We start from the raw sequence: 246,679 nt of genomic DNA on the forward strand, positions 1-246,679 counted from the left end.
AATCTATCTATCTATCTATCTATATATATAAAAATGAAACCCGTTTTCCGTTGTCACGACATAACATGAAAACGGCTTGACCGATTTGGCTAATTTTGGTCTTGAATTATTTGTGGAAGTCCAGAGAAGGTTTAAAAGGTATAAAAATATGAAAATTCTCGGAATTAAATAAAAATAACAATTTTGTTTTCCCTTTGACGTGTCCCCCGTCGGACGGATTCCTTTTGTTTGTTTTAAGTTTATTCTATATAAAAGTTTAGGTCTTTTATTTATCGATTGAGGCACTACGAAGTCTGCCGGGTCAGCTAGTATATATATAAAAATGAATTGCTGTTCGTTGGTCTCGCTAAAACTCGAGAATGGCTGGACCGATTTGGTTAATCTTGGTCTTGAATTATTCGTGGAAGTCCAGAGAAGGTTTAAAAAGTGAAAAAATATGAAAATGCTCGGATTTATATAAAAACAAACAATTTTGTTTTTCCTTTGATGTGTCCCCCGTCGGACGGGTTCCTTTTGTTTTTTTAAAGTTTATTTTATACAATAGTTTAGGTCTTTTATTTATCGATTGAGGCACTACGAAGTCTGCCGGGTCAGCTAGTGCAAAATAAATACGAGATTAAGCCGTAACAGTATTGTAAAACTTCTAAGACACTCTCAGATTCTATAACTGATTCTAATTTTGATAAACCACATAATATGATTTCATTAACTGATAGTCAGAGTTCCATAACGTGGGAGCAGGTTGTCTGAAACTCCCCAACCGTATGAATCTCTTTTTAACGACATCACCAATTGTTGTTAAGCTTATTACCACCTCGTTAACATAAACGTGAGTTTAGTGACGTATTAATGCGGCAATGTATCAAGTGCTCCATATTTTAGTGTAGTCGGCTAATGTTGTTCTCCCTAATATGGCTTTACAGGCCTTGGTCATAAGCGGAACCCACCCACGTGTCCGCATTCACGGTCAGTTACTGCTGTATTTTAAACACGTTTTCACAGAACATAATATTATTGAGTTTTTTTTTGTTGTTTTTAATAAGCGCTCCGGTCACCGTCCTAGTTGAACCTGTCGCTTGCGACGAAGGGCTCGACGAGTGAATTAACCCATAGACACAGCCTACTGAGTTTCTCGCCGTATCTTCTCAGTTGGTCGCGTTTCCAATCCGCTGGTAGATTTTGTGAAGCACGGCTCTTGCTAGGGCCAGTTTTAGCAACACTCCGGGTTTGAGGCCCGTGAGCTCACCTACACGTCAAAGAGAAGCTGAAATAGCCTCTCAAGGTTATCAGCATAAGTATGAAAAAAAAAGCGATTTTATTTAATTTCCTAGGCAGATGATCGTATGACCTGCTTCATAGGAAGTGGCTAACTTATATATAGTTACATTATGTCAGAGGCATAACCACGCATCTTACCAATGAGTGCTTGTTCGATACGTTGTTTGAAAAAGAACTTATTTATTTATTTATTTAAATAAGCACTGCCACATCACAAACATCTAACATTGAAAATAAATTTAAACAATTTAATTTATGGCCTGATGCATGTGACAACAATGGCGTACATAGCATTGGCAATTCATCGGCTCGGAAATGGAATACAATAATAATAATAACAATAAAAAAAAAACAGTACTATTTGTTGAAGTATTAATAACTTGATATTATCATAGTTTCTATGATTTACGCACTTAAGTCGTTGTGTACGAAATACGTTAACAATGAAGGAATAACATCGTGTAACTAAATGAAACCTGCGAAACAATTTAGTTTACGTAATTATTATATAACTAGAGGTCCCACAGTAGCCGAAATTCGACTATAATTAATTGGAATCGTATATAAGTTTGTACACTATTATGATTGTATTTTATACTTCTATAATCACAAATTTCGCCAAGGCTGCACTATAAAAAAAATTTAATAAAGACAAACAATATTTAATCTATTCTCAATTTGACCACAGACGTCAAGAACAAAAGTTTGACAATAAATAGTATGCATTCGTGTGTGCGTCAAATACATGGTATGTAGTGTGTGTAATGTTTTCTTTGTTGATTTAATGTATCTTTTATGCATTATTTTGAAAAAATATTAGCATTGTGCACTTCTTCTCTATATTCTCTATAAGTGTGGGAAATTTCATACTCCTCCGTCCGCGTAATTTTCGTAAAAAGGGATACAAAGTTTTTGCTTCACGTATTAATATATAGATTACAACATAGACCTCAAGTCTTAATGTGATTGGCGGTATTTACGTGCGCTGTCTATGGACTATGGTAACCTTTTAACACCTGGTTGGCCGTGCGATCGTTCAGGGGATTTTGTTTATGTTTTCGCAAATTTATCCCCTCTAGTCTCTCTCAAAACAGAACTATAGTTTTAAAATAAATGGCAACTCATTTCGTTGAATGAGATTGGATTGAAACAAATGACTGTAGTTCTCATAGTGATAGAATCATTGCATTATTTGGAGCCATTGTTTTAGATGAACAATGTGGGTGTCTACATTTTTTCGAAAGCCTATCCGTGTCGATTTAGAAACTGTTTAGTGAGTGTGGTAAATTAAGAATGGTTTGACGGTGAATACATTTTTTTTCAAACTCGTATGCGATTGCAGTAGCGTAGACATCATGATCAACTTAGCATCTGTTTTTTCTGAGAAAAGGATTGTAGGAAAAGTCTAAATGGCTGCGTTTCTGAGAACAGGCGGAATTCGCTTAATACGTAAATGAAACTCTTGTGTGCACGATAATTAGGCTAATTAAATAAACCAGAGTAGACGCATAGCATGGCTCTGTCAGGGTTCATTAAACCTGGCCAGATACCTATTTCTCTAAGAAAAAACGCATCTATGTAACGTTCGCAAGTATATTAGATGTTTTCTACTATGATGAAATAACTTTGCCTAAATCAGCCCACCTGGTGTTAAGTGGTTACTGGAGCCCATAGAAACCTAAAACGTAAATGCGCCAACCACCTGGAGATATAAGTTCTAAGGTCTCACTATAGTTACAACGGCTGTCCCACCCTTCAAACCGAAACGCAAGGCTAAAATAGGCGGGGTGGTAGTACCTACGCGCGGACTCACAAGATGTCCTACAACCAGTTATTTGTCCTTATATGACAAATTAAAGACTTAATATAAAAGAAATATGAAATCGATGCGTTACTCTTAGCGGCTTGAAATTGAATTTGAAAGAGGGTTGGTGTCATGACGGACGTCGCTCGCAGACACTTTTACGTTTAGAAATTGAACAAAATTCTTTTGATTATCCTACCACATTGTCGACAATTTGCATCGAAAGTCCACTAATGTCCATTTACAGTCACTGTATAATAATAACCTCTACCCCAATAATAATACAGACATTCCCTATATATAAAATAACTCCGAGCTGTGCAATCCGTGGCCCCCGATTATATTATCTCTTGTAATTGGGTGTTTATTACCTCATCAGTCTATCCACGGTAATAAAAGAATAATAGATCTAAAACGTACATAAAAAAGACTGTTTCCGAAACAAAAAGTAAACTTGTAGATATTACCGTTCCTCGTTCTATTTCTGTACTACTAACAAAACAAGTATCTATTTATTTATTTATTTTATTTAATATATTTTGTGCACACAACTGTTAGAAGAAACACGACACTAAGGATACAGAGTACAAGGGCACTACTTATTTCATGTTGGAATCTCTTCCAGTAGGCCCGCAAAAGGAAAGAAGAATTAGGAACACAAACCTAGGTCAATAATATATACATATTACAAAATGCAAAACAATACACACAATTACATATATAAACATACATATACTTACTTTATATTATAATACATTATCTACAATTCTATCTATAATAATCTCCAATATCTATAATTACAGTATCTATTTATAATTCAAAACATTCTATAAATAAACGTGATATCTTTCAATATTATTTTGGAATCGATTGTACGAAATCATAATAATATGTATTCGTGCAACAGTTCCTCGCCCACAGTCGTTCAGTTCATTTGACATAATTTAAGCGAAACTCTTGGAAACTTGTGAAGGTGGGCGTAATTAGTTTCATGATAATTTTTTACCGTTATAACTCATAAAAATTTCTTTCCATATTTAAACAAAAGAGATACTGAGGTATACCGAATAAATTATTTATTTCAATTAAATTAGGTATTTCGATGATACGAACCTTTAAGGTTGTTTTGATACACTAAGTGGGTTGCTTTCATTGTTTAACTTATATTGTTTATATAATTATTAAGTTATATCGTTTGGAACCTCTGGGTTTGCGGAGGGACTTCGGTTCCCTCTGTATTTTGTACCGTATGTTCTATGGGGAGTGTTCTGAGGAATTGTTTGAGATGATACCACCATCTCGTTTTTACCATCGCACCGCCCGCCACCGGAGTAGAGTTCATCCATACTACCTTGAGCCATTGCGTTCATCTACAGTGCGCTTCCAGAGACATTTTTTGCCATGTACCATCCGGCTTTGGAATGAGCTCCCCTCCACGGTGTTTCCCGAGCGCTATGACATATCCTTCTACAAACGAGGCTTGTGGAGCGTACTTAATGGTAGGCAGCGGCTTGGCTCTGCCCCAGGCTTTGCGGAAATCCATGGGTGACGTTAACCACTCACCATCAGGTGGACCGTATGCTCGTCTGCCTACACGGCCAATAAAAAAGGAAAAAAAATTTAAAGTTATGGAATATCGTTGATAATAAAATGTGTTGTTTCTTCATATTTTTCGACAATTTAATAGGACTTCGAATTTCATTATTAATATTCCAAATATTGTTTCGTGGAATATACCGTGCCTTTCTAAAATGTATAACTTCTGTTTGTAAAATATGTAAAATACACCAATTAAATAAAAAAATAAAAAAAACTGCCAAAATAATAGCTGCGATGTTTGTAGTCGGTCACAACTTTGTTCTAACATGGTCCAAGCACAGCAAGTAATATTAATGTGTTAGTAAAACTCGTTGAAAACCAGTTCCAAACTAACAATTTTGCACGTTCACAAGCCACGGTATAGGTACAGAGAATCTAGTGCGCACCCAAAGGCCAGCTAGTAATTGTTTGCGGTGTGCCACCAGCGAAGCCTTCGCCTGATTGCGTTGTGCCACCAAATATTTTCGTTTAGCTCTCATAATTACCTTTCAGCAATCAAATTCTCATGACGTCATTTTGATTAAAAAATCTCAATACATTCTTTAGCTTTCATCATCAAATCAACGACAAGCTTGACTATCGCGCATAAGGCACGTCGACAGACGCAGTTAAATATTTTAATAGGCAATTAACTGGTAAGAACCATCGGAGTTGGTGATGTTTAAACATTTTCACACTCATTAGGTTATCGTAATTTATGCTTTAACGACACAAAGTAATTAGATATAAATTTGTAATAGGAAACCGAAGTTAGGGCGCCCCGTCACTTCAATAGGATCGGGCTGTGTTTATTGTCATAGAGCCGGAATAAATTTTAAGCTAACTCGTTTCTTCCATACTGATTTGTCTCAAAAGACATTTTAAAAGGTATAAAGAAGGAACAATCTTAACAAATAGTAATTGGTCGGTGTAATTTTCTTTTAATGATCCTCGAATAGACATCTTATATAGGTTCTTCTTATTGTGTTAAGTATGTGAATGGCCTTTCTTTCGTTTTAGTAAATTTTATTATTGAATAGATTAATGATTGAGGTCACGGCCTAGCTGGTCTTAAATGGTCACCGGAACCCGTAGACGCCATAATGAATAAGAGACGAGGTCTATATCTCAATTCTTTATACTACGGAACTACTAAACCACGTGAAACATAGATTTGGTAATACGTAATAGGTTTTCAGACAACTGCTTTTCTGTCAATTATTTTTCCGATTCCCATCTTTAAATAAAAGGATAGACGCAAACACACAAAATATTTCACGGTGCGCACATTTCACTTTTTATTAATTTTGTTTCTTTTGTTCTTTGGGTATTTTTTTTTGTTCACAATCAAGAAATTCTAGCATATAGCGTATAGCATATCCATAACCTTAAAAAATACATTATTTCAATTCAATGCATAAAATAGATTTCTATGTAAAGTTGAGTGCCGATCATACCACATTATATGTTCTTAAATAAGAATCTATTTAAAGAGAAAATGTAACTGTAATGTGATAATTCATAAACAATAAAAAAGAAACAAAATTAAATCCAAGTAATCCTATTATGGGATTAATTTGTATTCATAAAGCTCTTCCTGTCATCACTCATTGTTAACCGATTTCTTCAAAGTTAATGATCAAAATGATAATATGTAATGATAGAACACGGGATTCATTCGTTATCATTACAATATCTCAGCGTGATACACGCTGATTAATTGTTTCATTTTGAAATAGCATTAATTATTTAGGGGCCTCTATGGTTCCTTTGTTGCATGATCAGAAACGAAAGTTTTGATCGTATTTAATTGAATGTTATTGAAAATTAATTGTAGTTAGTCTCTTTAGTAATTAATTAATTAAAGGTTATTCATAATAGACTTTAATATACAGCTTTTTGTTCGGAAAGGTAATGAAATGAACCTACTTAATTAGTATTATGCTTGAATGATGTTTCATAAAATGTACATATGTGAATTTAATAGTTTTTTTAAGCTTTTATGCTCGTCTGGTGTTATTTATTTACCCGAGCCGATAGACATCGCTATGTATACATATGCTGCTACCCATCCTGAGACATAAGCTCGAAGTCTATTAGAAGTTCTTTAACTTTTAAACTTGGTTTGTGATAAAAGCTAAAAGCTTCGAGTTCTACGACGTATAAGAAGACAATAATAATAAAACTTGTTTGTTCTGCAGACTAGATATGCAAAAATATCTGGTTTTACACTGACGTCTGAGAGCTTGTATTTGTGTATAGAACATTCGATTGTAAATTATTGGTTTTATTTAAGTAGATAACTAGAATATAATTATGTATGTAGACAGTTTGTACAGTGCGTTTACAAAGTTTTTTTTAATAAAGTATTTAAACAAATAATATAATATAATATTTAACTATATAGGTATAATTATTATTTAATATTAGAGTTTAATTTAAGTATGTACTCACATACGTCACGTATGCTTCTGAGCGCATTAGTAACTTTAATGAATTTGTTATACATTTTTTAAAATAATATGTGTGAAATTTTACGGTGGTTGAGCATTGATAAAATCGTAAAAGAACGTTTTTAATTACCTGCCCTTAAGATTAAAGTTATTCAAAAAAATGAAAACATAAGATTCATACTTTGGCATTATCTTACAAAAAAAATCTTTAAATTTTTTTGCGTTAAAGCTACATAAAAAGTATTCTAAAAAATCCCAGAGTCGACTGTACAAAGTTCTGGAACCGCATAGCCTATTAGTGGTTTCATGGCTGCTACCGAAGACTTTCAAGATAAAAAACTTTTAAATGAAAGAGATTGTCGCGCTGCGGTTGCCTAACCTCCCGTGTCGATCGATTTGATGCTTGAAAGATTCGCTTTTTGTTCATTGAAATACTTTATGATTGGTTCGAAATTTGTCGTGTGTCGCGAAGATAACAAAAAAAAAGACGTGTGGCACCCGGGGACTGCCGCGGTAAAGCTATTGCAAAGCATTTTTTATCAACTTATGCAATTACAATTAGACAATAATAATTTAATATTAAAACAATAATAAAAATAAGACCACGCTATATTTATAAACATTAACAAAAGCAAAACATTAACTGTCCCCTTCACACTCATAAGCTAGACTGCGCGAGAGAGAGATGGGCAGACTTTTCATGATACTCATGCAGTGCGACGTCACGCCGCGCGCTTATTCACAAACACTACACCAGCGCAACGTGTGAATGTGTTGAACGGGAGTTACATAGTAAGCGTAGTGGGGGTGTCAGGTTATTTTCGTTACGGAATTTATTGATTCAGTCGCCGCGCTCAAGGCCCGCGATAGAAGCTATGCAATAGCTTAAAAATAAGTGTTCATTTACTACAATCAAAAGCGAACAAACAAACACAGCAAGTATTATTGCCACAAACACTGCCAAAGCCTTGTCTAATACCGAAGATACTTTTTGTGTATTGTGTTTTGCATATATTGTATTTCGACTTTGTGTTTTTGTGTTTATTGTACGTAAAATACGTATATTGGGTTTGTGGCAGGCATAAAAAATTTGATGCTCAAAATCATCGGAAAATCGATCGATTCCATCGGTAACAGTGGTTGTTTTGTATTATTTTTCGAAGCACATTATTTGAAATTCAAAGTTAAGAAATTTAAGGACACTCTTAATTGAGGGTTTTATAACGTGAGAATAATTTTTCATAGAGTTTTTTACTTCTGACTGCTCATTACTTCTACATACGATTAATATATTCAGATGACTACTTATTACTTCGATTATACGATTAATATATTCAGAGCTCTTCTGTCTTCTTCTAATCTTTGAATTATTTTATTCAATCCGAATGAAATGTTACGCTGCTTAAATTAATACTAGAGGTCCCGCAGTAATCGAAATTCGACTATAATTAATTGGAATTGTAATTGTAGTTTACAAACACTATTATGATTGTGTTTTATACTTCTATAATCACAAATTTTGCCAAGACTACACTATAAAAAATATTAACAAAGACAAACAATATTTAATCTATTCTCAATTTGACCACAGACGTCAAGAACAAAAGTTTGACAATAAATAGTATGCATGCGTGTGTGCGCCAAATACATGGCATGTAGTGTGTGTAATGTTTTCTTTATTGATTTAATGTATCTTTTATGCATTATTTAAAAAAAATATTAGCATTGTGCACTTCTTCTCTATATTCTCTCTAAGTGTGGAAAATTTCATACTCCTCCGTCCGCGCAATTTTCGTAAAAAGGGATACAAAGTTTTTGCTTCACATATTAATATATAGATTACTATTATTAAATCTGAGTTTTGTTTCGATTAACGAAAATAATTTGTTTCTTCTTCAGTAATATTACAAAAATACATACATATTTATTGTTCCTAAATGAAAAGGTTTAAAATTGTTGCTGTAGACGTTAATATAATTAATAGATCATACCAACTTCGCGTACATGTTTAATTCAACGGTACCTAGGCAGCGGCTTGGCTCTGTCCCTGGCATTGCTCAAGTCCATGGGCGACGGTAACCACTTACCATCAGGTGGGCCTTATGCTCGTCTGTCTACAAGGGCAATAAAAAAAATATTTCGATATATTTTTCCATCACTAACTATTTTAATGATTAACATATCTTGTCGTGAATTCACATCTCGTGAACTCATAAAATACACGAAACATAATTTATTATAACCACTCGTAATGTAACCGTAAGCGTATCCCAGCAAAGTCAATTAATATCAGCTTATGCGCGGCGTTTAATGGTTTTCATTACAACCACACCTATTTTATTCGAATATTATTAATTTTAATTGATCCAGTTTGTATGCGAGTTAGAAAACTGCCTTTCACGAGAACACATTTTAATAAGAGTTTAATTGAACCGGAGTGCGACTGCCTTGTGCCAGCCACGCCTCGAGCGCCGATTTCTCTTGCATTAAATTCGTTCTATGTACTGAACAAGCTGAGGGGAGATTGGATTAAGAAATAAGCGAATAATTATGAAAACCAAAAATATCTAATATCTATGAAACGCACGTAATGAAGACTCTAAATGACTAGTGACAAAGTACGGTGATATTCATGTCTTCAAAAAAAAAATGCACTGCCTGTCGTAAATAAATAATTAATCAACAGAAATTTAAAACAGTAAAACGGCATCACATACGTACGTATTCTGGAAAAAAGCGTATTCCCGCTCGTCTCTGATGATTTGGGTCACCCGGGAACATCACTTACCGTGATTTAGCTACGTATATTAGCACTTACCAGCGCTAATATAACGGCAACACTTAAGTCCCAGCAGACCGGCAAAGATGTAGTTTAATGAAGGAAGTTAGCGTCAGGTTTATAGCGTTAAATTATTTCCGTTTAGCTCTCTTTTGCTTAGTTAAAACGTGTTGCGAATTTTAAAGAATAAAATCGTAATCCTGACACAGGTTTTTCTAGGCACCTAAAGTCGATTTAATTGGTTTTAAACTTGAAAGCGAGACATTTAATCAGATATTTTAAAATCTATAAATGTATTATTAAATAGTTTTACTCTACAAAAGCATGCCATAAATGTTTCAATGTTAAAAATTTACACTCTGTATAATCCTTATTTATTACTAGGCAAAATTTTCGTGAAATTAAAGAGATATTTTAAAATCTATTAATGTATTATTAAATAGTTTTACTCTACAAAAGCATGCCATAAATGTTTCAATGTTAAAAATTTACAATCTGTATAATCTGTATTTATTACTAGGCAATATTTTCGTGAAATTAAGGAGATATTTTAAAATCTATAAATGTATTATTAAATAGTTTTACTCGACAAAAACATGCCATAAATGTTTCAATGTTAAAAATGTACAATCTGTATAATCTGTATTTATTACTAGGCAATATTTTCGTGAAATTAAGGAGATATTTTAAAATCTATAAATGTATTATTAAATAGTTTTACTCGACAAAAACATGCCATAAATGTTTCAATGTTAAAAATGTACGATCTGTATTTATTACAAGGTAAAATTTTCGTGAAAAAATCATAATATTATATTCCAGACGGTGTTTTTATTCATTTTATCTTTCTACTTCATTTATTTCAAATACAGTGAGAGCAAATGAGCTGCGAGCATTTTGTGTTTCAAGTTTATATTTTGCACACCTTGTGACCTGGCCACTTGCGACACTCAATTATCGTTGGGTTTGTTCAGATCATGTCGTGACTAAGGTGCACCATTTCTGAATGCGCAATTTCATGTACTATTTACGATTTAGTACGAAATAATTCATAAAAAAATCAACTTAATACTTTTTTTTTATTGCTTGGATGGATGGACGTACTCACAGCCCACCTGGTGTTAAGTGGTTACTGGAGCCCATAGACATCTACTACGTAAATGCGCCACCCACCTAGAGATATAAGTTCTAAGATCTCAGTATAGTTACAACGGCTACCCCACCCTTCGAACCGAAACGCATTACTGCTTCACGGCGGAAATAGGCGGGGTGGTGGTACCTACCCGTGCGGACTCCCAAGAGGTCCTACCACCAGTGATTACGCAAATTATAATTTTGCGGGTTCGATTTTTATTACACGATGTTATTCCTTCACCGTGGAAGTCAATCGTGAACATTTGTTGAGTACGTATTTCATTAGAAAAATTGGTACCCGCCTGCGGGATTCGAACACCGGTGCATCGCTACATATGAATGCACCGGACGTCTTATCCTTTAGGCCACAACGACTTACATACATAAATTACAATTTTAATTCAATAGATCTACTGAAAATATCATATATCAATATAAGTTCTTGTATGAAAAGATTGGCTAGTGATAAATACAGGTTGTTACATTTTTAACAATATTTCATACATGTGTGTGTGTGTGTATATTTCATAGTGCAAAAGTAAATTATAAATAGTGGAATTATCAAACTTATTTTTAGCTATAGAAGAACGGATGGAATATAAAAAAATACCAAATTCGTAACACGTTAATTTTTAAGTTATTCCGGTATTAAATCGATATATTTGTCGTTGTTGCGAAGTTGTCGAGAAATAACATGTCCTTCGTCAAACGAGGCTTGTGGAGAGTATTAAGCGGTACACAGCGGCTTGACTCTGCCCCTGGCATTGCTGAAGTCCATGGGCGACGGTAACCGCTCACCATCAGGTGGGCCGTATGCTCGTCTGCGTACAAGGGCAATAAAAAAAATTGCGGATCTTAAAGCTTGTATTAAGTAGATGGAATTAATTTAGGATTCAGGAATGTGTTGTTCATCCTATTCTCCGATGGAAAACATTAAAAAAGAGCTGTTTAAACTAATTTATTGTTTAAATATATTACCGTTTAAATTACTCTTGAATAAATTAGATTCATTTTATAATAAATTCGCCATTTTTTATATCTTCGGTTTTTATTATGTTACAGTACCGTAGCCTTGCGTGAGGATTATAATACATAATTAAAATATGTCTACTGGTTCGTTCGTTTCGTTCAAAAAAAAAACAGTAAACAAACCCGTTCATCTGACAATGTTTTCTCGATGTGGGAATCGAACCCACAACCCTCGGCGCATCAGTTAGGTCCGCTGACTACTGCACCACCGGGTCAGTCGAAGTCGAATAATAGAAGCTATCTTTAATGTGATTGAATTGCGAAGATCGCTTTCAAATTAAGTTCCACTGCAATTGACTTCACGACACGTAATTTAGACGTTACAGGGACATTTAAATGACCGAACCACGCGAAGCGTTTCATAGGTCGTTAGTATTCACCGGACAGGTTGGGCGCCATTACAGATACAATGTATTATATAGATATATAGATATTATACGGCATGCATTCTGACCGAGATCAATGAGCCGTAAGACGTAATGTCATGCTGTTATTTACTCTACCTAGATAGATATTGGAGCGATAGTTGTACGGAACAATCAAACTTTAATGTTTCAATATTAGTGACATTTCATTTTAGCCGCGTCGGCAATCTTTTGATTTATAATCTTTAATTTTTTAAGTCTAAGTTTACGCTAGTTTAATCATAAACAGTTTTTTTCATGTTATTACAAATTTTTTTAAAGAGATTTTATGACCTGGTAACTACGACCTTTATTAGGTCATGTCTTATTTTAATTTACATTCTTATTTTTATGAAAAATGATATGGAGTGACATGAAATGAAGATGATTAATTTGGAACATTAATCAACTGGGATGAAATATAATCTCAGTAAAATGGTGGTCATTTACGGAGATTTTTTCTGTGGACTTTTTGGACGGTCCCGGGAAGTTACGTCCAGCGGCTTTGTTTCATTTTCTCACATTTATGCACTTTCACAGATATTAAACAGTTTATAAACCACCGTTATTACACATTTAAGTCTGAAGAAACACTAAATAGACAAAATAAAACAAATCACATAACTTCACTCCTCGCGTTCCCGCCAAAAAGTCTCATGTTATTTATTACTTATTCAATCACTGATGTTTTCAACCGTATAAGTTTAATATAAAATTATTGTGTTTAATTATTTTTAGTCTACATAAATAAATTGGGATATTAATTTTAAAATAAGTCGTCGTGACATAAAGGATAAGTCGTCCGGTGCATTCGTGTCTACCGATGCACCGGTGTTCGAATCCCGCAGGTAAGTACCAATTTTTCTAATGAAATACGTACGTACTTAACAAACGTTCACAATTGACTTGCACGGTGAAGGAATAAAACATCGTGTTATAAAAATGAAACCCGATTTTTTTTTATTGCTTAGGTGGATGGACGAGCTCACAACCCACCTGATGTTAAGTCGTTACTGGAGCCCATAGACATCAACAACGTAAATGCGTCACCCACCTAGAGATATAAGTTCTAAGGTCTCAAGTATAGTTACAACGGCTGCCCCACCCCTCAAACCGAAATGCATTACTACTTTACGGCAGAAATAGGCGAGGTGGTGGTACCTACCCGCGCGGACTCACAAGAGGTCCTACCACCAATTGTACAAATTAAAGTATAAATGTGATGTTATAAGAATATTTTGAAGAATAAAAAAAACAGGAATCTCTACTTAATTTTTAAATAGATTTGCCTAAATATTATCATCATTCGTAAGCGTATTGTTTCCCAAAACAAACCATGGTTTCTGGTTTCAAAAACTAGTCAGATCTTGATCGAGTTTAAACGAGACCCCAAGAAAAATACAAACTATCAAATGAAAGAGGAATTGTTAAAATCAGATCACATACATAGAAAAACTTTCTGAATAAACATAAAGTGCTGTGGAAATGCAAATCTCCTTCTTTTTTGGATACTAAAAATGTGTAACAAAGCCTATTGGAATTTAGTTTAGAATTACATATTAACATTCACAACAACGCGATTTATACAAAATTATCGATACTTCGACTTCATATTTCAAGGTGGACGGCGGCATTCATATCGTGATGTCCATGGACTCCAGTAATTATTTCCCAGTGGTCGTGAGTCTGGCTAGTCGTCTAAGGTTGAAAAAAAAATTATCGTCATTTTGGTCTTTTGATACAACATTAAAAATAGGTATCAACGAGACCGTTCTGGTTAAATTAATTCCGTGCGTAGTATATATAGATCTAATCGATATGCCGCCGCTTTTGTCATGATCTGACGTTGAATAGGCAGTTTGGAAATAATTTGTGTCATGTGAATTGACACTGGCGGATGTTGCATTGATTATTTCGTGTATTTTGTATATTTGTATGTGTGTGTATTGGTATGTATGAGTATTTGTATGAATGTGTAGTTGTATATATTTCGATTAAATTCAATCTCTGATCAAACTTGCTTAATGACCACACTCTCATTGTACGAGTCACGTGTCTACGGTCTATTTCACCATTGAAAAGTTGAGATTGAAACGGATACGTTAGCAGTAACTATAATCCAACCTTTTTTAGCCCAGTGAGTTTCTCGCTGCCCACTGAGTTTCTCGCTGGATCTTCTCAGTGGGTCGCGTTTCCGATCCAGTGGTAGAGTCTGCGAAGCAATGCTCTTGCTAGGGCCAGTGTTAACAACACTCCGATTTGAGCCTCGTGAGCTCACCTACATGTTAAGGCGAAGCTAAAATAGCCACTCAAGGCTATCAGCATAGGTAGGAAAAAAAAACTTAGTCGGTGGTGTTTGGTTGTTATCGCCAAGCTATTTGCCACGAAGTAATTATGCCTTCCGGTTATACGTCCGGTGGAACAGTTGTTACATAATCCAATCCAGATTTCAACCTCATGCCTTGACATGGGTCGCTGTATCTACACTGCGATGTCTATGGACCCTGGATAAAAATATTTTATGTAACATTTTTATTCATCCTGCCCTTATTCCACATTATGAAGGGCCGGTGCAGCATGTGCCAAAAGATTTTACATACAGAAACTTTACATAAACATTTAGAGTAAAATTTTGATTTACAAATTCCAGAGAGATAAAGATATCTTATTGGTTAATCTGTATTTTCATGTGTAGTTCTATATGTTTGATACATGCCTGAAACAGTTAACGACATTTTCGAGATATGTTTGCATACAACATACAACATACAACATACATACAGCATACAACATACATACAAGTTTCTAATAGCATCTGGATCGTGAATCTACCGAGTAATTTCACCCGCTCGGTGGAAGATCTTCCTTTCGTCGTTACCTTTTTTTTATGCCCATATTAGTAGACGAGCTCACAGCCCACCGGGTTTTAAGTGGTTACTGGAGCCCATAGACATCTACAATGTAAATGTCACCATCCACCTTGAGATATGAGTTCTCAGGTCTCAGTATATTAACAACGGCTGCCCCACCCTTCAAACCTTCTTATCTATATTATATATCAGTACTAGCGGCCCGCTCCGGCTCCGCTCGGGTCTTTTACAAAAATTTCAACGATATTTGACGTCGTTTTATTTTTTAAAATAAAAGAACACATATTGCGGCATAACTATGATAGTTAGACGTATGCTGCCGCGACACTTTTTGTAAATAATAATGTGTTCTACAAAGTCGTAGTACATTATTTTAATTTATCATCAATAGTTTTCGCAGGGCACGCGATTTAAAGAATAGGTATTTTAGGTATTTTTTTTACACCTTAGGTTACATTATTGGAGTTTTAGTAAAGATCCCTAATTTTTTCAAAAAAGATTATAGCCTATGTCACTCGGGAATAATGTAGCTTCCAAACAGTGATAGAATTTATCAAATCGGTTCAAGTAGTAGTCAAGTAGTTTCGGAGCCTATTCAATACAAACAAAAAAACAAATCTTTCCTCTTTATAATATTAGTATAGATTATTAATCTTCAATTATATGAGGAAACTTAAGATCCCTAAAAGCACATTTTGGTGAATGAAAACAGTCAAAGTAACCTTGTTGCCAAAGTTACAATAAAAAACGTAGGCACTTTTAATAGTAGATTTACGAGTTCTCCATATAATTTAATTTTGTAATAGTTTAAAATAATATTTGAAAAATTAAAAATATTAATTAAATAAAATAAAATAAAAAATTAAAAATAACATGTAGGTACGTAATTGTGACGCTCTGTGAATCGATTTGTGTAATCGATAGTGTATTTGTAATTTTTCGATTTCATTACAACTGATGATTCAGCTATTACACAATTCGTGTCAGAATGTTTGGATTTCTGTGTACTATTGCTTACTGGAATTAAAAATCTCATCGGTTCGCTTCAAAAATGTTCTAATTTGAGCACAATTTTCTAATTTTTAACTAATTAAAAAATAAAAAACATTAAAAACGGTGACAAAAGTTTAAATGTTTCAATTGAAAAAAAAAAATGTTTTTGTGCATCTAGGCTAAATGAAAAATGTAACTGTACTTGAGGCCTTAGAACTTGTATCTCGAGGTGGGTGGCGCATTTACGTTGTAGATGTCTATGAGCTCCAGTAACCACTTAACACCAGGTGGGCTGTGAGCTCGTCCATCCATCTAAGCAATAAAAAAAAAATGAGATTACAATAATAATGGTAATAATCGGTGGTAAGTGATACACGGTCATCTCGCCCCAAACCAGGAATAATCATACTATGGTCACAGACATGATACGCATACTTATATACTTTTAAATATTTCTTCTGTGCGTGTGTTTGTCACTGATCTCCTCCTAAACGGCTGGACCGATTTGAATGATTTTTTTGTATGCGTTTGGGTAGCACCCTGGATGGTTTAGATTCACAAATCAGCCCGGCAGATGACGCTGCAGTCGGTGTCTAGGTTGTTTATCTATACTACAACTAAACTGCTGGATCGACTTGAATGAATTTTTACATTACAACGTCTGTCGGGTCGGCTAGTCTATATATAGATATTAAACACCCAGACAAAAAAACAAATAAACTTTTTCATCATACGAATCTATGTCTGAAGCGGGAATCGAATCCATGATCCTCGGTCCGGCAGTTTGGGGCGTAACTGCGGCATGATCGAGTCAGTATGCTATGAGTGATGTGCCGGATTTGTCATTGTAATTTATTTAGTGAAACTACGATAAGATATAAACATGTTGCGTGTCTGTAATTATTTTGACCTGCGTTTTCGATCGAGTGTCGTGTAGGGTCGGTGAACAAAAAATTCAACGGACTTGGTGTGACATTATTTAATGTCAATGAACATTGATCTAAAAAGTTTTCGCTTCATCAGTAAATCTGCGTACTGCATACAAAACAAGCGTCAGAGCAAGTGAAGCGAGAGTTAATATTTTTAAAGTGATCTCATATCCTTTCATTACGAAAATATAGATGTAAAACAGTGTATATGGGTGGTAGTAGTAAGATCTCAAGGTGCGCGGAGGTACTCACACCGTGGTCATCACGGCAAGCTCTTATCATCTAATGGGGGGGACACTCGTAAGCAAATCTAGATATATCTAGAGATAAATGACCACAATTTTACTGAGATTATATTTCATCCCATATCATCTCATCTCATTTCATTCCATATTATCATTTTTCATAAAATAATAATATAAATTAAAATAAGACATGATTTAAAGGTCTTAGTTATCGGGTCATAAAATCCCTTCAAAAATTATCATCTAGTCTAATCTGTGGGCTATGCGAGAGAGCCCTACAATGCAGCAGTAGTAAATGCTTCAGCGCCAATGACTATTCTAGAACATTTGAATGGTATTAACCTTTTACCATTTGAAAAACATAGAACAAAACCACCCAGACATGAATTTAAAACTTTAGAAAGTTTTGGAATGATATTTGTCCTTTAAAATAAATTATACGAACGAAACTAATTGAAAAGTAATACGGCTTATCAATTTACAAGAAACAACTCTTCGTAAGTCAATATTTGATTAAATTTATGCTTTTCTAAATAAGTTTAAAACGTATTCTCCACGAAAACTAGCACAGAAGCCCTGGATACAAATGGATACCCTTCTAATTGAATGTCATTTTCGAACTAATGACTCCGGGATCAATCGGCTCCCTTTGAGATCTTAATTATGTTTATACGGAACCATTAACTCTGAACCAGTTCAGTTAATCGATCCGATCCGAACAGTTAAGTCCGTTTGAAAGTTTAAAACACTAAAGAGACTTTGGAAATTCGAAATCGTTGACGAACCTGGCTACCGGCTTTACAGAAAATGATGACATTCGTTTTATTATTGCTCGTAAAAATATATTAACGTAAGTAGTTTTTATCTCGTGGCCGGATAATAAAATCGTACATTAGCGTTATTGTGAAATTAGTGACTAGTGAAAGCCTTGAATTAAATGGGCGCTTGTAAATGCTTCTTGGTTATATCGAATTTTGCTCCATTCATACCAAGATGCCCGATGCGGCCAGAACAAATTCGGAATATACCCAATTAAGCGAAGTGACTATGCAGGAATAATTCGTTCGAGAGGGGATAGAGCCAGGTGCTACCGAGAAACCGTAAAGACCCGCCATCGTGGAACGAATGAGCATGTCAATCAATTTAATTAATCATTGAAGTTTCCACAATGAACGTTATCCGTTCCAATGAAATTGGCTACGTCGCGCTTTCTCACGGAAGTCGAAAATAGTTACGGAATAGGCATTGTTACATGCCTTTACATATTAAGTTGATCACCTACAGGATTTTAGATGTAACTATTCTGTTATCAATTATATGAGAAACAAATTAAACATGAATATGCTGCATATCGTTGGTTCCTAGTTCTACCGCTAGCCATCTTGTACATATTTTTTTCAAAATGACAGCAATCTCTAGGTGAAATGTTTGTAATATTCTCTTCTAGTCGAGTCCTAGAATTCGCGGCAAGGACTCTGGACCATCCAAAAAAGTTTTTAATAGTATATAATGCTTGGAATTTAGTATAATCGGGTTTGCGTTCACTTGGTTTTGCTAATACCAAACGGCTTACTTCCAAAACGAAACAGTCACGACCTTCGACCTAATGTCTTTGAATAGGTAGTTGTATGCATGCCAATCGGTCTATATCGGTGCCGGCTTAGCCCCAGATTGGAGTCTCGTGGGGAGAGATAGCGAAATTTGCTTTATGTAGTAATACTAGGAGTTGCTCCTTGCCCAGTCCGAGTTCTATCTTTGCGTGAATCTGAAGCTTGGGTAGAAAAGCGACGGCGGGTTTGATTCTTTTGAACATACCTTACAGACCAAACCAGTAGCTTAGTCAGGTGATTCAGTTTTTCGTTGCAAAAAAGACGGGTTGTGATTTTGTTTGCCCACTGTTTCTAAGTGTGTATTTGTGTCACCTTCTATGTGTGTACTGTTGAAATTCGTTTTGAAACACGTTCAACACTGAATTGTTTTTTTTTTTTTAATTTTAAATTCTATGGAGTCATTTACACGGTCCAATAGACGCGTTACACCTTTTAAGGTCTAAACGGAGAAGTCGTGACCAATAAATATAATCCGTTTAAAGGTGTCAACATAAGACTGTGATGTTAAGCCTTTTACGAGTCCCGTGTCCATTTATATGTCACTGTAAGCTAGAATGGCGGCGGGGCTCACTGCACTATAAAACATTAAGCTTATGCCGACGTGTAGTATATAGGGCCGATTTGAAATGCTTTTGAAGTATTTTAATCGCGGTTCATCAAGCAAAGTGTTATTCAAATTGTACATATATTGGACACATTAAGGTTTTTTAGAAAACATAAAGTTTTATATTTTCTTTATCGTTTTGTTTTTGCTATTTATTCTCTTTAAGTTTGAGCTGACATAGTGATTTGTTTTGCAATGAAATATACTCGCTGACAGGGAAAATAAATATTTTTTAATAAATTTTATAACTCAACGCCGCTTCAAAATTATACGTATCAACCGATCAAGAACGCATTTTTTCAGTGGTCGGAAAGTAAGTTTGAAAACCAAACGTCAAACATTTGTCTAATCTTCAACATTCGTTAGCTAATCTATATTTGCCTGCGTTATCAGTAACGGAGCTAAATAGATCTACTCAGATCCTTAATTACCATTCACAAAGATCGCTGGTTTCGACAAACGATTCCCGTGTTACAGTATAAAAGCCACTGGTGGTAGGACCTCTTGTGAGTCCGCACGGGTGGGTACCACCACCCTGCCTATTTCTGCCCTGAAGCAATAATGCGTTTCGGTTTGAAGGATGGGGCAGCCGTTGTAACTATACTTGAGACATTAGAACTTATATCTCAAGGTGGGTGGCGCATTTACGTTGTAAATATCTTTGGGTTCCAGTAACCACTTAATACCACGTGGGCTATGAGCTCGTCCACCCATCTAAGCTATAAATAAATAAATAATGTCATTAAGCGCTTGACCAACGGAACGGTTCCATATATGCTACTAAATAATGTTGTTATGGTCAGCTCGAATGTCTGCTCTGTTCTACAATTGATATTTGAAATCATTCGTCTGGAATCACCGCAGACCACATGTCGTATTGCATGCATATTGTCAGGACAATAACCTTGCATTCCTGAGACGTTCGATTCGCAATGTAAAATGACTTCTACGGTAAACGTATTTTTGAAGAGCAATATGAACGAACGTATTGTTGGTACATTCGACTACTTCATGAACATTAATTTGCTATTTATTGAATTGTTTCAAATTAGTGTTGCCAATTTAACAATTATAATTCAAGGTTCGCTTTTTTAGGATTACTTAGTAGAATTCTAATAAAATTGGAAAATCCATTGAGCTTTTTGGGCAGTTTTTTTTGGGAACGCTTTGTCTTTTTAGCAGCTGATGTTTATTATTATTGACAACATTTATTTCTGTGTGTTAAACATTTGCTAGTAGTTTATATTCAACAAACTAGTCGTATGTATGTTTTAGTGTTATCTATATATTAATACGTGAAGGAAAAGCTTTGTATACCTTTTTACGAAAATTGCGCGGACGGAGGAGTACGAAATTTCCCACACTTATAGAGAATACAGAGAAGGAGTGCCAAATGGTAATATTTTTTTTAAATTATGCCTAAAAAATACATTAAATCAATAAAAAAAAACATTACACATTGTATTTGACGCACACACGCATGCAAACTATTTATTTATTGTTAAACTTTTGTTCTCAACGTCAAATTGAGAATAGATTATATATTGTTTGTCTTTATTAATATTTGTCTATAGTTTGGCCTTGGCGAGGTCTGTGAATAAAGAAGTATTTGGCAATATAACTTTAATAATGTTCAAACTTATAATTTCAATTAATTATAGTCGAATTTCGACTACGGCGGGACCACTAGTTCATTATAAAAATTCATAACTTAAAAAATACCTTTACTTCAATGAAAATAAATTTTCAAAGCATCCAGTCTAGACATGTTTATGACGCACAATAATCAAAGCCGAGATCTCTACTAATTATATCTCAGAAAAACGTTGCCTTCACAAATTTAATTACTCAGCACTGATCGGTCACGGTGTAATAAAAGTGTAAAAAAAAATAACAATTAAAATTTCTAATTGTTTATTAAATAAACAACTCTATACACAAACAATATTGTCATAACGTTTTGACTTGAAATTTTTAAATATACACAACATCTATTTTTACAATACATAATTATTTGTAACTACATTTTTGATATTCTAATATCACAGATTTAAATTAAAGTTATTATCAAATTACGATTAGTTAAATGTTTAAATACATATTTTAAACAAAATTAAATATACTAATTAGTACTATGTTCTTTACATTATAGAATCAATAAAGCCACAGTGAATATTTATCACAACCTAAAATTAAAATTGTCTTCATCAGATAGGCACGTATTAAAAAGTAACGCATGTAGTAAAAACTTAAAGAACATACTAAGATAAAAAATTACTGAGCATACATGTATGTAGACATTATTCAGGAATAAAAATTGCAGGTTTGTATTTTAAAACTATATGTTATTTGTGTTTTGAATTCGAACATCAGAAATTTGGAACACCTGCATTTGTTTATAAGCTGCGACAAGGTCTAATTTTGATATCCCAGACAACAATAAAATATATACGCAAATTTAATCTATTGCACTCACAACTAAGAAAGGATCACAATGAAGCAAAAAGTAACAACTTAAAGAATATCATTAAAAAGTTGCGTCCAGTTGTGTTATCTCGGGCAAAACTTAAAGTGGGGGAAGAGGAAACAGTGCAGCGATAGGAACCTGCAACAAAGAAAATATAAAAAACTCTTTTATATCTTAGTTGCTCATTAAGTTCGACTTTGCTTGTTGATGGGAAGTTTTTGAAGAACAACGATAGATGCATGGAGCTACTTTGGGTTAGTGTTGGAGGTAAAGGATAGTATGTATATTTTTATTACAATAACATATCCTTAATATCGTCCACATATTATGTACACAACTGCTTAATTTACTGTACCTCGTATTGATAAAAAGTGAGCCGATAGATTCCATCTAGTAATAATAGAGTTTAATATGAAATCACTATGTCACTGACCGAAGCAAAGACTGGTTCAAGATTGTAATTTTTGCAAGTACGCTTAGTTAAGATCGAAAGAGTTGTAGTAATTGGTAATTAGTTTGGTAGTAGTTATTTTTTCCTCTAATCGCTGGTAATCTGGAAGGCGTAACTATGCACAGTTTGGTAGACGAGGTCAAGGGGCTCCTATCCTATCAGCCCACAGACGTCTACTGCTGGACGTAGGCCTCCCCAAGCCTCGCCACAAAGATCGGTCCTGCGCTGCCTGCATCCAGCAGATCCCCGCAAACGTCAATAGGTCATCGGTCCTTCTTGTGGGAGGCTTCCCCACTTCCGGTACGCGGTCGCCACTCAAGTGGCTCAGTCTTAGAGACATTGTCAACACAGCCCCAGCAAGAGCAGCGGTTCGCTCATTCGATCACCGAAACCACAGATAACCCCCAATATGTGACCGACACGGAATAGCCACCCACTGAGAAAACCACCGAGAAACTCCATGGGTTGTGTGTGTCGATTAGGTTGCATGTCGAACACTGTTTGGAGTGCCTAAAAGCACCTAGAGTGGATTGGAAAAATCTGCATGACATGTTTAGGGTGACGGTGACTGGGCCGGAAATATAATTCGAGGCGGCCACGATAAGAGGGTTATAGTGCCACCCAGTATTCTCGAAGAAGCGTTCTGTCTTCAGATGACACTTACATAGGTAGCGGTTGTAGTTGGATATTTTAGATAATCAAGGAAAAAATGAACAGACTTCATGTTTGTTTCTTATTTTGCTTATTTCCAATATTTGCTTAGTACCAAAAACTAGTTTTTGCTTACCTCGTAGGATCGTATCTAGTGTCAAATCCAGGAACGTTCACGACATTCCATTCGTCCTTCGCTTTGGCATAGCTAAAGGAGATCTGATCCCTAAATGTCTCCGGAGGAAGAAGCTTCATCTGCTCCAAGTGAGAATGAAACTCCGGGACCAGAGTCAAATTCTTCTTCATCAGATGCTCTAAAAATGAATTGATTCTCATTATAACTAAATAAGATAATGTACCAGTTAGACTTGATATAAGACCTACCTATAATAAATCCTATAGACACGTCATCCGGTAACCGTATGCCTTCACAAATACTTATAAATCTTCCACCGCTGAAAGAAAAACAACACTTTAACTTGAGGAATGAAATTGCCAAGCGTTTATTATTCAGATTTCATTAATAATTCCGTTGAAAAGGTCAGGAGTTGCGCCACTATGAACTCCATTGTGCAGGCATTTTAATTTCAGACAAAAGTTTTAAGCACTTACCTTGCAACAGGTAGCATTTTAAGAGCTAAACTTCTGCTTATGCAGAATCCAGCGCCGCCGGTGGCGAACCAAAACGAAAACATTAACTGTAACAAATAAAAACAAATAAAGTTTTGTTCACTATAGCTTTAAAACATAATAAACATCATAATTTAAAACATAACTCACTGGTGGTAGGACCTCTTGTGAGTCCGCGCGGGTAGGTACCACCACCCTGCCTATTTCTGCCGTGAAGCAGTAATGCGTTTCGGTTTGAAGGGTAGGGCAGCCGTTGTAACTATACTGAGACCTTAGAACTTATATCTCAAGGTGGGTGGCATATTTACGTTGTAGATGTCTATGGGCTCCAGTAACCTTTTAACACCAGGTGGGCTGTGAGCTCGTCCACCAATCTAAGCAATAAAAAAATGAAAAAAGTGTCTTCAGAGATTTTACCTTATTCGTTGGTTTCTTGTATATTTTGACCGGCTCGTAAACAGACGTTCTACCTAGATACCAATCTTCTTGGTGCTTGTAGGTTTGTAGCACGCTCACCAAACGAGGAACATTTACGTAGTTGTCGTCGTCAAAGTGACAGAACCATCTGTTAGAACAAATATATTGCGATCAGATATAATTAAAGGATACATGTATTGGGAAAGCTACTCAACAGAAGCTGAATAGCGATTTAAAGTTTATTTTTTTTTGCGTAATAAAGTGCCCAATTACTTTAATAACAACGCGGAGGACATAAGAAGTAGTTATCAACTTGATCAAGACAGGACACTTGGTATTAAAAGATAATTACAAAATTGTGCTTTAGATGCGGGCTGCGTCGAACTGTGGAAGTGCTGGTGCCAATATAATTAGCTTTGCGGTATAATTTACCGACATTACGTTCAGTTGCAAATAACAGCGTTGCGTCTGCGCAATCCATGACCACATACTGCAGAATGGCGTACGACAAATGACTCCGATTTATAATCTAGATCGGGTTACTGAATATCGAGTTTACATTTGCGAAATTGGATACGTTAATGTTCAGTTCTTGCAAGACAAGCGTTTAATTGCAGGTCAGAGGACGTAATTTGCGTTCCGGCGCGGATTATTGCGATATTAGGTTTCACGTACGTAGAAATATTTGGTAATTCAATTATTATACGAGTATAATATTATTAAAGTTATTGACTAAAATTGACTTCCACGGTGAAGGAATAACATCGTGTATAATAATCAGACCCGCAAAATTATAATTTGCGTAATTACTGGTGGTAGGACCTCTTGTGAGTCCGCGCGGGTAGGTACCACCACCCTGCCTATTTCTGCCGTGAAGCAGTAATGCGTTTCGGTTTGAAGGGTGGGGCAGCCGTTGTAACTATACTTGAGACCTTAGAACTTATATCTCAAGGTGGGTGGCGCTTTTACGTTGTAGATGTCTATGGGCTCCAGTAACCACTTAACACCAGGTGGGCTGTGAGCTCGTCCATCCATCTAAGCAATAATAATAAAAGTTATCACTAGGCGCAATGAATTCAAAGTTTCATTTTACCAAAAACAAATTTCAAATTACTCGTAAATAATTAGTTCTTGTTTTAAATGGACTCTTCAAGTTTGTGTCCTGTAAGTATTATTAAAAGAAGCGAATCGATTAAGTTTTAATTCGCGAAACAAACCAGTTCCAATCCTAAGTTGTTTACAATAAAGGGACGATTAAAATGTTTGGCCATGTTGTTAATGTCCAGAAGAGGATTAAGTCGGGGCAAGTAATTCCTGCGCAAGGCCAAGCCAGTTTAATTCACAGGCTTTGAAAATATAAATGGTGTCGGAACGTTGAAGACATTTTTAAAATTATTCATCTCTAATTAAATACAATAACCTTTTTTTTTCTTTTAAAAGGAGAATATTGAAATCAACCGCTAAATTTCCTTTCAATTATGGTTTTTCGTAAGTCAAAGCCAACAACATGTTTAACTTTACTGTATTATATAATACTAGGATTCGTTTTTTTCAATACCTTTTTATTTACAAAGACGTCCCGGACAAAAAATCACCTCAGTGGTCGCATGTTTTTAAGTCTCAATTTTATGGTAAATTTGCTGCGTGGACAATGTGTAGCGAAAGGAAATTAATGGCCGCGAGTAACGAGCCTTGTGCTTGTGCGACACGTTTGAATAAAAATTCCCGAGCGATACAATAGTATATTTGGTTTAAACACTAGTTCCATAGCGAATTCTTAATGCCACGCCGCGTTTAATTAATAGCTTCACTTAGTTTCGATTGGATAGGATGCCGTTTTAATTGCGTTCGGAGCTACAGTGAGTTTTTTTCTTATTGTTTAGTTTGTTACATGATCTGTATTTAATCGGGCCTAAAAATTCAACTGTGGGAAGAACATAAGTAGGTTTTAACAAAAACATCAACGGTGTTCTGTGTAAACGCGTGAAAATTGTTGTGAGCCCCAAAATAATATTAGATATGCTCTCCAAAAACCATTAGCGTTTGTTGTGTATATTTAAACATCGAACTTGGTCGTTGTCCATAGATTAAAGGGGCCTTCGACATGCTCACTGTTTGGCGGAAAACCCTTGAGATTGGATGACTGAGCAAATTCTACAGGTAGCTTTTTCAATGGCTCTACACTTTTTCATCTTTCTCAAGTATATTTTATAAGGCATCTACAAAAGAGGGTCGCGAGGGAGAAACAAAATTCGCTTGTTGGCAGAAAATGGCATCTTAATCTGCTTTGAAACTGCTTCACGCAATCTCGAAATTTCTCGCCAGCATTCTCAGTAATTTCAGTCGTGCTGTCATGTGTAGAGTCTAAAATATTTGCCAGCTAAATTCCATTTTGTATACTTATTTCATAACTGCAACTATATTTTGTACTACTCTATTTCAAGATTTTTTTAATTAATTTTATTTTTGTATCATTGTTTTGACAAAACATTCGTTTAATAAAATGGTGGTTATATATAATATTTATTATATATAATAATTTATATAGGATACATTTTTTTAAAGTATAGTCAAGTCGCATCACCGCGCACGGCGATGCTCTTTCAATATTTGTAAAGATGGCTTCCTAAAAAAGCAGAAGTTAAGAGCGTCTTGTTTTTGTAAAATAAAATAAACTTTAGCTAACAGCAGAGTAGCGTAGTTTGTACGGTCATAGTCACTTTACAAGAAAAACAATCGGATTTTTTTTTTTATTTTTTTTCAAACGTCCGACCAAACTGTGTTCAAACAAATTTGAATAGACTGAGAATTTCGTAACTAGATTTTATACGTAGAAGGAAAACTACAATAATTCGATACACTATTTATGAGAATTAGCTTGAGAAAATATGAATATTTGTCATAATTTATATTAATCGATAAAATGTTAACACAACTATTCTATTTAATGAGGCTGTCTAGTAGTACGTGGGTTGGCCCAGTGCTATGTGTACTAATTCTTAAAGGTTTCCCTCATATTAAAAGCTGAACATTCCATATTAATGATAGGTATATCATACTAACTTCGTCAGTGTATAATAATTATTAATTTGATTAATTACTATCATCATTTAGCCGAGCTAAACACATCTTGATTGCGTTATAATTGCTTGTACATGTACATAATATGTCGTTTGACGTACAGGTAATTTAGCATCATCTCTGTATCTCGTTTCGTTTTGATCATCATTAATAAATCGAATGAACAATTCGGTATCATCAATTAACCATTTATCATTCTGTGATTCGATAGCTTTAATGAAATCAGTGAGAATTGTTCGAACATCATGTTAGTGGCCGTTTGCAGGTGTTTTTGGACTTACTAGTGATAGTACTATAGCTAATTTATTATTCGTTTATTTTTATATATTCAATACTTCTTTTATTAAAATACTAGCGAACTACTAGCTACCCGCCCTTGCTTCGCTTCGGAAACTGTAATTTATTATTAATTTCTCCACTATTTAATGGGTGTTATTATACATATAAACCTTCCTCTTCAATCACTCTATCTATTAAAAAAGCCGCATCAAAATCCGTTGCGTAGTTTTAAAGATTTAAGCGTACATAGGGACAGAGAAAGCGACTTTGTTTTATACTATGTAGTGATTTTCATGGCGAAATTGTTCAAAAATTATTCTAATTCGTTTTTGTTATATTCTCAAAACCATTTTATTGTAGTGTTTGCACTAAATAAATAAAAATGAATAAGATCTATAAATTGTTATTTAAATGACCCAACATTGAGTAAACGAAGCTGTGTGAAATAAGTATTAAAATCGGCATGAAAGTATAGTTAACTACATCTTGTAATGATAAAGAACGTGCATTTTTTGTTTGAGGCAATATTGAGTGAGTATAATTGTCATCTATATCAAAAATATGATATTTATCATTATCATTTATTTATACATATGTATGTACCTATTAAGTTGCTATAACTTATTTCATAGTTGAAATTAATATATCCTCAATTCTCTTAAAACTTCCGACATATTTTAAAACAAAAACGCAACGTCGGAGGCGTCCATGGAAACTTGTTATACGTACCACAGTTCTACTATCTTCGGTAAACTTCTCAAGTGTTATCGAAAACAATCGAGCTTGATCAAACAAACAAATAGATTAGCTCTTTCAAGATTTAAAAACTTAGAAACCTTATTTATTAGAGAACTAGCTGACCCGGCAGACTTTGTAGTGCCTCAATCGATAAAGAAAATACCTAAGCTTTTGTATAAAATAAACTTAAAACAAACAAAAGGAATCCGTCCGACGGAGGACACATCAAAAGAAAAACAAAATTGTTATTTTTAATTAAATTCCGAGCATTTTCATATTCATCTACCTTTTAAACCTTCTCTGGACTTCGACAAATAATCCAAGACCAAAATTAGCCAAATCGGTCCAGCCGTTCTCGAGTTTTAGCGAGACTAACGAACTACAATTTTTATATCTAATATATAAAATTCTCGTGTCACAATGTTCGTTCCCATACTCCTCCGAAACCGCTTGATCGATTCTCATGAATTTTTTTATGCATATTCAGTAAGTCTGGGAATCGGCTACTATCTATTTTTCATACCCCTAAGTGATTAGGGTTGTCCACCCCTTTTTTTTTTTTTTTTTTTCGGGTAGAGGGCCGAACCTCCTACGAGGTCCCCGCGCAAAAGGGGCGCGCGGGGTATGTGAGACTCAACGATCTGCATGGTGTTGTGAGCAGACCGCGGGCCCAAGGATTTTAGGACCCACCCACTAAACGACTCCCCTGCACTCTTACACCCGACGTCCGATCCCCTCCGAGGTCAGAACCCGGATGAGGTAGGGGGGCTACCGCGGTCAACACTACAACCAGACGGCGCGGCTCACCCCAAGGACGCCCAGCCGACGCAGCCTTCGAGGCGAATCGAAGGCTCTGAAACGTCGGCCGTCTCGGTACGGCAGCCCGTCGGGCCGCCCAGACGGTGCCGCTGGTGTCCCGGAATACCCCGCTGGACCAGAACCAGCCTGCCGGGTCGGGACGCGATACACCGTCAACCGGTCGCTCTATTCACTCCACGGCAGCGCGCTAGAGTGCTGGTAGCGCGCCGCGCGGCCTCACCCCCTCAGGTCGCCCCTTGACCTTCACCGGGGGGAGGCCGCCACCTACAGGGGCCGGGACGTACGGGCGTATTCCCGCCTCCGGCCCCCGAGGGTTGTCCACCCCTAACATATTTTTTTTTTATTTGGACTTTTTTTTTTTTTATGAGGTATTATGTGGTTGAATGGGGTTTTGTTATTTTTATTATATATTCTCTCATCGTTCACAGCACTACATACCTCTTTCACTCATTTACCACACCCTTACACAGTACAATAAGTTAGTTTTTTTCTTCTACAAAACAATGTTTGCCGGGTCAGCTAGTAGTATATAAGATAAAGTAGAAATTTAAAAAAATACTGTCATATATTACTCACTTTTTACCACTCTCGAGAAACCGGTCATATTCAACGGACATTTTGCAGCATAAATGTTTACGTTGGTGCGACGCAGAGCAATTTGTATTCACCATGTGGCCATCTGAGGACAATGCACGACAATGATTCTTGAGCCACGTTATAATTTCATGAATTTAATGTTCGTGTTAAATGTAGTGCGTAGTTTATATTCCAGAATTATCAACAGGCATATTGTAGGCCTTTTTGGTTGTAGCGAATGTAAATCTTATTTGCGGTCTAAAGATTTCGTAGGTTCGTCAAATAATGTGCTGATATTCACAGTATGAAGGCCTGTGCGAGTTTTTTTATAAAATACTTACCTAACGAAAAACTTACTAACCTAAGTCACGAATGACTTCTACGATGAAGGTATGACAGTCTAATAATACCAGAGCAGTAAATTTTTGAAGATAAGTTGTGCGGTAGCCTTGTTAGGTACTAAGTACAGCTATTATCTTTTCGAACTAATCATCCAATGGCAATCATAATTCCAATAAAATAAGGTTTTTGACTTAATGGCTCATGTTGCTAATTAACGGAACTAATAGACATCACAACATGAGTCGCATAAAGTCTCACTGGTATTGTTTTTCTATAAATCTGTCTTTTAAGAATAATAGCCAAACAAACCATTAACATTTAAGATGTTCTTGTCGAGCTTACTTAATGAAGTTTACTCCTTTGAAGCTTACTAAATCTTACTTACTTGTCTGATTCTGATGTTGTTTCGTTTCTGTGTCCGTGAAGAACCATGTCTAGAACAAAGAAAATTAATAATGTTAATAATAATAATCGAACAATTACCTAGCCGGTGTCGGCGGTTACAGGAGTCTTAAGACTACCAGAAAGCATTACGCGAAACCTCGAGACATAAGCAAGAAGTCTCAACTGCATTGAATTGGCTGATCTATATACCCTTCAAATCCAAGCGGATTATGGTTTCGCCATAAACAAAATCTTCTCGTGGTGTCATATCAGTAAATTGATATGTTTTCCCGATTTTCTTTCATTATGGAACCATTTATGAAAACTTCTCTTTTAACTATTTAGTTGGTGTCTGCGTTCCGGTTTTTAACACTGGAGTAGTCGCACCACTTGATACAAACACACATAGCTAACTGGTTTCTTAATAAATATAGCTAATGTATCGAACAGAGAACCAAATATCCGTTATTGGGGTGGAAAATCAACTATCTTGTTGCCTGTTAACAGAACACATTCGGTAAGCTATATCTTGTGCTCTTTAAATACTTTTACGATGTAGAGTTAGTTGGCACACACAATCTAATGTTTTCTAACAAAATGTCCTACAGTTTTATGAAAATATCCTGAGGCCTAATACATTAATTCTCCAAAATATTTAAAAATTAAAAAAGTAAGAATTACAGGGATTTTTTTTGACAAAAATGTATCATTAGGAATCTCTTAGTTCAATCAGTCCAATCCAACGGTTAAAAAATTAATTAAATTCTAATTACATATATGGACGTTTTTAGTACAAAATTATTTGTCATTGAATTAAACTTTACATTCTAAAGTAGCATATATATTATGTGTACAAAGGCGGACTTAATTCATTAGTGAGCTATGACTGTGTAAGATAAAAAAAATGAGTGTGATTTGTAATATTCAAACAAAGCCTCATTAGAATCCATAAATTTCCCCGCAAGGTATGTATACAATACGTTACATACGTTGATTTTTTCCCAATTTTTTTTTAAAATTAGTTTGTTCTTTATCACCAACAAATACTGTAAATTTAGTTTTACGAACGTACTATTGAATTAACCATTGAATTATCTTTTGATAAAGATAAATTCGGACTTAGATATATTTTTTTACAGAAAAAACTATGAAGTTATTACATTTCTTATGCACAAATAACAAAAAGTCATATTAATTGGTTTAAAATAAAAGCAGTTACTTTTAGACCATTCTAGATTTGTATGTAATCCAATGTCGGGTCCGTAAATAGCTCGGGACATAACGGCCTTTGTTCGCGACACCTTTGGTAAAGGTGGAATGCTTTAAATATTACCGGCGTACATTTCCACTCGGATTTCAGGAATGCCACTCCTGCCTTCTTACCGCGGTGTAGCTTTATGTATTACGTAATAAGGATTCGGAAAATAGCCGTTTCAGGCCTTAGTTTACATTTAAAGACCCTTATTCGACTCGTGTAGTTGCTGGTTCAATTTTAATAGTAAGTTTCGAAATAATATTTTAGAAAATTATATAATTATGTAAGTGAACAAAATTATTGATACATAATAATACAATGCAAATGTTAGAATAACATGAACGCGAAGACAAGAAACACGTTAGAAATGAATGAATGAGGCACTAGAACCAAATGCGTAAACAAGTGACTTAATGTTGGGAAAGGGCTTAGAAGACCAAACAGACAGAGGAGTGGTTTTGCGAAGATATGAGTCCCATAATAGTTGAAATACTGAGTGAAATAAGTATATAGTGACAATGATTAAACTCAGTTTAATGTCCCTAATGAAATTTTCAAATATCCAAAATTACAAAGTTTAGTCTCTTAAAGCAAATAGCATAACAAGAACTGTAAATGAATGAACGAGATTATTTGTAACAAGAAACGTCGCGTGGGTTTCTTAGAACCCGCTCTTTGTAATAACATTAAAATGGCTTTGATAAGGTCGGTTAGAAATTCTATATCCGGAAACTAAACCGACGGTCAGCAAACAAGATGTGTAAATACGATACACCACACGCAACAGATAAGGCGGTTTATGAAACATGAGAAATCGTGCATTTGGTATTTTTGTGCGGATATCACTCAAGTTGTCTAATAAAGATTGTCGAGTAAAATTATGTAGTTGAAAATATCGAATATTTTGAAAAACAATTAGAGCATATTATAGTAAAGAATATAATTAGGAAAAGTATTCATAAAAGGGATTTTTAGTTAAGTTTTGTCTTTGAATTTTACTGATGGTAGGACCTCTTGTGAGTCCGCGCGGGTGGGTACCACCGCCCTGCCTGTTTCTGCCGTGAAGCAGTAATGCGTTTCGGTTTGAAGGGTGGGGCAGCCGTTGTAACTATACTGAGATCTTAGAACTTATATCTCATGGTGGGTGGCGGATTTACGCTGTAGATGTCTATGGGCTCCAGTAACCACTTAACACCAGGTGGGCTGTGAGCTCGTCCACCCATCTAAGCAATAAAATAATAATAATTTGTTGATCACAATAAGTTACCATTTAAATAAACCATTCACCAATACACAGGCCGTGGGTGCTTTGGAAAAATAAATCACGTTATAATGGAGGTATTGCAAATCTTTTTGAATTCGTTTATTCATTCGAAAAATACAAAAAAGGCAAAGATTATAAATCAAGAGCGGCTACATGTTTTCGACTCAAAAGGGCAAAATCGAGTCCACAATCTGGTCACGTGGACGGCGCGCGCCAAACTTGCCACGCGCTGCCCCGGCGCAGGCTATGCCCCTTGCACAATAGTTATGGTGCTCCTAGCTGGATTAACGGTCTATTATGCACGCTCCGAATTCAGGAAACTAAACGGACGTTGCACGATTCTTGCCGCTTCCTATTGTTTGCTTTTTGTTATGTTAATAAGGAAGTTTTGTTCATGCCCTTAGCTTTGGTAGCCACATGAGTTATTACAATATGCATTACTCTATTTGCGGATATCGTAAATGTTTTATCTATACATATATATAAAATTGGAGTGTCTGTTTGTAATATTGAAATAACCGCTTTTTACTACATGCATATGAATATATATACGGTACATACACCAAAATTGCATTTTTTTTTATTTTCATCTGTCTGTCTGTCTGTTTGTTTGTTCCGGCTAATCTCTGGAACGGCTGGACCGATTTTGACGGGACTTTCACTGATAGGTAACTGATGATATAAGGAGTAACTTAGGCTTTACTTTTTTTAGATTAGTTTCGCCCCGCGGCTTCACCCGCGGTACGACGGGACATAACATCGCGGGACTCAGCTATCAATAATAAAATTTAATGTTTCCGAAGCGAAGCGAAGGCGGGTCGCTAGTAAACAATAATTATACTACGAGTATATAACTCGGTGGTCTGAACTAAGTCACATAAAATATATGGTTTTCTAATGTAAAAAGTTAAAAAGAATCTTAATGTGCTGATAACCATTTATTGTTAATAAAAAAAAATTCTATCTTCTGTGTTTTTTTTATTGCCTTGCCACTTGATAAAATCGTGTATACAGCAAAGCGACGAGCGAATTAACCCATAGACACAGTCCAGAGTTTCTCGCCGGATCTTCTCAGTGGGTCGCGTTTCCGATCCGGTGGTAGATTCTGCGAAGCACTGCTCTTCCTAGAGTCAGTGTTAGCAACACTCCGGTTTGAGCCCCGTGAGCTCACCTACTCACGAAGGAAAAAAAAAACAAGTGTACAGTTCATCTACAATTTTCTATAATATTATTGTTAACACATACATGATGTTCAATTTTGTTTTTATTAAATTGTTATGTTAATATTTAGCTGGATTAAGCCCCTTGAAAAAAGTTCAGCCCCTAAAAAATGCTAAAAAATTTATTAACATTATGTCTAAACACTAGAGATGTCTTAAATATAAAAAAAAATGCTATTACTTAAAGGTATTTTTTTTTTAATAATAATTTTCGTAATGGGATACAATTTTTAAAATCTGGTCGCGCAACGGTCGGTGACTTGGAAAAACCAATTTCGTGTTTTAAACAAAATTATTGCCAGAGTATAATCAGAATTGTTAAACAAACACGTTTTTCTTCTTTTTGTATAAATTTTAAATAAAATATCCAATATAATTTATGCATGGAACTGTATTCGAATGGCGATCATTATGGGAAACATTTTTGGTCTATTAGCTTTTTATTTATAAAGACTATTATTCTGTCTCGTTCGGGCGTTGTTTGATGCTGACTATCAAAATACTGCAAAAGACAACGCTGCGTGACTTATGTTCTTATGAGGCTCTGGTGGTGTGGTATTAAAGGAATTAGGCGGGAATTTTGTGGGAATTTTTTAATCTCAACTATCCCCAGAGTTATAGTTTTTAACAATATTACACGCAAATGCTATAAATATTACTTTGAACGATTTTGTATTCAGAAAATCAGTAAGGTTATGGATATAGCTTTAAAAATATAATGAAGTTAAACTTTCAACTTATTTGGACTGAAAAAAAACCGTTGAATCTTGGTGCTGTTGTTATTCTTCAAAATGAACATTCGAGTTTGCGCCGGCATAAATCTATTTATTTATTTATTTATTTATTTTATTTATTTTGTGTCAATTACAATTCAAGATCTCAGATAATGAAGTATTTACAAAAAAAAAACTAATGCAACATTTTCACTAATTGTCTAGTTCTCAATTTGTGGTGTTAATAAATATTTTCAGCAGTTTCAGCTACTAAATAGAAGTAAATAAATATCTATCTTTATTATGGTCGTTTCTAGAGATTTAGATATTGACTATATTAGTACAAACTGTCAGTTGGTTCGTAGTAGTCTTTTCTGTTCTATGGCTTTTTTATTCTATTACTGGTGCTAGGACCTCTTGTGAGTCCACGCGGGTGGGTACCACCACCCTGCCTATTTCTGCCGTGAAGCAGTAATGCGTTTCGGTTTGAAGGGTGGGGCAGCCGTTGTAACTATACTTGAGACCTTAGAACTTATATCTCAAGGTGGGTGGCGCATTTACGTTGTGGATGTCTATGGGCTCCAGTAACCACTTGACACCAGATGGGCTGTGAGCTCGTCCACCCATCCAAGCAATAAAAAAAAATCATATTCTCAATCCTGATTAGTCGACGCAAGTCCATTTTCCAGGAAAGTGTGAGACAGCAGCATGCCTTACAACTAACCGTAAAAAAGCAATCTCCGCCTGGTGTAGTCTGGAAGGCTTTTATATTCTCTATAGTTAATTAGAGAGGAAATCAGTCTTCTTCCACTAGATATTCACTTAAAAATTTTGATCTTGATTTGAAGATAGTCCGGTTCCGCTTATAAAAGGATATAGTGAAACATCAATGAAAATGGATACAAAGAGTTGACGATCATCGAGTTTTATTTTCTCAATCTCTGGTGGTTGGTAGCCTTCAGGAGCTATTCCAGCTTTGTACTGCATTGAAATCGCGACCCACTGTGAATATACGGCGATAAATTCAGTGCGTTGTGTCAACTCACTAACACCTGTCTGCGCTACTTTGGCCACGTTACCCGCAAAGGTGTAGACAACTTGGAACGTCTGATGGTCACTGGAAAAGTAGAAGAAAAACGTCCTAGAGGCCGGAGCCCCAAACGTTGGTCCGACCAGATCTCCGAGCACACCACCGGACCACTTAGCGCTGCACTACATCAGGCAAGTGACCGGTACCGATGGAGACTGGCAGTCGACAAGCTGAAACGGAGTCACGATCCTCAGCAATGAGGGAGCGATGGAGAAGAAGAAGAAGTAGTGTCTATTCTAAATTTACATTAACGAATTCAATCGAATCATCGTTAAGTTCAGATCGTACCGATAAAAATATCTAAATATATATTATGTATTGGGAATGGCATGTTTTCCTGTAATTCCGAAGCTATAACAGCATTGACCTAAGACACGAACGTCCCGCTGAGAACATTTCTAGTGCATTTTATTGAAGATTTATCAAAAGGAACCCGGAGCCCAGCCCTGCGGGGAATCTCGTGATTGCCTTGTTAGTCCAAATGTTAATTTATTACTGGATAATATGATGTCACCAAAACTTAACACGAATATATTATTTTATCGATGACGCTTTTTGTCATTTATTTTGAGTTATTTTTAAAAACGATATACTATAAAGTATTATAATTCCTTTTGGATGTTTTTAATGGTCACACTGTTTTGTAAATTAGTTTCGTTTTGAGTAAAAGCTATTTAGTAAATATATGTTGTATATCTTCGGTATATGCTCTAATTATTTTATTACAGATTGAAAGTTCTAATACTTACACATATGGGAAAATTTTCAAGCAAAAAATTTATATGTTCTTTCGTATGTCGTAGCCGAAGTGATGTCATAAGTGCGGCTGTACCCAGAGCTTGTGATTTATTTTGAAACTATTGTCAGTTTTATCAAAATTTTTAGGTACCTACCTACTACTGTTAATCGTACGAATGACGGTTGCATTTAAGGGGCGAAAATGAAATCGAAAATAATACCTGTTCTTTTGCTAACTGGAACCAAGTCTTCAAGATGATCGGTAATCTTGTGTACTGATAATGTTTAGTTGTTTTAACACTAATAAAAATATCATTTAAGGTAATGTTTTTGTTTAGTTCAATATCGTCAACACTTGTTTTAGTAATGGGTTCAATTGATAGATCGGCCACTTGCACAACACCTGCCCGACTTTCTTGGAAGTTGAAGTTGACTCCTCCTTGGTATACTAATAAGCTGCAGTATCCTAAGGCTAACAGCACCGCTGCGGCCTTAAGCATTCTTCGTCCGCCCATTCCAAAGCAGACTGGCGCCAAAACGCCGATACGCTCGCGAAAGCCTCGGCGCTTTTTCAATCATCTGTTGTATTATAATCAAAACACTACTGATAAACGGGATTCAAGGACAGATTGCGCGGCGAGACATACTGCCAACTATGGAGAACGGTTACAAACTAAATAAAAATGTAGCACAGTCGGCAAAGACGCCCGCGCCTCCGCCGCCCCACCAGGCCACGTGGTGCGACAGAAAACATAGATAGGTCTGTCTTTGTTACTCCAAGAGAAGGGTCTACCTGCGCGTGCGCCTGTCTGTCGGCTGCACGGCCGCCGGCAGCGACACCTTGTCAATGGTTCAGGTTATTGTTGGGTTACAAAATTACGTTTTCGATTTTTATGTTAAGAACTTACGAATTACATACGTAATGCTTGAAATACGATCCTTCCTTTGTGAAAGTTGTGTTAAGTTTATATTTAAAACAAAGTTATTTTTATATTATTATGTACTTAATATATTACTTTTATTTATGGATGAGTAGTTTTTTTTAATACTTAGATGGGTGGACGAGCTCACAGCCCACCTGGAGTTAAGTGGTTACTGGAGCCCATAGACATCTACAACGTAAAATGCGCCACCCACCTTGAGATATAAGTTCTAAAGTCTCAGTATAGTTACAACGGCTGCCCCACCCTTAAAACCGAAACGCATTACTGCTTCACGGCAGAAATAGGCAGGGTGGTGGTACCTACCCGCGCGGACTCACAAGAGGTCCTATCACCAGTAACAACAGTAACCTTTTATTACCTCATTCACATACCATGGTGCTAAGACGGGTAATCAGCAATATTGAAAGATTGAAAGATGAAAGATTGAGAAGCAAGATTGAAAGCAAGAAGCAAGATTGAAAAGTTTGAACTGAGACTGGGCGCAGGGTACGTAAACGAATATTTCACTCAGATTGGAAGGTCATATAGATATTCAGGGTGACCTGACGTTCCTTGACCAGGGTATCAAGTGACCGAAGAGTGTGAAACTATCTTGAAAATGTCGTTAGTTCGATTCAGTTTTTTATCCAATACCTTCGATTCTATGACTAATACAATATCACGCTTGTTGTAAAATTTTAAGCTCCAATTTTTCTCCAACCCGATTTTAATCTAACAAACTAATTAGTTATCAAAACAAACAATGATTTATTTTCAATCAAAATGAAATAATTAGTTGATTGTAAACATTTTATCCATGAGTAAATATTATTTGTAGATACGCTTCTCTTACATTAATGAAATCTAATGAGAGTTTAGTTGTATAAATAACAGAAGACATATTCCACGCGACAAGTTTACCAAACGCCTATTCAATTATAAACCAAGCCATTTATTTACGCAACTGTCTTTGCATTAATTAGTCGAAATAGCGTAATTTCCGCTTCCCGCCTGATGACGGTAAAAATGGAATGCCGAATGATTTCACTTTGTCATTCTCTTAATTTGTTTCCATTGGTGTACAATGCTCTATTGTTGTGTTGGAACGGCGACCCGGCTGCCCACTGGCTCTCATCGAATCCGTGGGTGGTAATGAAATTAAAAGCCCGCCATTGTTAAGTTCGATTCCACTTAAATTATATAATGAAAGATTAAATTGGTCATCGGCCAAGTTGAAATGCGTGAGCGAAGTTTTTAGGCGGAAATTTATATGCATGAAAATCATTTTAGCCGATTATATATAGCCGATAGTTATGTATCATACTCTGTTCGTGCGTATTATAATTCTGTTTTCGAAAGAACGTATATAAGAGGCTTCAGAGTAAAAGAAAGACTAAACCATCTACCTCAAAAGATCTTGGAGTTTTTTTGTCGCATCGCACGAAAGGTCGAACATAACTTTGAACAACTGATGGTTACTAAATAGGAAGATCAATGGATGAAGACCAAGCTATCGCAGCATAAGCATGTGGTCCGACGAAATCCGTTTCTCAATTCTCGGCACCAAGCTGCATCATGATCATCATGACGTGAAGGACACGACCGATGGCAGTCCAGCCCTAACAATTGCATGTACTACATAAGAACTGGGACCAATGGAAATTGAACAAAACCCTCTCTCTTAGGTCACAAACTTGTGCTACATTCAAATCTGTCGAAATTTTCTAGAAATTTGATTTGTCGAAATTTTTATAAAATTATTATGTCAGCCTCATTGTAAATAAAAGTCGTTGGTTTTATTTATTACTAGCTTTTACGTGCTTCTTCACTCGGCTTAGTGCAGAAAAAAATTTTTACTCCTTGGGCATAGTGCTGTTTTCTAGATGATATTTACTCTGTTTTTTTATATATTTTTTCATGCATGGGTAGACAACCAACCCCACAGCCCACCTGGTGTGTTAAGTGGTTACCGGAGTCCATATACATCTACAACGTTCTAAGGTCGGTCTCAGTATATTTATTGTATTTATATTTCTCTGTATTTCTTACGTGTATGCTAATTTTCATGAGGGTCTATCTAACAAACGAACATTCCAATACAGTAAAGATGGGAAATTAATTACTTGTTTCAATAAATTTTTCAATTGCTTGTTTGATTTCAATTGAAAACTAAGAATTATAACCGGAATCTTAAATAAAGTCATTTTATGTATTCGGAAAAAAAATATCAATATTTGAATAAGATTAAATTTCGAATATTTTTAATTAGTACGATACGTGATTCATTCACACCGATGTTAGTTATTACAAAATCACCGTTCACGCTCGGCCGCCTCTTCAACGCCACATCACTGTTCATTCGGAAGTAAATTGGTCATAATTAATTAAGAATCGAACTGGATCGGCTCGGATCGTTTTACAGTGTCAGTTTTAATTGGAATTTCTATAAGCCGACCAGCGGGATAACCGCCGACCGAACGTGCCACAGTAAAGACTACAATTTTATAATACACTTAATTTTTATTATATCCACATCTGCCCCGTCTTATTAAGCGCGTAGTAACAATTAATATACCTACGAATTAAGGACTGTAAAAGATCGTTATTTTGGTATTAATTAGAAATTGTGTCGATGTTTCTTTTTCTTTTTTTTTTATTTCTTCGGGATTTATTGAAGCACAATTGATTTAAATTTTAACGAAAATTGATTTTAAATTTGGAACGAAGTTCCTTATGGGACGATGCGGAGGGGTACCCTAACCGGGAAAAAACGTCCGTAACGTAAGATTTTTATTAGTTATGCACACAGTGTACGACTTAACTTTGTAATAACGTACAAAATATAACATATTTTTATTATATATTTTTTATAAATCATTGTGAATAAAATAAAGTTGATAACTTTGTAAAGTAGTTTTTTTTATCAATAAAAAAATCATAACAAAAAAATGTATACCCAAATAATCACTTTCTTTATACCTCGAACAGAACTTAAAATTAATATTTTTATAATAAGGAACTTCGTTCCTATCCGGTGTCCCACGACACCACACATCATTTTTTGTTGAATGTTAATGGTTTGGATTATCTTGCTAAAGCGGACTTTTAGGATTATTCACTTTACTATTACCTACAATGCTCACGCACACTACACGCTTAGAGGTTGTCACGTACAGTCAGAAGGAACGGTGCTCTTGGCGGGTTCAAATTCACATAGGCCGCTAGGCGTTTTGAATGTTGTCCTGAATAATAATAGAAAACAGGTGTTGGTGATGTTTTATTTTGTCGATGACGTTAGCGGATAAAATCTCGGATGTTCCAAAGCTATGCAATATTCGATTTAATTTTGAACAGTAATTAGGTTGCATTTTTTTTTTTTTTTTTTTTATTGCTTAGATGTGTGGACGAGCTCACAGCCCACCTGGTGTTAAGTGGCTACTGGAGCCCATAGACATCTACAACGTAAATGCGCCACACACCTTGAGATATAGTTCTAAAGTCTCAATATTGTCACAACGACTGCCCCACCCTTCAAACCGAAACGCATTACTGTTTCACGGCAGAAATAGGCGGGGCGGTGGTACCTACCCGTGCGGACTCAGAAGAGGTCCTACCACCAGTAATTACACAAATTATAATTTTGCGGGTTTGATTTTTATTACACGATGTTATTCCTTCCCCGTGGAAGTCAATCGTGAACATTAGTTAAATACGTATTTCATTACAAAATTGGTGCCCGCCTGCGGGATTCGAACACCGGTGCATCGCTCGATACGAATGCACCGGACGTCTTATCCTTTAGGCCACGACGACTTCAGTTCAGACTTCGACGAATGAAGGCATTCGAATTACGACTGTGCAACACTGAAGATATTTATAGAATTGGCACCACGAAAGGTACTTTTACGATATTCTCGAAGGTTTCCTAATAGAACGGTAGCGAGAAAGCCAAATTGTATAGTATTGTTAATTGCGGAAGCGTGTTGTAATGAGGATCGCACACGCCAATGCGTCGGGAACTGCAAACCGTGGGAACAATAAGCCAACACGATTACTTAATTATTTCTTAAAAGCCTCGTTGCTCTTAAGTAGTTTTTCTAATGTTGAGTCCTGATGTTCAAGTTCAACAACAGGTGTCCATGGACGACTTAAGAGATAACGTCGTATAGTAAAAGTAACAGAGGCAAGTATTATAACATTATAAATACATTAATATACATCAATAGTATAGAGTACATTGGAAATCCCTACGGGTCCCTACGAAGTTCATGCCCGAACATAGTATGAAGAGTAAGACCTCCAGTGCACAATAAAACTGAGTTTTTGAGCTCGATTTGATATCTGAACCCTAAAGTTTTTTAAGTAAATAAATTACAAGCTCGCATTCATATTTTTGGACCTTTTGCTTCTGATTTTGTGATCTGTATAAAAAAAACGAGCTTCTTGTAATTTTTTTTTTATCTTTTTTTTCTACCTAATCTTTGGTAGCCTAAAGGACTATTCTAACTACGCACGGTTTGGTAGGTGAGCTCACGAGGCTCAACCTGAACGAACTTGCTAACATTTGACCCGGCAATGCCAGCCCTTTTTTTAGTAATTATTTGGGTGGACGAGCTCACGGCCCCCATGGTGTGAAGTAGTTACCGGAGCCCATAGACATATACAACGTAAATGCCGCCACCCACCTTGAGATATGAGTTCTAAGGTTTCAGTATAGTTACAACGGCTGCCCAATTCTTCAAACCGAAACGCATTACTGCTTCACGACAGAAATAGGCGGGGCGGTGATACCTACCCGTGTGGACTCACAGGAGGTTCTACCACCAGAATGACTCCATAGTTAAAAAATAGCATCATGTAATGAAAATCAACATCAAAAATTATACTCATATAATTGTATTTGTGCGTACCTATTATCTATTATAGCAAGTGAGTTGTACATACCTGCCTCATGATTTTGCTCAGTGCAAGTGACTGTTTCAAATTATACTCGTAATCATAACAATAATTCCACATGTTTGATTCCATTCGTAACTTCCTGCTTAATGAATGTTATTGATTTGACATCTGTCAAAACCATGACATTGTGTTTCGTTCGACCATGTTGTGTTCACTGATGTATACTAGCATTTAATAATCATTATCACTAGATTTGTTAACGGAATGTATGAAAAACTTTTGTTATATTATTGTAGTTTAGTTATTAGAATCACGCGAGGACGAATCAACCCGAATCGTCCAAAAAAATGTTTTATCTATCTGCCATTAGCCAAGAGGTTTTTTTTATTGCTTAGATGGGTGAACGACCTCACAGCCCACCTGGTGTTAAGTGGTTACTGGAGCCCGTAGACATCTACAACGTAAATGCGCCACCCACCTTGAAATATAAGTTCTAAGATCTCAGTATAGTTACAACAGCTGCCCTACCCTTAAGACCGAAACGCATTACTGCTTCACGGTAGAGATAGGCAGGGATCGGGCAGAGATAGGGAGGTTACTCGGACTTCACCACAACTCGCGAGCGAGCTAACGGGGCTGAGTCTGAAATGACTTGCAAAAACCTAAACAAGAGGAGTGCTTCACTGAATCTACTCTGATTGGAATCCCGATCCGGCGAGAAACGCACTGGGTTGTGTCTGTTATTTAATTCACTGGGTTAAGTTGCTCGTCGCAGAGTTCGACGTGCAACTTCGTTAGGGTTCGACGAGAATTTCAACAAATAATGTTAATTGTCATGAACATATAAAAACCTTAACTATACTGAGATCTTAGAACTCATATGTCAAGGTGGGTGGCGGCATTTACGCTGTAGATGTCTATGGGCTCCTGTAAACAATTAACACCAGGTAGGTTGTGAGCTTGTCCAATCATCTATGCAAAAAAAATATGCTTCCCTTCTAATAAACTCCACTGTTGTCTTGACATTAGATTAAAGTCGCGTATGTAATACTTTTTCGTTAAGCATTACTCAAACAAAAAACTGGAATAAGTGTGAAAGCTGTCAATCGATTCAAATTCGAAATACTCGTAATGTTTCGTAATTAGACCAGAGAACGGGTAATTTGTGAAAGTTATTAGCTGTCGATTTAATGAATGGGCTTTGTAACTGATAACAGGAAATTTGAAGTAGTTTAACTGGAAAAAATATTGTAAATTCTATCTTCTCTTTATCGGCATTTTATGATTTATTGACATGAAAACATTTTCGAAAATATGATACACGCTTCGATATGACTATGTCTAGATCTATCACTAGATTCTGGAGTGCCTATAATGGGTATACCAAAGATATCAGAAACCGTACCTGAAGTCAAATAACAACAAAAGTAATAGTCAATATATAGGTATATCTCTATTATATTTAGATTCGTAATAAAAATTAAATAAAAAATCTTTATGCGAATATATGAAGTTTCTGGGACATCTTATTGTTTACAAATCAAATATAAACAATGTTAGGCTTAATATGGTGTAATGTCGTGCGAAACAGTTTTTGCCGGTGCTTTTAGGTACCTAAGGCACCGGTCACCGTTCTCGTCGAACCTGTCGCTTGCGACGAAGAGTTCGGCGAGTAAACTAACCCTATAGGCAGAGCCCACTGAGTTTCTCGCCGGATCTTCTCAGTGGGTCGCGTTTCCGATCCGATTGTAGATTCTGCGAAGTACTGCTCTTGCTAGGTCTAGTGTTAGTAACGTCCTCAGCCTAGATCCCCGTGAGCTCACCTACTCGCTCTGTTACGCTGACATAGCCTCTAAAGGCTACCAGATAAGGTAGGAAAAAAACAGTTTTTGCCATCGGACGCTGTGCATTACGGACGCGAGTTGTGCACATTATACGGGGCGTTTATCAGCACTTACGGTGACACAGAAATTGGTGACGTCCGGAGTCGCACCACGAACTCCGACCATTATCCAATTCATACCATTTTGTCCTCGCTGCCTGCGAGTTCAATATAACGGGACGTGGAGAGTTTATTTTATTGTTGATCTTTAAGATAATTGAAATTGTGAAAGGGATCGTTTATTTTAACAAACATTTGTTGGTGTCAGTCAATCGGAACGTCAATTTATCGTAAAAGAACATGCTTAAATGTTTTAAAGACGGAATGAAAATTGCTCAAAGCTTTTTTTTTTATTGCTTAGATGGGTGGACGAGCTCACAGCTCACTTGGTGTTAAGTGGTTACTGGAGCCCATAGACATCTACAACGTAAATGCGCCACCCACCCTGAGATATAAGTTCTAGACCTCAGTATAGTTACAACGGCTGCCCTACCCTTCAGACCGAAATACATTACTGCTTCGCGGCAGAAATAGGCAAGGCGGTGGCACCCACCCGCGCGGGCTCACAAGAGGTCCTACCACCAGTAAAAATACAAAGCACCCAAAGGAACATAAATCTAGTAGTAGTAAAATCTATAAACATGTTCATCCAAAAGATTAGTAGGTATTGTTATGATAAGAACTAAGGTTATAATTCCGTCTCAATATCATTTTCTTTTTTTACATATAAAACAAAGAGAAGGACCATATATGTTTTTTAAAAATTTCACTTTCATTTCTATAATCGTCTATACTAATACTAATACTAATAATATTATAATTATAATAATATTATAAAGAGGAAAGATTTGTTTGTTTGTTTGTTTCGAATAGGCTCCGAAACTACTGGACCGATTTGAAAAATTCTTTTTCAATTAGAAGCCGACATTGTCCCTGATGAACATAGGCTACTTTTTTTTTATTTTTTTTTTGGTTTCATGTGTGTTTTAATGTTTCCGAAGCGAAGCGAGGGCGGGTCGCTAGTATTAAATATTTCCGGCGTGATTTGAATTAAATTAATTTTGTAAACCGTTAAGCTGGTTCGGTTCGAAACTCTGACGGTATTAACTGGTTCAGTCGGCATTAATCCGACTGTTCGTGATGCCTTATTGTCACGATTAAATTACTTGTGCTTAATTCGCTTATATCGATAGCATTGTTATTACAAGGTTATTAAAACACGATTTTTGAATCTGACGTTGAATTGACGTTCAAGCTGTGGCAGCGTGTATACAATCGTGGTATACAAACCAGAGCTTGTTGTATCTACTCAGATGAAAGTGCGTGAATATTTTAAGCATTCGTATATGTATTGTTCGAAAAATTCACTTGACATTTTTGAATCACTGTTGTTTGCACTTGTGTGGATGTTTCTGCTATTACTAACTAAGAATAAAAAAGTTAGCCAGCGAATTGAACAACAGATGAATTTCGTATACATACAAAAGAATTTAGCGCAGTAGCAGTGATTACTGTTTATATCAAGGGGTTCCTAGTTAGTATTAAAATGGCATAAAAATTATAAGTAAATATATACTACAGCGTTTATAGGTAATACTAGCCGTCACCAGCAAGTATACTCGCGTGGTGAAGGATAAATGTAGCTTTTTTTTTAAATAATAAAACCATTTCTCCTTGGAATGAGATTTTTTTTTTGGAGAAAAAAGGTAGCCCATGTATGTTACCTAAAACTATCATTTTAGACAATATTGTCGACTCCTTGATTCGTTTCGAGGTAGGCTTTTTGTTTTGATGTGCTGGCCTTTACTGCGACTGTAGACAACAGAAGTATTAGTATTATCTTTCAATTTACAAAATTAAGTTAATCATGAACAGTCTGGTCATCATTTCGCAAATCTTTGTATCGATAATATATTGATGTTAAATTAGGTAATAAACTATATTTTTGCTTTAGTTTATTTCCAGTAATCGTGGAAACCAAAAAAATATGTATTTTAAAACGTAAAGCTGCTAAATTAGTGAAAGACAAAAACAGGCCAGCGATTACATTTGAAGATTCAGCTATAATACATTAAAAGCTACGAAGCTACGAAGCCGTGTGAGGTAATAAACGCGACGCCAAAGCGAATGAATGGGAAATTAAATAACACATAAGAAACGAAAACAAAGCGGTACGTGGATACATATTAATTGCGAGTGCGGTAAAAGAAGACGTTAACGATCGGCCGGCTGCCCAGCGGGATTGGAGCTGTCTCCATTGTAAGATTCTTGAGGTTATACGATATTTGTGTTTTAAACAACGAAAATGTTGAAAAACACTAGCCTACGACCATATTTTCGTATACTTCCGTTAAATGGTAGGTCGATCTGGAATAAATAACAAATTTTAAAAATAATTCTGTACCCGACATTATTATTTACGAAAAACATGACGTAGATGACATGTCATTCGCTTCTAAATTACTGAAGAACATGATCATACGAAATAAGACATAAAAAGTACATCATGGATTGAATTTACAACCTAGGGGGTTATGCCAGCGTAACCGGGCGATTAGGTGAGTTCACGGGGCTCAAACCGGAAGTGTCGCTAACACTGGCCCTAGCAAGAGCAGTGCTTCGCACAATCTACCACCGGATCAGAAACGCGACCCACTGAGAAGATCCGGCGAGAAACTCAGCGGGCTATGTCTATAGGTTAATTCGCTCGACGACCGGTGCTTGTGGTACCTAAAAGTACCGTTAATGGATCGGGAGGATCCGTAATGACGTGTTTTGGGCGACATCGATTATTTATCATTTGGTCTATAGGATCGGGTATGACTACAGTCTGTCTGTGGTAAGACGTATTGTGCATAAGTACGTTCCGGTTTGAAGGTTAAGATGGCCATATTGCCATACCAATAAGATTCAATTTTCTACCGTTAGCTATGTGAACGGCTATATTAAATTAAATTGATCATAAAATCGTGTGTTCTTACTAATGCAATTTCTATGTAATCAAAATTTTTTTTTTTATTATCCTAATTTCTCACTTATGTTTTAGACTTGCAGTATCTGTAGCCAAAAGTATTTGTTGGGTAAGTTAATCAAAATACATACTCGTCGAACAGTATTAATGCATTGTCGGGATAATATTGTTAATGGAAACGTTGCCTAGAAGTGGAATTACCAGTAGAGTTAAAGTTTTCCAGTGAAGATCAATTAGACGTGTACCCAGCGGGATGTTATTTTGATCCGATTTCAATGTTTTAAATTGTCCTATAAATCTTCTTGTTGATACATTTATTTTACATTTCGAAAGAAATTCTCTCATTATTACTAACGCTCATACTACTTATACTAATTTTATATTTATTTGACTCCTCTTAGTTCCAAAAGAGGTCCGGTCCTATCTTATGATTAATTTGGCATGTCTACGGGGATAAGACTACTAGATTAATTTGGACTTTTAATTTATAGTATGAAAGTCATCAGAAAATCGTAACATTTCCTCCGTACACTTTGTTTAACGCTTTTGAAACCTCCAATAGTCGAAAATCGAGAATCCACCTCCCACATTTAAATTTGTAAATTTTTGTTTAAGGACAAATTAAGATATATAATATATCTCCGAGTGAAACAAGTATATTTATGGGCTAAGATCTCTTGGCTAGTCCTTTTTTAACATGAGATAATTGGTATACACTTTGTCTGCTTTATCTCTTATAAGTTATCTTAAGTTGTATGAATATTGTACGCAAACATGGTCGTAAGACACTAAAGGTAGTCTAAATGAAAGGTACAGTGTATAATACGTTCAGTTGGAAATGTGAGTAATATGTCCTTTCAGTATTTTCACAATTCCATAGTCCATTTACAAAACAAAATCGTGTTACACAAACAAGCGTTCGCTCATTCAAGTTCGTTCAGTCGAGAGCCACGTTTTGTTTGTGCTCACAATGAACAACGACACCAGGCAAGATTGATTCAGCTTTTGTCAACGAAGTGTTGTTTTGAAAACGGTGTCGCATTTACCAATATGCAACATCGGCTGTAATTTCAAGCGAAAGTACTCGATACCGTGGTTAGCTTTGGGAATATTGCATTGTTCTAAGTGGAGTCTGATATTGATATTTTTCAAAGTATAAAAGGATACATCTTTAAAGGGATTTCGTCAAAAGCTGGAGATTGAATAATCGTCAACAACCTACCACTGGGTAGTTTTGATACGATTTTTTCTTAAATTAGTCAACGAGCTCACACCTCACACTGTTCGCTGTTTCGCTTCGAGTGGTTTCGATTACTAACTGATTGCATGCCATTTCTGCACCGCTTTTATAGTTGATACGACATCCCTAGAATCGTCGACAACATTCCTCACAAGTCGAGTAACTTCGATGTGTGTTTCTGCTATCTAACAATAGATGGCGTTGTACTCCGCGAGCGTTCTAGATGTTACTAGATCCTACGATAGTCGTTCGGCTATTCGACGATAGATGGCGTTACTCTTACCGGCGTAACGGTAGTTATCGAAACCTATAGATCTCGACGTAAATGCGACCACCTTTAGTCTCAATAATATTGACTGATTGATTGATATGAAACGACTATCTCATCAAGCCACATGTGACTACTTTATGGTAAAAATAGGAAAATTGCTAGTAGTAAGTGCGTATGTAATTTTACAGGAGGAAGCAGTTTGGCTGCGCCTGTGTCATTACTGAGAACTATGAGCGACAGTATTTAGTTATCATCGAGAGAGCCGTCAATATAAAACTGATCAAATCCATTATTACAAATACATTAATGTACTGCCTTGTTGTGTCTAAATGCACAAGGAGCACTTAATTATTATATTGTAGTGTGTTAATGAGGGTATTTGATCTTCTTTTAATAAAAACAATTGCTAAATGCAGGTTGCATAACAACAGACCACACTTAATTATATTTCATCCCATGTCATCTCATCTCATTTCATTTAATTTCACTCCATACTATCATTTTTCATAAAAATAAGAATATACATTGAAATAAGACATGACCTAAAGGTTTTAGTTACCAGGTCATAAAATCCCTTAAAAAAAGTGAACTGACTTGTTACCAAACACATGCGCTTAAGTTCATAGTTCACTTAAAATAATAAAACATAATATAATATATTATATCGATAAATATCTAATCATAATAATACATATCAAACAAGTTCTATATAAAGACACACCATAAACTGAGATATTTATTGTACTTCCACAGCAAGGGTGTCACAGGCGACATATAAATCTACGACTAATGCATTATTAATATCGACGTAAAATAGAATTATTTTTATCGCAAGACGGTAATCTGCTAATGCAACGAGATTTATTCTTGTTATAAAAGTGTATAGGTAAAAAAAATATGATTTTTTTATAAAGAAACTGGGTTGATATACCAAAACAAATATAATGAGAATGCTTAAAAACCAACTTGAAATGGAATTATTTTTCATTAGGTAATATAATATAGCTCGTGTCTCTTTCGATTTTAAGCTATTACCGTAGCCCGATAACACTATCTTAACGAAAGAGCTGCTGAAATTGTATTTATATTTTGCTTTACTTGTTCCGGTGTCCTAATAGTATTAATACTCAAGTTGTATTTCTATCATAATAATTTTTGCAAGGGTCTTGCGTTCGAACTTTTAGCGTAGGGGCAACCGTTATGCTATCTAACTGAAACTCGATCTAATGTTTCGAGGTGGGTGGCGGTATTCAAGTAGTAATATCGAGGGGCCCACTTATCACATGAGCCGGAAGATCGGCCACAAATATAAGTAATAATAAATGATATATCTATATATATTAATAAAATGTATTAATAAATAAATAATGTTAAAATCAAATTTAGTAAATAAACTCGCACGTATATACTACTGCCTATATACAATAGGCCCTACCATCAGTACGTTATATTTCGTGAACCGCACTCTAAAGCTATGGCAGTAGTATCTCCTTTCGTCATAAGAAACCATTAACCCGTTTTTTTTGTGTGTCTATCGACACATATTATGTCAATTGATTTTTGATTCTGCTACAAAAAAAAAATACTAGTAAAATTTTGGATTGAGATGTTTTTTGCGTTATCATAAATCGGCTGCTTTTGTTTTCGTATCCAATACGCCACGTATATCATATTGTTTTTAACTCTTGCCTATATACCCTCTAACTATACTCTCTTAACTATTACATGAGAGTATTATGAAAATGATACTTAGGTTTTTTTCGGACGATTGAAGCCGCATTCTTTGACTAGTCCGACAAAATGTCCCGGTCCTTTGTGAGGAGAGATGTATGAAGTCATTGATTTTACTTAAGCCCAATAAAATTTAATTACCGCACCGGGAAGGGTACGTCGGCTAATCCGTTATTTATTGGTTACAGTCCGGAATCGTGTACTAAAGCCATCGGTATTAAAATATGGACTTGTTTTGCGGAACGCAGGAATCGCTGGCTCGCTTCGAGGTGGCTTGAGATATGACGTAACTTAACAACGGGCGTCAAAGATAATGGGTTTATGTGCTATCAATATTGGATTTTAATATTACAAGAAATGAATGGAGCACACGAAAGTATCACAGTGCCTTCAAGAATTACAATTCGTAGCGTAAAAGGCTTTTTGGTTTAAGCGGCATTTTGATAAATTGACAGGAGAGCCATTTAAAGTTTAAAATTTGAAATAAATATCCTAACAAAAAAAACTTCTTCAACTATTTCAATGTAAGTAAGAGAGAGAGTAAGCTTTTTTTTCCACAGGATAAAATCGCCGGATCCCCACTCGCGCGGCAGGTGGGGTATGTGGGAGTGGAACCTCACTAAAAACTCCTGCCGCTCACAACCGGTGCCCTACCTCGGACCGGGCCGGAGCCCAGTCGGGGCTATTGAGACGGCGGGAGAGAGTAACTTAATTCAAGTTCAATTAAAAACATCGAACAGTTGATGCTAATTACAAAGATTAAATGTCGCATATTAAGCGAAATATCACTTAAACCAAATTGCATTTCAGCCCTCGAATTAAAGACTCATAAGCAGACCTAAGCAATAAATTACAACTCAAACTAATCGCGAGCACAAAGATTAAATCAATAAAAGGTGAGTGAACTAGTATTAATAGAACTCTCATAAAAATTAAACAAAAATGACTAGAGTAATAATAGTACCAATGCTTTTTTTTTATGATTGATAGATTACTGGTGGCCTGGAGGCCTTTCCAGTTTCACCAGGACATGTGGGCGAGCAAAGGCTCAGCCAGCAGGGGTGGGATTTGCTAACAACTGTCCGAGCACCTCCGAAGGAGACCTAACAACTCAAGAACAATTGCTTCGCGAATGAATCTACTACCGGATCGGAATCGCGACCCACTGAGAAGATCCGGCGAGAAACTCAGCGGGCTGATGCATGGGTTAGGTTGTACGTCGACCTCTTTGTCGATTTCGACGAGTACGGTTACCGGGGTTCCTAAGCCTACTCCTAGTGTTAGCGCTGAAGACGTCTAATGCAAAGGTTATTGGATCTGATGGATCCGTAAGGACGTGTCTAGGGCGTCGACGGTGACTGGCTCCTGCATGATCAGGATTCGGAGAGTAGTCAGCGGCGGCAACGATAAGGCGATTATCATGACGCAAAGCCTTATCGAAGTACCGTTCCGACGCTGATTTCATGTATTTCTGGACTGATTCGAGGCCCAGGTCGTCGTGTAGGTCAACGTTCCTCACGAACCACGGAGCTCCAACGGCTAACCTGCAAAAGCGGGATTGTAGGGATTGGAGGGTGTCTATGTGTGTGCGGGCCGCGTGAGCGAACACCACACTCGCATAAGTCATGACGGGTCTTATGCAAGTTTTGTAAAGTGTCACCTTGTTCCGAAGGGACATTTTACTCCGCTTACAGATCATGGGATAGAGCCTGCCGAGAATAAATGCAGCACGATCGCGGACTGTTTTTATATGCGGGCGGAATGTCATGGATGCATCCAGGGTGCACCCAGGTACTTGACCTTCCTGGCTCAGGGTATAGGTTGGCCGAAGAGGGTGATCGGGGAGGTGATATTTCTCCTCCTAATGTGGAAGGAAATAAGCGGTGAGTTTCCCCTTTGAAATAACACTGCTGTGCTTTTCGCTGGGTTGATGTCTATGCGCCATTTTCTGAACCACTGTCCGAGGGTTAACGCTGCGCTCTGGAGCTTACTCGCGATTAGGGACTTTTTTCTACTTGAGTAGTAAACGGTTGTGTCGTCAGCAAATAAGGCTAGCTGGGTCGGCGGCGACCGGGGAATATCGTTAATAAATAAACTAAATAGAATCGGAGAGAGAACGGAGCCTTGCGGGACTCCAGCCGTGAGTGGTCGCGGGGAGGAGCGGGTTCCCTCTACTCGATATCGAAAAGAGCGGTTAGACAGGAAGTCCCGTATGATGAGCACGAGACTGTCCGGTACGACCATGTTGAAAAGTTTGAAAATCAAACCGTTGTGCCAGACTTTGTCGAACGCTTTTGCGACATCGAAGAAGAGGGCTCCCGTGTAGATCGGCTTTGGTCGGTTAAGTCCTACGAGAATGTGCTCCGTGAGGCGGTGCACCTGTTGTACGCATGAGTGATTTGCACGGAACCCGAATTGTTCATCGATGAGAATGCCCTTGGATGAGACGAAGTCTCTGAGGCGTTTGTAGAGCAGACGCTCATACAGTTTGCCTAGAGACATGAGGAGGCTAATCGGGCGATAGCTCGTCGGATGATTTTTGGTTTACCGGGTTTATGTATGCCGATAACGTCCACTTCTTTCCACACCGCGGGAAAGATACAGTTCGCCATAGCGGCATTGAAAATAGATGCCAACATCACGATGAGTTGGACGGGTAGAAGTTTAATAACGCGGTTGGATATACCGTCGGAACCGGGAGCCTTGCGAGGACGTAGGTCTTTGATCAAGTCTTTAACTTCCATCGGGGTAACGGGTGGTAACGCATCCCCGAGGGTGGCAAGGAGGCTCTGCATTCTACCTCACTGTCTACTAATTCTACATGAACAGGGTCCACGGATTGAGTGCTGGGCGTGCACTGGGTTTGCAATGTATCGGCCAGTAGCTCTGCTTTTTCGTCATCATCGAACGCCGCGAGTCGGCCTGAGGGGCCTACGAGGGGGGGGCATAGTTACTACCGTATCCGATTTGAGAGTACGAGCTAAGCGGTAGTAAGACCTTTGGGAGGGCGCGAGTCCTAAGAAATCAGACCATCTGGCATCTCGGACTTCGGCGATGCGAGACTTTACGTCGCGTTGTAGGGCACGCATTCGAATACGATTTTCCGCGGTAGGATACCTGTCGTATGCGCGGATCGACGCGTTCTTAGCTCTAAGGAGTTCCCTAATATCGTCGGGCAAATTGAAGCGGTGAAGAAAGTCCTCCGCTACAACTTGCTTCGATGACCTATTGAATGTCGAGGTGATGTGTGAGGTTACGATGTCTTCAGCGGTATCCTGAGGAGACGGGGTAGAGTCCGGGCTAAGCGGGAGCGATGGTAGATCAGATTCAGCCAGGCTGATGCCCAGCGTGTGCCAATCCACCACAGTCCTCATGACGGGAACGGAATCGGGAGCGCGACCGAGCTTCATGACGACGGGACGGTGGTCTGAATCTAACTCTGAAACTACTTCGATCGAGTGTAAGCGCAGAGTTACGTTTTTTAATAACGCTATGTCGAGTATATCCGGGCGATGCGCGATATTTAGCAGGTTGTGAGTCGGGGTTAGCGGAGCCACGATATCAAACGCGAGATCATCGACTAACGTGTCGAGCCGCCAGCCATTCGGGGTTGTGGTATGAGAGTTCCACCTGATGTGTTTACAATTTAGGTCGCCCGCTAGGATGACAGAGCTGCCCATGCCGAGCAGCGCCTCGATATCATTGCTTAGAACGATCTTATCCGGTGGAAGCTAAACGGACGCGATAACGATCGGCGCGTGTCCCGTCAGTGAGATTCGGCACACTGATGCTTCGATATTAGCGAGCGCGGGAGGATCGAGCGGGACGCAATGCAGGGCTCTTCTATAGTAAATGACGGTACCACCACCACGAGCAGAGAGCCTGTCGTTCCTGACCATATTATAGTTCGCGACTTTAGGGTCACGGCGCGCGGGCTTAAGTAGGGTCTCCTGCACTAAAAAGATATCAATTTGATGGTCACGCAAAAAGTCAGAAACCTGATCACGTTGATTTGCGAGACCGTAAGCGTTAAAAAATCCTATCGTTACGGATAGGGGCTTTATTCTACTTATATACGCCATTGATTACCGGCGGAGCGAGGGGAGGACGTACGTATTTAATGACGCGTATACGTCGGCGTATTCCTGCACAACGGCGATAAAGTGTTGGGCAGTGGAGGCAGCGCGAATGGCGTCACCCAAAGCGTTAACGCGCTCAAAGTTGATCGACTGAAAGAAGTCGATCGCTAAAGCGAGATTGTCGGACGCGGTCGGAGGGCAAGTCGCGTGAGAGGGACGAGTCGCGGGGGCGTGACGAATCGCGGAGGAGGGAGTTGTAGCCGTGTTCGTCTACGGCAGCGGTTTCGCCCAGGCCGAGACACTGGGCGCTGGCGCCGGAACGAACACTGGCTTAGCACAGAGGGTGCCGAGGCTTTGATGTCTGGGCGGGAAGCTCGGAGGCGATTTTGGCGGGCGACGCGGCGATTTATTTTAGGGGCTCGGGGGCAACCACGGTAATTCGCGGGGTGACCCTGTGTTCGACACAGGACGCAGCTAGGCGGTTCCGTCGCGGTTTTTTGGTCGCGAGCGCAGAGTGCCGTGGCGTGATCGCCCGAACACTTAACACATCGGGGGCGCGCGTGACAGTCACAGTACCAATGCTCTAAATGTTTCAATGCTTACGAATGCCGAATCCACAATACGATTGAGTTAATAGATGATGTGTACAATTTTAAACAATGCGAGCAAATTAAGAAATGTTTAATGAGAAATGAAGTATCAAAATTACGATATTAAATTTGTTTTTGTTGATAAAAAATTATAAATTAAAATAAAATGTACACCATTTCAAGAAATACTTTTCACAAATAATCATTCTGTTAAAATAGTAATTGATATTGTAAAATGTCGACAATCGTTTTATCACTGTTTTGAAACTCAATTTATGATTCGGCCTCATAGTTTACTCTTAGTTGGGGAGTTCGATTGACGAAGCCCAGTCAATTGTTCAATAAGATTTGGTAAAGGCTCAAAAGCTTAAGGAAGATGCTAGTGCTACTTAATGAGTAGATTTAGGTGCAATATGCTCAACCTGTATAAAATTGAGAGCGGTGAACTAATTTGTTAAATCTCGGAGGACTTTTATACGCATATATTGTTCATGATCATTCAGGGGGAAGAGGAGGGAAGGGGATCAATTGTGTTACCAATATATGGATAGAAATGTCAAAATAACTCGCATGTCGGTCTGCGGCTGTGTGAGTTACCATTCCTGTGTTACTAAAGTTAACCATGTATTTATAACACCCCAATTAAACTAAGAAGTTTTTTTTTTGTTGCTTAGATGGGTGGATGAGCTCACAGCCCACCTGGTGTAAGTGGTTACTGGAGCCCATAGACATCTACAACGTAAATGCGTCACCCATCTTGAGATATAAGTTCTAAGATCTCAGTATAGTCACAACGGCTGCCCCACCCTTCAAACCGAAACGCATTACTGCTTCACGGCAGGGTGGGCCCCGCGCGGACTCACAAGAGGTTCTACCACCAGTACAAAAGGTCCTACCACGAGTAAGAGAGGTCCTACCACCAGTAAAAGTCAAATTCAATTTAAACATAAATATGAATATTATAACTATGAATACCCAGCATCCAGTAGTTTCCTCGAGGTGAACACAGCTACAAATCATCGAAAATTTTAGACGTGTTGTCGGCGTGATGTATGACGGTCTCGCTTTGAGTTCTCGTATAAATGTAGCTCGTATTTTCTTCGTATTTTATAGCATTATAAAGGGGCGATTTCGTAGGCAACGGTAGCGACAGACGCATTGGTAGGCGCTAAGAAGGCAGATGGAATTACTTTACAGTATTAATCAATATATTAATACTGTAAAGTTTAACGATAACCATTGTATTATTAGTAATAATACAATGACGATAATACATTGTATTACCATTAAAATACCTAAGTTATCGTCTTAATAATAATAGAAACCGTTCAAGCCATAAACATCGTAACGTAACACATCTCCTCGATGGTATGAAGGTAATCGAAGCATGTTGTAGCGGAGGAATTCCTTCACCGCTTCAAATTTCCGCCGATGATAGAGAGCTCTTTAGAGCTAAAAATAATTCAATCCGGGCTTAGGATAGATATAGCCCACCGAGGCAAATTGGATGCATAGCCTGCAACGCTATGTATAATGTAGGATACCGATGTCCGAGATCCTAGATGATCTTTTTAGAAGGGCTTGAACCCTCCCAACAGTCTTACTACCAATGAACTCCGATTCTCAAATTGGATATTGTAGTAACCATGTTTCTTATCATGCCTTCATGCTCCTCAGGCTAATCTGCGACGTATGACAACGACGAAAAAGCAGAGCTACTGGCCGATACAACGCACTCCCAATGTACACCCAGCACTGAATCCGAGGACACTGTATGCATAGAATTACTTGACCGAGAGGTAGAGCACAGAGCCTTATAGCCACTTTTGGACGCGCTACCTGACCAACCTCGCAAGGCTCTCTGCTCCGACGATGTATCCAACTGCGTTATCAAACTTCTACCTGCCCAACTCATCGTGATGTTGGGATTTATTTTTAATGCTGCTATGACGGAATGAATCTTTCCCGCGCTGTGGAGAGAAGCGGACTTTTTCGGCAATCATAAAACCGGAAAACACAAAAACAATAATAATAACAGTTTTTGATAAATTAAAATTGAAATTCGTGCGTCTTAACGTTTGCACTAAATGGATCCCGGAGAAAATCTCATTGCCTGGCCGAAGTAAATTATCGTTTTGTTGTTAGTCGTAATCAGTCAGTCAGACTCAACTGCAAGTTAGGAATGCTGACGTAACAACAGTGCCTGCTACTGTTTAAGGAGCTTATCTGAGGGTAATCTAACCCCGATTGGTTTTTTTACTGGTGGTAGGACCTCTTGTGAGTCCGCACGGGTAGGTACCACCACCCTGCCTATTTCTGCCGTGAAGCAGTGATGCGTTTCGGTTTGAAGGGTGGGGTAGCCGTTGTAACTATATTGAGGCCTTAGAACTTATATCACAATGTGGGTGGCGCATTTACGCTGTAGATGGGCTCCAGTAACCACTTAACACCAGGTAGGCTATAATAAATAAAGGCAATAAAAAAAAAAGACAGCATTGGCTGCCTGTCGTTGCCGTCGCCTGTGGTACTGCACCTTAAGCATTTTGAATGCTAGATATATTATACGTGCATAGAAATTACTAGTTATTTTACAGACAAGACATAAATTCTTTGGTGTAATTGTACATTTTTTTTTTCAAATCCGAAGAGATTTTTTAATATGTTAATGATTGTTCAATTTTCTATAATCTATCAAGACAATTAGAAACGATGGTTGATTTGGCAGTAACATTCGCTAAAATACAATAAGTAATCGGATCTTCTATACAAAAACGTAACCTAAACAAATAAATGAAAACTTATGCATATGTGTGTAATGTACTTACCTAGACGATTAACGCAGTGACGCTACCCACCTCTAAGTAGTCAGGCTTTTTGATTTGAAGTATAACGACTATTATTGAGACTTAGATATTAAAATGGGTCGTCCAGTCTTGATATAGTTATATTATAGACCTTCTTCAATATCTTCAGGGGCGTTTACATTAGCGGAGGTTGGCCTTAAGCATTCTCTATTAGTCAACCAAGGCTGGTCTAGAGAGTGCTGAGGCATTGCTTTATTGAAAATATATACATTTAAGTACACATGCAAAACTGTGCGTGCATACAAATAACACACAATGCCGTTCACATTGTTACTATAAAATAAAATGCAATGCACTGTGCTTGTAGAACAGATGGTTGTTAGGGCCGAAAATTTCTCGAGTGGCGACTGCGCACGGTAAGATCCAGCGTAGGTAGGCCTCCCACTAGGTGGACTGTCGACCTGCTAAAATTCTTGAGGATCCCCTGAATGCAAGCTGCGAAGGACCGGTTATGTGGCGAAACTAGTCGGTTAGGCTTGTCTAGGAAAGGACGTTCGTGGGCTGAAAAACAACATAAATATACAATTTAGTAATTGTATTTATAGAATTTAGCAATTCACGTTATCTCTCTAAGCTGGCGATCTTCGTCCACTCTCTTATGTTCCTATATGGAATTCCCATAAATTTTAATTTTATCATAGTGTAAAACTTTATGTATTTGTCTAATAATATCGCTACAACTCTTAAAGTTTCTTTCAACAATAAGTCTTCATAATGAAATTAACGCGAACAAACAGTGAACAACTTCAGTTTCCGTGTAACATGACCTCGTTACACTAGTTTACACTAAAACGTTGCTACAGCACATTGATTAATGACCCCAACTAAAGACTATTTGTCAATAAGCGAAGCAAACATACCGTGCTCGATACGAGTCGAGATTCAGAGATTGGAAAAGACTAATCGTTGCCTGCCTTTACAGAGATTGACGTAAGCGATAACATTCAATTTTTTTTGACGGTGTAGCTAATTGTGTGGATGTTAACGGGTTTTTGTTGGTGTTCAAATACCAGATGAGGATCAGGTATTATGATAGGTTGACTGACTATCGCATAATTAAGGATACGTGTATAAGCTGCTCTCTGAATGACCATTAATCTCAGTTGCGGCAACGTATTCACTTTGATTTAGAAGCTTATCGTTTTCTGTAATCCTATTTCACACTAACTTAAATAGGAGCTAGTCAGTTCGGTTAGTTTGATTTTTTTAAGCATGTCTATCGATTTCTTCACCGTAACTAAACCGATTATGTCGATTTTTGTTTTGATCAGTCACATTTAACTCCAAGTTGATCCAATTTTAATTTGGGTCTGCTGAGTATCTCAGACTTGAATTCCCAAAATATATTAATGAACACGATTAATGAAACAATGTCCCCGAAGTGTAACTTAGAATTTGGAATGCTACGTAATTCAGAGATACTATAAGAAAGGCTATCTAAAATCTATCTAGTAGAGAAAATTTAATACCTAATATACCAACTCAAAGTATGATCATTCAATTAATGCCCCAAACGTGTCCACGGCAATGACTTGACAATTACTTATAGGAAAAACCAAATCACCAAAAAACGGTATTGTAGACAATGCAATCACCATATACGCTGGAACATTATAAAGATGACAATATGAAGATAGCCATTTCAAATTAAAAGGTCTTAAGTTAGAAATTGTGCCATCCGATACTAGGCCTGGTATATGCGGTTTTAATTGTCAAGTGTCTTTCATAAAGAACGTAACGTTTTTACTGGTGGTAGGGCCTCTTGTGAGTCCGCACGGATAGATACCGCCACCCTGCCTATTTCTGCCGTGAAACAGTAATGCGTTTCGGTTTGAAGGGTGGGGCAGTCGTTGTGACAATATTGAGACTTTAGAACTATATCTCTAGGTGGGTGGCGCATTTACGTTGTAGATGTCTATGGGCTCCGGTAGCTACTTAACACCAGGTTGGCTGTGAGCTCGTCCACCCATCTAAGAAATAAAAAATGTATTCCTTTAGCATCTTATCATTCTGGTGTTGAGAGCTTTGGTTGACGTAATTACAAAATGTAATGAAACTAATACCTACGGCATCCATGCGGAGCTCATGCCAAATACTTCGAACAATTGGAACGATTGTGCTCGTTCTGTGCACATTTCTAATGCTCATTTGCCAGCGTTCCTTCAAGCTTTGGGATGCAGTCATTTCCACTGTATTTCTCCAGCACTATAATTCGATGTCGCTCTACCAACGAGGTTTGTGACTACTGCGAGAAAGGTCCTTGTTTTATCCCTTATATTGCTGACGTCCACAAGGAGCTGCTTTTAAATGCCACGACTTCTAGACCAAATAGCATATAGTCAAAAGAAAAGTTCATTTAATTATTTTTTGTACATTTGTGTAGGGGCTATGTGCTTAGTGGGCGTTTTTTAACTTCACGATCGCGTAAAAGTTAACTCATATTTGTATGGAGTTGGATACACAGGATATCGCAAGGTGAATACGTCAACCACCTTGAGACAAGACGTCTCAATTGTATCGTACAACGGCTGTTCGACTTTTGATACTTAAGGCTGCTCCTCACCAGTAATGGGCAAGTTGGAAAACCAGTGTGGGCACACGATAAGCCCTACCGTCAATGATTTCATAGCGAAGTATACTGTTATATGTTAATAATTTGTAAAGACTCATTAATAAATATAACTTTGTTTCGAGCTGTATATATTACAATAATAGAGAAGCTAACATCTGAAAAGCATTTTAAAGGGATGTTAAATTAAAACAAAACGATCAATAGTATGTTGTAAGTTTTTTTCGTCTTTAAATCAGCATTAATGTAATAATATTCAATGTGTTCTATTGCAATTTATTATGGACGCTTCAAAGATATGGAGTGTGTAACCATATCTACTTTTTCCACTACTTAATCGTGGGTACTTAAGCCTAAGGGGCTATTCCAACTTCGTGCGGATCGGTAAGTGAGCTCACGGGCTCAAACTGAGAGAATTGCTAACATTGGCCCTAGCAAGAGCACTGAGAAGATCCGGCGAGAAACTCATTGGGATGTGTCTATGGGCTAGTTCGCACGTCGAATTCTTCAAAGTCGACGACATATCTACTGTCGTTGTATCCTTCGGTTGTTTTTTAAACCCCGAATGACGTCACACACGTCATTCATGTCAGGAAGTTGCCTTCAGTCGTATCTAGTATAGTCTGTGTAGTAAGTTTGAAAAACATCAACTGTTCGGTTCCCTATTTAAATTTTAAAAACCGTAATGTTCTATTTTGGAATCAAATTTCAAAAATGATTAAAAGTCCGCGCCCGCAAAACCTCGGAGCAATATTGTTTAAAAACCGTTGCCTACATATTTCGAGAAGGCACCTAATTATCCAACTTCCATTTTCATTACCATTTTTGTCGGTATATCGCTTTGTGCTGATGAAACAAAAGAAAATTACGTGATGCGATGCTTTTTTTCTCTCCATCATAGAGTAATAAAAAGGTTGAATTAATTTTGTTCTGAAACTTTATTGTGGAGTTTAAACGGTTTTTATTTATCATATCAAAAATAATTTCAAAAAAAACAAATTCTAATGAAAAATTAGCGGGACTCAGAGGAATTGTAGTATGAAAAATGATATCTAATATTATAAATAATAGTTTAAAAAAACTAAAAAAATACGTTTTTATAGAAAATCCAACAAAAAAATTGAAAATAAATTTTAATAAATTAGAATTAGAACTAGTGCAAGAAAAAATGATTTTATTGTAAAAAAAAAGCGTGGGGTGCATGGTATCAGTAGTTATAAATATTTTATGAACAGAGTTATTTTGAGCAAGGATTATTTTGATAATGTCCTGAAAAGCACATATTTTATATAAAATCGTATTCTTTATTTATTAAATTTAACTATTATTTATTTTTCATTTTTAGTTAAATTTAAATTTTTTCGATATATTTTTTAAAAGTAAATTTTGAATTGTCATCGGTCCTTAATAAGTATGCCAAATTTCGAGCTAATCCGACGTTTTGAAGAGGGTCAAAATCATGTTCAAAGATTCCGTTACACACTAACATACCTTTTTTATTATTTTTTTATTGCCTTTTTTATTGCCTTTGTAGGCAGACGGGCATACGGCCCACCTGATGGTGAGTGGTTACCGTCGCCCATGGACTTCAGCAATGCCAGGGGCAGAGCCAAGCCGCTGCCTACCGCTTAATACTCTCCACAAACCTCGTTTGAAGAAGGACATGTCAGCGCTCGGGAAGCACCGTGGAGGGGAGCTCATTCCATAGCCGGATGGTATGTGGCAAAAAAGATCTCTGGAAACGCACTGTGGATGACCGCAGTGGCTCCAGGTAGTATGGATGAACTCTACTCCGGTGGCGGGCGGTGCGATGGTAAAAACGAGATGCCGGTATCATCTCGAACAATTCCTCAGAGCACTCCCCATGGAACATACGGTACAAAATACAGAGAAAACCGAAGTCCCTCCGCAGACCCAGAGGTTCCAAACCTACATCTGAAGCTAATACAAGCGTATTAATAAAGAAGCGTTTTACAAAATAATGAAAATTTACATAATATAATCAACCGACATACAGCAAATAGTATCAGCCCGCTGAGTTTCTCGCCGCATATTCACAGTGGGACATGATTTTGATCCACTGGCAGATGCATTTGGGCTATTAGGCCTCCTTCGGATACGCTCGGATATTTGGTAACAAAACTGAGCGCTAGAGATTGATCCGCCTGAGGACGCTGGATAGACCTCCGAGCAGAAAAAGTTCACTTCGTCCAGAAAAAAAAGCAAACTATAACTACTACACATATTTTAAATTTACGTGGCCTAAAGGATACGACGGGCGTGTCGAACGATACGATTTATCGGTGCGCAAATCCTCCGCTAATATATTCTTAACTAATGTTCACAACTGAAATCGAAGATGAAGGAGTATCTAACTAATTTGCATTCTGTGATAAAAATTAAACGGCCACAAAATAAATTTAGGTAATTCATTTGGGTAATTCAATTCAGGCATAAACTTGAAGTCTCCAGATAGGCTTGGGCATTCCCGTTGTGATGTTTATGGTCTCCGGTAACCAAGAATCGTCAGGCGGGCCGCGTACTTCCTCCTGTCACCCGTCAAAGCAATAAAAAAATCTTTTAAAGTGTACGATATGGCTTTGGAATTGACTAAAATCACCATTGTTTTATTGAAATTTTTAGTATAGAAACTCGGCCACCTCTAGCTCCTATAGCCAAATGTTATAATAATATGGAAAACAGCTACTTGTGATACTTAAGCATTTTGAGATTTCAGCATTGCGCCATTCCATAATTTAACAAGAGTCACGAAACATTATTCAAATTATACATTCATAAAATGCTTTTAAAGTTTCATTCTTACACGAAAGTCAAGTTTTAAGGATTTCCTATTTTTAGTATCTGAGGCATCTAAGATACCACCGAACGCTTTTTATACCAAACAAAAACGGTCAATGAAATTTGGCAATTCAGGTGTAGGCACTACAATGTAGATAAATTTTTCAAACTCATCTGTTGTTCTCTGCAGCCGGATTAAGAAAGCGAATTTGTGTTTCCCCCTACAAGAAAATGGCTAAAGGAACAAGGGCAATGTTGCAGGTTAAATGTAGGAGTTTACCTTTATTTGTGCACTAATAATTTTAGTTGGTTTATTCATTTATTTTTATTATCTAATCATATGACTGTTTGTACAAGCTGCGTTGCGTCGGATTAACCCATATTGTAAAGACACGGCTTGACGTCACATTACGTCCTCGATTTTTCTATTAAACTAGGGGCTTCGGGTCGCATCGGATCCCGCCGGCCCGCAAATGCACTGCGCATGCGTCAAAATTGCGCCAATTTCGCATTCAGCGGCCTCTGTCGACAGTTCCAGTCCACTCGGGATCGGCAGAGGGATGTTGTGTCGTGGTACGCGTTCAACCGTCGGGAACGTCAAGAATTTGAAAATGAAATAGTTTCGGAAGTGGCGCGGCGCGTTCAGCAAACCGGTTGCCGATTTCGAAGCGTTTCGTTTAAGATTTTATTACGATATAACACTAGAACTTGCGTTGTGTTGTGTGTTTAGAATAAGTTTTGTGTGTTTTATGTAGTTTTAATGTAATTAAACAGTATTATACGAAATAAAGATAGGAATAGTTCGAATGTAGTGACCGCCGCGATTTCACAAAGTGGCAGTAGGTATAACCTTGACACGTTTTCCCGCGCTCGCGCCCCAGCCTTGTTTTCAGTTGCACTCTCTCTTGACATTTACCGCATGAAGTGAGTATTCTATCGTTAATTAGCGTCACCCGGCAAATCGAAAGAGAAGAATGCGCGCAAAGCTATACCGGTTACAAATAAAGTCATGCTAAGTTATACTTGTACGCTTCCCTAAATTTAGTTGAGAAATTGAAAGACGAACTCCCGAAGTTTGTAATTATGGAGCCCTTGTGACCAATTTTGTTCCGAGACAGCCGTTGCTGCCAAGATGAGAATTTCAAAAGGTGAGTTGGTTTTTAATATATGTTTTGTTAACGCAATCATAATATGTCGACTATAAGGTTATAACTATATATTCGGACAGATTGTTTTCCGATTAGTAATCATTAACGACACTACCCATTCGGTGTAGTGTCGTTACCTTATTCTCCTACCCTAGCTTTTCTCCAACTTCATACCACGATAATGGAGATGCTCGTGGTATGAAGTTGGAGAGACAATATTTTGGTGTATTAAGTGTTCTTAAGTCTTGGCTGTAGTTCCATAAAAAGAAGTCTTCTGTAGTGTCCGCGCGTCATTATAGCTGATATTTCGACCGAGCATGGAGCAGAGCAAACACCAAGCTATGGTCACTGTGAGACTTGGATAAATATGATTACCGTCAACCTGTTTGTTGTTAGTAACCATAGTTAATCACCTACCTAAACGTAATCGGAAAACATTGTTAGTTCGCTTATCCAAGTATTGGTTTCTGAAGAGTGGCAATATTGTGTGGACGAAGATGAGCCGGGAATGGAGTGGAACGGAGAGAATGCTATAAAAGCGGTGGTTTACCGAGAGCCCGCTTTAGGTTTCGTTCATATTTTTAGTGTTTTTTTTTTAAAATCGTTTATTCAAATTAGGTTTTGCTAGTAACTACATTCTCGTATTTATATATTTTCGATATTTGACGAGAGCGTCCTGTGAAGGGAGCGAAATTTAATTATCATACTCCCGACCCTCATTTGTTATTTCACTTGACCACTGATTCAAGTCAAAACTTAAGTCGGTTCAAATTTCACTAAACACCACAACCTACTCCTAGCGTACTAAAAGGGCGCAAGATGCAGTCCTTTTAATATGCTTGCTCAAGAGATCATGTGGTCTACCAGATCATATGTCTCACCAGAAAAAATTAAGCTTTCATTTACTGCTTATATGGTTGAACGATTTCACGACCCATCAGTTGTTAAGACCGGAATCTGCAGACATTTAGCTAACTATCATTGCCCACTTTCATAATGGGGTAAAAATTTGAATTGTTTTGTTTAAAAAATGTCGCACCCTTCATACCGAAACACAGTACTGCCTGGAAGACAGGCAGAACTACGTTACCTACAAGAGCGGGCTTACAATGCATCAGCTGATCAACCTGAAAATAAATTGAGGATGCCTAAAAAAGTTGTTAGTGCGATATTTGCGCTATCTATCTAGTGAATACTAGTCATATCGTTATGCCGTATTTTTATTTCAGTTACTAGTTCTGATAACGCTCTCCGTACCAAGGGATTGCGGTATTCCTTTGCAGTATTCAAAGTATTGAACTACGTGCAACGCCCAAGCGTCTCTTAAAAACTGAAGTCAAAACAGTTAAAAATTCGCGGATCAAACTGATAGTTAATTTGCTATCAAATTTTATAAGCGATTCGAATTTTGCCGATTATTTGAATTCTTTTTAACATTTTAATTGAGATCACAAGACGACCTTCATGAAGTTTAAAATGAATAAGTTAAGCGTGGGGTTATGAACCTAGCTCGTCTGGGTTTTCGACCTTCGGAGACCGTCTGTTTGATGATCTCGAATATACGGTCTCAAGTATAGAACAATACACAGCTTAAACAGAAAGCTAAAGTAGACTTTAATGGATGTGTCATTAATGCTGTTGTTAATTGAAGTTGTTAATGAAAATCTTTATTAAGTGTATTTGTTTTTTTTTTCACCTTTTTCTTTTTTCATTAATGACAAGAATACAAACTTCTTCGGTTTTCGAAAGTGGTAGACATTTTTAAAACTCTGTAAATATTTAAAACATTTTTATAATATTTTTTTATTAATATAGGCTACTCTGTATTAGGGTTCCAATAATATCCATACTGAATTTTACTGGAAGTTAATTCATTGGTTCGGCTGCTAAAATCTGACAGACTGACAGAGTTAGTTTCGTATTGATCGATAATGTTATTTGCTATGTAACTTCTAACAACTAATCGCATAAAAGCAAATACGAAAAACCTTTTTTTTTATTGCTTATATGGGTGGACGAGCTCACAGCCCACCTGGTATTAAGTGGTTACTGGAGCCCATAGACATCTACAACGTAAATGCGCCATCCACCTTGAGATATAAGTTCTAAGCTCTTAGTATAGTTACAACGGCTGCCCCACCCTTCAAACCGAAACGCATTACTGCTTTACGGCAGAAATAGGCAGGGTGGTGGTACCTACCCGTGCGGACTTACAAGAGATCCTACGACCAGTAATAGCTTTTTTCTGTAATATCCGATTTTAATGAAAAAGGATGACTATATTCTGCTTAAAATATACATATGTTTATGTAAAACCTTTCGGTAGTTCCAGAGATGTGTATTAACAAACACACAGAGAGACAGAAAATAATTTAAAAAATCTCAGATTTTTATTCTTATTTATTATTCTTAAGCTACCCCTTTCTATTTTCACTGCCTTTCCTCAATGCACGGATAAACGGGTTTCTACTGTTTTTTTTATATCTATTGATAATGGATTGTTTGTATATAGTATAAGTTATAAGCGTATTTGTGTGCGCGCCCTAATTTCCACTTAGAATTTAATATGATGTTATTATTTCAAGCACATATTTGATTACATTATTGGAAGCCACCGTAACGGTTGTCAGGATTAGATCGTTCTAAACAAGAAAGCCACCTATTGTCGCTGACCTTGTTATGATAATATTTATTTATTTTATTATTAAATATACGTTTTTAATACTTTGCTTACACGATTACGTTTCTGGATTAATTTTTCTATTTCATCATTTAAGACGTGCCTGTGTTTCTTTTTATTGCCCTAGATCAAGATACGCTCGAGGCTGTGTCAAAATTGTTAATTACTCATAGTCCTTAAGCTCGTAGCTTTAAAGACTATGACTGTAAAAACTAACAAGCTTTTACAATTCCACGTAGCCCTCACGTGGCCAATGATCGGAGACACTGGAAGGACATGTGAGAAAATAAAGTCCTATCTAAACATGATGGTCACGACCCTCAGCAGTGGTGAAACGACACGAGAAGGAGGAGAGTCCTTAAAACTAGAACCCACCATTTTTTCTTTAGTAAACAACGGAGTGGTTCGTGAATGCGACTATTTACGTCATAAAATAGAATCACAACTACGTCGCATTCCTCGATGCCACTACATTAGTAGTCATGAAAACTTCAGCCGTCTCCACCAACTTTAAAAATAAAATTTGATTACAAAGATTATCCCAATTGATCGCCTCGTTAGTGACTTTGACTACAGTCCTCGGAGTCCTGGTTTAATTTCTACCCGACTCTATATCTTGCTTAAAGATATTTAATATTTGACGACTTAGGAATTTCCTAGCATATTCTATTAAATGTAACAGGCTAGTTAAATAGACTATGTTAATAGTGTGACGTCTATAACTGAAGTCTTGGATTATGTTTTTTCCGTACCTATTCGCTGGCAGCGTAAGGGGATATTCCAGATACGCTGTGACTGCCAAGTGAGCTTGTCTCTGAAGATTGTTTTTAAACACGGTACACGAAAATTAAAACTAAATAATAAAGGGATCATGGAAAAAGAAAACGTTTTCAGGTATGTTCTTTTGGTTCATTTGTTAGTGATTCGCCGTGAATTTTCTTCGACGAAATAAATTACAACGCGAAATTGCATTTGATTCATTCCATATTCCGCAATAACATGATAGAGCTTTATATTTTTAAATGTACTAACTGTTGAGAATGTGTGTGACTTATTCCTGTATTATGTTATTCTATTTTAATAATCTCAAATTCAGTGGTCATCAAAACGAAAATAATACATTCTGACTGTCTATGCGCACAAAACTGACAAAAAAAAAGGAAATCGGTCAACGAGCACTACTGCAACCGCACCGACACTTCTCTCGCAGCAACCTTACGCACAACACCTGTGTACCTGTACATTGTCACGGCTGTTATTGCAAATATAATTTGGAAGGAAAAATAAAACAATCATTTCTTTGTACACCACTGCTCGCCTCCTCTTCCTCGCCACCACTGACAAATTCTTTCCACGAACTATCATGTCCATCTTCAAAACATGTTGTAAGCGTTTGTTTTGGCGTTTCAATACATATCTACATGTACATTCATAAGTGACGGTTGTATCAAGATAATGAAATCTATCAAGTACGCTGTTTGCCATGTCCGATAAAAAAAATCAATAAAGAAATGAAATTAGATGTAGCATATTATAAAAAACGGATAATGCAATTTTTTCACTGACTGACTTTTAAGCTATATTTCATTCTTTAGTTTCAGATATTTATAAAAGGTCAGCTTGAAAAAAAATATCTGATCAACAAATAAAGGTGTAGCCTAGATAGAGGATAAGTTACAGAGACGTTTCAGTATATATTTAGAAACTAGCTGACTCGGCAGACTTCGTAGTGCCTAAATCGATAAATAAAAGACCTAAATTTTGTATAAAATAAATTTAAAACAAACAGAAGGAATCCGTCCGACGGGGGACACATCAAAGGAAAAACATTTTTTTTATTTTTTTACCTTTTAAACCTTCTCTGGACTTCCACAAATAATTTAAGACCAAAATTAGCCAAATCGGTCCAGCCGTTCTCGAGTTTTAGCGAGACTTACGAACAGCAATTCATTTTTATATATCTAATATATAAAATTCTCGTGTCACAATGTTCGTTCCCAAACTCCTCCGAAACCGCTTGACCGATTCTCATGAAATTTTTTATGCATATTCAGTAAGCCTGAGAATCGGCTACTATCTATTTTTCATACCCCTAAATGATTAGGGTTGTCCACCCCTAACATTTTTTTTTTTATTTGGACATTTTTTTTTTGTTACAGTGAGGTATTATGTGGTTGAATGAGGTTTTGTTATTTTTATTATATATTCCCTCATCGTTCACAGCACTACATACCTCTTTCACTCATTTACCACATCCTTACACACTTACAATAAGTTAGTTTTTTTTTCTACACTAGAAATTCACTAGAAATCTTATATATGGCAAAACAATGTTTGCCGGGTAAGCTAGTATTATATAGATTTTATCTCACCACTTCGATCGAACATTCTTTTCTACGCGATACGCTATTTACTTGCACTAGACAACGAAATTGAACTTCGATCACTGTTTCTACTTTATGTAATCGAGTCGGTATCTATGCAGTTTGAGATTCAAAGAGTGGGTATAGCTTTTATATAGTTTCACTGAGACTTTGATCTCACATCTCAAGATGATGAGGATGTGTTCGGGACCAAACTTTCTATTTATTTATTGCTTAATTGGTTGGACGAGCTCACAGCACACCTGGTGTTAAGCGGTTACTGGAGCCCATAGACATCTACAACGTAAGTGCGCCATCCACCTTGAGATATAAGTTCAAGTTTTCAGTATAGTTAATTACAACGGTTGCCCTACCCTTCAAAGCGAAACGCATTACTGCTTCACGGCAGAAATAGGCATGGTGGTGATACCAACCCGTGCGGACTAACAAGAGGTCCTACCACCAGTAAATATTCTTCCTAAATAGTAAATAGTCTATTATTTCGGATGGATTGGTATGTCTACATCTTTGAGCTGTAGTTCTCATATGTTTCCTAAATTGCCCTCTGTGCGTAGTCCATTTGCAGCGCTGAGACGTTGAACTTCCTTGACAATGTTAGAGCTTCGATCGAGAAATAAAAATACGAATTAACGAAAGAAGAATTAACGAAAAAGGGTGCACACAAACAGGTAATAGACAGTAGAATGGTCAAGGAATATATCCGAATCTTAAATAAAACTGGGACTCATGATCTTATATCTTTAAACGAGCAATTCTTGTATATATGTATATGTTACCGGAAATGTATGAAATCAAGGAATTGTATACAAATCCTAGGAAATGTGTACAATTCCGATACTATTTAGGAAATGTATAAAATATTGTTTGAAAAACTATTTAATGTATAGATATCCTAGGAAATGTATAAATTTCCTCGGAATTGTATATAATTCCAATATCGTATTAGGAAATGTATAAAGTAAATGCTTTCTGTAATAAATCACGTTGTTAATAATATTTTTTTATTATAACACTATTGAGACAATCGGGTAACAGTTATACCGTAAAATAATAATAATATGTTCATATTATCTTACTAATTAAACCTTCTAAAATCAACTATCTATTAACTTTTAACGTATCATAAAATCAACTTATATTTATTCTTATAAAATCAAATTTTCATTTGGCAAGTAATCAGTCTGATAATTAAGTAATTATAAATGTCAAAGTATAAAAATAAATCTTTATATTATAATACTTTGTCACTCCATATAGCTATTTATTTTTGCAGGGTAAGCTCGAATGGCATTTGGAAGTACATAATACTTTATTTTTAAAACCCAGACATCTTGATGTAGCACAGTTTTTCTTGCAAAGGCACTTCTTACATCCCTGGCCGGTTCCAGTGGATTGCAAGTTGGCAACTGACCGTAGTGCAAGACTCGTCCCGCTGTCCCCGCGTACCCACCAATATCTTAAATGTTTTACATTTCCGATTGCTATTTAGGAAATGTATAGATTTCCTAGGAAATGTGTAATGTGTAAGTATAATATAATTTATTTCACACATTTCCGTGCGATTTTAGGAATTACATACATTTCCTAGGAATTGTATACAATGACGGATTACATACATTTCCGGTAACATATATACTGAATCTCAGAAACGGCTCCAACGATTTTCATAAAATGTACCTAGTATACAGGGGATTTCGGGGGCAATAAATCGATCTAGCTACGATTAATAATCAACTTTATCGATAATCAACTTTATGACTGTTCTCGACATCTATTGGCGTATAATAATAATACTATTTTTCATAATTGAGTAAAACTGCTTTAAAGACACAATAACACTAAAGCTATTTCAGCAGATGGCGTTGCTAAGCCACCCGAAGCCAATGAGTGTTTGGTTTAAGGCATAGATTATACACTTTTAAGGTTAGACCAAGAAAATGAATTGTTTACTTATATTATTTAACAAACAAAAAAAAAGTCATAGTCTAGTTATCTTAATGTGACCACTGGAACACGAAGACGGACAATACTAATTGCAACGTAAATAACAATTTTACATTTCCATTACGATTTTGAAACGCAATATCACCTCATTGAGCACTTACAACGAAGATAAAATTAATTTGCATACAATTCGAGCGAAGCTAAGTTTACAAAACTTGATCCGATCATAGCCAGCCGTCAGTTAGACTGACAAAAGGCTGTCTCGTGCAAAATGGTCATTGAAAGTTGATTTTCGGTGCCAACGTTGAAGTTTCGAGATTACTGCCTCGATTTCACGGCGATAGAGATTATGGTAACAATTCAATGAGGTCGTATGATAGACTTCATGTTTTGATTAAAATTTGATTTGTTGGTTCAATCGAGTGCTGTGTTTGCATTTAAGGTGATTGTGAGTGTATTTCCAGGTATCAAATGTAGTAATTATTGTCTTGATACTTATTTATAACGTGATGTATTCTTTTGAAAGTTTAGACAACCGATATTGTTGGCTGCCCGAAAAAGAGTAATTTTTTTTCTAACGAAATATGTTCTTAAAACTAGACCACGAATAATTTCCACTTTGCCTAATTACTGGTAGGAACACTTGTTGGAACGCACCACCCGCCTTCTTCAGCAACGCAGCGGTTTTGCTTACCAGTTTGATGGACGGTGTAGCTTTTATAAACCCTAACTCTATTATTTTAATCCTTAATAAAAAGTCACCGAAAAGCTGTGAAATAAAATGTAACTTAACTAACCGTTATGATCGCGCTGCTGCCTTTCAAACGAATGTGGTACATTTAAATAACAATCCTTTTTAAATTAAAAATCAAGTAATCATTCAGTACGTAATTATTTATTTATTCCAGAAGACCCAGACCGCAGACTCTTTAAGCCGATACGAATTAATCTACTACTGAATTCGAAATTCCAAACGCGCCAACAAAACAACTGGAGAGGCTTAACCGACCGAAACTCGTTAACGCAAATCAAAACGTTTGAAATGAAACACAACCAGCTACATCACCGGTGGTAGGACCTCTTGGGAGTCCGCACGGGTAGGTACCACCAACCCGCCTATTTCCGCCGTGAAGCAGTAATGCGTTTCGGTTCGAAGGGTGGGGTAGCCGTTGTAACTATACTGAGACCTTAGAACTTATATCTCGAGGTGGGTGGCGCATTTACGTTGTAGATGTCTATGGGCTCCAGTAACCACTTAACATCAGGTGGGCTGTGAGCTCGTCCATCCATATAAGCAATAAAAAAAAAATACATAGGAATACAATTGTCTTTTGCAAAATAAATGACGTATAATAAATTCCTTGAAACAAAACACACAAAACCGTGTCCCGTATAAAAATCCCATTACGTAAATTAAAATTCTATATCTATATCTAATACTTTCGTGCTTACGTAATGTAGCAAACAGGTGTACGCATAAATTTAATGAATTTAAAGGTACGAGTTGAATGTTTTTTCTCTTAGTTGTTTTTGTGTTTGCAGAAATTATTTTTAAATTCATAAAAATTTTTTGTTTACTCTTTTTTCTTTTGGTGTGAATTTAACAATGAATGGGTTCGTTACATTAGGGGGATATTACACGTAGTTGATGATTAAATTTCAACAGAAAAACAGTTTGGGAATCGAGTATAATAGATCAGTTTCCAAAATACATATTATCTATGAGTAAGGAGTCTTATAGTAGCAGTAATGTTAGTATGGCGTTCTTCGAGTATACTTTGTGTATTTCTAATTAAATTTTGCTTAAAATTGATGAAAAGGTTGTGGTACATTTATGAATATTTGAAGTGTTGCCGTGTTAATGGTTTTGCCACTGCAACAATTCTTGATGTCGCTGTTAGGAATGTTTAATAAAATTACGACGACAAATGGCATTGGGCTTCCATACATGCATGTGGCTTCTGGAGAAAAAAACAATAAATTAAATGTGGCAGCTAAAGAAGGGTGTTTATCTCGGTCTGACGAGCTAGTCCGAAATATAACCAAAGGTGTATTTTTGGATAACCCAGTGCGATCAATATAACTTGAGTTCGTTATCTTGTATTAGCATTTACTAGCCTAAACCATGCATCGCCCCGCTGAGTTTTTCGCCGGATCTTCTCAGCGGGTCGCGATTCCGATCTGGTAGTAGATTCATTCGCGAAGCAGCTGATTTTGAGTTGTTAGGTCTCCTTTGGAGGCGCTCGGGCAGCTTCGGGCAGCTGTTAGCAAATCCCACCCCTTCGGGCTGAGCCTTTGCTCGCCCACCTGCCCTGGTGAAACCGGAAAAGCCTCCGGGCCACTAGTAATCCTTTAATCATAAAAAAAGAATGTTAAAACATATGAAATTCAAATAATCTTCTAATAATATTTCGAGTTTCCTTCAACTTAGCCATGGTTAATGCTTTTTTATATTGTACAGTATCATAAAAGTAGGTCATTTAGCGTGTAACTCGCGTAGTCCACTTCAAAGCTTAACCACAAACTGTTTGTGGTGACTGCGGTTATAACTTGAACAGCTAAAACTTGAGAGGTTCGGAAACAAGTGAGTTTTAAAATTGATTGAGAACTCTTCATCAGTAACATACAAAATGAATTTAAGTCTTTTCTTTTTGTGTTAAAGTTTAGAGTTTGCTAGTTTGTTGTTAGGTAAGTTTTTTGATAAATATTGTCAAAGAAAGCGAACGTATTTCAATTAACGTACAAAATTATTAGATTAGTTATATAATTTGGGATACAACAAACATGCGATGAAATCATTGCGGCGTATTAGATAAGACGCCCGGTATACTTGTATCCAGCCAAGCAGATACGATTTTTTTCTAATGATATACGTGCTTAATATATAATCAATAGTTTTTTCCACGGCTAATCTGGACCTGGAACTTAGGCCATAGCATTAGTGGATCCTGAGCAGTCAGAGCTTTTTTGGAGGCACTCAAGCAATTGTAAGCAAATCCTACTTCTACTGGCTGAGTCCGTGCTCGCCCATTCATCCCGTCGAAACTGGAAAGGATTTCGGGACAGGGGCTATTCTTCCATTCTAAAATGGAATTACTGGTGGTAGGACCTCTTGTGAGTCCGCGCTGGTAGGTACCACCACCCTGCCTATTTCTGTCGTGAAGCAGTAATGCGTTTCGGTTTGAAGGGCGGGGCAGCTGTTGTAACTAAACTGAGATCTTAGAACTTATATCTCAAGGTGTGTGTCGCATTTGCGTTGTAGATGTCTATGGGCTCCAGTAACCACTTAACACCAGGTGGGCTGTGAGCTCGTCCACGCATCTAAGTAATAAAAAAAAAAACATAAATATGTGTAGCCGATGTGTGAGTCGAATTCTCTGTTACTCTCCAGCCGAATCAAGAGTTGATAAGAATAGTTCGTGTTTGTAGTCTTAATATTCCCAACCATTTCAAATTTAGTTGATAATAGTGGTAAAGTACATTAACAAGTCCAAACTCAACTTTACATAAGTTGAAAATTAGAGTGCTCTTTTGTCATAGCATATCATGTTCATGGGAATTAAAAATATCAGAAACTTAAGACATTCAAATTAATTTACAGCCTATTTTAGTCCATTTTTAGCCACTTCTAAAGCAAGCCACGCGATCAGATCCTGGGTGTTTCGTCTACATCCACTCGATCCATTTACTCCGTCCGAGGCGAAGTTATAATATGTACTAATTGCTTTTTTAACCACTTTGATAGAATTCACTTCTAAAAGGTGATTTTTGAAAATTTTTTCTATGTCATACACATAATCGCTCACTACGCCAAGGCCATCCAATCCATTTTCCAATTTAATCGTAAACAGGAAATCGAACAAAGCGAGAATTCAAAGTGGATGTGTCATGATATGATTGATTAAGTAGACTTTTGTATTTCTCGAAACTTCGGAAAAGCAGGAAGATATTAGAGCTGGTGGCTTGTATTCAATTAATATCCACGGCCCCGAAACTGGTAGCCTTGAGAGCGACCCGGAGGGGTTGAGTCCCGCGTCGCCCTGCGAAGATTAAAATAAAACATTACTCGAATTTACTCCGCTGTGACGCCAATCCCACTTATATAGTATTTAAGAGCCTTTAAATTTGTTACGAATATAATAATGTAGATTATAAATTTTCAACAGTAAAATAATGTGTTGATTTGAAGCTTAGTTTGCTATGGTTCAGACTTGCCAATACATCATTGATAGAGTTTACAAGAGCATTCATTTTGTTCATCGTAATCGCCGATATTTTTTAAGTCGCTGCGGCCAGAGAAATAAGCGAAGTAGTCGTGTTAAGCTATGCCAATTTTTCTAAACTTTCTGATGTTCGCATTGGACTTCCACAAAAAAATCTTAATTATTTTACCATTGAAACATAAACCTCATGTCTGAAAATGAGTGGCGGCCTTCAGGTTGCGATGCGTTTTCAACTTACTATTCACGATACACGAATAATCTCCGAAAACCCAAACTTTTTAGGACATCAATAAGAATAAAGATTTAGCAAAATGAGTCCCTCGTTCTTGGCCATTTGGAAAAACCTCAGAAAGAATGTTAACTTTTTAACAAGCACTGATCCTCCTATTTTTCAATTCAACAAGCCACGTCAGACTCGAGATTTCAATCAGAAAATTGCTTTAACCTAAGCGAGAACTTGCGTCACACAAAAGAAATTGGCGTAAAAAAAACATCTAAGTAATCCAAACAAACGAGTTTTACCGAGTGTTATTAATGGTGCAAGTTGACGTACCCCAAAATTAATATGAGGTTCAAGGTTTATATGTTTTCCCGGTCAAACATAAAGTTTTGGCTGCGGAATATTATGTTCTTTCCAAATTTATTGTAATGATATTTGCCAAAACTGACTGTTGATAGCTACAATCCAATGAAAAGTTATATAGGCTTAGGCATAGTTTGTTGAGAGATAACAATATACAATATGTTTCAAAATATGTAATTTGTCGAAATCAATCAAGTCACAAATGTAAGTAAAAACCAAAAATATGGCCAATACTTTTGTCTTTCAATTGGACATCTAAGTATCTTTTTAATAAATATTAAACAAATGTATTTTTAAGAAGTTTTATTTAATGTTACACTATTTTTTATTAACTATCCCCCGTCTGAAAAATCCGAAAAGACCTGATTCGGAATATTTCCGTTTCGGCATTCGGATTTGGTTTCAAAACACCTGGGCATCGTTTATGGGCTACGACTGATCACCTCATTCATAGCGCAGTACGATTTATCACACAACAATATTGCGTTATTTTTTTCTTACGTGATCGTAAAAGTTGATGGATAGCCCCGAAATGTTTGGTTCGTATTTTCTCGCCGACACAATTTTTTCTGTAGCGCCACCTAAGCCGAACATATTTTTCAGGGCACGACGTGAAGGAAAATGAGTTTTCTTTTCTTTATTTTATTTCGGTACATTATATATAACTATTGTTTTCAGTTTTACGATTTGTACTCCCCTGAATCTTTTTTTATCAATTTTATTTTCTTGTCACCTCCTTTTCTTAGTTAAATATGGCCAACGATTTTTACATTTTCCGCAGTTTAGCATATTAACTGACGCGTGGGATCGAGGGTCGCGCCTGAACGTGGGGCGGCGTATCTCAAGCCTACGCTCCAAATTGCGGGTCTATGAAATATGAATTTACCAAAACAACAAGTATTTACGCTTTAGTAAATTAATATTGTTTCTGTTTAGATTAGGCTAGAGGTTTATCGATGTAATTAAAACTACGTTTACAATTAGATACTAATAATTAAAACTAATTTTAATCTCGAGTTTTTTTATTTGCATTATATTATTTCCCAAGTTTTCAATACTTTACAGTTTTCGTGGTCACGGACGAGTAAGGTGTTAATCGTCGACATTTGATTATTTTGATTACTACCATCTATTTTTCTCTAAACTATTTCTAGACTTATAAGTTTCATATCACGTAGAATGAACTAACAGTATTTTGATGTCCAGCAGTTTGTTTGACTAGGGTTTTCATCTTCACGACATTAAAGGATCCTAGGTGTTATTTATTGCTAAATTTTTTTGCTGCATGATATCTTGAGTATTGGTATTATGCATAAAACAGTTACGTGGTCCATGTATATTTAAATAGAACTAGAAAAAAGTATCTTAAATGTATTTTTTTTCTCCTACCTAAGCTGATAGCCTTGAGAGGCTATATCAGCGTCGCCTTAACTAGTAGGTGAGCTCACGGGGCTCAAACCTGATGACGTTGCTAACACGAACCCTAGTAAGAGCCGTGCTTCGCAGAATCTACCACGGATCGGGAACGCGACCCACTCAGAAGATCCAAAATGACATGTTTGGGGCGACGTCGACTGCTTTCCATTCTCTAAAATGTAAGTGTTTACAGTTCACTATCCAAGACAGGAAACGAAAATCGAAACTGAGTCTCTAAGGTTTGAATTGCGCTGTGGAACGCCGATCCTCATTTGAAAAAGAAGCAGCATCGATTTGATCTGGCACAAACTGCATTATAACGCCAACACGTTTTTGCTTCGAGAAACACTACCAGTCCAGAGATTCGCGAACAACAGTAGAACCCTTTTCTGAGTCGAATCGGAATTATACACATTTCCGAGGCGGAGTCCTTTTGGGTCGCTACGAGTGAAGTGTCGCAAGCGCAACGTCATGAATATAGAGAGGCAGTTGACGAGGCTCTAATCTAAATAAACGCCTGAAGATTGCTACGTAGAAAATATTCGGGGTCATTCGCGGGCCGTATCTGGGTTATTTGTTGACTTTTTGCGCTCAACTCAAACGTATGCATTTCATTCTATTAACGTTTCCATGAATCAATACGATGGCTGTCGTTATTTTTGAAGTTTTCTTTGTAATACTCTAATGAATGTGTACTGTGTAATTAACGGTAAAATTTATTGTTAGTCTGCCGGAGTAAGTACTACTATTATAACTGTTGATGCATTTAAGACGTCCCGTGCATTCGTGTTGAGCGATGCATCTGTGTTAGAATCCCAGACGGGTACCAATTTTTCTAATGAAATACGTACTCAACAAATGTTCACGATTGAGTTCCACGGTGAAGGAATAAACATCGTGTAATAAAAATCAAACACGCAAAATAATAATTTGCGTACTTACTGGTGGTAGGACCTCTTGTGAGTCCGCGCTGGTAGGTATCACCACCCTGCCTATTTCTGCGGTGAAGCAGTAATGCGTTTCGGTTTGAAGGGTGGGGCTGCCGTTGTAACTATACTTGAGACCTTAGAACTCATATCTTAAAGTGGGTGGTGCATTTACGTTGTGGATATCTATGGGCTCCAGTAACCACTTAACACCAGGTGGGCTGTGAGCTCGTCCACCCATCTAAGCAATAAAAAAAGGATGGAACAGCCATGATCGAAGTAGATGGTGGCATTCATTCGTACGGCATTCAACCGTATGTTCCATGGGGAGTGCTCTGAAGAATTCTTCGAGATGATACCGGCATCTCGTTTTTACCATCGCACCGCCCGCCACCGGAGTAGAGTTCATCCATACTACCTGGAGCCACTGCGATCATCCACAGTGCGTTTCCAGAGGTCTTTTTTGCCACGTACCATCCGGCTATGGAATGAGCTCCCCTCCACGGTGTTTCCCGAGCGCTATGACATGTCCTTCTTCAAACGAGGCTTGTGGAGAGTATTAAGCGGTAGGCAGCGGCTTGGCTCTGCCCCTGGTATTGCTGAAGTCCATGGGCGACGGTAACCACTCACCATCAGGTGGGCCGTATGCTCGTCTGCCTACAAAGGGCAATAAAAAAAAAAACATATTACTATATCTACGGACTCCGGTAGCCATTTAACACTAGGGGGCCGTTAGCTTATCCATAAATCTAGTTAAGATAAGGACGAACTCTCATTCTATCTGATGTAATAGACTGATCACATTATTTCTTTCGTTATCGCCCGCCCGGATTGGTCGTACCTGCCTGTTTTTGCTGCGAAGTGATTATTTAAGGAGTAAATAATGCATTACAAATTTTAATTTGTTTTTATGTAACATTCAGACTGTATCGTTAAAATTGAAAGCTCTCTTCAACCAAAAGCAACAATCAGGCTTTTGTTTCAGTTCGGTTATAAACTTAAATCATCTCGTTCACATTGTATAAATTTGTACATTTCGTATTAAATTTGAGCTTATTCCGTCATCACGTCTCGTTTCACAAAGCTTTGATGTTTCTTTTGATTTGTGACATTTTTGTTTTTTGTCTCTACGCTTCATTCAATTTTGGAATGCCTTGTGATGTGAAACAGATTGGGATGAAATCAGAAGGTTGTGTGTTCAAATCATGTCTGGGTCATAGATTTATAAGAAACGAGAAAAAATAGATCTTCCACTAAACAAATGACTAGATGGTCCAAATGTGGTTGTCCGGTATCTTTATATAGGTAATATCAGGTCGGTGTTTCCCGAGCGCTATGACATGTCCTTCTTCAAACGAGGCTTGTGGCGAGTATTAAGCGGTAGGCGGCGGCTTGGCTCTGCCCCTGGAACTGCTGAAGTCCATGGGCGACGGTAACCACTCACCGTCAGGTGGGCCGTATGCTCGTCTGCCTACAAGGGCAATAAAAAAGAAAAGATTATCTTGAAAATGTCTTTAACGCGATTCAGGTTATTGTCGCAATTCTTCTATGCTACGGTAGCAATTGCTACGTAGTTCTCTACGATCTTTTTTTGAATTTAGCATTTTTGGGCAAGACGAAAACCGATAGTGACTTTACAAAAACTACTGCACGCATAGCTATTGAAGTTCGACGATCATTCTTCATTCAAAATATAAGAAACGTTAACAATAAATGATATAAATGACACTATTAATAGATATATATATATATATATATATATATATATTTATTGCTTAGGTGGGTGGACGATCTCACAGCCCACCTGGTGTTAAGTGGTTACTGGAGCCCATAGACATCCACAACGTAAATGTGCCACCCACCTTGAGATATAAGTTCTAAGGTCTCAGTATAGTTACAACGGCTGCCCCACCCTTCAAACCGAAACGCATTACTGCTTCACGGCAGAAATAGGCAGGGCGGTGGTACCCACCCGCGCAGACTCACAAGGGGTCCTACCACCAGTAATTACGCAAATTATAATTTTGCGGGTTTGATTTTTATTACACGATGTTATTCCTTCACCGTGGAGGTCAATCGTGAACATTTGTTGAGTACGTATTTCATTAGAAAAATTGGTACCCGCCTGAGATTCGAACACCGGTGCATCGCTCAACACGAGTGCGCCGGACGTCTTATCCGTTAGGCCACGACGACTTTGAAGCCTCGAGAGACGACGCTGATATAGCCTCAGTTCAAATTCGTGTTTTTATTGCACTATATAATATTTCTGACGTTTCGAATGCTTTAAAGCTTTCTGGATCACGGACAACGAAATGTGTTAAATATTTTGTTGTTGTTTGTTGTTTTCATTATTAAAGATATGTTTTTTTTTAAATAGTCTTAATTACGTCAACAACTTGTGTAACACAAGTAATGTAATGTAATGTAATGATTCATTTGATTTAATAACATAATAAAAATATAAACATAAACTAACTAATATTATATTTCTGCACTCCTTTCCCACATTAGCTTTTACTATGACGAATATCACGTAACTTTTGTTTTGTGCAATCTGCTTATAGAGGCGTACAAAATATAAACTTATTCTTATTATCTATACTAATATTATAAAGATAAAAGATTTGTTTGTTTGTTTATATCGAATAGGCTCCGAAACTACTGAACCGATTTGAGAAATTCTTTCACTGTTTGGAAGCTACACTATTCCCGAGTGACATAGGCTACATATAATATTTTTTGAAAAAAATTAAGGATCCTTACTAAACCTCCCATAATGTAATCCAAGGTGTAAAAAAAATACCTAAAATATCCTTTACATCGCGTGCGCTGCGAAAACTATTGATGGTAGAATAAAGTAATGTACTACGACTTTGTAGAGCAAATTATTATTTTCAAATAGTGTCGCGAGAGCATATGTCTAATATGTACCACAATAAGTGTCCATTTATTTTAAAAAATAAAATAACGTCAACTATCGTTGAAATTTGTGTTAAAGGCCCGAGCGGAGCCGGTGCGGGCCGCTAGTTATACAGATTTACGATACGCAAGGAGTGTTTCAACATAGCCAATGAAACCCGATACATTGACAAAGAGCTCCTTATAGTTTCTGATCTATTCGCACAATATAATTCTCAACATTCGAGTCATAAAGTCTGATGTCTAAGCGTTTGAATTCAACACACAAAAACAAAGTCCGTTATTTCCATCCCCTGCTAACTATTATGTCGTAAAGTGCTCACGAAAGTTTATAGTTTATACGATGGACTTGTACGACTAGAATTCAAAAGGTCGTAATTCACAGGAACCTTCTTATGTATTATACATAATTATATACATACATTTTATTCGAATACAGTATTTTCTTTGATTTTTGACAGTCGTAAATATAATTAAAAATACTTTTACGGTTTAATCTTGCGCTTTTTGCTGACATTATATTGTTGGATATTTAACTTTTTTTTTTAGAATTTCATCTGCGAGTAATTTGCCGCTGCCAATAAAAGGCAATAGGGAAACGATCTATGGCTCTCTTACATTACGTGACGCGGTCGCTTTCGGTAGGTCAGTCTGTTTCTCGCTTTGATTTGTAAGTAGGTACGTTCTATTTTCTTATTTGATTGGTTCCTTGAGTTAAATCCAACTATCAGTAAATTTCTTGGAAAAATTGGGCTTGTTCCTATACTTTTTCTTTCTTTCTGAAAGTAAATTTTGTTATTTCAGGAGCATCCGGTAAGACAATGATAAACTTGTTAGTCTATACTATCTATACTAATATTATAAAGAGGATAGATTTGTTTGTTTGTTTGTTTCGAATAGGCTCCGAAACTACTGGACCGATTTGAAAAATTCTTTTTCCATTTTTTTTTTTTTTAAAGCTCGGAATTATATTTAATATTTTAATATTTACTAACAATCACGCCACGTTAACTGGTCCAGTGATAAGTTCGTAAAGAACTTGTGTTACAGGTACCAGATAACGGATATAAATGTAAGATTTTTATTATACACATACATATATTTAATATACATCCATAACCCTGGAAAAGACATTTATATTTATCATACAAATATCTTCCCTTGGCGGGATTCGAACCCGCGACCCCCTTGTGTAGTGACCATGTCACTTACCACTACACCAGACGGCCGTTAATTTAGAAGCATTAGAAGCCGACATTGTCCCTGATGAACATAGGCTACTTTTTTTTAATTTTATTTTTTTGGTTTCATGTGCGTTTTAATGTTTCCGAAGCGAAGCGAGGGCGGGTCGCTAGTTCTTTATATTTTTCTGTTAACTGCCACAAAATTGTACTTAGAACAAGGAATCTAAATGTAAATAAATCACCATGATAGACTGTTACTTAATATGTTAGTTTTTAACTTATGTGCTAGAGGATGACCGGTTTTTTTTTTTATAAATTGTGTTTTTTACAAAATTGTATTTAAATACGAATTACGTATTGATATTATATTATATTATTTGTTATTTTCTTTCAATAAAACAAAAAGTTTATATTTAAGTTGATTATCGATAATGAAAACACGAAAAAAACAACATTTTTTGAAAATAAATCGTAGTTACATCGATTTATCGCCCCCGAAATCCCCTGTATACTAAATTTTATGCAAATCGTTGGAGCCGTTTCCAAGATTCAGATTATATGTATACACCTATTTATATACAAGAATTGCTCATTTAAAGATATAAGATTCATATTACACTATTAAAATTTATTCACTGAATATATCTTCACTATCTATACTATCACTTCTGATTCCTAAAAGTATTATTTTTCATGTTTCGAATACTAAATTTACAGTTGTCGTGTCGGACGACTATGGTGCTATTCGTCAAAATTTGAATGTTTTACTAACTACCGTCAAATTTTGTTTTTCGGACACATTATTACTTAATGAATAAAAATGACTTCAGAAGAATGTTAACGGTAATTTTAATATTTAATCATAAATATTAAAACGAAAAGTGTAATAATATAATGGAGGCCTCAACATCACCCGTGGTGGGCTGCGGTAATCACTTAATGCACTCTTAATGAAATTAGTTCAGAAAGATTAACGAGGCGACACTATTATTTTTTTATAAATTCATTATAATGGTCAATGTTCTGAATCATATTCTGCGGAACTGATCGCCCAATGTTCAGAGGCATTTAAGTTGTATCTACAACTACTTTAGTGATGCACCGCTGCGATTATCGATAATTGTACGAAAAATATAGATTTCTTGAAAGTATTCGCGCGTCATCTATTGAAATTTGGCGGCATAATGATAGGAACCTTCCGCTAACGATAGGAGCGGAACGAAAAGAGTCCCAATAACAACTGAACTAAGTCATATTTTTTTGGCCTGCCATTTGCTTGTAATCTCGAGGGTCTATGCTAGAGCTTCAGCAAAGGTTTAGGCGAGCTCACGGGGCTCAACCTGGAAAGTTTCCTAACACAAGTCTCATGACAATTTGGATAAGTTCTTAGAAATACGTAGCGGACAAATATATACTATTAGAAACAATTTTTTTTATTTATATAGACATACAATGTGATCTTTATGTTGTAGGTTTGTAAAAACAAGGAAAAAAAATCTCATATAAAAATAATTTATCGAACGTTATTTTTGTCCCTTACGTGCTGTTTTGTCGTTGGGACTTAAACGTTTATACCTTGATCCTTAACTCGAGGAACCAAACGCCTAAAGCCTCGTAAATAATGCCCCTGGGATACGCTGACCTGACATTGGATTACTCCAACCCCTTAACTGAACTAAGTTTAGGATCTGGGCACCAAATTTAAGTTATTTAAACAGAGCTGCAGACCCAGTTAAGCGTCTGTTTTATTGTTAATTTAATTTGTAGAATGAAGGTTTTTTTATGGTAATTTAATTTCAATTAATTGTGTTTTTTTTTATTGCTTAGATGAGTGGATGAGCTCACAGCCCACCCGGTGTTAAGTGGTGACTGGAGCCCATAGACATCTACAACGTAAATGCGCCACACACCTTGAGATATAAGTTCTAAGGTCTCAGTATAGTTACAACGGCTAGCCCACTCTTCAAACTGAAACGCATTACTGCTTCACGGCAGAAATAGGCAGGGTGGTGGTACCTACCCGCGCGGACTCACAAGAGGTCCTACCACCAGTAATTACGCAAATTATAATTTTTGCGGGTTTGATTTTTATTACACGATGTTATTCCTTCACCGTGGAAGTCAGTCGTGAACATTTGTTGAGTACGTATTTCATTACAAAAATTGGTACCCGCCTGTGGGATTCGAACACCGGTGCATCGCTTCAATACGAATGCACCGGACGTCTTATCTTTTAAGCCACGACGACTTCATAATACACGTATATTTTCGTGAGCTAATTTCAATTTGGAAATGTAGAAATGTTTAATTTCATTTTTGATGCTGTATTGGGATAGGTTGCGGCACGGCATGGTTTCCGTCACGGTCGCTCAGCTGGCGATCTTCTTGTATACCTTACACACAGATGGGATGAAGCTCTGGTTGTAAGCCGTGATATCGCAAAGGCCTTCAACTGCAGGGTCTGACATAGGATACTCCTGTCGAAGCTACCATCTTACGGAATCCTCAAGGGACTCTGCAAGGGGATCGCTAGCTTTTTTGATGGGTGGAGCATCACGGTCGTTCTAGACGGTTGCTGCTCCGATACCATGACTATTAACGCTGACGTTCCACAAGGCTCGGTGCTCTCCCTCGCGCTTTTCATCCATATATCAATGACATGCTATCTATTGATGGCATGCATTGCTATGCGGATGACAGTACGGAGCATGTGCGATATATTGGCCATCAGAGTCTCTCTCGGAGCATAGTGCAAGAGAGACGATCAAAACTTGTGTCTGAAGTGGAGAGCTTTCTGGGGCGGGTCTCCGAGCTAGGTGAATTGAACTTGGTACAATTTAACCCGTTGAAGACATAAGTTTGCGGGTTCAATGCGAAGAAGGACTCCTAAAAAAACGCACTTTCGGTCGGTATTCCATCTGTTAGCAACTTTGTTTAGAGGAGCCAATACAAAATCAGGACAATCCATTTTTAATTGACGTCATAATCACTAACGTACATATGTTCAACTTAATTTAGTAATTATATTTTATAAGATCTACTTAAATTATATACGATCTAATTCTCTCTATTAAGTACTCAAATTCAATTTGAATGTTTGTATTTTGCTATGGTGTTCATAATTTAATATTTTTAGGCTTGTACTTTGATTAACTCTTTGAATTATTAAAATTTTCTGAGATTTAATTACTTGGTTACTTTTATTTGTAAGTTCGCAGTTTTAAGTCTCAGTTTTATAGTACAACGGTCACGCTACCATTTAAAGTGAAACATATTACAGATTCACGGCAGAAATAGGCAGGGTGGTGGAACCTACCCGACCGGGCACGCAAGATGTCTCGCCACCAGTAATTACGCATATCTCATTCTTCACCGTGGAAGTTATTCGCGAATATTTGCTAGTACGTATTTTATAAGAAACATTTTTGACTTGCCTGCAGGATTCGAAACACTGGTACAGTTACGTCACTTCATAAGAATGCACAGGGTGTCTTTATTATTTTTTTATTGCCCTTGTAGGCAGACGGCCCACCTGATGGTGAGTAGTTACCGTTGCCCATGGACTTCAGCAATGCCAGGGGCAGAGCCAAGCCGCTGTCTACCGATTGTCTTGTCCTTTAAGCCACGATGAATTCAAATCATTAACAAAATACCGATTAAGATTAAACAAAAATTCAAAAATTATTTTTTTTATATTATTTAACTGTATTGTCATCTCCTGCCAGTACCACATCATTGTTCCGAACATACAAAATTGAACAACATTTTAATTATCATTCTTGTTACATTCACGATACTCTGAAACCTCGATATAAACGAATTTATCTGGCCATCGGTAATTGGTAGATTAACTTAAATCCAATGAATGTGTCCAGTGTGATGAACGTTTTCATTTTTGACAATTCAGATGAGAATACTTGGAAATGAACGCTTAATTACTTTTTATTGCCGAAAGCCAAAATATGTCCTAATGTTTTGAGTTGTTAATATCCGGAACTGGTACTATCCACTATCATCATTTTCAAATCTTTTTTGAAGAAAGATAAATCATAGCACTCGGAAAACGTAGCTTACAAGTAATAAATTCATTATTAGTCTATTGTTATATGTATTAACGTCCGAAAATGTTTCCAATTATCAGAATACATTTCTTCCGCCCAAGAAAAAATTCAAAAAAGAAATAAATAAAATTCTAATGGTCGCATAGCTGAGAATTCCCGGGACAACAGTGTTTCTGTAACATTCGTGAGAATGCAATAAACGCGTTGTCACTCTGTTTTAGTTCGAGGGTGGGTTTTTCAAATACTGTTATTGTTGTTCACGAAATTGGTATTCCACTAATGTTAAAAACACATTATTCGTGTTCCGAAAGGCTTGAAGTAGGTATCTTATCTAATTTATTAATACTGAAGCTTACAATAAAATCGTATGGCGTATGATTTCATCTTATATGGCGTAAGGAATGACTAAATGAACTAAGACTTGTCTTCGTTATCCCCAAAATTTGTGGTGCTAGAAATATACAAACAATTGAAAAAAAAAAGAGAGACGTTATAGAAATATGGTGCTGGAGAAGAATGTTATGGATATCGTGATCAGAGATCTGAATCAATGTCTGAAATTCTGAAAAGACTCGGCATCAAACATTGGATGTCAACCCAGGTACGCGTATTCTTTTGATTTTAACCACTTCTCAAAGTAAAAGAGTACCTCATTAAGTTGCTTTAAGTCCAAAGTAGTGTGGAAGGAATGAAATAGCATGGGAGGTCAGTCACAAGGTAAATTGACCAGATCAAGTTAGGTGTGGGTGGATCCATGTACTGGTGCATCACATTGAAATCTAATCCTAAGAAATGGCTTGTTAGCATTCAATGGGTAAGATCTGCGCCCAACAGCACTAGAAGTTAAGCATAACGCTTTAGGAAGAAGTTAATGATTGACAATAATAAGCTTACTGTCCATAAATTGTCGGGGCTCAAGAGTCAGGCTTAAAGATGTGGATATCAGCTGAAAAAAAGAAGAAGAGACGATAATGCAGCTGACGACGACGCGAAAACGATTGGATAGCATTTGTACTCCAGAAGTATGCTTAAATGGTAGCCTGAGAGCTCCTGAATCATCTACGTCATAGCTTATTAAATATACCAAAATACAGTGGTTTTTTTTCAACTCCGGTGGATAATATTTTGAATTGAACTTTGAATTTTGAATTTTGAATTGATTAATATTTTGAACTGAACAGTAAAGAACACCAGATTATTATTGCGCTAGCTGTTCCTCGTTCCAAGAATTACTTCACAATATCACTATAAAAATTATAAACACATCTGAATACACATTAACGCCTTCATTATAGGCCTATAATTGTCCTTGGTAAGGAGCAGGCTTCTCGTGATTAATTTTATCGGAATTTGATTTTAGTCGTTACAAAGAACGCCAAAGGAACAATGCTTTAAAAACAATGTCCCCCTCTTTTCTTTTCTTCAAAGGCATACACGAAAAAGGAAAGCGTTCTGTTATAGTTACAGGAGGTGTTTTTGCGATAAGGGAACAGCGTACCTTTGTTATCTTAATAAAATATTACCGGCCGTTCGTTCGGCTTTATCGCTTCTATTGTAACTCTAAGCGTTGTTTACAACAAATTTGACGAAGAAAACGTTATTGTGTTTAACGAAAACTAAATGCGGACTGTGTTCAATTAAAATACTTTTGTAAATGAGCAAACAATAATGTTTGCGTGTGTAATATTAAAAATAAAAGATTAGGCTTAAATTTTATTGAATAGAATTATAGGTTTTAAACATTTAATGAAACTAGCACATGTCCATCAGATTTAAGCAAATGAATACACACGCACATGTACACACGTACACACGCACACACACACACACACACACACACACACACACACATTATATGCATATTCCGGCATATAAAGGGCGAATAAAGGGCAATGCAATTATGCGATGCCATATAAACTTAACTAGATGATGATCGAGATTTTCTCGGTTTTTTTTTTGATAACGCCATCTTGTTGTGTCTTTAAAGCGGTTAGGTGCCCTCAATTAAGAAAAACAGTATTATTATTCGCCAATAGATGTCGGGAAGAGTTGATTATTGAAAACATGAATAAAACAACATTTTCTGAAAATAAACCGTAGCTAGATCGATTTATCGCCCCCGAAATCCCCTGTATACTAGATTTTATGAAAATCTTTGGAGCCGTTTCCGAGATTCAGATTATATATCTATATATATATATATATATATATATACAAGAAACGCTCGTTTAAAGGTAAAAGACTAGCGAACTACGTCACGATTAAAATGCGTTTTCAATTTGTATTTATTTCTTGTTTCCGCTAAAAGTGGTACCTTACACCAACATCTCACCACAGATGTTTTGCTTTGTTGACATTTCCGTGCTTGTCACGCCAACTTGACAACCTTCCAATAACGAACTCGGTCGAAATAGACGATACCAATAAGATTATGACGTCTGAAAGTAGATTTTATCAACGTATTTCAGTCCGCTCTCGAGTTGGTCTCGATTTCAAGTTTGTTGGATTGAAGGTTGATTGCTTTATATACTTACATATTTATTTAAAGAAAAGCTTTTTTCTTAATTTGTGTTCGTTTTTTTTATTAATAAAAAGTACAAAGTTATTTAATAATAAAAGTAATAAAGTTAATAATAATATAAAGCTCCGAACATAGATGTTACAACTTGTTTATTTGGTATCCGTAGTTATTTTACAGGAAAAATATGAGTACGGCTAATATTTACACGTATTAGTACGGGTAGGTACTGCCCCAATTTTTCTGCCGCGAAGCAGTAATACTTTTCGATATGAATGGTGGGGCAGCTGTTGTCATGTAAAATTGACACTTGGAAACACTCAATTAGGTGGACTGTAAGCTTTGTCCAACCATGAAAGCACAAAAAAGTTTGTTAGTGCATATAAAATGACCTAATATGTTAAAGGAAATATTGTAGGTATTATAGAGTAGTAGTCTTGAATTCAACTATCATCATTTTTGTACATGATTTGTGTGAGTCATAATTTTTGTACAATGTTGATGTAAAATTTATAACTTTTTCTGTTTTCATTTATCATGTTGGATAAAGCATAGTACTGAAAAAAATATATGACAAGTTTTTAGATATTCTCCTTGAAGTCAAATAGTTATCTTTCTATGAAATCTTCTATGAAGGCTTTCCTCTTTGTACGAGAGTAATAAAATTTATCACGCAGACACGTGTCGATTTGAAGTGAGGCGGAGAAACTCGCGGAGTTAACATCGAATTTCCTTAACGAGTACACTATGCGAATCCTAATCTAAAATGTAATTGGAAGGATTCTCGTCTACTTGATTGCTTACACAGTTTTAGACACAAATCTGGACATAATGTCAAATGCGAATGTGCTTATACATACCGACATACATGGAGGAAAAATATAATTTGAAATTTCGTAGATTTGTAAAAGCCGGTTCATGTTGTGAGCCTTATTAGGTTTTTAGAATAATCTATACTAATATTATAAAGAGGAAAGATTTGTTTGTTTGCTTGTTTTGAATAGGCTCCGAAACTACTGAACCGATTTGAAAAATTCTTCCACTGTTTAGGAGCTACAGTATCCCCGAGTGACATAGGCTATAATCTCTTTTGAAAAAAAATTTGGTATCTTTACTAAAACTCCAATAATGTAAGCCAAGGTGTAAAAAAATTACCTAAAATATTCTTTACATCGCGTGTCCTGCGAACTATTGATGATAGAATAAAATCATGTACTACGACTTTGTAGAACTCATTATTAATTACAAAAAGTGTCGCGACAGCATATGTCTAACTATTGTAGTTATGCTGCAATAAGTGTTCTTTTATTTCAAGAATAAAACAACGTCAAATATCGTTGAAATGTTTGTTAAAGACCTGAGCGGAGTCGGAGCGGGCCGCTAGTACATAATAAAATTATATAATTCTATAATAATATATGAATACTAGCTGACCCGGCAGAATTCGTAGTGCCTCAATCGATAAATAAAATACACATCAAGGGGACACATCAAAGGAAAAACAAAATTGTTTGTTTTTATATAATTCTGAGCTTTTTTATATTTTCTCACCTTTTAAACCTTCCCTGGACTTCCACGAATAATTCAAGACCAAAATTAGCCAAATCGGTCCAGCCGTTCTCGAGTTTTAGCGAGACAAACGAACAGCAATTCATTTATACTTATATAGATAATATAGAATGAATAAAAAAATTATATACTCGTAATTATGAGTTTGTAGCTAGTACGCAAGTATTCGCATACGACTAAACGCAGCTCCGCATTATATGAGGCCCACGTCATATCACCTGACGTTTGTACCGGCAAAATAATTTGTGTAATTACTGTTGGTGAAGCAGTACAGTAATACGTTTCGGTTTGAAGGGTTGGGCAGCCGTTGTAACTATATTGAAGAACTCATATCTCAAGGTGGATGCCGGCATTTACGTTGCAGATGTCTATGGGCTTCAGTAACTATTTAACACCAGGTGGACTGTGGTGAGCTCGTCCACCCATCTCAGCAATAAAAAAAAAACAGTATTATTGTCAATTCGTTTTTGTATTTATGTGCGTGCTGCGATAATTTTCATCCAGTGTGCTTTGTAAAATTGATCTGAACGATACAATTAATTAATACTTCGCCATTGTTTCACATCAGAATTGTTTTCAATAGTATACAAAACAGTAAGCGTAGTACAACCAGTCACTTTATTAGTGACCCCGATGTGATTTGAAAAGCACTTCAAGTTTGTGTCTGTCTTTAAAATTTCTCAGGAATTACTCGTCATTCGTACTACATACTGTACCATTGTAGTTTAAAAACTGAGGCCTTAGAACTATTATCTCAAGGTAGGTGGCGGCATTTACTTTTTATGGGCCCCGGTAACCACTTAACATCAGGTGGGCCATCGTCCTACCTTAGAAATAAAAAAATTATACATAGGTATATATTTTTCTGTAAAAAGTATTACCTATATTCGATTTGTGTATCGAATAATTTACAAAATTGAACATAACAAATACCCATATAGTTCGCGATCGTAGTTGTCTTTGAAAAAAATACTAGCTAGTAAACTATACTAGCTAGTACCAAAGAAATAGCATTATATTATCATGTATTCGTGGTACCACTGCACTGGATCGCCGCGCACAAAGCAAACATTCGTGGCACGAATACGCGGGGCAACTTGTGTTATGCGACCACATGCCTCATGCTTGTTTACAAGTTTCAAATATTCTCTAATTTGTTGACAAACGAACTTTAGTGCGGAAGTTTTGAACAAAACATGGAACTTGTTGAATATATTTAGATACCGCCGTCTCATATATCCTTCAGGGTTTATCTGCATTGCTAAAGTAATCGAGGGAGTAAGCTTCGGTTTAGTTTCAGCAAATTGTGTTTGTTATGCTCTTCTATCTATACATATTATAAATAAAATTGGAGTATCTGTTTGTAATATTGAAATAACCGCTTTTTATTACATGCATATGAATATATTATATACGGTACATACACCAAAATAACATTTTTTACAATTTTTGTCTGTCTGTCTGTTTGTTCCGGCTAATCTCTGGAACGGCTGGACCGATTTTGACGGGACTTTCACTGACAGGTAGCTGATGATATAAGGAGTAACTTAAAGTAACTTTTTAGACTAGCTTCGCCGACCGAGCCGAGCCGAGCCGAGCCGAGCCGAGCCGAGCCGAGCTCGGTAACTATACTTGAGACCTTAGAACTTATATCTCAAGGTGGGTGGCGCATTTACGTTGTAGATGTCTATGGGCTCCGGTAACCACTTAACACCAGGTGGGCTGTGAGCTCGTCCACCCATCTAAGCAATAAAAAAAAGTTAACTCAAAAGTAATTTAAAAAAATAATATCTACTATATATTTCTGTTTTGAACCCAATAAGAAAACATGGCGATTAAATAACCGCATTCATGTGTTTTAGAGGGTGCTTCGCGTGCACTACTCGACGTTTGCTTTACTGCTAATATCCGACTTGTAAGTTTTATGCGAAAAACCACTTTGCTTTCATTAATTCTAAGTATTTTAAACTAAAATCTTGAAACGGTAATTGCCTTTCTTGGAGCGTTGCGCTGTAAATGATCGTACTTTACTGAAAATACGATGTTATCGGCTTGTCGTGTTTCATTTGAATTCGGGTCATATGTGTTTTGTGCAATTACGAGAAATTTTCACGTTTCCATCACAATAAGCTTATTTTCGATTTCTGGCATTTCTAAATAAACCGTTTTTGATTGTTTTAAGCTATTGCATAGATTTTATCACGAGCTTTGAGCGCGACGACCGAATCAAGAAATTCCGTAACGAAAATAAAACCTAACACCCCCACTCCCCCTACCATGTAGCTCGCGTTCAACACATTCACTCGTTGCGCTTAATGTGTAGTGTTTGTGAATAAGCGCGCGGCGTGACGTCGCACTGCATGCGCATCATGAAAAGTCTGCCCATCTCTCTCTCGCGTGGTCTAGCTTATGAGTGTGAAGGGAACAGTTAATGTTTTGCTTTTGTTAATGTTTATGAATATAGCGTGGTCTTATTCTATTATTATTTTAATGTCAAATTATTATTGTCTAATTATAATTGTATAAGTTAATAAAAAATGCTATGCAATAGCTTTACCGCGGCAGTGCCACAAGTGTTTTTTTTAAATGGGAATCAATACAGCAATTTTATATACACCAAACAGCTCAACTATTATTTTATCAACAAATACATTCGCATTGAAAACTAAGTTGTATTCAAGATAACGGTGAACAATATAGAACCAGCCCAGCCAACCCATATTAAAAGCAGCTTGTATTGAACTGAAAAGGTTTTCCGTTTAGAGCGACAGAGATCGGTCCGTATGACTTATCGGGATCTAACATCACAATTGTGCTTGACACGGGACGCTAAATATGAGGCTCCAAATGTCATCCCCGACACATTGGTTGAATGTGTAAATTTTATCTTGTTTCTATTGATATTATTGTGCCTATGAAGATTCTAGATAATGTATTTTGATTTTATATTTTACTCGTCAACTTTGTAACAATTTTTTCGTTGCTTAGACCGGTCAACGTGATCACAGCCCACCTGGTGTTAAGTAGTTATCGGAGCCTGTATCACAACACACAGCGTAAATCCACCTTGAGGTCCATGTCTTATATGTATAATAATTACGTGATACAATTTTGGCGGGTTTTATTGCACTTGAGTATTGGAATGGTCGTGGTAAAAAAAACAATGAATCTACTCGCGTCGTCTAAGTTTGAAGCTATTTAGGTATCTAAAGATTTGCACAGAGTCTACCGTGATATGTATAGAATTTTAGTTTACAGAACAACAAAACATTTTATCTTCCTGCAGTGCCTTGTTACTTTCATCGTATGGGGCAAATATATATTGCTATATTTTAACCACCTTATTAATTTAATGTCTTTACTGGTCGCCTGACTCAAGTTGAGCAGTGGTATTCGCATTGATGTCTTGCATAACCACCGAATACCAGGTGGGCTGTGAGTTCGTTTACTAATCTGTCTATGCGATGAAGAAAATAATGAAATATCCACGGGCAGAAAATTTTATCTGTTGCTGCACGAAACGTTTTGGAAGTTGTCGTGGCCTAAACGATAAGACTGTCCGGTGCATTCGTGTTGAGCGATGCACCGATGTTCGAATCTCAGGCGGGTACCAATTTTTCTAATGAAATACGTACTCAACAAATGTTCACGATTGACTTCCACGGTGAAGGAATAAAAAGTATGATAAAAATCAAAGGTGGTAGGACGTCTTGCGAGCCCAAACGGGTAGGTACCACCACCCTGCTTATTTCTGCCGTGAATCAGTAATGCGTTTCGGCTTGAAGGGTGGGCAGCCGTTGTAAAATAACTATACTGAGACCTTAGAACTCATATCTCAATGGGTGGCGGCATTGACGTTGAAAATGTCTATAGGCTCCTGTAACCATTTAACACCGGATGGGCTGTGAACTCGTCCACCAATCTAAGCAGTAAAAATAAAAAAAACAAATATATAAAAAACACATAATGTATTACAATATTGTTTTAGTGTTTGATCTACGGCTTATCTTGTAGTTTTGGTGTTTAATTTCAAATAAGTGTTGTGGAAAAGTTTGGTTCACAATTAAGTCTTCAAATTGTACTTCTTTAATTGAACATGAATGATTCCGGTGACGGTCTAACAAAGATTTAGCATTAAAAAAAAGTTGAAATATTTTGTTAAAATTAACTAATATGGTCCAAATCAAACGAAGCGAATGCCAACCCCGCACCTTAATGTTTCATACTAAAAATAAATTCAAAGCCTCCTTCGCTTCCTTGCATAAAAGTTTCTTATCAGCCGAACTCTGAACACGACAACAATTTTACGCCTAATGACTGTCACGGGGACAACGATAGTGACAAATCGTTATTTTTTTTCCGTTTTCACAAACCTTGTAAATAATTGTCTAGTCATTTTAGTACGTCTGCTGCTTTAGGTTGTACAAACTACATGGTGTAGTCAGGAAATCGATTTTAGATTCACAAATAGACGTTGGGTTTTGTATTTTTTAAATCGCGACCGGCGAAGTTTCATTTTTAGATACAATACGGTTTCTCTGTTTTAGCATTTATTACGCTACGTCTTATAATATAAATAGGCGAAAGCGAAGATATGTCATATGAAGAATCATTACTACAAACTTTCTTTATTCTTTAATTAAGATGTTTATAGGTAAAAAAGTATTGTTGTTAAAGATTAATGCAGTTCTTTTCTTTCAAGACGTAGCGGGCTTTTTCCCGATGAGGATTTCTTTTGAATGGAGTGTATTTTAGAATGGGATTGTCATCGTTCCTGCTTTGCTGCTCGGATGACGGCTTTTCACGCCCTGCTTCGTTTTGAATTGAACCGATGTGAATGGACTTAATACAAAAGCAACGTCTGTAAAGCTATAAATGGAGATTAAAAAAAAATCCTTTAGACATCTGAGCCATGATCGTCCAGTCTATTTCTGTGGAACTCTTTATTACCACAAAATAAAGTAGAAATTCAAAATTATGTTTGATTCTTTCACACCCGGTTTATAATCTATGGATTCTAAGAAATTGAGTCGATTGGCAAACTTCTTGTACCGAAAATATTGTTTTAACTAAAATTACCTCTGATAGTTTTAACATCGATTCTGCATAGGTGTTATTTGTCGTAAACTAACAGTTGACATCCTAGTAGGGTTGTCGCACATTGTAAAATGTATCAAACAGAAATGAAAGTAAATCGTAAGCATTTTGTTTAAGACTTTCGAGAATATAACAATACTGCACTTAGATATTATGAATTTCAACTAATCTTAATCTTTCTAATTAGAATTCAAATTGAGTTCTAGATCAACTTAGTACTAAAGAAATCAGTGAAAGAAACGATAACAACAAACATGATTGATATCCGTTTAAACAAAACGAAATTAAAAGTAAACAGGATCGGGCTGGCTGCGTGTTTACCGACGTTCCTAATCAACTAGTGCAGTGATTCTCAACCTTTTTTTGTTGCGGCACATATTTAACGATTTCAAAATTTGGCGGCACACAAAAAAAAAGATAAAATTTATTTACTTACTTACAAATTGCATATATAGTTTATCAAAAAAATTTAATATACGAAATAAACTAAAATATACTATAATTTTTTTTTTGTGGATTTAAATATAACTAGTCAGGTCATAAGTATTGTCACACAGTAAAAACTTTTCTTTTAGAATGCTGGCCACAAAAAAGTTTATTGAATTCGAATTTCGAATTGTTCATGAAAATAAAAATGTATACTTTTAGAATTTTACTCATTTTTAAATATGGAGTGGACGCTTAAAGAAGACCGTGTTGCAGTTATTGCGTTGCATCGTTGCGGTTACGCGCCAATTCAAATTTTTAACATACTGAAAAATTTGAATATAACCAAAAGATTCGTTTATCGTACCATCAAACGATACAATGAAGACTCTAGTGTAGATGACAGGTCAAGAAGTGGTCGCCCTCGGTCTGTTAAGACTCCAGCAGTGATAAAAGCTGTGAAGGCGCGAATTCAAAGAAATCCCAAACGTAAGCAGAAACTGTTGGCCCTTCAGATGGGGTTAAGCAGAACCACGGTGAAAAGGGTGTTAAATGAAGACTTAGGGCTTCGGGCATATCGTAGAAAACCGGACATCGTTTGAATGCTCGTCTAATGGACCTGAGACTGAAGAGATGCCGCGCTTTGTTGAAGCGGTACGCGGGAAAAAAAATCGGGAAATTCTTTTTTCGGATGAAAAAATTTTTACCGTAGAAGAGAGCTACAACAAACAAAATGATAAGATGTACGCACACAGTAGTGAAGAAGCGAGCAACCGTATTCCGCGTGTCCAACGAGATCATTTTCCATCCTCGCTCATGGTATGGTTGGGAGTTTCTTATTGGGGCTTAACAGAGGTACATTTTTGTGAGAAAGGTGTAAAAACGAATGCAGTGGTGTATCAAAATACAGTCCTGACGAACCTTGTGGAACCTGTTTCTCATACCATGTTCAATAACAGGCACTGGGTATTCCAACAAGATTCGGCGCCAGCTCATAGAGCGAAGAGCACACAAGACTGGCTGGCGGCGCGTGAAATCGACTTCATCCGGCACGAAGACTGGCCCTCCTCCAGTCCAGATTTGAATCCGTTAGATTACAAGATATGGCAACACTTGAAGGAAAAGGCGTGCTCAAAGCCTCATCCCAATTTGGAGTCACTCAAGACATCCTTGATTAAGGCAGCCGCCGATATTGACATGGTCCTCGTTCGTGCTGCGATAGACGACAGGCCGCGCAGATTGAAGGCCTGTATTCAAAATCACGGAGGTCATTTTGAATAAACTTTAGTGTCATAAGAATCTATGTTTTGTTAAGTTCATTTTGGTATATGAATGGTTACATAATGAATAAACTTGTTTCAATTATTTTACATTAAACATGTGACAGAATTTATGACCTGACTAGGTATATTCATGTTTAAAATATTTTTCTTTTAAAATGGTATAATTTAATAATATTAACATTATTATATATTCGCAAAATTTGGCGGCACACTTTTGAAATTTGGCGACACACAAAAGTGCCGCGGAACAGTGGTTGAGAATCACTGAACTAGTGTAACCACACGTGCCTGCTCGGATGTTTGCTAAAGCTTTTATTACACCTAATATAAACACATTGAGGGCAATAAAACAAAAATACATATTTCCGAGAAAACCAACGGCTTACGCAGAACGGCCTGCCGTGTATACTGTGTATACATTGAACGATTTACTTTTATTAACTGACTTCAAAAAAGGAGAAGGTTCTCAATTCGACTGTGTGTTTTTTTTTTGTTTGGTACCTCATAACTTTTGACTGGGTGGATCGATTTTGATGATTCTTTTTTTTTATTAGAAAGCTGACGCTTCCCGTGTGTTCCAATTTAGCCCAGTTTTGATAATGGTATCCATAAGAAAACCAAATAAGTCTTAAATTTGCATTAAGTACCTACGTGCGCGACAAGTAGATGAATAACTCAATAACTCAATATCACGCCAACAAATGTTCACGATTGACTTCCACGGTGAAAGAATAACATCGTGTAATAAAAATCAAACCCGTAAAATTATAATTTGCATAATTACTGGTGGTAGGATCTCTTGTGAGTCCGCGCGGATATGTACTACCACCCTGCCTAATTCTGCCATCAAGCAGTAAGTAATGCGTTTCGGTTTGAAGGGTGGGGCAGCCGTTGTAACTTACTGAGACCTTAGAACTTATATTTCAAGGTGGGTGGCGTATTTACGTTGTAGATGTCTATGGGCTCCAGTAAACAGTGAACACCAGGTGGGCTGTGAGCTCGTCCACTCATCTAAGCAATAAAAAAACCGATTTTGATTATTGTTTTTAGTGTATATTAATTTGTTTTGGAATATCTTTTTTTTTCTATTTGAAGTCGGATTTTGTTAAAGTATGTCTATTCACAATTATTTGCTGTAAACTCGTTTCGAGGTTTTTCTTTAGTTACTCTAAGCATTGTTTCTGTTATGTCAATGCGCAGATGAAACTCACAGTTCTTGCGATATTATTGAAGTCCCCAGATAAGCATCCTAAATTATACGGCCCTAAGCTAGATTTTCGGCTGTGTTAGACATTTGAAACAAAACTACCAGACAAAAACAATGCAGAGTCTAACCTTTCAAATAGTGGTTGGTAGCTGTACCAACCATTAAATACGATTTTCAAGAGACAGTTGTGATCGAAGTTCTAATTTGTTATACTATTTCGTTCTTATTTTATAAACTAACAATTTTATGGTTTCGTGTTAACTCAATTTAATACAATTATTACTTAAAAGTAACAAATTTTCTTGTCTCTTCCTTTTTTTCCAAAAAGATAGTAATTCATTATCCTATCAATTTATCTGTGCATTGATTAAAATATGATAAATACTCAGGCAATTATATTAAAATTGATGAATATAATGTTTGTAGTTTTATGTAATTATGTTTCATCATTGGGACCGATTTTTATGCTGGAGTTCTGGATGTTTGGATATTGAAACCAATTGAAACCTTCGAATTCAATCTACGATCGACCATCACCTATTTGTGTAACTAATTAATTCATTTTCTTCATATTATTCAGAGTTTAATACTTATAATCTGCTATTAAGGAGCCCAATACAAAAAAAATAAGCCTAAGCTATACATGGGTGGTAGGTATCAATCAAAAATCCTTTGATAGTCTTAAACCTTTACTTATAATGTGCTTGGTATGACAAGCATAACGATGAGCGAGTTAAAAATGTTCAAATAATATAAAAATCGCAATTACTACAATCAATGGTATATAATAATGGAGATAGTATTCGATTTGACTCCCGACTATACATGGGCAACACAAACTCAAGATTCAATCATGCCTGTTCTTCAGATTTTTTTAGAATGAACTAGGGTTAAATCATAGAGAATCATCGAGAGAACGTCCGAAATAATTTAAATAAACTTGTCAGAAGAACCCAGCACCATTGTATTCATAGCTACTGTATGATTCTAACAGTAAACTCTTTTGTTCTAGGTGTCAACACGAAAATTGCGATCATTATCAACTTTCTAATTCAACTGACGGATGGTGACATCGCACCAGATAAATCAGTGAAAGATGCGAAGTCATTTTTGAAAGATAGACCGATATCAAACGATATACCCGCACCAGAATCACTGCCGGTCCTACACGGAAACGATACAAGATGTAAGATATCGGAGTATCTGTGCGTTAACAAGAAATGCATACCGATAAACCGTTTCTGTGACGGCAGCAACGACTGCGGGGACTCTTCAGATGAACCGAGACATTGCACACGTGAGTATATTTTGATAATTTTACTAAGATTTGAAGAAATTAAAAAAAAACTAGTTTATATATTTCTGCATGTCGACTATCTAATGCGTAATTTCGGGAGATTTTTAATTATATTTTATTATTGCTTAGATGGGTGGACGATCTCACGGCCCACCTTATGTTAAGTGGTTACCGGAGCCCAAAGACATCTACAACGTAAATGCCGCCACCCACCTTGAGATATGAGTTGTAAGGTCTCACTTATAACAATACAACGGCTGCCCCACCCTTCAGACCGAAAAGCATTACTGCTTCATGGTAGAGTTAGGCAGGGTGGTGGTACCTACCCGTGCGGACTCACAGGACGTTCTACCACCAGTGTTTCCTACGTATAAGAATACAGTCAACTCTATGCATGTGAGTCTGCAATCACTGATACTGCGGTTACATATTTTTCTTTTTACCTTTTGATACAAAAGCATTTGAATTTAGAATGTCTATGTATATCGGTAAAAGTCATTAAAGACATTTTGTTCTTTGATGTGAAGGATTAAGATTATAGATAATTTATTCTTAACTATATAGTTTAATCTTTGGAATCGTTATCTATATATTAATACGTGAAGCAAAAACTTTGTATCCCTTTTTACGAAAATTGCGCGGACGGAGGAGTATGAAATTTTCCACATTTATAGAGAATATAGAGAAGAAGTGCACAAAGCTAAATTTTTTTTTAAATAATGCATAAAAGATACATTAAATCAATAAAGAAAACATTACACACACTACATACCATGTGTTTGACGCACACACGCATGCATACTATTTATTGTCAAACTTTTGTTCTTGACGTCTGTTGTCAACTTGAGATTAATGTTTGTCTTTGTTAATATTTTTTATAGTGTAGTCTTGACGAAATTTGTGATTATAGAAGTATAAAATACAATCATAATAGTGTACAAACTTACAATTACAACGAATTATAGTCGAATTTCGACTACTGGGGGACCACTAGTATTTTATTATTATGGGTATATTAATAAAATTTCAGCCACGCAAGCTTTGTTTTGATAGATCTATGATCGTAGAAATATGTGTGAGAAAGTTCTAAAATTGTTTAGAAAATTTTCATGTCACATGACACGAAAGTTACAGGAACCTGATTTTGAAATAAATTTAAAATTACTCAACCTTCCCGTTTCATAGCTCACATTAATTAATTAATTAGCTACAATGAACATAAATAACGGCCTCGTTGAGAATAAAGACAAAATTCTTAATTCATTCTAAATTTAATTAGACAGTATTAAAACAATATTCTTAGGTTAGCGAATGTAACCTTATTTAATATAGCCTTAGGCGTCCGTGACCACGAAAACTGCTATGAACTGAAAATTATCCGAAAGGTTGAAAATTATATAATAACAATAATTTCCCGAGATTAAAACCGTAATCGCGGCTGGAATTGCTATCTTCAGACTCAGATTTTTTTTTAAATACGCTACACTTCTACTCAGTTAATCAGAGGATGTCTCTCAAATATAGTTTTGGACGTTAATAATAAAGTACATATCTATTTTAACCAAGATTACATTTTTTTTGCTCAAAATAAGTAGCCTCAACCAATGCCTATTAAAGGATGAAGGGTTGTTAAAAATAACATGTCGCAGTACACATAAAAATACGAGATTGAAGTTTCAATTTATAATACAACTGTTACCTCATCCAACAAAATGGTTTATGGATATAAAGCAATAAACTATAGTCATTTGTGACTCAAATCTGATTATAAATTTTAGTTTGTACAACAACAAAATTGTCATTTATTTCAAAGCTTAAAAATGAAAATCATGACAATAAGTAAAATAATAAAATTGGAATATAGTTGAATAGTCTCCCGCGAGATTAACAACCTTGCTTTGAATTCTGAAATTAATCCCGTGCAAATAAGATAGGGAATAGACGTCCCAAGCAATCTATCTTCAAGACGAGTACAAGGAAATCTTCAATTCGAGTTGAAATATTGTGTTTATTTATTTGAACTTTTCAATAAATTATTTCGATAAGAAACTTGTCAATAAATCTAAAGATTGGATGTGTTTATTTTAAAAAAAACATTAAACAAACCCGAATTCGTTTTCGTCAGTAGGTAATAATATTTAGAATTATTAAAATCATCAAGTTTGAACCTAGTGAAATTAAACTATTTTGTTAGGAATTCTTCTTTGTCCGTTTTGATGCTCCAAGCTTGTACTTTCACTGCGAAGAAGGTATTTTAAGGAAATAATTTTATCATAGCATTTTTATTTTTATTTTATTGCTTAGGTGGGTGGGTGAGGTCACGTCCTACCGCGTGTTATGTGGTTTCCGGAGACATACGTCGTAAATGCCGCCACCTACCTCGAGACATAAGTTCTCAGTCTCGGTTTTAACACTACAACGGCTGCCCTACCCTTCAAGCCGAAACGCATTACTGCTTCATGGTAGAAATAGGCATGGTGTTCGTACCTACTCGTGCGGATTCAGCAACCAGTAACTACGCCGCACCGGGCGTCTTATCCTTTAAGCCACGACGATTTCGGACGGCTTCGCAATACCACGTAATATCTCTGTCACCTTCCGAGGAGAGTTTTTGGAGTCCACATTTTGAGACTTACCCTACATGTTTGTATTTGTATTTCCAATACGAAGTGTGTAAGATTTTTGACATCAGTATTTGTAGCGATCAAAAATTTTTTTATTTTTTTTACTTTGCTTTCGACGCTACATTGATTAATTAACATTAAAATAAAAGCATGCGTCCAATTTTTTCGATGCAAAGACATCCTCGAGAGTAAATAATATGTTATCAGGCTGCCTAAAAGGCAATAAACAGAGTTATAACAAGCAATAACTTATATTGATTTTCTATAATAATATAAAGTATAACTAATATACAGAGGTACATTACAAACGGTCGAATACCAAGTGCATGTTCCAACTAAATACATTTTTCTCTTTTCGGCTTCAATATCTGGTTTTCTTTGCATTCTGTACTTCAAATGTAAACACTTTCCTAACTTATAATATATAGGTATATAGCTTTTATTAACGGTGGTCGGGCTTCTTTGAGCCCGCACGGGTACTACCATCCTGTCTATTTCTGCCGTGAAGAAATAATGCATTTCGGTTTGAAAGGTGGGGCAGCTGTATATTATATAACTGAGACTTAGAAATCATGTTTCAAACTGAGTGGCAGCATTTACGTTTTTGAAATTTATGGGTCCCAGCAATCACTTAACGCGGGTGGGCGCATCAGGATGCTCAGCAATGAGCAATGACCTCGTCCACCCATCTAACCAATAAAAGAAAAAGCCCTCCTCCTCGCGTCGTTTTCCTCATTACTGAGGGTCGTGACTCTCCCGCTGCATCAGTTTCTCCCGTACGATTTCCCTCCATCTGTTGCGATCCTTAGCTTCATGAAGGGCATTGTGGAGCTAATGTTTAGAGAAGATCTTATTTGGTCCAACCATGTCGTGGGGACTGCGTCCTCTTCGACGTTTGCCATCTACATTTCCTGTCAAAAAGAAAAAGCACTAAATTCCAACTAAACGTTCCAAAACACCGCTGAACCTTTTGTCAGTTGACTGAAAGCTCTCGGGACCCCATAACATAAATTTATTCCCACACTTTGATTTTAACTTCGCCATTTCCTTGTGATTTATGACTTTTGGGTTCAACTCCTGCGGTTTTATTATCGAAAACAATGAATCAACCGAAAATTGAAATTTTCATTAAATGTGAAACCAAGCTAACAAAAGTAGGAATACTTTCCAAAATTTTATATTAAGATTTATCAAAGCAAGTAATAAAATAAAATAAGCAAGTAATAAATAAAATAAATATGTTTGAAGTCGTTTTTTTAGTGGTTATTTCTATTTCCAAAATTGTCTGTCTTTATGTTTCATTTTCCAAGATGGAGCCGGAAGCGACTGAACAGATTCCAACAAATTTCATTATCAGGTACAAAAATGGACAATAATTAGGCTTTTTTTTTTATCTCTGAAGTATCAAGGTGATTTCGGATGCAGCTAGCGGCGAACGGTGGCTATAGCAAGTTAAAAATAATTTTGACCTACGTGTTTTGCGGAAAAAATCTAAATTCAACTAAGTGTAAGCGGAAATTAAATATCGTTCATGCTCGAATAATATTTACAGAAGATACATTTCAAGTCGAAAATTTTCCTTAAAGAATTCACTTAACGGGACAATTTGGGCGCGTCCCTTGCTTTCACTGGATCCCTTTAGGGACCGAATGCAAGAAAACGAAGCTAATCTCATTGGTGTACCTTCGTCCGTACCTTTGCGTCTCTTCGAACGTCTCAAAGTAATGGTCCATTTCGTTTGGAATTTTATTGAAAAATCTTTCCCTATCATAAAGTGATTTCGACGATCTGAACGTCTTTAGTCTTCAATCTGAAATGAAACCATGCAATTAAGATTTCGTTTAAATCATCCCAAGTCAGATATCTGAAGTCGGTATCTGGATTTACCGGTTCAAGAATCAGCTGGTTCAATCTGTCCCTTATTATATAACAGACGTAGTTACTTTAGTTCAAATTTTTTTTTTTACATTTATTCTGTGAATAGACAGTTTATTTAAACCCCTAAATATCAAAATGTTGGATTGATTAATAAAGTAAAAACAGCGACAAGAGCAAATCGGTAGGTTTTAACGATAAGGAAAAACCTGCGCGTTCACATAAACATTGACTAGGGAATTTCCTTGAAAGGCAGACATCGTAATGTCCACATCAAAACTCCTTTCAGCATCAGAATTATGAAGGATATAAGATATAAGGTAATTATATAAGCCCTTTGTGTTCTTTGGTTCGTTCCACCGGGAACCACAGATAAAGATAGAGAGCGCTTTGTAACTCCTCCCAACATACGAAATTTTACGTGTTTTATAAGAAAGGGTTTTTAGGTGGCCTCCGCAAAATACGTGAACACGATTTGAATAAATATTCTCATCTTAGTACTGATGCACACAGTAAACTTAATAGTACCTACCGAAGAGATTTATATGTATATCCAATACTTAGTCAATAATATCAATCTAGTGAAATTTTGTTAATTTTTTCATAGGTAACAATATCCTATTGAAAAAAGATATTTCGTCGACCAATATATGATTACAAAGATATGCATGCTATAGCAGATTTGGGTGAATTACCAATTAAATTGAATTCAATCCACTTATTTAAAGAAGGCTCTACACTTTAGATAAGAATCATGAAAAGATCCGCATCTTGCCCATTTCTGTTGTGAAGCATGCGTTCCTGCTTGAGGGGTGTGACAGTTTTAGTCGTGATATTTTGAGAGTTCAACCTTACCTAAAAATCTTATGGGGGCATGGCATTCATATTCTGATGTCTATAAGTTCTGCTAATGACACCAGGCCACGAGCTCATCTGATTACCTAGTGCAATTAAATTATACCACTAACTTGGATACATGAGTTCATAGTCTCGTATGTATTGTTATCAAACTAAATCTATGAGCATGCTTTCGTCTATATATAGTTGCTTAGAGTGATAATCTGATCGTCACGAATTTTTTTAAGCCTTGGGTCTAGTATATTTCTTGGAGAAGGCCTTAAAGAGTGTTTTGAGATGATACTGACGTCTACTTTTTACTTTCACCACGTTTTCTAACGCACCATTCGACTTTGGAATGAACTCTTTTCCAATGTGTTTTCTTGGTACTATGACATGTATTTCTGGAAACAAGATTTGAGGAGTCTTATGCGGTAAGCAGCGATTTGTCTGTGTTCCTATCAATGCTGACGCCTCTGAGCGTCAGTAACCATCAGGTGGATCGTGTGGTCGTCTGCATACAATTAAAAAAAAATTAAATGAGCTTAAAAATAGCAGTTTGAAATCTTTAATTATAAATATTTTTATAGAAAAAATTCCAATATCAATTATTCAAGTAAATTGCTGAGGATATCCGCTCGTTTTACTAAAAATATTCTGAATGTTTTTTCATTATTTGCCCAAAACATTTGCTCATAATTAAAATAAAACGCATTTGTGATATAACAAGGTAAAGGTCACATATTTTACTTGTAAGAAATAAATATTATGCAATAATGGATTACGCAATCAGTTCACAAAATACCTTTCTTTTATTATTATTTACTTAACAGTAGACATGCAGATAAACTGGTCCACCTGTAATCATGTGGCTACCGAAGTTCTTACACGGTCATCCAATTATTAATTTTGTTGGAACATTGGATCCAGTATTAAAATACAATGTAACGGTATTGATGATGTCACATCATACCGACCATATGGTGAAACTAAGGAAATGACAACTGAAACGAAAGAACAGATACGAGCAATATTGATGGAAGAAATTAATATATAGACGAACAAGACGATTCAGAGATGATGGATGAATACACTCGAACAGAACAACTCTACGGCACATAACGATAACGACATAACATACAACCAATAACACATACAAACAATAATTTAGCTATAAATTATTTACTAGTTTAACTATTAGTGTATATTATCTATACTAATATTATAAAGAGGAAAGATATGTTTGTTTGTTTGTATTGAATAGGCTCCGAAACTACTGAACCGATTTGAAAAATTTTTTCACTGTTTGGAAGCTACACTATTCCGGAGTGACATAGGCTATAATATTTTTTGAAAAAAATTAGGGATCCTTACTAAAACTCCAATAATGTAACCCAAGGTGTAAAAAAATACCTAAAATATTCTTTACGTCACGTGCCCTGCGAAAACTATTGATGATACACATTATTATTTACAAAAAGTGTCGGGACAGCATATGTCTAAGTATTATAGTTATACCGCAATAAGTGTTCTTTTATTTAAAAAAAATAAAACAACGTCAAATATCGTTAAAACTTTGGTCATAGAACCGAGCGGAGCCGGAGCGGGCCGCTAGTTATTTATAAACAGGTATTATCCATAATATCAGAAAAATAAAATATCTAATTACAAGAGTTTTGATCTGAAAATGGTTTGATAAATTTTGATACTTTTTTTAATGAGTGAAAGGCTTCGGTTGAATGCTCGGTAACTAAATATATTAACTATATAGTTTATGTTTTTTAAGTAGAGTTGGCAATCGTACAAGGTCAATTAACTGTCCATGGCTAGCCAGCCTACCCCATTTAAACGAATAAAATAATCTCATCAAAAACGCGCAATTCAATTTTAAGGGGAGCACAATGTCTCCACAGGTTTGTATACCTAATGGCCTGAGTGAGGTAGCTAATAAGATCACTCGCTTCGTTAATTCACTCCGGCCTCAGTTCGCCAATTTGCCAAAAGGTGGTCTCAACTTTTAATGAAATAATAAACTAGGGGCCGTTTATGATTTTCGCGTTATTTCGGAAGATGTAATTATGTAGTTTCCAAATGGAATTAGATGAGACGAGTAATTTAATTGAACAGCGACGAAAACTTATTTTTAAATGCAAATGTGTAAGGTCTTAGACTTGGATACAATTTATTAAATTTGTTTCGAAGGTGATCATGTCATGCAAATGCGTAAGGTCTTGGCCTTGTATTGAATTTATTAAATTTGTAGTGAAGGTGATCATATTAAAAGGTAATTGACAGCAAATTAAAGCAGATTAAAATTATATTAGCTTTAATAGACAGGATACAATAAAAACATAGACAATGTACAATGAAATGCACATGGCTAATCGAAACTGTCATTATCAAGAGAGGAGCTACTCTTGAGAAATATAATTATAACAGTACGAAAACGCTTACCAAGATAAGCTGCTGAATTTAATGTTACTTTAAGGAGTGGAGTTGTAAAAGAAAAACTCACAATTAATGGTGGTAATTATTGGTGGTAGGACCTCTTGTAAGTCCGCGCGGGTGGGTACCACCACCCTGCCTATTTCTGCCGTGAAGCAGTAATTAATGCCTTTCGGTTTGAAGGGTGGGGCAGCCGTTGTAACTATACTTGAGACCTTAGAACTTATATCTCAAGGTGGGTGGCCCATTTACGTCGTAAATGTCTATGGGCTCCAGTAACCACTTAACACCAGGTGGGCTGTGAGCTCGTCCACCCATCTAGCAATAAAATTAATAATAATAATAATAATATTACACTCTATAGGTACCATGTTAAGTAGAAAATCGCATATTACATCGATGTTATCATATGTAAAGAGTCCCGGGGAAGATTGAAAAAAGGTCGGCCTTAATTACTGGGTTTCCAGCATGTCAATCTCGTTATTATGAAAAAGTTGAGCAAACGGGAATCATAAAAGGGTCACCCTCCAGATTTCACAGTAAACACATGGTCGACGGGCGGTAAAACGAGCCCTACGGCGAATTGAAACCACCATTATTAAGTTTTAATGACGTCTACCACAATGCCAGACCATAAACAAAGAATAACGGTCTCTGTGTCGCTCGTAATAAGATAAATAACCGCAGCGGCAATCTGCTCGAACCAACGTTGAATGCTATCTCGAGACGGCGAAATTAAATATGAGAGTAGAGCTGCAAATGAACTCTTGGCTGCGACAGTAAAAGAAAATGTTATTTTCTCTGCACTATTGCTTTTTTTTTCGCACAAGTGGTATTGGTAAAGTACATATAATAGTTTAAGGTCGTATTAATGGCGTTTAGTTTAATACGCAATTTGTTTTAGGAAACTTACACTAAAAACATTCATATAGTACATACATTAAAGATAGGCAAACAAAAACCAAAAAAGTTTCTCCGATTAACAAAACACATAGTGAACTATGTAATCATGCACTATAAGCGATGAACCTATGAAACTATGAACCGCCTATTGTACAAATCTATCTGCTTTTTGTCTGCCATAAAGTGTACTTTCTCTTTCTTTCTTTGAACAAAAAGATCTGAACTTAATTATTCAAATATTATTACAAAAAAGCAAAACCACTTCAACAATTGCTACTACGAATCGGATCTAAATCACATTACAAAAAAATCCAAAATTGTATTTCTGTATATTGCAGCTCAATCAAACAAAATATTAATTTAAATTTCTAAGAGTAAATTACCTATGTACATATAAGAGTCTCTGTAATGAGAACTGCAAAACTTTAAAAGAAATATAGACGATGATTTGGTTTTGTGAGTCGTAGACATAATAAAGTGATGTACATAATAATATGTATGTTTGAATCCGACTGATACATCGGTGACCAGCGCTTGGGATGCGTAAAAGTATCGAAAATGGATATGGGAAGATCCGAAATGAGATGCCTAGGGCGACGGCGGTTGATCTTTGCTCTTCGTTGGAGTTGGGAAAGTAACTTGTGGCGGCTACAATAAAAGAATCGTCGTGCCCTGCCGTTTTCTCCATATATTTACTTATCTGTTCTAGTTCTAAGTGGTAGTAAAGATCTACATTCCTCACATGCCATTTTTTGGGCCTCTAATTACATCGATAGCAGTCACGTCCTAGCACACACACCGTTTTTTTTCCTACCTATGCTTAGCCTTGAGAGGCTATATTAGCGTTACCCTAGCGTGTAGGTGAGCTTTCGGGTCTCAAGCCGGAGGTGTTGCTAACACTGACTCTAGCAAGAACAGTGCTTCGCAGAATCTACCACCGGATCGGAAACGCGACCCACTAAGAAGATCCGGCGAGAAACTCAGTGGGCTGTGTCTGTGGGTTATTTTACTCGCCGAGCCCTTCGTCGCAAGCAACGGGTCCGGCGAGAACGGTGACCGGTGCTTGAGGTACCTAAAAGCACCGTTAATATATCTGGAGGATCCGTAATGACGTGCACACACAGTAAATGGCATGCACAACGTCTACTCACACAAAAAAATCCAATTTCTTATAAAGAGAGGTGCAGTCTGAATTCTTCGCTACGACAGCGTGAGTTAAATTGAATCACACACTAGGCCAGTTACTGTTGGCTATTTGAACTTTGAAGCTCATATTCAACTGTGAAGTACTGATATAAATACCGGGAAAGCTCTGCATAGCCAGTTAATTACGAACATCAGGATGTAGCTGTGAAGTTGTGAAGAATGAAAATTCTCCTATGCATTTCGCAATGATTCGACTTGTTTTTGAATTGTGGAGTGGCCGTTTTGTGTATCGGGATAATTTTAGTACGAGTAGAATTTAATATTACTGCAAAAATGTCATCAGAAACAATAGCTTAGAAGGCAGCATAATTTTTATTTGATTAATACGCAATAATACATTTTCGTAATACGAGAGCTCACTATTAGATTATTTTAAATGAAAAATATATAATATTACACTAGTTGCCGTCACTGTGTCAGAAAAAATAAAAAGCAAAATTTAAGTCATATAATTATATAAGTCTATAAGACTATGTATTATTTGGTAGGTTTTTATTATTTGGCTCGTTTACATACATAGGTATATAAGAATAAGAAGAAGAAGAAGAAGGAAAATAAGAAATATTATACAATTTCATTGATTCTCAAATAACGGGCGACAGTGTAATAAGTAACGACGAACTAAATAAAAATGTGAATTCAAATTTAACCATGCCAAATAACAAATGCCCACTTAAATTGTATGGATATACTTTTTAGCTATCTCAGCTCGTTCGTGTTCAGTATTCATTCTCACATTGTTGGGAAAGCGATGAAAGACATTCCGTATAATTCTGCTCGGAAAATGCTTCCCTTTGATGTTAGCAACGCGTTTAATTGTTGGAATAGTTGAGAGCTATTCAAAATTATTCTTTGTTTTGTATTTAATATGGTAAATGTTGAGACTATGTATTCATTTTCAATTATTTTTTATTGAATCTTAAATCATTATCATTGATAGGAATACGACATGTGCCGCGGTTTCAGTCACGTCAAATTTGCCGTTCGGAAATAATGGAAAACGTTGCATTAATTGAGGCACAAGAGTTTTTTATGTCTATTCCATAAGCTACAGGTTCTATAGCGTTTCTATTGTGTGTGATGATAGATAAAAAACCCATTCTGGATAGGATTTACGTAAAATCCGTTTATTGTTAACGTCTACATCGGTATATACATATGTATGCACGTACATTCAATAGACGTCTTCTTCTCAGTCGTGTCACTTCTCAAATATATTATGTGTATAATCTATGGTGTCACTCTTGACAGAGTGGTCGTGATCGTCATGTAGTGTTGTATTATTATGTATATGTGCCAAATTTAAACTTTACTGGACAGGTAGTTTCGGAGGATTCCGAGAATAAGTGCGTGATAGTTTTTAAATGTAAATTAATTTAATTTGAAAGTCTGGGTCTAAGTGCTAAGTCTAAGTACTAAGTCCTTATCTTAAAAACATTTGCTAGTTTTATTGTCCAGTAATATTTCTATTAAAATTGATATGTATTAAGCGCTTTCCACTTCCTAGGGCCACGTTATGTATGTTTGAAAGAATTACACGAAACATCGTCATTACGATCTCAACTCTAATCAAACGAATTAAGTTGATTAAATCCCGACAAAACTTTCCGAACAACCAGTAACCACCGACACGACACGACAAGAGTTGGGATTGGTTCATTTCTGTTCTGGTTCATTGGTTCATCCATTTTAATACTAATATGTTTGTTTGTATATTTGGTGAAAGAGAAATGGAGAAGGCTATGCTCGGAGTTTCTTTGCGAAGCCGAATCTGGAATGAGGAGATTCGCTGAAGAATGAAGGTAACTGATATAGCTCGAAAGATTGCGAAATTGAAGTGGCAGTGGGCAGGACACATTGCTCGTGGAACAGATGCCAACTAGAACCGAAAAGTTCTCGAGTGGCAATCGAGTGCCGGTAAGCGTAGCTAGGCCTCCCATGAGGTGGACCGATGTTCTGCTAAAACTAATGGATCCCGCGAAAATCCGATGGATACAGGCTGCGCAAGACGGATTATTATGGCGAACCTTAGGAGAGGCTTATGTCCAGAAATGGACGCCTGCGGGCTGATTTTTTTTTAGTTTTTTGTTCGTAATGCTTTCGCATGTTAATTACTCAAACAATTATCATGAATTTTTGATACATATGAGTAATACAGGAAAGTATATAGGGTACTGATAGGCATTACTACTCTGCAAATTTCTCCTGCGAAGCAGTAATGTGTTATTTCTAAAGCCGGAACAGCCAGGACGGGGCAGGCCATACAACTGAGAGCTAGAACTCATGTCTCAACGTGGGTAGCAGTTTTGACGTTGTGGGTGTATATGGAAGTTACTTATTACCAAGTGGGCCGTGAGCTCATTCAAGCGATTCAATAAAAACACTGGTGACAGGGCTTCATTTGGCAAACTTATGCTGTTCACTTCGCCAGCCATTGTAGTGTATTCTCGTGTTTCTAATTCCCGGAATTTCTGTATATATATCAGTCAGTAATCTGTATTAGCATTGAATGACAAGACCTGTAACATAGAAGGTATATGACAAAATAATGTATGTTTTGCATGAGTAGATCAATGAAACCTAGATCAACGCGAGCGAAATCGTGTTTAAGAGCTAGTGGTGATTATATAAAACACATATACCAAATATAGAAAAATAAATCCACTAAAATGTGAATCGAATTTCGAGAAGTTTCACATTCTCGCGTTCATTATGCGAAACTCGCATTCATACCACCTACTCGAGACTATAATTAGAAATATACGTGATGTCGTAGGCGAGGAAGTCTTAAAATGAAACAACGGTGACACGATCGAATCAGCGACTCGTTCTGGTTGCCGATAAACTTAATTTGCGTGTGAAACAGGAATGTAACGAAGGAAGGATTGACATGATTGAAGGCGTGAAATTGTATGTGGTTATGTTACTGTTGTTGTTGTTGTTGTAGTCTCCGCTGGTACATAGGGCCCTCACAAGTTGTCTCCACTTTACCCTGTCTTGCGCTTGCTCCTTGACATCACTCCAGGTCACGTTGGCAGTCCTCATCTCACTCTCTACGGTGCGTCGCCAAGTGTGTACAGGGCGGCCAGGTCTTCTCCTGCCAAGCGGTTGCCACTCAAACGCGATTGATGCTGCGTTGACTCCGCTGCGCCGTAGAGTGTGAGACTGTAAGACATTAAAACAGTTTTCCTGAACGAATTACATATACCCACTAATTCATTGACGTAATTGAAGAGTGGCGATTGCTCGTGAGGCGCATAACATCTGCCCACAGCAATGATGCTGGATGACGAGACCACGACCGCTCTGACAAGAGTGATACGACATACGAATTCTAAGAACTGGTGGTCCCCGAGTAGTCAAAATTAACATTGACAATAAACAAAGAGTATATTATTTAAATGCATGTGTTGTGTCAAATACATGTTAGTGTGTGTAATGTTTTTTTTTGACTAGATATTTTGATGTATTTTTTATAAAAAAAAAAAAATTAAGACTCCTATATTCTGTATAAGTGTGGGAAATTTCATACTCCTCCGTCCGTACAATTTTCCTAAAAAGGAGTACAAAGTATTTTGCTTCACGTATTAATATATAGATTAAGGTCGTGTAATAAAAAATAAAACTGCAGTAATTACATATTAACTGGTATGGTAGTATGTGATGTCCTATCGGAGTTCTAAGGACTTGTTTCGAACCCTCGAATTTCTGCTGCGAATCAATCGTGGTTCATGTCTCATGAACATGGCTAATAGTAAGTTTTTTTTTAATGTACTTTACAAATTTAAACACGCATACCAGAAAATAACAAAAATATAATTAATCCTTTTAAATATTTAATTTCGATAAATTAACTAAAAGTCCGTCCCTGTAATTACGTAAGCTCTCGTTTTCCCAAACTCAGTCTCGGAGTTCCCTTCAATTTACCTTGCGTAGGCCCCGTTTCCGATGTTGTAAACATTGATTGGCTCTGTAGTATCGCTAACAGATAACAAACAAACTTGTAACGTTCAATCGATATCTTAGCGTGAATATAGCCATGCTCTAGTTACTACGAAGATACAATGCGTTCGGACTTAGGGACTTTAAATAAGTAATAAGTCTGGGTAGAATAGCACTACCTCATTCGTCTCTTGTCGTAAAAGGAGATTAAAGGGTTGTCAGAGAATGGGCAGCGTTTTTTGAATATTATAACAGTATTGCAATCGCCAATGGGCGTATACTGTTGGCAAGGCGTATTGTAACTCACTCCCAACACCCTACTTATTTCTGCAATTAAGTAGCAATATCTTTCGGTTTGAAGGGTTGGGCAGCCGTTGTACTATAAAACTGAGAAAGATGGGTGGCGTCATTTAAGTTGTTGCTTTCTATGGGCTCCGGTAACCACTTAGCACCAGATGAGCCGTGAGCTCGTTCACCATTCTAAGCAAAAAAAAAAACAGATTATAATACATTTGTTGCAATAGCCGTGAATTGTTATGTAATAACTTCGACAAGGCGGCGTTACACGATAACCCTCTTATCCTAGTCCCTCCTAATTGCTTATAGGACCCAGGCGACGGGTAAACGCAAATCCACCGTCACCCGAAACATATCTTGTCGAATCCCAAGGATCCACTCTCGGTGCTTTTAGGATCTTTAAGCTCCGGTCAAGGTCCTCGTCGAACTTGTCGATTAGGACGTAGAGTTCGATGAGCGATGTAACCCATAAACCCAGCCCACTGTTTCTCGCCGGATTTTCTCTGTAGGTCGCGATTCTGATTCTGTGGTAGATTCTGTTAAGCACTGCTTTTGTATGGCTAGTGTGAGCAAATTCTCTCAGGTTGAGCCCGTGAGCTTACCGACCCGCGCGTAACTGTAATATCCCCTTAGGTTACCAGTGAATAGGTAGGTAAAAAAAATGTTACGTAATAAAATCTGTTCAAAACCTATGCTCCGCTGCATTGTTTAATTTGTTATGAAAAATACATTTAACAAAACGACTCATATACCTCCCGGTTTCGACTCCAACTTAACCACCTAGGTTTATCGTAGCGACCAAAGACGTATAGAACAGTACAGACACAAAGAAAACACTGATGATATTATATTTTATATTATTATTATGTCCATATTAAATAATGGAGAGAAATCTCTAAATAAAGAAAAAACTTCAAACATTATTGTATGTTTGCTAATACTCATGACAGCATTATCACTACATAGTATAAAACAATGTCGCTTTCTCTGTCCCTATGTATGCTTAAATCTTTAAAACTACGCAACGGATTTTGATGCGGTTTTTTTTAATAGATAGAATATTTGAAGAGGAAGGTTTATATGTATAATAACATGCATTAAATAGTGGAGAAATTAATAATAAATAAGTAATAATTAATAATAATTAATTAATAATAAACAGTTTCCGAAGCGAAGCGAGGGCGAGTCGCTAGTTATTTATAAAAACTAAATTCTATAAGATCCCTGTCCCTAGTATTTATAATTCATTTAGAAAGTCGTTATGTCTGATTAAACGTAGTCACTGATCTATAAATGAGTTTGTTGATTCACTGGACTTAGTAATCGAATTGGAAGAAGTTTAAATTTGAATTGAACAACTCTGGATGGAAAAGTTTTTTTTTTTTTGTTCAAGTGACTTACCCGACTTTTTTTCTTTGAGACATTAGTGAATTTACTCAATTAAAACTCTACGGTCTGCTCGGTGAACGGGGTTTTCTTCTAAATTTTCCATTCCAATAATTTATATTTGGTGTTTGAAATGATTCCGTTTTTAATTTTCTGTGATTATGTAACAATACGGTTCAATCGACAGCGGTTCGTAGGCCATAGTCGAATGACATCCAGAAATCGGGATATCGAAAGAATAAAATTAAAAAATATCGTAAAGTGTAAAATTAAATTGTAGTTTACTGGTGGTAGGACCTCTTGTGAATCCGCGCGGGTGGGTACCACCACCCTGCCTATTGCTGCCGCGAAGCAGTAATGCGTTTCGGTTGGAAGGGTGGGGCAGCCGTTGTAACTATACGTGAGACCCTAGAACTTATATCTCGAGGTGGGTGGCGAATTTGCGTTGTGGAGGTCTATGGGCTCCAGTAATCATTTAACACCAGGTGGGCTGTGAGCTCGTCCACCCATCTAAGCAATAAAAAAAAAATCTAATAACCGTGAGATCGAAAGTAAAATTAAATAATATCGTAAAGTGTAAAATTAAATTGTAGTTAATGAACGACTCGCGAGTGAGGTATTCGCTCTCTTCTTCGAGAACCAGATATCGTAACGCTGATGAGATATCGAGGGGGGAATTCAATTATAGCTACACTTTTCAGACCTATCCAGTTGGCTTAAGAGTGACTCTCCATTTATGTTGAGTATCGTTTCTGACTTTAGATACATTGGAACTGGTTGATCATAGACACCACCAACGCTAGGTATTTTTTGTTGTTTTTATTTAGTGTTTTAAACATCTTATGACTGATAAGGTTTGCTGTAGCAAATTACAAATATACCACATTGAAGGAACTCAGTTAGAATTTATTCTATCTTGTATAGGTATAGGAAAACCATATGCAACAAAAATCAGATTCAAAAGACATATCTTTGTGATAAAAACTGGTACAAACTCCGATCAAAATTCGACTACAAGCCCCATGGTTCAACAGTTGGCCGTACTCGTCGGACTCGACAAAGAGGTCGACGTGCAACCTAACCCATACATCAGCCCGTTGAGTTTCTCGCCGGATCTTCCCAGCGGGTCGCGATTCCGATCCGGTAGTAGATTCATTCGCGAAGCAATTGCTCTTGAGTTGTTAGGTCTTCTTCGGAGGCACTCGGGCAGTTGTTAGCAAATCCCACCCCTCCTGGCTGAGCCTTTGCTCGCCCACCTGTTCTGGTGAAACTGGAAAGGCCTCCGGGCCACCAGTAATCTTTCAATCATAAAAAAAAGGTTCAACAGTCAGCCTCACTCACAACTCGACAATTATTTGAAAGTTTCATTTATATACCTTCTCCTGTATTTTATATTTTCTGTATTTTATCGTCGACTAAATCTAGCATTTCAAATCTCGATATTAAATTCCAGCGCAAGGATAATAAGTCAAAATGGATTTCGTACTAAGAGTTGGCCGCGTGCCAGTGCTGCAAGTAAAAGCTTCGTTCTTTAATACTTTCATCAGCGGACTAATGCGGGCTTTGCTATATCATCGTTTGAGTTTCAATTTTGTGATGAGACCTCTTACTGTTTGTTCTTGCATTGTGTTATAGTTGAAATCATTCATGCAGGCGTGGTTTGAAGCGAATCGAAAATATTTTCCAACTTCATCTTTTTTTTATTGCTTAAATGGGTGGACGAGCTTACAGCCCACCTGGTGTTAAGTGGTTACTGAAGCCCATAGACATCTACAACGTAAATGCGCCACCCATCTTGAGATATAAGTTCTAAGGTCTCAGTATAGTTACAACGGTTGCCCCACCCTTCAAACCGAAACGCATCACTGCTTCACGGCAGAAATAGGCAGGGTGGTGGTACCTACCCGTGCGAACTCACAAGAGGTCCTACCACCAGTAATTACGCAAATTATAATTTTGTGGGTTTGGTTTTTATTACACGACGTTATTCCTTCACCGTTGAAGTCAATCGTGAACATTTGTTAAGTACTTATTTCATTAGAAAAATTGGTACCCGCTGGCGAGTTTCGAACACCGGTACATCGCTCAACACGAATGCACCGGACGTCTTATCTTTTAGGCCACGACGATTTACACTTACGAGCTTAATAAATCTACACTTATATTTCAAATGTGAATGTATGTATGTCTGTTTTGATGTATGCTATCATCGGATGCTCACGAAACTTTGCGTAAACAGCTTAAATGACACAAGGCCAGGAGCATGGCTGTACCTCTGGCATTATTGACGTCCGTGAGCACCTAACACTCGTTATTACGAGGATCCGTACAAAAACAAAAAAGCAGGTTAACACATACCTTTTATCATGATATGACTATGCTATGTCCAATAGTGGACATGTGAGAGCTGTTAAAAAAACTCGAAGTCGTATATCTGCTGGGATAAATATAATGTCATAGGTATTGTTTATGCATGTTTATGTACATAATTTTTTTTGAGTTACAAACTTAACACGAGTGTAGTCGCGGGGCAAGTAAATCTTTTTTAAATTAACATCGCAAATAACTGTAAATTTAAACACCGTTCATGGAAAACTTCTCGCGCGCTTCCTATCATATTATGAAGATGATACAGCGCTACAAAAATTCGTTTGTTCCAATGATAAATACAAAGTTCTAAGTTTAGCGAATGAACATGCAAAAGCGTAAATGCCCAAACGAACTCGTACTTCATTTAATTTTGACAACATGTCGTTGAGGTGTCAGCTGTTTTTAACAAGCGTATTACAACTAAGAAGGCTTCCGAAACTGTAGCATGATAAAAAGGAGATAAGGGATCATCTCAAATTCCTCAGAGCACTCCCCATGGAACGTTCGGTACAAAATACAGAGGGAACCGAAGTCCCTCCGCAGACCCAGAGGTTCCAAACGATCCGTGAGAATGGGATTATCGACAATCCAAACGGCCCTCTTCTGTATGGGGTCAAATGGAAGAAACTGGTATTTGGGAGCAGTACTCTACGCGAGGCCGGACTTGTGCCTTAAAAAGCCATATTGTAGCCATATTGTACCAAATTAATACACATTTTAACTACATTTTTCCCTAAAAACTTTTAATAACAAAAATCAATATGCCAACTGGCAAAATTTAAAAATGTATTTAAAAAAAATTACTTTCACAGACAACTCAATAAAATACTGATTTTTCCCGGTGCAACATATTGCAATGCTATCACGGCGCGTTGAGCGTGAAATCGAGGCTTCAACGCCTCAGCTCGGCGCGATTGGGGTGTTTTTTCGACGCAAAAAATACACCCACGTTTTAACGATGTGACGCCGCAGCTGAAATATTACGCTTTTTTGTTATAATCGCTGAAGTTCACGGCGAACAGAGTGGTACTAAGCGACGCTACGCATCTGCTTGATTACGCTTTTAAAAGTTCAGTGCAGTGCGTCGAGAAAAGTAATATTTTTCGTAGTTTTTTTTTTATATTTTTCATATACCTAAATGGCTACGGGTGCCATGGCAAATTTTTTCCTTCCTACTAAATTAACCCCTAATTCCTATCTTGAGCACTGTATGTTACTGTGGTAAGACCAGTGGCATCGGTAAATTCATTGCTCTCGAGGATCAACCATTTTTTAGGTTGAAGCTAACCTTTCCAGTGTTGAAGGGTCAAAATGACTGTTTCACAGCGGTAATGCCGTCACTCATCTTGGAAAGTCAGGTCTATCTCTTTATTGAATGGTATAAGCGACTGTTCCAGGCTCCAAACCAGAACACATTGCATGCTTCTCGACAGAAAAGGCAATCTTTTTCTACCTCACGGTGAAGATTAAGGATCAAAGTTCTCAATTTGCGTTTTAATAGAGACATAATGATATATATTATAATATATGTATAGAAGGAAATTTATTAAGTTTTAGTGACATTGAAAACCGTGATAGGAAAACCAAATCGTTGAATTTCGTATAGGTATTTAGTTTAGAATGTAGAAACTATTAAGTAGATAATATTTTAAGAAAGTTTTTTTTTTGTTGAGACGTGTGACAGGGGTCTAGCGATGAATCCGAAGGGCCTCTTTTATGACCTACTTGGTGTTATAGATATTATAAGATTTTCGACAGGGCTGGCCGAGAACTAACGCTTTCATTATTCTAATGCGTGAAAATATAATATAAAATAATTTTAAGTCGTCGTGGCCTAACGGATAAGACGTCCGGTGCATTCGTGTTGAAGCGATGCACCGGTGTTCGAATCCCGCAGGCGGGTACCAATTTTTCTAATGAAATACGTACTCAACAAATGGTCACGATTGATTTCCACGGTGAAGGAATAACATCGTGTAATAAAAATGAAACCCGCAAAATTATAATTTGCGTAATTACTGGTGGTAGGACCTCTTGTGAGTCCGCGCGGGTGGGTACCAGCACCCTGCCTATTTCTGCCGTGAAGCAGTAATGCGTTTCGGTTTGAAGGGTGGGGCAGCCGTTGTAATTATATTTGTGACCTTAGAACTTATATCTCAAGGTGGGTGGCACATTTACGTTGTGGATGTCTATGGGCTCCAGTAACCATTTACCACCAGGTGGGCTGTGAGCCCGTCCAACCATCTAAGTAATAAAAAATAAAAATTATAATTGACGGTGTGAGTATGAAACTTGATGCAGTTGTCGATACTTCCAGCGAACAACAAATGTGTGTATTGTCCTATATAGCTTAGTATATTAAAATATTTTAATATAAGGGATTATTAAATGGATATTGTTTACTGTTCTAGAGTAATTACAGTTCAGTTCTTAGCTCTTTACTTATAAAAAAAGAGATAATGGCACGTGGTATATGTATGTCTAAAGGTTTTAAGACTACATAGGGTAGCATCGCTCGACACGATTACACCCCATTATCAACAGATATTTACGACGATTGCGTTGTAATTTTATAACCCATAAATGTTGTTTATATTACAGAGATTATATTACAGAGTAATGATTAACATTCATCCCGCAACAAATCGAATAGTTAACAAAAAATAGGAAATGCGTGTAAATTTAATTTATATTAATTTTAGAGCCTGTTTTTTCTTACAGTACTATATTCACAAGTCATAGACACGATTGAAAACGAAACTCTAAGAATTTATTGGCTGAATTGTGACAACCCTGATACACAGCTTAAATACAGAAACATTTCCTCGAGTAAAAGGAATTTTAGAGTTTACGAGGCTCGGTCTATTATCGGCGTCAGAGATAGGCTTTATATGTCACGTTTTTTTATCATTATTTTTACTGACACAAAGCTAAGTCATTATATAATAGAATGTTATTATTTTTACTGCATTGTAATAAAGCTAGGGTTTACGCTATTTCCTTTTACAAAATATAAAGGGACATTAAAAAAAAAAGGTAAAATATCGGATAATTTATTTCGAAATTATATACATTTAGTGGAATGTTTTTTTCCAAACCTGTTATTTAGCACGCGGCTTCCGCCGAGTATTATAGATTTATCATTTATTCGTATAACAAATAAATAATTAAGCAATTACTTTCAAAATGTAAATAATATTTAGAAAACAACCTGTTCTTATAATGCCATTGCTATTTAATATGCAAATTTTTTTTTTTTTTTTTTTTATTGCTTAGATGGGTGGACGAGCTCACAGCCCACCTGATGTTAAGTGGTTACTGGAGCCCATAGACATCCACAACGTAAATGCGCCACCCACCTTGAGATACAAGTTCTAAGGTCTCAAGTATAGTAACGACGGCTGCCCCACCCTTCAAACCGAAACGCATTACTGCTTCACGGCAGAAATAGGCAGGGTGGTGGTACCCACCCGCGCGGACTCACAAGAGGTCCTACCACCAGTAATTACGCAAATTATAATTTTGCGGGTTTCATTTTTATTACACGATGTTATTCCTTCACCGTGGAAGTCAATCGTGAACATTTGTTGAGTACGTATTTCATTTGAAAAATTGGTACCCGCCTGCGGGATTCGAACACCGGTGCATCGCTCAACACGAATGCACCGGACGTCTTATCCGTTAGGCCACGACGACTACCGGATAAGGTAAACTAAATAGACTAAATAGATAAGATACTAATTACTTAAATTAATTCATTACTGAAAGTGTGTTATCATCGGTAAAAACAGGCAAGGAGTCATCCGCAGAAATCCTTAGAAGCCTTTCCATAAACCCGAAGCTTTATACCTCGATTTCAGTAAAGGCTCGCTAAGAAGCTCCGTGCTATTAATGAGTGGAACTTTTTCTTTTCTCTTGAATTAGACTGATTTTTTCGAGATTTTGTTATTATGTTATTAAAAAATAAATTAAAATGTTTTTTCTTTAGTGATGGTATAAGTAGTAATGAAAGGTTCTTTAATAAACACTTTTTATTAAAAAAAAATCATTAATATTTCTTTTGTGAGTTTTAATATGTATGTATATGTCATATATGAAAATAGTAATTACACTTTTGAAATCATCCTAGCCTAAAGGAAAAGTCGCGTAGTGTACTCGGGCGAAGTAATGCGACTATGCAAGTGATCAAATCTCCAGACAGTTACCAAGTTATTTAATGAAATACCTACTTAATTTTTAAACGCGAATAGTCCTCTATCTGATCTATATCAAACCCACAAAAATTATAATTTGCCAATTTAAGAAATAAACCTCAAGTCTCAAAATGAGTCGTGGTGTCTCTTACAGACCAGATCAGGTACCCTCTTAACACCGAGTGGATCGTCAGCTTTACCACGTTTAATCTATATATATAAAAATGAATTGCTGTTCGCTAGTCTCACTAAAACTCGAGAACGGCTGGACAGATTTGGCTAATTTTGATTTTGAATTATTTGTGGAAGTCCAGAGAAGATTTAAAAGGTAGATAAATATGAAAATGCTCGGAATTAAATAAAAATAACAATTTTCCGGACGGATTCCTTTTGTTTGTTTTAAGTTTATTTTATACAAAAGCTTCGGTCTTTTATTTATCGATTGAGGCACTACGAAGTCTTCCGGGTCACCTAGTATATACTAAAAAATTGACACACAAGCTAAGTTCTGTTATTTCGTGGAAGTAGGACTAGATACCACCATCTTACCTGAATATGATACTTCCGCGAAATAGTAATTTCAGATATTTGTGGGGCAGAAGAGGTGATATAAAATCAAATTAAAACTTCGGCCACAAATCAGATAGCGTCATTTGCACTTTTTTTATTGTCCTTGTAGGTAGACGACCCACCTGATGGTGAGTGGTTACCGTCGCCCAGGGATTTAACAATCCAAGGGGTAGAGCTAAGCCGCTGTCTACCGTTTAAGTACTACCCACAAGCCTCGTTTGAAGAAGGAGGGGAGCTCATCAAAGCCGGATGGTACGTGGCAAAAAATATCTCTGGAAACGCACTGTGGATGAACGCAGTGGCTCTAGGTAGTATGAACTCTACTCCGGTATATACTCCGATGAAAACTATTCTTCCGCTAAACAGTTAGGCCAGATATTTGAAGGATAGCACAGCTGACAAAATCTATAAATTAATACGTGAAGCAAAAACTTTGTACCCCGTTTTTACGAAAATTGCGCGGACGGAGGAGTATGAAATTTCCACAGTTATAGAGAATATAGAGAAGTAGTGCAGAATGCTAATTTTTTTTTTTAATTATGCATTAGTAATACATTAAATCAACAAAAAAAAACATTACACACACTAACATCTATTTGACATACACACACATTTTAATACTCTTTGTTTATTTTCACATAACTGTGGTTATTGCTTGAAGTCTGTGGTCAAATTGAGAATAGGATAATACTGTTTATCTTTTATATTATTTGTCTTGGTGAAATCTGTGAATAAAGAAGTATAATGGTCTTTGACAATAGAACCTTAATAATGCTCAAACTTATAATTTCAATTAATTATAGTCGAATTTCGATTACTGCGGGACCACTAGTAAAAATAAAACTTCGAACACAAGTCAGGTAGCGTTGTTTGTTCTTTGTCTATCGTACACACAATAATACCATATCCAATGAAAATCATTTGTAGTCAAAGGAACAATGTCGTGCAATATTATACCTATTAATACGTTTAGTGCTGCATAGACAGCGTTGGATACAGGTCACCGGTTCAAATCCGCGAGAGTAATCCGATTGCGCGGCGTCCACACGGAAGGATCGAAAGAACACTTTGTAGCTCGGTCCACCGCGTGTCCTGAACTAATTGAATTACGATCACTAGCACTGACCCGGCAATGTACGCCGCGCTAAACTGTTTTATGAACGCCTCCGATATACCAGGATTACGTGACGTGAGGTCATTCGAAATCGATCTTGGCCATTTTATGTCTTCGGCTTTTATTTTTGAAAGATGGATGTTGTAATGAAAAATTAAATGAATAGTGTGCTATTTGAAAATTTTGGTCTTTTAATATTTAGTTAAGTTTATCAGGAGGTATAAAATTGTGACAATTTATTAGTTAAATATTCACAATTGAAGATCGTATCGTAATGACAAAAACCAAGGAAATTGTCAAAAATGTATTAAAAATGTTTAGTGTTAGAATCAAATTTACAGGTGAAGATTTACAAAATTTCAATTTTTTTAAACTTAACAAGTACTTTCTTGGAGAATTTATATTATTATTAGTATTATGCTACTTTAATTACAGACTGAACTAAATACTTCTAATATACATACATACATATAATAAAAACCCAGCAAAGAGTAAACAAACTTCATCACACGAACATGGGTATCGGACCCACGACCCTCGGTCCAGCGATCAGGGGCGCTAACTACAGCACCATCAAGTCAGTCAATTATTATAATAATAGTAAGTACATCAATCCCCACTGACTGCAGCACCGGACAACACAGTTTGTCGTGCACGGGATGCATTTAAAATCTATTGAAATAATTCACGTTCTAGACGGAAATTGTTCACATCAAATTGAATCGCATTCAAACACTACTGTTTGTGGGTACAGTATCTACTCATACCATTCGTTATTTCATTTTATTTGATTAAGGTCTACATGATAATAACAAAAAAATAAATCAAAAGAAACTTAATCACAATTTCCTATTGCTTAAAGGCTTCGTCAAACAGAACGCCGAATTAGCGCGCGTCAGAGCGCTAAACTGACGCCGCGCTATGACGCCGAGACGTGTTATAATACTTTAACCTAAACCTAGCGTGGTACCTAAACCTACTGTGGTTAACATACCGTCACTCAGAGCGCCAGCGCTATAAGCGCTATAGCGCTGGGGCTCTGTGTGACGGTATGTTACCACAGTAGTACATCACATCTCGGCGTCATAGCGTAGCGCTCTGACGCGCGCTAAGTACGCGTTCTGTTTGACGAAGGCTTAAGACAGTTTAGGTAAACCGCTAATGTATGTAATGCGAATACAGACGTTAGTATAGTAAGTAGATAACCTATGCTAAAATATTATCTAATTAAATATAGTACCTACATTAATCTTTTTACTTCAAAAATGACAAAAAACAAAAAGTCAGACTAAAGACTCGAGCAGTTCGTTCAATGAGGAAACGCTTTAAAAATATATTTTGCATATAAAATATTGTCTTCCCGTAAATCGAGATTTAAGTGTTATTACAAAAACACGTGTGGCGTAGCATTTTGTATCAACTTATTCAATTATAATTAGACAATAAAAATGTAATATTAAAACAATAATCATTTTTTTTTTTTTGCCTACCTAAGCTGATAGCCCTAGGGCTATGTCAGCGTAACCCTAACTTTAGTAGGTGAGCTCACGGGGCTCAAACCTGGTGACGTTGCTAACACGAACCCTAGCAAGAGCCGTGCTTCGCAGAATCTACCACCGGATCGGAAACGCGACCCACTGAGAAGATCCGGCGAGAAACTCAGTGGGCTGTGTCTGAGAGTTAATTTACTCGTCGAGCCCTTCGTCGCAAGCGACGGGTTCGACGACAACGGTAACCGGTGCTTGAAGTACCTAAAAGCACCGTTAGTGGATCGCGAGGATAATAATAAAATAAGACCACGCTATATTTATATACATTAACAAGCACTCAAGCGCAACGTGTGAATGTGTTGAGTTACATGGTAGGGGGGGGGGGGCTACCTTTTGTTTTCATTACGGGATTTCTCGATTCGGTCACCGCGCTCAAAGCCCGCGATAACAGCTATGCAATAGCTTAATAATATACTTTTGTAAAATACATTTATTGGTTCGCGAGTACCTGTTCGTTTACAGGTAACTTTATATATCCATTGATTTGGAATTAGAAGATGAGACACGTCATCATGAATCATTCGTTGTAATGTCAAATCAGTATACCGCGTTTTGACCCAATCGCTGGTTATGTTAAGCATTTTAATTATAATAAAACTACTCGTAAATATTAAAAATAAATTGTTTTCTACAAATATTACATGGCGTACAACTAACGAAACAAATTATCACAGGATCATTAAACTAAAGACAAAATCGTAGTATTTATTATACGTTCCATCGACAAACTTTATTGCCAGCTTCCCCTGAAGTTATTTCAAAGTATTACGGTTAGCTACGTAAAGTTATCCGATGGGATTAACTATTAAAGTTTCTCTTACGAGACGATGTTGAGTGGTGTTTTAGAAAGCGGTGTTTTTTAATTTAAGTTTAACGTATTTAAGTAAAAGAAACATTAACGTTGTCCTATTTAAATTCTTCAAGAACACGAGCAGCCTGTTGGAACAGGGCCACTGTTGTCCATGGACACTGGCAATGCTAGGGACACCACCACTGCCTAGTGTATAGAACTCTTAATACTTTTTGAAAAGAATAACGAAAAAAAGGTTTTTTTTGTTTTGTTTACTTTCAATATCAGGAATGTGAATAAATGATTATACCTACTGCCACTGCAGACAGCTGGTAGACTACTAGCTTGCATATTGGGCAAGATACTGTCATTAAGATGTCTGAATATTTGTAATTTTTAATTTGCTTTTGCATGCGAATCGGTTAAGCATTAAAACGCGTTGACGGATTAATGTCGTGTTGTTTTATATGTAATATTTTACTCCACTCATACATCTGCCCGCTGATTTTCTGGTCGGATCTTCTTAGCGGGTCGCGATTCCAATACAGCAGTAAGCAGCTACCCTTAGCTATTAGGTCTATTAGGTCTCCTTCGGGGCGCCCGGGCAGCTGTTAGCAAATCCTACCTCTCCGGGAGGTTTTTTTTTTTTTTTGCTTAGTTGGATGGACGAGCTCACAGCCCATTTGATGTTAAGTGGTTACTGGAGCCCATGAGCCCATAGACATCTACAACGTAAATGCGCCACCCACCTCGAGATATAAGTTCTAAGGTCTCAGTATAGTTACAACGGCTACCCCACCCTTCGAACCGAAACGCATTACTGATTCACGGCGGAAATAGGCGGGGTGGTGGTACCTACCCGTGCGGACTACCAGCATCAGCAGCAAGGAGCATCAGAGTTTATTCTCTATAATGCTGTCATAACGTTTTTTCGTTACGTCATTATATCTTTTAGCCAACTCCACTAGCCGCATTAAGGAACTTCATTCCGAAAAAATGCGCACTCCTCCACCGCAGTTTGCGACTTGCCACTTAAGCTGTTAAAGTTGTGTATAGAAAAGATTTTATTGTGGAAATTTCTAGAAAGGCTTCCAAGGCTTAGTTTCTTGTCCGAAAGTTTTAGGTTAACCGAAGTTCTGTCTGTTGTTACATAAAACCTTTCTTTGTTTTTTATGACGAGGAAATTTAAAGAAAGCATTTTTTTTAAGATAGAGTGCCTTTGTTCTAGGAAAGTATCCATATTCTTGCTGTGTCTTTCCACGAATAAGTTGCTTATTTGATTGAAATATTTTTGCAATATAACTATATATCTTAGTGGTGTGTATTCAAGGCATTTTATTTTTATGAACATGGGGCGCTAGACTACAATAGCTCTTAAGGTTCAGGAGATTTTAAAGACTGTAACGCATCATCTTATCTTAATTACGCTCTTCATCGTGTCGATGTTACATCAACACCGGCTATTGTCAACGATAACATCGGAATATCCATATCGTATATCTAGTTAAATATAAAGTGTATAATATTAAAATGAAATGTCATCTTATGCTTATAGGCACAACCCAGTGAGTTTCTCACCGGATCTTATTAGGGCATCGCGATTCCGATCAGGTGGTAGATTCAGCGAAACACTGCTCTTGCTAGGCCTAATAGTGTTGGCAATTCTCTCAGGTTGAGCCTGTTAGCTCACCTACCGCTTCGCCCGAAGTTGCAATAGCCCCTTAGGCCACCAACCACTAGGTAGGGAAAAAGGTTATCTCATGATAACAAACTAACAAATAATAATTGAACATGACAACATGAAATAAATATTGCCCTTGTACTCTGTATCCTTATTGTCGTGTTTCTCCTAACAGCTGTGTGTACAAAATATATTAAATAAAATAAAATAAGAACAATAAAAAAAAAAAACGAACATTCAAGATACCTTCAATTTCCACTACCTCAAAAGAAACTTCTCTCCGTCACGCTGCATTAAACTCTTCAAAAATACCCCAAAAATAAAACACGACTCTATACAGTAGTCGCTCTACAAAACCGAGATGCACTATTTTCAAATACCAAATAAAGCTTCAATGTTTTTAGAAACTGTTTCAAGAGTTGCTCGTCGTCAGCGAAATCAATCTAATAAGGTTTAAAATCTCAATTCGAAAACTTAGCTACCTAATATATGATAGCCCTTCTTCGCTACAAAATAATAAATAAAGTGTATCAAAAACTGATCGGGACCGGGATTATTAACATTCATGAGTGACGGTAATAACTCACCATCAGTTGGACCGTAAGTTAATTTACCCAGGGAGACCATAAAAGAAAACCAGAAATTCATTTTCGTAAAATTGTAATTTGTCTCTCTCAAGTGGACATGCCGCTACGTAATGATAAGAAGGATCCAGCTACAATTAATTAATTTACCACAAAGATTATTTACTCTGAAAATAAAATCAGGCGGAGAACTACCTATAGGAAATTATGAAGCGTTCCAAAGAACCGCGAAATTGTAATACCATTTAATGATTTCTTTTAATAAATATTAGTTTAATAAAAGAAACAAAATACGCTTTTAATAATATAATGCACGAACATCGTTGTATATTAGCTTATCTTAATTTATACCGGAAATTAAAATTAAATAAGCTGTGTAGACACTAATTCATACTAAACGCGATATATATAACACTATACTGGTGGTAGGACCTCTTGTGAGTCCGCGCGGGTAGGTACCACCACCCTTTTTTTTTTTTGGTCAGGTGGAAATCGCCGGACTTCCGCCCTCCACTGTGGATGGAGGGCGGGGCATGTCGAAGTTGAACCGACTAAAACCTCCTGTCGCTCAACAACCAGCATCCAAACCTCGCATGAGACGGAACTCATGAAAAGGCAAAGGGGGGAAAGTGAAGCGTTTAGTGCGGAGCACATCTCTCCCATCACCCTCCCCCTCAGGTACCACCACCCTGCCTGTTTCTGCCGTGAAGCAATAATGCGTTTCGGTTTGAAGGGTGGGGCAGCCGTTGTAACTATACTGAGATCTTAGAACTTATATCTCAAGGTGGGTGGCGCATTTACGTTGTAGATGTCTATGGGCTCCAGTAACCACTTAACACCAGGTAGGCTTTGAGCTCATCCACCCAAATAAGGAAAAAAAAAAAAAAAACTAATACTAAAAGCCTTGCATAAAATTAGCCTTAACAACACATATAAAAGCAATGAGTTCTTATACTACTATTATATTCACCTACAACAACAATAAAAGAAGCTTTTTCAATAACAATTCCCTTATCGCTCTCGCAAATTAATTCATGAAGCAGCTGCAACGTTTTATTTAAAATAAATCACCCCTTCTCGGTTCCCGGGTCAATTTCTTCATCGGAAATTCGGCAAATTCGGCCCGAGAGCTAATTTCGACAAGTTGTCTCAACTGATTACAAGTTAAATTGAAACTCAGAAAGACCTGCTCCTGTTCAACGTAGCCGGCGATTCGAGGTTTTTTTTTTTTTTTTTTTTTTCCTTTTTTTTTTTCCTACCTATGCTGATAGCCTTGAGAGGCTATTTCAGCTTCGCCCTAACGTTAGTAGGTGAGCTCGCGGGGCTCAACCGGAGAGTTGCTAACACTGACCCTAGCAAGAGCAGTGCTTCGCAGAATCTACCACCGGATCGGAAACGCGACCCACTGAGAAGATCCGGCGAGAAACTCAGTGGGCTGTGTCTATGGGTTAGTTCACTCGTCGAACCCTTCGTCGCAAGCGACGGGTTCGACGAGGACGGTGACCGGTGCTTGTGGTGCCTAAAAGCACCGTTAATGGATCAGGAGGATCCGTAATGACGTGCTTTGGGCGACGTCGACGGTTTACCATTCGGTCTACTGGGTCGGGTATGTAATTTCCAGCGGCTACGATGAGAGGGTTCTCATGTCGTGCCGCCTTCTCAAAATGGCGCAGCGATGCCGACTGTAGATACTTACTAAGGGAGTCGAGCTCTAGGTCGTCGTGGAGATCCACATTCCTAAGGAACCAAGGCGCTCCGACGGCTATCCTGCAGAATCGTGATTGAATAACCTGAAGGGATTTCAAGTTGGTGCGGGCTGCGTGAGCGAACACTACGCTTGCATACGTCATGACGGGGCGTATACAAGTTTTGTAGAGAGTTACCTTATTACGGAGGGACAGTTTGCTTCGACTACAAAGCATTGGATAGAGTCGTCCTAGAATAAACGCGGCGCGGTCGCGTACCGTTTTTATATGGGGACGGAATGTCATCCCTCTGTCGAGGGTGACGCCTAGATATTTGACCTTCGAGACCCACGGAATGGGCTGGCCAAAGAGAGTGATGGGACTAACGGCGGAGGTGTTTGCGCGCCTACTACGGAGTGGGATGCTCGAAGTGATGTTCGGAGGGCGACCCCTTTTGAAGAGCACCGCTGCGCTTTTCGTGGGGTTGATGTCTATTCGCCACTTCCGGAACCACTGTCCCAGGGTGGCTACTGCGATCTGGAGTCGCCGATGAAGCAGCGACATCTTCCTACACGAGTAGTAGATAGCCGTGTCATCGGCGAAGAGCGCTAGATGGGTCTCCGGAGACCGGGGTATATCATTGATATACAAACTAAATAATAACGGGGAGAGCGCGGAGCCTTGCGGGACTCCGGCGGTCAGTTGACGGGGACGAGAACGAGTTCCCTCTACTCGACATCGAAACGAACGGTTCGACAAGAAGTCTCGTATGATGAGCACGAGTCTGTCTGGCACTCCCATGTTGTACAGTTTATAAATTAAACCGTTGTGCCAGACTTTGTCGAACGCCTTCGCGATGTCGAAGAAGAGGGCGCCGGTCGGGATTTGTTTACGCCTATTTAGTCCTATCAGAATGTGCTCCGTGAGGCGGTGCACTTGTTGTACGCACGAGTGTTTTGAGCGGAATCCGAACTGTTCGTCAATGAGAATTTTGTTCGCGGTAACAAAATCCCAAAGGCGTTTCCTAAGGAGCCGTTCGTAAATTTTTCCTATCGTCGAGAGGAGACTAATCGGACGGTAACTAGAAGTTTCGTTTGTCGGTTTGCCCGGCTTATGTATACCGATAACGTCCGCTTCTTTCCACACCGCGGGAAAGATGCAGTGCGTCATAGCGGCATTTAAAATTGTAGCCAACATTGCTATCAGTTGGACTGGCAAAAATTTTAGCGCGCGGTTGTGGATGCCGTCGGAGCCGGGTGCCTTCCTAGGTTGTAGGTTGTGGATCGCGTCTCTAACTTCGTCAGTGGTAATGGGGGTAACGCGTCCGAGGGCGGCAGGGAAGCTCTGCGCTCGACCTCCCTGTCGACTAACTCGGTGTGTTCGGGGTCCGCGTGTTGAGTGCTGGTGGTGCACTGCTCTTGCAGTGCATCGGCCAGCAGCTCAGCCTTGTCATCGTCATCGAATGCCGGTGGTTGGCCTGAAGGGCGTACGAGGGGAGGCATAGTAGCGGTAGTTTCGGATTTGAGAGTCCTAGCTAGTCGCCAGTATGCTTGGTGGGAGGGCGCGAGTTGTTCTAAATAACTATGCCAATTATCGTTACGCGCGTCGCTTAAGCGGGAGTGGACTTCGCGTTGTAGACGACGCATCCGAATCCGGTTTGAATGCGTGGGAAGACGATCGTAGGCCCGGATTGCCGCGTTCCTAACTCTTAAGAGATTCCTAAGATCGGGGGACAGTCTGATGCGGTGGAAGCTGTCCTCCACATCGACTTCTTTAGAAGATCTAATAATCGCGGAAGATATGTGATCGGTAATGATGTTTATGGATTCGACGGTGTCCTCGGGGATAGATTCGAATCCGGGCCGTAAGGGAGGATTGGCGGAGCGGTGTCGGCTAGGCACGTGCCCAGCTTATTCCAATCCACCATGGTCCTCGTAACAGTGACTGGGTTGTGGGGGCGACCGAGCTGCATAACGACAGGTCGGTGGTCTGAGTCGAGCTCTGACATTGCTTCGATGGAACGCAAGCGCAGAGTTACGTTCCTAAGCAATGCCAGGTCTATAGTGCTCGGACGGAGCGCGATGTTATACGGATAACATGTTGGAGTTGGGGGACCGACTATTTCAAAGGTGAGGTCGTCTATAAACGCGTCGAGACGCCTACCGTTAACGTTAGTACGATGGCAGTTCCACCTAGTGTGGTGGCAATTTAAATCGCCTGCCAGGATGACGGAGTCTCCCATGCCGAACAGTGACTCGATGTCACTGCTCAGAAGGGGCTTGTCCGGGGGGAGATAAACGGATGCGATGACGATCGGCTGGTGTCCCGTCAGCGAGATACGGCACACTGACGCCTCGATATGTGAGAGCGAGGGAGTATCGAGAGGGACAACGTGCAGGGCCCGCCTATAGTAAATGGCAGTCCCGCCTTTGGAGGCGGTGAGTCTGTCATTCCTAACCATGACGTAATTCGCGACTTTCGGGTCGCGACGCGAGGGCTTCAGACAGGTTTCCTGCACTAGTAGAATATCTACAAGATTATCGCGGAGGAATTCGAAAATTTGATCGCGTTGCCGCGCGAGTCCGTTAGCATTGTAGAATGCTAACGTAAGGGAATACGGTTTTTCTCTACCTTTTTGCGCCATTGATTACCGGTAAAGATTTTTATAAAGTGCGGGACACGGACTCGTATACGTCCATGTGATCGAACGCGGCCGCGAGTCTCTGTTCGGGGTTACCGACCTACGTATCGCGTCTGCGAACGATCGCAGACGGTCGAAGTTAACAGCGGTGACGAAGTCGCGCACGAGCGCGAAGTCGTTGACGGCAGAGGGTTGCGGGGGCGGAACGCGGGCGCGGGGCGAGGTGCGAGCAGGGGCTGGGGCGCGGGGCGTGTCGCGAGCGGGAGCGGGGGTGCGGTTTCCGTTCCCGCCTTCGTATACGGCAGCGGCTTTTTCCACGCCGAGACCGTGGGAACTGCAGCCGGCACGAAGGCGGGTTTCGGCACTGAAGGTGCCGAAGTCTTTGGGCCGACGGTTCGCGGAGCTGGGTGGGTTGGGCGTTTTCGCGGAGCCCTGGGACATCCACGGTAGTTCGCGGGGTGCCCTTGCTTAAGGCATAGGACACAGCTGGGAGGTTCGGTCGCGGTTTCCCTATCTCTAACGCAGTCTAACGTAGCGTGATCGCCGAGGCATTTCACGCAGCGGGGGCGCGCGTGGCAATTACGCGCCGAGTGGCCATAGAGTTGGCACCTGTAGCACTGCCCGGGAGTGCCACGCTTGTGGGGGGCTTCGATCGAGATCCCGGATAGGCCGCAAATTGTCGTGAGACATGCGATCTTCTTTTTGGCCTCCGGGGTGGGTTCTAACGCCACGAGTATCATATTATAGGGCTGTTTGCCCCGCCCGCTGTGCATCCGGTGCACACTAACTATCGGGAGGGCCTGAGCGGTCAGATCCTCCTTAATGTAGTCTATTTCTAGCTCCTTAGGGACTCCGCGTATTACTACGCGGAGCTCGCGGTCCTCCTGAAGAGCATAGGTGTGGAAACCTATGTTCTCCTTTCGGAGGTATGCTGAGAGGGCCCTATGGTCGCCCGGCGTTGCGACCTTGATCTGAATCCCATGCGCGACGTTACGCGCATGGGTGTAGTTAATTTATTTGCCTGAAGGGCCTGGGACACGCGATTCCACGCTGTCTTCTCTTGAAGTATCAGCGGGGCGGGGCAGCTACTTTGGGAGCGGGCGCGGGCTTGGGACGCGGCGGTGGGGTTACGCGGCGCGCGGAGTCCGACTCCGGTGTAACTACTACTTTCGGTCGAGAGGCGGACGCGGATTTCGTCTGTTTTGTCGTGGAGTTCCGGGACTCCACGGCGCGAGTACGCTTTTTACCGCGCGTTACGGTTTGGAACCCATCCGAAGTTCCAGGCTGAGGGCTTGACGCGGATTCGAAATCCATCTCCGATTCGGTATCGGAGCCTGAACTTGAAACGATCGAGGTCGCGGCGGACGTAGCGCGTGATGACGTAACCGACGCGGGCGCGGGGGTGGGGGTAGCGCTAGGCGCTTCGTGAGTCGCATCGTCGGAACGTGCGCTCGAACTTAACGTGGCGGCGGGGGGCGCGCGGCGTGCCTCCGAGGCACGGTTGAAATACGCGGCGACGGACGCGGGGGGGAGGGATTGCCACGGGAGGCCCTATACGCTAAGTACTCGGCCCTAATTGACGGGTACCTATCCCGGAGGAACCCGACAATGTCACTAGCACTTTCACTGACACTTTCTTCTTGCTGCATTTTCGGTCTTCTTGCCCGGGGGGGCGGCCCGGGACTTTTGTTGAACTCGCCGAAAGGCGAGGCCCCGGATAGGATTTGTAACCCCCCTGTGCTGCAGGACAGCAAGGAGCAGGGGGGGAATGCCTATGCCGTGAAACGGCAATCGGCGGGGAAAAGGAAAGGAACCCGCTCGGGCTGTATAGTGCTACAGCAGGCAGAATCGCGAGCGGGGGTCTAGTCTTGAAAAAGACTGTTGTTTTGGGAAAGGTTAGGAAATCGCTAGCCTGTGAGTGCCACAGGAAGCCTGATCGTAGCGATTGGTTTTGCCTTGAAAAAGGCAGTTGGTAAAGGGTGGGTTCGCGGTTACAAAACTTTAGCGCACAAAAATGGACTCCGAGACGCAAATCGCAAGCGACCAACGGATCGGCACGTCCGCACTACCGAATTGTAAGCACGATGTATTCACGGTCACTACACTGTCGAGCACAACTGTGAGTTCAGAGACGCAGCTCGCAAGCGGGCCACGGATCGGAAAGCACGTCCGCGCACGACCGAGTCGTGAGCGAGAATGGGCGATTCGAGGGAGAAAAAAAAACTTTTAAATACAAACCAGTATACAATGTGTACAACGCTTGAAGTTTTTGAGTTTGGAAATGCGGTTGTTGGTAGTGCTGGGGACTTTTTTGCTTTTAATTTTCATTTAAGGAGATCGTTTGACAAAGCTCACGACTGAGGAGTTGTTTGAGATGATCCCATCGTCTCGTTTTTAATACGCTTTTATTAGCTTCAGACGTATGTACGTTAGTAAGTTAGTATGTAACGGAATCTTTGAACACGATTTTGACCCCCTTCAAAACGTCGGATTAACTCGAAATTTGGTATACTTATTAAGGACCGATGACGATTCAATATTTAAAAAAAAAAAAAAAAAAAAAAAAAAAAAAAAAAAAAAAAAAAATTGAAATTCAACTAAAAAATGAAAAATAAATAATAGTTAAAAAAACGAACTAAATTATGAAAATAACCCTTCTACTCATATCTGTTCATAAAATATTTATAACTACTGATATATACCATGTACCCCACGCGTTTTTTTTACAATAACATCATTTTCTCTTACACTATTTTTAATTCAAATTTATTAAAATTTATTTTCCATTTTTTAGTTGCATTTTCTATAAAAGCGTATTTTGTTAGTTGTTTTAAACTATTATTTTTTAACATCACGCCGCCCGCCACCCAAGTAGAGTTCATCCATACTATATGGAGGGAGCCACTGCGTTCATTCACAGTGCGTTTCCAGAGATCTTTTTTGCCACGTACCATCCGGCTTTTGAATGAGCTCCCCTCCATGGTGTTTCGAGGGCTATGACCTTTTTCATACGAGGCTTATGGAAAATATTTAACGGTAGGCAGCGGCTTGACTCTACCCCTGGCATTACTGAAGTCCACGGGCAACGATAGCCACTCACTATCAGGTGGGCCGTATTCTCGTTTGCTTACAGGGGCATTGAAAAAATTAAAATAAGGCAACAATCTTGGTGCTTAGCGGATCCGAACCTATTGGTACCTACGATACCGAAATTGGCGTCACCCACATAAAGACATGAAGTAGAAATCTCAACTCTATTAGAGTTGTATTACGGATTACGTGACGGTTTCAGTTTTGGAAGATGAATTCCTCTAAAACTAATTTTAGGATATTCCGTTACGACTAAAAAGTTCTAAGTCAACAAGTATTTCAATTAAAAAAACCCTTCTATAGATTAGGCAGGTATACTGGTTTAAAATTATAAAAACGAATTCAGTTTATGAAGTGTGATTGGAAAATAATTAGAAGTAGGTACATAATTAGAAGTTAAGTTATTAGTGCATTGTAAACTGGGACTTAGAGCTCAAGTCTCAAGGTTCATGGTCCAAGGACCATGAGCTCGTCCACCCATTTAGGCAATAAAAAAGATATTAGTTAATTGTTTACATTTATAATACATTTATGTGTTACATTAAATATACGTTTGAATGTTTTGTATGGCATTCATAACACATTGATTGAAGAGTTCATTATATAACAGATGTTTTATTATTATGATATTAACAAAGTTAATATTAAAAATTCTTAGCTGCCATCTCCGTCTCTATAATTTGGCTCTGAAGTGCAGAAAGAAAGAGAACGATACGGAAGAGAGAGAGAGAGAGAGAGAGACAGAAAACGGCATGATTAAACGGCAACTTACGAGTACCTACTACTCGTATTGAATCATAACAACAACGCCAAAAAACGGCTTCAAGAGAGCGTAGTAGGCTTTAGAAGCCTGTATGAGTTTATAAAATAATTAAAATAACTCCTTCGCACCAGTATAGCCCTTTTTGACAAATTAAATTTAGTTTCTACTGATAAAACAATGTTATTCTTCGATATTGTACATTGAATATTGTATATTCTTTTCTAATGCTCTTGTTAGAGAAGGATAGAGAAACTCGTGTAGCCGAGATCAAAATCAAATGAATTACTACGCTTGTCACGCTCAGACGCCAGTTGGTCAAACAAAAAACGTAGTTTTAAAAAGTCATCAATAGATGTCGCTGGACGACGAATCTACATCGCGCTATTGCTTGTTTCAAATAAAATTATAAGAAGTCCAAACATTTAAATCTACACGATGTCTATGGGTTATAACGGTAACCACTTATCATAAGTATTTTTGTTGAACCATGTTCACTGTTAAATGCAGTGTATAAATGTGGTTGATTAAGTTAAGCGAAAGTAGGATCTATTTATAGTGAAAGTCTTTTATGTGAAATGTGAATTTGTGGGTGAAGAAAGGACTATGAGAGTATGAGCTATGAACTTGGAATCTACTACGAGTATTAAGTATACCGTTAGGTAGTCCATAATTCCTGGTACTGAGTAATAGACTTGCGCAAAACATCACTTGCCAGAGTAAGTTGAGTTATGCAGAATCGAAACAAAATGAATCCACATAACGAGGTACATATAGCAGTTGAGCGATTTGCTTATAACAAATTACTTTTATATAATTATAATTGGTTTTGCCGTTCAACTGTTTTTGGATTATTTTCATTCCTAACTTTTTTATTTGAAAATACTATGCTTGACAAGTACAAGCTAAACTAATAAAACCAAGTGATAACCACTAATCTAATCATAACCTCACATCTGCCACTTTGTAACGTGGCGTGACCAGTGAATATAGGTCGATACACCGAAAACATAATATATCATTCGGTCGATGCACTATTGCGGAACACAAAGCACGTACACAATGAACGAATCGCTCTTTCGCTTGATTCGTTCAAGTTTCGAATAGATCAAATAGGAGTTAGGGAATTGTTAAGTTCTGTAGAGCTAGGTAGGGTACAACTAGAATTAAGTTTAATGACCTACCTCTACTTAGGATTTTTTGTAATTAAAATTGTTGTGTATTTTTGGAACGAAGTTCCTTATCGCGCGTTGTGAAAGGGGGCTAGACGGAAAAAATTCTTACGAAAAGTTGTCACGACACTTTTTAGATCCGTCATTCTGACCAATCAACGTGTAGGCGCTTATCGCGTGCCATTGCTCGTATCCGATTGGTCCGCGTAATGAGTACAGTTTCTGGAGATAGCGTTTCAACAATAGTAATTTAGTTCATAGTATTGTCTTTTTCTTCTTCATAATGCCGTAATTTATTATTATATCTTAAAAAAAAAATTACAATTCCTTCACTAATTAATCGAAAGGAACTTCGTTCCATCCGGGTGTCCCTTGACACCTCTGAAGTTTTTTATATTTAACGTTTTTTTAAAGACTAGCTGACCCGGCAGACTTCGTAGTGCCTCAATCTATAAAGAAAAAACCTAAACTTTTTTTATAAAATAAACTTAAAACAAACAAAAGGAATCCGTCGGACGGGGGACACATCAAAGGAAAAACAAAATTGTTATTTTTATTTAATTCCGAGCATTTTCATATTTATCTACATTTTAAACTTTCTCTGGACTTCCACAAATAATTCAAGACCAAAATTAGCCAAATCGGTCCAGCCGTTCTCGAGTTTTAACGAGACTAACGAACAGCAATTCATTTTTATATATACAGGGTGGCCGGAACATTGACGTCCAAAAAAAAAATTTAGGTCCCTTGTATGTATGTTCCCCCATGTATGTTCCGCGATTTTTGATAGTTTTCGAGTTATGAATTTTTTTCTAATATTTTGAGAATTTATGACTTGGCCCACTTCAAATTTTTTTTTTTAAATTAGAAGACTTTTCGAGACTTTTTTTTTGCAGTTAATTTTCTAAGAGTTCTTATTTTATGCATAAAATAACCAGCTTCGTTACTTTCTTGGAAGTTGTAAAAATTTTGGTGTAAAGAGAAAAAATTACGGTAAATTAAAAATCTAAACAGGTGATTAAATAGTTTCTAAGAGACTTTAAAAAATGCGCTAGACTCTCAGCTTTCATAACCAATAAAAAAAGTAGTGCTTAACGGGCTACTTTGGCTAAAATTGGCCTTCAAAGACAGCGAGGTGGAAAATTCTTAAATTTTTTTGGTCTTACAAAAAAAAATATTTTGACAAGTTTATCATTCGTAAGGTTAATTAACGATAGAGAATGCTAGAAATTAACCAAAACATATAGAAGTTGTTTAAAAAAAGTTTCAATTAAGAAGTGGTTAAAACACAGATGATAATGTCAAAATTTATTTTTAAAATTTACAAAGGTTTTCAAAGTTACCACCTCCAGCGGCAATACACCTACTACACCTGCGTAAGAAATTGTCTTTTAATCGGCTAAATTTTCTTTTATCCTACCTATGCTGATTAATATTATGCTGCTTAATACCAAGAACTCGGCATTAAGCAGCGTCTTACAGCGCTCGTGCATGAATGCATACTATCATTTTTTGGACATATCTCCCGGCGAGGAAATTACTCCATAGAGCGCCTTGTCGTTCAGGGCAAGGTAGAAGGCACCAGACCGCGTGGAAGGTTGCCCATGCGATGGACCGACCAGATTAAGTCGGCAGTTGGCGGCTGTTTGCATGAGTGTACTAGGCTCACCACAAGCCGGGAGGAGTGGCGATTGCTCGTGAGGCGCATAACATCTGCCCACAGCAATGATGCTGGACGACGAGCACGACCGCTCTGACAAGAGTGATACGACATACGAATACGAAATGCTGATAGCCTTGAGAGGCTATATCAGCTTCTCCTTGACGTGTAGGTGGCTCACGGGGCTAAATCCGGCTGTGTTGCTAACACTGGCCCTAGCAAGAGCAGTACTTCGCAGAATCTCCCACTGGATCGGAAACGCGACCCACTGAGAAGATCCAGCGAGAAACTCAGTGGGCTGTGTCTATGGCTTAATTCACTCGTCGAGCCCATCGTCGTAAGCGACGGGTTCGACGAGGACGATGACCGGTGCTTGTGGTACCTAAAAGCACCGTTGATGGATCGTGAGGATCAGTAATTACATGTTTAGGGCGATGTCGACTGTTTACCATTCGGTCTACAGGATCGGGTATGTCGGCAATTTTTTTTTTTTTTTCCTACCTATGCTGATAGCCTTGAGAGGCTATTTCAGCTTCGCCCTAACGTTAGTAGGTGAGCTCGCGGGGCTTAACCGGAGAGTTGCTAACACTGACCCCACACAGGTGCCCCGTATAGGGCCATTGATCGCACCACCCCCGTATAGAGACGGCGCGTCACCTGGTCAGGCCCCCCGACGTTGGGCAGAAGCCGGCTTAACGCGCCGGCCACTCCCAACAAACGAGGGACCAGGTTCTGAAAGTGAAAAAAAAAAATTGGTAATGCATCGTGGACAAACGTGGTTTTAGATAATATCGATGAACTTATTTCTGGTAAGAGTGGATAATGACTATCGGACAAACAATTTGTTAGGTTTTATTATCTTACCATTTGCTTATAAGCTATGGCCCAATTCAGAAAACATCTATTGCCATCTGATGGAGATATTTTCTTTCTTTGTTGTACTCTTAGTGTAAGGATATCGAGTCATCTTTTTTCCGTACCTAATCGCTGGTGGCCTAATGGGCTATTTCAGCTACCCTAGGACAGGGAGTTGTCTAATATGCGAGCATCTTGAAGTTACTAAAGTGTACGTCGTGTCTTTCTTTCGTGCAAATTGTGAAAGTTAAGGCTAAAGAAATCTGTATAAACGCAACTACTCGTTACTATGATATGTCCGTTGGTTATTTTCTTCGGGTTTTGTACGAATAAAAGGATTGTGTGGTTTTATGAAGCCACGGTAAAAGTGAAACTCTTTTTCACATTATAGACATTTAACTCTGACAAACAACATTTACATTAAACACTGACAAAACGTGGAGCACTGGCACAAATGAGTAATAGTCTATACACCACACGGTCAGCTGCTGCGAACTATAGGCGCCGCCATATTGGCCTTGGCTGCTCTGAAGAGTGCCTTTCATTTTATCCCTACTCCGCGGCCGATCGTCACGCGACATGCAACACACAGACGAAAAAGTTTGAGACGATGTAATAAAAGTTTACTTTAATACTTTTTTTAGTTTAATCAGGTGTTAATTATTTTCAATTTCATTGGGATGATTATCTAGACAATAATTGTATTGTAAATATTATTTTGTATTATGTACATCCTACATCCTTCACGCTACGCAAATATTCTTCGTTTCATTCACAAGTATTCATTTCAGTACACACTAATTCAATGTACGAAAGCGACGCTACCCATCCGTTCCAAGCTAATTCAAGTTATCAAAACTACTAGGTTCCATTGAGAAACTTATGTGTTTCCAAAGATTCAAAGATGGTAAGATACGTAAGGCCTTACAGTCCCGGAGATAATGAAGTTTACTTCAGTAACTTAGCTCGTTTCGAAACATCTCAACTTTGAGAATGTAATAAGAAAAATTGAATATCCGAGCCTGATTTAGTGAAGTTGGAAAGAAAAATGGATGCTACTAGAGATGTTGAATAATAAAACTTAGCTGAAAATTATGGAAAATGCTACACACGTTAATATGTCGGGCTGAATCTGAATCTGAAACAGATGTGGTTTTTTTTTGACATTGTGTTATCAAGAATTTGTCAGGTTTGAGATTGGGAGTTCATACTTTTTAGTTTTATTAAATAGTCGCATGCAATGTAACTTGTCTTCACAATCGCTCAATAATTGGTATACTGGCTGTCATAAATTAAACAAAGACAAACCATCATTATTTAAGTCCAAACATTTTGTTGTTGAAGAGGAATTTGTTGGACTTCTGTTTTCATTTTGGAAGTGATAGATGGAGTATAGTGGGAAAGGCATCTTTACTCGCCTACACTGAAGTAGGCGCCACGGCCACTGGACTTTTTAGTGGGCGGGTTCTGTGCCATAGGCGGATGTGCTCATCACCGACTACGCGTGGCGACGTGTCTTCCGGTGCAGAGGGAACCGCGTCACGACCTGTAGAAGTACGAGCGCAAAGGCTCTAATCATGTTGTACTGGAGGCGTGGGTTTGCCTCGCCTTCGAATTCTTCGGTCGGTTCCCAGACCGATGAGGTAATGCGCCCGGGTTCTCGTGGTCCGTCAGCTAGGCATCTTTGAGGTGAGCAGCGGGTCTGGTTGGAGTATTGACCGCGGTATACGTCGGACCCACCTATTTTTCCCGGGTCCTGTCACGTGGGTATCGAATGCTTGGGCGAAATTGCAAAGAGTTTCTTAGTGAGTGGCCACTACAATCTTGGCAGTCCCAAACCCGTGTACTCAGTTGTCGTTGGGACCTTGCAGGAGGTTCGACCGCAAATAAAAAAGGACCTGTGCCTCAGCAATTGCACAATTTGTGTCTAATGCTTACTTACCATCTGCATACTGCTGCAACTAAATATAGCCAACTGATGGTAAATAGGCACAGTCACCCATGGACATCACCATTGCCAGCAGTTTCGTCAAATTGCTGCTGACTGCTAAAAACAGAACCAAATGCTCTTTGAACAAATTCCCGTAAAAACTATAGGGATTTTGGGATTGAGCAGATTAATGGCAGATATCTGAGAAAATAACTATTAATACGAATGGGAATATTTTATTAGTACATTTAACATCAGGAAAAAATGAACCAATTTCCCAAAATTAATACGAAAAAAGGACGTACAGTTTCCACAATTACTTTGAATTCACAGATCCCATATAATTGAAAGAACCCCAATAAAAAAGAACAAAATAAATAAAGGGCCCGAAACAGTCATTTTATTAAGGCAATATCAAATAAAATTGTCACCAGCAGAGTTCTTGCGGAAATAAGGAGTTCCGTTGAAGTTTTTTATACATTCATACATATAAATGAATATAGATTACCGTTTTTTTCCACAATAAAATCATATCCTACTTAATATTGCTCGTCTATTTTAGACCAAAGTTTTAATAGTTTTAATTTGGATTTGAGTCTGATCTGAGATCTGATGTTTCAAAGTAGATTAAGGCCGTGGTCATATATACTATAAGCGATGCCTCTGTACATGTTAATAAATATTTTTTTGGATAGAGTCTTAAAATGAAAAACTTTTAAGCGTCGTCGTAATTTGAAATTTTATGAAACGGAGATATGGTTCGAAAAGCGACTCTACCAAGAGACAAAAATTTACATCTAAGTATATGGATTAAGATATATATTATTATTATATTCTCTTCGACGGCATATGAATTATACACCCATTAAAATCCATTAGAAGACATCGAATAAACCCTCAATACTTCCGTATATCAATTCACTATTTTCTGTCTTATAGCGCATACAAAAAAATCTCTTTTAGCAATAGGTCACCCTTTAGTAAACAACATTACCGGTCCGATCCTAAGCGAAGCGAGATAGGATGAATATGCGACACTAAAATAGATATCGAGTGTTTTGCCTATCACATCGTGTGAAACCCTTATTGGGATGGGTTGTAAAGATATGTATCTTTTTATGTCGCTAGAGAGTTTTACCGCTTCGGTTTCTTGGGATACTTTGACAGAATGATGCACAGGGTGGTGCTAAAAAGGCCCATAATATAATAATATTATAAAGAGACTGACTTAAATTTAGTTTGCTTGAATAATACTAGAACCGAAATTTTACTGTGATAATTTGAGAAAAACAGTAAAATGAATCAAGGCAACGCAAACCATGTTTGGATTTTCTTTTTTGCTTTGATTTAAATAGCTTTTTTGAGTATGTGGAGACATCGTTGATATCCATTGACCATTAGATTAAAAAGCACATTAAAAATTATGGAAATTCATTGCAATTATGCAATTTCCTTTACTAAATAATCGTTTTTGTAAGATTTTTTTCTCCGATGCCTATTAGCCTATTCCATTTTTAGCTTAAGGGGCTATTCGAGTTACGCCAGGACGGGTACGTGAGTTCGCAGGTTCAACCTGAGAGAATTTGCTAACAATAACCCTAGCAAGAATTCGCAGAATCTACCACCGGATCGGAATCGCGATCCACTGAGAAGATCCGTCGAGAAACTCAGTGGGCTTTGTTTATGGGCTAGTTCTTTCGTCGAAGTCTTCGTCGTAATCGTTAAGTTTGACGAGGATGGTGATCGGTGCTTGAAGGGCCTAAAAGCACCGAGAGTAGATCCGGGGGACCCGACATGACAGGTTTCGGGTGACAGCGGTTTTGCATTGCCTCAATGCCTGGATCGGATAAGTAATTAGTGGCGGCCACGATAAGAGGGTTACCGTGTCGCGCCTTTTTGTGGCAGTAGCGTTCTGACGCTATCTTAAAATACTTACGTACCAATTCTTTGTAAAATCAAGTTAATTAGTAATAAACAGGAATATCGATTCCATAATATTCTGACAGCGGCAATCTACCAAAGACGACTCTAAATGAGCTGCGATTTTAAATGAGCGTTCGAATGTGATATTTGGAAACAACGGTTCTATTTGACTACACAAGGCGATCGGAAGGATTAAACATAAATTTAGAACGTAAGTTACTGTCACTATTTGTACAGACAAATGAGGTTTTAGGCAACGAAATTCCAGGAAGACATATTTTAGTAATAGAATTTTAGAAGTTCAGAAATTTAGAATTCTACTTTAGGGCTAGACAACCATGTTCACATTTAATTAATAGTATATACTTTAGTATAACGCCTAAAATTTTATTAAAAACATTACTGAGTCTGATCAGAAATCGAAGATAACCCCGTGGTTCAATGATTGCTATCCACAAATCTTATAATGTAATAAAACCGTCAAAATAAAAATGGGAATCAAACTTGTACTACTAAAAACTAGTGGCATTGTTCAACAAATTCTATTTTCAGCATGTTTCCAGCTACGGGTTAACAAAGGGTTAACTGTCCCATACAAAACGTAAATAACAAAGGAGTTGACGCGATTTGGACGTTTCAGTTTTTGAGGTTCATTCTTTCAGAGAATTGTTGTGCTCGCTCAGATATTCACGACTTTTGTTTAAATAATTCAAGGAACTGGTCTCTTTTATCCGAATACTTGTGCGTCATAGATTTTAGAAGTCACAGTGAAATGTGTTTATTAAAATTTGTTATTCCAAATTTTTACGTTGGTAAAAAGCTGAATGTTTGCTTGCTAAGACATAGACTAAGACATATTTTCAAGTTCCCAAAAATTAAAATTAAACTTTAAATTAATAATCTAAACCCAGAAAAACAGAAACGATAAATGACTTAGAATTACAAAATTACATAATCAAAACGTACATATATACTCATTTATGACTGATATGAAAATATATTTCATTTTATACATATTTTTGGAAATTGCACAAAATAGAGTTGAACAACATTAAACAGCAATTCGTAATGGGTTTGAATGCGAATTCAAATCAAATTCACAGCACGAAAAAAGCGTTTCATTGCGACGAAGGCGGACTTTGGATAGGTACCAAAATGCATCAGCTGAAGGACCCCGCAGTTGCCAAGAGGTCTGTCCCACAAACACACTGGTAACTGTACCGGAATACATGTCGGCACACTGTCCCAGTATTTAAGTATCGTAGCAATCAAAGAGAGAGCTTTCTGTCTAATGTCGGACCGAAGTTGGTCTAACTGAACGCTTTGTTTCACATAGCCTTATGTCTATTGTTTGCGGGATTCGTGAATTTTTCTATGTACTATACACTTCATTGTATTTTTTGTGGTATGAGATCCATAAACGTTTGTTCTTTACACTGTTACTTCCTAACATCTCAACTGATTATCATTAAATTATGCAATTATCTAGAAACATCTATACAAAAGTACTATTCCCGAAGATAGAAAGATAAAAAGTTATTTTAGGCGGTCGATCGGGGTAACCGATAATATCCAACGATTACAGCTAAATTTAGTTTAAAAATTAAAGAAACATACTAAAATAGATAACGTTTTAGTGATTCGCCTGTTACTTGATATCTAGGTCTCTTCCTACCTCTACTCTACACTTACAATTTTTCCTCTCCTTGTCCGGGTTGCGTTTCCTACTTTTTTTTATCATCGTCTCATTCGTTGACTCGTGTGCCTCTTTTACCTTTTCCGTTGGGTAGCTGGAACTTTCTCATAATACCAACCATTTCTCTAGTTTCTCTTGTCATGTGACCTGTTCATTGTCATTCTAATCGTTTTATTAGATCATATTCAACCTTATTAATACGCTTTTATTAGTTTCAGACTATGTATGTAACGGAATCTTTGAACATGATTTTGACTCCCTTCAAAACGTCGGATTAACTCGAAATTTTCAAGGACTGATGACAATTCAATATAAAAAAAAATATTGGAAAAATTGGAATTCAACTAAAAAATGAAAAATAAATAATAGTTAATTATTTATTTTCAGTTGATTATTATCTTGGCTCTTTTTTGGTCTTCTAGCCATCATAGTTATATATATTAAGTTTCATGAAATGTTTCTACGACAATGCCTATTTTTTATATCCATAAATTTCTTCAACAATAAATTTCTTCTTAACTGGCAACAGAAAGAGGTTGCTTTTAAAAATATTTTTAAGGAGACTAGTGTTTTCTCTATATACACAACACTTTTCTCCCTATTCTTACAACCGTTTGGTATTTGGTCGCTAATGATATTAGTTGTCTTAAGTACCCATGATAATTCTCCGTTTCTCCGTTTCTCCTTAATCTCCGCTTTCACTGTCTACTTTTTTGCTGTTTGTTCTCAAACTGTCATGATTTTTGTTATTAATATTATATATTCATAGTGAAACCATTTACATACTTGCTTCTCAGTATCAACTGTTCGAGCATCGCTTGGAGAATTTTGGCATTGTCTCCCTCCCATTATGACTAAATGATTGATTTAATATTGAGGTTAATACCTTTTCTGTTTACACCAATGCTCTCTCTATTCCTCTCCGCTCATAACTCTACGAGTTTCAAATATATTTTCAAAGATTTCGTAATTTAAGGTAAACTTTACTTGTTTAAAAACATGTTTATTAATAATAATCTAATAATAATATTTATCCCTTACTTGCTCACTTGTTTGGTACATCTATTATTCATATTTATCTCAACAGGATGATTTATCGAGATAAATTCATTCTTTTTGCTCCAACCAATATGAAGTGTGCATGAATTACAAATGCATTGCGGATAATATTTAATAGAGATTTAATGCGCTAGGAATCGCGAGCACACCAACTTTTATCCTTAATCAGAGTGTATGGCAAGCGTGTAACTCAGATATGACGGTAATGCTCATTTAAAAGCCGTGTACAGTACATTAAGAACATTGTGTAAGTTTAGCTTGGCTGTTTACAGGCGTAGCCATGAAGCAAGCGATTTTTTTTAATTTGTTTCAATGATGCAACTAAGTGGAACTTTCTGTAAACTAAAGGGAAAATCTAAAACTAAAGCGCTTAGGCATACATATTTTATGTAAGTATTCATTTTATTAATTCAAAGTATTTCCGATCGTTCAGCTTTTTTTTTTTTTTTTTTCCACAGGAGAAGATCGCCGGATCCCCACCCGCACGGCAGGTGGGGTATGTGGGAGTCGAACCTCACTAAAAACTCCTGCCGCTCACAGCCGGCGCCCTACCCCGGACCGGGTGGGAACCCAGTCGGAGTTATTGAGACGGCGGGACAGGGTTTACGCAGAGCACATTACATCCATCCCGCCGTCCCCCAGACGCCGGACCGGCGGCCGCCAGCAACATGACCGCCGGTTCCCTCGGTCGACGGGCCAAGAGCCCGATTGATAGCGCCGCGCTACACCTTCCCCCGGAGCGGTCGGGGGAACGCGACCTACCACGCCGCCCCACGCCTAAGCTCCTCCCCGCACAAAGCGGGTGGAGCCCGAAGCTCTTAGGGGGCCGGGTTACGGACGAGACCCCGGTCCCGACCCCCTGCTCGGCGGCGGCGGGTTTCTGCGTAGTGAGGAGAGCTTTGCCTCACTCGCCCCGCCGCCTCCTTCTGCGAGATGGTGCACTCGCAGAAGTCGAGCATAGCCTTCCAGGACTCGTCACCGCCAAGCATCGACGCCACGACGCCAGGCAGCGACAAGTCCGGTCCTATCTTTGCGACCAGGACACGGCGCTGCACCTCCCAAGCGGGGCAGACAGCGAGCGTATGCTCCGCCGTGTCCAGGTCGTGTCCACAATGGTGGCACCTCGTCGTCGGCTCAGCTCCTATCCGGTGCAGATACTTTCCGAAGCATCCGTGCCCAGTCAGCACCTGCACCAGACGGAAGGTGAGGCGTCCTCGGCCACGATTCACCCAGTCATCAAAGACTGGGTAAACCGCCTCAACGGTCCGTAGACCCCACGTGGGGTTGGCCAACCGCCTCGACCACGATTCGAGCACGGATCGCCGAGAATGGGCCTTCCGCGCCCGCAGCTCACTTTTGGAGGGACGCACCACGCCCAGAGCACGAAGCTCGCTGCGCCACCGATAGTCGGCAGCGAGCGACTCCGCCTCCAGCTCCCATGGCGGCGTCCCCGCCAACACACACGCCGCCTCGAAGGAGACGGTGCGATATCCACGGATGACCCTGATAGCAACGGTGCGCTGCGGCCGGCGCAGGAACCGAGCCATAGCGGCCCGGTTGCGTGGCTCAGCCCATACAGGCGCACCGTACAGGGCCATCGATCGCACCACCCCTGCGTAGAGGCGGCGCACAGCCTGATCCGGCCCCCCGATATTCGGGAGCAGTCGGCTCAAAGAACCGGCTGTCCTCATCAATCGGGGGACCAGCTCCGCAAAGTGAGCACGAAAAGCCCACCGGCTGTCCAACACGAGGCCGAGGTACCTCAACTGCACCCCGACCCCTATTCGGACGCCTCCAACCACGATGTGGGCGTCGACAGGTGGCGCTCTCCGTGGCCCGTGAAACCACAAGGCCTCGGATTTACTGAGCGCCACGTCGAGGCCCAGTCTCCTTATCCTCCCGACAACGAGGGCCACCCCCGCTGTGGCGAGACGGGCAGACTCTCTATAATCATCCCCCCGGGCCACGACCAACGTGTCGTCCGCGTAACAAATAACGCGGAGGCCCGGGAGGAGGGCACCCCTCAGCACCCAGTCGTACCCGATGCTCCACAAGAGGGGTCCGAGAACCGACCCCTGCGGAACACCCCGCACGACCGGAAAACGGTGAAGGGTCCCACCGTACCCGGTACATTCGACCGACCTGGCCTCCAAATAGGAGCCAACCAGCCGGCGGAGGTAGAGGGGCACTCCATGCCTCTCCAGTGCCCTCCCTATCACGGACCAGGGCAGGGTGTTAAATGCGTTGGCGATGTCAAGAGACACCGCCAGCGCCACCCCACCCCGTGAGACAGCCTCGTCCGAGAGGGCCCGCACCCGAAGTATTGCATCCACGGTCGAACGGCCCTCCCGGAAGCCGAACTGCTCCGCCGACAGGTCAGGTCCAACCCCGACCAGGTGCTGAACGATGCGGGCAGCCAGAATACGCTCCAGCAATTTTCCCGCCTCGTCCAGCAGTACGATAGGACGATACCCGGCGGCTGTATCCACCGGGCGCCCCTCCTTCCGCAACAACACAAGTCTGCCCGTCCGCCAGAGCAACGGGAACCGTCCCGACTCCAGGCAACTATTAAATAGCTCCAGGAGCCGGTCCCCTAGGGCATCGAGGGCCAAGGCCAGCACCCGGCCATGGACTCCGTCCGGGCCGGGGGCCGTGTCCTTTGCAGTCATCCTTACAACCGCCACACGGAGCTCTGCCCCAGTAATACGGGGCACCTCAGCAGGGGCTTCACCGTCGATGGCGTCCGACGGCTCACCCATAGCGGGGGGAACAAAACCCTCCCGCTCCTGCGGGAACAACGCCGAAACGATGTCCCGCAGCTGTTGAGGCTGGAGTCGCTCAGTCATAGGGGGGCCCACGGGCGCAGCTTGCCGCGCACCAACCTGTACGGGCTCCCCCATGGATCCGCTTCGAGCGCCTCCAAGAGTCTCTCCATGTTCTGCTCCTTGGCCCGCCTGATGGCCAGCCGCAGGGCGTCCTTCGCAGCGCGATATTCGCCGTGCAGCCGGGTTTCCTCCTCCGCAAACGCGACGGGGTCGTCGCGCCGCAGGTGGCGGCGACGGCGGTGTCTAGCGCATTGGCGGCTCGCCCGAATGGAGACCGCGCGCAGTCTCGCAATTTCAGGCGACCACCAGGGAGACTGCCGCCGTCCGCAATGCCGAGAGCCGACCCGGGGCATTGAGGCATCGCATATGCGGTGCATCGCGCCGCGGAACCATTCGGCCTCGGCCTCCACGTCGAAAGGGTGTGGGCGCGTGGGCGTCCACGCCGCCACCATAGAGGCCTCCACCAGGAGCTCCTTCTTCAGGAGCTTCAATGCCCACCTAGGGAATGACCGGGATGCACTCCGCGGGGGTTAACCCCGCGAGCGCCTGCGGCCGGTGTTGGCGTGGGAGCGGAAAGATCGAACCGGATATACCGGTGATCTGACAACGATTCCGCCCCCACCACCACGCCCCAGCCGAGGATGCGCTGTGCGACGGACGAGCTCGCGAACGTCAAGTCCACAATAGACTCTCCTGTCCACCGCACGCATGTCGCGACTGAGCCCCTGTTAACGATACAGAGATCGGCCGCGACCGCCCACTCCTCCAACAGCCTACCACGAGCGTCCGTAGATGGGGAACCCCAAGCGACAGACTTCGCATTGAAGTCCCCCGCCAGTATCACGGAACGGGGAGAGAGGTGACGAGCGATCACCTCTAGCCCGTCCAGGAACCGCTCGAACTCGACGGTAGGCCGATTCGGAGAGAAGTACACCCCGATCACGACGGTATTTTCTAATTGTACCGCGACGATCCCGGGACCCCTGGTCACCATCGCCAGGGGGGGAATCATCGCGGATCTTCTTATATGTATGGCCGCCAAGCCATCAACGTCCCCAAACCAGCAGTCGTCTGCTAGGGGAACGAAGTACGGCTCGGCGACCACAGCCACGTCAATTGACCACTCCGCCATAGTCTGGAGCAGCATGTCCTGAGCCCCGGCGGAGTGGTTCAAGTTTCCTTGGAGGAAGCGATAGGTGTGATCCATTAAGACTGGACCACATCCATCGCCCCCTCCCTTACTCCATTGTCCCCGCTATCGGGCGCGAACGCCTCAGCGTGGGCCAAAGTGCCGGCCGGTGCTCCCCCGGCCGACAGCTTCTTTTGGCGCCGCTTAGCTTGGCGGCGCCAATTTCTGATTGCGTTTTTGCCGGCTGGGGGCATGCCTTGCCCCCGGTCCGGTGGTCAGCCCTGCGTCCGGCCGCCGCACACAATAAGCAATGCGGCGCAGCCGAGCACACGGCCGCCTTGTGTCCAGGCTGACCACAGCGGAAACACAGTCCGCTGCGGTCAACCGCACTTACGCACCTGGCGAGGCAGTGCCCAGTGCTGAAGCACTTTAGGCACCGCCAGGCGCGTGGTTCTAGCAGGCGCACGTGGGCTGCTATCCAGCCCACGCGCAACCTACCCGGATCCCCCAAAGGTCTCCCGGGCGGAGGAGCAGCCAGGGCGAAGGCCGCCTCCACCGGGCAACGTACCCACACGGAGCTGGCCCCGCTATAACCGGGACGCAGCTCGCCTACGGTTATATTCTGCAGGGCACAGTTGCCCTGGGAAGCGACGGCCGCCGCCACCTCATCCCTGGTGGTGCATTCGTCCAGGCCGGTCACTTTCAATTCGGCCATCTTGACCGGCCTATGCACCCGCACCTCCTCTTCAGGCAGGACCGCGCGGAGCCTTGCGGCCAGACGCTCTGCGATGCCGGGACTATCGGCACCGGAACACTCTAGCAGTTTGGCCCCATTGGCTGTCTGCCTAGAGCGGAGACCCTCCCCCGCCCCGATCTCATTCAGATCGACTGCCGCGCGCGCCCGAGCAATGACATCTCCGTATGTCATGCCCTTGGCTTTGGCAGCCGGCAGCAGCGTTAGGACCACTGCCGCCGACCGCGGCGCGCGCGGTGGCTTCTTTGTTTTCTTGTTTTTCTTTTTGGCGGCTACAGGCGCTCGACCCTGTTGGGGAGGAGCCTGAGCCGCCGTGGCCGCCGGCGCTTCACCCACTTGTGGAGATGCCAGTGGGACCTTCTTGGCACCCCGCCGGGCCACCACGTTCCACCCCTCGTCCATGTTGGATGGGGGCGGAGGCAGCGGACGGGGCTGGGGTGCTTGCGATGGGCGTTTCGCGTTGGCGCCGCCCCCCCGCTTTGTTCTATCCCGTCCCGGGCCCAACCTAGTGGCTGGAGTCCGTACGGGGGCGGGGTGGGCGGCTGGAGCACCCAACACTGCTGCATGTGCCGGTCGCCGTGCGTCAGCCGGGGCAATGAGTTGCGCCTCGAGGGCCGCCAGCCTGCCGTCCAGCCTTTCCAATACAACCTGGACGGTGCGAGTGATGACCTCGTCCAGGCTGAAGTTTCCAGCCAGCTCCCGTGGCCCCACGAATGCCTGCTGCCTCTTGGTAGCGGTCATCTCCCTAGTGCGCGGCGATGGGAGACGTGGACGCTGCTCTGCCACGCGCGGTGGTGGCAGCACAGGCCAACTGTCGCCAGTCAGCGCTGGGGAACGGCGGCTCCGAGGGGCCCCAGTGATACACGACGTCGCCATCGGTACAGGAGCCGGAGGAGTCCGCAACCCAGTGGCCCGGGGTACCGCAGGTGACGCCGTCGCTGTCGCTGTCCTCTTCGAAGCAGCAGCCTCATCATCAGGCTGCTGTTGGGCTTGAAGTAGTGCTCGAAGCCTCGAATTTTCCGCCATCAGCTGTACCACCTGGTCATTGGCGGAAGCAACCGAAGGCAGAACCTTCGAGACCTGCGAGACCACCTCTCGCAGTTTACGGCCAGCGGCTTTGGTCTTAGTGCCGTTGGCCGCATATGATTTGACGGTCCTCATGGCCCTGTCTATGACCAAGGCAGGGTCCTGAAGGCCGCCTTCTTCCTCCTCTGTCGTTCGCCCGTCCAGTGAGGCGACAGACATCGACGCCGATGACTGCGCCGGTGACGGTGCGCCCCTCCTCCGGGCGGGTCTTCCTTTCGGGGGCGGCATCTCCTCCGCAGCAGAGGCCGCATCGGAGACTACCAGTACCTTCTCCGGCGGGGCATCTGCGCCAGAGGATGACGTTGGCTCCCCTCCCCCCTCGCGTGAGGAAACTCGCTGGGTCTTCCTTTTCCGCCTTATCTTTTTGGCGGTTGTCTCTTTCGAGCCAGCCGCCTCGCTGTCACTGACGAGCCCAGAGTGCGTCAAGTCAGCGCTGGCGTGTCTCTGTTCGACGGGTTTTCCGCTGCCCGTCATACAGCCCCTTCGTCATGGCAAGCTTTGCCCCCCCCAGAATACGCGGGGCTGCATGCTTCCACCAAGGTGGAAGCACGGAGGGATTCTCCACCTAAGGTGGTACCCTCCTGGGGTAAATTTTTTACAAACTTTGCCATCATTAATTTTTTCCTTTGATATTTAACCAGGGGTCGGTCCCCTGGGACGGCCCTCACGACTGGACTCCCTCCAGCCACTCATCCCATCACCGGGCACGTCACAGGCTTAGGATTAGGGCATTTTTTATAGAGGTTCGCATCCTCGCGGCCCCTGCTAGGCAGCGGCCCCCGTCCCCTACTCGGTAGGGATTACGGTATGCTTCTTCGAAGCCACGCCGGTAAACCGGTACCCCCCTCTGGAGGGCCTTCCCCTTTAGCTGCCAAGAGGCAGCCGGGGACATGGCAACCAGCGACCGGAAGGGAGTGCCCTCCGGTTCACTTCTCATCCACGTGGGGTCTACCATTACTGACAGACCCACACGTCTGACCACGGCGTGACCACGCCGGCGTGCCGGTACCCTCCTCTGGAGGGCCTTCCCCTTTAACAGCCAAAGGGCTGCCGGGGACATGGCCTAGCATCCAAGAGGTCTCCAGAAGGGAGCCCTCTCCCGCTTCACGCACCCTTTGTCCAGCAAAGGTGGGAAAAAGGAACACTGTGTGCAGTCTTCTTAGTTCGCGGCACCCCTGTGCAGACAACGCTGCTCCACGATATCGGGGTGCACGCTTAAGCCCCACCGCCGCGACAAGGCGAGACCACGTTGTGTGGGGGATCGTTCAGCTAGTGGAGTTTTTGTTTTTGTGTGATTCAAACATATATATTATAGATAAATTATGCGAACTTATTTTCTAAATTATTATACAATTTATTTATTTTTTTGAGAACTATAATAAAGAAATATATAAGGCACCGTTTTAAAAATGAACCATTATTTTTGTTTCAATTTCAAGAATTATGTATTTATTAGCCTTTTAAAATTTATTTTCAAATTTGCAAAACATTCCTATATTGTACATATCCTATACTGTATCCATATCCTATATTGTACATAATACTATCTACTAAGCATTTTTATATCATACGTAGAAGTGTCAGTCTTATTTGAACACGTTTCATATGGAATAAATAATATAATTTAATTAGTGAATTGTAACAGTACCTATCTGGTTCTGGTTGCAGTACTGACGACCAGGCACCATACAGCCGCCGTCACTCTAAGAACGTCATTCAAGTATCCCTCCGGTGCACTCTCTGTGTTTTTTAACAGTCCAAGCACCGGTCAGCGTTTTGGTCGATCTTGTCGAATACGATGAAGAGCTTGACGTAGGTACAACATAACCCACAAGCACAAGCCTCTGAGTTTCTCGCCGTAACTTCTCGGTGGGTCGTGATTCCGATTCAGTGGTAAATTCTGCGAAGCACTGCTCTTGCTAGGGCAGTGGTTCACAAAGTCTCTCATGCTGAGTCCTCTGAGCTCACCCGGCAATTTGTTAAAACAAGAATAGCTCTCGAAGCTACAGGTAAAAAATGAATATAGCTTTATTATGCCTCGGAAGAAATAACATTAAACTTTGTTTTTTCGCCTAGTCCTAACTAAAGTACGACAACAAAATTTTTAGTTCAGTTATAAGGCTTTAAGTCCAAAAAGGCTTATCAAAACAATAAAATAAGACTTTTTCATTGCGAATTAAATAATGAATTACTGATACTTGACTTATAATAAAAAATTAATCACATTTAATTTTTGATTACATTTCGCGGTCCGACCTTCAAAACAAATTTCACCCGCTTGTTTCTTGGGCCGTGTTTAGTTGCGCGATTCACGTCTCCCAAACGCGGATTTATTGTTTGGGCAATCAAGTTGAAAGCCCGTCGCGAAGAGGCGACTGCCAACTTCGTAGTACATGGTAAGTTCCACTTACGCAGAACTTCGCTTTGTCTGAGTTACACAGGTCGTTTGTTTGTCACGGAGAAGTAAACATTCTTCTCTCTTTAATGCTCGGTATATTCGGTACTGATGTTGTTACGACAAAAATATTGTGTGTGATCTTTTTCATTGGTTCTAAAGAATTTTTAGCTGTTCTTGTTACGGTTTAGTGAGGACATCCACTTTTTCGGTTATTTTGATTCTACGCAATAAGAATACCACATTAGGTGAACTCCTAACGAGTTTTTTTTTAAGACTGATGGATTGCTGGTAGGCCGAAGGTCTTTTCAGTTTCATCAGGGCGGGTGAGCGAGAAGAAGTTCAGCTAGGAGGGGTGGAATTTGCTAACAGCTGCCAGAGTGCCTTTGGAGGAGGTCTAACAACTCAAGGGCAGCTGCTTCGTGCATGCACTCGTATCGATTGTTTCAATTGTACCCTTATTATAAAATTAAACAGTCAACGTCGCCCTAAACACGTCATTACGGATCCTCCCGATCCATTAAGGGTGCTTTTAGGTACCTCAAGCACCGGCCACCGTCCTTGCCGAACTCATCGCTTGCGACGAAGGACTCGGCGAGTAAATTAATCCATAGACACAGCCCACTGAGTTTCTGGCCGGATCTTCTCAGTGGGTCGCGTTTCCGATCCGGTGGTAGACTCCGTGAAGCACTGCTCTTGCTAGGGTCAGTGTTAGGGTCAATCTCCGGTTTGAGCCCCGAGAGCTTACCTACACGCTAAGGTAACGCTGATATAGCCTCTCAAGGCTATCAGCATAGGTAGGAAATATATAAATTCCGTATGCAGATACCAATTTTTCAAAGGAAATATATAGTTAAAACGTGTTTGCGACCGATTTCCGCTTCGAAGGTATAACGTTGTATAATAAAAAACAAATCTGCAAAAATTCTACATTTGTTAATTACCAGTTGGTCGTATTATAAGCCAACACGGACAGATGGTTCCGCTGTTTCAAATTCGAATAATGAGACAGCTGTTTTGAAATACATTTTGGATTTCGACTGTTTGTATATAACAACGTGGGTGGCGGAATTTACATTGTGATTCTAATATCAGGTGATAGTGATAATAAATAATACCTATTGGTTCCAATACTAGGTTAGAAGTGTGTCATATTCAATCCTTTTTTAAAAAAACCGAAAATATATTTTTGTATTTTTTATATTGTATATATAGTTACTTAAACTGATAAATTAAAAATATCATCAGGAAACATGGTCAAATATAAGTTAACCCATTCGTTTTAACTGTAACGCGTTAGTAAATAATACAATAACTTGGTATTTTCTGGTCCGTAGGCTGCAACCGCACATATTATGGTGACATCGGTCGGACATACGAAGTTGAACTGCACAGACCTAGAGAAGACCTGGTGCCGTATGTGTGCTTACTCACCATCACCGCTGCCGGTGGAATACACGGAGATTTGGTACAGGTTAGTTATTATCGCATTATTAAAAAAAAAAAAAAATAATAATTACTCGGAAGCTAAGGCGCCATTAAGCACGCCGAATGCAGGCAACATTGGAGGAAGCTAGTGCAAAAACTGGATCGAGGTGGTCACGACCCTCAGTAATGAGGAAGCGACGAAGAAGAAGAAGGTTTTGTGAAAATCGCTCTTAACTAATGAATAAATATTTACTAACAATCACGCCACGTTAACTGGTCCCGTGCTAAGTTCGTAAAGAACTTGTGTTACAGGTACCAGATAATGGAAATAAATATAAGATTTTTATTATACACATACATATATTTAATATACATCCATAACCAAGGAAATGAAGTTTTATATTTATCATACAAATATCTTCCCTTGGCGGGATTCGAACCCGCGACCCCCTTGTGTAGTGACCATGTCACTTACCACTACACCAGACGGCCGTTAAATAATAAGACATTGTATAGCTTTCGGTGAGCTTCGAGAGAATATACACTAGTACATACCGTATTACTAGACTTCTTAGAAGAAGCACGAAAGTGCAAATAAAAGTATAAAAATAGAAATAAAAGCAAACAGAATATCCAAATCAAAGTACTTATATTTTATGGCTTAAGCAAAGTAAATAAAAATTGATATTGTTTCTCCGTGATTGATGGTACAACTCAAGATACTTGATCAAATATGATTTGCGATTTTAGCCATTGCGTTAACAACGCCCGATAAGCGAGTGCTAGATATCTTTCAAATCAAATAGACAATAACAATTTCAGTGATATTTTTTTTGTTGAAGCTCAAACCTATAAGCTCCGTGACGTAAATCACAACAAACATTTTTAAAACAGTGAAAATTCACACATTTTCAACTGTCATATTTTCGAAGTGTCAAATTTCAAAATGGCTTCTAAATTTGAAAAACCTGACAGCGCGCGCCTTCCATGATTGCTTTTCCTCGTTCAGCTTATTTACATGAACTTCTACTGAAATGAAGGAAAAATATCGTAGGTCCCTTTCAAGAGGCGACGTCGGTGTATGAAAAATGTGGATGTCAGCCGACATTTTATGACTACCTTTCCGCTACTTCTATATAAAGTACAGGGTAAATCTTTTATTTTTCTCCAAGCGCTATGTTATTAGAGGCACCAATATATTTTGGTATACTACAAAGATTTTACCAGCTTTCTTATTAAGTTATTTATCGTCATGTTGTAGTTAAATTAACGTTGTCTTTGACTCATGTTATATTTGTCACGTAACTTTCTTGTTGGCGTAATAAACAATTTTGAATATTATAACCGTCTGTCGCAAGCAATCATAGCTTGTTCACTAGATTGTGACGTCACAACGTACAAACTGCGACCCGTAGTTACATAGTTAATACAACGTAACATAACAAAAAATTTAAGATTTTCATTGACAAGTTTGAATAAATATTTTAACTTCAATAACCCTTTTATAGAAATAATAATTATAACACATTAAAACATGGGTATTATTTTAATAGCGTTCAACTTAATATCCAAATAAAATTATAAGACCGAGGTAAAAACGACAATAAGAAAATAAAACAGAATCGTTGTTTGCATAAAATTGAATACAACGAGGAAAGGGACAAAAAATGTATAAAGGTGCGCATTGCGTTGCTTACCCGAATAATGGGCTCTTCTACCGTTTTGAGCACGCAATAATGAGGTGAATGCATATGACCGCTCTTTTTATTCTCCATTGAACATATTATACGTTAATGAGTCAAAATTTATTTTTGTATCCCATAACCAACGAAAAAAAAATACAAATTTCAAATTCCGTTCTAAAACTAGCTAAACAAAAAATAATAATAATAATATTGGTCAAAAGTTTTTTTTTTTATAACAACTAAGAGGCAAACGAGCAAGACGGGTCATCTGATGGTAAGTGATTCACCGCCGCCCACGGTCACCAGCGTTTACGCCAGTGCGTTGCCTACCCTTCAGGTAAGAATATGCTCTTTTCTTGAATAACCCAATGTCGCAGTTGTTGGGGAAGACCGCTGATGGCAACGAATTCCAGAGATTTACGGTGCGTGGCAGAAAACTGTTTTTAAAACGCATTGTAGTGGAGCGCCAACCATCCAGATGGTGCGGATGATAGTTCCGGCGAGACGATCGGTTGCGAAAATCAGCGGCTTCTATTAAATTGAACAACTCCTCGGAACACTCCCCATTGTAAATTCTGTAAAGTATGCATAGGGAAGATAGATCCCTACGCAGTGCCAAAGGATCTAGCCGATCGGCAAGTTCAGGATCGTCGACAATCCGAGATGCCCTACGTTGGATTCGGTCAAATGGAGATAGCTGATAACCCGGAGCCCCGGCCCAAAGGTGGCAACAATACTCCATGTGAGGCCGCACCTGCGCCTTATACAGTTTAAGGCGGTGAGCCGGCTTGAAGTACTGTTTGGCCCTGTTGAGTACTCCGAGTTTTTTGGAGGCCATTTTAGCCTTGCTCTCCAAATGACCGCCAAACTGGACAATACTCGAAATGTCTACGCCCAGAATGCCAATGTTCGGCTTGGCACAAAGGTATTAGGTTATTTTCAGTTTTCGCTAACTTTGACCATTCGTACAGTCTCGGATTAAAATAGAAATAAGTTTTTGAAGTCACTTTGAAGTCGTTGTGGCCTAAAGGATAAGACGTCCGGTGCATTCGTATGTAGCGATGCACCGGTGTTCGAATCCCGCAGGCGGGTACCATTTTTTCTAATGAAATACGTACTTAACAAATGTTCACGATTGACTTCCACGGTGAAGGAATAACATCGTGTAATAAAAATCAAACCCGCAAAATTATAATTTGCGTAATCACTGGTGGCAGGACCTCTTGGGAGTCCGCACGGGTAGGTACCACCACCCCGCCTATTTCCGCCGTGAAGCAGTATGTTTCGGTTCGAAGGGTGGGGTAGCCGTTGTAACTATACTGAGATCTTAGAACTTATATCTCGAGGTGGGTGGCGCATTTACGTTGTATATGTCTATGGGCTCCAGTAACCACTTAACACCAGGTGGCCTGTGAGCTCGTCCATCCATCTAAGCAATAAAAAAAAAAAGTTTACTTTTTTTACGTAATAGCGTAATTTTAAAATAGTGATTGATATATCAGACTCATAATAACCGAGTTATAAGAATATAATTTCACGTTGAGAAGTGTCGTGGCTGTGCTTCTAGTGTTAGTCTGTTCTATCTGTTGAGTCAATAAAACACAGTTCGTACATTGGTAGCCCAAGTGTGTCAATAAATGATCCGTAGTTAGATTGCTGTAATTTTGAAATAGTCGGTTGATATTGCGGTTGATTCAAGCAAAGTTATAAACAGGTGCGCCGTTGTTTGACTATTTCAATTAATACTCTTACTAATTTATTTAAAACTTCATTTTGTTCATAGGTTTTATTTTACGGAATAAATGTCTGTCTGGTGTGCAAACAATTATTTCGTTGATACTCACCTATTAGAGCTATAAGTAAATGTCTTGTTGTATGATGATCATATCGGCGTTTCAAAACCTTTTATCCTTTTTTTTTTTTTTTTCCACAGGAGAAAATCGCCGGATCCCGACCCGCACAGCAGGTGGGGTATGTGGGAGTTGAACCTCACTAAAAACTCCTGCCGCTCACAGCCGGCGCCCTACCCCGGACCGGGTGGGAACCCAGTCGGAGCTATTGAGACGGCGGGACAGGGTTTACGCAGTGCACATTACATCCATCCCGCCGTCCCCCAGACGCCGGACCGGCGGCCGCCAGCAACACGACCGCCGGTTCCCTCGGTCGACGGGCCAAGAGCCCGATTGATAGCGCCGCGCTACACCTTCCCCCGGAGCGGTCGGGGGAACGCGACCTACCACGCCGCCCCACGCCTAGGTTGCTCCCCGCACAAAGCGGGTGGAGCCCGAAGCCCTTAGGGGGCCGGGTTACGGACGGGACCCCGGTCCCGACCCCCTGCTCGGCGGCGGCGGGTTTCTGCGTAGTGAGGAGAGCTTTGCCTCACTCGCCCCGCCGCCTCCTTCTGCGAGATGGTGCACTCGCAGAAGTCGAGGATAGCCTTCCAAGACTCGTCGCCGCCAAGCATCGACGCCACGACGCCATGCAGCGACAAGTCTGGTCCTATCTTTGCGACAAGGACACGGCGCTGCACCTCCCATGCGGGGCAGACAGCGAGCGTATGCTCCGCCGTGTCCAGGTCGTGTCCACAATGGTGGCACCTCGTCGTCGGCTCAGCTCCTATCCGGTGCAGGTACTTTCCGAAGCATCCGTGCCCAGTCAGCACCTGCACCAGACGGAAGGTGAGGCGTCCTCGGCCACGATTCACCCAGTCATAAAACACTGGGTAAACCGCCTCGACGGTCCGTAGACCCCACGTGGGGTTGGCCAACCGCCTCGACCACGATTCGAGCACGGACCGCCGAGAATGGGCCTTCCGCGCCCGCAGCTCACCTTTGGAGGGACGCGCCACGCCCAGAGCACGAAGCTCACTGCGCCACCGATAGTCGGCAGCGAGCGACTCCGCCTCCAACTCCCATGGCGGCGTCCCCGCCAACACACACGCCGCCTCGAATGAGACGGTGCGATATCCACGGATGACCCTGATAGCAACGGTGCGCTGCGGCCGGCGCAGGAACCGAGCCATAGTAGCCCGATTGCGCGGCTCAGCCCATACAGGCGCACCGTACAGGGCCATCGATCGCACCACCCCAGCGTAGAGGCGGCGTACAACCTGATCCGGCCCCCCGATATTTGGGAGCAGTCGGTTCAAAGAACCGGCCGTCCTCATTAACCGGGGGACCAGCTCCGCAAAGTGAGCACGAAAAGCCCACCGGCCGTCCAACACGAGGCCGAGGTACCTTAACTGCACCCCGACCCCTATCCGGACGCCCCCAACCACGATGTGGGCGTCGACAGGTGGCGCTCTCCGCGGCCCGTGAAACCACAAGGCCTCGGATTTACTGAGCGCCACGTCGAGGCCCAGTCTCTTTATCCTCCCGACGACGAGGGCCACTCCCGCTGTGGCGAGACGGGCAGACTCTCTATAATCATCCCCCCGGGCCACGACCAAAGTGTCGTCCGCGTAACAAATAACACGGAGGCCCGGGAGGAGGGCACCCCTCAGCACCCAGTCGTACCCGATGTTCCACAAGAGGGGTCCGAGAACCGACCCCTGTGGAACACCACGCACGACCGGAAAACGGTGAAGGGTCCCACCGTACCCGGTACATTCGACCGACCTGGCCTCCAAATAGGAGCCAACCAGCCGGCGGAGGTAGAGGGGCACTCCATGCCTCTCCAGTGCCCCCCTATCACAGACCAGGGCAGGGTGTTAAATGCGTTGGCGATGTCAAGAGACACCGCCAGCGCCACCCCACCCCGTGAGACAGCCTCGTCCGAGAGGGCCCGCACGCGAAGTATCGCATCCACGGTCGAACGGCCCTCCCGGAAGCCGAACTGCTCCGCCGACAGGTCAGGTCCAACCCCGACCAGGTGCTGAACGATGCGGGCAGCCAGAATACGCTCCAGCAATTTTCCCGCCTCGTCCAGCAGTACGATAGGACGATACCCGGCGGCTGTATCCACCGGGCGCCCCTCCTTTCTCAACAACACAAGTCTGCCCGTCCGCCAGAGCAACGGAAACCGTCCCGACTCCAGGCAACCATTAAATAGCTCCAGGAGCCGGTCCCCCAGGGCATCGAGGGCCAAGGCCAGCACCCGGCCATGGACTCCGTCCGGGCCGGGGGCCGTGTCCTTTGCAGTCATCCTGACAACGGCCACACGGAGCTCTGCCCCAGTGATACGGGGCACCTCAGCAGGGGCTTCGCCGTCGATGGCGTCCGACGGCTCACCCATAGCAGGGGGAACAAAACCCTCCCGCTCCTGCGGGAACAACGCCGAAACGATGTCCCGCAGCTGTTGAGGCTGAAGTCGCTCAGTCAAAGGGGGGGCCCACGGGCGCAGTTTGCCGCGCACCAGCCTATACGGGCTCCCCCATGGATCCGCTTCGAGCGCCTCCAAGAGTCTCTCCATGTTCTGCTCCTTGGCCCGCCTGATGGCCAGCCGCAGGGCGTCCTTCGCAGCACGATATTCGCCGTGCAGCCGGGTCTCCTCCTCCGCGAACGCGACGGGGCCGTCGCGCCGCAAGTGGCGGCGACGGCGGTGTCTAGCGCACCGACGGCTCGCCCGAATGGAGACTGCACGCAGTCTCGCAATTTCGGGTGACCACCAGGGCGACTGCCGCCGTCCACAACGCCGAGAGCCGACCCGGGGCATCGAGGCATCGCATATGCGGTGCATCGCGCCGCGGAACCATTCGGCCTCAGCCTCCACGTCGAAAGGGTGTGGACGCATGGGCGTCCACGCCGCCACTATAGAGGCCTCCACCAGGAGCTCCTTCTTCAGGAGCTTCAATGCCCACCTAGGGAACCTTTTATCCTAATGAAACTTTGTACAATTATTGTTGGTGCTTCATAAAAGACCTACATCGAGTAGATAAGATAGTATCATCATCGTCAATCATATAGTTTTAGCAATAGTCCTAGTGGAATGATTCATTGACATAATGACTATCCAGGCTGAAATTCGGATTTGTTTTGATATAGGTACGTTTAAATAAATATATACAGTACCAGGCAATAAATATTGCACATCGATATTTAGAAAGAGACAGTCGTCTAATTTTGTTTTTGTTGTAAAGCGTTACCAATGTGCGACGAAACACTAACGGTCCGGTATCTATGGAGACTAAATCTCAATTAGGTAATGTGCGACAAATATAACGCTCTACGAAGCAAAAATTAACCGTCGCTTTCCCACGGTCGATGTGCAATATTTATCGCCGGGTACTAGCATATAAATAATAAGCACCCAGACATAGAGCAAATAAACCTGTTCATCGCACGAATGTTTGCCCGATGTGGGAATCGAACCCACGACCCTTGGCGCAACAGTCAGGCGCTGTAACTACTTCACCACCGAGTCCCCGAGTAAATCATTCAAAAACTTAAAAACGACAACTTAATATAAGAATTACGTGAATTACTCATTGATTGTCAAACAATATTGTCGTTAAGTTACTACATTTTGCCCAAAGTCGAAAATATCTGGAAGAATCAAATATTATTCTGCAAACAAACAGAACAATCTGAAACAAATAGAATATATCTTTCGAAACATCTATTGTTTATAAACATTGAACTCATTATGTACCAGTTTTTATGATTCAAAGTAATATACTCATACTTAGTCTGGCCATAAATACTGTTACAATTTAAAATAAAAATAAATCTATTGCAAATAACATTTATTACTTTTACAGTATGTTAGTTTAATACATAAATATAAAACAATTTAAAGTATAAAAAGCTTATTCGAAGTGGTCTCCATTGGCTGCAATACAGTCCTTTAAACGTTGAGGCCAGTTATCAATAGAAGCACGCACTCTTTCTATAGGAAACATTTTCATTGCCAATCGTACGGATTGTTTTAAGGACTCCAAATTATTATGGCGTTTAGAGCAAGCCGTACTCGCTAAAACTGACCATAAATCATAATCCAGCGGATTAAGATTGGGACTAGACGACGGCCAGTCTTCAGCTCTGATGAAGTCCGAAACGTTCGTTTCCAACCAAGACTGCGTAGACCGAGCTTTATGACCTGGCGCCGAGTCTTGCTGGAAGGACCATTCTTGATTATTGAACATGGTGTTGTTAAGGGGCTTCACTACCTTCTCAAGAATGGTATCTTGATACACTTGTGCCGATGTTTTGATACCTTATACTTTAGCCATACTTTTTCACAAAAGTTTGGCTCAGTCACTCCTTCATAGCTAATACCCCACCAAACCATCACTGAAGTCGGATAGTGCTAACGTTGCTCTCTCTCTGCTGCACTCTGTCGACTAATTGGGAAGCTTCCTTAGAGCTTTGAGCATAAATACGGTCATTTTGTTTGTTAAAATGTTGCTCAATTGTAATAAATTTCTCATCCGTAAACAAATTTTTTCTATGACCTCCCTTTGCGTACCGCTTCAGTAGTTGTTTCGATTTTACCACCCTATTCTCTTTTAAATTATCAGTTAAGAAATGACCAGTACGTCTCTTATAGGCTGAAAGTCCTAAGTCATCTTTTAAAATACGAGACATGATTCTAGGTGCTATCTTCATCTCCCGAGATAAAATCTTTTGCTTTCGGACAGGATTCCTTCGAATTCTTTCCCTTACTGCTTTGACCACCTTTTTCGTACGAACACTACATGGACGGCCAGATCTTTTTCTGTCACAAACAGAGGAGGTCTCATTGCATCTATTAATAGCCTGGTACACAAACATTTTACTAATACCAAGCGTATGGAGAGTTTTAAAAATTGCATTTGGCTCCATACCTACTTTGTGTAATGCAATCACGGCGATTCGGTTCTCTTTATCACCCACTCCATTTTAATATCGCAAAATATTGTACAATGTATTGGCGCCAAAATGAGTAAACTCAATGAGCAATCATATAACAATGACAGATTCCAAATTCAAATATAATATTTTGTTTATTTTTAATTGTAACAGTATTTATGGCCAGACTAAGTATATATAATATTTTTTAATTATTAATTTAATGACAATAATATATTTCACTTTAATTTAATTACTATAAAATCTATCTACGTACTACGCAAGATAACCCAGGTCAGTTGTCTCTTGGGTATATTGACGTGTTTCTTGATTAGAACATGTAAGCTCCAAGGCACCGAACGAGAAAGTTAGGCAAGTAATTAATAGAGTAATAAATTGAAAGCAAGACAGTTAACAGAAAGATGGCTATAATTCGCTTTGCGAATGCCCCCTCCCACTTTCAGCCGTGTGGTCTAGGTTTTTTTTTGTCTGAGGGGTTATTGGTGGCCCGGAGGCCTTTTCAGTTTCTCCAGGATAAATGGGCGAGCAGAGCTTCAGTCAGGAGGAGTGAGATTTGCTAAAAGCTGCCCGAGCGTCTCTAAAGGAGACCTAACAATTTAAAAGCAGCTGCTTCGCGAATGAATTTACTACCGCATCGGGATCTATGGTGCATGGGCTAAGTTACACATCGAACTCTTTATCGATTTCGATGAGTACGGTTACTGGAGCCCTTAATCCTTCTCATAATGTTGGATCTGATGGATACATAAGTGTCTAAGGCGACGACCGTGATGGACTTCTGCATGAGCAGGATTCGTGGAGTCAGCGGCGGCAGCAATATGTGGTCTAAGACTCAATAATATAACGGCCGTTTCACCCCTCAACCCGGCACGCATTACTTGCGATTCTTAATTGGACAATCGGGCATGTTCGAAATACGTCGACATATAACTCCAGTATAAACGAACAGAAAACAAAACACCGATCAACGTGTCCCTTGACGCATCTGAACCACTCCCTTAAATATTGTTCGTGCAAATGCAGCAATAAAACTTGTACAATTACGCCGCAACGGAGCAGGTAACTCATTAGTGTTCGCGGAGCGTTTTGTTTTCCACTCTCTCTCTCTTTCATTACCCATTCCCGATGTTTAATTTCCACAGTCATTCGTTAGAACGCCGAGGGTTAAAAACAAGTTTATATGTATGCAAGACATTTTCAGTATTAGCTTTGTTATTTTTATATCGTTTTATTTTTTGTTTTATTTTTTTGTTTTATTCTATTTATTTTTATTACTCTTACTGCTTAGTTATGTTATATGTATATAACTTCACTTCACTAGAACACTTCCTAACTTTATTTTTACTTGTAACCGTCTGATGGTTGATCTAATCACTGCCACATCAAGATTTAGTATTTTAATGTATAGCATTTTCCATTTTGTTTTGCTTAGACTGACTCGGTGATGCACTAGCTAGCGCCCCTGATTGTTGCGCCGCGGGTCGTGGGTTCAATTTCCACGTCGGGTATTGTGTTATGAACAGGTTTGTTTTCTCTTTGTGTGGGCGTTTATTGTCTATATATATATTTAAACATATATCAGTATGTTTATCATTCTCTGGTACCCATAACACAGGGAATCCCAAATTAGGGCCCGATGACCCTGCATGTTTTGTTCCCAATTATTATTATTTATTATTATCATTATGAACAAAAAACTATTTCCAAAATTTTTTTTTTGGTAGCAATATACTCCGCAATAGCTATTTTAAACAAAGATAAAAAATCTATTACCAGCGGACGCAAAAATGCCACTTAGCAGTTTTGTCATTGGATATTCATTCATAACTTATATTATTGTATTTATATTATTATATTATTCAGTATAGAAAAAATAACTTTCAACATAATCTTTATTTAAAATGTTTTAAGTCTGTATTAGAAGTCACATTATCATAGCTCCCTGCAATGGTATTAGACTAACAGCAATCAATAACAAGAATACACAACAGCTTTTTTAATGGTAATACAAACCAATTTTTGTTATGCTGGATGAGTAGATTGAGCTCATGCTAACCGTGTAAGTTACCAGCGTTGCTAATGTCACTACTCAACTTGAAACATAAATAAGAAGTCCCATTACTCTAATACAGTCTTTTTTTTTTTTTTTATGATTGAAACTTTACTGGTTGCCCGAAGGCCTTTCCAGTGTCACCAGGACAGGTGGGCGAGCAAAGGCTCAGCCAAGAGGGGTGGGATTTGCTAACAACTGCCCGAGCGCCTCCGAAGGAGACCTAACAACTCAAGAGCAATTGTTTCGCGAATGAATCTACTACCGGATCGGAATCGCGACCCGCTGAGAAGATCCGGCGTGAAACTCAGCGGGCTGATGCATGGGTTAGGTTGCACGTCGACCTCTTTGTCGAGTTCGACGAGTACGGTTACGACTAATACAGTCGTTGACAATACGACCTACCAGAAAATATATAACAATTTTGTGTCTTTTTATCTATTGACATCCCTAAACATAAAGCTAATTTTGTAGAAAACAATCTCGGGAGACAACGATTGACCGTAAAACGTGTTTTAAAAGAGATAAACCGTCTTTTTAATGGCCCAATCCGTGAATGGAGACATTGGGCGCCGCTGTAAAGACGATCTAGCTTGAAACAGGTCAACTGAGAAGCACGAGAGGGTACCTACATGAGTTGACCGGAAATTGTGATTGGTTCTTTCATCGCATTTATTATTGCTGTATAAACTCACGAATTAAGCCAATATCAGCGCCCGTCTTGATCCTTAAGGTCGAAACGTAGACAAGAATCTCACAATAAATAGTAGAGATATATTTTATTTAAAAATGCAATGTCTGGTCCTGCAGAATAACAACAATAAGTCCAGTTTGTACCACAGTTGCCTCGCCGGCTGTGATTCCAAAACACTTGAAATTTTGATCTATTTATCAAGGGAGTAGGAAGTAATTTTGTGGTGTCTACGAGCTTCAATAGCTGTCCTGTACTCCGCGAGCTCAACAATTATGGAAAATGTTTTTGTACATGTGCCACATTACTGGTGTTAGGACCACTTGTGAGTCCACGCGGGAAGGTACCACCACCCTTCCTATTACTGCCATGAAGTAGTAATGCGTTTCGGTTTGAAGGGTGGGGCAGCCGATGTAACTACACTTGAGACCTTAGAACTTATATCTCAAGGTGGGTCCGCATTTACGTTGTAGATGTCATGGGCCCCAGTAACCACTTAACACCAGGTGGGCCGTGAGCTCGTCCAACCATCTAAGCAATAAAAAATTAAATAAAAATAAAACTTTTATGCACTGAAATCCGGACATATTTATGTACACGTTTTTTTGTTTAAAAACCCCTTTTGCTCACTCTCTTTTATATGTCATTATTTATTCTTTTAGGTTTGCATTGCGCAATGGGTTTCGGAATGAATATAAAGTAGACATTAATAAAGTTGCCAGAAAGAAAAAAAATATGTACGAACGAATAAATATGAAATATTAATAGATGTTACTCGTTTTACTTTCGCTGAAGTAGAACCAGCTACAACCCCAAAAAAAAAAACAGAAAAAAAATTACCACAAGTAATCTTCTTAAGAATTTTTTCCATTCGACGTGAATTACTTAAGAAGTTTAAAAAAGTTTTCTGAAGTAAAATAAGGGTATGGTTAGGGAACCGGAGTCGTAAAAGCCGGTAGCGTTCATTCCTTTTGCCGACGAAATTTTTTATCTACGTACCAACCGTAGGTAAACAGAGCTCCGCGTTCTCTTGAAAATACATTATTTTTATTTCCTTTGTTTCCACGGTGAAGCCGTTAAGTTCGAATTTCAATTCCTTTTACGTGTGTATCGATTATTATATATTTTCAATAAATTGATCGTACAGAAACCGTTCAAAAATGAAGGCACTGGATTTTCTTTTAATATTTAAATCTCCATTTTCCCTCTAATAGTATCATCGTACATTTTTTAACATTTTCGAAAATTTATAGCGTAATTCAATTATTTTTCAGTTCTTTCTTTCAGCAAACAGAGTAAACTACAGGAAGGAAAAGTGTATGTACAATAAAACTAAGGAAAAATAAAAGGAAGGAGGAAAAGACATTTAACTCTCATGTAATGATGTTTAATACATCGCCAATTATGCCGTGATTCAATACTGAGTCAGATACAATTTTTCTATACATGTTACCTGTCTTCGCAAATAAGTTCTAGAAAGACCAACTCCCAGAAGCACATAATTACAAATCACAAACACTAACGTAATTAAATCTATGGTGTTACGTTAACGTTGAGGGATCGCCGGTCGTCTGATCTTGGTTAATGTTGTACAACGGACAGAGTCTTAGTACTATTGAACTTTCAATGGAACACGACCTCTGTCTTCTCCGGGCAGGATGGAATAACGGGACCCATTCATATAGGGATTACATTAATAAGGTCAGGGCTGGTTCGTTCTTAAACCCGCATTTCATCGTGGATATTAAAGACTGAAGAAGACAGATTATTTTCAAGCAAATTTTATGAGCACAAACCTACTATTCATAGCTTAAACCCTCATCAATCACACTATTTACGTGCGTTTTATCATCGATCTTGCAGTATAGTACAAGAAAACTAATACACATAGGTATTCATGATGGTAGTGGGATATTTTGATGGATGACATCACGTTGAAAATAAAATAGGATTTGTTTATAGTTTCCGATTCAGTGCACTCAATTTAGTCAGTCAATCTATGAACTAAAATTCATCTTCCTGTTAATTGAAAAGTTGTCTTTCGTTCTATATTTGCTGGGTAAACAGAAAACGAAGATAATGTTACATTAATTATTCACTACATTGTACATCTATATTTTATGTTCATTTGAATTTACGAAATTTAAGAAATTTATGTTACATTATTCATCGTGTTTCATCATTACAGCTTCATGTTTCGAGATTTGCTTTTGTTTATCCAATTCTTTCTTTATGCTCGAGTGACGTCTGTAATTTTCGGGTCCGATGCTTCCCAAGTAGCTTCGTCCCTACGGATCAAGTTCATGGCTAGTAAAGTTTCCTCAGTAATCTGGAAGTCTTTTATTTTCTAAGTTTTCTTTGGAATAGTGTTGCATTTTACTTGTGTTGTTTTTATTCGTTTAATTAGAATAACTAAACTGTTTTTATGTAATCGCACCACGCTTTTATAAGACTGAATTCATTAAATCAAATAAGTTGAAGTAGTGTTGTATTTATTTTAGAAATAATAGTTGTTGCGAAAGTGAGAAACTACACTATTGGTAACAATCCAATCACCAGATAAAATAGTGCGCTGTGGCTTGACGGATGGTGCAGCCATCCAGACATATCTCCATCTCATCATTACCATCGTTTGCTTGTAGACATTGACTGCTTGATATATGATACGCCTCCCCCACGGCTCGATACAAAAACAGATGCCTCTCTGCCGGCATCTCACGGATTCTAACAACCTTCAATGCCTTGTGTAACGCCTACACACGTTCCTTTATATGCGAGTGTACTATACGATTTTTTTTGCTCAAACGGTCATTTGGTCTAGGAGCAAACTGCTCTGTCCACTGGCAATTCAACTCCGCGATCCTATCCTCTTTGTCGATTACTATGGTACTGCGAAACTCCTTATTCATGATTCAGTTGCACAGAGAAACTCCTAGCATAGCTCTTATATGTTCTTCTATCTTAATAGCGTAAGGGAAGCAAATTTTCATTTTTGTTTAGTATTATTTTGCTAATTCTTCCTTAATTACTAACAATTCTATTAAAATATTCTGAGTAACATTTGTATATGCAATAATGTAAATACTAGTTAAGATTTCGGGACTCATATTGTTTACCTTTTTGGAGCAACGGCAAGTGACTAATTAATCTATCGTAACTGCAAGTTACACACGACAAAATAATTAGTCACTTCCAATATTTAGTTAGATTAGGAATTTAGAATATACCTATTGCGTGTAGATCAAATAAGTTTTATATATAATACGTTTTAGTTTCTGTGTAAAATATGATACTGCATCGGTAACTATTATAGACATGTGATCGATTAATGATAAGTGAGTAATTTGAAAAGAGCTCTAAATCACGCTTACGAAATTTTCAAGACAATTGTTTGACAACAAACAAAGGCGCATATTTATAATTATAAATACGAACATAAAAACACCCGCTAAGTGCGCTATTTCCTTTGCCCTTAACTATAAAAACATTATTGTATGCTGTTAATTATTATATTTTGTAAATTTTAGGTTGATTTTAGAGATCTATGTTATGAGATAGCATGGAATAACAGAGACCATTTTTTTAAAGTAAACGCCTTCAAGTCAGTGATTTATTCTTTCTTATCAAATAGGGCCTGTGGAGTTTCGAAGCGGACTCGTTTCCAGGGATATTCTAAAAATCACCATACCTCAATGTAAACGTCCGCTGATCCCCTCATTTATGCGGAATCACAGCTTTAATTCGGATCCGCTGAAACATCAGGCTGAATAGTTAAACATGGGCCGGATTTGGCAGTGGCCTGATTCGATCCACACGCGGACTAATTCACAGTATGCAGGAAAACAGTAACACATTTTCACTAAAAAAATTTTTTTGAAAATCTTTTGTTATGACACGATTACTAACAAAGAGCTGTGGAGAATGACCAAGCAGACATTTTTTTTGTTGCTTAGATGGGTGGACGAGCTCACAGCCCACCTGATATTAAGTGGTTACTGGAAGCCATAGACATCTACAACGTAAATGCGCCACCCACCTTGAGATATAAGTTCTAAGGTCTCAGTATAGTTACAACGGCTGCCCCACCCTTCAAACCGAAACGCATTACTGCTTCACGGCAGAAATAGGTGGGGCGGTGGTCCTACCCGTGCGGACTCACAAGAGGTCCTACCACCAGTAATTACGCAAATTATAATTTTGCGGGTTTGATTTTTATTACACGATGTTATTCCTTCACCGTGGAAGTCAATCGTGAACAATTGTTAAGTACGTATTTCAGTAGAAAAATTGGTACCCGCCTGCGGAATTCGAACGTCGGTGCATCGCTAGATCCGAATGCACCCGACGTCTTATCCTTTAGGCCACGACGACTTCAAATCAATCAATGGAGAAGGAAATCCTTACGTGGAAGTGGCATAGGATTGGTTACATATTGAGAAAGCCTGATACCCACCTATCCAAGAGAGCACCGGAAAGTGTCTGGCACAAGGAAGAGAGGCCGTCCCGGAACACCTTGGCGTCGCTCAGTGGAGTAGGAGCTAGGTGTCTTAGGCACGACGTGGGAGGAGCTAGAACAGACTGCCCTTTTTTTCCTCCCTAAGCTGATAGCTTTGAGAGGCTATATCAGCGTAACTTTAACTAGTAGGTTTTTAACTCACGGGGCTCAAACCTGACGACTTTGCTAGCACGAACCCTGGCAAGAGCCGTGCTTCGCACAATCTACCACCGGATCGGAAACGCGACCCACCGAGAAGATCCGGCGAGAAACTCAGTGGGCTGTGTCTGAGGGTTAATTTACTCGTCGAGCCCTTCGTCGCAAGCGACGGGTTCGACGAGAACGATGACCGGTGCTTGAGGTACCTAGAAACACCGTTAGTGGATCGGGAGGATCCGAAATGAAGTGTCAGACTGCCCAAGACCAATGTAAATGGAAGGATTTGATTCGAGCCCTACACCCTAGCAAAAGGTAATAGGAGAGAAAGAAGAGAAGAAGAACTACGCATATACATTTTTAAGTATGTACATTTTTAGGTACCACTATCCTGCCTATTTCTGCCGTGAAGCAGTAATGCGTTTCGGTTTAAAGGGTGGGGCAGCCGCTGTAACTATACCTGAGACCTTAGAACTTATATCTCAAGGTGGGTGGCGCATTTACGTCGTAGATGTCTATGGACTCCAGTAACCATTTAACACCAGGTGTACTGTGAGCTCGTCCACCCAAAAAGCAATAAAAAAGTACTTCTTTAACTACATAAAAAATTTAGCTGGAAGCATTTCACAAGTTACTTAATGCGAATAGCTATCCAATTATTTTTACCCTAAAAATATGTATTGAAATATTATTTGAAACTGAAATAGCACCCTTTGAAACATTGAACTAAAAACTATAAACATTTTTCAATTCTTGTTACCATGTCCGGGATATTAGATTTTAGTAATAAAATTATTGTGCAAATGGTCGTTTGACTGCAAGTTTTCAACTTAATCGTGAATATCCAATTTGGCGAAAATTACGTTGAATACATTCAACATATAGACGTAAATCAAGCTAGTAAAACGTGTTCATGTAGAAATAAAATGAACATTGAAAATGATTTGTCACCTATAGCTATCAGAGGTCTTAAATTATAATCATGCTGACTCATCCTTAGTTTGAGCAGCTGTAATGGATATCGAGTGGTTAGAAAACTTACTAATGGAATATAATAGCGATAAGACATGAAGTGCATTAATAGGTATAGCTTTGTTTCTTAATTTTATGAACAAATTTTTCAATAAGTTTTGGAACACTAAAATAATAATTTGGTAAGCCAAGCTGTTAAAATTAGAGTTAAAAATATATATATTTGAGTTATTGCTTTATTATTATAATTATTGCTCGTTGAGTTCAGAAAACACCTACAAAACAGTATTAGCTTCTACCATATTAAATTTACTAATTAGTCCATACGAGGGATCTACATATACGAAGTCCATGTGACCTAAGCGTTCGGGCCTTGTCTAGAAAGTAGTAGATTTCAATTCCCATCAATCCGGTAAAAGGTTAGGGCATCGGAAAATTACCTATCCTACATTTCTTTGAAACCACAAACATTCCCAGCACTTTGCAGTAGTAAAAGACAGAACGCCGATAACAAGCCACTTGAGCTGAATGTATGTCTTGTCACCAACACTTAGAAAGAGAGTTGGGCAAGAAAATAAAATAAGAGTACGAACTACAACTCCGTTATTTTTAAAACTTCCTACATTCCTTCCTCCATAGAAGTCGTCGTGGCCTAACGGATAAGACGTCCGGTGCATTCGTGTTTAAGCGATGCACCGGTGTTCGAATCCTGCAGGCGGGTACCAATTTTTCTAACGAAATACGTACTCAACAGATGTTCATGATTGATTTCCACGGTGAAGGAATAGCATCGTGTAATAAAAATGAAACCCGCAAAATTATAATTTACGTAATTACTGGTGGTAGGACCTCTTGTGAGTCCGCACGGGTAGGTACCACCACCCTGCCTATTTCTGCCATGAAGCAGTAATGCGTTTCGGTTTGAAGGGTGGGGCAGCCATTGTAACTATACTTGAGACCTTAGAACTTATGTCTCAAGGTGGGTGGCGCATTTACTTTGTAGATGTCTATAGGCTCCAGTAACCACTTAATACCAGGTGGGCTGTGAGCTCGTCCACTCACCTAAGCAATAAAAAAAATAAAAAAGTTGTCGTACTGTTCTTTTCATACTGTACTTTGGCGTTGTTGAATTATTAATTAGGGATCTTCGATGAACCCACCGGCCACGGAAACTTGAAAACCTGTGTTAAATTTACCGACCGACCTAGTGTTAATGTTTCCGTCTGTTTGTATAAGGTCAAACATACCTTGTTAATGTATGTACATATATATAACAAAAGTATCAGAGTGTCAAATCTTTTTAAACAGATGCATTTGATGGTGGATTACGTGAGTTTTTGACCAATATTTCACTGTTACATTCCTTTAAACCAAACCGAAATAAGGGTGTTAGGGGAAAACGGACAAAAAAATAGCCGGGAAAATTATATGATTCACGAACTCTCAAAAATATTGTGAATTAAAATAAAAGTTTTGTATCGGATACAGTAATTACGAATTTGGTGTGATACAATAGTTGAAGGTAAGTAAACATATAATTTAGATGACCTACTACGCTCCTACGAGTAAATAATATTATATTATAGGTATTAAATAAGTGAGGTACGTTATATTACCATTTAAATACCATTATTTTAAACTGTGTGAGGAATTTTGAATCTATAATATATTAAATATTTGTACTCGTTTATTATAAGTATAAATGTTGTAGTGTTTAAATTGTCTACTTTTCCCTACTAATTCGGTGGTAGCCTAAAGGACTATTCGAGTTAAGCTCGGACTGGTAGTAGAGCTAACAGGCTCAACCTGAGAGAGTTTGCTATGACTGACTTGAGCAAGAGCAGTGCTTCACAGAATCTACCCCGGAGAAGATCCGACGAGAAACTCAGTGGGTTGTGGTCCTCTACAACCTTTCTTAACACTGTTCTATTGAAGATGATTTTGTTACGCGCAGTTAAAGCACTTAACACAAATTACTTATGACTATAGCTTAAAGTATAAAGGGAAAACTGTGAAATGTGTTGAGCTGATTTCTGAATGCATTGATTTTGACGTGACAACGTCTTATAATTCGATGGAGCCGGCTACACCCACAAAAAAACATGACTCATGTGGCGCTACCTCGCTCCTAGGCGTATTTTCTTATGACGTTGTCACGTTCAACTATCGTCAGTAAAACGACTTTACAGACAACCGATTTTTTTTTTGTAAGAATACTAACATGTGTATTTTTTGGAATTTATGAGCTAATTTCTAGAACGACTGAAGAGTTGCAGATTAGACTAACATGAACCTTTCTATTTATTTTTGCATCAAGCTCCCATACGTTTCGATTGTCAAGGGCGGGAGAGTTGTAATTCCAGCACAGTTCAAATAACTTCTCGGAGACGGTGAGATTCGCATTATAGTAATTATGCACAGTTACCCACCTAACTACAAGACTGTGAGCTTGTCATGCCATTAACTAATAAAAATAGTACATATCATCATTATCCTGCCCTTCTCCCAGTCATCTGGGGTCGGCGCAACATGTTTTCTCCTTCCATACTCTTCTATCATATACCATTTCTTCGCTCACTCCCCTCTTACCCATATCGTCTTTCACACAATCTATCCATTTCTTCTTAGGTACTACTCTTAGGTACTTAATACATTAGTACTTAGGTAATAAAAATAGTACATAATATTACCCAAATCTAATACAAGTTGAACAACTTTGAAACTTAATCCATAAATAGAAAACGCGAAAGGACAGTATTATAAATATCTGTTTGAGTCTTTACACCGAAATGTCAGGTCGTAAAGAGAAATGGAAATTGCATTCATGTGGAAATCCGATCTTTTATAGATGACCTCCATCACTCTGTGTTGGCAATATCAATTGAGGGGAGATTCGAAATAATGTGGATTTATATCCGTAAATATGGTACTTTAAAATTGAGCATAAACATTTTTATTTAAAAGATTTAATATTCTTTAATTTCTCAATATTATCATAAATGTCATACTACTTATGTACCCACTCAACTACCACGGTTTTGACTCGTTTGAACCCCAGCTTTGGCGCGCCAGGACTTTCTTTGACCTCACTGCTACTGAAAGGACGTGGGAACGTATGTCCTTGCCTGCACTTCCTTAGATATCGTTTTAACGGGGCCGCCATCAGCAGAAGTTATGCTAGAGTAGTACTAAATGGAATTTAGTCCATAGGACCTACCCTTCTGCGCCGGAGCAAATAGGCTATGATTGCTATTTCTCTTTTTTGATCCGTCCATCAGCAATTTGACAAGCTCTCTCTCAAGATGGCCTGAAGGGATCTATTCGAGCTCCTGGGTACAGTTTCAGGGCTTACAACGGCGTCTCTCTTCAATAGTGTCTCTCTGGTGCCGGCTCTATTTTTCGTCGACTTTGTGCAGGTGGACTGGAGAAAAACTAACTTCTATCTAACGTTGAAGTTTCTTGTCAAATCTAAAATTTTGGGGACGATAAATAAATAGCAGAGAATAGTTGAAACAATGTGCTCGCTTAATCTTACATACTTCGGGTACTGTTTATGGAAGATACTGAACATTTTGCTATATGCCATAATAGTTATAACAGTTGTATGTTTGTGGTCTAACATAGTCTAACCGTAAAAATGCACAGGCCACCTAATATTTAGCGGATACCGGGGCTTAGTACAACAGCTATCTTAAAACCAGAACACATCAGCCTCCACGGCACAGCTGGGGTACGCAATGGTGCTTACTTTTTCTATTGCATAGAAGGATGAACGGGCCATCTGGTGTAAAATGATTACTGGAGCCCATAGATATTATCCTATCACTAGTAATTAAGCAAATTATAATTTTGCGGGTTTGATTTTTATTACACCATGTTATTCCTTCACTGTAGAAGTCAATCGTGAACGTTTGTTAAGTACCTACGTATTTCATTAGAAAAATAGGTACCCGCCTTTGGGATTCAAATACTGGTGCATCGCTCAACGCGAATGCACCGGTCGTCTCATCCTTTAGGCCACGACAACTTCGAAGTCTCGATTTCATTGTACCCTTGCTATCGCGATAGAATTAGATAGATGTAACTAACCATGTGGGTTATATATAATTATATAATACGCATTATATATATATATATATAATGCGAGTATATAATTTAGTGGTGGTAACGCATTATATATATATAATGCGTTACCACCACTAAATCTCGATATCTAAACCCATAGACACAGCTCACTGAGTTTCTCGATGGATCTTCTCAGTGGCGATTCCGATCCAGTGATAGATTCGAGCAAGGGCTAGTGTTAGACAATTCTTTCAGGTTGAGCCCATGAGCTCACGTACCCGTCCGTGAGAAGCTAGAATAGCTCCCTAGGCTACCAGCGAATAGGGAGGTGAAAAAAGTCGATAAGCAAGTTCTGCAGTTGATCCTTGAGTCGTTTTTTTACGACACCCACACGAAAAGATAACTGATGCTACTCTAAGCGACAGCACAGCACTAAAATATTTTTGAAAGTATCATATAAACTGAACATCGAAACGTATGTATGTATATAACTCTAAACTTATCAAGTACACTATAAGCATGGAATGAAAATACAAATAATATAAAATAAACGTTTAATACAAAATCCAATAACAATACGATTCACAATATTTACCTATCGAATATCTTACATAAATAGAGAATATAGCATCAAAGAAAATATTAGCTTTGCGCAGGAAGCCTCAGAATCGATTTCGCCGTATAGCCGATTTATAATAACTCGTAAATCTATGTCTTGGAGAGTATTTGGAAGGCTTCGGATATATTTTGAGTAAAATCGTAAGCCGGTTTGTCGCTTTCCACGATCCACGTATCTCCGGTGCTCGCTTTGTTGATCACCTCCAAAATACCCTTAACAGCTGACTCGACTCTGTGGAGTTTGGAATCAATGTATCTTTAGGCTTTTGTTTTTTTATATTTTCAGTGTAGAGCAATAAACTTAACCTTGGACAACGATGTTTAGTGTCGTTGGAATAAAGAAGAACGATTCTATTTGATTTCTTATTATTTCGGTGTGTTACAACATACATAATACTACAGTTAGTAAAGTTTCTTATTGATTATTCTCAATGCGTAAAGCTGCATTTATTATTGGTAACAACATAACTTTTAGAAACTTCAGATAATGCCTAATTGTGTAAAATTTATTCATACGTTGTATAATGTAACCTTCAAACTAGAAGGCGTGAACAGTTCGCAGCATTAATACGCTAGTAGTGACCAAAGGAACTTTTCTAAGACCATTACATTACATATAAACTGGTGATAGGAACTCTTGTAAGTCCGCACGGGTAGGTACCACCGCCTTGCCTATTTCTGCCGTGAAGCAGTAATGCGTTTCGGTTTGAATGATGGGGTAGCTGTTGTAACTATACTTGAGACCTTAGAACCTTATATCTCAAGGTGGGTGGCGCATTTGCGTTGCAGATGTCTATGGGTCCAGTAACCACTTAAGACCAGGTGGGCTGTGAGCTCGTCCAACCATCTAAGCAATAAATAAAAAAAGTACACACATTTTATAGTGACGTCGAGCAATTTTTAGTTGATAAATAAGTCACAGGTTGATCTCAATCAGATTTTCTAGAGTAGAACAATATTCAAAAGTCATTCAAAAACATTCGTATGAGTTACCCTGATTCTGTTGATATATACACGCGTCTGTCGTAAAATTTTAGTGTAAGAGCAAATATTTCCCAGCGCCCGAATGCGTCGAAGAATATTTAAAAGAAAAAACTCATTCGGAAGACAAGATGCTCTGAGGTAATTTTATTTATTGCTCTGGAAGGGAATTCGGAGGGCCGCCTGATTTAAGTGGCTACTGGAATCCACACAGAGCACTTTTTGAAAATCTTACCTAGAATTTTGGTACCTATCTATGTACGTGAGCTACAGAATACTATCATCATTAACTATAACATATCAGAGTGACTTATTGATAAATTAATGCGGGAATTAGTTAAAAAACACACACATGCCAAAATTGCTCACGTAATAATAACTATCATAAATTCTGCCCCATTTTATCATACCGGGAAAACATTTTAGGATATTATAACAAAACAGGTCTGTTTCAAAATAACAAAAATCTATGTCTACATACCTTTGTCTCACGGGGGCACGCGAGGACAAACACGGAGCGTACTCTGTATCAAACTTGGTTAAGTTGTTCTTGTAAAGGATTGCAGTGTCAGTGGGCCCGAGGCATACGGACAATACCCGTACTTTAGTCCGGGTAAATTGTTCCTGCGTCTGTTGTAAAAAATATTTTCGTTACGTGTTTTCTTTCGGACAGACCTTTTTCATTCACCGTCGCAATAAAAATAAATCGGTGGCGAGGTTTACGGTCACAATAATGGACTAGTCGTATTTTGTTTAGTAAAAAAAAAAAGTCTTAAGCCGCTCTGTAGATTTCAGTGTTCTGATATTTATTTTTTCATTGCTTAGATGGTCGGATGAGCTCACGGCCCACCTGGTGTTGAATGGTTACCGGAGCCCTTAGACATCTACAACGTAAATGACGCCACCCACCTTGAGACATGGATTCTAAGGTCTCGTTTGTAACAGTACAACGGCTGCCCCGCCCTTCAAACCGAAACGCATTACTGTTTCACGGCAAAAATATTCGGGATGGTGGAACCTACCCGTGCGGACTCACAAGACGTCCTACCACCAGTAAGTGACGGCGATTGAATGAATTACGCTATTAAAATGGATCTCTTAAGACAACAGCTCAATTATTTAAAATTTAATACCTTGTCTACTCGTGAAGCTGATATTGTGTTATTTAAAAATAGTTTTATTTTTATTTTATACTCAAACAATTGATAATAAATATTGATAGAATTTGTAGCAAAATTTTAATAGGATATTGATAGAACTTGTAGCATTTTTTTCTAAACGCGGCTTACACTCATTTTTATTAATCCCCGCAATATTGTCTCTTTTATTATTACGATAATATTGCCGAGCTGCAGTGCTTTTTTTGTTAATTTGCTTACAGTCCTTATTTACTCAATCATTTAGATCATACTAGTTGCTCTTATAATTTTCACTAACTATAACAAGTAAACCGGGAATTCACTTAAAAAAATTATTTATCTATTAAAGTCGACATATGATAGACTGCGAAACGAAGAAATTTACAGAAAATCTACAGATCCTTTTTTTTTTTTTTTTTATGATTGAAAGTTTACTGGTGGCCCGAAGGCCTTTCCAGTTTCACCAGGACAGGTGGGCGAGCAAAGGCTCAGCCAGGAGGGGTGGGATTTGCTAACAACTGCCCGAGCGCCTCCGAAGGAGACCTAACAACTCAAGAGCAATTGTTTCGCGAATGAATCTACTACCGGATCGGAATCGCGACCCGCTGAGAAGATCCGGCGAGAAACTCAGCGGGCTGATGCATGGGTTAGGTTGCACGTCGACCTCTTTGTCGAGTTCGACGAGTACGGTTACCGGGGTCCCTAAGCCTGCTCCTAGTATTAGAGCTGAAGGCATCTAATGCAAAGGTTATTGGATCTGATGGATCCGTAAGGACGTGTCTAGGGCGTCGACGGTGACTGGCTCCTGCATGATCAGGATTCGGGGAGTAGTCAGCGGCGGCAACGATAAGGCGATTATCGTGACGCATAGCCTTATCGAAGTATCGTTCCGACGCTGACTTCATGTATTTCCGAATTGATTCGAGGCCCAGGTCGTCGTGTAGGTCAACGTTCCTCACGAACCACGGAGCCCCGACAGCTAACCTGCAAAAGCGGGATTGTAGGGATTGGAGGGTGTCTATGTGTGTGCGGGCCGCGTGAGCGAACACCACACTCGCGTAAGTCATGACGGGCCTTATGCAAGTTTTGTAAAGTGTCACCTTGTTCCGAAGGGACATTTTACTCCGCTTACAGATCATGGGGTAGAGTCTACCGAGAATAAACGCGGCACGGTCACGGACTGATTTTATATGCGGGCGGAATGTCATCGATGCATCCAGGGTAACGCCCAGGTACTTGACCTTCCTGGCCCAGTGTATGGGTTGTCTAAAGAGAGTAATCGGGGGTGTGAGATACCTCCTCCTAATCCGGGAGGAAATCCGTGTGGAGCTTCCCCTCTGAAATAGTACCGCAGTACTTTTCGCTGGGTTGATGTCTATGCGCCAATTTCGGAACCACTGTCCTAGGGCTAGGGCTGCGCTCTGAAGCTTCTTCGCGATTAGGGACTTATTTCTACTAGAATAGTAAACAGTCGTGTCGTCGGCGAATAAAGCTAAATGGGTCGGCGGCGACCGGGGAATATCGTTGACGAATAAGCTAAATAGGAGGGGTGAGAGGACAGAGCCTTGCGGGACTCCAGCTGTGAGAGGTCGTGGGGAGGAGCGGGTTCCCTCGACTCGATATCGAAAAGAGCGGTTCGACAAGAAGTCCCGTATGATGAGCACGAGACTATCCGGCACGCCCATGTTGAATAGTTTGAAAATCAAACCATTGTGCCAGACTTTGTCGAACGCTTTTGCGACGTCGAAGAAGAGAGCTCCCGTGTATAACGGTTTTGGTCGATTAAGCCCCACAAGAATGTGCTCCGTGAGGCGGTGCACCTGTTGAACGCATGAGTGATTTGTACGGAATCCGAATTGTTCATCGATGAGAATGCCCTTGGATGAGACGAAGTCTCTGAGGCGTTTGTAGAGCAGACGCTCATACAGTTTGCCTAGAGACATGAGGAGGCTAATCGGGCGGTAGCTCGTCGGATGATTTTTTGGTTTACCGGGTTTTTGTATGCCGATAACGTCCGCTTCTTTCCACACCGCGGGAAAGATACAGTTCGCCATAGCGGCATTGAAAATAGATGCCAACATCACGATGAGTTGGACGGGTAGAAGTTTAATGACGCGGTTAGATATACCGTCGGAACCGGGAGCCTTGCGAGGACGTAGGTCTTTGATCAAGTCTTTAACTTCTATCGGGGTGATCTACAGATCCACTTAGTGGGTCACACTATGATGTTTGGTAGTGATCGGATCAATGTCAAAATTTCGGCCAGCAAAGCCCGGACTGAGTTTGACTAGTATCTTACAAAAATCCAACTCACACACAACACTATATAAATACAAATAATACTTACGCCCATTCTAATGCTGAACTGTAATACCGCCGCTTTAGTAGCAGCGTAAACAGGTAAATGGCTGGTGAGATTAAGAGCAAGTAGGGACGATATATTCACTATAACACCGCCAGAACCGCCTTTATCTGCCCCCATAATATCGAGCGCTTTCAGAGTACTATTCACTGTGCCCGTCTGTAATAAAAACCGATGTTAGGTTCACTTTCGGGATTACCGTGCAGTACTTAGGCTTAAGAAGCAATTCCAAATGTCTAGACTTCATTGAGCCTACATTTTTTGTGTATCACAATAATTGGCGGCTCTCAGCCCATTAATTAACAACAAAATGGAAAATCCAAAACAACCTTTTTTTCCTTTTTTTATTGCCCTTTTAAGCAGACGAGCATACGGCCCACCTGATGGTGAGTGGTTACCGTCGCCCATGGACTTCAGCAATGCCCAGGGGCAGAGCCAAGCCGCTGGCTATCGCTAATTTTATTAATATTAGTACTGAAATTGTAGTCTGGATTAGATTAAGACTTAAATGGGCTTATGACCAAACAGATCTTAATTGTTCGTCGTCGCTTATAAATATTTTTGAACTCCATCCTCTAATCCTCTTTAAACCTCCTTCAATAAAGAAAATCTTAGTGTTCATGGAACGCCGAAGATTGGCGTTCAATCAGACGTTTCCTACGTGTTACATTGAAAATTTGATACACCGAATACCTAACTCATTTTAGTTGCCGTTCAACTCAATTGCAGGGATACCAACAATCGATTGGGTAATTCGAACGATCGGAAACGCGCGGTACATGTCGAAAATATTGTACGGCCCGAGTTTAATCGAATCATGAAAATTAATAACGTAAAATCGTGAACGTTATAATATTTGAAGCATTTATGAGTAACGTCCAACCGAATTGAACGATTCCCATTACGCTATAATGTCTAGTTTGTTTGAATGGTCAGAAGAATGCGAACTCGTACGACTTCTACGGTTACTAATTCTCTATCATTCGTAGTCAGAACAATGTAGTTTTCAATTTCCCCTCCTAATTCCTAAAGTACGGGTAGTAGGAGATATTTCTAACTTGTTCTGATGAATGTTACTATTCCACTTATTTTACTCCGAAGCGTCGATGCATTCAGAATTTATGGGTCAGATTAGACGTCATTATAATGTAGTTGATATGATATTCATGATAATTACGTAGCCACTTTACGCTAAGCGGGCCATAAACTCGTTTACTAATTTGCCAACATAAAAAGATTTTGAAGGCAAAGTATATTTTTTCAAATAAGATTAAAATATTAGTGTTGAGAGTTAATGCGCTCTTGAAAACGGAACAAGAAGGTTAGAAGAGATGAAGAAGCCGCTGCACTTAACTTTAATTTAGGTTTGTCTTTAACTTTAAATTAGTTTGGGGTCACATTACCGTGTGCGACTTTTATCCGTTTATTATTATTATTATTCATCAGATGAGGCTGTATTTGTAATGAGAATTTGGACTGGTACGAGTACCACTCTTTTACTTAAATTGTTCCGCATGCACTCTTGTCTAGAAACACTGATTCAAAGCTAGCTAGAGGCCGTAAGTATGTTTATCAGGATTAAAACATATTTTTAATATTAAGCCCCTCGATTTCAATTACTGAAGGAAAAAAACGATTTCATTTTGAAAATATATGCTTAACGTCAATATAATTATTAACAATAATCTAATTCCATTTTCAATTAAACTGATAAATTATCGAAAGAAAAAGAAAAAAAAAACTCACAAAATTGATATCAATCATTCTGTTGAAAGAATTATCATCGACGCTGAGTACTGCAGCGCTGTTTATGACGCCGTCAAGCCTTTTGTATTTGTCCAACACTTGTTTGTATGCAGAAGCGAGTTGACGTTCGTCTCCTACGTCGCACTTTATGAACTTCACTCTCAAGGCACCGAACTTGATTATAAGTTGGGCCTCCAGGGCGGCCCCTTCTCGGTCAGCGACATCTAGAAACGCGACGTGCTGCAATCATAGATTTATTAGATTGGTTCAGATCAAAATTTCAAATGCGTGAAGAATAAAGTTATCTCAATTTAAATGTAATCGATTTTTTTTTTATCTGACGACCTCGCTGGTAGTCTGTTAATATGCAACTTTTGTCTATTCCATTTATAATGTAAATCCATTAATGAAACATTACTGAGCGTAAATTTTCAAAAGCACTCTTCATCTCGACCTTCACCTTTTTACCGACAATTCAATGTAATTTTTACAGGTGGTAGGACCACTTGTGAGTCCGCGCGGATAGGTACCACCGCCCTGTCTATTTCTGCCGTGAAGCAGTAATGCGTTTCGGTTTGTAGGGTGGGGCAGCCGTCGTAACTATACTGAGACTTTAGACCTTGTATCTCAAGGTGGGTGGCGCGTATACGTTGTAGATGTCTATGGGCTCCAGTAACCACTTAGCACCAGGTGGGCTGTGAGCTCGTCCACACATCTAAGCAATAAAAATAAAATAATAATAATACAGAACCACTGTATGAAATCAGTGCGATTCCCAAAATCATTTTTACCACGTATGGCATGGCTCTGAAATCAGCATCCTATTACAGCGGCAGTTTTCCGAGCAGTAAAACATGTCCTTCAAGCAATGCTGTAGATCATTCTTAGCAGTGTTCAAAAGCCAACCAAGCGTCTGATTCTAAGGCTTCCTGATGTCTTGGATCGGTGGAATGTACTCCTACCAGTTTTTGTCTACCGCATTAAAAGTAATAAAAGTGTACTTTCATTTAGTCTGCATTGTATTCAACATCACAGACCATAGAAACTCATCAAGCCACCACAAATGCAAACATGATATGACCAATATAATTTTAAAAATGTATTATATAAAATTTAACATTTAAGTTAATAAAGATAACCTCAATTTATTCATTATTGACCAAAGATATAAAGCTACGAAATAAAAACATTTAAATATACGATAATTGGCCAAGTTCTTAAGACTTGCTGTGTTGACATTGTTTTACTTATCTTGAACGAATAACTGGTGTTTAGGTAGGCACGTATTTGTGTATGGATTTTGTTTTGGTATCAACTTATTCGTCTTTATAATTTCATAAAAAATTGACAGTTAACCAAATCGAGATGAACTTGTTCCATTTTGTCCATCATACAATCTATTATCGGAGCTCAGCTCATCCCTAATAGACCGCATAACGTACCAGCTTGTTCAAAGTAATTTGAGACTGCACTAGGCAATTTCTCTAATGAAATACGTACTCAACAAATGCTCTCGATTGACTTCCACGGTGAAGGAAAAACATCGTGTAATAAAAATCAAATCCGCATAATTATAATTTGCGTAATTACTGGTGGTAGGACCTCTTGTGAGTCCGCGCGGGTGGGTACAACCACCCCGCCTATTTCTGCCGTGAAGCAGTAATGCGTTTCGGTTTGAAGGGTGGGGCAGCCGTTGTAACTATACTTGAGACCTTAGAACTTATATCTCAAGGTGGGTGGCGCATTTACGTTTTGGATGTCTATGGGCTCCAGTAACCACTTAACACCAAGTGGGCTGTGAGCTCGTCAAACTATATAAGCAATAAAAAAAAGAAAGATCTAGTAGTTATTAGAAGGAAGTTATTCAATATTTCTACGCGATCTTATAAAATAAACGATTTACTAAATCGGAGCATTGAAAAATACGATAACAAGAGACGATAAGTACCCGTGCATTTTCGAACAGCAACGCCTTGACCAAGCCAGCGCCGACGCCTGCCGCACCACCGGTCACCAAGAACACTTTATCATCAACATCCACAAAACGCTTCACGAAATCCGGTGCCATTTGAAAACCAACAGTTACATCACATTTATACGTTACTGGTGTCCGTAGATAGCGACGCAGTGCACTGTACTGTTGCCGATATTAATGGGTTTATCGTTAATTTCTTGAGTTTGACTGATATCATATCGGCTGATACTGACACGCCCTTGTTTTTCGAACGATTTATTGTTTTCGTAAACGTTTTTATGCGCAATGTCAAGGCTGCTATTTTGGCAATCAATATTGTATTTCAATTATCTATGGTCACATGGTAGTTTAATTGTAACTGTTATTTCAAACAAATGTTCATATTCGAACTAGAATATTTTTCTGGAACAACTTAAAGTGATTTTGTCCTAATAAAGAAATCGTGTATTAGAGTGTATTGAGGTCACAGCAATATATATTTAAATATACATTTTTAAACATTGTTCATTTCGTGAGATGTTTGGAAATTTTTAAAACTAGAAACTTCATATTTCAAAAAAAAGGTCAAAGCTTCAATTACGTAAAATTACCGTGTTTGCATAATGTATATTGTATTTAATATTTAATTTAACCGGATAAGTAAATGCATCATCTATATCTAGTCCCAGTGAAGGGCGGAAGTCCGGCGATTTCCTCCTGACAAAAAAAAAAAAAAAAGTGCAAAATCTAGTGCAATAAAGAAATGTGCAATGTAATGTATTTTAATCTTAAAATTTCAAATAAGATTTTGTTGCGTCCCTGATTTTCCAGCAAATTCAAAGAATGCTTTTATTTGCAAAATGAAAATCTTATTTTGCCTTCGCGAGCTCTTAAATTCCAAGCGTAAAATTGTTTTCCGCAGCTGTTTTCTTCCGAACTTTGTTTACTCAGAGCTGGCCGTGAACTAACTACTGAATACTTTATTTTATTTATTATATCATATAACTTTAGAACCGTTATCATGACTATTCTAGGTATGTTTTTATTTGATACAGTTTAAACAAAATTTTACAGTATAGCCTTAAAGGCAGTCACAATAAAAGAAAACAATAATTTTACATTCGAATTTGGAATCAGTGTTCTAAAATTAATATTAATTGTGTTTTCTCCTTATTTCGCGCCTAAATTTTATTAGGTTTTCTTCTAGTATTCAATATGTGATGAGATTATGAAGAGAAATTGCTTCGATACTATTCTTACTATTTAATAAAGGAAACAAAAAAGTATTTGTTGAAACAACAAAAATTTTGCAATCCATATTGTATTCACACTATAAAGGCGATCGAGGCTGTGAAAATAAGGTTCCGGAACCTCATTTTCAAAATTAAAATATTTTAGAATGTATTGATAGAAATCAAAACTACATATATAGCGTAATTTAAAGAAGACTTAGGGTTTTAACGTTATGAGAAACGCACTGATCTATAATATCCGATAATTTAAAATAAATAAGTTTAGTAGTTTTCCTTGTTACAATATTTAAGGCAAGACTAAAAAAAAAGACTAAACTAACACTTCTGATCAAACACTAATAAACATACTATAATGTACATATGCTATATCTAATTAATTACATTTATACCAAATAATAATAATCATTTTTGGCATAATATTTCTGTACATATTTTATTTCAATGACTAAAAACGAATCCGTAAGAGTTTTTTTTGCAAAAAGCAGATTAGACCTTTTACTTCTGGTAACAAATATGTAGTAGGTATAATATCGCAATTTCTCTTCCACACGCAGTGAGCAAACCTTCTTTTTGTATTCATCCAAAAACAAAAGACACTCATACGTGAAGTGCAAATGGCGTATCTTTTTAAAAGATTACAGAGCGTCCTCAAAGGGCCTACTGCAATAGTTCCCCTAGGCCTGTTGTGAGTGAGGGTCGACGCATCGAAACGGCTAAAGCGCTGTTAAGCTCTGCAGCTATTGACTGCGTAACAATAACGTCTAACAGCGGGTAGCACAATAGATATTGTAACGCGCTGGGGTTCGGGATAAATACAAAAAATCTACCAAATTACAATTTATACTGTATTAGAACTTTGAAAACTTAAAACATTTCACAAACACCTTAAAATTCTCAATTCGCTTCTTCCGATTCACTTCAGATGATCCGTTCGCTGATTCGCTTCGAGTAATTCCGATTACTAACTGATTGCGTGGTATCTCTGCAACGCTTTTATAGTTGAGACGAAATCCCTAGAATCGTCGAGAATATTCCACGAAAGTCGAGTATTTTGTGTTTCCGCTATATGACAATAGATGGCGTTGTACTTCTCGAGCGTTCTAGATGCTACTAGATCCATCTATATTCGTTCGACTATTCGGCGATAAATGGCGTTACTCTTACTGGCGTAGCCATATTTTTAAGTAGTGCATCCTAACGGGCTCTTGATAAACGATTTGCTTCTGTTAAATATGTGTTTGCGCTTTTCGTTATATAGCTATACCTGTGTTTACTGTATTTATTAATTTCAATCAAACGATTATAAAATATCTTGAGTCTATTCTATTATAAAAATAGTGGTGAGAATTATTTTAGTGACTCAAAAAGTACTCATTCTTCTTTGTCGGGTCGTGGTCATCATTCAGTATCATTGCTGTGGGCAGATGTTAATTGTCTCATGAGTAATCCACACTTCTTATCAAACACTAATAAACATACCTTAATGTACATATGCTATATCTAATTAGTTACATATATACCAAAGTAACAATTTATTAGAAAAGTTTTTATCAATTTAGAAGTTAGTATCTAAGTAAGAATTATTTATAGAAAGACTAGATAAACGGCCGATTCATTTGAACCATGCCATACTATTCTAGGGGTTCAACTTGTTCTAGGGAAATACGTAAACCGTGCTAACGAACGACTTTACGACGAAATAAATAACATCGATGAATAAAAATCAAACACGCATAGTTGATATACAGTGAATTACGGTTATAACGACGGCGGAGGGGCACTTTAGTGTCGTCGCTATATCCGGAGCTCGCTATTCGCTATATCCGAAATAATAAAAAGTCAAGTACTTAAGTATTTACTTATCATTTATTTAATTATGGTATACACACACGGGTGTTACGTTCCGTAAGGGATTTCTGGGAATCTGTCATAAATGGTTCATAACAACAAGTCGCTATACCCGAAATTGACGCTATATCCAAAGTCGCTATAACCGAATGAATTTCTCAGGAAAGTATGCTTTAAATTCAATAGACGTAATTTTGACGTCGTTATAACCAAAAAGTCGTTATTAATGAAATCCACTGTATTTGCATAATTACTACTGGTAGAGCAAACTGCGAGCCCGTACAGGTAGATACAACACTTGCCTGTTTATTTCTACCACGATGTAGTCCATGTTAGGACACATTGTAAGATACTAATAATGTGATATACCTAGTCTAGAACAGGACACCTCTGTAGTGAGATTCAAGAAAAAGTAAAAAATTGCAAATTGTAGGATGAACGCCAAAACACTTTTCAAGATAAGTAACACAAAGTCCGTAAACAAATATTTTAGTTGGTGGCGCCAAAAAAGAAAAATATTCCACTCTGTAAATAAACGCTTACTTATGCTACAGAATAGGAACGCTTCCGGAATATTTGAACGTTTCCTCGACAGAGCTACGTTTAATTTGTTTGTATATAGGACCGCTACTAAGATCCTTGTTTATTTGTAACAGGACGAAGCTATAAGTATCAATTTGAAAGTTAGGATTTTGGTGATACAGTTATTTTAAGCTTTTCAATGACCGCTGTAAAATGAAATAAAAACACGCTTATTACCATTAGATTAAACATATCATTATACTAAGATGAATGAGCTAAGACAGCATGGATGACTTCACCTCAAAAGGCATTTGATTATACTAGCTTTTGCCCGCGACTACGTCTTCGTGGAATAGTTCACAAATAATGCTTTATTTTAGAACAAATTTGGTTAGCATAAAAAACGTTATAGTGAGCCAACCTTAACATATAGACATATGCTGTCGCGGACTTTTTTTAGATATTTTAAAGGGAAACAATTCTGTCATACATTATTTTCACGAAACTTTAACCGTTTCTGCAGCACACGCAACGGTAGCTCTCAAAAGGGAAAAAACCCGATTTTGAAACATTATTTATTGGTGCTCCGCTTGTATTGGTCTTAGCGTGATATTATATAGCCTATAGCCTTCCTCAATAAATGGGCTATCTAATACTGAAAGAATTTTTTAAATCGGACCAGTATTTGCTGAGAATAGCAAGTTCAAACAAACAAACTCTTCAGTTTTGTAATATTATAAGTAGGTATAGCTTAGAAAAATTATTTAATAATACCTATATTAAGTATTATATTATTTAATGAAATGAATTTTGAAGCTCCCTCCTCATTTGAGTGAAAACAATCTCTTCAATCCCGGGTTAAACTTTATCAAACAAATGTAGATGAATGTTGTTATTAATTGACAATATTATTGGAGTCTATAATCGCCCACGTCGCCCACGTTGTTGATCGAAGGCCCACGTCTAATCTTTGTCATGTTTGTGAAATATATTCACTACTATACTTTCATGATTGGCAAAACGCGAAGATTGTTAACAGCAATCATTGAATAGCCATTATGAATTTTATAACGGCCGCCTGGTGTAGTGGTAAGTGACATGGTTACTACACAAGGGGGTCGCGGGTTCGAATCCCGCCTAGGGAAGATATTTGTATGATAAATATAAATGTCTTTTCCAGGGTTATGGATGTATATTAAATATATGTATGTGTACAATAAAAATCTTACATTTATTTCCGTTATCTGGTACCTGTAACACAAGTTCTTTACGAACTTATCACGGGACCAGTTAACGTGGCGTGATTGTTAGTAAATATTTATTATTATTATTATTATAGGACTTCGTAAATAGCTGTCTATTACTACTATACTGCTTTATAATACTAAAAGAACAAACTACATTATGTCTTTAGTCATAGACAATATTAAAAACTTTTATTGTGACTTAAACTTGTTGTAGTCACAATAGTATTAATCACCTACAATAATTGTATGTACTGAATTTGTTTGAAACTAAACTAGAAGATCTCCAAATACAATATTCAAGGGATATAAATTGAAACGTCACAAGGTTTTCCGTGCAACATTGAAATTTCATCAAAGATCCGCCCGGGAGTCTGACTGTAAAATTGTATTTTCTGCTCCGGGGAATCAAATATGAAGGAAACGCGTTACGGTATAGCCTGTCGCGACACATCCCGTTTCTAATGCTTGCCTTTCGAAGCAATTATTATTAATAATGTGAAGATAAAGTCGGAACGAAAATGGATGTTGAAATTTTATTCAGTCAGAATTCATGATAAGGTCTTCAGCTAGTGTTTTTAACTTTGTAATTTTTTTTTGGGATGGTTATGCTCTTTCTTCTATCTGCCGTGAAACAACCAGTAGTTATAATTTGAAGGGTAAGACAGCTACTATGAAAGCTATCAAGTGCTAATCACCAAATGGCTCATGTGCTCGTCTGCCTTGCGGGGAATGAATAAATGTTAATCAATGCTTTAAATTGAATTCATTAAAGAATATTGTACATACTAACTACTAATTTACATATTATTTTCTTCTTCTCAATCGTGACTTGCACTCTTGACAGTGTGGTCGTGATCGTCATGTAGCGTTGGAGCGGCAAACTTGATACCACTATCTATCCATATGTCTCATATATGATTATGACGTAGTTATAAAAATATCACATTGTTATCTACGATTTTTCCTTAGAACATACAAAAAAACTGTTTTTATAGCACTAGGCTGTTTTTTTTTCACGTTCACGGCACACCTGGTGTTAAGTGGTTACCGGAGCCCATAGATATCTACAACGTAAATACTGCCACCCACCTCGAGAATCGAATTGTAAGGTCTCAGTTTGAACAGTACAACGGCAGTACAGATTATTTTTAGTGTATAAATGAGAACTAAAACCAATGGAAATCGAAGTTCCAGGGTCAGTTTATGTCATTTATGTTTTTTTAATTTCAAAAAAATATATACGTTCTCTTTATTTTGATTACTTGATAGAGCGATACCACTATTGTTCGTAGTCGGGCACGCCTAAGTAATTCAGTTTTATTGATCAAATATCTATTAATACGTGAAGCAAAAACTTTGTATCCCTTTTTAGGAAAATTGCGCGGACGGAGGAGTATGAAATTTTCCACACTTATAGAGAATATAGAGAAGAAGTGCACAATGCTAATATTTTTTTTAAATAATGCATAAAAGATACATTAAATCAATAAAGAAAACATTACACACACTACATACCGTGTATTTGACGCACACACGCATGCAAACTATTTATTGTCAAACCTTTGTTCTTGACGTCTGTTGTCAAATTGAGAATAGATTAAATATTGTTTGTCTTTGTTAATATTTTTTATAGTGTAGTCTTCGCGAAATTTGTGATTATAGAAGTATAAAATACAATCATAATAGTGTACAAACTTACAATTCCAATTAATTATAGTCGAATTTCGACTACTGCGGGACCTCTAGTTAGCATAGATTGCGTTTATTTCAAATCAAATTTCGTTTACTTACACTGCTCGTAAATTCTAAAAGCGCCAAATCCTCTCGAACACTTCATCTCGGTGTCCCAGTAGCGAGAATGCAATTCACGCCATCAAATTACGTTTTCCGCTTTCGGCCATTTCGGTCAACTATTCTCGAGTTTGAAGCCAGCAAATTCAGAGCACAAAGAAGTATTTGAATATTGACTGTGGAATGTCAGAAATTTATAAAAATATAATTAAGAAATATTTTACTAATAAAGAACAAACTTTTGGCACAGATTACTAAATAAAAAAGTTTTGGATTATTTCGATGACGTGTTAATGTTTTCTTCTACATATTAGTGAATCAATCGTCTATCTGGCCTGTTCCTACTGTCGAGTTCGGGCATTTCCTGGGCGGGATCGGGGCGATTGCTCGCCGCCTCGCTCCCCGTCCAGTGATTCTCGCGGGGGATCTCAATGCGAAGTCTGTCGCATGGGGCTCCCCCCGCTCGGACGCTCGTGGTAGGCTACTGGAGAGGTGGGCGAACGCGGCCGGCCTCTGTTTGTTGAATAGAGGTCCGGTTGCGACCTGCGTGCGGTGGCAGGGTGAGTCTATTGTGGACGTTACGTTCGCGAGCCCAGCCATCGCGCGCCGTATCTGCGACTGGAAGGTTTTGGAGGGGGCGGAGACGCTGTCAGATCACCGATATATTCGGTTTGATCTCTCCGCCCGCTCCGCAGTCACGGACGTCCACGGGGACCACCCCCGTAGTGCGTCCCGGTCATTCCCCAAGTGGGCACTGAAGCGCCTGAATAAGGAGCTCCTGATGGAGGCCTCTATGGTGGCGGCGTGGGCGCCCATGCGTCCACACCCGGTCGAGGTCGAGGGTGAGGCAGGGTGGTTCCGGGACACGATGCGTCGCATTTGTGATGCGTCGATGCCCCGGATCGGCCCTCGACTTCCTAATCGCCAGGCGTACTGGTGGTCGCCCGAAATTGCGCAACTCCGCGTGGAGTGCGTTCGGGCGAGGCGCGAGTGCGCCAGGAATCGCCGCCGCCGCCTGCCGCGGCGCAACGATCCGATTGCGTTCGCGGCAGCAGAGGCCCGGCTGCACGGCGCATTCCGCGTCGCGCAGAGGGCATTGCAGCTGGCCATCAGAAGAGCCAAGAACCAACACATGGAGGGTCTCTTGGAGACGCTAGATGAGGATCCGTGGGGGCGGCCCTATCATATGGTGCGCAATAAAATGCGCCCATGGGCCCCCCCCGACCACGGAGCGTCTCCAGCCTCAGCAGCTGCGGGACATCGTCTCGGTGCTTTTCCCGCAGGAGCGGGAGGGATTTGTCGCTCCCGCTATGGACGCGCCGCCGGACTACGACGGCGAAGTCCCTGCTGAGGTGCCCCATATAACGGGGGCGGAGCTCCGTGTGGCCGTTCGCAAAATGTGCGCGAAGGACACTGCACCCGGCCCGGATGGCGTCCATGGCCGGGTTTGGGCCTTGGCTCTTGGTGCCCTAGGGGGCCGACTCTTGAGACTTTACAACTCCTGCCTCGAGTCGGGACGGTTTCCTTCATCGTGGAGGACGGGCAGACTCGTGCTGTTGAGAAAGGAGGGGCGCCCGGCGGATACTGCCGCCGGGTACCGTCCCATCGTGTTGCTGGATGAGGTGGGCAAGCTGCTGGAACGCATTCTGGCAGCCCGCATCATCCAGCATCTGGTCGGGGTGGGACCCGATCTGTCGGCGGAGCAGTATGGCTTCCGAGAGGGCCGCTCAACGGTAGACGCGATCCTTCGCGTGCGGGCCCTCTCGGAGTAGGCCGTCTCCAGGGGTGGGGTGGCTTTGGCGGTGTCGCTCGATATCGCCAATGCGTTTAACACCCTGCCCTGGTCCGTGATAGGGGGGGGCGCTGGAACGACATAGAGTGCCCCCCTACCTTCGCCGGCTGGTGGGTTCCTACTTAGAGGACAGATCGGTCACGTGTACCGGACACGGTGGGATCCTGCACCGGTTCCCGGTCGTGCGCGGTGTTCCACAGCGGTCGACGCTCGGCCCCCTTTTGTGGAATATCGGGTATGACTGGGTGCTGAGAGGTGCCCTCCTCCCGGGCCTGTTACGCGGAAGACACGTTGGTCGTGGCCCGGGGGGGGAGTTTTGCTGAGTCTGCCCGTCTTGCTACGGCTGGGGTGGTGCATGTCGTCGGCAAAATTAGGAGATTGGGCCTCGACGTGGCGCTCAGTAAATCCGAGGCCATGTGGTTCCACAGGCCCCGGAGAGTGCCACCTGTCGATGCCCATATCGTGGTTGGAGGCGTCCGTATCGGGGTCGGGGTGCAGTTGAAGTACCTCGGCCTCATTCTGGACAGTCGTTGGACCTTCCGTGCTCATTTTCAGAACCTGGTCCCTCGTTTGTTGGGGGTGGCCGGCGCGCTAAGCCGGCTTCTGCCCAACGTCGGGGGCCTGACCAGGTGACGCGCCGTCTCTATACGGGGGTGGTGCGATCAATGGCCCTATACGGGGCGCCCGTGTGGGGCCAGTCCCTGGCCGTGGGGGTGGCGAAGCTGCTGCAACGGCCGCAACGCACCATCGCGGTCAGGGTCATCCGTGGTTATCGCACCATCTCCTTTGAGGCGGCGTGTGTACTGGCTGGGACGCCGCCTTGGGTTCTGGAAGCGGAGGCGCTCGCCGCTGACTATAAGTGGCGGGCTGAACTTCGTGCCCGGGGCGTGGCGCGTCCCAGCCCCAGTGTGGTCAGAGCGCGGAGGGCCCAATCTCGGCGGTCCGTGCTGGAGTCATGGTCCAGACGGCTGGCTGATCCTTCGGCTGGTCGTAGGACCGTCGAGGCGATTCGCCCGGTCCTTGTGGATTGGGTGAATCGTGACAGAGGACGCCTCACTTTCCGGCTCACGCAGGTGCTCACTGGGCATGGTTGTTTCGGTGAGTTCCTGCACCGGATCACAGCCGAACCGACGGCAGAGTGCCACCATTGTGGTTGCGACTTGGACACGGCAGAGCATACGCTCGTCGCCTGCCCCGCATGGGAGGGGTGGCGCCGTGTCCTCGTCGCAAAAATAGGAACCGACTTGTCGTTGCCGAGTGTTGTGGCATCGATGCTCGGCGACGACGAGTCGTGGAAGGCGATGCTCGACTTCTGCGAGTGCACCATCTCGCAGAAGGAGGCGGCGGGGCGCGTGAGAGACGTACAATCCCGCCGCCGTCGAGCGGGGGCCAGGGAGGCGGATCTCGCCCAAGCCCTGGCCCTCTAAGTGTTTCGGGTCCCCCTCACATGTCGGTCTGGGGACCGGCGAGGGGGGCCTAAGAAGACGACGTGCAAGCTGCTCTGCACGCGTTTTACGCAAGAGCATCCGGGTGATGGAAGGCCGGCTATCCTCGACCCACGCTGGTTCTGGCCCAGCGGGGTATTCCGTAGGGTAACCCACTCTAACCGGTGCCATCTAGGCGGGCTTCGGACAGTCTGCCGACCGAGAGGGCTGGTGGTCGTGGCGCCGACGACCGCCAGTCCGGCGTCCCGAGGGGGAGGGTGATGGGAGAGATGTGCTCCGCACTAAATGCTTCACTTTCCCCCCTTTGCCTTGTCATGAGTTCTGTCTCATGCGAGGTTTGGACGTTGGTTGTTGAGCGACAGGAGGTTTTAGTCAGTTCGACTCTGACATACCCCGCCCAGTATCCCCAGAAAAGGGCGGAAGTCCGGAGATTTCCTCCTGACCAAAAAAAAAAAAAAAAAATCTGGCCTGTTATGAAATTTTGTTAAAATTGTGAAAAAAGTAGAGGTACCACTACATCTAAGGGCTGAGAACCATTCGAATTCACAAGCGGTGGGAATAAACTATTAAGTTTTTATAGTCATAAGGGCTGACATTTTATTTTCTCTGTACAGTCGTAAAATGTTTGTCCATCAGCTTTTCAACTATCAGGTTGAACGTTCTAGGCAGTATGGTATTTTATTTTATATGCGACGGATTCCTTACTCCTTCCCGAATACCTTAGTCGTCCGTGAGTGACTACGAAAGCTAGAATTTTCAAAACGTCGTAATTAATATAATGATAAAAAAAAGGTAAGTAGGTAAATGAAAATGTAAAGATATTTTCGTTCACATAATATTATTCAGGGACATTGGATAAGCCGAATGTGTATTTGAACGATCGTTTTGACTTCGAAAGGGTTCCGTGTCTGTTCTGATAAGCACATGCCCGCCTTTTTTTAATTAGAGCTTGTCAGTATCTATATATTAATACGTGAAGCAAAAACTTTGTACCCCTATTTACGAAAATTGCGCAGACGGAGGAGTATGAAATTTCCCACACATATAGAGAATATAGAGAAGGAGTGCAGAATGTAATTTTTTTATTTTTATTATGAATAAATAGCACATTAAATCAATTAAGTAAAAACATTACCAAGTAAAACGGCCGTCTGGTGTAGTGGTAAGTGACATGGTCACTACACAAGGGGTCGCGGGTTCGAATCCCGCCAAGGGAAGATATTTGTATGATAAAATTAAATATAAATGTCTTTTCCAGGGTTATGGATGTCTATTAAATATATGTATGTGTATAATAAAAATCTTACATTTATTTCCGTTATCTGGTACCTGTAACACAAGTTCTTTACGAACTTAGCACGGGACCAGTTAACGTGGCGTGATTGTTAGTAAATATAAAAAAAAAAAAAAAATATTAAAAAATTTGACACAACACATATACATATATTATATAGACTCTATGTTTATTGTCAAACTTTTGTTATTGTTTAAAGTCTGTGATCAAATTGAGAATAATATAGTTTGTCTTTAATATTATTTGTCAATAGTGTAATCTTGTCGAAATCTGTGATTAGAAGTATAATAAGTCTTTGACAACAGCACCATAATAATGTTCAAACTTATAATTTCAATTAATTATCGTCGAATATCGACTACTGTGGTTCCACTGGTAATTTGAAATGCATCTTAAATTATTCCATTAGGGAAGGTATTGCAATGACATCTCGCTGACGGCTCGGAGTGACGTTTGAGAATATTAAAATTTAATTTAACGTTAGGCAATATAAAGAATATAAAAAATAATATTCGATAAAGTATTCAGCCAAACGTGCACTTGAGATAAAAATGTTAAGTTTGTAGATAAACGTTTATGAGCTATCTTTAAGTGTTTGAACGAAAACATCCAAAGAGTTCTCTTGGAATTATTTATGTTATTTTGGTTTCTAATTTAAAACAGATAGTTTAATAGGTTATTTCCATTAGAGACTTTTTTTTATTGCTTAGATGTGTGGACGAGCTCACAGCCCACCTGGTGTTAAGTGGTTACTGGAGCCCATAGACATCTACAACGTAAATGCGCCACACACCTTGAGATATAGTTCTAAGGTCTCAGTATAGTCCCACCCTTCAAACCGAAACGCATTACTGCTTCAAGGCAGAAGTAGGCGGGGCGGTGGTACCTACCCGTGCGGACTCGCAAGAGGTCCTACCACCAGTAATTACGCAAATTATAATTTTGCGGGTTTGATTTTTATTGCACGGTGTTATTCCTTCACCGTGAAAGTCAATTGTGAACATTTGTTGAGTTCGTATTTCATTAGAAAAATTGATACCCGCCAGCGAGATTCGAACACCAGTGCATCGCTCGATACGAATGCACCGGACGTCTTATCCTTTAGGCCACGACGACTTCAGAACTTATTGTGACTACAGACTACAGACTTATTGTGTACTTAGAGAGTAAAATTGCTAGTTGAAATCTTTCTGCGAGCATAATGAGTAACGTCATTAAAGTTTTCGTGTAACGATTCAAAAAATTTAGTACCTAACGTTTTGCTAATAGCTTTGCTATTAACCGTTTTGTAAATTTACTTCACTCTCAAACTTTCGCTGAATGGTTTTAAAAGTTTAAATACCTCGTATACCTTTTGAAATAAAGTAGAAATTTGAATAACTATGGAATTCGTAATCTCAACTTAATGTTTTGATTGTTAAACTTTTAAAGTATATATAAAATTTAAGTGAAATTATAGAAATAAAAACACGTTTATTATCATTTCGGAAAATTTCAAAATTTCCTTTTTGTTTCAGGTGTTATTTGATAGTTTTACCCTGGGTCGATTTACATCATTCACGGAAGACGGTTGCCCCGATGGCTACATGCAAATACAAGAAGCAAGTAGACCTCAAGTCGGAGGCTCTTGGTGCGGCACCTCATGGGGTCCTTCGATTTACTACAGCGAAACAAAATCGATAACACTCATCATAAGGCTTCTTCATTTGTCCAAAGAACAGAACAATTATAATTTCGATTTCAGAATGGCATACAAAGTTCTACGGAGAGAGCACGCCACAGTCAGATACGGCGGTACGCCTCTATTAGGTAAAAAAATATTTAGTTTATTACACGTGACGACATTATTACAGCACGTTCCAATTTCATTTGCAAATGTCGTCACCGTAAAATACGACGTCAACATTAAGCAATAACCATTTCTCATTTCAGAACGTCCCTTTTTCAAACTGAGACCTATAGCCGTCCCCGTAAACATTTCACGCGAAGATACGAATGCAAGGTCGACACGAACGCCCGAGTATTACCTCGGGGATTTGATCTCCGGAACTTATTGCTCCCGGATATTCAGCGACTGTGATCGTAAAAACTGTAGGTTACAATCGCCGAATTTCCCTGGCGTTTACCCGAGAAATTTGACGTGTTACTATGCTGTGCGACAACACGAGGTGCCTCAGGGTAAACACGCCTTGATTGTGGTGAAACAGCCTAACGGGCAGTTGATTTCTATAAGGAGTCAGAAGGCTTTGTATGCAGCCCAACAAGAACGGGGTAACAACGGAAGAGAACTGAAATTTTGGCAACAGTGTGACGAGGTTCAGGATTACGTTACGGTATACGATGGCTACACAACTAGAGACCCTGTCGTGCTAAGGTTTTGTGGAGGCGGTGTGGCTGTCCCAGAAGCGATATCGAGTGGACCTGAGTTACTAGTCGAATTCACTACGTCCCCATTTGGCACATTCCTTCAGCCAGCAACTTTACAATCACTACATGGGTTTCAACTTGAAGTTGAAGTAGGTATTTCAATTTAAAAAAAATAAAAATAATAATAATTATACGTTCTTAGTACATATTTAGGATTTGAATAAATGATAAGAGAATTTATTTTTTAACATTATCAATCATTCATTGTTCATTCGTTTTTCTACAGGTTCATTACAAACTTTAAAGACACTTTCATCATTTGTTTTTCAAAATAGTATTTGTTTCAAAGATAAATTTTCTTTTCTAAAAACCAAAGCGTTCTCTCGTAAACGTGTAAAAGTATGGGAATATTTTTTTAAGAAAACACTCCATAATAATAGTCCACTCATAATTTGGAAATCATCCAAACTGTAATTAACATCGAAGATAGTTTTTCTATCTCATTGAGAATCCCAGATTTTTTTAAACCTGTTAATAGAATCCTCGTTAAAATATCTACGATTGCTAAAAGCTTTTCATCATAAGGATCGAATTAGTTTTAAGCTGCAATCCAAATGTCTGAGCACGAGTTGCAAATAGTGTTTTTCTTTGAATTCTGGCTGCATTTGAATTCATTAGGAACAACTAAGCCACTATTACCGCTCCAACATTAGACTCGCTGTAATCTTTCCGTATACTCGTTGCTTTAAAATTAGGTTAATGGACTAATGTATTATCGTGATGTTTAAAACGTTCGTTTGCAGTGAATAATAATAAATCAAGCAGTGCCCCGGAGGCGTAGGTTGGGTCTCTGCCAAAGTGTAATTAGTAACGCAGGCTCGCATGGACATAGTAATGGAACAAGAGAACTCGTCCACATTGTTTAAACCTATGAATTCGGGACGCGACCCCAAAATTTTTATCCTTAAAATTTTAATTGGATAGGGAAAAAAGGGAAAAATTTAACAACTGCGCCATTGATTTCATTATTAATCTCGAAATAAGGACGACATAATTGGCTCCCTAAAACAGCACCGCTCCCGTTACCTCGTTCGTCCATTAGTTTTGATTAACGACGCCGAGGGTCCTTGTTACGGTTATCATAATATTAATCAATTTTAGGTCAGGTTCGTTGATCAACAGTCGCCTACATACGCGAAAAACAAGAGAACTTGCGAATTCTGGATCCGAGGGACAGGTCGAGGTGTTTTGGAGCATCCGCAACATTCTTTACCGCCGAACACCACGTGCCTTTATCACATGCAAGGGATTGACACCTCCGGGCCTTCGGGACGCCACATAATTTACAGACGGCCGTCGTTTTCGGCTCCACGATTCAGGGTTTGGTTTTCGGTATTGAAATTTTATGTGACCAACGCTCTGAACCCTAACTTGCCCGAGGACGAATACTGCGGAAGCCATTTTAATATATGGGATGGTCCGATGAGAATATCGCCTGGTTGCAGCGATATATTTTGGTGAGGATGTTTTTTTTAGTTTCACTGATTTTGAGTAATGCTGCTTTTCACATTTTATCGGATACGTTTTGTTAGACAAAGTATATCTGTACATTATCATGATATATAATATTGTGTACGTTGTTGTATGTGATTATAGATACATATATACCGTGTTTATATATGTATGAAGTATTATTATCAGTTTGGTTATTTTCATATTAAGTTATGCACCTACCACAGGATTCTCTACACCACCCTTGGTTGGCTGGTAGAGAATGCCTCAGGCATTAAGTCCGCTATTGTACTTCTATGCATTAAGTTAAATAAATAAATAAATCTGTAAAAATATTTGTAAAGATATTGGGATCTTACATTAATTAAAAACGAATAGATCAAACAGGTTCTTACGACCCTTTCAGTGACAAAGAGCGATCAGTCCAAATGTCAAGAGCGACATCCCCTCAATCAGTAATTGTGGGTCGACCTCCTACGAATGCAACACTCATAGCCAGATTCTGCAGGGAAAGAGCACCTAGGACATGCGAACATGCACTGCTGAAAAAATCCAGAGCCTGCACGAAAACAGAAAGCTTCCTTTCCAAGGGCGATTCTTTAACTTTGGAATTGAAGTTAACTCAAGGAACAGCTTTGAAGTTAGTGATTTTGTTTCATCCATATGTCTATCATGAACCACTGGCCCTGTTTTGTCAGCCACATGCTTAATGAATATTTATCGACCATTCATTTGCATTACATAAGAAAAATAAGTATACTTTGTGAATCTGATAAAACTAAATGTTGGCACACTCGTTTGGTGAATAAAGTCACGAGTTACCATTATTCGTACGTCAAATGGTGAACTAAATTTCAACTATGGAGTAAAAGACAAGAATGATTTTTTGTGTGCTAGAGTAGCTGCTAAATGGTATCTTTTTTCCTGTACCATTGTTTATGTACTGGTTTTCAATTTCAGACCGGTGTTCTTCAAGGCATTATACGAATTCGTAGATCTACACCAAGATGGCGAGCCTTGGGGTCGTGGTCCGTGCTCTCGACGATTTGCCTCACGATCCTTTCCTGAAGCTCCTCCCGATCCACCCATTAATTTTTCTTCACCGAGAGACGTGTTCTTGTATGGACGAGGTGGTGCCAGAAATATTAGGTAGGAATATTTCTATGTATTATTACATTGTCGATTTGTGTTACTAATATCGGCGTCCATAGTCAGAATTGACCTAATTATATTATTCAAATATCTATAACTTTAAAAAAAATAATAGGATTGCTATTTTTATGATTTCGGCTCATTCGTTATCTATTATGCTCAAACAAATTAAGAACTTTTTATATTATAATTAATTTTCTGATTCTAGTTGCACGTATCGCTTCGAAGCAAATCCTGGTGAAGTGGTCAGACTAAGGGTTTGGGGTGTTCGAAGTGGTGGCAGATTGTGTCGATCGGTGCATTCCGCCCACGCACCCTGGTATCGATGCGCCGGTGACCTCACAGCAGCTGTGAGGATATTCGACAGACCTTGGAAAAACATTGGCTCTGGGATACCGAGAGATTGCTTGTGCAGGTTAGTAGTCTGTTTATTAACAATCCTTTTGACATATCGGAAAACAGTAACTTATTAACAATTCTGATATCGAATATCAATTATCAGCAACAGATCAACAATCATAAGCAAACAGTGAACAGGAATTAATTCAAACACGCTTGAAGCGGCATTAAATTTACAAGAACACATTTTATAGCAACATCTTGTATTTCTTCCAATAAGATCTGAATGTTGCTGTTTCAAATGTTTCAGTGACGTCGGTGACTACGAGTTCGTGTCTTCGTCAACTGTGGCCGAGCTGAAATTCGATGTGGTGAATATGACGGCGACGGATGACTTTCGATCTTTTGGCTTCGAAGCGTCTGTAGAGTTTGTCAGATACGATTCCGTTTGTGAAAGTACACATCGAGTGTACGGAGCCAGTGGAGAACTTAGATTATCCGCTACATTACCGGACTCAGAAGCAGTAAGTTCAGAACATATTTGAAGCCAGAAAGTGCTTAGTTTAAGCGACCACTTAAGAATCAGTTTTAGTTAGCATAGATACCTTGAACGTTTTACTATCTACAATATGATTATTATATTTTTCAGTTCGGTCAAGTTCAACGAACATTGCTTACTTGTCGTACTTACCCTTTGTAACCCTAATTATGTCTATTGTGTAAGCGGCTGGCGATAGATTTGATTCCCCCCTGTGAAGCTTCACGAGAAGCCACTTAGGCCCGGTTCCAAAAAATAACGAATCGTCATTGTATTATAACAACTAATCGTAATCATGCTACCAATACGTAGCCGTATATTAGCGTTCCACAACTATTTTACTTGCCGCGTTACCTACGAGCATCCGTCGGCGCGCTGCTTACTAACGAATCCCTCTGCGTTTCGGTAATGCAAATGATTGTGTTACAAAGATCCTTTAGAAATAAAACTCTTTTCAAAATACATAAGTTTTTATTAGTATTTTTACATAAATATTTTAAAATAATATAAATTAATTGTAATTCATCACATATGTAATTTTATTTGAACATTCACAATTTAAAAACAGTTACTTTAGTTTTAACTGTAAAGTGAACAAAACGCCATGAAGAGACAAAGGAAACGCCAGATGTCGGCCGGACCGCGCCAAAATACCAAAAAAAACTGATAAATTGTAATGTAAGGGAGATATTCCATGATTCCTAGAATTAAAATAAACTAGTAAATACTATTTTCATGTAATCACTTGTTAAATAGTTAACTACTTCATAAAATACCAATTAACAGCTGGCATTAAAAATACGAGCCTGGTTCCTTTTACCTTTAAAAAAGGATAAATTTCACCTAACAGTAATTGCACAGACTGCTTGTCGAGCCGAAATCTTAGTTGAAACTCCTGATTATCGAGCTCTGAATAATAATTGATTCTTGTTTTATACACTCTATTACTTCGCGTATCATCACTTGAATCGTCGCTTGAATTCAGTAACATTAAAACTTCGTTATCACTTTCTGATCTCGACATTTTAAAAGAAAAAACACAAACACAAAAATTCCAAAGCACAACCGAACAAAATCGGTAGGTTAAAAAATGCTCTACGCGTCGTAGTTGTGACAGCTCACTGATATTTCTAAAATAATATAGGAACACTACAGACAACAGTCTCCATACAAAACGCAGTACGAACCGTTATGTTAGCCCTCCCATCCGTTAGTAGCAAGTCATCAGTAATTTTAAAAACGAGTCGTTTTTATAGGAACTATTTTGTCCTACGATTCGTAGATATTGTAACGGATCGTAATATAAAACGATTCGTTTTTTGGATATTGGAACCGGGCGTTAGTGTAGTATGCATTATATATTTTTGGTTGTGAGTACATCGCCTTAAGACCCTCTTCTTACGACAAGATAGGAAAGCATTGCCACTCTAGTATAGTCCTGATAACGGTAAACCCGTAAATTTTGAAATTACTGGTAGAGCCGTCGGAGTAGATTTACAGCTATGCGCTCCGATTTTAACCATGACATAGCTATTATGCAATTCTACTGACACTCTGACGACTAATATCTCTAGGTGGTGGTAGGTAGTTGTATTCACATGATTTATGTTGGCTCCGGTAATCTTTTGACACGAAGTGGGCCGTGAGCTTGCTTACAGATAGCTATAAAAACGCAACTATTAATCGCTCCTTCAAGTTGAGGCTTTCAGCAATTATGTCATTGTGTTCTAGGGTTTCTTCACGAGGTTTGGTCAAAAAACAAATGATAGTTGAAACACTTAATCTGTGTGGCTTAATTATCTATGCCAGCTTTCTCGGATAGATTCCGCAGATGGAGACTGATCCCACTTTCATTTATTTTAGGAGCATTGTGAACATCGCCCTTGGCTAATAGATCCATCGCCGGGTCATTATCTCTACTTACAAGTGCGCGGATCAATCATCAGTGAACCAACGTTGGACAACTTTACTCTTCTCAACAATATCACAGTAGCACCAGATTTAAGGCACTTGTGCAGAGCACAAAACAGAATCGCCGTTTACGCTGGAGGGCTAATGCCCGTTTACATATGCCCCGGGTCTACTGAACAAGTAAGAAAAAGCTATTACTGAATAGCAGATAAGGTTGCCTTCTTTTCGTGAAAATATTGAATTTCTTCAGTTTTTACTTCGATACGATTTCATTGAAAACAGATAAGCCTCAACAGGATAATAAGCCATTATTTATATTTCTCATTAATATGACAAGTCGATGAAAGCCTACTGCTGTCATGCCAATAGACTCTACTCTTAGATTTAACAGACGATAATGATGTATATCATTAAAAAGAGTTCTCACAAAACATATTCAGTCATAATGTTACACCTCTTAGAATTGTTTAATTGACGTAACACAGAATTCATATTATAATACCTCGTTGTTTCTGTAAGATTTTGCTTGTGTTTTAGTTATTAGTTCATAGCTACTTAGCAGCCAACGAATACTGGCTGGCTTCCTGCAACAAAAGGAGTTATAAGCTCTGGGATAATTTAATACGTCACTAAGACCAAGTGCGGGGAAGCTCACTTTATTCCTAAATCTAACTGAACTGCTGTACAGAACAATATAAATGCATTTTTGAATCAACAATCAGTGATCCGTAATTTGTCAGTTTGTCAACACATTGGATACCGAAAAATCACACAAAAACCTGTGTCAAAAATAGGGCAGCGCGCAATTCTCTTCGAGCGTTTTAAGGTTTTCTTAAGAATAATTTGCAGAGACACAGAGATCATATCTGTATCTCTAATTTTCAGGATACAGAAGAGGTAGTAGAAATTTTCTCTGAAGGCTGGTCTAAGGATGTAGACGAACTTGCTCGACACGTGCTACAACCCGGACCTTCTCCTGACCGATTCGACTTGGAGTTCCCGCGCTCTTTAGCTGTTGAACTCATCGCTGTAGAAGCCGGAAATTACTTTGTTTCGTGGCTAGAACTCTCTAAGAGGTATACCTGCGTCTTTCACCGTCTGTGAATTTGATTAGTAGCTATTTATTGAATAAGTAGCTTTATTACTGGTGGTAGGACCTCTTGTGAGTCCGCGCGGGTAGGTACCACCACCCTGCCTATTTCTGCGTGAAGCAGTAATGCGTTTCGGTTTGAAGGGTGGGGCAGCCGTTGTAACTATAGATGAGACCTTAGAACTTATATCTCAAGGTGGATGGGGCAGCCGTTGTAACTATAGATGAGACCTTAGAACTTATATCTCAAGGTGAGTGGCGCATTTACGTTGTGGATGTCTATGGGCTCCAGTAACCACTTAACACCAGGTGAGGTGGGCTGTGAGGTCGTCCACCCATCAAAGCAATAAAAAAAAGCTATAACAAGCGACTGTTTACTTATACATAGCTTCGAATGCAGTTGCCGTGATGTCAAGAAAGTGACAACTTTTTTGATATGATGAACATCCTGCTTGCCCGAAGGTGAAAGCGATCGAGTTAGCCCGCAATTTTTAAATTTTCGTATCTACCTACATTGCACATATTATTCAACGGGTTCATACCACGATTTTCACATATTAGGAGTTCCAAATATGTATATCGCTTATATTTCAAACGCCATGATCTCGGGCAGACGGAAGACTGCGGGTAGGATGTTAAGAGCAGACAAATCTGTCCACCATTTTTCTAGATGATAAGTGTGTACAAGTAACTGTAGCTGTCTTTATTATTATTATTTTTTTATTGCTTAGGTGGATGGACGACCCCTTTTTTTATTGCCCTTGTAGGCAGACGTGCATACGGCTCGCCTGATGGGTGGGTGGTTACCGTCGCCCATGGACTTCAGCAATGCCACGGGCAGAGCCAAGTGCTGCTTACCGATAGCTCACTGATTTTATGTGGTTACCAGAGCTTATAGACATCTACAACCTTAGCATATGAGTTCTAAGGTCTGCGTTTTGACAGTACAACGGCTGTCCCTTCAAAACGTTTGGGCTGTCTTACGTTTCAGAGAGGCAAGCGGGCCGGGCAGCGTGTTCGCGCTATCGGGCGAGTGCACGCACCGGTGCGCGTCTCTGGACGCGTGCATCGCCGCGGCGCTGTGGTGCGACGGCGTGGCGCACTGCCCGCACGGCGACGACGAGCGCCTGGCGCACTGTTCGGCACTGCTGCGTCTGCCCGCGCACTACGCACTAGCGCTGCTGGCCTTCGCCGCACTCACCGGCTGCGCACTGGTCAGTTTCCGCCCATACTCCTTCCTTTCTTACCTATTACCTTCCGCGGGTGGGGTAAGCTGTGTAACTATACTTAGGACCTTAGAACTTATATCTCAAGATGGGTGGCGCATTTACGCTGTGGATGTCTATGGGCTCCAGTAATCACTTAACACCAGATGGGCTGTGAGCTCGTCCACCCATCTAACCAATAAAAAAAAGCTCGAATCAAATTCTTGCATCGGTCTCGGCAGTCTGTTCTAAATCTTCCCGCGTCATGCCCAAGACGCCCAATTCTAATTCTACTGAGCGACGCCAACTTGTTCTGGGACGGCCTCTCTTCCTTTTGACACTTTCCAGGTCAGTGCTCTCTTGGATAGTTGTTTTTTTTACCTTATACCTTTAAACGAGCAATTCTTGCATATTAATATAATATATGTATATAATCTGAATCTCGGAAACGGCTCCAACGATTTTCATAAAATTTAGTATACAGGGGATTTCGGGGCAATAAATCGATCTAGCTACGATTTATTTTCAGAAAATGTTGTTTTATTAATTAGTAAATTTCGAAAATCACAGGTGGCAGTTACCAGGTCGTGTCGGCGTCGTCGTTCAGCGCTCCAGCAGAGATTGAAAAGTCTCTCTTCAGACACCGCCATTTTCGACGAGAAAGAAGTGATTTGCTGACCAAGCGAGGACTCTGTGCGTTACGTTGAAATCGACAGAGTCACCACTGTGTGACCGCTCAGCACAGAGTCCTGGATCAAATGTTGGCGTTGGCCTTTGTCTCCAACGCGGAATACTTCCAAACGATTGACCACATGCTGGTCAACGGCTGTTACGTTCGAAATTCACGGTAATTAACGATTGAAATATAAACGAAACGACGATTATTTAAATTTGAGATCAAACTCCATTAGGTGTTGTGATAATGTAAATAATAGAGTAGGTACATAAAGTGTTTAGATTGAAAAATAAAAATACATTTCGGACCAAATGCAGTCGATCGGCGACCATACATTGGTCATATATAAATATATCTTATGTTATTTTATTTCTTAATAAAAATAGTATTTTGTTGTTTTTGACACGCTTTTATCAAGCTATGATATATATTTTTGTTTGTATGTAACGTAATCTTTGAACGTCATTTTCACAGAACCCTAACCGTGTGTCTTAACTTGCACACGCATCAAGACCGATGACAATGCAATAATTTTATAACTTCGCTTTAATATCCTGACTAATATCAGCATGATAAGAAAAAAATTAAAATAATAAAAAAATATTTAAATAAAAAAAAATAAAAAAAACTACTTGGGTTTGCTATTTAAGTGTGTTTTTTTAGTTTTCGATCTAATATTATATGTATAGTTTTTAATTTTCCTTTTGTTTGTTTACGATAAGCGGCATGACGCGAAATTCGGTCTTTCTATACGCACAATCCGATAAAGCTTGACCGATTGACGTTTTTGCAAAAATGCAATCGTTTTCAGGGCCTGTTGTTACACTAGATTAAACTTTATTAAGATTAAAATTTATTATTATTTTTCAACTAGTCATTATTGAAAAAGACGTTTTATGTAACTAGACGGAATAGACTACAGAGTCTAGTAGATAGTATGTTATTGTCGGACGAGTTAACTTTCATCCCAAAAAAATCTTATACATATTATCTTTAAAAAGTATTTTTGTTGTGAAAATATGGTGATTAATATACACGTAATAATAACACTGCCATTAAATTTTAAATGTTGTTGTTAAATATGTATTGTTTTTTTGCCGTGACGTACATTTGGATTTCCTAGAAGTGGAGCCTAGTAAATTAAATGTTTATTTAAATTAAATTTTCCACTCCATGCCTCAGAGGTGGCATTCTTATTGCGGTGGCTATGGACCGTCTATTCGTTATGAAAATCAATGTACTATCTAGATCATATTATACTTACAATGTTTTTTTTTTAAATCACTAAAGACAACGACATCAATTGTTGTGGTTTTCGTTGTTCAGTAATAATAATTCCCAAATGTACTAGTCGAAAGAAAAATCGAAAAGAAAATACGGGTGGGTAATTTCAGTCCATCATCGTGCATATTTCTGCCAAAAAGCAGTTATATGTTCCGGATCGAAGGATTGGACCGCCGATTTGCAATTAAGGCTTTAATCGCTCGTCTTAAGGTAGGTGATGGGATTTATATCACGACATCTATTGGTTTCGATAACCATTGAAAATCTGATTTCCTATGTGCTCATTCGCACATGCCTACCTTAAGAAATAAAGTAAAAAAATAGAAAACCGTTTTAGGATGCATCGTAATTTCTTTCTTCATTGGATAATCAGATTGGACATACTCGTTTTATGTACAATGGAATATAGGCTCCAAAAAGACTAGTTGTCATGTTTTAGAAAGCAAATTCATTTTCGACATCCATTCCTTTTCGTCATCATCCTAATAAACGAAATGTAAATAATAAACTATTCATATCTTAGAAGTATAATAAAGTGATAATTAATCATATATTTTATCTTTTGTTTCCAAAGGAAATTACGGAAGAGTTTGTTAAAATATCTCGTTAACTATTAGATGAAAGTAGGTTTTGATCTCAATTACTAATAAGGTAGGTAATAATAAAATTTGAATTATGTTAAAAATTAGGTGAATAAAAATAAAGCGAAGTCAGCGTTATTCTCTGGTGTATCTCCGTGCCTTGGTGACACACGAAAAAACGACAAAGGTTTTGGTTTTGTTAAATTACTTCATATTATGTGTTAGGTTACTTAAATATTTTCATAATTTCAGAGATTACAGGTGTTAATAGTTCTGAGTATATAAACCGGTAAAGGAGATTGATACCCAAACATTCATATGACCCTTAAATAATTTATGTTAAGTAAAGAAAAAAATGTAAAATAATAATTGAACGTAATAAATAAAAATTGAGATCAAAATGGATAAATAGCAAATTTTTAGATAGGAAAATTAAAATTAAGCATTCAAAAGTGTTCTTTACGTAATAATTTATACATTATGTTTATTAAATTAATGTAATATTAAGTAATCAAAATTTGAAAGCAAAATTTCGTAGTTATTATTTTAGTATAACTATTATTTGCTTTCGATACAACGGGAAGATCTTTATCTTTGAATATGTACGTGACCATGTACGACTTTTCTAAGTGTGTTTATCTCTGAACACTTACGCGGTTTGACGTTTTCGATGACTGTTTACATATTGTATTTGAGTGGGTCCATGGATGGTTTATAATCCAAGATCCCAGGGCCCCCAGACGTCACGTATTTTCTGACGAACGAAATGTGGCCGATTGCGTAGTGTTAGTATGTAGTAGGAACGCATGCCTACCTGCTACCTTGCTTAGACGGCCAATTTTCAGGTATCAGGTACTCAAGGTACATAAAATCATTTCCTACCTCACGTAAATTCTGAAAGCAGATTTTTACGTATATTTTAGGCAATATCCTTAAAAATAAGTCGCCAATACTGCCAGACACTTTCCGTCGGCCGAATCGCTTTGCAGACGCTTTAAAGCTCCCAAAATAATGACCTAACTTTACGTAAATTCTGACAGCTGTAGTTACATACATAGATACCAACACTACGCAATCGGCCACATTTCGTTCGTCAGAAAATACGTGGCGTCTGGGGGCCCTGGGATCTTACTCTATAAGGTTTGCAAACCGATTTGCGATCAGATTAGAAATTTCTATTTTTTTTCCAGGTCCCGCTAGTTCGCTATTAAAAACCGTTTTGTGACGACAGTTTCAAATGGTTTGTTTTACAGGCGGTAGAACACTAAAACTCCAAACTGTCCTGATAAATTAATAATCCAAGTTCAAATTTAAAGGATTACTATTTTTGTTGTTTTAGTTAAATCGAGAATCGTGTATGGCATCCAGACTGTACTCATAGTTTCTGCATCAACTGCCGGCAGTAGGTAGTATTTACGTTGCGATATTTACTGGTTTAGGTGACCGATTAAAACTAGATGAGCCTTGGGTTCCTCTATCGATCCAAATTCTTGTGTCGACTCCAATGTCGGATATCACGATTCAACAAAGCATCAGCTTTTACTATACACTTTTCTCCCATCGTTCTCGTATTACAGTAATTCATACCGTCTCGACAACGTTGTTGTTCGAGGTCTATAATTCATCACATTAAATTCCTTGGTCTTGGCCTCTTGGCCTCTTGTCCTCTGTTTTCCCGGTAACTATTAGCGCACGGAGTTTTCCACCGAGATATTGTAGAAAAAATAATAATACCTAATGTACATATTTCGTAATATAAATAATCGCAACATTTATTATTGTTCTTCATCAAACACGATAACAAAGGTTTACTTCAATGTGCTTTGTTCTAATGTTTACTTTTTTTGTCTTGTACAAATATTGTTCGTTCTTGTATGACGCAATGCTGTTAGTACATACAATGTTACATAACACATTTCTAACAAAAAAAGGTCACAGGAGACCGCGCTTAATCTCTTAGCTACTAGTTCATTAGATCAAAGATAAACCGGTTCTGAAGGAGTTTTTGCCTAATACGAAGACAGCCGATATTGTTGGTAAGACCCGATAAAGTGGTTACAGGTAACAGGTAATCTGGTTGAGGGTGGTGTCATACTAAAGGTGTATGATCATCTAACAAAGCATAATTCAAATAATGTTTCAAAATGCGATTATAATAAGAATATAAATAAAATAATAGATAAATTAGTTTCCAAAAACAAACTGATCAGCCCGATTCAATTATCCTTATTAGTGCTGAACTTATTTCCACATATTTTGCAGAAATCGCTAAAGGATTTTTAAAAAAAAGTAAAAAACTTTGACTTAAAAAAAACAAAATTCAATCCTAAATCCACAGTAAAATAATTTTAGTTATTTATAAATTTTATTGACTTAATACAAACATTATACGACATGCGCACGATAAGACACGTACGTACAGATCAAAGTGCACAATAGTCGGTAATTCGACGTTTCGCGCTTTATACGCATTGATAGAGAGAGAAGAATACTGACTCAAATAATTACATGAAGTTTTTCTTGAACTTGAAATACCAATTGTGTATTGTTAACGTTGTTCACTTTACAATCGCTGGTCTACTGCGTAACGTTGAAAAAGTCTTCCCGTTTTTTCGAATAGTACGATAAATTATTTTTAGAATTTGATTAGAGCATTCGTATCGTCTTCCATAATGTATGCGATTACAAGATTTCTTTTAACAGAAAATCGTAGTTAATTTACGCCATATCAGACGATTTCAAAAGTTATATAACTAATCAAGATAATATCCCGGAAGACAATAATGATGGATAATAGAATATAAGCAGAGATGATTTATTTCACGTTCAGAGAAAGTTGTTATGAAGAATAATGGAAAAGTTTTTAAAAATAAAAAATATTTACCGCATGTAATTTGATGTTGTTTTATTTTTCTGACCTACTCTTATACTCTCCTCTCTCCATACTCTCCTCATGCTGCCTTCCTAATTTTCGAGGTTTGCAATCTTCCAGAACCCTCCAAATCGAGTAAGGAACGAATTTAAAAACACTTTAAATTTAAAAATGATTCTATTCTATTATTCGATATTCACAATGCTTATAATGGTACATAAGAATTAATTATTATCATCATCGTCACACGACGTTTGTTTACTGGTGGCTTGTGCATTTAGGCCACGATAAGTGAAAACAAAAGATAATTCAGCATCAAAGTATTTGTCTGGATATTACGTATTACATTGTTGAACATTAAGCATGTTGGTCTTAAACATTAATAACCTTATTTATAATGAGTTATTAGAATCTTATAAGCTCGTTAAAGGAAGTATCAAAAAGTGTTATTCAGGATTGCATATTAGAGCTAAATTGCCTTTTAACAAACGTAATTAGTATAAGTTCTAGATAAATATTAATACGACTTTAATTTATAAATGAACCCCTTAATTTTCTCATTCAATTAACAGAAGACACCTCTGCTCATGATTTCGAATCCTTTTGTAATGTTTTCGGTGATGTCTTCTGCTGGTTTGTCGGCGGTAATCAACCAGGTACTACCACTCTTACCGTCTCTGTACGCATCTAACAAGCCCTTGACGGCGGAATCAGGTCTGTAACCAAACATTTGGTATTGAATTATAGCCGAAACAAAAGGATTAAGATTAATTCTAATATTCACCTGAATATATATATCACCTGAATATTTTTTAATTGTGGTAGGACCTCTTGTGAGTCCGCACGGGTAGGTACCACCACCCCGCCTATTTCTGCCGTGAAACAGTAATGCGTTTCGGTTTGAAGGGTGGGGCAGCCATTGTAACTATACTTGAGACCTTAGCACTTATATCTCAAGGTGGGTGGCGCATTTAGATCGTAGATGTCTATGGGCTCCAGTAACCACTAAACACCAAGTGGGCTGTGAGCTTATCCATCCATCTGAGCAATAAAAAAAAGAAATCAAAAAACATTTTAATTTAATTCTCTAAATGATTTGCTTCAAGTTGCACCACACATAATGAGATGTAGCTAATTCCAAACCATGAACCACTCCGGCATAATGGAGCTATTATTTATGTTGTTATATGTCGATTTATGATAAATCAATAAATAATGTGTTGTGACCTTGCGATATGAGGTCAAAGATATCAATATATTTAAAATGGTACGTTTTTATGTTTGTCATCTATCCGTTCCTTGAACGTTTGTCTCTGTTGTGATAAAATTTATTATAATACTGATTAGCAAACCAAGGAAAGAAAGAAGAAGGTTTTTTCCTAATATCATCAGCATAAGACGAGGCACGACTAAACTACGCAGCTTAAAAAATGGTTCTATTTTGTATAATTAGAACTACTCTAGATACATAAAAACACCTTTAGTCATATCAACTACTCGAAACATGGGAAAAATTTAGCGTTTTTATTGTCATTATATAGAATTAAAAAAAACACGAGATTAAGTCGTAAAAGTAGTTATTATGTCTATCTATAGCTTGCAAAACCTAAAGAATACCAAAATTATATAAATCAATAACTGTGTGAAAAATATCGAATTCTTCAAACTACTTGCGCCTTGACGGAAGCCTTTGGCTGAGAACGAACAACAGCTATACAAAATTTTATCACCATCGGCTTACTGACTTATAAATTCATATAGAACAAATAAAAATGGATTTGAATATTTTTATGAGACGATCTCGAACTAATCTTAACGGGGCTTTTTTTATTGCATAGATGGGTGGACGAGCTCACAGACCACCTGGTGTTAAGTGGTTACCGGAGCTTATAGACATCTATAACGTAAATGCCGCCACCTACCTCGAGATATGAGTTCCAAGGTCTCAGTATAGTTACAACGGCTGCCCCACATTTCGAACCGAAACGCATTACTGCTTCACGGCCGAAATAGGCAGGGTGGTGGTACCTACGGACTCACAAGAGGCCCTACCACCAGTAAAGAAGGTGTGAAGTAATAAAAGTGTGAGGTGACCAAATAAGTGATCAAGTTAGATAAATCAGCAAATAAGTCCACATACTTCTGCATGGGTAACGTTCCGATACTGTCGTCCAATAACATTTCAGTTTCTTTGTCAAATGCTCCGAGTTTATTACTGCTGAATAATGTGGTGTCGGTGCAGCCGAAGCACAGTGTAAGCACCCTGACTCCAGAATGACTATAGTGCGGCTCCATCTTGAAAAGGTTAATTGAAAAAATTAAAATTAATTATGAGAATTTCCTTCGAAATTGGTTCAGAAATGTGGACATTCGCAAGTGAACCGTAGCACAACGTATGGCCCAACGTAATCCAAACGTAACTTAATCCAAACGATAATCCAAACATTATCCAACGTAAAGAAGGACACATTCTTGTAAATTATAGGGTAGGTTATACTAGTAGGCGAATGCCATTATTACATGTACCAACCAAAGTGTTGTCTTACGATAGATAAATTAAGAAATCACACTCTTTGCTGAGAAGGCTAACATGTTTTTTGCTTGCGAATTCTAGCTATGTGCCAATAAATTCTAATTTGGAAATTTTGGAAAATTAGTAGGTATAGCTAAAATCAGACAAATAAAAAGCTCACTGAGTTTCTCGACGGATATTCTCAGTGGGTCGCAATTCCAATTGGGTCGTGGATTCTGCAAAGCACTGCTCTTCCTATTGCTAGTGTTAGCAAATTTTCTCAGGTTGAGCCCGTGATCTCACCTACCCGCCCGGACGTAGCTAGAATAGCCTATTAGGCTACCAGTCAATAGATAGGTTAAAAAGAACTTGTTAAAATTGAGAAATTAGCATAACATTACCAATCCTGACGATGATAATCTCAATAATAATCTAAAGCTAGCATAAATCCTGAAGATCTTAATCTTATTAATAATCTAATCTCTCACTATATGTCTAATCTCAGATATGTTATTAAATAACAAAATACCGGCGATTAACCAATCCACGGCTTTGTTATTATTATTATTTTTTTCGACGAAGTGATAGTTTAATTCTAATTAAAATTGATACCTTGGCAAAATGAGCTGTAGCTCTATTCTTATGGCTATGGGTTCTAGAAATCATAGGCTTATTTTTTCCACGGTCATAAAAAACAATAAATACTTACTCCCAAACAAGTACTGAATTGCAAAACTGCGCTTTTGGTGGCCGCATACACAGGCAAGAGGGTTGCTTGGAACAATCCAACGATAGACGAAATATTAATTATTGTTCCCCCTTTGCCGCCGTGGTCTTTACGCATCAAATTGTAGGCTTTGAACGAGCTTGTTATGAGAGCAGTCTAAAAGAAAAAAATTACTCATTTGATTAGAAATTACATATGGTTGAGTATTGTGAACATCTGCTATGAAACTATTTGTATTAATTATTTTTACTATACTATTATACTATATTTCACGATACTTTCTTTTGGTATTTACGGATGAATGACCTCATGATTCACCAGATGTTAATTGGGAATCTAGAGAGCCCAAGACGATATCTCATTTAACAATTGTATAGCGGCTGCTATGGAACATAACGGATATCTTGGGAACGCATAACTGCAAAAACAGGCAGAATGGTTGTACCTTAGGGGGGTTCACATTACGCCCTGTTACAATCAATATTCCTTGTAAGTAAATAAATTAATTATACGCACTTACATATCCTCAACGTTACTTTTTAACATATAATGCTTAGCTAAACCGGTAATATGAAAATTAAAAGAACTCTACAAGCCTTAGATGTCTACAAATTTTCTAACTAAGTATTTAGCCAAGATGCTCGCTAATAAACACTATGTAAATCCACGTAAATACGTTGGAGAATGAAACATACTGCCGATATTTCTATAAGATTTCATCACAACTAAATACTAGCTATACAAAAATCAAATGTGTTTACTAAGGCCTGCCGCATATGGATGTTACGTTCCCGAAAAAAAAAAGTAAGCTCTAACATAATTATTGAAATTTCAAACTGAATTTTTCGACCAGTGTCCATGAGGATGCGAATGTGAAATTTCCGATGTGCACTATGATGTAAAGCATCCATATTAAGTTTCATTTAATTAGGAACTGAACTTTATTTGAAAATTTTACATTGAAATACTGTAATGTATCTATAATGTAAATCAAATTATTGAAATAGAGATTATTTTGTAAAATTACAATTTAAATAAGCTCTTTTGAAATCGGATGTAAGTCTCTTTCAAAGCTGTATTACCATCATCATCAACATCATCAGTCGTCAACTGCTGGATATAGGCCTCTCCCAATCCATATCACGCTATATCACCGGACAGTCGAAATATATTAGATTCCAAGAGCAAATTTTAACCAAAATATAGTCTTCCGTTTTCCCTTCATAGCCAAGGGAACCACTTTTGATTTCTAGCAAGACATTTTCTACGGTAACTAGGTTACAAAGAGCATTTTTTTTTTTTTCGGGTAGAGTGCCGAACCTCCTACGACGTCCCCGCGCAAAAGGGGCGCGCGGGGTATGTGAGACTCAACGATCTGCATGGTGTTGTGAACAGACCGTGGGCCCAAGGATTTTAGGGCCCACCCACTAAACGACTCCCCTGCACTCTTACACCCGACGTCCGATCCCCTCCGAGGTCAGAACCCGGATGAGGTAGGGGGGCTACCGCGGTCAACACTACAACCAGACGGCGCGGCTCACCCCAAGGACGCCCAGCCGACAGAGCCTTCGAGGCGAATCGAAGGCTCTGAAACGTCGGCCGTCTCGGTACGGCAGCCCGTCGGGCCGCCCAGACGGTGCCGCTGGTGTCCCGGAATACCCCGCTGGACCAGAACCAGCCTGCCGGGTCGGGACGCGATACACCGTCGACCGGTCGCTCTATTCACTCCACGGCAGCGCGCTAGAGTGCTGGTAGCGCGCCGCGCGGCCTAGCCCCCTCAGGTCGCCCCTTGACCTTCACCGGGGGGAGGCCGCTACCTACAGGGGTCGGGACGTACGGGCGTATTCCCGCCTCCGGCCCCCGGCTCGACGGCGACGGATCGGTGCGGAAAGGGAAGAGCTCTCCCTCTCTCGCTCCGCCGCCTCCTTCTGCGAGATGGTGGACTCGCAGAAGTCGAGCATCGCCTTCCAGGACGCGTCGCTGCCGAGCATCGTAGCCACGACGCGCGGCAGCGAGAGGTCCTCTCCTATGACCGCGACGAGGGCGGCGCGTTGCTCGTCGAATCCAGAGCAACGCGCTAATGTATGTTCCGCTGTGTCATCCGCGTCGCGGTCAGCGCAGTGGTGGCACTGCGCCGTCGGTTCCCTTCCGGCTATTTTGAAAAGGTACCGGCCAAAACAACCATGGCCGGTCAACATTTGCGTCAGCCAGAAGGTGAGGCATCCGCGGTCGCGGCCCACCCAGTCCGCGAGAACCGGGCGGACCGCCTCGACAGTACGGAGGCCGGCCGACGGGTCCGCCAAGGTTACAAAGCAGTCTCAAGATATTTTTAACTATTTTTAATTACTTACCACATTAACAGCTATCTCTTTTAGATATACATTAGGTCTATCATTCATTATACCAGCGCAGTTCACGACAACGTCTATATATTTATGTTCTTTGATCACATTATCGTATACCGTTTCCAAATCGTTGCTGGTAACATCGCATTTGTAGAACTTCACTTTATTTCCTTTATAACTGTTGTTTAGTTCGTCTTCAAGGATTTGCCCGTTAACTGAATCCACATCTAATGCTGCGATATGCTGTAACGTGAACAGACATAATAGTTGCACTATCATCTACTTCCCAATTCCTAAAAAATTTTCGCCCTCTCTCCCTGATTCTTCGTATAGTAATAAAATAATAGTAATTATGGAAATGGTAGGACGCATTGTCATGGGTTGACACTACCACAATTGTCATTTCTGCACTGCAGTATAAGGTCTGGTCTTAGCTTAGCAGTACGGTTAAAGCTTTCACTTCATCTTGAAGGTGCTGCTAGTTTGTGATGTCTACAAGTTCAGTTAAAATTAATCACTTATCGGGTCTTAAAGCTTAATTTGGTGCAAATAAAATATATAAATGTATATATTGGTTGCGCGAAATCGTTCCTGTAAAACCATAGTTTTGATCGCACTAATAAGCCGTTTAACGTTTTAATAAAACAACTTTGATACTTATGCATCTCTAAATATGAGAAGATGCATTTTTAAGTTCGATTTTTGTTATGAGCGACATAGTTCAGCTGAGCCTCTCGTGATAGGTTTGACTGTTAGGTTTTCTTTTGAGGAATTCTAATTTTTTTCATCACAGTTAAAGTTATAAATTTTCTTAGTACTAGTGGTCCCGCAGTAGTCGAAATTCGACTATAATTAATTGAAATTTTCTTTATAAACATTGTTATGCTTCTATTGTCAATCACTTTTCGAATTTTTTAATTTAATTACAGATTTCGCAATAACTACACTATAGATAAATAATATTAAAGACAAACAATATTAATTTATTCTCAATTTGACCGCAGACTTTCAACAATAACAAAGGTTTGATAAGAAACGCAGGGTATATGTGTGTATATGTGTTGTGTATAATATAAAATATATAATATAAAATAAATAAAATGTACTTTTTTTTCGTATTACTAACACTTCATATGGAATTTAATTCTGAAATAAAAATTTATTATCATTATTATTCTGTATTAAACACTGCCACTCCTGGGAAGACGGCAGGACACACTCCGGCGAGGTGGGCAACAATCGGCCGGAGCGTTAGGGACTATTGGGAGAGAAACCGGCGAACTATACGGGCATTGTCGAGCAAGACTTATTATTATTATTAAATACATGGTAGTGTGTGTTTAATGTTTTATTTATTGATTTAATGATTTTTTTATGCATAATTAAAAAAAATATTACATATCATTCTGCACTCCTTCTCTATATTCTCTATAAGTGTGGGAAATTTCATTCTCCTCCGTCCGCGCAAATTTCGTAAAAAGGGGTACAAAGTTTTTGCTTCACGTATTAATATATAGATCAGTATTCAATACAGAACAATTTGTACTAACATATACACATACGTAAATAAACTTAAGCAATTTTAAATAATAATTTTGATATTATGAACGCACATTGCATTAACTATTTGCATATTTTCTCTATTCTACCTATACTTTACTCACCTTGGCGCCTTCCTTCAGTACCGCCTCGACTACCCCAGCACCGATGCCTGCGGCTCCGCCAGTTACCAGAACAACTTTTTCTTTAAAATCATACATGCTAACGACAATTCCTTCAAAGACTGTGTTTAGTGATGAACAGAATTTAATGTTATTCCTCCTTATCTCACAGCCACATCAAATATAAACGAACTGCTCGAACTGAATAAACTTAATTTGATATCTAATTAAAACAGATGCGTAGTAGCATCAAAACTAAAACTTTAGTATATTTTTTTAAAAGACGGTCTTGCAGACGTAGTGTTCGATACAAACTAAATTGGCTTGTTACTTGACTTTTGTAATTCTACGCACGGACCGCGATTTCTCAATGCACTAATGCTAGTACATGAGCAAGGTTAGGTAAATGCGCCTTGGCCCGCTAACTCTCAAAGATATGATAATATACTAAGAGGTTCTCGCGGTTCCACTCGCGTTACGTTTTTAGTTAATGGTATGGAGAAATTTTAAATGAGAACCTACAAAAAATTGCACTTGGATGTGAACTAATGTGACGTTTCTATTGCTCTAGATCGGCAGACAAGACCTCTTGTGAGTCCGCACGGGTAGGTAACACCATCCTGTCTATTTCTGCCGTGAAGCAGTAATGCGTTTCGGTTTGAAGGGTGGGGCAGCCGTTTTAACTATACTTGAGACCTTAGAACTTATATCTCAAGGTGGGTGCCGGCATTTAAGTTGTAGATGTCCATGGGCTCAGTAAACACTTAATACTAGGTGGGCTGTGAGCTCGTCCACCCATCTCAGCAATAAAAAAAAGATAAACTCACAGCCCATCTGGTTTAAAGGAGATATCGGAGTTCATAGATGTCACAGCCTGTATACAGCAGAATACAGCTACTCACCAAGAGACACGAAGTTGAAATTTGAATTGGGATTCTGAATTTAAAAAAATCTTGATTTTTTTAAATGTATTTTAAAACTATTTATATTTAATGCAAAAAGTTAATTATTATTTTTTCAATCTATACTAATATTATAAAGAGGAAAGATTTGTTTGTTACGAATAGGCTCCGAAACTACTGGACCGATTTGAAAAATTCTTTTTCTATTAGAAGCCGACATTGTCCCTGAAGAACATAGGCTACTTTTAAAAAAAAAAAAATATTTTATTTTTTTGATTTCAAGTGTGTTTTAATGTTTCCGAAGCGAAGCGAGGGCGGGTCGCTAGTTTAATTATAAGCATAAAGGAATTTTATTAAAAAAAAACACGTGACTGTACAGCATTTACGGCTCTTCCGGCTTTCTCCAATTTACTAAAAAAAGCGATTTGTTAGCTGTGTGTGAAAAAGGATTTATAGAAGTAAATTCGAATAATATTCCTGATATTTATGATAACAATATTTTGTAAATGACTGTCTATTTAATTTTTCTGGAATTCGAGGTACCAAGTTGCATACTTAGGACGACTATCCACTTACATATACAGCAACGGTGCGGTTTTTAATGTCAGTTTAAAATGACCAAACACAAAATTTTAGGTCAGATGTTGAAATTGTTGAATGTTAAAGAAGCTTAATGGACTTCTATATGTTCAACAGTATTGCTTGATACGGTATCGATACGATATTTACTTCTTGATAATTACCAGTTCCAGTATCTTTTGCTGACGATTCACTCTAAATTTCATGAATGATTTGTTATTCCCATATCAACTTTCAGATAAAAAGAAGTTAAAAAAATTATCTATACACTTAGATAAATAATAATTAATAATAACGATATTATGAAATACATCGAAATGATCTTCACAAAAAAAAAAAAAACGATTTTGTTTTGAAATAATCTCGGTGCACTGATTGAAACTATTTCTTTCGATATTGTTCATCTTGTGGAACATATAAAAACATTTTTTCAGGAGTTGTTTTGTAGCATTCGTACATAATGATACAGAGAAGAGAAGATATCTTTTGAGGTTCGATATTTTCGATATATTTTTAAGTATTTAACAATGACAACAGAATTTATTAGATCCAAAACAAAACACTGTACTTATTACCTCTGTGTGCTTAGTAAGAGTTTTTTAACGACCGCGTAAATGTTAACTCAAACTTGTATGCAGTTGGAACAGCGTCCCTAGCCCTATTACTAGTGGTAGGACCTCTTGTGAGTCCGCACGGGTAGATACCACTACCCTGCCTATTTCTGCCGTGAAGCACTAATGCGTTTCGGTTTGAAGGGTGGGACAGCCGTTGTAACTATACTTGAGACCTTAGAACTTATATCTCAAGGTGGGTGGCGCATCTACGTTATAGATGTCTATGGGCTCCAGTAACCACTTAACACCAGGTGGACTGTGAGCTCGATTTTTTTTTTTGCTGCAAACATAGTCAATCATTCCAACTCCATAACAAATTTGAGTGAATTTTTACGCGATCGGGAACGTTAAAAACTCTCACTAGGGATACTGTATGCTACAACTAAAATGATGACGTTACACACGCTCGGTTTTGTTCGGGAGATGTAAGCGGGTCTTCGGTAATGGTTTGAAAAAAAAATTTTTTTATATAGCCTTTTAATTATTGTGAAAAAAAAAGTTTTGATAGAAAACTATTCTTTGCTATTATTTACCGTCATACGAAAATTAAAGCATATAACGAATTATTAAAATAATACCAGTTTAAGGTGTATTTTATAATTAAGTATAACGATGTAAAAATATATTTCATTGGTGCTATATCGACTGACAGCTTTCTGAAAAACTATGTGGTTGCCCGGCGACGTCTCTGCCGCTCCGCCCGCATGCATTCCCCTTCAAGACCGACTAGTAGAGTAAATAGGGATGTGTGATGTGTGCGTTATACACTCCCCCTTTTGATCAGGTGAGGACCTATCACCTGGTCAAACAACACAAATAACGCGGACTGACACCTAAGCAATAACTTTACGCGGGCGACCTCTACCACGTTTAGGTACGACCGGCTCAGGACATTCACCCTCTCTAGCATGATAACGCCTTAAATCCGATACGTGGTACTTACCAAAAACCTCACCGGATCTATGAGCCAAAAGGTAAGTAGTAGGACTCACCTTTCTAGAGATGACGTAAGGTCCATCCCGTTTCGGGTTGAACTTGGAGGTAACACCCTTCGCAGCGTTACTAAGAACATGGGTCTTCATTAACACCAAGTCACTTTCTAAATATTCTTCGGGAGAGGAACGACCTTGATCAGCATATGCCTTGCGAGATACGGTGCAATGTTCTATCGATACCACTATGACCGGCAGTAGGCGAGTCATGGCACTCGAACATGACTTTACTCCGCAGACTTTCTGGTATGACGAGTTGAGGCTCTTCGGAATCAGTATCAGGCACATACCTATACAAAACCGCTTGATTCAAAAGATAACCTCTCTCAGTCCAGCGATTAACAGCAAGTTCATCCTTACCTTCGAGGTCCTGGATAATCTTGGCAACCTCTGCATCAGCCAACTGAGCTTCCCGGGTCGAAGTCGCATCCCAGTGTGGTACGTCTATGACAACCGGGCAAATGTCGCATGCCGGTGTTCCCCCATCACTGGTCGCGGGTCGACTAAGAGTATCGGCTAATACATTGGCCTTACCTGGGGTATACTCGATACGCAGATCAAAAGCCTGCAGCTTCATTGCCCAGCGAACCAACCTACCGCTTGGTGACTTCAAGGAAAACAGCCACTTCAGAGGTTGGTGGTCAGTCATCACACGGACTGGATGACCATCAATGTAACCACGGAATCGCTCGACAGCCCAAACTACCGCGAGAGCCTCTCTCTCAGTAGTAGAATAATTTTGTTCGGCTGTGGTAAGCAAACGACTAGCATACTCTATTGGATGTTCATCATGGGGCGACTCCCCCTGCAGTAGAGCAGCACCCAAAGCATAGTTACTAGAGTCTGTCCTCAGTAAAAACGGCTTAGTGTAATCCGCTTGTACTAAAATAGGAGACGTGGTCAACAACTTCTTAAGAGATTCAAACGCCTTACTTTGCTCCAAACTCCATTCCCAAACATACGATTTCTTAGTCAAGCGTGTGAGTGGTTCAGCTACCTTTGCAAAGTCCGGTATAAATTTGCGAAACCAGGAACACGTTTGAAGAAAAGTGCGTAAGTGCTGAAGACACTTAGGCTCCTTCATATCTAATACCGCGCGTACCTTGCCTTCATCCGGAGATATACCCTCCTGAGAGATCACGTGACCCAAATACTTGACCTTTTCTCTAGCAAAGACGCACTTGTCTCGATTAGCTCGAAGCTTAAACAAGCGGAGACGGTCGAATACTGCACGAAGATCTGAAAGGTGACATTGGTATGAATCTGAGATTACCAATATATCATCAAAATAGGCTAATACGGTAACGTCCTTAAGCGAGGATCCCGATCGAAATCTATCTATAAGTCTCTGGAACGTAGCTGGCGCATTCTTTAGTCCAAATGGCATACGCTTGAAACGATACATACCGAACGGTGTGACAAAGGCCGTTTTATCCTGATCCTTGATACTGCACTGCCAGTAACCACTTCGAAGGTCACAGGAACTCATCACGCAGCCTTTTTTAGTTGACTGCAGCAGCTCGTCAATGCGTGGCATAGGATACGCATCACCCTTTGTGACAGCATTAAGCCGACGATAGTCTACACAAAACCTATACCCACCATTAGCCTTTGGTACCAGAACGGTTGGTGCAGACCAGGCAGACTCGCACTCTTCGATGATTCCGTCTTTTAACATCTGATCGAGTTCTGCGCGAATAATCTCCTTCTTCGCGGGCGTGACTCGGTAGGGTGGTACAGCAATAGGGGCGTGGTCACCCGTATCGATATGATGTTCAGCAAAGGGCGTTGGCTCTCCGACTTTGTCAAAAATATCAGAATACTCACCAAGAAGATTTTCTAAGCTGGAGCGTTCCTCTTGTGTCAACAAAGTGCCCTCATCCTGCCTCAATAGGTTGACAGAGGCGCACTGAACCATCCCGCGTGTACTTTCTGTTAGCAGAGGGTGAATGACCTGAGGTCGATCAGCTGTCCACCATGTCATAGTAGAAAAATTCAAGACCAGCTCAAAGTTTGTAATAAAATCGATGCCTAAGAGTGTCTCGTTATTTGACGCGTTAGGGAATACAACAAATTCTACAGGTATACACCTAGACATACAATTTACATTTACACACGTTAACTTAACAATATCAGTACGTATGCTACCATCAGCAAGCTTCACTGACATTTCTTGTGAATTAAATTTAATACCTAAACGTAACAAAAGTGAGTACAAGGTTGAACCCGCGATACTACGCCGAGCGGCAGTATCAATAAGCGCTGTACCGGGATACCCACAAATCTCGATATTTAAAATAGGTCTACCCTGAGCAACAATAACATTAGTATCATTACACTGAACATTACAAATGGTATCAAGTGATTGGAATACATTATGTTGTGATTGTGACGTATTTGGATAAATAACATCGCATGTCGAAACACTTTCTTTACATTTTGGACAATTTGCTCGAATATAACCCTTTTCACCACAACCATAGCAAAACAAGCTAGACTTATTACTATCATTTGACTTTCTAGAGTTCTTAGGACACGAATCACGTGTATGACCACGACACTTACAATAAACACAAAATAACTTTTTATCATTTATCTCACTTTTCACTTTAACCTCGGAATTATTTTTATCGGCACTGATTGGAGTCGAAGACGACGATGAACGCTGCGGAGACTGCACCCATGACCGCTGAACTACCGCGGTACTCTGTGGCAGTAATCCAGGATGCGCCGGAGACGCAGGCCCGATGCTTCCCGCTAAAGTCGCACCATCCGATGTGACGACGCGTGAACTTCGCGAGCCGGCCGCAGGATAGCATGTCGATTGCACACGCGACGACGACGTTGACTTTATGCTCATAGTAGCATTTTCCATGAGCGATTCTTCAATAGCTCGCGCTTTATCTATCAGGGATTCAATACTGGACACCGCATCTCGTGACAAACGTTTTCGAATACGCCTATCCAATAAGCCGTATATCATGTCCAACTTCACTTGTTCGGGTAATGTCGACGTATGGTAATGTCGACATCATAGCCCTTATTTTAATAATAAACGAATCCGCGAGCTCTTCGTTTTGCTCGACAGCGAATATGTTACGGAAAATCTTGTAGGCTGGACGTGGAATACCATACATACATCGTAGTCTCTTGACAGCTTCGGGCCATGAAGACACTTCGGTCCGGACCCCTCGCCACCATACTGCAGCTTCACCGTGCAGCAGCATAGGCAGTCCTCGCAATGCAAGATCATCGCTGATCGACGCACACTCTTTAAAAATCTCCACTGAGTCGATGAATGCTTCTATAACTTCAGGGTCACGGCTCTGACCATCGAAGCGCGACGTACACTTAGCCATGTTGCCGGACTTACTGTTTAAAGACGTGGGTGTCGGTGAGGATGCTATCGCAGCGTCGGAAACTTCAGGGGGTGCACCTGAGCTACCTCTCGCGTACGATGTCATGAGGGATTCGACGAGTTGCCGATTCACTTCCGCCTGAGTTTTCGCGAAGGCGGCAAGGAATGAGGTCAACTGGTCCCCAGACATAAGTACTGACGAAGGTCTTGCGGCTTCATCTTCCGAGCTGGACTGATTATCACTCACAGCACCTGCACGTACTTTGCGTGGCGGCATCTTCTAGAACATTCTTTCTGGCACACACAATGAACTATGATTTTAATAACTTCGGTACGAAATCCAGTTTAAGCTGGGTTCGCGGCCCCACGTTGGGCGCCACTTATAACGAATTATTAAAATAATACCAGTTTAAGGTGTATTTTATAATTAAGTATAACGATGTAAAAATATATTTCATTGGTGCTATATCGACTGACAGCTTTCTGAAAAACTATGTGGTTGCCCGGCGACGTCTCTGCCGCTCCGCCCGCATGCATTCCCCTTCAAGACCGACTAGTAGAGTAAATAGGGATGTGTGATGTGTGCGTTATAAGCAAAGAAAAATGTATAAATTGATGATTTCACGACAACACCTGATCATAAACGTGACCGATATCAAACATTAAGCAAGTTATAGAAGTCATAGATTTATCAGGTCATATCGTAGATTTATGTGTGCTATTTAAAGTGTTTTCGTTTTTTCCCCGTCTAATCTATTTACTTACTGCTGACCTGGTTTTAAAATGATATAGATTAAAGATTACGGAATAGAGAATTGATACAGTTCGACACTCAGAAACTATTATAAACAAAACACAATCTTAGGTATTTATTTTGTTTATTTCCCACCAATTCTCAAAACAGTATCAACATTAGGTACTAAAGTGCAAACAAAACTAAAGTTTGAATAGTTTACCTATTCTGTAGGTGCGTTGGTTTAAAACTGTTGAATATGAATTATGTCGATAACGAAACAATAGTAGGACTCTGAACTACTTAGTAAAATTTTCCGACATTATATCGTAGGCTCTGTCTATATTAGATGTAATTTCTGTAACTTTGCTGTCAAATACAAGCCAAGTACGACCGCTCGCACCATTCTTGTAGGCTTCCAGGAGACCACGTGCCGCTGATTCCGCCCTGAAATATTGTTACTAAATATTTGTTTTTTTTAATTAACTATACGGATAGACGAGCCACTGAACCCCTGGTGTTAACTGTTTACCGGAGCTTAAAGACATTAACAAAGTAAAAGCCGCCACCCATCTTGAGACGCAACTTCTGTATCTCAGTTTTATAGTACAACGGCCTCCCTATCCTTTAAACCGAAACGCATTACTGCTTCACGGCAGAAATAGGCAGGGCGGCGGTACCCACACGTGCGGGCTCACATCAAGTCCTACCACCAGTATCATATTAAAAATAATTTTACTCTATACCAGCTGGTCTACACTTCAATCTAATATAGGTAAATTTTACGATACGATAATGCCACGCCATTTTGGTTTTTTATCTTCCATTTCTATCCACTACTATTTAACGTCAAGCAGACCGTGAGCTCACCTCTTCGTCTAAGCATAATAAAAAAAAAACATACGTTTGTAATTTCTGGGCATCAATGTTCGAGCGAATTTCAGGATTGATGCTGTCATCGATATTGATCATCAGCGGAACTAAGTCAGTGTCTGTTGGACCGTAGCACACCGTTATTACTCTTACGCCTGTTTTAGAAAAATATTCTTGTTTCTGTTGAAAATATTAAAAATATTATTATTCTCATTGAACTTTTCTTTTGAATATGTTAAGTTGTTGCTATCATCGATAGCTTCTTCCTGGCAAAACTCGTAGTCAGTATTAGATAGAAAATCTTTTAGTAAAATGGGTTTGTTAATTATAATATACAAACTTAAGGAGAAATAACATTTAGAGAATTTTAGATTAGCCAACAGGTAATACAATCTTGCAGTTTCATTCTGCTGATCAACTACTGTTCCAGTTTCCACTCATTTTAATAAAGACTGACTTTATGTTAAAAGGTGGATGATGTCATTCTTGTTGTAATGTATCTGTACCTTCATAGCCATCTCGCCTTATCGGGCCAAATGCTTGCCTGCTATTAGATACTACGAAAATAAAAATAGAGGTATGTTTAACTTACTCCAATACAATTACTGAACTGTAAGACTGCGCTTTTCGTGCCGCAGTAAACGAAGACACTGGGACAAAATTGTTTGAGCGCTGCTATAGACGAGATGTTTATAATCGTACCGCCTTTCCTACACGCATTATTTCGATAGCTTTCAATGTGCTCATGACCAAGGCGGTCTAAAACGAAACAGAAGAAATTCAATGAAATAAGACTGAGTTTACCTCTTCAGTTATATCTTTAACACAATAAGTAGATTTGTTCATTGGGACGATTGGGATTGAATGCTTCTTCAGTCTTGGAGATTTGTAGACTTAATTAAAACCACTTTTAAAATTTAGTTTTGGATTTATTGATCCAAATTATCGCATGGTTAGGATACCACTGGATCGGAATCGCAACCCATTGGAAGATCCGGCGAGAAACTCAGTGGGCTGTGTCGGTTAAATTGCACGAGGAATCCTTCGTCGCATTCGACGGCTTCGATGAGAACGGTGACTGGTGCTTGGAATGCTTAAACAGCACCGATCGGCAGAATCCAACATGACGCCTTCTAGGGTGACGGCGACTGTGGTTCGGTCGTCTGGGTCGGTATGTAATTTGGAGTGGACTAGTATATGTAAAATTAAATTAATCCGCAAAAACCACTTTACGGATTAATCTTGCTATTATTATTATTCCTTGTCGTACATTTCATTAATTAGTTCCGTCGCTTCGAATACTTTATAGTTTTTGTGGTCACGGAAGACCGCCTGGTCACCGTCGAAAACTAAGTTCGCAAAAGTAGTTTAACTATATTTTAACTAAGACTCTCGAAAGCCGAAGAAAATACTATAATTTTATTTATTTCTAATTCTAATAACAGTAATGATCTATTCGTATTATAGTATAATTTTTGTATGATCACGACGACTCTAAATTATTTGAAACGGCATAATAAAATGAAAATAATAAATGCGACATTCAATCGTTTTAATTAAGTCGACTTGCGTAACCGAAGATGAATATAGTTTTAAGATACTCACAACATTTATGTCAACTAATCTTCGAATACCTTCAAGAGAATTTTCCAACGAAACAGCAGCGTTATTCACAACTACATCAATATAACCATGGCTGTCTAGAAGTTTATTAAACGCACCAAACAATTGATCATCAATAGAGACATCGCATTTGTAAAATTTAACTTTTCCATCTCCATATTTAGTATTTAAATGTTTTTCTAATTTAAATCCGGAGTTTGCATCGATGTCCAGGATGGCAACATGCTAAAATTAATTTATTTGCGTGGATTAGACTTTAAATATGTATTTTAGTTTCCGCTTGTCTTTGTAAATCATGATAATCGTATTCATTCAACTACACGATCAGTGTTTTATTTATTTTTATTTTATTTCCAAATTTCAATAACTTGTATTATTCAAAAACTCCAAAATCATACTAACCTTGGCCTGATTTTCAATAAATACTTCAACACTAAACGCACCGATGCCATTAGCACCGCCCGTAACAATTACAATTTTGTCGTTTACTTCACTCATAATACCTTAAATGTGACTACTGTAATGAACGCTAGTAGGTATTTAAATAGTTATCGCAAAATACTCTACACTTAATATGTTATTTGAACAACTGTCACGACAAATTAAAGTATTGAAAATAAATTTATTTACACGCTATTTACTTTTTGTTGTGAGATTGGAATGTAGAAACAGACGAATTAATTCGAAGAAGAGGTTCTCAATCTGGGGAACGTACACTTATGTTTTAGAACCTAACTCTTTTTATTGCCCTAAACCCAACGGGACTTTTATGAGATGCTGTGACTATAGCCCTTAACTTTATTCATGACGTGGCAAAAACTCCTTTCAATTGGATGAACGGTTAGTTCGCCTTTTGCTCTAGCCAAATTTTTAGTATCCCAAAGAACTAGCTACATATCAGCTAGGGGTGGCATTACACTTTTTATGATTATGGTAGCTATCTAAGAGCCAGTAACATCCAGAAAAGACGTCCAAACTTCGAATGTATTCGATTTCCCAAACCGTTTTATAACTTCCATTCTCTAGTTTTTATAAGTTTCAGACATAAATTAGTAAAAACACTCGTAATATTTAATCTCTCGTTTATTTATTTATACAATTAATAATTCCCTTCGGATATTATCGTGGCTACAAACGATAGTGTTAAGTTAACAAAAAAACAATTAAGTTAATATTGAATGAATTTTGATATTGACTAAATATACGTATACGAAAGAAAGATTTAAGTATTGTAAAGTTTTTCAAAATACCTAAACTAAAGGCTCTGACAATATCTTATAGGCTTCGTTTACATTTGATGTGACATCGACCGCTGGGTTATCTTTAGCTACGAGCCAGGTGCTACCGCTTTCACCTTTCTTGATTGCTTCTATCGCACCTTTGGCTGCTGACTCTTTTCTGTTAATATTGAACATTAATTAATATAATCATTAACAGAATTTCCTGTGAATTAATAGGTTAACCACTTAACACCAAGCAGTTTATCAGGGGACGTGAGCGTGGTTGGAGCGGATTCAAGATTATGCAATATGAAAATAATTGGTGTCAAAACCTTGAAGTTTTAGCTCAGGTTTTAAAAGGTATTAGACTCGGGATCTCGAAGCCGGTACGGTCACATCTGTTGATATAAGTAACGAAGCATTAGATTACTGATATTTTAATACAACATCAGCATTCTTGGAAAACTAAATTAATTTGGGCACTTAAGCTATACGCATACTTACGACTGCATAGGATATAAATCTATAATCTGTTGCATATCTTTGTTAATGTTTTCATCAAAACTTCTCAGGTTGTTGTAAATGCCAGTTTTCGTGATTCCAAAGCACACAGTTAGAATGCGCACTCCTGTTTTACTATAATATTCTTCCCTCTACAATTACAAAAATTTTGATGAGTACAAAATTTAGAATTCTTACAATTTCTTTTAATTGGTAAAACTTCCTTATGCAAGTCATGACTATTGCAAATTAAATTTTTAAATTGTAAATCACTTTAACTTTGTTTTTAAATGACAACAATTGTATAACACTGGAAGCGCTCACCCCAATGCAATTACTAAATTGCAACACAGCACTCTTTGTCCCCATGTAAACAAATAAAGCTGGTGCATGCTGACACATACAACCAATAGATGAAATATTCACAATCGTTCCTCCGTTACCGCCTTTGTCCTTGCGCATAAGTTCTAAGGATTTCAATGTTCCATTTACAAGAGCAATCTGGAATGCAATAATATTTTTTTCACTAATTGTTCGACTGTCGACAATTTTTTACTTACATAAGGATCTTCTTCGTCACTTCTTCTTCGAACCGTATTCACGTTGTGATTTGATTTAGTTTTACGATTAGTCCCTTTTTTTCTTTAATCGACTGACCTTGTTTGCATTAATTTTACATTTACATATAATCAACCGTACGTTGGTAAGGTGTGCTTCGATATACCATGGTAATACTGCTACTATTTAATGATGATGGAGTAGTTAGAATTCATGAAGATTGACGTCTCATGAAGTATACATATTTGAAGATTATGCACATAGTTCGATCAGCTATTAGTACAATCCGGAAATATCCGGATGTTTTATTAATGTCGAGAGCTTAGGTCTTATAGTAAAATGATTCAATGGTCGAATAATTAACTCGCATACCGTAAAATGAAATAGATATATAGAATACAGATCACCATTAAAAAGAGCAGATTATGGGTGCATATCCAACAACTGAAATCCACTCCGTCCATCTCATTTTGCATTTAGCATCTTCATAATACTTACGTAATTAACCTCAACTTCTTTTCTTATTGCTTTTGGATCTGATTCATTGGCTATCCCAGCATTATTAATAACTAGATCAATATATCCGATTTCTTTGACAACATAATCAAAAGCCCCAAAAAGTTCTTCATCGACAGTGACGTCACACTGTATGAATTTTACTTTCGAATTAACATATTCAGTCATCATTTTATCCTGAAGCATTTCACCCGCTTCGACATCAGTGTCCAAAATTGCAATAAACTGGAATATTCATAATTTTATCAGTGTTATAAAATCATTACCGAATTATATGTATAAATATTAAAAATGTATAGAGGTATTTTCGAGAAAATATTCCCTATATTATGAACTTGCAAATGAGTACTTTTGTATTTGCAAATTGAATTTAATAAATAAAAGATAGTAAATTCCTTAAGTAAATGTTTAATAAATCACATTTAAATGCATTTTAATGATGTCAGTTCCAGGAAATTATTTAGTTCCATCTATAACACTAACCTTAATATCTTCTTCGAGTAAATTCTGGACAAAGCTCTCTCCTATCCCATTAGCACCACCAGTAATAATTACCACCTTGTCTTTTAAATCGTACATTTCAATAATAGTTTATTCAAAAAATATATTGAAACTTTCGCTTTTTTCCCATATAATTAGTTTGTGGATATCTATTCAAATACTAGTCATAGAACTAGAAATATACATTCTTGTCCCAAATACATTGATGGTATTTTTATAACACGTCTGTTGAGCGCACTTGCAATGATACCTACTGATTTAATAGGATGATGTTAAAACGATAAAACATTTTATAGTCGTCATTAACGAACAATCACGAAGAACAAGTTTTCAAGGCAAAATACTCGGTCCGGATTCTCTTGGCGTTAACTAAACAACACCACAAAGTAAAAAGAAGTAGCTTTTTGTTATTTTATTATATTGACAGCGAACAATGTGCAGGTCACAATGTGGATGCCGCCATGATGGGACATGAGGATTTCAATTCTATGTATAAAGCCTTGTTCGGACAAGCGAGTATTTTAGTCGAGTACCGAGTAATTTTGTGGCTAAACTACTCGCTACTGCACAGAAATCGTTCGCATTACGGTCCAGTAGGGTACACAAGTGAGTGATGTTTTGCAAGATGAACAGGCTGCAACGCAATAGAGTGAATAAACTGATTAAGCTAATCGTAATGGCTATTTTAGAAGAGGCGCATGAGGAAATTTCTGTGATTAAGAAAAATAAGATATGGGTACGAAAATTGATCGATAGAAGAGATAAACTAGGAGCTACTAAATGTCTTCTGAAGGAATTAGCATTGGAAGAGATCCCAAAGAATACTTCGATAGTTTGAGAGTGTCCGAAAGTTGTGTGAATTTTCAGTTAACGAAAATACACTCCCAAATTCAGCGCAAAGATACCCATTTGAGAAGTGCCACTAATGAACTCGACTAATCAACAGGTTCAGACTTGCTTAGTCAATGAGCTAGTGAGCAAGGACGCGTGCGGGAGGCGCTACTCGCCCGAAAAAATAGAACAATATGGATTGACTTGACTAAATTATTTACTAACCTACTTGACTAAATTTTTGGTGTTCAGACACATTTAGCTACTAAATTACTCGACTAAAATACTCGCCTAGTCCGAAAAAAGTTTTATACATAGAATTAAGATCCTCATGTCCCATCATAATCCGAACAAGGCTTAATAGCCGGCAAGCTTCTTGAGCATTAGTTGGCGTAGTGGGGGAAAGTTTGCGCATGGTACACTCACGTACAAAAACATTATTTACTTTGTGTCATAATTCTATTAAGGTATTAAAAACAACACAATATGTATTTATTTATATATTTTATAAGAACATCAACAAAAAATATAGGTTAAGAATTGTAATAATGTAATCTTGGGGTAAAATAGATATTCCTTCTATTAGGTCAAAACTAGGTCAGGCGCCAGGTCTTGGTTCAGTTGAAGCGGAGCTGGTATTTGTAATTTTTTCTTCGTTATCATAATCTTGACCATCATCATCATCACTGTTTTCATCACCCGAGTCGATAACATCGTGATGAGTCGAGATAGAGCTCATCGGTGTAAACTAGCGGACTTATTTCTTGTCTATATTTAATATTTTTTTTAAGATATTCGATTCGTAGTAATCGAATGTTACTTTTTTCAATTACTACCTTCCGATAATTTTCTGTTTTTTTTTTTTTTTTTTTTTTTTTTTTTTTTTTTTTTTTTTTTTTTTTTTTTTTTTTTTTTTTTTTATTTATTGAAGTATTACCGGTGGCCCGGAGGCCTTTCCAGTTTCACCAGGACAGGTGGGCGAGCAAAGGCTCAGCCAGGAGCGGTGGGATTTGCTAACAGGTGGGATTTGCTAACCCGAGCGCCTCCGAAGGAGACCTAACAACTCAAGAGTAGCTGCTTCGCGAATGAATCTACTACCGGATCGGAATCGCGACCCGCTGAGAAGATCCGGCGAGAAACTCAGCGAGCTGATTCATGGGTTAGGTTGCACAGCGAACTCTTTGTCGAGTTCGACGAGTACGGTTACCGAGGTCCCTAAGCCTGCTCCTAGAGCTGAAGGCGTCTAGTGCAAAGGTTATTGGATCTGATGGATCCGTAAGGACGTGTCTAGGGCGTCGACGGTGACTGGCTCCTGCATGATCAGGATTCGGGGAGTAGTCAGCGGCGGCTACGATAAGGCGATTATCATGACGCATAGCCTTATCGAAGTACCGTTCCGACGCTGACTTCATGTATTTCTGTATAGATTCGAGGCCCAGGTCGTCGTGTAGGTCAACGTTCCTCACGAACCACGGAGCTCCGACGGCTAACCTGCAAAAGCGGGATTGTAGAGATTGAAGGGTGTCTATGTGTGTGCGGGCCGCGTGAGCGAACACCACACTCGCGTAAGTCATGACGGGCCTTATGCAAGTTTTGTAAAGTGTCACCTTGTTCCGAAGGGACATTTTACTCCGCTTACAGATCATGGGGTAGAGTCTACCGAGAATAAACGCGGCACGGTCACGGACTGATTTTATATGCGGGCGGAATGTCATCGATGCATCCAGGGTAACGCCCAGGTACTTGACCTTCCTGGCCCAGGGTATGGATTGACTAAAGAGAGTAATCGGGGGTGTGAGATTCCTCCTCCTAATACGGGAGGAAATCCGTGTGGAGCTTCCCCTCTGAAATAGCACCGCAGTACTTTTCGCTGGGTTGATGTCTATGCGCCATTTTCGGAACCACTGTCCTAGGGCTAGGGCTGCGCTCTGAAGCTTCTTCGCGATTAGGGACTTGTTTCTACTGGAATAGTAAACAGTCGTGTCGTCGGCGAATAAAGCTAAATGGGTCGGCGGCGACCGGGGAATATCGTTAACGAATAAGCTAAATAGGAGGGGTGAAAGGACAGAGCCTTGTGGGACTCCAGCTGTGAGAGGTCGTGGTGAGGAGCGGGTTCCCTCTACTCGATATCGAAAAGAGCGGTTCGACAAGAAGTCCCGCATGATGAGCACGAGACTATCCGGCACACCCATGTTGAATAGTTTGAAAATCAAACCTTTGTGCCAGACTTTGTCGAACGATTTTGCGACGTCGAAGAAGAGAGCTCCCGTGTATAACGGTTTTGGTCGATTAAGCCCCACAAGAATGTGCTCCGTGAGGCGGTGCACCTGTTGAACGCATGAGTGATTTGTACGGAATCCGAATTGTTCATCGATGAGAATGCCCTTGGATGAAACGAAGTCTCTGAGGCGTTTGTAGAGCAGACGCTCATACAGTTTGCCTAGAGACATGAGGAGGCTAATCGGGCGGTAGCTCGTCGGATGATTTTTTGGTTTACCGGGTTTATGTATGCCGATAACGTCCACTTCTTTCCACACCGCGGGAAAGATACAGTTCGCCATAGCGGCATTGAAAATAGATGCCAACATCACGATGAGTTGGACGGGTAGAAGTTTAATAACGCGGTTGGATATACCGTCGGAACCGGGAGCCTTGCGAGGACGTAGGTCTTTGATCAAGTCTTTTACTTCCATCGGGGTGACGGGTGGTAACGCATCCGAGGGTGGCAAGGAGACTCTGCGTTCTACCTCACTGTCTACTAATTCTACATGAACAGGGTCCACGGATTGAGTGCTGGACGTGCACTGGGTTTGCAATGTATCGGCCAGCAACTCTGCTTTTTCGTCATCATCAAACGCCGCGAGTCGGCCTGAGGAGCCTACGAGGGGGGGCATAGTTACTACCGTATCCGATTTGAGAGTACGAGCTAAGCGGTAGTAAGACCTTTGGGAGGGCGCGAGTCCTTATAAGAAATCAGACCATCTGGCATCTCGGACTTCGGCGATGCGAGACTTTACGTCGCGTTGTAGGGCACGCATTCGAATACGATTTTCCGCGGTAGGATACCTGTCTTAGGCGCGTATCGAGGCGTTCTTAGCTCTAAGGAGTTCCCTAATATCATCGGACAATTTGAAGCGGTGAAGGAAGTCCTCCGCTACAACTTGTTTCGATGATCTATCTAATGTTGAGGTGATGTGTGACGTTAAGATATCTATGGCTTCAGCGGTATCCTGAGGAGACGGGGTAGAGTCCGGGTTAAACGGGAGCGATGGTGGATCAGATTCAGCCAGGCTGATGCCCAGCGTGTGCCAATCCACCACAGTCCTCGTGACGGGAACGGAATCGGGAGCGCGACCGAGCTTCATGACGACGGGACGGTGGTCTGAATCTAACTCTGAAACTACTTCGATCGAGTGTAAGCGCAGAGTTACGTTTTTTAATAACGCTATGTCGAGTATATCCGGGCGATGCGCGATATTTAGCGGGTAGTGAGTCGGGGTTAACGGAGCGACGATATCGAAGGCGAGATCATCGACTAACGCGTCAAGCCGCCTGCCATTCGGGGTTGTGGTGTGTGAGTTCCACCTGATGTGTTTACAATTTAGGTCGCCCGCCAGAATGACAGAGCTCCCCATGCCGAGCAGCGCCTCGATATCACTGCGTAGAACGATCTTATCCGGTGGAAGATAAACGGACGCGATAACGATCGGCGCGTGTCCCGTCAGTGAGATTCGGCACACTGATGCTTCGATATTAGCGAGCGCGGGAGGATCGAGCGGGACGCAATGCAGGGCTCTTCTATAGTAAATGACGGTACCACCACCACGAGCAGAGAGCCTGTCGTTCCTGACCATGTTATAGTTCGCGATTTTAGGGTCACGGCGCGCGGGCTTAAGTAGGGTCTCCTGCACTAAAAAGATATCAATTTGATGGTCACGCAAAAAGTCAGAAACCTGATCACGTTGATTTGCGAGACCGTAAGCGTTAAAAAATCCTATCGTTACGGATAGGGGCTTTATTCTACTTATATACGCCATTGATTACCGGCGGAGTGAGGGGAGGACGTACGTATTTAATGACGCGTATACGTCGGCGTATTCTTGCACAACGGCGATAAAGTGTTGTGCAGTGGAGGCAGCGCGAATGGCGTCGCCCAAAGCGTTAACGCGCTCAAAGTTGATCGACTGAAAGAAGTCGATCGCTAAAGCGAGATTGTCGGACGCGGTCGGAGGGCAAGTCGCGGGAGAGGGACGAGTTGCGGGGGCGGGACGAATCGCGGAGGAGGGAGTTGTAACCGTGTTCGTGTACGGCAGCGGTTTCGCCCAAGCCGAGACACTGGGCACCGGCGCCGGAACCAACGCTGGCTTAGCCTGCGACACAGAGGGTGCCGAGGCTTTGATGTCTGGGCCGGAAGCTCGGAGGCGGTTTTGGCGGGCGACGCGGCGATTTATTTTCGGGGCTCGGGGGCATCCGCGGTAATTTGCGGGGTGACCCTGTGTACGACACAGGACGCAGCTAGGCGGTTCCGTCGCGGTTTTTGATCGCGAGTGCAGAGGGCCGTGGCGTGATCTCCTAAACACTTGACGCATCGGGGGCGCGCGTGACAATTACGGGAAGAATGCCCGTATAATTGGCAGTTATGGCACTGGCTAGGTGTGCCTTTCTTGTGTGGGGTTTCGACGGCGATTCCGGAAAGGCTACAGACCGTTCGGATGTTGAATATTTGCTTACCCTCGGGGGTAGGCTGGAGGGCGACGAGAACCATGTTATATGGCTCCCTTCCGCGACCTGTGTGCATGCGGTGTACGGAGTTAACCGGTAGGCCTTGTTCGAGAAGGTCGGCCTTGACTAGCTCGGCATCCAACTCTTTAGGGATGCCACGTATGACGGCACGGAGTTCGCGCTCCTCCTGGAGCGTATACGTGTGGAAACTTATACGCTCCTTACGGAGGTAAGAAGAGAGGGCCCTATGGTCGTCGGGTGTTCGAACCTTAATTTGAATGCCGTTCGCGAGGTTACGGGCATTCGTGAAGTTGATATTTTTGGCCTTAAGGGCCAGGGAAACTCGTTCCCAAGCTGCCTTCTCTTGGAGGATTACCGGGGGAGGGGTCTGGGTTTTATTTTGTGCCACCGGACGCGACGACGGAGTGGCACGGGCTGGAGGCGCAACGGGAGTCTGAGGGCGGGGGCACGACGCGTTCGCGGCTTTGCTAATTTTAGCGGCCGCGGGAGCTCGAGACTCCGCGGCACGCTTCTTACCCTTTTGTACCAGGGTGAATCCATCCGTCGATGAGGCGGGAGCGAGGTCGACCTCCATCTCCGAGTCAGAGTCGGAGGACGAGGAGGCGGGCGCAGGTGACCTACGAGCAGGTGTTTTGGAGGGCACGACGGAGGCTGCGGATGATCGCGCTTGCGGGAACGGTGGCCACGGCGGACGACGCAGCAGTTTTACTCGCCAGTATAGGCGACGCGGGAACGGCAGGCACGACGGAGGCTGCAGTGCTCGATGCAGAAGCTTTGCACGCAGGTACAGGCGACGCAGGAGCAGCGAGCTCGGCGAAGTCCACGAGAGGGCTCGCGGTGTGATCGGCCTTGAAGGCCAGAAACTCTGAGGCGAGCTGTGGGTGGCGAAGTCGGAGGAATTCCGCGAATACAGCGTCCATGATCGCTGAGAGCCCAGGTGGGGCGGCCCCGGGTCTTGAAAACACTCGCCTTGCGGCGAGGCCCCAACTTCTCGGACCTGAGCGGTTCTATTGAACACAGGTGGCGATGCGGCTCGATTACTACAGGACAAAGAAAAAACACAACAAAACGGAAATAACAAAAAGAAACAGAACAATTAAACACTTCCAGGAAAACAGTTTGTCGGCAGATGTACCACGAACACAGAAACAACAAAGGAAACAAAACAAATAAAAACTTCCAGGAAGAGCACTTAGTCGGCAGATGTACCACGAACACAGGCCGCGCGAACAAAGGCCGGGCGATCGAGTGGTCGATGAGCACGTCCGCACGTGACGGGTGCCTCTATCGGAATGATTTTTTTCCCATCTGAAGCCTAGCTAGTACGGAGTTTCGCTACTTGTTATGTGGTTACTATGATTACATCTTTTTATTACAGATTAGTCGAAACTATCCATTCCGGTAACTTTCTTCTTCCCTGATCTTTTCTTACCCGGAATCTGAAACATGGCGAGCAAGCCAGAGCCCTTAGCTTCGTTAATAATGCACCTAACAGTACTCACTGATGTTTTTGTTGCTTCCGAAGTCTGTTTTACTTTTTCCATATCATTCTTTCTCGTTTTATAATGAAGCAATATACGTCGTACACCATTTTTCTAGCCTTTCTTTTTAATACTACACCAGTTTGTTGCGGCATAGTGTATTTTTTATAAAAAATCAACAAACACTCAACAAATAGCAAATGACAATAAAGTCAACAAGCGATTATAAAAAAAAAAACTTCAATGATTAATAACGATAAACTTTTCCCTGTACGCAAGTGTACTTTTGGGAGCAAGCGGAACCACGCGGAACGAAGATGCTGTGCGGAGTGAAAGGTTCGACTGATCTATCAATAACACGCTCGATACGATCTCCTCTGCCGTCGCGATCCGCCCTCACCACCAAAGTGATCTAAAATTCGGTTCTGCGCAGTCAAGGTTATTTGCTCAAGAAGTTTGCCGGGTTACGCTGTCACACTCCACAAACCACACCTCCACAACATATGCGCCCTCAGGGGACCTACTCTTCTAACCACCCCCGTCGGTGGTATTCGGTTCCTCCCCGCTCCGGTCTTCCCCTTCTGGGGTTGCCCTTAATATAGTGTGAGTGCCTAATATGAGACGTAGCCTCCCATCTAAGTTGAGAAGGTGATGCCCCGGCATGGGGCCGGAGGCGGGCCCTGCCCTGACTTGCTGACTGCTGTCGAATATATATTGTAAATAGTAGTTGTAGTTATTTACTAGTGAATTAGTTTTAGTTAGTATAGAGAAGAAAAAGAATAGGACCGCAGTCAGTGCCGGGTCGTGATCATCTCCGAACAGCACTCCGCCGCGCGAAACAAGCACGTTATATTTTGCATATGTATTTATGTGCCGATGTTCCCCCATTCCTTTAATAAATTGCACCCTGCATTATTTCACCCCGGCCCTGTGTGGCAGGGAGTATGACGATCCTGGTAGTCTACAAACCAGAATGCATTAGTGCTGTAAAAACAGAAAGGTTGAGGAACTTACTAATTTTGTTCCCTACCCAAACGTCGGCAACAGTAGGAAGGGGATATTCGAACTACGCGCGGACTGGTGGATACGCTCACGGGGCTAAACCTGAGAGGACTTGCTAGCACTAGCCGTAGCAATGCTTCGCTGAATCTACCACCAAATCGGAGTTATGATCCACCGAGAAGCTCCAGCGAGAAACTTAGAGGACTATCGTGCCACGCCACTTTCTCGAGTAAACGTGTTAACAAATTCATTACGTCATAACAAAATTTTATTTTAGACAGATCTGAGAGAAAAAAAAGAACTTTTTAATGTCAGCTCTAATTTATTAAAGACACATACATTTTTCTTCACTTTATTAATATAAACAGAGTTTCACATATTACTTTAATACTGTTGCGGTCAAGAGTTTGTACGCCTCAGTATGTACGTGCGTGATGTCTTCAGCTGCCTTGTTAGCATTGGCCAGCCAAATACTGCCACTAGATCCTTGTTTATAAGCATCTATAACTGCCCTAGCGGCGGATTCAATCCTAGAAAAGGCATACAGAGTGAATTTATTATATTTGAATATTTAATAAATTTAATTATTATATTGAGTATTCAACTTTGTTCGATAGTCACTACTCAATAAGTGTAGGCTTGAGGATCTTACGCAAAAACAGTATTTCTACGTATTCTCCAAATGGCTTTAGCTCCTTCAGCTCAATGTTCTCCATCATCTAGTAGAACTGATATCTTATAATAATAGTAATAAAATCATTTATTTCCTTAAATTTAGATTTAAATTGTTACAGGTAAAAAAATTGTAGACAAAAGGATGCTATAGGAAGTGCGTGCATCGGATAGCGCTGATTTTCGATCACCCCCGTGCCCTGTATTGCCGTATCTAAGGCTATATAGGTACGTGCACAAACTTATAACGTGGCGTAATCTATAAAAGAACAAATAAATAATAATAAAACAAGGTGAATACGACAAACATACACAAGCTGAATTAAGGCAGGCTTGGGAAAACAAATCCATTGACTAAGCATAACTACTACTCAAAATTTACAAAAGTTTTAACTGTAGACTATGCCCGCGCTACAATCTGTAAAGAGCCTAAGCAATTAAGAAAACTTAAGTGTATACATATAACTTCAATATAAAGAATTAAATATAAAAAAGGGTGCGTGTACTTATGTACGCGCGTAAGAAGTTATACTTTATTTTTATTAAATTTATTTCTTTTTTTTTAAATATTAAATAATTAACAATAAATATTTAACGTTAATAGTTTAATAATATTTAGTATGAATTGTATTCAATAATATTTTTTTCATTTATATTACTAAAAAATGAATGCTAATAACACTTTTTTTACGAGTGTACATGCGCGAAAGTTCACCTGCGGCTATATTCAAACTCGCCAAGTTACGTCGGTCGTATTGTAATGAGGGATTTAGTGGGCAACTTCATTCTGTTAATTTTGTGTCTCGGTGCGCGCGCATCGTAAAATTTCACTCTCATCAATTTTTCATAACGCGCCTAAAGAAGTATAACTTCAATAATTCTTATTAAACATAATTATATTAAGCAGATTAAAAATAAAGCATACACTGTCTCTTCTTTTACGGAAAACAAACCTTCAAATTATCCTATCCTATGTAACTGCTCTCCTAACCTATTTACGATCCATTATCTATATGAAATAGAGATAATTACCACAAAGTGGAATTTTGCATAAAGAAAAAAGTCGGCGGGGTCATATCAAGCTGTTCAATAAAACTTGTTGAGTTTTTGAGCTAAAAGTCGTTCGTAATAATAGCCATGTGAGATGGTACGTGAGCATATTGAAGCAGTACTGACTATTTTGCTTTGAATTTCACATGTTTTGTTCGACTGTGGCTAAGGTTTGGAAGACAAAGAGCCATTCTTCAACTATTTTGTATGCATGTCAAGTCCAAAGTCTCATTATCAGTCACAATGTTTTGCGATTGTGAGATTAGAATCGACTCGTTCTACTGTGTCTTTAGTGACCTTTACACATTACTAATCGAACGGCAACCCAAATTTATTGAGATTGTTTTTATTTAAAATAATATAAATGATTTCGTAAAATATATTTAAATTTCGGTAGCTTTCTCTCTCCGATTTAAGCGAAGTTTTTCAGTATTCATAATAATTAGCCTTAGAGCTAGCTTTACTTTTGTCCGGGATATAACTTTAAAGGTTCACCGAGTCTGGTTTCTACAGCTTCATCGAAACTTTCCATGTTTTCAATCGCAATAAGAACAATATTTGTCGCACCGAAGCACATAGCTAATACACGAACTCTAATTAGCCTTAGAACTAGCCTTATTTTGTTCGGGATATAACTTTAAAGGTTCACCGAGTCTGGTTTCTACAGCTTCATAGAAACTGTACATGTTTTCAATCGCAATAAAAACAATATTTGTCACACCGAAGCACATAGCTAATACACGAACTCTAATTAGCCTTAGAACTAGCCTTAGCTTTGTCCGGGATATAACTTTAAAGGTTCACCGAGTTTGGTTTCTATAACTTCATCGAAACTTCCCATGTTCTCAATCGCAATAAGACTAGTATCTGTCGCACTGAAACACATAGTTAATACACGAACTCCAGTCCTCGAGTAGTAATCGTCTGCCTGAAAAATGACAATAGTTGGCTTATTTAATTTGTTTATTAATGACTGTACAGATAATAATATTATAATTATTAAAATAACAGCTTCAAGTCCCTGTAAAGTTAGTTACGGATTAGATTGTACTTTTCGCAAAATTTAAGAGACCTAACATAGAAAAAAGTATTTTCTCCCTATTTTTTTTTTTTTTTTTTTTCCTACCTATGCTGATAGCCTTGAGAGGCTATTTCAGCTTCACCCTAACGTTTGTAGGTGAGCTCGCGGGGCTCAACCGGAGAGTTGCTAACACTGACCCTAGCAAGAGCAGTGCTTCGCAGAATCTACCACCGGATCGGAAACGCGACCCACTGAGAAGATCCGGCGAGAAACTCAGTGGGCTGTGTCTATGGGTTAGTTCGCTCGTCGAGCCCTTCGTCGCAAGCGACGGGTTCGACAAGGACGGTGACCGGTGCTTGTGGTGCCTAAGAGCACCGTTAATGGATCAGGAGGATCCGTAATGACGTGCTTTGGGCGACGTCGACGGTTTACCATTCGGTCTACTGGGTCGGGTATGTAATTTCCAGCGGCTACGATGAGAGGGTTCTCATGTCGTGCCGCCTTCTCAAAATGGCGCAGCGATGCCGACTGTAGATACTTACTGACAGAGTCAAGCTCCAGGTCATCGTGGAGATCCACGTTCCTCAGGAACCATGGTGCTCCGACGGCTATCCTGCAGAATCGGGATTGAATAACCTGAAGGGGCTTCAAGTTGGTGCGGGCTGCGTGAGCGAACACTACGCTTGCATACGTCATAACGGGGCGTATGCAAGTTTTGTAGAGAGTTACCTTATTACGGAGGGACAGTTTGCTTCGCTTGCAAAGCATAGGGTAGAGACGTCCTAATATGAAGGCGGCACGGTCGCGTACCGTTTTAATATGGGGACGGAATGTCATCCCTCTGTCGAGGGTGACGCCTAGGTATTTGACCTGCGAGGCCCACGGTATGGGCTGGCCAAAGAGAGTGACGGGGCTAACGGCGGAGGTGTTTGCGCGCCTATTAGGGAGTGGGATGCTCGAAGTGGTATTCGGAGGGCGACCCCTTTTGAAGAGCACCGCTGTGCTTTTCGTGGGGTTGATGTCGATGCGCCACTTCCGGAACCACTGTCCCATGGTGGCTACTGCGATCTGGAGTCGCCGATGAAGCAGCGACATCTTCCTACACGAGTAGTAGATAGCCGTGTCATCGGCGAAGAGCGCTAGATGGGTCTCCGGAGACCGGGGTATATCATTGATATACAAACTAAATAATAACGGGGAGAGCGCGGAGCCTTGCGGGACTCCGGCAGTCAGTTGACGGGGACGAGAACGAGTTCCCTCTACTCGATATCGAAACGAACGGTTCGACAAGAAGTCTCGTATGATGAGCACGAGTCTGTCTGGCACTCCCATGTTGTACAGTTTGTAAATTAAACCGTTGTGCCAGACTTTGTCGAACGCCTTCGCGATGTCGAAGAAGAGGGCGCCGGTCGGGATTTGTTTACGCCTATTTAGTCCTATCAGGATGTGCTCCGTGAGGCGGTGCACTTGTTGTACGCACGAGTGTTTAGAGCGGAATCCGAACTGTTCGTCTATGAGAATTTTGTTCGCGGTAACAAAATCCCAGAGGCGTTTCCTAAGGAGCCGTTCGTAAATTTTTCCTATCGTCGGGAGGAGACTAATCGGACGGTAACTAGAAGTTTCGTTTGTCGGTTTGCCCGGCTTATGTATACCGATAACGTCCGCTTCTTTCCACACCGCGGGAAAGATGCAGTGCGTCATAGCGGCATTTAAAATTGTAGCCAACATTGCTATCAGTTGGACTGGCAAGAGTTTTAGCGCGCGGTTGCGGATGCCGTCGGAGCCGGGTGCCTTCCTAGGTTGGAGGTTGTGGATCGCGTCTCTAACTTCGTCAGTGGTAATGGGGGGTAACGCGTCCGAGGGCGGCAGGGAAGCTCTGCGCTCGACCTCCCTGTCGACTAACTCGGTGTGTTCGGGGTCCGCGTGTTGAGTGCTGGTGGTGCACTGCTCTTGCAGTGCATCGGCCAGCAGCTCAGCCTTGTCATCGTCATCGAATGCCGGTGGTTGGCCTGAAGGGCGTACGAGGGGAGGCATAGTAGCGGTAGTTTCGGATTTGAGAGTCCTAGCTAGTCGCCAGTATGCTTGGTGGGAGGGCGCGAGTTGTTCTAAATAACTAAGCCAATTATCGTTACGCGCGTCAATTAGGCGGGAGTGGACTTCGCGTTGTAGACGACGCATCCGAATCCGGTTTGAATGCGTGGGAAGACGATCGTAGGCCCGGATTGCCGCGTTCCTAACTCTTAAGAGATTCCTAAGTTCGGAGGACAGTCTGATGCG

General features: G+C 39.3%; 6 protein-coding genes and 1 pseudogene across 8 annotated transcripts; 1 reads left to right on the forward strand and 6 right to left on the reverse strand.

Moving 5' to 3' along the window:
- Positions 1 to 21,607: 21,607 nt before the first annotated feature.
- Fng (fringe) lies at positions 21,608 to 37,560 on the reverse strand. Its single transcript, XM_028174632.2, has 8 exons — positions 37,047 to 37,560; positions 30,547 to 30,595; positions 29,820 to 29,922; positions 24,327 to 24,474; positions 23,892 to 23,977; positions 23,664 to 23,734; positions 23,416 to 23,593; positions 21,608 to 22,315 (listed from the first exon to the last, which is right to left on the reverse strand). Exons 1-8 carry the CDS (start codon positions 37,338 to 37,340, stop codon positions 22,261 to 22,263), a joined length of 984 nt encoding a protein of 327 aa, XP_028030433.2. The 5' UTR covers positions 37,341 to 37,560; the 3' UTR covers positions 21,608 to 22,260.
- Positions 37,561 to 64,173: 26,613 nt separating this feature from the next.
- Positions 64,174 to 213,408, forward strand: Lrpl (low density lipoprotein receptor-related protein-like protein). The gene is made up of 14 exons (XM_028174660.2): positions 64,174 to 64,791; positions 100,227 to 100,511; positions 156,876 to 157,012; positions 199,378 to 199,669; positions 199,793 to 200,376; positions 201,389 to 201,744; positions 202,146 to 202,379; positions 202,700 to 202,888; positions 203,100 to 203,306; positions 203,541 to 203,754; positions 205,632 to 205,859; positions 206,565 to 206,755; positions 207,761 to 207,983; positions 208,545 to 213,408. The coding sequence occupies exons 1-14, from the start codon at positions 64,776 to 64,778 to the stop codon at positions 208,650 to 208,652; spliced, it is 3,264 nt and encodes a 1,087-aa protein (XP_028030461.2). The 5' UTR covers positions 64,174 to 64,775; the 3' UTR covers positions 208,653 to 213,408.
- Positions 178,406 to 186,885, reverse strand: Adh (alcohol dehydrogenase-like). Its single transcript, XM_028174659.2, has 5 exons — positions 186,663 to 186,885; positions 184,715 to 184,954; positions 182,954 to 183,127; positions 179,949 to 180,097; positions 178,406 to 178,718 (listed from the first exon to the last, which is right to left on the reverse strand). The coding sequence occupies exons 1-5, from the start codon at positions 186,780 to 186,782 to the stop codon at positions 178,577 to 178,579; spliced, it is 825 nt and encodes a 274-aa protein (XP_028030460.2). The 5' UTR covers positions 186,783 to 186,885; the 3' UTR covers positions 178,406 to 178,576.
- Positions 213,409 to 213,545: 137 nt separating the features above from the next.
- LOC114243245 (15-hydroxyprostaglandin dehydrogenase [NAD(+)]) lies at positions 213,546 to 221,027 on the reverse strand. The gene is made up of 5 exons (XM_028174661.2): positions 220,636 to 221,027; positions 218,978 to 219,214; positions 216,609 to 216,782; positions 215,528 to 215,682; positions 213,546 to 214,103 (listed from the first exon to the last, which is right to left on the reverse strand). The coding sequence occupies exons 1-5, from the start codon at positions 220,729 to 220,731 to the stop codon at positions 213,953 to 213,955; spliced, it is 813 nt and encodes a 270-aa protein (XP_028030462.2). The 5' UTR covers positions 220,732 to 221,027; the 3' UTR covers positions 213,546 to 213,952.
- A 5,638-nt stretch (positions 221,028 to 226,665) lies between these two features.
- Positions 226,666 to 227,683, reverse strand: LOC149502243 (activity-regulated cytoskeleton associated protein 2-like). The gene has a single exon (XM_089730451.1). It carries the CDS (start codon positions 227,352 to 227,354, stop codon positions 226,680 to 226,682), a length of 675 nt encoding a protein of 224 aa, XP_089586577.1. The 5' UTR covers positions 227,355 to 227,683; the 3' UTR covers positions 226,666 to 226,679.
- Positions 227,684 to 227,996: 313 nt separating this feature from the next.
- Positions 227,997 to 231,336, reverse strand: LOC114243209 (15-hydroxyprostaglandin dehydrogenase [NAD(+)]-like; annotated as a pseudogene). Its single transcript, XR_016323676.1, has 5 exons — positions 230,709 to 231,336; positions 230,289 to 230,531; positions 229,276 to 229,442; positions 228,715 to 228,863; positions 227,997 to 228,257 (listed from the first exon to the last, which is right to left on the reverse strand). The product of XR_016323676.1 is annotated as a 15-hydroxyprostaglandin dehydrogenase [NAD(+)]-like (transcript).
- Positions 231,337 to 231,376: 40 nt separating this feature from the next.
- Positions 231,377 to 234,073, reverse strand: LOC114243216 (15-hydroxyprostaglandin dehydrogenase [NAD(+)]-like). 2 transcript variants are annotated; one of them, XM_089730450.1, is made up of 6 exons: positions 233,585 to 234,073; positions 233,084 to 233,326; positions 232,352 to 232,528; positions 232,031 to 232,179; positions 231,859 to 231,924; positions 231,377 to 231,704 (listed from the first exon to the last, which is right to left on the reverse strand). In XM_089730450.1, exons 1-5 carry the CDS (start codon positions 233,678 to 233,680, stop codon positions 231,873 to 231,875), a joined length of 717 nt encoding a protein of 238 aa, XP_089586576.1. In that variant the 5' UTR covers positions 233,681 to 234,073; the 3' UTR covers positions 231,377 to 231,704; positions 231,859 to 231,872. The 2 variants fall into 2 exon arrangements, with proteins under 2 accessions (XP_089586576.1, XP_028030418.2); XM_028174617.2 differs by lacking the exon at positions 231,859 to 231,924 and having other exon boundaries at positions 233,585 to 234,072.
- Between the last annotated feature and the right edge of the window lie 12,606 nt (positions 234,074 to 246,679).

Source organism: Bombyx mandarina, chromosome 10 (assembly GCF_030267445.1).
Source record: "Bombyx mandarina strain Sakado chromosome 10, ASM3026744v2".
Taxonomy (NCBI): Eukaryota; Metazoa; Arthropoda; class Insecta; order Lepidoptera; family Bombycidae; genus Bombyx; species Bombyx mandarina.

Bases quoted from the DNA above. Each gene is read 5' to 3' on its own strand.
- LOC114243216 (XM_028174617.2), bottom strand. From the start codon at position 233,680: ATGTACGATTTAAAAGACAAGGTGGTAATTATTACTGGTGGTGCTAAT. The intron at 233,327-233,584 runs GTTAGTGTTATA...TGAATATTCCAG, and splicing joins TACTCGAAGAAGATATTAAG to TTTATTGCAATTTTGGACAC. The intron at 231,705-232,030 runs GTAAGTATGCGT...CAATATTAACAG, and splicing joins GATTTATATCCTATGCAGTC to AAAAGAGTCAGCAGCCAAAG.
- Fng (XM_028174632.2), bottom strand. From the start codon at position 37,340: ATGGGCGGACGAAGAATGCTTAAGGCCGCAGCGGTGCTGTTAGCCTTA. The intron at 29,923-30,546 runs GTAAGTAAGATT...CATTGTCCTCAG, and splicing joins ACAACATCAGAATCAGACAA to ATGGCCACATGGTGAATACA. The intron at 24,475-29,819 runs GTGAGTAATATA...TTGTTCTAACAG, and splicing joins TTTCTCGAGAGTGGTAAAAA to ATGGTTCTGTCACTTTGACG.
- Adh (XM_028174659.2), bottom strand. From the start codon at position 186,782: ATGGCACCGGATTTCGTGAAGCGTTTTGTGGATGTTGATGATAAAGTG. The intron at 184,955-186,662 runs GTACTTATCGTC...CTATGATTGCAG, and splicing joins TGCTGTTCGAAAATGCACGG to CACGTCGCGTTTCTAGATGT. The intron at 183,128-184,714 runs GTGAGTTTTTTT...TTTTTATTACAG, and splicing joins GAATGATTGATATCAATTTT to ACGGGCACAGTGAATAGTAC.
- LOC114243245 (XM_028174661.2), bottom strand. From the start codon at position 220,731: ATGTATGATTTTAAAGAAAAAGTTGTTCTGGTAACTGGCGGAGCCGCA. The intron at 216,783-218,977 runs GTAAGTAATTAA...TTTTTCTTTTAG, and splicing joins AAGAGATAGCTGTTAATGTG to ACTGCTCTCATAACAAGCTC. The intron at 215,683-216,608 runs GTAAGTATTTAT...AACCTTTTCAAG, and splicing joins AATTCAGTACTTGTTTGGGA to ATGGAGCCGCACTATAGTCA.
- Lrpl (XM_028174660.2), top strand. The intron at 100,512-156,875 runs GTGAGTATATTT...TCTGGTCCGTAG, and splicing joins TGAACCGAGACATTGCACAC to GCTGCAACCGCACATATTAT. The intron at 205,860-206,564 runs GTAAGAAAAAGC...TCTAATTTTCAG, and splicing joins GCCCCGGGTCTACTGAACAA to GATACAGAAGAGGTAGTAGA.
- LOC149502243 (XM_089730451.1), bottom strand. From the start codon at position 227,354: ATGCCGCCACGCAAAGTACGTGCAGGTGCTGTGAGTGATAATCAGTCC.